We start from the raw sequence: 288,358 nt of genomic DNA, 5'->3' as shown, positions 1-288,358 counted from the left end.
ATCTGAGTGAAATCAGTGGGTCAGTTTAAAAATAGGGAAACATTGCATATGCTTACTAGATAATATTTTACATGAAACTCAGTTTGACAGGATAGGTAGAAATATGGGGTGTTTGATTCCAAGTGTGTGAAGGAAGACCCACAATGGCAGCAAGCATTTGCTTTGGAATCAGGAAACCAGAATTTCAGTTTGGCTCTGCAAATAACTAGATTTGCGACATTACACAGTCACTTTTTCTATTTGAGAAATATTTATTACCTCTAAAATATGCCTATAAGATCTCTAATGTCCAACTGTAAAATGAAAGACGTGTGAATATCATGTGCAAATTCATGAAGGTAATAAAGTGTGTGTTTAGGGAAGAGCTGCACCATCTAGTTTGACTAGGTTTTATTATGTAGAAGGTAGACATAAATGGAATGACATAGCCTTTGAAGTTCTTCAGTGTAAAACTTAGGAGTTTTCATGTAACTAAGGAGGTATGATCTTAAAAATCCAGGATAATTTATATACAAGAAAAATTCACCAATTTTTAAGAATACAATTTCATTAATCATGACAAATATGTTTATAAATCTTAAAATGTATCTCTTATGCTGATAGTTAATCCCCTGCACCAATTCCAGGTTTCTGGCCTTCTTTTTGTTACTATAATTTTGCCTTTTCCAGAATTCTAAATAAATTGAATCATGCATTATATGGACTTTTGTCACTGACCTTTTTCACTTCCCATAATGCATTCTAGATTTATCCAGGTTGCTATGCATCCATGGTTCGTTCTTTTTTATTACTGAGTAATAGTGGCTATATGGCAATCTTACAATTTGATTCCCTTCACCAGCTGATAGGCATTTGGGTGGCTTGCAGTTTTGGACTACTATGAATAAAACTGTGTGAGAATCCAAATATAAGTCTTTTGTGAATGATTTATTTTGGGAAAACACCTAGGAGTGAGGTGGCTGTGTTACATGAAAAATGCATGGTTAAATGTTGAAGCAACTGCCAAAGTGTTTTCCAAAGTTGATGTGCTATTTTCATTCCCAAAAGTAAAGTGTAAAAATTCCAGCTGTTTCAATTCCTTGCCAATATTTGACATCTTCAGAATTCTTAATGTGTGTAGTAGTATCTCAATGTGATCTTAATTTGCATTTCTCTAAGGACTAATCATGTTAGCACATTTTATGTGTTATTTGCCATATCCTCATTTTTTAAAAGTTTTATCCACGTATTAATCAACTTTTAGTTGAGTAAATTTTGAATACTAATGAGTTTTTGATGTTTGCTGTATAGCCTAGATACAAATCCTTATCAAATACGTGTTTGCCAGATATTTGTTCTACTACTCTTCCATACATTTTGCTTTTTCATTTTCTTAATAGTTTATTTTAAAGAGTAAATTTTAAAATTTTGATGAAGGTTGATTTACCACTTTTCGTTTTGTGGTTTGTATTCTCCGCATCCTTTTGAAGAAATCTCGGTATAACCCAAGTTCATCAAAACAGTCTCCCATGTTTTATCTAGAAGTTTCATAGTTTTGGCTCATAAGTGTAGAACTGTGTGTTTTTTTTGTAGAAAAGCAATTGATTACTTATGAGTGGAAGTATTTCTGAACTCTCTATTCTGTCTATCCTTATACCAATACTGTACTATCTTGATAATTGTAACTTCATAGTAAATTTTGCTATCAGATAATATAAATTCTCCACCTTTTATGCATCTAACAAAGGTCTAATACCCAGAATCTATAGGGAACTTAAACATCTGCAATCAAAAAACAAACCGCCCCATTAAAAGTGGATAAAATTAAACAAAAGAGCTTCTGCACAGCAAAAGAAACTATCATCAGAGTGAACAGGCAACCCACAGAATGGGAGAAAATTTTTGCAATCTATTCATCTGACAAAGGGCTAATATCCAGAATCTACAAGGAACTTAAACATTTTACAAGAAAAAAAAAACGTCAAAAAGTGGGCAAAGGATATGAACACACACTTCTCAAAAGAAGACATTTATGTGGACAGTAAGCGTGATAAAAAGCTCATCATCACTGGTCATTAGAGAAATGCAAATCAAAACCACAATGAGATACAATCTCATGATAGAATGATAATCATTAAAAAGTCTGGAAACAACAAATGCTAGAGAGGATGTGGAGAAATAGAGACACTTTGACACTGTTGGTGGGAGTGTAAATTAGTTCAACTATTGTGGAAGACAGTGTGGCAATTCGTCAAGGATCTAGAACCAGAATACCATTTGACCCAGCAATCCCACTACTGGGCATATACCCAAAAGATTATAAATCATTCTACTATAAAGACACATGCACACATATGCTTATTGCAGCACTATTCACAATCGCAAAGACTTGGAACCAACCCAAATGCCCATCAATGATAGACTGGATAAAGAAAATGTGGCACATATACACCATGGAGTACTACGCGGCCATTAAAAGGGATGAGTTCATATCCTTTGCAGGGACATGGATGAAGCTGGAAATCATCATTCTCAGCAAACTAACACAGGAACAGCAAACCAAACACTGCATATTCTCACTCATAAGTGGGAGTTGAACAATGAGAACACATGGACACAGGGAGAAAAACATCACACACTGGGGCCTGTTGGGGCGTGGTGGGCTAGGGGAAGGATAGCATTAGGAGAAATACCTAATGTATATGAGGGGTTGATGGGTGCAGCAAACCACCATGGCACGTTTATACCTATGCAAGAAACCTGCACGTTCTGCTCATATATCCCAGAACTTAAAGTATAATTTAAAAAGTGGGTAAAATACATGAACAGACACTTCTCAAAAGAAGACATACAAGCACCCAACAAACGTATAAAAAATGTTCATTGTCACTAACCACCAGAGAAATATAACTCAAAACCACAGTGAGATACCATCTCATACAAGTTAGAATAGCTATTATTGAAAAGTCAAAAACCAACTAATGCTGGCAAGGCTGCAGAGAAAAGGGAATGCTTAAACACTGTTGGTAGGAATGTAAGTTAGGTCAGCCACTGTGAAAAGCAGTTTGGAGATTTCTCAACGAACTTGAAATAGAGCTACAATTCAACCCAGCGATATAATTACTGGGTATATAATGGGTACAGATCTAAAAGGAATATAGATCATTATACCAAAAAGACACATTTATTCCCACATTCGTCACTGTGCTATTCACAATGGCAAAAACATGGAATCCACCTAGATGCCCATCAGTGGTGGATTGGATAAAGAAAATGTGGTATATACACACACTGTGAAATACTATGCAACAATAAAAATAGCAAGCCATCATGTCTTTCGCAGTCACGTGGATGGAGCTGGAGGCCATAAGGCCATAATCCTAAGCAAGTTCACGTAGGAACAGAAAACCAAATGCCACATGTCCTCACATACAAGTGAGAGCTAAACATTGAGCACACATAGGTGTAAACATGAGAACAATAGACACAGTGAACTACTAGAAGTGGGAGAGAGGGAGCCCGGCATGAGTTGAAAGACTACCTATTGGCTACTATGCTCACCATCTGGGTCCAATATACTCATGTAACACTCCTATACATGTACCCTCTGTTTCTAAAATAAAGCTAAAATATTTTTAAAAATAGACTTTATTTTTAGAGCTCTTTCAGCTATACAGAAAATTGAGCAGATAGTACAGAGAGCTTCCAGATTTCTTCTCTCTCTGCCACTGACAGTTTCCCCTATTTTTAACATCTTACATTAGTGTGCTACATTTGTTGTAATTGACAAGCAGATATTGATACTTTTTAACTGAAGCCCATAGTTTATTTATTTATTTATTTATTATACTTTAAGTTCTAGGGTACATATGCACGAAGACGTGAAGGTTTGTTAAATATGTATACACATGTCATTTTGGTTTGCAGTGCCCATTAACTCGTCATTTACATTAGGTATTTCTCCTAATATTATCCCTCCCCATCCCCCCACCATATGAAAGGCCCTGGTGTGTGATGTTCCCCACCCTGTGTCCAAGTGTTCTCATTGTTCAATTCCCACCTATGAGTGAGAACATACAGTGTTGGGTTTTTTGTCCTTGTGATAGTTTGCTGAGAATGATGGTTTCCAGCTTCATCCATGTCCCTGCAAAGGACATGAACTCATCATTTTTTACAGCTGCATAGTATTCCATGGTGTATATGTGCCACATTTTCTTAATCCAGTCTATCATTGATGGACATTTGGGTTGGTTCCAAGTCTTTGCTACTGTGAATAGTGCCACAATAAACATATGTGTGCATGTGTCTTTATAGCAGCATGATTTATAATCCTTTGGGTATATACCCAGTAATGGGATGCCTGGGTCAAATGGTTTTTCGAGTTCTAGATCCCTGAGGAATTGCCACACTGTCTTCCACAGTGCTTGAACTAGTTAACACTCCACCAACAGTGTAAAAGCATTCCTATTTCTCCACATCCTCTCCAGCACCTGTTGTTTCCTGACTTTTTAATGATCGCCATTATAACTGATGTGAGATGGTATCACATTGTGGTTTTGATTAGCATTTCTCTGATGGCCAGTGATGATGAGCATTTTTTCATGTGTCTGTTGGCTGCATAAATGTCTTCTTTTGAAAAGTGTCTGCTCATATCCTTTGCCCACTTTGTGATGGGGTTGTTTGATTTTTTCTTGTAAATTTGTTTATGTTCTTTGTAGATTCTGGATATTAGCCCTTTGTCAGATGGGTAGATTGCAAACATTTTATCCCATTCTGTAGGTTGCCTGTTCACTCTGATGGTAGTTTCTTTTGCTGTGCAGAAGCTCTTTAGTTTAATTAGATCCCATTTGTCTATTTTGGCTTTTGTTGCCATTACTTTTGGTGTTTTAGACATGAAGTCCTTGCCCCTGCCTATGTCCTGAATGGTATTGCCTAGGTTTTCTTCTAGGGATTTTATGGTTTTAAGTCTAATATTTAAGTCTTTAATCCATCTTGAATTAATTTTTGTATAAGGTGTGAAGAAGGGATCCAATTTCAGCTTCTACATCTGGTTAGCCAGTTTTCCCAGCACCATTTATTAAATAGGGAATCCTTTCCCCATTTCTTGTTTTTGGCAGGTTTTTCAAAGATCAGATGGTTGTACATTTGTGGTGCCATTTCTGAGGGCTCTGTTCTGTTCCATTGGTCTATATCTCTGTTTTGGTATCAGTACCATGCTGTTTTGGTTACTGTAGCCTTGTAGTATAGTTTGAAGTCAGGTAATGTGATGTCTCCAGCTTTGTTCTTTTTCCTTAGGATTGTCTTGGCAATGCAGGCTCTTTTTTGGTTCCATGAGAACTTTAAAACAGTTTTTCCAATTCTGTGAAGAAAGTCATTGGTAGCTTGATGGGGATGGCATTGAATCTACAAATTACCTTGGGCAGTATGGCCATTTTCAAGATATTGATCCTTCCTATCCATGAGCACGGAATGTTCTTCCAGTTGTTTGTGTCCTCTTTTATTTTGTTGAGCAGTGATTTGTAGTTCTCCTTGAAGAGGTCCTTCACATCCCTTGTAAGTTGGATTCCTAGGTATTTTATTCTCTTTGAAGCAATTGTGAATGGGAGTCCACTCATGATTTGGCTGTTTGTCTGTTATTGGTGTATAGGAATGCTTGTGATTTTTGCACATTGATTTTGTATCTTGAGACTTTGCTGAAGTTGCTTATCAGCTTAAGGAGATTTTGGGCTGAGACGATGGGGTTTTCTAAATATACAATCATGTCATCTGCAAACAGGGACAATTTGACTTCCTCCTTTCCTAATTCAATATCCTTTATTTCTTTCTCTTGCCTGATTGCCCTGACCAGAACTTCCAACACTATGTTGAATAGGAGTGGTGAGAGAGGACATCCCTGTCTTGTGCCAGTTTTCAAAGGGAATGCTTCCAGTTTTTGCCCATTCAGTGTGATATTGGCTATTGGTTTGTCATAAATAGTTCTTATTATTTTGAGATACATTCCATCAATACCCAGTTTATCGAGAGTTTTTACCGCGAAGCGCTGTTGAATTTTGTCGAAGTTCTTTTCTGCATCTATTGAGATAATCATGTGGTTTTTGTCTTTGGTTCTGTTTATGTGATGGATTACATTTATTGATTTGCATATGTTGAACCAGCCTTGCATCCCAGGGATGAAACCCACTTGATCACAGTGGATAAGCTTTTTGATGTGCTGATGGATTGATTTGCCTGTATTTTATTGAGGATTTTCACATTGATGTTCATCAGGGATATTGGTCTAAAATTCTTTCTTTGTTGTGTCTCTGCCATGTTTTGGTGTCAGGATGATGCTGGACTCATAAAATGAGTTAGGGAGGATTCCTTCTTTTTCTATTAATTGGAATAGTTTCAGAAAGAATGGTACTAACTCCTTTTTGTACCTCTGGGAGAATTCAGCTGTGAATCCATCTGATCTTGAACATTTTTTGGTTTGTAGACTATTAATTATTGCCTCAATTTCAGAGTCTGTTATTGGTCTATTCAGGGATTCAACTTCTTCCTGGTTTAGACTTGGGAGGGTGTATGCGTCCAGGAATTTATCCATTTCTTCTAGATTTTGTAGTTTATTTGCATAGTGGTGTTTATAGTATTCTCTGATGGTAGTTTCTATTTCTGTGGGATCAATGGTGATATCCCCTTTATAATTTTTTATTGTGTCTATTTGACTCTTCTCTATTTTCTTCTTTATTAGTCTTGCTCGTGGTCTATCAATTTTGCTGATCTTTCAAAAAACGAGCTCCTGGATTCATTGATTTTTTGAAGGGTTTTTTGTGTCTCTATCTCCTTCAGTTCTGCTCTGATCTTAGTTATTTCTTGCCTTCTGCTAGCTTTTGAATGTGCTTGCTCTTGCTTCTCTAGTTCTTTTAATTGTGATGTTAGGCTGTCGATTTTAGATCTTTCCTACTTTCTCTTGTGGGCATTTAGTGCTACAAATTTCTCTCTACACACTGCTTTAAATGTGTCCCAGAGATTCTGGTACATTGTGTCTTTGTTCTCATTGGTTTCAAAGAACATCTTTATTTCTGCCTTCATTTTGTTATTCACCCAGTAGTCATTCAAGAGCGGGTTGTTCAGTTTCCATGTGGTTTTACAGTTATGAGTGAATTTCTTAATTCTGAGTTCTAATTTTATTGCATTGTGGTCTGAGAGACAGTTTGTTGTGATATCTATTCTTTTACATTTGCTGAAGAGTGCTTTACTTCGAACTATGTGGTCAATTTTGGAATAAGTGCGATGTAGTGCTGAGAAGAATGTACATTCTGTTGATTTGGGGTGGAGAGTTCTGTAGATGTCTATTAGGTCTGCTTCATGCAAAGCTGAGTTGAAGTCCTGGATATCCTTGTTAACCTTTTTTCTCGTTGATCTTTCTAATGTTGACAGTGGGGTGTTGAAGTCTCCCATTATTATTGTGTGGGAGTCTAAGTCTCTTTGTATGTCTCTAAGGACTTGCTTTATGAATCTGGGTGCTCCTGTATTGGGTGCATATATATTTAGGATAGTTAGCTCTTCTTGTTTTGTTGATCCCTTTACCATTGTGTAATGGCCTTCTTTGTCTCTTTTAATCTTTGTTGGTTTAAAGTCTGTTTTGTCAGAGACTAGGATTGCAAGCCCTGCTTTTTTTTTTGCTTTCCATTTGCTTGGTACATGTTTCTCCATCCCTTTATCTTCAGCCCATGTGTTTCTCTGCACATGAGATGGGTCTCCTGAACACAGCACACTGATGTGTCATGACTCTTTATCCAATTTGCCAGTCTGTGTCTTTTAATTGGGGCATTTAGCCCATTTACATTTAAGATTAATATTGTTATGTGTGAATTTGATCCTGTCATTTTGGTGTTAGCTGGTTATTTTGCCTGTTAGCTGATGCAGTTTCTTCCTAGCATTGATGGTCTTTACAATTTGGCATGTTTTTGCATTGGCTGGTACCCGTTGTTCCTTTCCATGTTTAGCACTTCCTTCAGGAGCTCTTGTAAGGCAGGCCTGGTGGTGACAAAATCTCTCAGCATTTGCTTGTCTATATAGTATTTTATTTCTCCTTCATTTATGAAGCTTAGTTTGGCTGGATATGAAATTCTGGGTTGAAAATTCTTTTCTTTAAGAATGTTGAATATTGGCCCCCACTCTCTTCTGGCTTATAGAGTTTCTGCCGAGAGATCAGCTGTTAGTCTGATGGGCTTCCCTTTGTGGGTTACCCGACCTTTCTCTCTGACTGCCCTTAACATTTTTTTCCTTCATTTCAACCTTGGTGAATCTGACAATTATGTGTCTTGGGGTTGCTCTTCTTGAGGAGTATCTTTGTGGTGTTTTCTGTATTTCCTGAATTTGATTGCTGGCCTGCCTTGTTAGGTTGGGGAAGTTCTCCTGGATAATATCCGGAAGAGTGTTTTGCAGCTTGGTTCCATTCTCCCTGTCACTTTCAGTACACCAATCAAATGTAGATTTGATCCTTTCACATAGTCCCATATTTCTTGAAGGCTCTGTTCGTTTCTTTTTAGTCTTTTTTTCTCTAAACTTCTCTTCTCATTTCATTTCATACATTTGATCTTCAATCACTGATACCCTTTCTTCCACTTGATCGAATCGGCTACTGAAGCTTGTGCATGTGTCATGTAGTTCTTGTGCCATGGTTTTCAGCTCCATGAGGTCTTTTAAGCTCTTCTCTACACTGTTTATTCTAGTTAAGTATTCTTTAATCTTTTTTCAAGGTTTTTAGTTTCCTTGGGATGGGTTTGAACATCCTCCTTTAGCGCGGAGAAGTGTGTTATTACCAACCTTCTGAAGCCTACTTCTGTGAACTCGTCAAAGTTGTTTTCCATCCAGCTTTGTTCCATTGCTGGCGAGGAGCTGCGATCCTTTGAAGGAGAAGAGGCGCTCTGGTTTTTAGAATTTTCAGCTTTTCTGCTCTGGTTTCTCCCCATCTTTGTGGTTTTATCTACCTTTGGTCTTTGATGATGGTGACCTACAGATGGGGTTTGGGTTTTGGTGTGGATCTCCTTTTGGTTGGTGTTGAAGCTATTCCTTTCTGTTTGTTAGTTTTTCTTCTAACAGTCAGGACCCTCAGCTGCAGTTCTGTTGGAGTTTGCTGGAGGTCCACTCCAGACCCTATTTGCCTTGGTATCACCAGCGGAGGCTGCAGAACAGCAAATATTGCAGAACAGCAAATATTGCTGAACAGCAAATATTGCTGAACAGCAAATATTGCTGCCTGATTCTTCCTCTGGAAGCTTCGTCTCAGAGGGGTGCCCAGCCGTATCAGGTGTCATTCTGCCCCTACTGGGAGGTGTCTCCCAGTTAGGCTACATGGGGGTCAGGGACCCACTTGAGTGGGCAGTCTGTCCATTCTCAGAGCTCAAACACAGTGCTGGGAGAACCACTGCTCTCTTCAGAGCTGTCAGACAGGGATGTTTAAGTCTGCAGAAGTTTCTGCTGCCTTTTGTTCAGCTATGCCCTGCCCCTAGAGGTGGAGTCTACAGAGGCAGGCAAGCCTCATTGTGCTGCGGTGGGCTCCACCCAATTCAAACTTCCCAGCCACTTTGTTTACCTACTCAAGCCTCAGCAATGGCGGACGCCCCTCCCTCAGCTGGGCTGCTGCCTTGCAGTTTGATCTCAGACTGCTGCACTAGCAGTAAGCAAGTCTCTGTGGGCATGGAACCTGCTGAGCCAGGTGTGGGATATAACTTCCTGGTGTGCTGTTTATTAAGAACGTTGGAAAAGCATAGTATTTGGGTGGCAGTCTCCCGACTTTCCTAGTACAGTCTGTCATGGCTTCCCTTGGCTAGGAAAGGGAAATCCCCCGAACCCTTGCACTTCCTGAGTGAGGCAATGCCCAGTCCTGCTTCGGCTCGCCCTCCGTGGGCTGCACCCATTGTCCAACCAGTCCCAGTGAGATGAACCAGGTACCTCAGTTGGAAATGCAGAAATCACCCATCTTCTTCATTGATCACGCTGGGAGCTGCAGACTAGACCTGTTCCTATTTGGCCATCTTGGAACAGACCTCCAAGCCCATAGTTTACATTAGGGTTCACTCTACTGTTCTGAGTTTTAACAAATATGTAAAGCCAAGTATTCACCATTATAGGATCAGACAGAATAGTTTTACTACCTTAAAAATCCTCTGGGCCCCACCTCTTTATTCATTTCTTCCTTTTCAAACCCCTGGCAATTACTGCTATATTTATTTATTTATTTATTTATTTATTTATTTTTAGCTGTCTTTATAGTTTTGCTTATTCCAGTATGTCATACTGTTGAAATCATAATGTATACATTATTTTTAGTCTTTCTTATTTTATTAAGCAATATGCATTTAAAATTTCTCCATGTGTTTCTGTGCATTGATAGCTCATTTATTTTTATCACTGAATAATATTCCTTTGTATGGATGAACCACAATTCACTTATTCTCCTGTCAAAGCACATCTTGGTGGCTTGGTGGGAGAGTATGAATAAAGCTACTATAATCATTTGCATGCAGGTTTGTATGTGGACATGAGTTTTCAACTCATTTGGATAAATACCTAAGAGTGCAATTGCTGGATCACATGGTAAGAGTACGTTTAGTTTTTTAAGCAACTGCTTTACAAAGTGGTGTGCCATTTTCTATGCCCATCAGCAAGGAATGGAAGTTTCTGTTGCTCCACATTCTTGCAAGCATTCCGTCTTGTCAGTATTTAAATTTTAGCCATTCTAGTAGGTGTATAGTGACATCTCATTCTTCTTGTAATTTGCCGTTCTATAATGACATATAATGTTGAGCGTATTTTCATGTACTTATTGGATATTTGTACATCTTCACTTGTGAGATGTTTGTTCAGACTTTTTATGGATTTTGTGGCTTTGAAAAAAAACAAAAGAAAATGGACAGGAAGAAGCAGAGAAAGAAGAGAGAATAACCACAATTATGAGTTATCACAGAATCTGCCTTTCATTCCAAAGGACACAGACCTACTGTTTATCTAAAAAAAATCCTCCAAAAACATAGAGTAAGTTCATGAATAAACTGAAACTAAAAAGGGCGGAAAAAAAACAGTAAAAAGATCAGCTCTTGTAATGAAATATACTATCTCCTTTTTTATTACATCTTCTCTCGGTACACATGCTCTGTTATTCTCTTTCACCCTTTCAGTGGGCTGCTTCTGTTCACTCGTATTTTCTGATTTCTCATAATCTGGTTTGCCAGTTGACTATCAAGGCTGCCTCAAATGTCTTCATTATGGTTTTTCAGTTTCAACCTCTACTAACTAGTTCAGTCTGTTTATGTTCTTGGTTTAAGAGGCTATAACTCAAATGAATATCCCTCACTTAACTTTTTTTTATAGCAAATTATATGTCGTAAGTCACTTGTCAGCTAGTTTATTGGCTACTGTTTGGAGAAATATCTATCTTAGAGCTAATCAGGAGTACCTGAGGGGTTAACATCAAAGGATATAAAACACAGATGCTTACTCAACAGAGCCCTTGGGGTTGGCACTTAAAATGGACTCTAAGGTGAAAGCAGATAGACACTATATAACATGCCTATAACCAAAGTCACTGGGAAAGATAATTTTAAAATTGAAGAGGTGACAACCACCTTAAAATGTAGATAGTGCAAACAGAATGAGGAATAAAAAAAGTCTTTAGACTTGACCCTTAAGAAAGCAGCATGAATTTGTGATGATTCACCATAGAAAGGAAAATTTGCGGAATAATGAAGATTGGAAAGAAATATACAAAGTGGTTAAGTCATCGTTAGAAAGAAGTGAAAACTTTTTTTTTTTTTTTTTTGAGACAATCACTCTGACTGCGAGGCTGGAGTGCAGTGGTGCAATCTCAGCTCACTGCAACCTCCACCTCCCAGGTTTAAGCAATTTTCTTGCCTCAGCCTCCCGAATAGCTGGGACTACAGGGACTACAGGCATGTGCCACCACTCCTGGCAAATTTTGTATTTTTAGTAGAGACAGGGTTTCAGTATGCTGGCCAGGCTGGTCTCAAACTATTGACTTCAAATGATACACCCACCTCTGCCTTCCAAAGTGCTGGGATTATAGGATGGAGCCATCATGCCCGGCCATGAGTTAGAACATTTTTGATTGAGAAGCAGCATAGCCAAAATCCAGAGAAAGGGATTAGAAATACTGAATACATGGAGAAGATAAAAGGAATTGTAGAAGGGAAAATAAATTCAAATATTGCAATTGGTTAGTTAATATTAATAAGGCTTTAGTAAAGAGTTAGCATATTAGAATATGTCTTCTAAGAAATATACTCTATTTAAAAATGTAAGAAAGTGAGCTAAAATGACCAAGTATGTTAAACCTTAATAAAATGTTACTTTCTTATATAGGCATTTACTTTCACATCACTGCCCTCATATCTCATGATTCTAATTGAGTATTTAGAAGACAAATGCCATTTACAATTAGTCCAGCCTGTTGTTACTTGTTATTACTTAGCTTTTGTAAGAAACACCATAAATTACAAAATTATAGTCTCATTTGGAGCTGTCAAACCTCTTGTCATGGAAGCAATTTAAAATCCTAGTATTTGATGACATCATTACATCAATCCCTCTGTTTTTTGGAGGAACACAATTTAACCTGCTGAGAAAGAAGGCTCTAAACAGTATTGTGAGATTTTCTTCTTTTCTCATCTTTGAAACTATCAGATAACATTATGTGATCCACACAATCTGGAATCACAATATTTTATATTTTGTTTCCTTAAAATCATCAAACCTTCTCAATTTATCCTTAATCTGCTTTGTCAAAATAGAAAAGAGCTATGTTGACAATAATTTAGTGGACTTTGTTCTCCTATTCTTGTCCAAAAGCACTGAAAAATGACTGAATTTTTGAAAATACACAACTTTCAAGATGAAGACAAAAATTGTGTATTTTTAGGTTTTTTTTTTTAAGTTTTCCCATTTATTCCTAAAATGAATGATCAAACACCCCAGTGACTTAAATTGTCTTCCCCTTTTCAACCTGTCTTTCAGATCCAATATGGAGCAAGTTCTAAGTCTGCAGCACATGGCCAGAGACATGAAAGTCACAGAAGAACTGAGGATTAGAGATAAGTAACTGAATGATGTCCTTTAAGGTTACATATTGACTTGACAAGTTGGGTAAATAGGCTAGAAACTTGATTATGCTCATGCTGCACAGATACTGACAGAGCATAATGATCAACTTGTTTGTAAGTACAAAAAGAGTTTATAAGTATTGGGAGCAAGAATGAGTTGCTAGGAAGCCATAGCATTCTAAAACAGACCCCATGTGATAGTCCTGCTAACAAGAACCGACTCCAGTGTTTTTCTCATTGTGGAAGTGTTGTGGTCCTTTCTGTTTCACTGTTGAGGAATGCATTCATTTTCTATTTCCTTTCTACCAAATTTAAAATGTAAGATAGCTGCATTATGTTGTAGAAGTACCAGAGAATTGGGCCCTTGCTTATTGTTCTACAGATAAGCATAAATTTACTGGTTTAGGGGAAAAAATAGAATGAAGAAGAGGATCTCTATTTTCATAGGAACTTTTAGCCTCATGTTCTCAAGAGACACAGAAGGCAGAGATTACAAGGAATGTGTTTTCAGAAGACAAGTCATAATTTTCTCTCTCCATACTTTGGAGAGTCAGGGAAGACTCCCTAAAGAGGGATTTGAGTCAACACTATAAACCATCTAGTCTTTAACATTTTTCTTAACTGCCCCATTTAGCTATTAGGTGACTCTAAGGATCACATTCATTTCACTCCTCCCCTATGGAAGAGAAACATTGCTGTACGTGAACTGTGCCCAAGTGCATGTGTATCTTAATACTAGAAAATAGGATACAAGATCAAAAGCTTGGATTTTTGTCTGGTGAGTCCTCCTAAGATTTTAAACCCTTGGGAGGCCAAGGCAGGTGGATCACCTGAGGTCTGGAGTTCGAGACCAACCTGACCAACATGGAGAAACCCCATCTCTACTAAAAATACAAAAAAAAAAAAAAATTAGCCGGGCACGGTGGCACATGCCTGTAATCCCAGCTACTTGGGAGGCTGAGGTAGGAGAATCACTTGAACCCCAGAGGCGGAGGTTGCAGTGAGCAGAGATCGCACCATTGCACTCCAGCCTGGGCAACAAGAGCGAGACTCTGTCACAAAAAAAAAAAAAAAAAAAAAGAATTTATACCCTTGGGATTGGGCATAATTTTAGATTACTTCTTCACAGGAATTTCTACTCTGTTTTTGTGAATATGGTAGGGAACTGGGTGGGAACCGGTCCTTAGAAGGCATAGGGAATGAAGAAGAAGTCAGGGGTGCTTTTATCCTTGGAAGACCCTTTCCATCCAGTTTAGAATTGGCTGACATTTGGTGAGATCTAGAAAGTCTAGAAGAACAAAGTTAAATAAGCCTTTCCGCCCTTGTAGTGTAAGGTTTTGTTGCTTTGAAGGACGGAAAGAAGGAGTCTATTAGTTCCACATGGGCCAGCTCAGTTCAGCCAGAGTGGTTGTGTGGAAGGGCGCCCTGTATAGCATGTGGGAGCAGAAGCCTTACAGCAATATGGAACGTGATTTGCATAGAACATCTCCTCCGCATATATTATCACACAATCTGGCACTCAGTGAGATAAATAGAAAAGGATTCATGTATCCTGGATGGTGTCAAATATCACCTAATATGAAATAAACTCATTTAAGCAGTTTTGTTACTAACCATCATTTCAACCTGCTTAGTTGTTTGATGCTGTGGTTAAAGCAATTGGGAAAAAAAAAAAAAAAAAAAAAAACAGAACAAAAAAAACAAAACAAAACAAAAAAAACAACCTAGGGAAGAGAAGCGAGGTTCCGGCCTTTATCATCAGCTCCAGTCTAAGTGACAGGAGAAAATAGAGAGCCTGGTTTTCTATAATCTGACACAGAACCCACTGCACTCCCATTCCCCACCATGCTACATGTCAGGGCAGTTTACTACAAATCTGCCACTTATAACAAGATCACTTCCACTTTCACAACTTTTACTTTATTGTTCTTCTCACCAGGAAGGACTCCAATTTTCTTGTTGTCTAGAAAATTTCTACTTATTCTTCAAGGCCTGGCCCAAGTACCACCTCTTCAATCAAGTATTTTCTGTCCTTTCCCCCAACAGCTTGTGAACACTTAATGCTTTCTGAGGATTTTTTAACTTTTTAAATGGTGGTATCTTGTTTCAATTTAATTTCAGGCTCATCAAAGACCATAAATACATCTAACCATTTCTTGTATACATTAGAGCACACATTATCGGTGAATTGCTTGACTTAAACTGAAATAGATGGTGTAATATCAACACACCCAACAGTGACTGTACACAGTGCTCTTGTCTGGAGATGGGATATTTTTTCATTTGTCAGTCCTAGTAAAATATTTAATAAATATTATCCATTTTGCTCTTTGCTATATATATTTGGTATTTATTTGACATAAATGGGTTTCCTTTCACCTATCTGTGCCCTTTGGCAGTGTCCCCCGCCACACACTGACTCCAGACTGGCCTGACAACTTTCTTTGGTTAGTAAGAGTTGTAATGTGCTGCATGTTGGTCTTTATCTGTCTCTTGCTGCTCTTTGGAACCTGGGGACTAACATGTGCAGAATCAAAGACAAGCCTCCTGAAAGGTGAGAGACCACGTGGAGCATAGATAAGCCAACCCAGCTAAGCTTAACCATTCTGCCAACTGACAAGGGAGGAAGGCCATCATAGACCATTCATGCTAGCTCAGCTGATTCATTCCAAGGGTTACCCCAGCCTACGTGCAGGCTTGTTTTAAGCCACCAATTCGTGCATAATTTCTAAGTTAGCAAAAGCACACTGATTTCTCAAATCACAGCATGCAGAATGAGAATCAATTCTTTTGAATTATCTCTGCCCGGAAGTTTTGTGGCTGCCTAGAGGTCTTTATGGCAACAATGATAAATGACTATATTAGTCAAAGGTGGAAGAGTTAGTGGTACGCTCAGGCTCTGAGTCGAAAGGCATAGGGAAAAAGTCTTCTCCTGTGAAATATGTCTTCCAGCCTAAAATTCTTCCATACAAATAACTTGGAAGATGGACAGTATTGCATATTTAGTCCCACAAAAGATTCTGGTAAGTTTATTTAGTCGAGCATCTAATTATTGAGATAATGGGATATGGGAGAGTTTTTTTTAGTTTCTGTAAGATTTGGATAATATTGAGATTATCTATTCATTGATTAGAAAGTAGGAGCTTCTCTAAACTACTCTGAATCTTTTATTTACTGATGCTGACAGATTGATTTTTCATAACTGAGTCAAAACTTTAATAGGAAATTTTTTACTTTAAATTTTCAAATTCATAATATTTTCTCTATGTGTTTAAAGAAATTTATATATTAGCTGGTTTTTAAATACCAGTATTATTTATTTCTGCATATTATATTCATTGTTTAGTTTTACTAGAAGTCCATCTATTTCAATAGCTTTTTATAAAAAACACTTATTTTACATTGTTGACTCTATTTATTTATTTATTTAGACAGGGACTTGCTCTGTCTCCCAGCCTGGAGTGCTAGTCTTGAACTCCTGGGCTCAAGTGATCCTCCAACCTCAGGCTCTCAAAGTGTTTGAATTACAGGCATGAGCCACCATGCCTGGCCAAATTGTTGACATTTCTTCTTCTTCATTTTTTTTTTTGCATTTTTATGATGCTTTATTTATTATTTTGTTTTAATTTCTTCTATCATTCTTTTTTATAAAAACAATAAATAAATATATGTATAATTTGAAGTCACAGAATTATAGGCTTTTGATCTGGGAAAGTTTAAATCCACAGAAACAAGCACAGAGATCGGCCCCACATAAGGGCTCAATAAATATTTTTTGAGTTGAATTAAATATTATTGTTTTCCATTCTACATTGTTCATCAATTAATGATCCTGTATTATGCTTCAGATGTAGCAGCACTGTCCAATATAGAATATTTAACTCATTAAATTTCGGTATTCCTTTTTTTCTCAAATATAAATCTTCACAAGTTTCGATGTGCTGCATTTACATGACAGTCATTTTCAAATATTTTTTAGTTTCCATTAAAATTTTCTAGTTTCCATTAAAACCTTCCCCCACAAAGTACTCAAGCTCTTCTACAGTGAAAGCATAAGTCTATAAGCAGTGACTTTTTCTATCAAAAATATTTATTCATTGTGTCTTATGAAATAATGACACAACTGATTTTTGGCATAGGTTCTAAGTTAGCAAAAGTTAACTGATTTCTGAAAACACAGCATGCGGAGGGAAAGATAAATCTTTCAAATTACCCCTGCCCAGCAGTATTGTAGTTGTTCAGCAGTTTTTAGGACCACAATGACAGAAGATTGTTTTAGAAGATCCCAATTTTGGCAATATGATTTCATAAAGTTGGCGGTAAGAATTTGGCATGACACTGTTTATATTCCAGGGCTTATGTGGTTTTTATTTAGAATGAAATTGAGTTCTAAGTGAAGGTTGGAATTGGAAGACTGCTTTCCTCAGTATATTCAAAAACTGTTTTTGCTTTCTTGTTTTTTTTTTAATTTTAAATATTTATGGAGTCTATACTGTGAGTCAGGGATAGGAATAAATATTTTAAATATGAAATCTAATATCATTCTGTATTTTAACATACCTCATCTTCATTTAAATTATGTAGAAACTAGGGTTTAGAAATGTTAAATTACCTTGACCAAAATCACCCAAGCAATAAGAAATTGAATCAGGGGTTAAAATCCAAGCTAACTTACTCCATAGTAGCCTCTAGTCATAACCTTCTCACAAATGAGTTGCATACAAACTGGTTAATGTTCATATGAAATTATTTAACTTTCAGGTTTTTGAATCAAATTAAGGACTAAGGTCAATTTTTGTCCTAGAAGTATTAATTCACACATTTATCTATTGGCCCATGATTAGGAAAATATGTGTGTAAAAATGAAGAAAAATAATTAAAAAAAATCAAACAGGGTAATGAAAAAAAACAACTGGAAGAAATCAGGAAATAATTCTGCTCGGACTCTGCCATCAAAAGTGTGAGTGATGAGTAAACGTGGATAAGTTGTTTGAGCTCGAGAGTCTCCTTTTTGCAGTGAGAGATGAGAATATGGTTTCTCAGGTTCTTTACAATCTTGATAATCTTTTAGAATCTCAGTTTAGCATCATCCTAGAGAGGTGACTGTAATAGTCTAAGGACAAACACATCCCTCCAAGCACTTTTTGAACCACAGCTACTAATTAGTCATTCTTTTTGATGTAGATATAGAGTTTGTCCTGGAAAGTCATCATAAAAATGTATAATTTGAAGTTGGAATTATAGGCTTTTGATCTGGAAAGGTTTGCATCCACAGGATCAAGCACAGAGATCAGTCCCAAATAAGGGTTCAATAAATATTTTCAGAATTGAATTAAATATTATTGTTTTCCATTCTACAATGTCCATCAATTAATGATCATGCATTATGCTTCAGGGGTAGCAGCCCCATCTCATCATCTGAGTTGTTAATCCTTCAAGGCATGAGTCATTTCTTCTAGTCCTTTTCTTATCAACTAACAAGATGAGGGCAAGGAAAGCATTCTCATTGTTTAATTTAATCCAATGGGTAAAACACCCTTCCTTTTTGGATTTGTTGAAAGCAACTCCATTTAGGTAAAATGACACCTGTCAAGTTCCTTGATGGTTTCACATTTCCTGATACAATTACAGAAAGGCACACAATGCTGGTCCTAAGTACTTCAGTGGCATGAACAGTATAGCTATAATTAGTGACTTTTGCCTGGTGTTAACAAATGCTAGAGGGCATCTCAATCTCTGTAGATGAGTTCTCCAGGATTTAATTTGCTCTCTCCTTCATTCTTTGTAGAACTGTGTTATTCCTAATATACCTGGTGCTTGCTTCAGGCAGGGGTCAAAACATGCAGCTGTCAATTATTTAATATTCATGACATTTTAAACAAATGAACTGTGCAAGAAGCCTGTAGTATTAAAGGATATTGAAGCCAGTTCATTTATGGAATAGATAGCTTAAATTTTTTAAAATAATAGTATGAAGAACTCAGAGACCCAAGAAATTTTGTTCTTAAATCTAAAAATCTGTCTTCTCTATTTGCTTGTAATTATCGAGAGAGAATGAAGCAAGTATTATCTGGGTTTTGGTTTCTATTCTCTGTTATCTCAGTATATCAATTTTGCACATCACTGCAGGTTTCAACTTTTCATCTTTAAAATGGATAATTGAAAGAGCTGATTTCTAAGACTCCTCTAGTTTTAAAAGTCTAGGCTTTGATGGTGATTATGGAAATTTTTATCAAATACAGACTCACTTTTCTTTAAAATAGATTTCTGGGAGAAATTCTAATTTTTGCTTTATTATATGTGTGTACTATAGCGAGAAGGATATTACATAACTTTTAAAATTCTATAATTTCTGTTCCTTGAAAAGTTTGAAAACAATTTTCTTGGCTATGCCAGTGACATGTGATACATAAAAACGTTTTGGAATGAATCCCTGGAAATAAGTTATGCAACTCAGAAAGTTACTGTAGTTTTTTCCAACCATCAGGTTACATTTCGGTGCCCTAAAACAGAAATTTACTGAGTATCCTGGTTAATATGGCTTCCTGAAATGACTTTTATGTCTCTGGAGAAGCTGGCTCCTTAAAATATACTACAGTCAATTTTTAAGTTAATTCTGAAGATTGGGCTAATGGCTTAGCTAATGGTCATTGCTCATTTAAGCTAAAGTCAGCATCCCTTAGAGACTAGACCTGTGATTTCACTTTTACTTATCTTAGCAATTATCCTGTTGACATCCTGATGGACAGGCAATGTACATGGTATAAAGTTATATGGATATGATAGTGAGCTTCCTTTTAAGTCTATCTGTTGCATTATGACAATTTTTAAGTAATAACAATGACATATATGTAGATATACCACAGGACTACACTTTGCGTAGAGTATGGCAAGTCACCAACTCTTATGAATAACATTTATTTAATTTCATATGGAAAGTAATAAATATTTTAACAGCTTTACTGAGGTAAAATGGACATATAATAAACTTCATATGTACAATTTAACAATTTTGGCAGATGTATGCACCTGTGAAACTATTACCACAATTCAGATCCTGAACTTATTGTTAGCTCCCAAAGTTTCCTTATGCCCTTTTTGAATCACTTCCTCTTGTACCTCCCAATCTCTTTCCCTAGCCAATACTGAGATGTTGTATGTCACCACAGTTTGTACTTTCTATTATTTTATATAAACTAAATTGTATAGTATGTACTTGTTTGTGAATTTTTTTCACTCAGCATAATTATTTTGAGATTCACTGGTGTTATTGTGTGTAGCAACAGTTCACTTCTTTTCGCTGTTGAGTAGTATTTTATTGTATGAATATACTACAATTTGTTTATCCATTTCTCTGTTCATGAATATTTGTGTTATTTCCAGTTTTTGGCTATTACAAATAGAGCTCCTATGAACATTTGCATATAAGTCTTTGCACATTATACACACACACAAACACAAACACACATATATGTATTTTCTTTTCTCTTGGTTGGTTAAATAACTGTAAATGCTCAAGTGAATTATCAGTTCTAATAATTTTTTTGTAGATTCTGTCAGGTTTTCTATATAGAAAATATCATCATCGTGGCCAGGTGTGGTGGCTCATAACTAATCCCAGCACTTTGGGAGTCTGAGGAGGGTGGATTGCTTGAGGCCAGGAGTTTGAGACCAGCCTGGCCAACATGACGAAACCTAGTATCTACTAAAAATATAAAAAATAGCCAGGCTTGGTGGCAGGTGCCTGTAATCCCAGCTACTCGGATGGCTGAGTCAGGAAAATCGCTTGAACCCCAGAGGCAGACATTGCAGTGAGTCGATATCATACCACTACACTCCAGCCAGGGAGAAAGAGCAAGCCCCTATCCCAAAACAAAACAAAAAAGAAAAAGAAAGAAAGAAAGAAAGAAAAAGAAAAGAAAATATCATCATCTGAGAATAAAGATTATTTTACTTCTTCATTCATAATCTGAAAGTATTTCTTTTCTTTTATTGCCTGATTGCACTGGCTGGACATCTAGTACAATGTTGAATAGAACTAGTAAGAGCAGACATCCTTATCTTGTTTCTGATCCTGGGAAAAGTCATTTAGAATTTCACCATTAAGTATTATGTTATCTAGCTGTAAGTTGTCATAGATGTCCTTTATCAGGTAAGGTTTCTTTGTGTTACTAATTTGCTGAGAATTTTTATCAGGAATGAATGTCAAACTTTGTTAAATGCTTTTGCTGCATTGATTGAGATGATCATGAGTTTTTCTTTTACAGCTTGCTATATTTGCTACCTTGATTAATTTCCAAATGTTAAACTGATCTTTCATTTTTGACATAAATCCTACTTGGTCATGATGTATTATCCTTTTAATATATTGCTGCTTTATTTAGCAATAATATATTTCTTAGAAATATTCAATAATTATATACTTTGGATGTAGTCATAAGCATTTATTAAGAGCATGGGCTTAAGTGGATTTGGTCAGAACACCAGCCTTGGTTAAGTTACTTGAGCTTTCTTTCTATCTTTTATCTTTCAGTTTGCTTAACTGTCAAATGTCAACAAGAACAACAGCTTAGCTATTTCATAGGGAGTTTCTGGTACAAAATAAAGTAATGCATTTGGGATTGTAGTATAATACCTGGTACATAGCACATGCTAGACACGGTTAAATAGCATTAATATATTTTCAGTGGCTGTAGTAAGTCCAGACCATTAATGTGCAGCAAGTCATCAGTGGTGGGAAAATATGAGGGGAAAGGGTTTTGAAATAATTATGAGAGTGAGTTATTGAGACAGTTGGAGGAATTTCTAAAAGCCAGTAAGAGACAATGAGAGGTTGCATTAAAGATAGACATGCTGGTTTGAAGTTGGTAAAAGGGAAAGGTTCTAGACATTCTACAGGTGAAAAGTTGAGTGTCTTAGAGTATATCTGTCTAGGTACATATAAAGGGACTTTTATAGAAAAGCTATCAAAGGGCCAGCTAGATACTTAGAGGAAGTTAATAATACCAAGGTCAGGATTCCAATTCCAAAACCTCCATCTAGTCTTTTAGGATGCAGTTTTTAACAATCCCTAACTCTTAAAGAGCTTCAAATAATTTTATTCCCTGGACTCTTTTGAAGTGGAAGGAACTCTTTCTAACTCATTCTACAAGACCAGCATAACTCTGATACCAAAACCAGACAGACAAAAAAAAAGAAAGAAAGAAAAAAAGGAAAACTACAGGCCAGTATATCTAACATAAACACAAAAATACTTAACAAAATATTAGCAACTGAATCCAAAAATGCATTAAAAAAGATAATATACCATTATCACATGAGATTTATTCCAGGAATGCAAGGATGTTTCCACATATGAAATCAATAAATGTGATATATTACATCAACAGAATTAATGACAAAAACTATATGATCATCTGAATAGATGCAGAAAAAGCATTAGATAAAAGTCAGCATCCCTTCATGATAAAAACTCTCAATAAATTGGGTATAGAAGGAATGTACCTCAACACAGTAAAGGTCATATATGACAAACCCACAGCAAACATAATACTAAATGGAGAAAAGCTGAGATCTTTTCCTTTAAGAACTGGAACATGACAAAGATGTCCACTCTCACAACTCTTATTCAACATAGTCTTGGAAGCCCTAGCCAGGGCAGTTCGGCAAGAGGAAGAAATAAAAGGTATCCAGACTGGAAAGGAGGAAGTCAAATTGTGCCTGTTTGCAAATAACATGATCTTGTATATAGAAAAACTTAAAGAGTCAACCAAAAACGCTTAGAACTGATAAATTTAGTAAACGCAGGATACAAAATCAACATAAAAAATCAGTAGCATTTCTATACACAAGAAACAAACTAGCTGAAAAAGCTACCAAGAAGGCAATCCCATTTATATTACCTATAATAATAAAAAAAATCCTAGGAATAAATTTAACCAAGGAGATGGAACACCTCTACAAGCAAAACTACAAAACACTGGTGAATAAACTAAAGACAATATAAACAAAAGACATTCCATGCTCATGAATCAGAAGAACTGATATTGTGAAAATGACAATACTATCCAAAGCAATCTACATAGCCAATGCAATACTTATCAAAATACCAATGACATTCTTCACTGAAATAGAAAATTGTGTGTGTGTGTGTTGGAGTCCTGTTCTGTCACCCAGGCTGGAGTGCAGTGGCATGATCTCGGCTCATTGCAACCTCTGCCTTCCGGGTTCAAGCGATTCTCCTGCCTCAGACTTCCGAGTAGCGGGGACTACAGGAGCCTGCTACCACACCAGCTAATTTTTTGTCTCCATTTTTAGTAGAGACAAGGTTTCACTGTGTTAGCCAGGATGGTCTCAAACTCCTCATTTCGCCCGCCTCAGCCTACCAAAGTGCTGGGATTACAGGCGTGAGCCACCGTGCCCCGCCTAAATTGTTAAAATTTGTGTGAAAGCACAAAAGACCCCAAATAGCTGGAGCAATCCTGAGCAAAAAGGACAGAGCTGCATGCATTAAACTACCAGACTTCAAAATATACTACATAGCTATAGCAAGCAAAAAAAAAAAAAAAAAAAAAAACCACCACCAAAAAAACATGGAATGGAACTAGCATAAAAACAGACACATAGACTAATAGAACAAAGTAGAGAAACCAGCCAACTAATTTTTGACAAAGGCTTCAAGAACATACGTTGGGGAAAGGATAGTCTCTTCAATAAATGGTGCTGAGAAAACTGAATATCCAAATGCAGAAGAATGAAACTAAACCCCCCAACTGTCATCCTATACACAAATCAACTCAAAGTGAATCAAAAACCTAAATGTAAGGCCCAAAATGATAAAACTACTAAAAGAAAACATAGGGGAAACACTTCAGGGCATTAGTGTGCAAAAAGATTTTATGAATAAGAACTCAAAACAGGCAACAAAAGCAAAAATAAACAAATGAGATTATACCAAACTAAAAAGCTTCTGTACAGCAAAGGAAACAACAACAGAGTGAAAAGACAACCTCAGAACGGGTTAAAACCGCTTTTTGTGAAATACTGTTTTATATACAGGCCTCTCTGAGGGGATTGGGGTAAGGGATTGTGCCCATTGATCATAGGTAAAGAATCTGTAAAAATAAGAAATTAGAGACTGATATTGAATAAATTAGAAAAAATAAGAAAACATTTTATTTCTTAAATATCTTATCCAGTGAAATTTATACATATTCCTGCAGTTCTTTATTTGAATGCCACCTTTCAGTAAGGTCTTGTCTGGCTACTTTCTCTAAAACTGCAATATTTGGCTGGGCATGGTGGCTCACACCTGTAATCCTAACAATTTGGCAGGGGAATCACTTGACCCCAGGAGTTCAAGACCAGCCTGGGTAACATGGTGAGACCCCGTCTCTACAAAAAAATACAAAAATTAGCTGGGTGTGGTGGTGCACGACTGTAGTTCCAGCTACTTGGAGGCTGAGGTGGGAGAATTACCTAGGCCTGGGAGGTAGTCGAGGCCGCAGTGAGCCACGATTATGCCATTGCACTCCAGCCTGGGTGATAGAGTGAGATCCTGTCTCAAAAAAAACAAACAACAATAACAAACCTGGCAATACTCTCTAACCTGCCAATAGTGCCTGAACCACTTCTCTAATTTAGTTTTCTCCTTAACATTTGCTATTATCTAAACCCAGGCTCAGCAACTAGCCCATAGGTCAAATTAGGACCACCTCTGGCTTTTATATAATCCAAAAACTAAAAAAAATTTTTTAATATTTTAAATGATTTTAAGTCAAAAGCACAATATTTTATAACACAAGAAAGTTTTATTAAATTTAAATCCTAATGACCATAAAGCAAGTTTTTTGGAACAGAACTCATTTTGTGTATATGGCTGCTTTCTTACTCAAGGGCAAAATTGGGTAGTTGTACTATCTGGTCCTTTACAGTAAAAAGTTTACTGATGCCTGTTTTAACATCGTATTTTAATTTCATTTTTACATATGATATTTTATATATTGTATTTTTATTGTCTAATTCCCCTCACTACTTATAAACTATTTGATGATAGGACTCTATGTCTTTGTTTTGTTCTTTAGTAATTCCTAGTGTCCAGTAACAATATATGGCACATTGTAAGGCTTACTAAGCATTTGCTGGTTAAATGAATATTTGCCACATTAATAACATACTATGCAGAACAGTTGAATGAAACAAGAATTATCAGGAAGAGAAGAGGTTGATCAGTGTGTGAGTTTTTGAGAATGCCTTAATAAAAGAATCGTGGTGGATGAGTATGCCAACCCACAGGGGTGCCAAAAATCTCCAGGAAAATAAGAGCAAGCTCCGGTTGCCAAGGTGGCAATTAGCATGGTTCGTTCCGGGAATAATGAGGAAGAAACCTAGAGAAATAGTTAAACTTTTAAGGTGGGGAAGAAAGATAAATACAATTGAAAAACATATAAATGAGGCCAAGTTATGTGTAACCTAAAATGCCAGGATGGAACTTTGGTTTGAGACCAACTTTTGAATGTCCTCACTCAAATCTGTTTGTTTACAAACCTTGGAAAGAAATGGAGGCTGAAAAGGTTACAACTCAACCGAGAAGATGTCAGTTTGCCCTGTAGTTACTTGTGATTTGAGCAATTCCAAACAAAAGCAGCAAATCGAAATATCCCATCCCCTTTATTTTCCACCCTTCACTTTAAGAATACCAATTACAAGTGATTGAAAGAAAACATTTTCATGGTATTTCCCCAGACCTGATTGTATTACAAGTCTGGAGACAATCTCCAGGGCTCCAGCCGGGACACATTTAGAGGATATCGAGTTTGGATTTTATCCCTTGTTTTTGCCATTATGTGGAGGTTACTTTGACGTTTATTATACTGCTGAATTGATACAAATTATAGTCAGATAAAGACAATCAACATTTTTTACTACTTCTTCAAATTGTGACTTGTCCTCAGCAGGAGTCAATGGTAATTTTTAGTACTTTAGAAATTTAGCTCAACTCCCAGGACACTGAAGGGTATGTTTCATATTTTTAGCCTATTTAAACATTTTATATTTAATTTAATATGCACTTACTGGTACACATTGTTACCATATCAAAAAAAAATTTAATAAAAGACAGACATTAAGTGTATGAATTAGCAAATTCAAATTCACAAAAATATTTAAAAATGTGGTAATTTTCTGGTTGATGATAAAATAGAATTATGTGATTATTAAATGGAGCTTGATAATACACTTCACATTAAATACCAGCACATATTTTTATAATGCTAAATCATGCATTTTCAACAGGAGTGACACCATCTTCTGGGGGGTGAAATTTATACATGGGGAGTGAACCAATTTTTAGATATTACAATGGTTTATGGTCCTCCAAAGTGCTCATAGTTTAAACACAAACATACAACATATCTCTAGTATAAAAATTTCATAGGGGAAGGTTCTTTTAAGAAAAAAAGTATTAAAAATCTCCTTGGCATTGAGGATCTTTAAAAAGTTTGAAAAACCATGATTTTAAAGAAATAGGTGCTTGTCTTCATTTTGCCAGTCTTCTCAATATCTTGATAATGCAAACAACTTATAAATTACTTTAAAATATTCTCAAGGTGTCTGTGGGGTGTGTGTGTGTGTGTGTGTGTGTGTGAATGTGTGCTTACATGTTCTACCCACTAAGGTATAGACTTCTCAAAGATAGGGTCTGAGCCGCCTATGGTTTTTGACCTTGTGAAATTATAATTGATATATACCTTAGAATATCTAGGCAGTCTGACTGATGAATCATTAGGTTTAAGTGCTTTTCTATCCCTTATTCTTTTACACTGTCTACCACTTTAAATAGATTTGCTAATAATCTGTAAACCAGAAGAGTTTTTAATTAGAAAATTATCCCAGCACAAATTCTAATGTCAAGTAAGGAATTTGTTTTGTATGTCTATATTTTACTTGCTGAGTTTTATTAGATATGTCTCAATAAATGTGACTTCTAATTGCCTGAACTGACATTTGATTTTAACACAATTGATTCAAGTGTTAGATAAACCTCACCTCTGTGAAGAAATAGCTTAATAAATGTTAACAGCATTTATCAGTACCTTTTTTGTACTGATGACATTTATGGCTTCAGTTGGACCCTTTCAATTTTGAATGGCATTGTAAGGTGGTATAATGTAGCCAGACCTGGGTTTCAAACCCTGCATTAGTCATGACTACATTTCTGAACTGGAGGAAGTTATTTAAACATTTTTAAGCCTCTATTTTATCTTATTTAAAATTAATATTATAATATAAGCCTCACAGGCTTGTTGTGAGAATTAAATGACATAACAGACACAAAACTGTTAGTATACATACTAACACATATTAAAAGCAAAATAAATAATAATGATGATAGTGGTAGAAAGACAGAAGTAGTAGCATAGTACTGATAATCACAGTAGTAGTTTGATTTGCGATCATGTAATTTACACATCCAAGTTCCTATGTAAAGTTATTATTTCAGAAACACAACCCAGTGATAGTAAAGAAGATGATGCCCGAACCCAGGAGGCGGAAGTCGCTGTGAATGGAGATTGCGCCACTGCACTCCAGCCTGGGCGACAGACTGAGACTCCATCTCAAAGACAAAAGTTGAGACTCTATAACATATTTAACTTGAGATGTGATTAGTGGCTTTTGGAAAATTAGTATTTGTGGGGAGCAAATGAAGCCAGTATGAGGCAGTTCAACTAGGTAAAATAGGGAGAAATTCAACTGAAAGAGGCCAAATAGGAGTAAATTACAGATTTCATACATGAGATACAAAAGAGAAAAGGTGAAAGTTGAAAAAGATGTCATTTTAAGGGGGTATTCCTAATTCAAATTTCAAAAGTGAAAGTTTCCAGTCGGGATGGGAACCAATTATGGCTGTGCTCATGGTTTATAGCTGAACATCATCTAATCTTTGGTAGTTGAGAAATATTTATATCAGTTCACCAGATGAATCATCAACATGTCTCTTAACTTGAAAGAGAAACATGCAGTAGATGGCGTGAGAAAAAAAAATAATTGGGCCAGTTGTTGAAATCCTCAAGAAAAATAGTGCAGTCAGTTGTGGTGGCTAATGCCTGTAATCCCAGCACTTTGGGAGGCCAACGTGGAAGGATGGCTTGAGTCCAGGATTTCAAGACCAGCATGGGCAACGTAGCAAGACTTTGTCTCTATTAAAAATGAAAAAAAAAAAATATTAGCCATCCAAGGTGGCATGCACCTGTAATCCTACTTACCTGAGAGGCTGAAGTGGGAAGATCACTTGAGCCTGTAAGTTCGAGGATGCAGTGAGCTATTACTGTGCCACTGCACTCCAGCCTGGGCAATACAGCAAAAGACCCTGTCTCAAAAAGTAAATAAGTAAATGGAAAGAAAGTACAAGTGTGTAATGAGGACAAAAGTATTCTGGTGACAATGGTGATGAGGGATTTGAGAGTGTATAATAAGATTTTATTAAGCTGAATTAAGATTTGTGAAGAGTGTATATAGTGCATGACATATACCAACTGCTGAATAAGAATATATTAAATATAAACATAGTACAATGTGTAAATAACATGATCTCCAAATTTATTTATAGAGGTAACCTGTACTCCTAATGGTGCAGGCACACAATACACATTCATTGAAAGTACAATCACGGCAATTAAGTTGGAAATAAAACACCAATGATTGTTCATTATGTGTGTATTGTAGAATTAAACAGGAACCAATTCCCTGAAACTGCCCAGCCGATCTAAAAGAAGTTGGCAACTCAAATCTCTTCCATTCAACCAGACTGGGAAGTTAATATGTTGTGTGACCTTTCAGTTTACTTTTAATGCATATAATAAAAAGTTATAGTCAAACTATTACATGTCCTAAGAAAAAAGGAAATTAATTATGAACATCTCATTGAATATAGGGAATCTTGAATGTCTACAGCTTCCTTTAAAGTTTCATTGACATAATTCCCCCACTGCTGATTGTACACTTCTATAGAACTCATCTAAATGTGCTCAGTCAATGAATCCCTAGAGAGTTTCTGCATCATTAACTGTTTACATGGTGACCTCAATAGAATGGTTTTAGCCTGATGAGATGTATATCTCACAGGTTGCCTCAGGCAGTAGTTGTAATAGTCCATATGACTCTGCGATATATTGAAATATGAAAAATATCACATTAGCTTTCTTAATCTCATCTCATTAAGCACTGAAATTCCCCTTGTGTTAACCTCCAAATAGCCTCCATAATGCTGTATCTTAAGCCATATCCCTGAAGTCCTCAGTTTCCATTGATTTGGAGTGAAAGATATTTATATATATGTAAATAAACAGTGCTTCATATATATATGTAAATAAACAGTGCTTCATATATGTATATATAGAATGCAGCATATATATGCAGCACTATTTATTTATTTAGCACTATTTATTTATATATATATGCAGCACTATTTATTTCCTCCTATATTCCAAAGCTCTATAATCTTAAATTTGAAAGCAGGTGCTTTTAAGTGTTGAACTCATTTTTTAATGATCCTATTATTTGGTTTCCAAATTATAATGTCAAGGAAACTAATATATTCAAATGTCACTGAGCATCTTTCTAGAAAGAATGATTTCTTAATCAGCTAAATGTTAGAAAAAGAAAGAAATGTATTACAACACAATATTTGTCTGGTAGTAGAGTCTCTATTATAATAATGATTGGATAGGTGGAATCATTCAGCAGATGAATCACAGAAAGATAGAATAATGCTGTTTGAGTTTTGCATAACACAATGCCTTCCAAACTTATCTTTTGATATACTGTAATAAACCTGATGCATGTAGAACAACATAAATTTTAAAAAGAAGTGTAAACATAAGAGAAGGCACTATAGCTGGGTTCTGGTCCCAAAATAGCTGGTAAACTCTGCTATATTGTGCAAACGACTTTATAATTTGTGGCCTCAGTTTTACATTTCTAAAATTAGGGAAATGAGTGACATAGTCTCAAAAAATTTAAGTCAAAATTCTGTCATTCTATGATATATTCGATACCATTCCTGTCTATAAAATTATTGAACTAGTATATCATAAACTGTTAGGTGTGATTAACTAAAAAATTATATGATTTTAGTGCTTTTCCCTATTTATTTATTCACTACCATTGTTTTCCAACACAGGCTTAAAATGTTTGCTTCAATTATTTTTGATAATTATCTTCTCACTAATTGCGCATTTGCTAATCTTTCTTTCCCAGTCATATTCTATTCAATAATTAGACTCATGTTTCTAAGACATAAGTATTCAAAATCAGCCAATAATCAGTAACGTTTAGAGAATAAAATCATTTCTGTCTAAATATACCTCATAGTGTATTTTATGTTATATTCCATTCGCACCTTTGTTACACCCTTTATTGGCTCTTTATGCCCATATCAATTTCTCTCCTATCCACAGTCCTCCAAAACCTAAGCTTAAATATGCTTCTTAGTTGTTGTTCACTTATAGAAAATCCCTCAAAAGCAGGCTTATCATTCCTTGTATTACCTTCAGTTCTTAGCACAATAATGAACATACAGCTGGTGTGTAGTAGATAATCACTGCTGAAATAGATAATAGATAGCATTTTTAAAATACTTTACCATCCTTCCTCATTGCACTAGGGACTGGGTTTTGAAACTTCTAAGAATGAGATGGATTTTGGTTATTCCATCTTTATCTTCTCATCTGAGTCTCTTCACATCAAAGAATGAATTTTCAAAGGATTTTAGTATTTTTCAATTTAGAGTTAACTTCAGCTGAAAAGTTGGATGGAAATATTTCTGTGATGTGATGAAAAGGTGAGAGGAAGTCAGAATATTTGATTTTACTAGTCTTAGTCTCCTCACCAGTCTAAAGGATATACACATGTCATCTACACTAACCTCACTGGCTTTTCAAGGGACCCAGATGAGGAGCTGGACTTGAAAGCACTCAAATATTGCAGAATGTTGTGAGATAAGATGATTTTGTGTTTTACTAGCAGGAGTATTATGGGTAGTAGCAACAGTAGTAGTAATTTTAGTAGTGATTGCAGTATCATTATTTAGGATTCTTTTGATCCATAGGGGTAGGAAGCATTCTCAGGACCACCACATCCAATACCTAATTTGTATTTGTATATCTTGTATGTGTGTGCATGCATGTGTTTGTGTTTACACATATATACAGCATGTATGTGTATATCTGTATATGTATATTTGTATTTGAAATCAAAGGTACATATATATTCTCCTTTCCAAGCTATTACAACAGTTCCTTATAACTCAATTCCCTAGATTATATATACATACATATATATATACACACACATATATTATATATAATATACACATATATTTTATATATATATTTTTCACAACATACAAGTTAAGTGCTCAAGGCTGGAAAGAAGCATGAGTTGTCTTGATGTCTTCAGCTGTATCATAGCCCACTCAGGATGCTATACCAAAATATCACAGACAATGTAACTCATAAACAAGAGAAATTTATTCTCACAGTCCTTCAGGCTGGGAAATTCTAAACCATGAGTGGACAGATCAGGTGTCTAGTGAGGACCCATTCCTTATAGATGGTGCTTTCTGGCTACATATTCATATGTGGAAGAGGAAAGGGAAGGGTCCCTCTGGGGTCTCTTTTATAAGGGCACTAATCCCATTCATGAGGGCTCTGCCTTCATAACTTCTCAAAAAACCCACTTTTCCTAACACCACCACTTCAGAGGTTAGGATTTCAACATTAACTTGGAGGCATACAAACATTCAGACCATAACAGGTTGCAAGGAACTGGACATATTCAAAAAGACTCAAGTACAAAGTTGCTTAATTAAAGATTTCAGGAGGTAATCCTGTGAACAATCAAGTATCACGAGGCATATAGAAATTGAAAGTAGGAACAACACGTATTTCCTTAGTCTCTCATTGAAGTGTATTTTGCATTTCTGGTCATTTTCTCATGTACTTCCTCATAGTCCCTGGGCTTTCTGGGACTTGCTCATGCATTTTGTTTGCCCTGGAGCTTAGTCACACACAAACTTAACGTGACTTTTTATTTTTAGAGCTTACCATTAGTTGATTGATTGATTCTTAAGGTTTCAAAACCCCAATTTCCTTGGAAAGGAAACATAATAGACCCTTTGAAAATTGGGGTTCACTAATGGTTTCATAAGTTATGGGCTGTAGATAGTAGTCAGTTGGGAGAGGGGGCAGAAATGTATTGCACACAGAGTTAGCCCTTTATGGAGAGTAGTTTCTTCCACAACAGACTATTGGTGATGAATCAAAGCTTTAGATGTCTTTTCCATAATAAAAATTAATTGTTTTTGATATCATTCAAATGAAACTAACAATTATGTGTCTTTGTTAAAAATAACTCCATATTTACTGATACTTGTAAAGTATCTGCAATCAATCTATAGGAAATCTATCCATTTTGGGGGATATCAGACAATGAATCTCTTACTCAGTGTAAACGTCCAGATACTTTCTCATCTCCTCCTGCTAGTGATCAAGAAAGTTTTTTGCTCTGACCTCCAAGGTACTGCTTAACAAAGTAAGTTTTGTCCATATCTTAAACTAACTTATGCAAGAATAGACCATATGTTCATGTTTTTAATTCTTTCTTTTATATGAAACAAGACTGGATAGAATGGGATGAAAGAAATTGTAAATTGTTGGGGGACAATTAAACGGCATTCAAGTTCCTTATGTGGTAATTTTCTGTGGTAATTTACTGTGGTAGTTTTCTTGCCTTTTATCATATTGAATTTATATTTTTAAAGGCAGATAAATTTCCTCTTACTCATTTGCCTTTTATTTTTCCCTGAACAGGGTCAATACTTAAACATTTTGTTATCTTGAATATTTTGAGACTGTAATAAACTCATGGACCCCCTTCCCAGAGAAATCTTTTAAAATTAAAAATTTCTATCCCACTTTATGTGACTCATTGAATTTCCATAGAACCCCTAGAGGTTCGGAGTTCATTTACCGAATGTACAAACATAATGGAAATGATTACAGAAATGTTGCCCAATCATGGTTTAGAAAACACGCTTATATAGGACATTATAATTATTGATGTATCCTTCTTCCTGAGTTTTCCAAGTTCACCAATAAATGAGTGGAAAAAAATCTCCAAAAATATTTTACATGCCCTAGATTTTCATTATGCAAGTGGACTATCCAAGATAATCAGAAATCTAACAGATGGCAGAGAAGCTCAGTGGTGTTGAATTTTTTTAAGTGTAGAAAACTCTTTTTTCGAATGAACTCCTACAAGGAAACCCAATATGTAAAACAGATGAAAAGTTTAGTTGGTTGGTTGAAGTGCAATTTGGTGAGGCCATGTATGAGTACAACTGATAAATCCTTTTCTCACCTGTCTATTCCATCTGCTAATAGAGCTCTTTAGATCACTCGGGGGTCTGAAACACATAAATGAGCCGAGGATATAGTGAAGAAAGAGAAAGGGTATTTTAGATAGAATCAATGGCACTCACAAAGGTAACAAAGAAAAAGATGGTAGTTAAATATTGCCTTAAAATTATATTGGAGGTAAATAGAGAATTGATAACAGACTTTTAAAATAAGAGCCTGTGGCTGGGCATGGTGGATCACGCCTCTAATCCCAGCACTTTGGGAGGCTGAGGCAGACGGATGACGAGGTCAAGAGATCGAGACCATCCTGGCCAACATGGTGAAACCCTGTCTCTACTAAAAAGTACAAAAATTAACTGGGCGCAGAGGTGCTTGCCTGTAGTCCCAGCTACTCGGGAGCCTGAGGCAGGAGAATTGCTTGAAACTGGGAGGCGGATGGAGGTTGCAGTGAGCCGAGATTGTGCCACCGCACTACGGCCTGGCAACTGAGCAAGACTCCGTCTAAAAATAAAAAATAAAAAAAGCAGCCTCCTTCTTCAGGGACTTGTATTCTAAAGGAAATAATTTAAATATTATTTTGCAAGAATGAATAATGAGTAATTTGATTAGGCTTACATTTTAGAAATATCATCCTGGAAACTGTATAGAAGATAAGTTAAGGGAAGAGATTGGAGACAAAAATATGGAAGATAATTTAAGTAATTCAGAAGAGACATTATTAGAGCCGGAATTAAGAAAATTGAGAGTGAAGACGGTAACAGGTTCCAAAAATATTATGAAAGTAGAAGTGACACATCTTGAACCATTTGTATATGGTGATCATGATTTCCACGAAGTTGTCCATGTGTGGCACTAAAAATAAAGGAATAACTACGCAATAGAAGGGCTAGATAATTGCAAGTTCACCTTTCCCTATCTTGTAATTCCTTCATGTGCATAAAATATCACTTTCCAGTTATATAATGATTTCTCCTGTTACATTATATGTTTTATGAAGAATTCTGTAAGTGAAAGTGGAAATAGTTTATTCAAATTGGATTAACTATCAGAAGCAAATGTATTGGTAAGTTGAGAAGAATGGCTATACCATAGCTAGGTTCTAAGAAAGAACATATTATGTATGTTTAACAATGTCTACCATGTCTGTGGAAGAGAGAAATACCTTTTTATATCTTCTACATGGTTGTTATCTACATATCTACATATCTCTATATATCACCTTGCCTGCATAGATTTGTTAGAAAGAATATTTATTTTTCAATAGCAAGGCCAAGAAAGATTTCCAAATTTGGTGAATTAAAATAAGCTTGTGTATGCCTTCATTAATTCCTTTATTTATTTATTTATTCATTTAGATAAGATTTCGAGTGAGAATATAAATGTATTTCTCTCAAGGTACAAGATGGAAAGTAATGGCAAAACTGCAATTACTTCTGCACCAACCTGGTAATAAAGAAAAAGAAACAGTCTTTGTCCTTAAGATGCTTAAGGCTGAGAAGTAGACACTAGTGTAAGCATAACATGACATAATTAGACCATAATATGCGGATGTGCATACTTGTGGTAACAAATGTTACTAAGGGCAGTCAGTATCACTATAGTAGATATCAGATTAATACCATATAAGCATCTGGATCTTGTTTAGATCAGGTGTTGGCAAATGGTGAAATTTGGGTGAGCGAAAATAGTGGCAGATTATGGCAGGCTATGGCTAGGTTATTAATCTGTCTCTCTAGTTCCTCTGCACCAATGATCTCTCCTTCTCTACCAATTCTCTATGCCCCTGGGACTCAGGGTTTGTGTATTGCTTCTGACCACCCATGGCGTCCTGTCCCTGCTTTCAGGTAGGGCTCTCATCTCTGGGTCTTGCCCTTACTCCTCATCCTTTGGTATATCTTATTGAGAGGTGCACGTCTGAATTTCTAGGGTTTTATGAAGCAATTTTCCTTCTTCATTAAGGGGTAAACTTGTAATCATCAAAGGCAAGGTAAAGTTATGCTAGTGAAAATAAAACACCTCACTCTCCACCAGAAATTCCAGCTGTTTTAGAGAGGACCATTTGAGGATACCTGGGGGAATGCAGATACAACAAATAGTTTGGTCTAAATCTCATAACCCTGCTGGAATATATCTAGGTTCTAGTTAAAGATGTCTAGAAGAAAGTGCAATGCTTTGCAGCAAACATATACAGCAACAGGGCACTGAAAAACCCCACCTCTGAGGAAGATCTCTAGGCACAGGTTCTCTTAGGGTGTCTGGACAACATTACATAGACAGTGTATTGAGTGCACACATGCATGAAAATGAGTTACCTTCAGGAAACAATGAGAAACTTACTCAACGGCCAATGTAAAACCAGTATCCTTAGAGAAGAGGTTGTCAACAATTCTCTAGAATTTATTGTGACACTGATCATCTTTGGATACGTCTGGCTTACTCTTTGGATATCTCTGTTCTAGGAAACTGTTCATCTAAGTCTGAGTTGGGTTGGAAGCAACAGCAAAAAGAAACAATAGCAAGCACAGTTTATTTCTATTGTCCCATAGGCTAATCAAATAGACACACAATAAATATGTACTGACCCAAGCAATAAATAAATAAATAAATATATTTAATTCATAAAGGTTCAATGCATTTTCATTAATGCTGAGCTTTTTTTTAAAGAAATAAAGTCTCTGTTGCCTAGGCTGGAGTGCAATGGTGGAATCATGGTGCACTGCAGCCATGATCTCTTGGACTCAAGTGATCCTCTTGCTTCAGCCTCCTGAGTAGCTGGGACCACAGGTGTGCACCACTACATCAGGCTAATTTTTATTTTATTTTATTTTTGTAAAGACGGGGTTTCACTATGTTGCTCAGGCCGGTATTGAACTCCTGGCTTCAAGCAATGCTCCAGTCTTGCCCTCCCCAAATCCTAAGATTACAGGCATGAGCCATCGTGCCTGGCCCCCTGCTATTGCTTTTTAATAAAAGATAGGTTACTTTCATATTCTATCTTTCTACTGCTCCATTTATCACTTTCTTTCTTAAGTGGACATATGGCCTCCTGCAAAGGATATGTGCTATAAGCTGATGCTGCTTTCTCTTCTGTGTGTAATATCAAATATATACATTATAGAATGTTCTGTCCTTTGATTCATTGCTTAATAGTAGATACTAATAAAGTATCATCATCATCAATGTCATCATCATCATCAGGAAATATAGCATATACTTTGAGCCAATATTAGTGTGCATGTCATTAACTGCCAACATTCTGTTAGTATCTTAATTGGGAATCACTTAATTAAACTAACAAGGTCAATGGCAATTCTTTTTTCTTAAGCTTGAGAGCACATTCACAACCATGACATTTTTTTTTCTCCTTCAGATTAAATGACTCTCTTTTTAAACATTCGTTAACTTCAACCCTAACACTTTTTCCCCAAACTGGCCTGCAGTGTAGATTGGACACACACACACACACACACACACACACACACACACACACACACGGAGAGAAGGTTGCTTGGGAAAGGGCTCCTCCTTTCTGACTTTCGGCGTACTGCTAGAGAGTTGAGCAGGTTCAATGATAAATCATGCAGTGTTTTGGTTTATTCTTCATTGCAATTTCCCAAAAACGTTTTTGACAACCATTTAATTTGCAGTGGAATATTCATGTACCAACCCCACATTTCAAGCAATTTATTCTTGAAAATGAGGTAGGAACAATAGACACAATAGTATGATTTCAATAAATAACAAAAATTTACAGCAATTGTTGTCATATTAGGATATAGCTTACTATCTTCAGAAACAGATAAGATTTTAAGAGGAAAAATGCCTTTCAAAATGACAAGCAAGATATAAAATTAAGACAAACAGCTCAGGAGAGTGAGTACCCAGCTGTGTATAGTATTATTTGTGAGCTTGTTTCATTTGCTTTTCTGAAGGATTCCATTCCTTCCTGACTCTGGGATAGAGTATCCTTTTTTAAAGTCTGATACATAAGAAAAATAGTACTCTACCCAATAATTTTGTCTGCTCTTTCTATTCACAAAGCATTAGAATTAGGTTTAGTTTCCCTAAGAAAATTGGGAAAGAGTAAAAGTTTGCCTTTTAGACTTAATAGTAAAGCTTCTCATTTCGCAGTTTTTGTTGCTGTAAGAAGAATCCACTCTGTCCTTTATAAACACTAATGGGATTGAGGGCAAACTGGATATTTATTTTTCAGTGACATGTTCCTTGGCAGAGGCTATAGGTTCTGATTGCTACAATCAGACTTTCCAACAATTCACTCATCCTATTGTATTTAAATATTATTTTAAGCCAAAGGCACTGCATTGCTACAACTACAGTGGGAATAAATCCACCAACAGATACCTCCTAAGCATTTACCATGTGTTAGACACTATGTTAGGCATGAAGAAGGTTTCAAACAACTGTAAAGCATCAATGAGACTTCAATAGACTCACAACTACATCAAGGGATAAATAATGGTGATTTAAAATATGAACAAAATGTTACTTCAGAACAAGACAATGCTCCAAGAAATGTCTCATTTTAGATGAATAAAACAGGATTACAAAGTGAGTACTTTATGCACTAAGTGGTCCAGAAACAAATGTCTCATCTCAGATGAATAAAGTAAGATTACAAAGTGAGAGTTACCCACAAACTGGTCCAGAAGCTGGAGGACAGAAAAAAATGTTCTTAGAAAAGAAAAAAAAATTGGTGCTTGCTTTAGTAGCACATATACTAAAATTGTAAAGAAAAGAAGGAATTTGGGTTGGACCTACATATTATAAAAAGAGGTAGGTTTTGAAATAGAGAAGAGAAGGGGGTGTGAACTTTCACAAAGTGAAAATGATTATATGTGTATGGTCTGAATCTTCCTCTACCCCAAAATTTATATGTTGAATTCTGACCCCCAAATCGATGGTATTGAGAGACAGGATCTTGTGGGAGGCAATTAGGTCATAAGGGTGGAGCCCTAATGAATGATATTACTGCCCTTTTAAGAAACCCCAGAGAGATTCCTTATTCAGTCCACCGTGGGAGGACACAGAGAGAAAAGAAGGCCATCCGTATACCAGGAAGCATGCCCTCACTAGATACGAATCTCCTGGCACCTTGATCTTGGACTTCCCAGTCTCCAGTACTGTGAGAAATAAATCTCTGCTGTTTAAAAACCATCCAGTCTATGGTGTTTTTCTTTTAGCAGCCCGAATGGACTAAGACAATAGGGATGTTAAAAATTTTAAAGTCCTTCTGGAAGACACTTAACATAGCATTTTGTAGGATAGAATTGTTTGTACTAACACTGATGAAAATTAAGTAGAGTAAGCATAAAAGTCCAGAGTTAAGGAATTTAAAGGCAGACTGTTTTTCTGTATTCTATTTTATATAGTTTGAAATTTATATGTTTTGTATTGCCCCTCTTGCAGGGATGACATGTAATTTTAAATTTAATTTTAAAGGGACTAAAATGTATTCATATATTTATTTATTTATATATTCTTGAATTTACTTTTCAAATTTAAGCAGTGTTTTGATTATAGAGAATCTAGCACTGAAAAGAACAGAAGAAAAAAGCATGGACTCACAGAATGAATATTCTGGTTGTAGTTAACACATAATCAATAAAATATATACATAAAACACTTTACATTTTAGATATAGCTAAGTATATAAAAATAAAGTCAAAAGAAAAAATATGAAGTGTTTGGGATGGTGCATTGAAGTGTTTGAGGGTTCAGCAAATGCCTCTCTGAGAAGGTGACTTCTGAGTAAAGACCAACAGGAGTGAGAATCTTCCATGTGGATATTTGGGGGCAGGAAGAACATGGCAATCAGGGGAAGGAGTATGTACAAGGCCCAAGAGAAGGAACAGTCCAGAGGGATTGGAACAGCACAAGCAAAAACAAGAGTGGTGAAGATGAAGTCAGAGAGAATAAGGATCAGCTCGTGGAGGAGATTGCAGCCCTCCCGAGGACATTGGCTTTTACTCAGAACTGTGAAACTACTAAAGGACCATGAGTGGAAGTTTGATGTGATCTGACTTATAATACATTATGCAGTGGATGTTAATATTACTATTGAATATATTTACAGATAAATGAGGTTTCAAAATTGCTACTGTTGACTTAGAAAGTTAAAAGTACAGAAGTTGAAAAAAGTATTCAACTATGTGTGTATTTGTGTTAGTCCATTCTTGCATTGCTATAGTGAAACACCTGAGACTGGGAATTTTACAAAGAAAAGAGGTTTAATTGGCTCATAGTTCTGTAAGCTTTTCAAGGAGGCACAATGCTAACATCTACTTCCCTTCTAGGGAGACCTCAGGAGCTTGCAATCATAGCAAAAGATGAAGGGGGAGAAGGCATATCACATGGCTAGAACACGAGCAAGAAAAAGAGAGAGTGGGGTAGGGAGGAGCTATACACTTTTAAATGATGAGATCTTGCAAGAACTCATTATTATAAAGACAGCACCGAGCCATGAGGAATCCGCCTCCATGATCCAAACACCTCCCACCAGGCCCTACCTCCATCATCGGGGATTACAATTCAAAACAAGATTTTGTTGGGGACAAATATCCAAACTATATCATTCCACCCTGGCCCCTCCTGAAGCTCATGTCCTTCGCACATTACAAAATATAATCATGCCTTTCCAAGAGTCCCTCGAAGTCTTAACTCATTTCTGCATTAACTCAAAAATCCAGTCTCATCTGAGACATGGCAAATCCCTTCCATTGATGAGTCTGCAAAATTAAAAACCAGCTATTTAGTTCCAAGATGCAATGGAGGTATAGGAATTGGGTAAACATTGTCATTCCAAAAAGAAGAAACTGGCCAAAGGAAAGGTGCTACAGGGCCCATGCAAATTTGAAACGTAGCAGGGAGGTAATTAAATCTTAAAGCTCCAAAATCATTTTCTTTGATTCCATGTCCCACATCCAGGGCACACTGGTACAAGTGGTGGTCTTCCAAGACTTTGGGCAGCTCTGCCTCTGTGGCTTTGCAGAGTGCAGCTTCTATGGCTACTCTCACAGGTTGTTGAGTGATTCCTTTACCACAGTTTCACTGGGCTGTGCACTGGTGGGACTCCATGTGGGGAATCTAAACCCACATTTCACCTTGGCACTGATCTAGTGTATGTCCTCTGTGAGGGCTCTGACCCGGCAGCAGGCTTTTGCTTAGACACCTAGGCTTTCTCATACATCCTATGAAATCTAGGTAGAGAATTCCAAGCCTCTTTCACTCTTGTATTCTGTGTACTCACAGGCTTAACACCATGTGGATATCACTAAGGCTTACAGCTTACACCCTAGGAAGCTGCAGTCTGAGCTATATCAGGGTTCCTTTGAGCCAAGGCTGGAGCCAGAGTGGACAGGAATCAAGGAGCAGTGTCCTGAAGCTGTGCAGAGCAGTGGAGGCGGAGGCCCTGTACCTGGCCCACAAAACCATTCTTCCCTCCTAGGCCTCTGGGCCTGTGATGGAAGGGGTTGCCTGGGAGATCTCTGAGATGCCTTCAAGGCCTTTTTCCCAACGTCTTGGCTGTCAGCACTTGGCGCCCTTTCAGTTAGGCAAATTTTTCTAGCGAATCTCCTTGAACTCCTCCCTGCAAAAAGCTTTTTCTTTCTCTGGCATATGGCCAGACTGCAAATTTTCCAAACTTTTAGGCTCTGCTTCCTTTTTAAACACAAGTTCCAACGTTAGGTCCTTTATTTCCTCCTGCATCTGAATTAGGCTGTTAGAAGCAGCCTCGTCACATCTTGAATGCTTTGCTGCTTAGAAATTTATTCTAATAGATACCCTAAATCATCATTTTGAAGTTCAAACTTCCACAGATTTCTAGGACATAAACAGAATGCAGCCAAGTTTTTTGCTAAGGCATAACATGTGTAACCTCTGCTCCATTTCCCAATAAGTTCCACATTTCCATCTGAAACCTCCTTGGCCTGGAATTCCTTGTCCACATCACTATCAGCATTTTGCTTACAACCATTTAATCGGTCTCTAATGAGTTCCAAATTTTCCCTCATCTTCCTGTCTTCTTCTTAGTCCTTCAAACTTTTCTAACCTCTCTGCCGGTTATCCAGTTCCAAAGTTGCTTCCACATTTTCAGGCATCTTTATATCAATACCCCACTCCTTGGTACTGATTTGCTGAGTTAGGCAGTTCTTGCATTGCTATAAAGAAATACTTGAGACTGAGTAATTTGTAAGAAAAGAGTTTTAATTGGTTCATAATTCTACAGGCTGTACAGGTAACATAGTGCCAACATCTGTTTCTGGGGAGGCCTCAAGAAGCGTTTAATCAGGGCAGGTAAAGCGAGAGCGGGCATTTCACATGGCAGGAGTAGAAGCAAGAGAGAGAGAGAGAGAATGTGGGGTAAAGTGCCACACACTTTTAAATGACCAGATCTCATATGAAGTCAGAGCGAGAGTCCACTTATCACCAAGGGGATGGCCCAAGCCATTCATGAGGGATCCGCCCCCATGATCCAAATACCTCCCAACAGGACTCACCTCCAACACTGGGGATCACATTTCAACATGAGATTTGAGCAGACACAAATATCCAAACTGTATTAATACTTCTAAAAGACTAACAACCAAAACATATTAATATCACCTAAAGTTAAGTTTTGAAATTCCTATGTAACAACTGTTTTTAAATTAAATTGGTACAATTTGTTGAAAGAGTGTAAAATCTTCAGATCTATAGGAGTTATGTTAATAAAATAATATATCTTTATGAAAGTACTTTCTGTTCTTTAGTAACTTAGTTTGGTTCAGCATTTCTATGTGAATTAGTGAACAAGCTTAAGATTGCAAGTGAGCTGATACGGATTTTAAAGCCAGATGAACAACTAACTAGCACTACCGTTGCAGGTAAACAGTTAATTTATACAGACCTCAGCCAACAATTCCTACCCTGCCCATCTTATGTTATTCCTACTTTGGATCCTTTAAAATGTAAGCAGGGAACTCCCTCAAGTGCAGTTCCTCCAGTACTGAGCCAGATCACTCTATACTCCTTTTCCTATTTTCTGTTTTTCACTCTAATCTCCCGTGATTATTTAACTGCGGCTATGTTTCATAGTCACCTCCAGTGCCCATACTTTACTTCCTTTGTAAAGTGCATACTTTACTTGTGTAAAGTATTATTTTAGCTCCCCATCTCCATCTCCCACCTTTCTCCCTGGAGTCCATTCAATATTCTTCCTCCCATGATTCAGGAGTTCTCTTTGGTGTACTCCCACTTGGCTTGCCTGTCAAAACAGGGATGGATCTGTATAATTTTGTACACGGCTAATATTCTATACTAAGAAATCCACACCTATGGTGACTTTGCCAAATACACTGTATTAATTTTTGCTTCTTCAGGCCCTCAACTAGTAATGTTAGTCTTGACTAACATGATGGATTCATAATAGATGACCTTTGGTAGTCACTGAAAATCTACCTAAGTTCCTTGCTGGACATTCAGTAGGCACTATGAAACCTGTTCTGGGTATTTTGTCTTTGACTTGGACATTTGGAAACAGAGCAACACAATTATAATCCTCACCATCAGTATAATCACCGACATCACCATAATTATTATAGTTAATAAATACTGAATACTTGCTGTGTATTAGGGTTAGAGCCAAGAATAGTATATGGGTCATCTCATTTAATCTTCACAACTATCCTAAGAAGCAATTATTAGTATTAACTCTATTATTTTAGATGATGGAACTGAGGTAAAGAAAGGATAGTTTATTTACTAAAAGTGAATTAATTGTAACTAATGAAGCTGGGATTTGAATCCATAACATCTGACTCTGAATATATTCCTTGAAGATGTCTCCAGCTATTTATTTTTGTCAATATAGTGAAATTAGGGTTAAGATTTTTCTACAATAACAAAACTATAAAGATTTTATTTAACTAGTATAAAAATGAATAAAAGTGGTAATATTTTTGAAATATTTGAGAATATGAGAAAAGGTGAATGACAACTTATGTATATATAAATGTACATTACACATATACCAAATTATGGTGCTATTAAAGCAAATCCATACAATGTGCTTCAGTACTTTTTAAAGCTTGCATTAAAAATGGTGGGCAGTGTTATTGATTTGTGTCCTTGTAGATTTTGAAACAAATCATGCTGTATAACACAGGCCACGTAGTATTTACAGATGAGCGAAGGCACTGACCAACTGTCCAAATACACAGAAAGCAGAGGAAATGATGTGAGTTTATTCGGAGATGCCTATCATCAAGCTCACATTTCAGGCCATCATAAAGCTGCAGAATACATTACAAACAGATTTGTTATAATTTAATAGTGTTTTTTCCCTCTTGGAACAAGAGAACATAAATGTGAGCAATAACATTTTAGGATATGTAATACTTCAGTATGTGCTTTCTTTGGCATTTTGATGAATAAAAGAAAAGATGAGAACAAAATTTTTCATCCAGGCAAATGGATCTGGATTATTAAAATATAAAAGCTGATCATACAACCCCATTAAACACAGTAAAGGGAAGATATAATAGCAGGAATACTAATGCTAGGAAAAGTCCTCACAGGACACTGAAAAGAGGGCTAAGCACAATCAGGAGGCTCAATGGTTCTTTCACTGACTGGCTGTAATTCACATAATTTCCCTGGATTTCAGTTTCTTCATTTGTAAAATGACTAATTTAGACTGAAATAATCTCTAGGATCCTTTCTAGTCCTAGCATTCTGTTATTTAGATTTGAATTATAACAGAGAGAGTTCACTTGGGTGCCAAAATTTACCAATGAAAACAACTTTAAATAATATGTATTACATTGTTTCTTGGGGACTGTAGGATTATTTTCATTTACAAAAGAGTTTGTGGTGGTAGAGTGAAAGAAAAATTCCCTTTGGAGTCATAGACTCAGGTTTTTATCCCAATACTTTCACACACAAGCTATGAATAGGCTACGTAAATCTGTTACATGTGAGGCTCAATATATTATTAGATGGTTGAAGTAACCTGGCCTATTTTACACAGATGAGATAAGCATTAAATAAAGCCATCTGAAAGGACTTTACAGCTTATGAAATGACATGACTATAAAAGACACTCACAGGCCTTTACAGGGACTCTCAGACCTTTAACACAAAAATTCTGTGAGGGCAGGGATGATATCTATCGAGTTCATCATTTGATTCTCAGCATATAGCAGTGTCTGGCTCAGAATAAGTGCTCAGTAACTATATTTATGATTGAATAAACAAACAGGTAGTTGACTTACTTTTGCATCACAGGGCCTTCCTATAATGTTTCAAATTGCTTTTATCAGGTTGCATATCCATGGCATTCAGTGCTAATCTTGATCATGTATTATAGATGGATCCCGATCTTTGACATCCTAGTAAATAAAAACAGGAATCTTTAGGAATCCTTTCATGGCACATCTTCTCTTAAGTCAGTTAATATAAAATATATTCACAGATTTAGTGGATAAAGTGTAGGCTTTGTGTCTCACGGTTCTGGTTAAATTCTTACATCTTAACCTCTCTTAAATACTCAGAGACAGAAATTTCCTTGCATGATTATTAGGGAGTTAAGTTAGATTGGTTTATAAATTAGCTAATACAGTGCCTAGTTCATAATAGGCATTAAATAAACATGCATTCCATTTTCCTCCATGCTATAATTTCCCATATTCAATGAGGAAGAGACTGAGTTAAACAGATGAGAAAATAAAAAGTTTCATTGCTATATTTAAAGAATAAATCTCTCCTTTATAGGTAGGTTATAAGAAATTGTAATATGTTAACTAAAATAAAAATTTGGGTATGCAGAGTGGAAGAAAAGTAATATATACATATCATCTAGAATATATGCTCTAAGAGGTTGTATCAACTTGATTTTGAGATGTAGTTGTATGCAAAGGTAGATGAGATGTGTTTTTATTTCGTGTTTTTCCTGGCTTTATTGGACTTTAGATTGATTTAAACATTAGAATAGAGTGATTTTTTTTTGATATGGATAAAAAGACAGGAATCCAAAATACCTACTTTATGCTGTCCAGAATCTCTTCCAGTGGGACAGCAAACTTTTTCTGTAAAGTGACAGTAAATATTTTCAGCTTTGCAGGACATATTCTTATCTCTGTTTCAACTACCAAACCTTGTGGTTGTAGAATGAACACAGCCATAGACAAAATGTAAAATAATGGTCATGGCTGTGTTCCAATTAACCTTAATAACATTCTTATTGTTGCCATATTTGGCCCAGGGTCCATAGTTTGCCGCTCTTAATTAGTTCAATTGGATACAAGGATTTTCCATAATTAATAATGAATGTCCTGTTACATGCCTAACCCTATACCATATACCTTATTTGATGGAACTGAATAGAATATACATGGCATATCAGTCATGTAGCTCCATCAATAGAATTATGAGCAAGTGACTCAAATTTCCGAGGATGTACTATTGCCCTTTTCTAGAAATTCCTGTTTTGTTTCTCCATGTCTCCTCTTTCATCCAGTTAGATTCACCATACCATCCTCTATTTTATTAATTCATTTAATTAATATTTAGTAAGTCTTTTTCCCAGACTACTCATTTTAAACAAATTTTCAATGACTGGCAAAAATATCCCAATTCTTGTTTAGAGATAAATTTTAAAAAATTAAGGTGAACGTATTAATCCATATAGTGAAAAAACAGGTACCAATGAACAGCTGAAATAGATTGTTATGGTAGAAGGATTGTTTTCTTAAATTCACTTCCACAGGGAGAAGATTTTTTTGATCAAAGGTTGGTACCAGGCTTAAAATTTCGTTACTTAGAGTACATTAAATTTAATAACTCAAACTTCATTTTTTTATAGTAGAATTATGGCAGTAACATGCACATACATATATTCTCATATGTATATTTGTAAGTTAATTTCTATAAAACTAACAGTTTGTGTTGTTTTCAATCATTCACATTCCAATGTAAATTAAATTTTCTCTTGCCTTCTCAACTGGGAGTAAACTAGAGTATAGAGTTCTCATAGATATACAACAGTGGTTCTTAAACTGTAACCAGCATCATGAAACATCACCTAGAAACTTATTAGGTCTATTGAATCAGAAACTCTGTAGTAGGGCAATCTAGAAATCTGAGTTTTATAAAGTCTCGCAGGTGATTCTAATGTTAAAGTTTGAGAACCACTCTCCAAGAGGCTAATTAGGCAGGCTCCTTTTCTTTTCTCAACTCACTGTCTTTAGTAAACCAACTCCAAAAATCTTGTGACTAGGCCATTGTTTTCCATCCACTGACCCTTCTACTAAGTGAAAGTTAATATATGTGAAACACATAGAAGAATGCCTGGACTATGTTTATCCAACTCTGTTATAATTTTTATCCTATTTTTCTCTTGTTCTTACATACCTCCTTATCTAGCTTTAACTCCAAGGTCAATCTTTACAAACATTATTTTGCTACTTGTTCAACTCTCTTGGCACTTTCTTACTTCATTATACTAGCTTGACAAAGCTTTGAATACAATTCTCCAAGTGCTCTGAATAGATATCTGCATAGCTAAATGGGAGAAGAGACAGCCAGGTGACTGGTCTCACTCAAAATTCATGATCACTAAACTCAAATGGGACATAATCTGAGCGCAATAATCAAACTGTTATTTCTGAATCCCCCTGTCTCCCATTCCTCTGGCTAGATACTTCATAAAAGTTCATCTTCCAAATTTCTAACATCTCTTCCACTATTGCCAATCAAATCTGATAACTGTATTTCACTGAGATAATTCAAGCAATCAGAGAAATTTCCAGAAAATCCTACCTCATCTACTTATCCCATCTACTGCAGTATTCAGTATGCTCTATTAGCATTATGGATGGACTATCCATGATCTCACCTAGGGCCACCTCTTTGTTGGTGTTAGATCTCATCCCTTCTGACCTACTAAAGACATTGCTTCAATAATTCTCCCATCTCCAACCTCTCCAGAAACAGTAAATTTTCCCTCTTTAGTGAATCATTCTCATCACTATACAAACAAGCCATTGTTTTTCCCATCTTAAAAAAAAACTGTATTCGTCTCACCTTCCCTCTTTATTTCTTTTTGTCTTTCTTTCTCTTTACCTCAAACTTCTTAAAAGAGTGTGTATACCTCAAAGTTCTTAAAAGAGTTGTGTATAATGGTTCTCTTTCATGTAACTTGGATCCACTCTGATGAGACTTCCCCCCAGCTCCTAATACCCTACAAAAACTATGCTTAACATTACCAATTACATGTATGTTGCTAGATCCAATAGTAATTTTTTGGTCATTTTCTTTTTCTTTTCTTTTTTTTTTTTTTTTTTTTTTTGAGATGGAGTGTCGCTCTGTTGCCCAGGCTGGAGTGCAATGGAGCGATCTCGGCTCACTGAAACCTCCACCTCCCAGGTTCAAGCGATTCTCCTACCTCAGCCTTCCAAATAGCTGGGATTATAGGCACGTGCCACCACGCCAGGCTAATTTTTTGTATTTTTAGTAGAGACGGGGTTTCACCACGTTGGTCAGGCTGGTCTCCAACTCCTGACCTCAAGATCCACCTGCCTTGCCCTCCCAAAGCGCTGGGATTACAGGCGTGAGCCACAGCACCTGGCCAGTCATTTTCATACTTTGTTCTCCCTAAAAAACTTATTCCACTTGACTCAAAGGACCCTCTATGGGCCTAGTTTCCCTGTTACTTCCTGGCTTCTTTCTCTTTATCTCTTAAAGTTTCTTTTCATTTTCCTGAACTCTAAATTTCAGAGTGGCCTAAGACTCTGTTTTTGTACTTATATTTATACTCACTATTGATATTATCAAGTAGATGACTCCCTTAGACTCCCGAGTCAAATATCCAAATGCTTACTGGCATCTTCACTTGGATGACTAAAAGGCACCCTAAAATTAATATATTCAGGAGCTTTCACAAGCAATAGGAACTAGATTTATTCACTCAATGATAAAATTAACAAACAGTACAAAAATATATATAAGCAGTGATTTTTAAATATTGAACCTTCTGTAGTACAGGACAGAGATTTCTGAGAAAAGTGAACCAATGAGGTGAGTCTTATGTTGCTCCAACTTACTGTATAGGGGTCGTTCCAGGATTAAGCACATACAGGAGGTATCTAAGAGGAATCTAAGTTTCCCTGTGTTGAGGAGACAGAAATCCAGAAGGGTTAAGGTAAACTGAGTTCACAGTGCAGAGTGCCAGACAGAAGACAGCCACACATAGAGGGATTCTAGAGATTTGAAGAGGGTCTCCTCAAGTTTCCAACTGAGTATTGATCAGTGTATTTGTGTATGCAAACTACTTTAGGCCCAAGAGTGTGGGAAGCACCCAAAAGGAGCAAAAAGAACAATCTTTGGCATTTTCATAAGACCAGTAATGGTTTGTGTTTTCACAAGACAGAGTAGAAAAACTTCATAATTCATCAAATATTGGATAGAGTACTCAGAATAGTGTGGACTTAATAGTGGAACAAAATGAGTCCTGAAGAAACATTGTCCTGAATCAGCCTCACAAAGCACAAAAGGAAGCATTATGAAGATCAAAACATTTCTAAATAACATAATTGCACCTTAGATCAATGCTCAAGAATATTTATAGTAATGTCAAAAAATCCAGAACACAAAAAAATGAAAGTCACAATGCACGACATCCATTCATAAATCATCAGCATGAAGAAAGATGAAAAATCAATCAATGGAAATAAGTTTATAAATAATTTAGATAATAGAATTAGTAGACAAGCGTTTAAAAATAGTTATCATAAGCTGCATTCCACATGTTTAAGAAAGAAAAGATTAAGCATATTAAAAAAGTGGAGAGAAGAAATAAAGATACAAATTGATTTCTAAAGAGGAAAACTACTTGTCTAAGTTAAAAAAACACAACGAATTAGAGTTTGAAGAAAAAATCAAACTTGAAGGCATAGCAATAGAAACTGCAAAACAACAATAAAACCTCGAGTGACAACCAAGGAAACCCCAAAGTATTAGTGAGCAGTAATATAGCATCAAGCAGCCTAATATATGTATAAATGAAGTTTCCAAAGAAGGCTGTAAAAATAAAAGAAAAAAATTAGGAAATAAGGCAATAGTTTTAAAATTTAATAAGTAGTCTAAACCTACAAAGTCCAGAAGCTCAACAAAACCAGAGCACAAAAAAGTGGAAAAAATCTATACCAAGGCACATCCTAATCAAATTGCTTAAAACAATGATAAAGAAAAATACCTTAAAAGTAGTCAGAGAGGGGAAAAACACATATTCAGAGAGGAACAGATAATGACAGCAGACTTCCCATTGGAAATAATAGAAGTGAAAAATCAAGAAAGTAGGATAGATAATTTACTAGGGGAAAAGTTATCTAATTTTCAGTGAATATTAAGATTCCTGCTGGGCACGGTGGCTCATGCCTGTAATCCCAGCACTTTGGGAGGCCAAGGCGAGTGGATCACAAGGTCAGGAGTTCAAGGCCAGCCTGGCCAACATAGTGAAACCCTGTCTCTACTAAAAAATACAAAAATTAGCTGGGCGTGATGGCACATGCCTGTAATCCCAGCTACTTGGGAGGCTGAGGCTGGAGAATCGCTTGAACCCGGGAGGCAGAGGTTGCAGTGAGCCAAGATTGCACCACTGCACTCCAGCCTGGGTGACAGAACAAGACTCTATCTCAAAAAAAAAAAAAAAAAAAAAAAGAAAGATTCCTTTACTCCTTTACAAAACCCTCTTTAGTCGACCTTCTACAGACAGGACTTAAGTACTAATATTCGTTTATAATTCATCAAGCTTAGTACATCTCTGTCCACTGTAGCATATACATTTCTAATATTCTTTTTTCTTTCATGGATATTTTCATCAGGTCTGTGCACCTGATGTTTTCTATAACAAAGCATCCCTTTCAGATTTTGGGTCCTAAAACCTGAATTTGAGGGTACTATCTGCCCCTTAATAGTTCTGTGATTTTTTAGGAAGCTATTTATCTTTCAGCTTTAGTTTCTTCACTTACAAAAATGGGATAATATATTACAAAGTTTCTTCTAATGATTAAATAAGATCACACATTTTAGAGTACCTAGCATATGATAAGTAGCTAACAAATATCAGTTATGTATTAGATCATAATTACAGAAAGCTCTAATGTGGGAGGGCCCTCACCAGGCCATCAAAGAAAAGGAAATTGTGTAAATACAAGTGCAAAATGGATGGGCAAAACACAACCCTCTCTGTGGTGTCAGTGCTGAACATACTTATTCTATCTTTAATAGTTCCACGTTGTTTTATTTTATTTGTATTTATTTATTTTATTTATTTATTTATTTGTATTTTTTGAGACAGAGTCTAACTCTGTCACCCAGGCTGGGGTGCAGTGGTACGATCTTGGCTCACTGCAACCTCTGCCTTCTGGGTTCAAGTGATTGTCCTGCCTCAGCATCCCAAGTACATGGGATTACAGGTGTGTGCCACCACGCCTGGCTGATTTTTGTATTTTTAGTAGAGATGGGGTTTCACCATGTTGGCTAGGCTGGTCTTGAGCTCCTTACCTCAAGTGATCCGCCCACCTCAAGCTCACAAAGTGCTGGGATTACAGGCATGAGCCACTGCGCCCAGTTCCATGTTGTTTTAATAACTTTGTGTTCTTTGAAAAATGGGGAAATAAATACTCTTTTTAAATATATGTCTCTTCTACAGAGAAAGAGTTAAGAGAAGCCAGCATCTGTTGAAATTCCTGGTCTGCTATGATGAAGGGCTCATAAGGCATAGGAAGACCATTTGGCAACTATGGCTAATGGTGTCATAGCCACAGGACCACAACCTCAAAGAAAAGAAAGTCTACCTTTTGGGGGTAGTTGAAAGGAGGATTTAGCACTTAAACACTTCTACAGGCCAATATTTTATGGGAATCAGTGCTCCTTTCCTGCTGATATCTTTTGTGTGCATTCTTGCCCTAACCTTAAATAAAATATTCTTAAAACTAAACAACCTCAAATACACAACCTTGTGTTCAGTAACTTTTGAATGAAAATTGAACAAAGGCCAATTAAGAGCTTTGTTTTTACCTATGCAGATAACACCTCAATTAGTTGCATTTGTGACATGAATTTCCTTGGATAATTAGTCTCATGGACTTTTGCCAGAAGGCTTATTTCCTTTTCCCTCTGCACTTTCTGGCAGTGGCTGAGATATTAGATGAGCATTCTTACAACCAATTATATTAAGAAGTTTAATTAGTAGGAAATAAAATATTACACTGATATTAATCATTTAGTGGTTAGACTGCATCTAGACAATGACAACTACTTGATCTATGTAACCCTTTGAACAAACCGGCAATTGTGGCCCCTTTGTTCCATTGCTAGTTTGTCAAAATAATCTCCATTGAGTGGCTTTGCTTCTTTGTTCAGTCTTGCTAAATTTCTAGTGATTCTTTTGCATTTGTTGGCTTCTGTGTCCTAAAAAGGCACATGAGTCTTCATAGTCACTAAGATACAAAATTAATTTATTTTTTAATGCTCTCATTAACATACACTAGACATCAATATCTGGTAGCCACTTAGAAATCTTCTTGTAGCAACTTCAACTGAGCACCATATTTTCTCTTTACTGTAAGTGGCTCAGATCTTGGTTCCTCCAATCTATAGACCTTGTAGTCCTTACTCCTTTCTAAACTACACCTCAACTGAATTAAACAAGGCTGAAATACTGTCTGATGTTTCCTATAGGATTTCTTTCACTGGCTGATGTAATCAAATTTCTCTTTGCCTATCCCTCGGCCTTTGATAGTCTTGTGTTTTGCTTTGTCCTTTCAGCCTCCTATCAGACTTTTTTTTTTCTTTTTTCTTTTCTTGAACGTACTCATAGATTCCTTCTCAGAAAGCACTTAGTGTTTTTAATTTATATTTTAGGTTTTCAGTTGTCCATTGAGTAATCAATGATTGGAATTACTATTAATATCTTTTAGGTCTTTATACAATATAAATATTTTAAATGTTAGAATCCTATTATTTATATGATATGTGCGATCCTCTCGTCTACTCAAATCTGGAAAGAATCTAGAAGTTTGCCATTATGTTGGCAAGACACACTTTTGTAGCTCAAATTTTAGTGTGTGTGTATACACACACACTTTGTGTCATTGTAAAACAACTTAATTTCTTCCTTCAGGTGATAATTTTTATTAGTAAAGGGTAAGTTTCATGATAATTTTCTCATCAAGCTGAGAAGCAATCCACTTCAATTTATTTGAAATTCTTACTTTTATATCAAAATTAAGCAGATTGACCAGTATATACTTGTCTTTATCAATTAAAAATTATTATTAAAATAGAGAAGAGTGAAACATGATTTTCTCTACTAAGATTGATTTTCACATTATTACATATATGTGCTCTAATGTTAACCAAATTCATAATAATAAAAAAAATTAAGAAGCTAATGGAATGTGAGTTGATCAGTCAATTATATTGGAAAAAAGATGACAAAAATTTATTTGACTGAGTAAAGGTAGTATTTTGAGCCTAAGCCTATAAAATTGAATAACAGAAAGGACATAGGAGAAGGAGTAAAAAAATATTGTGTTTTATCTTTCTCTGCATTCATCATACATTTGGTTTGGTTAAGTTTACTCACCTTACTCAGTCTTCTTAATTATTCATTTGGAAAGATAAACTGAGAAATATCTGTGGGTATTTTGTTCTAAGGAGGAAATTCAAGAGTGCATTCAATGTGCATTAAAAGTTAGATCAAATCGGTCACAAAAACTCAGAAAACATATTAAGACACCATTTTCCATAGAACATGAAGTAAATATCTAAAATGATGAATGTTATATTAAGTCCTTGAGACAATCTCATAAGTAGTTGTAGTATGCTGAGATGTATTTTATGGCCCACCTATTCCAAAACACTCCACCTACTGGGTCCTCAGAGGGGAAACAACCTAGAAAAATCTAAGTTGAATCACAGAAGCACAGCAGGCAGCCTCTAGAAGCTGAAAAAGGCAAGAAAACAGATTCTCCCCTAGAACCTCCAGAAGGGAACACAGCCCTGCTAACAGCTTGATTTTAGCCCAGTGGGACTGTGTCAGCCCAGTAGGACTAGTTCTACTTCTAACTTGTATAACTGTGAGATAATCAATGTATTATTTTAAGCCACTGAGTTTTTGGTAAGTTTTTATGGCAGCCACAGAAAATTAATACAGATAGTTACAAAATAATATTAATATTAATTAACAGTTTTCTATTAGAGAATGTAAACATACTTTTTTATACATGATTGGCCATTTATATTTCTTCTTATGTACATTTCTTGTTCATAATTACAATCCTTCTTGTTTCTCCAAGATTCCTTTTTTTTTTTTTGAGATGGAGTCTCACTCTCTGTCACCCAGGCTGGAGTGCAGTGGCGCAATCTCGGCTTACTGCAACCTCCACCTCCCTGGTTCAAGCAATTCTCCTGCCTCAGCCTCCCAAGTAGCTGGGACTACAGGCGCCCACCACCATGCCTGGCTAATTTTTTTATTTTTTGTATTTTTAGTAGAGATAGGGTTTCACTATGTTAGCCAGGCTGGTCTCGAACTTCTGACCTTGTGATCCACCTGCCTCCACCTCCCAAAGTGCTGGGATTACAGGCATGAGCCACTGCACCTGGCCGATTTCTTTGTCTTATCCCCAGTAGTCTTTTGCATGATTTTGGAGAAATTATATTTTCTTATGTCTTATATCTCTGTATAGCTAACGCAGTCTGCCGTCTGATTTTCAGGAATTCCTTAAAATGTGTGATTTTCTGATGGTACTCTTTTTTCTTCCCTTGCTACTCTTTCGTTATGTAAAATGTGTTTATTTTGCCATTTGATGGGAATTTAGATGGCAGGTGAAATAGAAATATCAGCTTAGCCTGCCTTCTTGACCCAACTAGTATCACTTAATTTTTACGACAAATCTGTGATAAAGCTTGTAGAATTCCCATTATACAGATGAGAAAACTGAGACTCAGAAAATTTAAATAACTTGTGCAAACAGACACATACCAACGGGGAATCTGGGTGTGAAATCAGAAGTGTTGACCTCAAAGTCATTTTTTTTACTTTCACTTCAATGTAATGTAATGTCTTAAGAAATTGATGTATGATCTAGGTACTCTTGCTTTGATGTATTTATACTTGTTGGCAGAGGTGGGACTTTCTGAAGCTCTTTTCTGTCTAGTTTATTCTAACAATGTCTAAATAAATAAGAGTAACATTTATTGGAAATACTATTAACACGCAAGAAATCACGGGTTCAAGTGACAAGCATGCATTTTGGAGTATAGCAGATTCCTATTTAGATTGTGGTTTTCAGTTCCAGTTATTAGCTATGTAGCCTTGGACATGTGATAATTATTTTCAACTTTCTTATATTTTACCATCTTCATTTGCAAAATACATACAGTAACATGTATTTCAAGGGCTTATGTAAGGATTGAGAGGCATATTTAAGAGCCTAGAAGAAGGTGGAGCATATGATAAACACTGACCAAAGGTTAGCTGTTTTCTCATCCCACATATTATTTAATTTTAAGAACAACCCAGAAGTTGTGTACTATCATTATATTATAGGCGAGAACGTTTTGGCTTAGAGAGGTGAAGCATGACTTGCACTAAGTCATGTATCTAATAAATGGTGTAGCCAAATTTAGCATGAAAGTCTGTGGGACACTACACTTTTTGTTTTCTCCAGGGATGTTTCTAATTCACATTCTGAACTTGGTACCACATGAACACTTCCTTTGATCTAAGCAGTCCCTTCCGTTGGAATCCCCTGAGTTTACTTCTTCTCTTTGGTGTTTCAAGCCACTGGATTTAATTAAAGAGAACTGAGTTTCTGTTTGTTGGAAAACCTTCAGGAAAGGAACCTATTTTTAATGATTTGGAAAATGAAGAATTAAACAAATCTGAGCCTGTAGCTGCAATTATTAGCAAATAGTTTGGGTGATAGGACTATGGATGGAGAGAAATAAACGTTCCACAGCAGAGCAAAATCATTGCAAAGGGAAAAGACTCTTCTTCCATTCATGTAAATAAAAAGGCCTAGAATTAATAGGAAGTTGCCCAGATGCCTATATTTACCTCAAAAATATATAAGTCAGCCTGGATTTGGCTTTCTGCAACGAAAAATTGTACAGTTTGCAAAAGTTTTGTTTGTGTTTTTTTGTTTTGTTGTTATTGTGAAAATCAGTTTTTTTTTTTTTTTTTTTTTTTTTTTTTGAGACGGAGTCTCGCCTTGTCGCCCAGGCCGGACTGCGGACTGCAGTGGCGCAATCTCGGCTCACTGCAAGCTCCGCTTCCCGGGTTCACGCCATTCTCCTGCCTCAGCCTCCCGAGTAGCTGGGACTACAGGCGCCCGCCACCGCGCCCGGCTAATTTTTTTTTGTATTTTTAGTAGAGACGGGGTTTCACCTCCACCTCAAAACATGCTAATAGACATATTGCCAGTTATGTTGTTGTAGTAATACATAGGGCCCTAGATTTTATTCAGCTTTTACCCCCAAAGAATAATGAAAATTGCTGAAAGAGGAAAGACTAATTCCCAAAATGAAAGAAGGGAGTTTAACAAGTTGGTTCTTTTTTTTTTTTTCTTTTGAGACGGAGTTTCGCTCTTGTCACCCAGGCTGGAGTGCAATGGCGAGATCTTGGCTCACTGCAACCTCCACCTCCTGGGTTCAAGCTATTCTCCTGCCTCAGCCTCCCAAGTAGCTGGGATTACAGGCACCTGCTACCACGCCCGGCTAATTTTTGTATTTTTAGTGGAGACGGGGGTGTCGCCATGTTGGCCAGGCTGGTCTTGAACTCCTGACCTCAGGTGATCCGTCTGCCTCGGCCTCCCAAAGAACAAGTTGTTTCTTAAGGATAGTCACGTGCCATCATGTGCCACTTCAAAATTTCCCTAAGAGTATTAATATTGTTATTTAATCCTCACCAAAATTTTTAGGTAAGTACGTCAGGTTTCACATGCCCATGTAATAGACAAGATTTCTAGGGCACAGAGACGTTGTACCCTTTGTAGTGTTTCAGTAGTGATTTGGTATCAGTTTGGAGTATAACACAAGTGTTAAAGCAATGAGTCTAATTCTGATTTGAATATATTTGAAATAGCTTAACAAAAGTGATTGCTTTTCACTGTGGCCATTCTATTAAAACGATGAATCCCGATTACTAAAAAGAACCTCTTAGAAAGGTGATAGGTGATGCATCCCAGACCCTGAGTTTGTGTGGTAATTCACCCAAATGTTTACCATAATAAAAGTCGGGTTTCTTTTTATACATTTTCATATATAATATGTGACCTAAGAAATCATTCAGCTTCAATGAATATATATATATATATTCAAGTAAATTTGTAAAGCGTATCATGGATATAATGCAGTTACGGTCAAAATTTTTCTTTGAGGAAATCTACATCTTTGAAGTCCTTCAGGATGGATGATATAGAAATATCACTGTAAATGTTCATCAGATCTAAAGTGGACCAATTAGTGACCGAGCACATCTTGGTCATGGGACTTAGGGGAATCACAGATGCAACATTAATTATAACTGTAATGGGACAGATCAACTGCTGCTGACGCTGCTTTTGCAGATACCAGCTTCACATGTACTAATGCGGTTTGACAGAGAAAGCCAGCAAGCATAATTCTAGCAAACACACAATTTAAATATATAGCATAAACCTGTAGATATGGAGGGAAACCTACAAATTAACCCCTGCAAACACTTCCGTTTACATAGGTGGCAACAGAGGCACAGACAGCAGAAGTAACTTACCCTAAATCACTTTGTCAGTGAGGGATAGATTTGAAATTCAAGTTTGTCTTCTGGTGCCAGCTACCTTGGCCTACTTAACATTTTAATTGTTATTTTGTGTATGAAAATAAACACGTGTAATTTTCAAACAACTTCAGATTCAACCATTAATTTAGAGATGCTTTCTTCTATATGTCTATTAACATTACAAACTTTTTTTTTTTTAACTTTTAAGTTCAAGGGTACATGTGCAGGTTTGTTTATATAGGTAAACTTGTGTCGTGAGTTTTCTTTGTACAGATTATTGCATCACCTGAGTACACTCGTTTGATGATCAAAAGAACAAGTAAATAAAAACATGTGCCCAATATAGACAACTTAGCCACTAATCCCCTTCATGGCTTTGCACAGACAAATATTGAAAATTTCAAGCCCCATTTTCTCAAATAGAAAATATTAAGGTTGAATTACCTTCTTAAAGTATATGAACATAAGTACAAAATGCAAATTCGTAACAAATAAGTACATCGAAGATGGTACGGAGTAAGACAAAGTCTCCTCTAAGTACCAAAGGCAGAAAATGCTTTGTTTTGATATCTTCTGCCTGAAAGAAACTTTTTTTCTCCCCTTTGTTAACTGTAGTTGATTTTCCTCTGCAGATTTGAAACATCTATGACATCCATCAACATCATTATATATACTAGAAAAATGCTAAATCTTTATTCTGTCTATTTTGGCATATAAAGATTCTGATTTAAAGTAAGCAAGATAAATAAGACATAGAGTATCAAAAAGTCTGATCTGCACATTCAAATTATCTGGCTAACCTGTGTATGCCACTGCACGCACACACACACACACACACACACACACACACACACACACACAATACCACTTACACATGGACTTATCACAGAGAAAGCACCACTTTCAACAGTATTATTCCCCATCTAGTTAGAATGCAGTTATTTGTTCAAAGTCACAAAACTTAGCTGGCAGCCCTACAAAACAAGATTTATTGAAATTCCCACCCAAATCTTGCTATGAATTCACCAATTAATATGATGAAACAATAATCATTAGAATGGAAAAACAGTACAAATATGAAGAAAAACATAAGTGATAATTTGGTACCAAATAATTTTGAAGAAATCCTTGTTTATAACAAATTAACCAAAAACTTATTTCAGAAATGTTTTTAAATAGTTTTTATGATTTATTTACTTTTGAAAAGTATGAAGCTTGTTCCTGGAAACTCTGGTTAAAAAACACTAGGGCAGAGTTTAAAGTTAACAGCATGGACCATAGAACATTAGTTACCCAATAAAACCTTAATATTATTTCCTTCTGAAGAGAACTGCTTCTTCATTAACTTTTGAAATAAACAACACACTCAAAAGATTACTCATTCTTTTGTTGACTTCAGCCCAGTGTTCTTACATGTTCACACTAAAAAGTTCCATGAGGTTTATTTCAAGCAACAGGGGGCTGAGAAAGCTGATTTCACTTATAGTTTGAGGTTTCTTCTCCTGTCTTTAAATATTTATACTTCCAATAAACAAACACAGATGTTTAAAAAGAAAAAAAACTAACTAAAAACCTTGCCCTGTGAAAACAGGCATATGGCAGAGGTTTTTCAGTATGGTTTGATTTGGAATATACTAGAAATGATGCAATTATTTAATGGCTTTGCATAACTAACACAAAAATTCTTTGGCTTATGTAGACAATAAAGTTTTTACAAGTCATCTAAACTTTTTACAAATAGATAAGTGATTACATTTAGATAGATGTGGCAGAGCTGTCTGTAAGACCGAAAATATCTGGCACGATTCGAGTACATTAATCAAATACAGACGACTGGATAAGCATCATGAATAGATATTCTGTCTCTAGCTACAACATCAGTTAATATATCAGCAGGGAAGAACAATTAGGAAAGTCATCAGTTATATTCATATTTATACTTTATTATTGAAAGCTATTTGTTTCTGTAGCTAAAATATTATTTATTGATTATAGGCCATAGAAAGTTATTTATAATGAAACTATGCTTGATTATTCGAAGTACTGATTTTCACAAATGAAAGTTAAAACCACTAAAACAGTGATGTTGTGATAACCTGTGACCAAGGCATCAGCCATACTTGAAAATTTAACATTTAGCACAGGAGTTGAACCATAAACAAAAGGAAAATAAGTAAGTCCATGCCCTGTTCTCATCTTACACAGGGATTAGCCTGGATTTTGTCTTGGCTAGATTTGGGAATATTTTGACATAAATAAAGATGTATTTACTCACTTTGATAAGCTGTTTCCCTAGCAATAAATTAAAATAACCACATCACAATTTTCTTGATATCAAGTCAATAATGAATGTAAAGTATACATAATAGGCATACAATAGTTTGTTTGTTTATTTGTTTCTCATTTTACACTATTTCTGCTCTTTCCTGGTGTTGTGACATCATAGAGAGACACTACTGTCTCTCTTAACCTCCCTATTGAAAAGGCATTGTCCTGGGCTAGGGAAACCACAGTATGGCACAGTAAAACATTCAATAAAATTGAAGTATCCCCAGTTTTTATCTTCTGGCATACCATTTCAGAGAATCTTGAGGGAAAAACAATGACAGTGATATTGCTTGAATATTGTAGATGATTAGTCAGAATGAAATAATTGAATAATCAAAAAGGTCTGGATTCAAATTTTAGCTCTGTTACTTTCTAGGTGCATGACTCTAGATGAATTACTTAATCCCTCTGAGTTTTAGTTCTTCATCTATAAACTGTGAAAAATTACTCATCAGAGTTATTGGAGGAGTTAGAAACAATATATATGTAGTATATTCCATTTATTAGGTGCCACATGAAATAGAGAACCCGGATTTATGTTCCCCTGAAGAGGATTTCTGTTGTGTTGTGACTTCTGCACTGGGGTTTAAGGAGATAGCAACTCTTCAGCTTTGAGAGTTTCCCTCCTATTAATGCCTCACAAGGACGCGAAAAAAAGAAGATGAGAACAGATTTCTCTCTCTTTCAAACTGACTTTTATCTGCTTTTGCTTTTCTTTCATGTCCTGTTGAAAAGACTGTGATTTGAGAGAAACTACAACATTTTCATTGAAATTAGAGATAGAAAGGAATAAAATAATCATATGGTTTGGCTCTGTGTTCCCACCCAAATCTCACGTTGAATTGTGATCTTGAGTGTTGAAGGTGGAGCCTGGAGCAAAGTGATTGAATCATGGGGGTGGTTTCTAATGATTTGGCACCATCCCCCTAGTGCTGTCTTGTGATAGAGTTCTCACAAGATCTGGTAGTTTGAAAGTGTGTAGCTCTTCTGCCTTTGTGTGCTTTCTCTCTCTCCTGCTTCCAAGTCAAGATGTGCTGGCTTCTCCTTTGCCCTTCTGTCATTATTGTAAGTTTCATGAGGCCTCGGAGCCACGCTTCCTGTATAGCCTGCAGAACTGTGAGTCGATTAAAGCTCTTTTCTTCATAAATTACCCAGTCTCAAGTAGTTCGTTATAGCAGTGTGGAACGAATTTAATACAAAGAAAAAATAAGTGGATGAAATGAAAGCAAATTAAAATTAAAATAATTCCTATTAAAAGGTTCAGAGGGCCCACGATGGTGCATGCCTGTAATCCCAGCACTTTGGGAGGCCGAGGTGGGTGGATCATTTGAGGTCAGGAATTCAAGACCAGCCTGGCCAACATGGTGAAACCCCATCTTTACTAAAAATACAAAATTAGCCAGGCACGGTGGCTTGCGCCTGTAATCCCAGTTACGGGGGAGGCTGAGGCAGGAGAATCACTTGAAACTGGGAGGGGAGGTTGCAGTGAGTCAAGACTGTGTCACTGCACTCCCACCTGGGTGACAGAGCCAGGCTCTGTCTCAAAAAAAAAAAAAAGTTTCAGAGGCTGTGAACTTTGGTAGAACTCATGATACATGACGGAAAATGCCTGAAAGAATGAATGTGGATATTTTGAACTTCATTCTGGTATTTACAAGACAGATATTTTCAATACATGAATTGATTTTAATATGAAAAATAGAAGAGAAAAATCATCTTTTAATGGAAGAAATTTAAACAAAAACATTAATGGCACATTGGTTATATAATCATAAGTGGTAGTTATTTATTTCAATCATTCATTCATTTACTCAATCAAAACATATTTATTATGTACTGAGTGTAGGCTGGAGGATAATGAAGGAAAAAAGTAAACTCACTACTGGAACACCAACCTGCCTGCTACTATTTACTTTTCAGCAGTAAGAGCAGATTGGCTGCTTTGTGCATTACCAGGTTTCCTAGCTACATTCAGTGGGATAAACAGGGTATCTGTGCTTACTCTATCTTAACCAGAACTGAAACTAGACTCTCTTTTAAATTCAGTGAAGTTTTTGCCTCCTACACTCCTCTGAAAATGCTCCCATGAGGTCATCAGGATTCTCCATGGTTCTAAATCCAGTGTTTAATCTTTGTCTTCAACTTTGTTAAAATTTAAGCCTTTAATCAAATTTCACCTTCTCAGGGAGGTTAATTCTAACTACTTTATTTAATGCTATAAACTTCTCTTATACACCTCAGCTTTTCTGTGCCTTGCTTTACATTTTTTTCATAGCACTTTCATCTTCTCATATTTTAGACAATTCAGTAGTTTATTTTATTCATTTCTTGACTGTACTAAAATGTAATAACCATGATGTCAATGGTCTTTTATTCCACATGCCTAAGATAGTGGTAAGCCTAGAAGCCTTCAGCCAATATTTGTGGAATAAATGAATGTGCTTTAAGAATTTTTTAATTTTTTTCTTTGAAAATTTATTTTTTTTAATTTTCTATATGTTTTGTAGAAAAGTGTTAATGTAACAGACTGCTAGGTTTAGAAAGCTCTTTTTTTCCAGATTGGCCCTTGACTGGAATCCAGGAAACTGGATTTCAGAAAGGCCCCCACCATACCCAGAAATGATGAGTAGCATTTATTACATGCTTTTACAACTTATTGGTTGGGGAATTAAGTACATCCTGTATGATTCCACTGGGAGAGTCTCTTGCAAGCCTGCATCTGGTTTCATCCGGACTTTGTGTACTTTCCCTTGCTGATTTTGTTGTGTATCCTTTCACTCTAATAAGTCATAACCATGAGGAAGACTGTATTCAGAGTCCCGTGAGTTATCCTAGCGAATCATTAAAACTGGGAATTGTTTTGGGGAACACTGATGCACACCCCACACATAAATGTATATATATACACACAGACACACACACAGACATATCTATCTATCTATCTATCTATCTATCTATCTATCTATCTATCTATCTATCCAATTGGCACATATATGTGGCATAAATTTGTCAGATAAAAATATAATTGATAATTGCCTTCTTGCCTTATTTCCATTATTTCTATGTTTTCTTTTTATTTTATCTTCTATTGCTTATATTGGAAAATTTCCTCAACTGGGCAGACATAGTTGATTATTAATTGATATTTAAAAGTAATGCCTCTAACATAGATTGGCAGTTTTGTTTGTATTGATGGGAGTCTTTGCTTAAGAGTGACCAGTAAGTAAGCCAACAATTATATTGGAGATTCCTGAATATAAAACTTCAGATATCTTTTTTTTTCCTGGAAATATTTAACATGAGAATATTTCTCATGTTTATTTCCCATAAGACAAAGTCTTCCTACTGCTTTCCTCCATGTTTGGAGTGGTAATAGTAGTCATGGTGTATACTACCTTACCGACATTTTTTAGCTCTATGCCTCAGTTCAGACCTTTACTTGCTCTAAGGCCCCAGTCTGCTGTGTTTTTGAGGGCACATTGGCTGCCTTACCATTGACATCCTGCTCTGTTGGCACACAAGGCCTAAGGATCTCTCAGCCCTGCTTCATCAATTATCACCTACCCCATCTGCTTTTAATTTTCAAAAATTATGTTGAAATCTCTTATCATTGTGGCTACTTTTCTGCTTCTTCTGTTTTCTTTAATACTGTGGATTTATTCATTTTTATTAGTTTTACTATTGTGTTAATAAGGTCTTGAAACAGACAGACGATGGAAACCTCTGTTAAAGCCCAATTATAAACATCTTATTAACTATTTTACAAAATGATCTGTAGACAAAATCCCTGAGCAGGATGTTAGGCTGTCTACATGGTATGATTTCAGCAGTCACAAGATGTCTCTTCCCCCACAATCTCTGGTTTACCTGCTTCTTCACACATGAAATCCTTGTTCCATTAAATAAACGCTTTAATTCCACCAGTAGAGACAACAGTGAACAGGTAAATGTCTATGAAATGTTGGCATAATTCAGACTCATATTTAAAACGTAGACTTTAGATTTTTTACTGAGAGCAAAGTTTGAAAAGGAAAAAGTAAACCATAGTGTTAAGACTCTATACCTAAAAGTAGGAATTTGAGCAGCAAAATAAACATTGAAGCAATGTACACAAGATGGGATACTCAGTTATTAAAACCAATTCACTTCTGATAAGGTTATATAAAACACAATGTGAGCTGGACTGGGAAACAGACTTATAAACATACCCTTAGCATCACCAAAGTGTTCAGTGGTTTTCTGCTATGCCTGAAAGGGATTACACTAGTGGTATTAATTCCTCTTCACCTCTGCAATCTTATAATGCTTTAAAAATGTTTGTCCTGCAACTACAATTATGTTTGCTGATTTAAATTTAGCATTATTATTGATCTTTAAATATTACTATTTTTAAAATATTTGAACATATATCATTTTCTTGGATTTCCTTTTGTTGTTCCACAGTTAATGTTTCTCAAGTTTAAAGAATTTGTTTAAGAAAATCTTTATTTTGTCTTCATTTTCAGTAATTTACTACCCCTCATTGATACAAAACCCCTTCAGCTTGCAGATTTTTCTGCTCCATATTGCTATGAACAGCACTGCCATTAGGCCTTGACAAGAAAAGACCTATCCCAGGATTCAAGTTTTAGGAGCCCATACATGGGGAATGCCTTCCTTAAATTTTTGAAGTCCCACTTTGATGGCCAGGAGTGGCCTGAGCTGACAGTGTTATAGGAACAGGGCCAGTAAGCCTAGATTCAGACTTTTTGAGATCTCATTCTTGGGTTCCACTAGATGTCCCTATCAGAAACTTATCCCTATCAGAAACTTATATCCATAGAGTCATCCCAGGACCTGTGGCCGGGTCTCAGTTCTAAGAGGAAAGTCTGGAACCTCCCAGATGGCCAGTGCAGTATTTTCTTTAAAAGATCATGTGATATCCATCCACCAAAATGGTGTAAAGAAGATGATTTTGTGTCACTCATATATGTTATGCAATAAAACCTCTCCATAATAAGAAAATTTCAAGGTTCTGAGCTATCGTGATCCACTCTTCATGTAGTATGGACCCATGTATCAGCTTTCATTAATCTGTGATAGCACATCTAGTCTACAGCCCTCGAAGGCAGCAATTTTTGTGGCAGATATTATTTACACTGTGTGTCCCCTACTTCTGACATATAGGTGATCATTCCACTCTTCTGCTAATGTCATGTTCTGGTTCAGGGAGTCCTCCAGGGATGGCCATACCTTTCTCTCCAAGAGCTTTGGCGAACTCTACTCCAATCTGAACAGGTATTTTGATTCTTGCACTTTGTTGTCCCTAATTGATGTACTAATGTACTCTCCCAGATGTTATAAATGGAATAGACATTACTTACACAAATGTAACTGCTTTCATTCTGACCATGGACTTCTCATCTTTCCTCCCTGCTAGAAGCAAGGTGTGGAAGACAGGGGTGCATCATTTATATTTTTCTGCATACCCTGGATAAAACTTGCATTTGAAGTCATTATCGACAAAGAACAGTCACAATATTTGAGACAGTCATTAGAAACCAGTGCTCATGGGTGGCTCAGTGGATGGTGCAGTATCATGAGCCATGAGGCAACCAGCATTAAATAAATGGTACCAGAGAAATGCAGAGGCAAAAACATCCAGAGTTATGGCATTGTGATTAATAACAGCATTGCTGCCCTGCCTCTTATTGCAGTGAGATATGAAATTAGCTAGGAACAGTGCATTTGACAATAAATTACAGATAGAGATGGTCCCTGGACACTGTGAAGAGTCGTTGTTTACTGGTCAATAATGAATAATGTCAGCTTTCTTTTTTATTATTATAAATAATAATCAATAAATCACTATACCTTACATGGGCCCATGAATTTTATAAGTCCCTTTTAAATCAAATTATGTATATACATAGGAATCCCATACACACACCAAAATATTTGCCCAGAGCCCCACATACCCTAGGAGTAGCTCAGGCTATGAAAGCTAGTTCATATATTTTATCAAATGGTTTGAATTGGAAGAATCTATTGAACAATGATATTAGGATTTCAGTTTTCACTATTATATTTGACATAGTATATTTATCAATTAATAATTAAAGAGATCAGTTAAAAGAAAGATTTTAAAAGACATTGATATATAATTATTATTTTTCTAATTTATATGACCTTAGAATTTATTTCACAATTATGTGTTAATATGAAGTTTAGATAATTTTTGAAATCTCTAAAATCCAGGTAAATAAAACTTGATTAGTGTCTTGTCTATAATATCATAGATTCAGTTTGAATACAGCTAGTTTAATTATTGCCTTTACAATTTAAAAGGCAAATTATATTTATTATAGAACCTAAAATATCAACATTTTATACATTGGTACTACGTAGTTTCCTGTAATATTTTCGGAGTACTACATGTGTTATCACAAAAGCCAAGTTCTGGGGACCTCCAATATTCAAATTGAGATGAATTTTGTAAAATAGAGTATTAGGCAATAAAATTTTAAAAAGTGTTTTCTATTTTTCTGTTGAATAGAAAAATCGAGTTGCAGAAACAAACTTGCAGTTTGAAACAACTTATACATAGTTTAAAATTATTTACAACAGTAGAATATATATATATGATGAATCAAAGAAAATTTGTAAAATAATAAATGCCACCTTAACAATGGAGGATGTGGTGGGAAAAAGAAAAATGAATGAGGTTGAGAATAACCCTTCAGAAGTCTTCAATCATATTTTACTTTTTTATTGACAAGTATACCAGTATTTCTTTAATTATTCATTAAATCTTTGTCTATTACTAAAAAACATTGTAATAAGTTTTTTAAAAAATCTAAATACCTACTCTCTTTCCAAAAATACAAAATATATGCATAATAACTATTATATATAATAGCTATTATATAAATATACATATAGTAAGTATTATATATAATAGTTACACATTTGTATAATAGTTCTGTATGTATAACTATTATATATAATAGTTATTAAACAGAAGTTATATATAAAGTTATTATATAGCTATATATGTTATGTAAGTTATATATGTATAACTATTATATATGATATATACATAAAACTTTATATAGATATATAATATATAGAGATATATAGAGATATAATACATAGAGATTTAATATAGAGAGATATAATAGATATATAATATATCTATATAAAGTTAGTTATTATATATCTATATTATATATCTATATAAAATCAGTTATTATAATAAATACTAATAACTATAGTTTGCCAGGCAACTATAGTTTGCAAGTCAACATGGCCTTAACTATTCTAATTTTACAGTTGTTCTTTACATAAACCACAGCATGTTGGTCAGTGTATTAGTCTGTTTTGCGTTACTATAAAGGAATACCTGAGACTCGGTAATTGATAAAGAAAAGAGGTTTAGTTGGCTCAGAGTTCTGCAGGCTGTAGAGAAAGCATGGCAGTGGCATTTGCTCAGCTTCTAACGATACCTCAGGGAGCTTTTATTCCTGGTGAAAGGCAAAGGGGGAGCAGGCATGTCACATGGAGAGAGAAGTAGCAAGAGCAGAGAGAGGTGCCTGCCACACGAAGTCAGGAGATCGAGACCATCCTGGCTAATACGGTGAAACCCCGTCTCTACTAAAAATACAAAAAATTAGCCAGGAATGGTGGCAGGCGCCTGTAATCCCAGCTACTCGGGAGGCTGAGGCAGTTTGCTCTTTTCACTAGGATAGGATGTATCTCTCATTTTACACACCAGAAAACAGAACAAGAGAATTTATCTCTTGCCTCATATTCAAGCACTATATCTACTTAAGTACTGGTTCCTCATTCCCACTTCATTCTAAGGTATAACTATAGGGAAGTATGTGACATATGCTTATGTGAGTTATCTTTTTTTCTCTCTCTCTCTGTTTCTTTCATACTGATACATGGAAAGACAAACATCTCAGTCTTAAAGCTTTTGACCTGAATGTGATTGAGTTGTCTTATGATAATGTGACTTTGGGTAGCATAGTGTTGAGGGAGAGGATGTCTTGAGGAACCAGACAGGAAAAGGCAGAGATGCAGAAATGATGACAAGGGAAATATTACTAACATTTACAACCCTTAGAGACTGCTTATTTAATATTTGGACTTTTCTCATTCATAACTTTTAATCTCATTTATTCAACCCACTATTTGACTTACTTCTCCACACTCTAACTAGAATGAAAACATAATGTTAAATATTTTCTAATAAACTGCTATTTTGGAAATAGTGGAATAAGAAAGTTCAACCAGTTGTTTTCATGATCTACAGGACAGAATTAAATCACTTGCTTTTACGTCAGTGTCTGTGTATTTGGGGGAAACATTTATAAAACATGAATAAATATTCACTTGAAATTCTATAATTATGACAAATCCATTCCATTCAGGCCTATCCAACTGAGCTTTGCTCATGGAGATATCGTTACTGTAACAATGTTCTCCTGAGTGAAACAAAAGGAATTTAGCAAAACCAATAAGCAATCATGTTTTTTTACTTAAAACGTCAGCATACAGGCTGGCACCTTGGCTCACTCCTATAATGCTAAAACTTTGGGAGGTTGAGGTGGGTAGATCACTTGAGCTCAGAAGTTCAAGACCAGTCTGGGCAATATGGCAAAACTCCTTCTTGACAAAAAGTACAAAAATCAGTCGGGTGTGGTGGCATGTGCCTGTAGTCCCAACTACTTGGGAGGCTGAAGTGAGAGGATTGCTTGAGCCCAGGAGGTGGAGGTTGCCGTGGACCATAATTGTGCCACAACACTTCAGCCTGGATGACAGAGTGAGACCCTGTAGTTAAGTGGAATTACAAAAATCACTAAATATAGAGATTCTTCCTCAAATAAACTTATTTTCTTCCCTTACCCTTATGCATATCCACTAGTGAACCTTAAAAATCATAAAAACATTATGTTCAAAATAGTTATTAATTATTCTATGCTGTAAAGCTAAAAATGGCATAGGATTCATGAGGATCAGAAGGATAAAAGTACTCCTAAAGTGAACATAAAACAGTGAAATGTTCTTTTCATTTAACTGAGAGAAATAAAGAAACAGAGCTAAAAGGGAAGAAATTAAGATGAGATTTGAAAATAATTTCCATATTTCTATTTTGTTTCTGATAGCTTTGTTGTAGTCATTCAGGCCAAGGATGTTGTTTATGCTTAAACATTTCTCTTGCCACACTGATTTTTTTCACGAATATCAGCAAAAATATGTCATTAGAAATACACACATATACATGCATATGTGTATTTCTATTAAACATCAGCTTTTTCAGATGCATTGCTCCTACTTAGCCGAATTTCCCACCATTTATTTGAGGCACAGGGGAGCTGAAGACAAGATGAATTTTAAGGTTATATATCTGGAGTAAAATAGTCTCTACCTATTTAATGGTATGAATTCAGAATTAACAGCAAAGGAACTCAAAGGAATATACCTAAAACTGGTCACGTTAAAGAGCCAGAATTCTCACATTGACTACATCAATAGGTCGTTAAGAATCTAAGACCTTATAGAATGTTGGCATAAGGTGAACAAATTAATCTGTGATTTCCCAGTATTGATTTAGCTTGAATTCATTTGTGAGATTGTTTTAACAGAAAACAAGCCTTGTGGTTCAGAGTCTAAGACACATCAGTTTGGGATGGGAAGAAGTCTAAATCAAGAGACAGCATGCATTCTGCCTTGAATGGTGAAAATAAAATTAGGCATTTAGCTAAGAATCAATTGTATTTATACAACAACATAAAATAAAAACCACTTACTTTAACTGACTTGTGCAGATAGCTTCAAAAGTCAGATGCGACTTCATAGAACATGTATCCAACACTTCAACCTTCCCTTCATGTAAGAATCTTTTCTATCTGACTGAAAATCATTTGGCCTCTCCTGAAACAATTTTAGTGATGGATGGATCATTACTTCAAAAAGAAGCTGCATACGTGGGGATGCCTGGCACTAGAAAGAGCTTCTCCTTGCCATTCTCAGTTCTAGCTTTGGGGTAGTCCAGAGTAAATTTAAGCCCATGTTTACCTGATAGCCCTAGACACATATGAGATGCTTTTCAAATTCTTCCCTAAGTTAATCAACTAGAATTTCCTCAATTATTCTATATAAATTAGAATTTGTAAGGCAGTTTTAGTGTTTGTTTTATTTTGATAAAATGAACAAAATGATAAAAGCTATCACAGCCTCAGCTCAAGACATGAGCAGGCTTCCATAACAATGTACATAATTGCCGCTTTGAAACCATTTCAGACAGAATGCAAACAAAAATCTAACCAGGTTTTGAAGAAGAGTTAACCACGTTGGAGACATAAGGTAGGAATCAGAAAATAGAATTACTATAGGCATGAATCTAGGAAGGCCTCTAAAAAAAACCTAATAATATTAAGATCCTGCATTGGTAGTCCTACTGGTTAAATGTCTATTTTTCTATCAGAATATTCAGGTGGTCTAATGACTAAAGCAAGATGGAAATTAACATTGCACAATAATGTACACTGTAACTGCTAAGACTTGTGTCTTTTATTTTTGTAGGCAGGATGAGGGCATCTCTGTCAGAGTTCCATTTTTTGTGTGTTTTTTTTTTTTTTTTTTTTTTGACGGAGTTTCGCTCTTGTCGCCCAGGCTGGAGTGCAGTGGTGTGATCTCGGCTCACTGCGACATCCGGCCTCCCAGTTCAAGTGACTCTCCTGCCTCAGCCTCCTGAGTAGCTGGGATTACAGGTACCCACCACCACACGTGGCTAATTTTTGTATTTTTAGTAGAGATGGGGTTTTGCCATGTTGGCAAGGCTGGTCTCGAACTCCTGACTTTAGGTGATATGCCCACCTTGGCCTCCCAAAGTGCTGGGATTGCAGGTGTGAGCCACTGCGCCTGGCCCAGAGTTCCATTTTGTTAAGTGGCAACCTGAAAGTATTTTTTGTATGGCAATTCAAATATATACAAAGAGTGTGAGTAAGCAAAGAGATGATTTGTGTGTGTCCATTTTTACATATTGTTTTTGGCAGCAAATCTAAACTTCTAATTCTCCTCTGTGATACTAAGGCTGAAACTGGGCAAATGACATCACCAAGATTCTTTGCTACCTGGATCTATGTTAAATACTGCCAAGGGGAGTAACTACAGTGAAATAAAAAGGCAGAAAACAGAAAAAAAGTCTTCTTGTTTATTTTAAATGAACTTATTAAGGTATAATTAACATACAACAAACTGCACATATTTAAAATATGCAATTGGCTAAGTTTGGCCTGTGTATACATCCAAGAAAATGTAACCATGATCAAGATACTGAATATATCTATCACCTCCAGAAGTTTCCTGCTTTTCCTTGTAATCCCTTTCTCTCACTCCTCCCACCCTGTCTCCAGACAACCACTAATGAGCATTCAGTCCCTGTAACTTAGTTTGCATTTTTGAGAATTTTATATAAATGTAATCATATAGTTTGGATTATTCTATGTTTGGTTTTTTTACTCATCCTGACTTTTTGTGAATCACTCATGTTGTTGCGGGTATCGGTAGTTCATTGCATTCTATTGCTCAGTAATATTCCATTGTACAGGCCTACCAAAATTTATCCGTTCACATATTAATAGAAATTTTTGCATTTTTTGGTTATTGCAAATAAGGCAACAATGAACATCCCTATGCAAGTTTTATTATGGACATATGCATTCTCTTCTCTTGGATAAATACCTAGGAGTTGGATGTCCAGTTAATATAGCAGTTGTATGTTTAAATTTATCAATCTTCTAAGGTGTTTTTTTCCGAAGTGGCTGTACAATTTCACATTCCTCCTATCCATGTAGGAGAATTCCAGTTTTTCCAAATTCTGTCAAAATTTGATATGGTCAGTCTTTTTAATTTTAGTAATTGTGATCAATGTGTAGTGGTATTTTATTGTGGATTTAACTATGTTTTCCTAATGACTAATGATGTTGAATATCTTTTTATATGCTTATTTGTCTCCCATATATTTTTGGTGAAGTGACTGTTCAACTAACCATTTTGTCCATTTTTTATTTGAATATTTGATTTTTTTTGAGACGGAGTTTCACCCTATCACCCAGGCTGGAGTGCAGTGGTGCAATCTTGGCTCACTGCAACCTCTCCCTCCTGGGTTCAAATTATTCTCCTGCCTCAGCCTCCTGAGTAGCTGGGATTACAGGCTCATGCCACCACACCTGGCTAACTTTTTGTATTTTGGTAGAGATGGGTTTCGCCACGTTGGCTAAGCTGGTCTCAAACTCCCGACCTCAAATGATCCGCCCGCCTAGGCCTCACAAATTGCTGGGATTACAGACATTAGCCACTACCCCTGGCCAGCCACGGCACCTGGCCTATTTTTGAGTTTTGAGAATTCTTTATATAATCTGAATGCAAACCCATTATCAAATCAATGTTTTGCAAGTTCTTTCTCCTAGTTTGCAGCTTACCTTTTAATGCTCTTAACACTGTCCTAACAGATTGTTTCTTAATTTTGATGAAGACTAATTTATCAATTTATTTCTTCTATGTATTCTGCTTTTAGTGTTGTATCTGAAAAGTCTTTGCTTATGCCAATACCATAGATTATCTCCTATGTTTTCTTCTAGAAATGTTGTAGTTTTAGATTTAAAATTTTCTTCTATGATACATCTTGAGTTAATTTATGTATATAGCATGAGGTATGGATCAAAATACACTCAAAAAATATTTTTGCTTTTGAATATTCATTTGGTATTATACCATTTGCTGGGAAGACTATCCTTTCTCCATTGAACTTGCCTTTGTCAAATATCTGCTGCCTATATATGCATGTGTCTATTTCTGGACTTTCTGATCTGTTCCATTGGCTTATTCTTCTGTCTTAATGTTTAGTATCATTTTATATTGATTATTGTTTCTTTATTATGGATCTTGAAATCTGGTAATATCCCTCCCTCACTTTGTTCTTCTTTAACTTTGTTTTGGCTATTCTTACTGCTTTGCATTTCTATATGAACTCCAGAATAAGTTTGTCAAATTCCACAAAATGTTAGCTGGAATTTTGAGGAATTGCATTGTTTCCTTATATCAACTTGTAAACAATTTGCTTCTTACAATATTGAAAATGTTTACCTGGTAAGAGGTATGTCTCTCCATTGAGTTGTGTTCATCTCAGTAATATTTTACAGCTTACAGTGTGCTGGTCTTGTACATTTCTGTCAGGTTAATGAATATAGTTCTTTTTTTATGGTACATATATTTTTCAAAATTTTAATTTGCAATTGTTTGTTGCTAATAAACAGGATTACAATTATTTTTATATTAATCTGTAATCCTACAGTCTTGCTAAAAACACTTAATACTTCTTGTAGCTTTGTATATAGGAAATCATGTCTGTATCAATAAAGACAGTTTCACTTCTTCCTTTACAATTAGGACAGCTTTAATTTCTTTGTTTTGCTTTATTGCTTAGCTAGAATGTCCAGTACATATTCCAGAACCTCTGATTCTAAGGGAAAGACATTTAGTTTTTAATTATTAAATATCACATTGAGTAAAAGTTTCTGTAATTGTTCATTTATCAGGTGAAGAAAGTTTCTTTTTTTTTCTTAGTTTGCTGAGAGTTTTTATAATAAAGACAATGCTTCCTGTTGGAGTATAGCACAGTCATACTTACCATCCATTTTAAAGAATTATGATTCTCTAAACTTAATAATCATTTTTGGTAATTTAACTCATTTTGTGTTCTGGTATCTTCTAGTCCTATTTGTGTCACGTGTGAAAATTAAATCTTTGTGAATTGGCTGAAAATTGCCGTTACTCTGTAATTAGTGCTATAAGTAATAAACTGTCTTTCATCTCTGACCTAGGAGTTTTGTGTCTTCTAAAAATATCCTTGAAAATATGGCAGACTCTTTCAAGCTAAGTAAAATATTGAAAGCTACAGAGCTCTTGAGAGTACTAAGTTCCGTTTTCTTTAGGTCTAAGAGTGAGATTTCAAAAAAAGAAACAGTTTTATAGTGAAGATGCCTAAAGGGAACACATAGTTCATCATGACTATGAAGCCCAAGAGCATGAAGTTAGAAGTTGTCTCTCAAGGGTTCTGGCTAAGCCCATAAGTCCAATACATAGAAAGCTCTGAGAGTCCTAATTTAAAAAGTAATTATCATGAAATACAGTAAACTGAATAATTTCATTTAGTTTATCAAACACCAGGTGCTAAATTCCTTGAAAGCATTAACTAATTTAATTATTATAATAACTCCATCCCTTTGTTATGTGTCAGCATTTTCACAGCATTTCACTCAAATCAGCTTACAATGTTTCACTGGAATTTTAAGGTCTGCTTGGTAGCAGTGCAATGAGAGGAAACAGATAATCTGTTTTTGCTTGCTTGTTTGCTTTTTTTGTTTTAAATCTGGCACTCTCAACTTCAACATGGCTTCCAGGAAATGATAATCATGTTTTATCAGTAATTAGTATTCTAAAGAAAGGTACTCACCCTCTTCTGTACACATTCCACATGCCAAGTGGTATGTTACTCAAACATCACAGCTGCACAAACATATGTGGGTTATGTACACAATGTATCACTCCCATGCCCACACACACATGCACACACTCTCTCTCTCACACACACACAGACACACACACATGCACCCAGATTTTTTGGCAGTTGCTTTTGTTGTATTTCTACATAACAGGCTTATGGCTTCCAAGAGTGATAAGATAAGAGAATTATGCTGAATAGGCACCATTTTCTACTCATTACAATACTAAGTTATAGGAATAAACTATTGAGACTACTGATTTGACAGAGTAATGTACTTGCTCAAATACAAATCAATGACAACACAGCTAAAAATGCTATTGTCTCACTAGAGTATCAATGGTAGAGCAAGCATGTATTCCAATGTTCTGAACTATTGAGATGCTTAAGATTATATGAACAGCTGAAACACATAAATTTCCGGAAGCTTGTTTCTAATCAGTACTTTAGCTAATTGTGCCTATCCTGACACTTCTCTTCTCCACCTTTTGTAAAATTGTCCACAATGAAGGTCTTAACATGCCGAAGAGTGACAAAATATCAATCATTATTCTTGGAAGTAAACACATCAGCACAAGTTTCCTCTCTACTTTTTTTTTTTTACTCAATAAGCACCATATTTGATATGGAAGGATCGTATAAGGATCCTAAGTCACAAAGTCAGATAGACTTTGAAAGGCAAATAATACCATCTTCTGAGTCTCATATTTTATTCTACTTTTTACTTTGTACATTTCTTGTAAAAACACAATACAACAAAATATATAAAATGCCCACAAAATTCCTGGAATTTGTCCGGGCACAGTGGCTCATGCCTGTAATCCCAGCACTTTGGGAGGCTGAGGTGGGCAGATCACCTGAGTTCAGGAGTTTGAGACCAGCCTGGCCAACATGGTGAAACCCCGTCTCTACTAAAAATACAAAAATTAGCCAAGCGTGATGGCAAGTACCTGTAATCCCAGCTACTCTGGAGGCTGAGGCAGGAGAATCACTTGAACCCAGGAGGCGGAGGTTGCAGTGAGCCGAGATCGAGTCATTGCACTCCAGCCTAGGCAACAAGAAAGACTTTGTCTCAAAAAGAAAAAAAAAATGCTGGAATTTAATGACTAGTAAGTCTTTTTTTTTTTTTTTTTTTTTTTTAAATTTTTTTTTTTATTATACTCTAAGTTTTAGGGTACATGTGCACATTGTGCAGGTTAGTTACATATGTATACATGTGCCATGCTGGTGCGCTGCACCCACTAACGTGTCATCTAGCATTAGGTATATCTCCCAATGCTATCCCTCCCCCCTCCCCCGACCCCACCACAGTCCCCAGAGTGTGATATTCCCCTTCCTGTGTCCATGTGATCTCATTGTTCAATTCCCACCTATGAGTGAGAATATGCGGTGTTTGGTTTTTTGTTCTTGCGATAGTTTACTGAGAATGATGGTTTCCAATTTCATCCATGTCCCTACAAAGGACATGAACTCATCATTTTTTATGGCTGCATAGTATTCCATGGTGTATATGTGCCACATTTTCTTAAAACCACTATGAGATATCATCTCACACCAGTTAGAATGGCAATCATTAAAAAGTCAGGAAACAACAGGTGCTGGAGAGGATGTGGAGAAATAGGAACACTTTTACACTGTTGGTGGGACTGTAAACTAGTTCAACCATTGTGGAAGTCAGTGTGGCGATTCCTCAGGGATCTAGAACTAGTAAGTCTTTCTTATACTCCCCCTTTTTCCAGTAGCTCCCATGGCTTACATATGGCAGCAACCATAAGAAATTTAAAAACAAAAACAAAAAAACCCTTAGTAATAAATTTTTAAAAAGACATTAACAACCTTCCAATTTGTTGATCAATGAATGATAGAATCTCCAAATATTACTGTGAAAAATATTTCTACTAAAGGAGATCAGGAAATGCCACCACAAAATATGCAGCTTGGGCATGCTGACTAATGGAAACTGAGGGCACTTGGGGAACAGCAAACGCAGGAAGGGACTTTCTCTGAACTTCCTTAATCTGCCTAAAGACAGATTGCCCAGAACGAGCACAATTGTCACGAAACCCCTCCGCAGGAACCTCATCAACTCAGATGGTTAGGAAAGGTTAACTCAAGAGGAGAAGAAACTGGAGGTGACGTCATGCCTAGACAGAATTTGTCACAGGCTGTCACCTCTTCTTTTGAGGGCTCATTCATCTTTCTCAAAAATCATTTATTCTCATCTAAATTGCCTACCTCTCCCTTCCACTCTCCCTAATGAAGAGGGCATGTAAGCTTCTAGATCTCATTGAGTTTCATATACTCACTTTTCTTTCATGTGAGGCTGCTGTGTATGTAATAAATGGGTATACCTTTTTTTCCTATTAATCTGTCTACTGTTAGTTTATTTCATAGACTCCATTATCAAACTCTCAGAGAGTAGAAAGATTTTCCCTCCCCTATAATCCTATGATCTTTCATATTTAAAGATTATGCTCTCTCATCTTAATTCTGGATTATGTGGCTGAAGGTATACATACTATAACCTTTTTCTGATTAACATAATCCCAGTTTTCTTAAAGAGGAAACAGATACCCGTAAGAAACAAGTTTCAGCCACCTTGCAGCAATGCGTGACTAAGTTATACAGTAATGATTAGCAAGATGAGACCAAAAGTGCAATGAGAACTTCTGGTTACTTTTTTTGTTTTCTTGATTCAGGCAACTTTTTTTCTCTCTTGTTCTTTCTCTTCCTGAGAATTCAAATATGACATCTTGTATACAATGTCAATCGTGGATAGTAATGATATTGTGATGTTAAGGGAAATGGTTACATTCCTGATATTATATTTTACATCTTCAGTTCTAAACTTCTATTATGTCATTTGCTTTATCTCATTCTTTTCAAAGATCATATAACATGTTTTAAGTTACAGGTTTTTGAAAGTTTAGTGATCATGAGTTCCAAGCTTGTCATTTTTTAGCTAGAAAGCGTAAAAATGTTGAAAAAATTGAATGTTGCCAACTCTGTAGGGGTAGAAGTTGTATAGACTATAATTGACAGGCAAATAATTCTTTTACTCAATAATGCATATTAATTTTGTCCAGTAAAGATGTAATTGATTTTCATCCTAAAGAAAAGATTATCTCAAATAACATATTTTATTTCCCCATAGGATGTTAATTAGTTTGTTTCTACTAGCAAATTTATTTTGGCATTACTGCTTATCTAGATATGTGTACAGTTTTCAAATTCACCTTTTACTGATTACCTTATTCAATTAATGAGTTAAATGAAATTGATATCTGATTATATATTTACATGAGTAATGTTTTTAACTTTTTGACAAGTTATACTTCAGTGTTGCCACTAATTCAATTTATAAGTGAAGCAAATACGATTCTGCATGGTAAAATAGTGGCTGAATTTGATTAGCTGACTACAAGCAAATCTCAGACCAGAGTCCAATTTTTCCTTTTTATTCTGCCTACTAATGCTTAATTCGTGATATAGCCTAAAACTTCAGCTTATATTTTTGACTTTTACTTCTCTACAATTCTGTTTTTACTTCTGATTACCTACTCCCATCAACATACACGTGCACTCACACAATCCAAATAAGAGAGACCTGAAAGTATTATGAAATCCAAGAAACATTGCCAAAACAGTCTATTTCATTGAATTTCTTCATTATTTTTATTTTCAACAGTCATAAGATGAGGAACTACAAGACAAACAGGGACAGCCACACGTTAGTGAATAGAAACATGCAAACAACATTTTAGTTTGTTTCTAGTCACTAAATTGCTACAGCCTTCAGTAAACAATGGTTATTTAAGTATGAAGGGATGTTAAGGGTTATTTATTTTTTAATTGTATTTAATTGTGTTGCTTGTGTGTACAGGATTACCATATTTGCAACCTTCCGGCCATTATTTTTTCTTTTTCTTTTCATTATGCCAGTTTAGGCATAATGTTTTCCTTCTGGACTGAAAGATGTTTCCACTTAAAACAATGGTGGACATGTCAAAGAACCACAGAATTTTTCTTTTTTTTTTTCAAAAAATAGCATGTTTGCTTTTTAAATAAAATTTAAGAGAGAAAAGGATATGTAGTTTAAGAACAGCACATGAATGAAAAGATGTGTCTAATTAGACTACTGTTTCTCTGTCAGAGACTGAGAGCTTTGCAGAAAAGTAAACAACGCTTTTTACTCCCTGGGTAGAAATATTCCATCAGGTTTATTTTCCTCTTTGAATAGCATAGAAAGGAGAGAAGAAGGAGAGAGAGAACTCTAGTTTTGGTAGGGATTTCAAAATGATTCTCTGCATAATATTTCTTTCTGAAAGAACAGCATATGCATAAAATAGCTCATTAGCTCTGCTCAACACTGACTCAAAGCTAGCTCTGATATCTCTTAGTGTTCTTTATGTCAACAACCCTTAGCTACTGAAGACCTTAGTTCAAACCAGTGTTTCCAAAACTGTGCTGTGGGAAAGCTTCACTGGGTGTTAGCAGTTACTGGGTGAGAAGGGGGAGGGGAGCAGGTGGGTAGTTTACAATTAAATATGCTTGTGAAACTCTAGGCTAATTGAAGTTAAATAGGTTTCTTTCTTAACAGGATGTTTAAGAGATTTTGTTATGCTAATTTAGCATTTTACAATTTATATTTATTATTTATTTTAAGTTAGCTTTTTGAGATTGTGTGATGGAAGACTGGTGGGCACCTCTTAGCATCTTGCTGTCTGGAAAGGGCAGCTCTAGAGAAAAGATAATCCTTAACACTAAACTGAAAGCTCTGTGATGAAAATACCATATCTCCCTTGTTCATCACCGCATTCCCTTTGGCAAGCACTGGACACATTCAATAGGTATTTTCTGACTACAATGCTATCTCTTTTTTAACCAACCATATTAACCATGTGTCTTCTACTTTAAACAGTCATTTAATCCACTCTTTGTCTATAAATGAAGTTTAGAGGATCAAAGTGAATCACAGAGATAAAGTATTTTTGATCACTGTAAACACTATTTACATATAGCATCACGGGATGCTGCAACTGGTAGTGTTCTTGAAGATTATATGGTTGAAATTATTTATGCAATAGTCAAAATTGAAGCTACTTGAACAAGGTCACACAGCCTATTATTGTTAAGCTACATACAATTAGAATCTAGGTCTCATAATTTCTAGCTCAATGCCCTTGATACTATGATTATTATTCCTATTTAATATGGGTTTTAGAATATTTATTAAGTAATAAATCTAGTGGTAGGGTTAAATCATATTTACTATTAGTATAGTCGAGGCTAAGTTGGAGAAAATAACTTAGTAATTGTCAGATACAATAGCGTGTCTATACTAAAACTGTACATGGTAATAAAAACTAACAGACAAATAAAAATATAAAAGAAAAACCCCTAAAAGACTGTCTGATCATGGATCATTTTATGGTTTCAGACTCACAGTTAGTCTCAAACATTTTTATGAAGAATTACGTAAAAGAGTAGATTAACTTAACTGCCAAAGAGATGAAGATTTGGACTGACAGTGTTTATGATGTCCGTAGCTTTCTCTCTCATTCTCTTTCCATTAACATAATTGGCTTTGACTGGGCAAATCATGTTGTTTTCATTGTAATGTCATTGGAATTTATGATTCCATAAGGCACATGAATAGATTTTTTATTTCATTTGCTTTGCATTTCATTTTAATGCTACCTAAGAAAATAACCTACACAACTATGCATGCTACCTTTTATTAACTTTACCATGTTTCCATTTTTATATTTTCAATCACTATCAAATTTTGTTTTAGCTGTATTATAAAATTAATTCTGCTTTCACAATTACATCATTTACCTTTAGACTCTTTTCTTGTGAATTCTCTATCTGTAACATTATGTTAAATGGAAGCATATACTCAGTAAAACAAAACTATAACAGTAATCTAATTATTATAATACAACATTTGTGATAGAATTTCATTTCCAAACAAGAATCTTGCTTTAGATTTTATCAGAGTTATTATTTTAATAATCTTTAAGAAGCAGGCAGAGATATAAAACCCTAATGTAAATATATTTTTGGGGGCTTAAGAAATTAGTTGTATCAGCCTTTTATTATATGTAAATGCACAGTTTCTATTCATAAGACTAAACACAAACACAATCAGGATAATGCTATTTTCATACACTTTATGGCAAATGAAGGCTCAGTGATGGGACTGGCAAGTATTGAGGAATTAATGTGACCCTGGGAATTTTATGTTTCACAAAGATAAACAATTTCCTTTTTGTATTTTTCTCTTAGATTTGGAAGTAAATTATTTTCTCTCTACATTCTGCTATCTATTCACAAGCTTACATTTGTCCGTTTGTATTTGGCACTAGCTTATATTTGAAACTGGGTTTTTTTTTTTAGTTTTAGTTATAAATTAATGTGTTTCACAAGATCCTTAGGGTTTCAATCTCTCTTTTACACACAGTGGAAGATCCAGGGAGCGTAGGAGAAACTATCAAAGATTATATGGTTGAAATTATTGAGTATAGTTTCAATTATTGAGTATAGTCTCAATTATTATTGAGAATTGAGTATAGTGAACATTGGACATTCTCTCTCAAATGCCACACTAGAAATTTCAGTCAAACCTAAATCTTAATGGAGTAGAGAGTTGGTTGTAAGCAGTGACGAAGAAAGATTTTGTATGTATTTCAAATTGTTATGCACCTGTCATTCTTTTAGCTATTAACATCCAATTTCCATCAGGTATGGGTCTCAAAGATTTCATAAATTAAACCTGTTGAGGCAGTTATATGATATGGCTTGTCAAGAATCAGGGGAAAATATTATACATTTTATATTAATCAAGTCATCTGTTACTCAGCACACATTCAATAAGAATCCACCATGGCTGCAGCAACTCTATTAGGCAAGAAAAACAGAGAAGAATCAAAGGGTAGAGTTCCTCCTCTTACAGACTAAGAAAATAAAGCTTAAAACAATCTTGTATAAAATAACTTAAAATGAACAATATCGTGTAGGATGTATTTCAGACTAAAGAGGTTCATTAGATAATGCACATCTCTGAGTTGTCTAGCCTGCTGTGTTTAAACATTATCAGCTCAACTAAAAAAATAAAGTCAACTTTCTTTTACTATATAACCATGATGAGTTTTTTTCCCTTTGGGGATCTTCTCTCCCCAAATAAAACAATAACATTTAAAAATAATATTTAAAATAATTTTTATTCAAAAAATGTTTACTGAGTGCTTACCAAATGTTTTGAACTCTGGAGGGCAATGATTACAGAAGAAACAAAACCATGAAACAACAACAACAAAATAAACCAACAGACAAAAATACCAGTTTTCACAGATCTTACACTCTAGTAGGAGACAAAAGAGGATAATGTTGGTTAAATATATACCATGTCAAATAGTGATGCTAATAATAAGAGGAGCAATTGAGAAAAATCAAGAAGTCCAGATGACAGGTTGGTCTATGGGTTTGCAATTTCAGATGGGGGTGATCTTGGAGCAAAGGGCTTGCGGAAGTGAGAGAGAGAGAGCCGGGAAGATATGACAGGGAAAAATAAGTACAAACACCCTGGTGGAGAAGTGCATCTGAAGTGTTTGAAGAACAGCTGAAAGAGTGTTATAAGGTTTGTTGAGCAAGATGGGAAGAAGCAGAAGAAGAAAGGAGCAGTAGGCAGAGTCACCTTGGATGCTGCAAGGACTGGTTTTTATTCTGCATGGGTTAGAGAGCCATATGGGTTTTCTTCAGAACAGGGACATGATTTGATTCGAGTTTCAAAGAATAATGTTTTCTACTCTGGTGATAATAGATAAGAAGGAAGTAGGAGATTTGGTAGCAGGCTATTCCAATAGTCCAGGTAAAATCTGATTTTTAACTTGACAGGAAATTTTAATAGGATAGCCGATTGTAGACTGATAGAAGTGGAATAAGGGATAAGTAGTAAAATTTTAAATATATCATTATGACAAAAATAACAATTTGCTGACAAATTAGATACAGGGTGGAAGCAAATTGGGAGTTTAGAGCAAATACTGGAGAAATAGCTGGATGAGCTTCCAGTGCAAAAGATCAGTTTTATTTTTTAAATAATGGAATAGATGCATTGCAGAGAAAATGATGATAGATAATGAAGAAAAAGGAGTAAACAATGGAAGCAATAAATTAGGAGAAAAGAGATGGGGTTTAGTGGATAAGTGAAGAGATTAGCCTTGGGAGCAAACGGGGGCTTATCCCTAGTAGCAGTTGGGAAGACAGAGTATCTGGGTGCAGGTGTGGAGAGAAAATAAGCCTCAGCATGTTAGCAAGTCCTACAAATTCATGCTAGTAGTCATATTCCTTTCTGCCATTGATCTATATTTGTACAATTTGTATTCCTGAACTCTACTCATGTGTCACATTCCTTTCTTTTGCTGCTTAATCTTAAACAATTTTTATTAGGTAAAGCAAGAGGAAAAAGTAGAGAGAACGAGGGAAAAGAGAATGAAGAGAGAGCAAAAAAAAGAGAGCAAGAAATGAAAAACGCACAAAAGAAGAAACCAGAGAGAGAAAGTAAAAAGAAAAAGTAAAGATTTAATAATCCAGTCTCTGCATTTTAGGATCCGAGATGAGAACAAACCAATATTTGATTAGAAATAATAAATTTATGAGGCCAGTATCATCCTGATACCAAAGCCTGGCCAGAGACACAACAAAAAAGAGAATTTTAGACCAATATCCCTGATGAACATTGATGCAAAAATCCTCAAAAAATACTGGCAAACCGAATCCAGCAGCACATCAAAAAGCTTATCCACCATGATCAAGTGGGCTTCATCCCTGGGATGCAAAGCTGGTTCAACAGACACAAATCAATAAACGTAATCCAGCATATAAACAGAACCAAAGACAAAAACCATATGATTATCTCAATAGATGCAGGAAGGGCCTTTGACAAAATTCAACAACGCTTCATGCTAAAAACTCTCAACAAATTAGGTATTGGTGGGACGTATTTCAAAATAATAAGAGCTATCTATGACAAACCCACAGCCAATATCATACTGAATGGGCAAAAACTGGAAGCATTCCCTTTGAAAACTGGCATAAGACAGGGATACCCTCCCTCACCACTCCTATTCAACATAGTGTTGGAAGTTCTGGCCAGGGCAATCAGGCAGGAGAAGGAAATAAAGGGTATTCAATTAGGAAAAGAGGAAGTCAAATTGTCCCTGTTTGCAGATGACATGATTGTATATCTAGAAAACCCCATCGTCTCAGCCCAAAATCTCCTCAAGCTGACAGGCAACTTCAGTAAAGTCTCAGGATACAAAATCAATGTGCAAAAATCACAAGCATTCTTAAACACCAATAATAGACAAACGGAGAGCCAAATCATGAGTGAACTTCCATTCACAATTGCTTCAAAGAGAATAAAATACCTAGGAATCCAACTTACAAGGGATGTGAAGGACCTCTTCAAGGAGAAATTCTAACCACTGCTCAATGAAATAAAAGAGGATACCTGAAGAACATTCCATGCTCATGGGTAGGAAGAATCAATATTGTGACAATGGCCATACTGCCCAAGGTAATTTATAGATTCAATGCCATCCCCATCAAGCTACCAATGACTTTCTTCACAGAATTGGAAAAAACTATTTTAAAGTTCATATGGAACCAAAAAAGAGCCCGCATTGCAAAGTCAGTCCTAAGCTGAAAGAACAAAGCTGGAGTCATCATGCTACCTGACTTCAAACTATACTACGAGGCTACAGTAACCAAAACAGCATGGTACTGGTACCAAAACAGAGATATAGACCAATGGAACAGAACAGAGCCCTCAGAAATAATGCTGCATATCTACAACTATCTGATCTTTGACAAACCTGACAAAAACAAGAAATGGGGAAACGATTCCCTATTTAATAAATGATGCTGGGAAAACTGGCTAGCCATATGTAGAAAGGTGAAACTGGATCCCTTCCTTACACCTTATACAAAAATTAATTCAGGATGGATTAAAGACTTAAATGTTAGACCTAAAACCATAAAAACCCTAGAAGAAAACCTAGGCAATACCATTCAGGACATAGGCATGGGCAAGGACTTCATGTCTAAAACACCAAAAGCAATGGCAACAAAAGCCAAAATTGACAAATGGGATCTAATTAAACTAAAGAGCTTCCGCACAGCAAAACAAACTACCATCAGAGTGAACAGGAAACCTACAGAATGGGAGAAAATTTTTGCAATCTACTCATCTGACAAAGGGCTGATATTCAGAATCCACAATGAACTCAAACAAATTTACAAGAAAAAAACAACCCCATCTAAAAGTGGGTGAAGGATACGAACAGACACTTCTCAAAAGACATTTATGTAGGCAAAAGACACATGAAAAAATGCTCATCATCACTGGCCATCAGAGAAATGCAAATCAAAACGACAATAAGGTATCATCTCACACCAGTTAGAATGGCAATCATTAAAAAGTTAGGAAACAACAGGTGCTGGAGAGGATGTGGAGAAATAGGAACACTTTCACACTGTTGGTGGGACTGTAAACTAGTTCAACCATTGTGGAAGTCAGTGTGGCGATTCCTCAGGGATCTAGAACTAGAAATACCATTTGACCCAGCCATCCCATTACTGGGTATACACCCAAAGGATTATAAATCATGCTGCTATAAAGACACATGCACACGTATGTTTATTGTGGCACTATTCACAATAGCAAAGACTTGGAACCAAGCCAAATGTCCAACAATGATAGACTGGATTAAGAAAATGTGGCACATATACACCATGGAATACTATGAAGCCATAAAAAAGGATGAGTTCATGTCCTTTGTAGGGACATGGATGAAGCTGGAAACCATCATTCTTAGCAAACTCTCACAAGGACAAAAAACCAAACACTGCATGTTCTCACTCATAGGTGGGAATTGAACAATGAGAACACATGGACACAGGAAGGGGAACATCACACACAAGGGCCTGTTGTGGGGTTGGGGTAGGGGGGAGGGATAGCATTAGGAGATATACCCCAATGTTAAATGACGAGATAATGGGTGCAGCAAACCAACATGGCACATGTATACATATGTAACTAACCTGCACATTGTGCACATGTACCCTAAAACTTAAAGTATATATATATATATATATAAAGAAATAATAAATTAAAAGCATGGTAGTGATAGAAATGATTACTTATTTATTTTTCTATCTAGCTAACAGTGAGTTTGCATAGCGGTCACTCAAAAATATTTGCATAACTAATTAAGTGCTCAAAGTGACAGAGAATTTTTAAGAGAGGAGGATTTAATTTATATTTATGTATTTAAAGTTTAACCTGGAAATGAAGGGACCTAGAGCTGTGTAAAAGGCCTAATTCCTAAAGAAGTCTGAATTACAGAGAGCATAAACTTTTGTTTTAAACAGAAGCTGAATTTATAACAAAGGAATTAATACTGCACTTTATATATTTTTTCCCGGATATCTAATTTTCTCTAAAGAATGTTACCATCTAAAATGCACATAATACATGGTTTTAAAATTTACATGTGGGGATATTGATTTACAAGACATGATATCTTTTATGTGTATACAACTCAATTGAGCAGTTTTAGTTGTATTAAAGGGAAATAATTGAGATAAGGAAAATGTTTCTCTCTTCAGTATTGAAGAGCATTTAAAATATGTTTGCTTTATGAAAGCTGAATTGATAATACTTATACACATTATATTTTATTATGTATACCTGAGTATAAATCAAGAAACTCTAAATATATGATTAGTTTGGATAGATGCATATCTCCATCCTATTTGTGTTGTTTGTTATCTTGAGAAAGTAAATTGTGATTTATTAGGTAGATACCTAATAATCTAATATATTGTACTCAGTGTAGAAGGAAACAGAGAATAGACAAGAGAATCCAAAAGAACACAAAGTGGTCAAAGACCATGTAAAGCACCGTCCAGAGAAAGGTGCCCTACATCCCAGACCCAGAGACTATTATCTCCGTGGCCAGAGAAGACTTGTCTTAGAATACTCAAAATGCTCTGATTCCATGTCCTCCAAAAAATCTTCCAATTAAAATTCAGCATATTGTGTTGCATACTTACATAGTGAGAAGAAAGTGATGCCCCATCTCAGCGTTCAGTTTACATCACAGATTTAGTCTCATAGAAATTGGAAATTTACTTCCTAATTTCTGTATCATCTTTGGTGAGCTTAGAAAATGATCATCCACCCTTGGGAGTGGGGTCTACTCTTGACGCATACACAAAATCAAATATCTGAGGATGAAATGTTCAACAAGTAGTTTGTACTATGGTCGTCTCCTCTTATTCACGGTTTTGCTTTCTGTGGTTTCAGTTGCATATAGTTAACCACAGTCAGAAAATATCCAATGGAAATTTTCAGAAATAAACAACTTATAAATTTTTGATTGCATGTTGTCTGAGTAGTGTGATAAAATCTCATGCTGTACACCTCCACCCCGAGCAAGACAAGGATCATCCCTTTGACCAGCACATCCATGCTGTATACACTACCACTCTTAGTTACTCAGTAGCCATCTCAGTTATCAGATCAACTGTCGCAATATCACAGTGCCTGCATTCAGGGTCAATAGGAACCTAATGTTACGTCACAATACCTAGTTCATTCACATCACTTCATCTCATTATGTAGGGATTTTATCATCCCACATCATCCCAAAGAGATGAGTGGGTACAGTACAATAATATATTTTGAGAGAGAGTAAGAGAGACCACATTTACAAAACTCCTATTATAGTATATTGTTATAATTGTTTTGTTTTATTATTTGTTTTTGTTGTTAATCTTACTGTATCTAATATATAAGTTAAACTTTATCATAGGTACGTATGTATAAAAGCAGACATTATGCGTATAGGGTTAACTACTATCCATGGTTTTGACATCCACCCAGGTCGTGAAACATATCCCCCAAACATAAGGGGATGCCTACTGTATTACAGTTTTGGTCATGGTTACTGTGAAAGACCAGAATGTCCTATTCCAAAATATGCTTCGTAAGCATAAGGATTATTTTGAGCTGATTGAGAAACACCAGCCACAGGAGAAGCTCTAAAAACAGAGTAGAATGTACCTTTTTTTATAAGGGAAATTTATGTTTATAAAGGAATAATCTCCATTTGTAAGGTTCTCTCTCTCTCTCTCTCTTTCTCTCTCTTTCAGGAAAATAAGGATATTCTAAATCACTACAAACTACTATGAATAGAGAAGGCATCAATTTAAATCTGTATAATAAATCTTATTCTTGTTTACTCCACTTTCTCTGGATATCTCTCTAGAACCAACCTGCCTAATCTATCTTTGTTTCACCAAATGATGACATTTAAGCTTATTCAAAGCCACCTTTTCTCATTTTTCTGTAGATATTCCCACGTATACATGAGGTATACATGTTATTAAATGTCTGTTTGTTTTTCTTTTGTTAATTTCTTTTGTTACAGGGGTCTGTCCCAACTAAGAACTATGAAGCTTAGAGAGAAAATTGTGTTTCCTTTTCCTTATGAAAATACGATAATTATATATATACTTTATGATGACAGAAAGCTAGCTTCACAAGAAAGTATAATACAATTTCAGAATGGTGTAAAATGAAACAATCTTCCCTACTTCTTAGTTCAGCAGGGTCTAGACAGCTAAAGAACTTCTTTATTCATCCTAAGGTACATGTCAATAAACTATGTAAGTTTAATTGCTGACCCTGGTTATGGGTATAAAATTAAATAATTCAGAATCAAAGCTATTGGAACTTTAAATTATTCTGAGCCTTAAGAGGAATGTGGCTATGCTGTCTGAGTTATGTTGCATGCAGATGCAACTTCTGTCATTTTTTTCTCCCTATAAATAATTAGGAAGACCAAATGGGGCCAGAGATAAGACCCTGTCAGACCACTTCTCCTCCTCACAGAGTAACAATATCTTCCTTGGAATGTAACATTCAGTAACCAATCAAATCATTATAACCTATACACTGGGCTCGTACAGAAAAATGTTGTAATCCTGCTACAATTTCTCTTTCTCTGCCTGTATAAAAGAAACCTTAACTTTCGAACACTGACCCCATACATTTGGAGTTGCTGTTTTCCAAGTGATCATCCTCAATCTTTGTGCGCAAATAAACTCCATACTTAATCATATTTTCTGAGTCTCATTATTTAAAATTGATGAGTCACTTGGCAAACTATCAAAAAAAAATTTAAATTACTCAATACTCACTTAATTTTAAAGTGAACGAGAGGAGATGAAGATCCACAACTACAATATGAGGAATTGTACAAGAGAAGTAAGTTTCCATGGGCAGAATTTTCTGTGAGCAGAATTTAGCACTCTTAAAATATTTTCCCATAGGATGTAAACATTTACATTTACATTTTTCCCTGGGCTTTAGTTTTTAATATTTTAAGAACAGGAGAATGAAGAGGAATTATTTGATATTCCCTCATCCCTACCCCAATGCAAGTGGTCAGAAAATAAAAGGCAAACAATATCTATTAAGGCTAATGTTACATTATATGGTGTGCTCGGTAATTTTGGCGATAGGATAACACTGTAGCCGCACAATGGCCCTGTGAATTACGTGTTCTTTCTCCCATTTGGTAGAAGATGCAATTGAGACACAGAAGGAGAAATGCTTTGTCAAGCAGCTTGTAAAATACAGGCCATAAGTTAGAACTCAGAATGAATAACTACCAAGTTGATTCTCTTCCACCCTCTTCTTTCAATAGATATAGTAAGAGTAGAACATTTCAAATGGGTAAGGGTGGGGAGATTTTCAAAATCTTCATTCTACTCAAAGATTTTTTTTCTTCATATACTCTCAGTATTTGTATTCTAGTTTATATCGTGAAATTTAAATTACACATGAATAGAGATGGAATATAGTAAAAACATTTCAGTTAGAAATGTATTTATTAAACACTTGCTACATGCAAATTATTTTCTTAAAGTTCCTCCTGGGACAACCAAAAAAGAAGAAATAAGGGAAAATATATTGACTCCCTCATCTCTACTTGACTACAGGGAGCTGTGTTTTTATAGTGCTTTCACAGTTTTATTAATCATAGTGTGCTTTTGATAGCTCTAATCTTGTGTCAACATGAGCCAGGGAGATTGAACAACTGTTACATTATTTATAATGGCTGATTACCAGACAGAGCCACTGAGGCCGGAAATCTTAACATTTTTTTTTTCCACTTGTTTAAATACCAATTTTGCTCTGTGTTTATTGATTGCCTTAATTCTTTACATAGTTGATGTAGTTGAAGCTGAAGGATGCACCACAATGTCAAAATTCATAGAGAATTATTGGTCCTTAGCACTGAAATTTTCATACAAGCCTATGTAGTCAGAGGGAATCCCAATAGAAGAAGGTAAAGGTGATGCTGTTCTCAACCAAATTAAAACTTCAATGCTTCTCTGAAGTAGGAAAAAGGCCTTCTAGAGTATGTAATCTTTTAAAACTTTTTGAACATCAAAGAGGTCTCAGAAAATGTCTTGATGGGTCAAGTAGACAAAAGTCAGAAAAAATATGCTCTATTTCCTTGACATATACTCTGTTTTCCATGGAAAAGAAAGGAGCACCGTCTTTAATTTGAACATTGTCTGTATCCTTCACCAGCAGACGATATTTCAAAAGTTCCAAACAAGCTTAACAAGCTTTAGAAAATTGACTAAAGGGAGAAAAGGATATATATTAAACATGAAAGAAAGGTCCCATGGTCAGAGTGTTTAAAGTATTCTATTTTTTCCATAGCAACCTAAGATTCATAAGTGCAAAATATTGTCTCTTTCTAAGATGAATTGTCTCTTTCTAAGAGAAGATGAATAGATTAATAGATGAATCTGAGCATTATATTTTACTTTCATGCTAAGAACAAAATTAATCATTCACATTAATGACAAATATGATAGTTCTCAAACATTTCAATCTGTGTCAAATTATAACGTAGACTTTCTTTTACAAAAAGAGTAAATCAAATATTTTCACATGAATGTTCATAGCAGAACTGATTAGAATATAACCAAAAAATTTGAAACAACCAAAATGTTCATAAATGGGTACATGAACAAACAATATGGGATATCCGTTGAGTATTCCTTATTCAAAATGCTTGGGAGAAGAAGTATTTTCAACTTCAGATTTTTTTTTTTGAAATTTGGAATATTTGCACGTACATAATGAGATATCTTGGGGATGAGACTCAAGTTTAAACATGAAATTTTTTTGTTTCCTATATGTCTTTTACACATACCCTGAAGAAAGTTTTGTACATTTTTGAGGTGGGAGGCAGGACTCAACTCCAGTGGAGATTTCAACTACAGACAAGATTAAAGACTAGTTAAAACAGGGTAGCTCCAAAGCACCTCTCCATAAGGCATGCCCACCAATGCCATGTGAGTTTACTATTGTCATGGCAACACCCAAATATTACCACCCCTTTCCAGGACAACGATGCAAAAATACCACCGCTTAAAAATAAAATTCTAAATAAACTGCCCCTTAGTTTGCATATAATTAAAATTAAATATAAAATATGACTACGAACTATCTCTAAGCTGCTACTGTGGACACACTGCCTATGGGTTAGCCCTGCTCTGCAAGGAACAGTATCTCTGCTGCTGCTATTCACTGTCATTTTAATAAAAATCACACCACCGGCTTTTCCATGAACTCTTTCCTGGGTGAAGTCAAAAACCCTCCTGGGCTAAGCCCAAATTTGGGGACTTGCCTGCCTTACATATTTTTTAATAATTCTTTGCATTGAAGAGAATTTGTGTGCATTGCACCATTAGAAAGCAGACCCCCATGAGGACAATCTGTAGTTGTTTGGCATCACTATCATTTCTGACTCATTTATTTGCTCCCAATAAGCAATGATTATCTTTTACTCATTCACCCATAAGTAGCTAATAGTAAAAAAAGGTCAAACCATTAATACTGTGAAAAATTAATGTGTTCAGGATAACCAAGCAGCAAAGTAGTACCAGTAGAACACCTGTATCAGCTATTAAACAATAGCAACAACCAACAAGGGCAGACTTTCAGTCTCCACCTATAATGCATTTTGATTAAACGTTTCCTCTATACTATATTTGATTTAGGTGAGAAGATATATCAGAAGAAGCTGGGGGCCCAGGAAGTGGGTCTTCTAGGGATACGGAGACATTCCGCTGGACGACATTTTAAAATGTTTCTTCCAGAGTCATCTGCCTTGTTAACAATCATTTTTGTCTTAGAAGCCTGTCTTTGATTTTATAAACTGACATAATTCCTTTTTCTGTTATGAATGCATGCTTATCTAGTCCTTCAATAAGCCTGTCACACATTTTCACCATGTCTTCTATAGGCACTTTGTCTGTAACGTTAACAATGTCATCTTCATTGTCCTGTCAGCACTCAAAGAGTTTCAGATTTTGGAGCATTTTGGATTTTGAATTTCTGGATAAGGAGTGTTCAGCCTGTATAGCCTTAAAATAGAATATTATTCATCAATGAAAAGGAAGGGAGTGCTGATATGTGCTACAATGTGGATGAGCCTCAGAAACATTATGCTAATTGAAAGAAGCCAGACACAAAAGACCATGTATTGTATAAGTTCATTTATATAATGTATCCAGAATAAGTAAATTCATAGAGACAGAAAGCAGATTAATGGTTGCCAGCAACTAAGGGGAGAGAAGAATGAGGACTAACTGATCAATGGGTAAGACATTTCCTTCAGGGAGATGAAAAGGTTTTGAAACCGGATAGTGGTGATGGTTGCACAATGTTGTGACTATCCTATACACCATTAAATTGTACATTTTGAAATGGTTAATTTTGTGTTATATAGATTTCAATTCAATTTTTTAAATGAATAATATATAACCTTTTAAAAGACATGTTCAGCCAGAGACATACACTCCTGTTGACTCATTTTATTATAATTTTACTTAATTAGCTACAAGCATAAAACTTTTTATGCATATAACTTCTATGCAACTATAAAACCAAAATAAATTTACAAATAAAGTACTAAGAAGCTCTAAAAAAACTAATAGAATACAAATTAGCCACATAATTTAATGTGACAGATAATCTTGTGCTGCAACTAGATTGTTTCTCCCAATGTGAACGGGGTATTTAATATGATGGCACAGGTTCTATTGTATGGAGCATTTTGCTACCACTGCACACACTGAGATGACTCAATGTTCCAACTCTTTGTTGTTTTCTTTTAAAGCATTGGGGAAGCTTCATTTGTAGAGTATAGCATACTATCAAATGGTCTATCATATAGGCATATTTGCAAAAACCAGAGACTTGGACACTGAAATCTTATGGCAACATTCAATTATGAATAAGGTGACCGTATACCTGATCTTCCAAATAGTGGAAATATGAAAATAAAAAAGAATGCTTCCAAAAATTACTCTGGAACAGCAAGTAAAAACCAGTACAGTTTATCTTTGAACAATATGGGGGTTAGGTGCACCAACCTCCATGCAGTGGAAATATCTGCATATAAATTTTAACTCTCTCAAAACTTAACTGCTAATATCCTACTGTTTAACAGAAGCCTTACCCATAACATAAACATTTAACATCTATTTCATGTTATATGTATTTATTGTATTCTTACAATAAATTAAGCTAAAAAAAGAAAATGTTATAAGAAAAGCTTAAGGAAGAGAAATATATTTACTATTTATTAAATGGAAGTGGATCATCATACAGGTCTTCATCCTTATTGTCTTCACATTGAGAAGGCTAAGGAAGAGGAGGAAGGGGAGGGGTTGCTTTGCTGTCTCTGGGTTGGCAAAGGCAAAATATCTGCATATAAGTGTACATGTAAGTGTACCTCTGAAGTTCAAACTATGCTGTTCAAAGGTCAAGTGTACTATTCCTGGCCACTCAGGATATACCATCTTCCCATTTGTAAAGCAGTTGTTCCAAACCCCGAAATTTGACTTTGCTTGCATGATATTTATTGTTAATAAAATTTCTTAAGTTTAATATTTTTAAAACTTAAATCTTATTTATTGCTTTCTGCTTCCTGGTTGAAGGAATTCATTTTCATTCACTATTAGCACTTTCTATACCTCCCTATTTCTAAATTGGGTAAGGGTTGAGGTCTTTTTAAAGCATAGAACTATTTGTATTTAAAGAGGGCCAACTCATCTTGATTTTATATAACTGCTATCACTCATAGTCAGTCTAGGTGAGCCTTTGAAGTCCTGTGTATCTGCTTCTTTTATGCCATTGCCATCCGTGCTGCACTTGGGCGCAGGAACACTCAGATGGAGTCCTGGCATCTTCAGGACTGCCTCCCTCATGCTCTATTCTGCCATTCCCCTTAGACATCTCCTACATTGAAGTGATACTGTTTCCACTAGTTACAGAACCACAAAGTCACATCCTATTTTGAATCTTGGAAAACTTTCCTCACTCATCCATAATCCCAAGACAAGGGGGAAGCCTCTGGAAAGAGAATTCAGAATGTATTCTTAACTTTTTTTTTTTTTTTTTACGATTTTTATCCTTGAAAAATGAGGAATAAGTATAAAGACATACACTACAATACCATAAAATGAGGTAATTCAATGCAATATTTTAGTAATTATAAAACATGGTGTATGTGCTACAAAGGTCTCTAAGGACTCTCTAGAGAAATGAATAACTAGAAGACTAGTGAAGAGCCAAACTTCAGATTACCTTAAAAAATAAAAACAAAACACTCATCAAATTCAGCAGGCTCTTGCTTGTGTTCCTGCCACAAGCCTTTGCAGAGTACAAACACAATCTGAGAAAGACTGCAGACAGGACAGAAGAGGAAAACTATTGGCAAGACTAAGTAAGAGTGGCCTGAAATCACAGCCAGAAACATGAAGTCCACCATCTATGTGAAATGTCACCACAATGTCCTGGTAGACCAGAGTATACTACCCGGGAGGGAGATAAACGTATTCAGGTGATCAGAGAATACCGTCTGGGAATGGCCACCCTTCAGCAGCAATTTCAAAAAACTTCAGGAAAACAAGTATCAGACCGTAACATTGTATCTAGCCAAACTGCATTTAACTCTCAAGACTATAGAAAAATAGCTTTCAAACATGCAAGAGCTCAGATGATTTTGTGTCCTTGGTTCATTCTCAAGCAACTACTAGAGCAACAGTTAGTAAACTATGTCGGTATGGTTTTGTAATCAAAGTTTTATTGAAACACACTTCTACTGAGTTTATGTATTGCCTATGGCTGCTTTTGCTTCACCATAGCTACAACATATGACTTGCAAAGCCTAGAATATTTACTATCTGTCTCTTTGTAGAAAAAAAAAAAAAAAAAACCTGCTTCTGGACTAGAGGAAGCACTTCATTCAACCAAAAGGTAGTCAGGGAAAATTTAGAAAAATGGTTAACAGTGAATATGCATAAAACTGTAGATGAAAGTCTAAAACAATAGTGGGAATAAGGGTGGAAAAATATGTTCTATATTATGTGTTATAGAAAAGGAAAGACAAAAGGTAGAAAAGAGAAAATAAGAATAAACTTACTGATTGGTGTAAAGTCCTTGGTAAAACTTAAAGACACCAAGAACAGCTGATACTGGACAATAAAAGCTTAAGTAAGGAAATAGTGGACTAAGGAAATTTAAAATAATAAAAATATAATTTAAATATAACAGAAAACGTGACTGCAAGAACAAAACTACAGACCTTCCAAAATATAAACACATTTTTTAAAAAGAGGAAAGAAGACACATGACATAAATAGAGCAAATTTCATATAATACAAATTGAAATTGCAACATAAAATATTATGTAGTTGAGACTAAACATATCAGTCATATTATAATCATAAATGGACTTTGCTTAACTATACACACATAATTATACAATATATACAAGGGGCACACCCAAACTAAATGATATAGAATGATTAAAACTAAAGGGAATAAGAAAGGTATAAGAAGATGGAAATAATAAGATATGAAGAGTGGGGATCCTCTTACATCATAAGAAAATTCTAACCAAAAAGCATTAAATATGACAAAGAAAGACTTAAGTCAAATTATGTTCTTTTGCACTTAACATAATAGTATAGCTAGAGTTCCTAATCAATAATAAAAATAGCTCAAATGATAAAATAATTCAGCAGATTAGTAGAACATAAAATTTAACATGCAGAAATTAACAGCTGTCATATAATCAAAAACCACTTAGGGGATATAATCATAGAGAAAACATCATTAAATGACAAAAACAGGATAAAATTCTTCCAAATAAACTTAAGAAAAAATGTACAACACATACGTAATACGAACCATAACACATTTTCGAAAGTATGCTTGAATTAATGGAAAGACAGCTCTTGCTCCTAAACAGAATAACGCAACATTATATATGTTCAGTTATCCCTGAAATAACTTACGAATGCAATGCAACTTTAATAAAAATACCAATAATCTTTCTTATGGAGTCATAGAATTTGGTACTCAAGTTTATATGGAAGCATACCAGAATATCCAGACAAATGACGGAAAAAAAATGCAATGGGTCATAGCCATTCCAGAAATTAAAACAGACTGTAAAGTTTCTATAACTAAAGCTGTGATACCAGGACTGACTGATAAACATACCAGTGAAATATAATAGAAATATAATGAGAACTTTATGATGAAGAGGGAATTTCAAATAACTGGAATAAAGAGAATTTTGTGTTCTTGTTTTTAAATAAATGGTGATAAAATAACTGCTTAAACATTTGAAAAAAAAGATAGAGTTAGGTCCCTGTTCTTCACACCAAACATAAGAATGGATTCCAATGGATCAGGGATGTAACTGTAAAGCATACATTTCAAACAATGGATTTCAGCATTGATATAATTGGAAAATAATGGAAATAGTCTAAATGCCAGGATAGAGATAAGTTGTTGAAAAACAGTGGAATGTCTGCCCAGTAAAGTACCATTGTGCAAAAACCAGAATGAAGACTATATCTGTGAACCATATCATGTGATTTCCAGGACACATGGTTAAATGGACAAAAAACAAAGTGCAAAAATATATCTATAAAATGTTACCTTTTGGAAAAGAAAAATGGGAAAATAAGAAAAAACACTTATGTTATCTCCCATCCTACAGGAAAAAAAGGAAAAGAAGAAGGAGAAATAAAAAAGAAATAAGATTGGATTGTTATGTGGGGGCAAAAAGTATGGGGTAACAAGGCTGGAGCAATGGGAACAAGGAGAAGGGGTGAGAAGAGGAGTGATATTTCTTTGAGTTTAATTTCAACTTTTAGAATGACATCATATTTCATATTCTCAATTAGAAAAAGAAATCAACAAGGATGGGGCAAAAGGGAATACAAACAAAATCAAATAAATTTAACCGTGCTGAGAAGGAAACAAAATAAAAACAAAAGAATCTAACTCAAAGAAGAGAAAAAAGCTTATTCAAAAAATTCTTGAATAAATTAGTTGGATTATAAACATAGTCCAAAGACAAAAACAAATAACAAATATTGAACTCTAGTTAGTAGTTTTGCTGTCATAGTGGTATCTGTTGGCAATGTTAAAACTGCTTAATCTGTATTCAATGATTGAGCAAATAAGTAAATTTACTGTGGATAACAGGCTCCAGTGGGAAAGTGAGTCCTCTTTGAGGTCATAAGTCTGGGTTCCTAATCCAATAAGAATGGTGGCCATAGAGGAAGAGAGAAAAATCTTTCTTTCTCTTTTCCTGCCATAGGCTGCCATTTCAAGCCAGGGAGAGAACACTCAGCAGAAACCAAAGTAGCCAGCACCTTGATCTTGGACTTCTCAGCCTCCAGAACTGTGAAAAGCAAATTTCAGTTGTTTAAGCCACCAGTCCATGGTATTTTGTTATGGCATCCCAAGCCAACTAATGTGGAAGTTAAAATACGGAAAGGGGAAGACTAGAATGAGCACTATGGTCCTGAGTTATAATTCAGATATTAGTATAAATTCATAGCTTTAATATATAAGTAGATAAGATTAGAAATAGATATGTATGTGTGTGGCTTGTGTATATGTAAACAATACATATGTTCTGTCAATACATACTAGCTCTGCCTGCTGAAACAGACAAGAAACAATGGGATACCAATAACATCTGATAGCCAGATCTTGATTTCTAAATACCATTATCCACTAAAAGGAGCCAGAACTCCTTTTAAAAATGGCTGATTTCAGAGCTGGAGTAGGAGAAATACTTAAAATATCTTGCAGTCTCAGGAAAAAAAGAAATACTAAAAGTAAACAAATATTTTTAAAAGATGGGGCATGTCAGAGGGACTCTGGAGCCCCCTTGGAGCTTGGTGGGACTTCCACTTGTGAAATATGAGGTAATGCAACCATCAAAATTAATAGTAATATTAAAATAAATATAACCCAAAGAATAAAATAAGAATTCATGAGCCTATGCTGATATAAATAAGTGAATAAAAAAATTAATGGGGAAAAAGGTAAAATTCTTTCCTACAACACAATAATCAAACAATTCATGTAAAAGAAATAATTGAGTTAGAACATTACCATTTGGCAGCCTCCACAGTAAGAAATCGTTTCTGGTAAGGGACTCCAAATTAACTGCTTGTCCAAAAAGAGAAAAATAGTTACTTTTCAGTAAAGAAACCAGGCAGACACCACCTTAACCGAGAAATCAAAATTAACATCACTAGTAATGAAGCAAATAGATTTCTTGTGTCTTTTTGATTTGATAAACTGAGAAGGGCATAACATTACTGCTATGAGATTCCTGCCAAATATTATAAGTTGAACTCATCATGAGAAAACATCGAACAAGCCCAAATTCAGGGAAACTCTGGAAGAAGAAATACAAAATCATACTCTTCAAAGATGCCAAGGTCAAGAAAGACAAAGGAAGTCTAAAGAGCTGCTCCAAATTAAAGGATATTTAGTCATGACAATTAAATGTAATATGTGTTTCTGGAATGGGTTCTGGACCAGAAATATTTTTATTAGTTTAGTTGCCATGTAAAAGACATTAATGGGACAATTGACAAAAACGTACATAAATTTTATAGATTAGGTCATACTTTATCAATGTTAATTTTTTGATTTTCATAATTTTGCCATGGTTAGCTATAGATTATAATTGCTTTTTGAAAATGTACACAGAATGGATTAGGGATAAAAAAATTATATACAATATCTTCTAAAATTATTTAGGAAAAAAACTAACATCTCTCTCTTTTCTCTCTCTTTCTCCTGCCTCTCAGCCTATTATCTATTTATGTGTATGTATAGAGAGAGAGAGAGAGAGAGAGAGAAAAGAAATAATAAAGCAAGAGAGGGCATGGAAAATTTTAACATTAAGAGAATCTGAGTAAATATTATGTGGGAAATCCTTATACTGTTTTTGTAACTTTTGTAAATTTGAACTTATTTCAAAATCTTTGAAACATTTATTTTATTTAAAATAAGGAAAAAAATGTTTCAATATAGTATTGGGCACCTAGAAATTCTGTATGCCATGCCTTTATGTATATGAACTGTAGGGAATTAAGAGACACAGTAGTTGTAATTGTCAATATCCAGTGAAATGTAAGTTAATTGAGATGGGCTTATTATACCCTATGTATCACAAATGACAGATATTATGAATTTATTAAATATGTGTATGCAGTATTTATTATTATCCTCCCACCCCTGACTACCAAAGCCTGACTACCTTTATGATTTTCTTATTTCAAGACTACTACAATCTATTTAAACTGCAAAAATAAGTAGAAATTATGTCAAAGTAGATGCTGCAGAATGGGTTCCCAAGACACAGATTCAGAGACATATTTGCACATATGGAGTTTATATTAGGGAGTGCCACCAAAATCAACACCTATGGGGAAAGAAGTAAGCTAGATTGGGCAGAGGAAACAGATGAATTGTAAGTCACAATAAAGGAGCAGTTGGGATAATGTTCTTAAGCTGAGGTAGCCACTCGGAGTTGTCATGAAGAGAGAAAAGGAGGCTAAATTTTATACCCATGTCAACTAGTCATTGGATGTAGGCTTCCCCCCATGACCTTGGATGAGCTTGTTCTCCTCAACCAGGGCTGTCCTGGAGAAAGACAAGGCCTTGAGAACTCTCAGCTGTCACTAATCCCAGCAGCTGGGGAAATGAGCCCTGAAGCCTTGTGGGTTGGGATTTGGGCTGTGTACATGCATTTATCACATCATTAGCGCTCAAAATATAACACCTGTGACCCTCCCACAACAAGGTGAGGGATAAATGATATATCTCACATGCCTAACATGGCCTGAAAGAGTCAATTAAATATGTGTCTTTTGAATTAATGTGGAAACAGGAATTTGAACTGCCGGTGGGAAGAGCATATTCAAATACTAATTGGCGAGGGGCTGGGAGAGGGGGGACACAGCTGATTGTAGGAAAAGGAAAATATTGAGGAATAGTTGGAGATAAGACATAGGAGAGTTGGTGCCACACTTCGTTTGCCCTTGGGAGCCAAATAACAATAATGCTATAAATGTTAGAAATACTGTCTTATTTCTCAAGTGAAAGTATGGTAGAAGGGCAAGGATATTTGAGGATATTTATTTATAAAAGGAAGCATATGTGGAATGATTGTGGCCTGAAGGACCAGTTAGCAAGGCTGTTAGAAGTAATCTTAACAAAAATTGAGTAAGTACTTGTGCTGGAGACACCAACAGGAGGGTGCAAAGAAAGCAGCGGTGTTGTGATTGGGTATGTGCTGACTACTGAATATCAAAGAGAAATGTACATCAGAGACCACCCAGCCTTCACAGTATGTAGCCTGGAGAATACTGTAGTTGATGGGAAGTAGAAGCAAGAAAATTTAGGTTTGAGGAAGTTCTTTTTTAGATATACTAAGACTGAGGTAAGACAGGATCCATTTGTTAGAACCTCAGGTATGTCAGCACTAAATGAGAAGCCCCAAAGGGGTCTCATCCTGGGATTTGTCACTTCCATCATCAACCTATATGTCCCCCTTCAAGGCTATTCCTACTTTAATTAGATCCCTGCATCTAAGGAAAAAGTGGTCTCTTTTTGCTTCTGTGCCAACATCTGTAGCTGCAACAAAGATCAATTACAATGCCCTTAACAGGACTTCAGTTCCAAGTTTTTACTGAGTCAGGCCGCATGCCTGGCTGATCAAACTGCAACCCTCACAGACTGGATGGCTGCACTTCACTGAAGGGCAAAGTGATTAATGGATGACCTTTACTTTGCCAAGCTTTGACGGACCAGACAAGAAAAAGAACCACTTATGTATTAAATAAATGATAAAGATATCATTTTTTTTCCAGGCATTAGATCCCTAAATAGAAATGCATTAAGCTTGACTGGGATTTCCAAATTATTCTCCTCAGGGGCTGGGAGATTCTAGGAAATAGATATCAGGGTGCCTGGAAAGAGACATTCCAGGGACACATCAGCTGAATGGGTTGAATTTCTGTTCTTAATCAGCATGATTAGTCAGCACACAAAGTTAATAAAGTCAAGGTCAGAGGTTGGATCTTTCTCTGGATCCGTTAATTATTCTCCTTCCCTGAAAGTGGACTCAGAAGCCAAATGACTCACACATTGGGGAGTCTTACAGTAAGAGAGTGTTTGGAGCTTCGGCAGAGCATATCTGTGTCACTATAAAAACAAGAAGATGACACATCTTGTTAATGTGGTCAGAAGTGCTACGATGGTGTATAAGTGTGTGTGATGTGTAAAACATATGGTTTCTAAAAGATTCTATGAATAACTCTATTTTGTCCTGTACATCTGGCAATTACTAAGCATCATCTGTGTACCTACAACATGCAAAGCTTTTTATATACATGCTCTGTGTTAGGTGAATGACCATTTATCTCTGTTACTGGGAATACAGCCTCACCTGCAGTATACACTCAATAGATATTTTCTGAATGTATAACACACAAATTTGGACCATTGCCACTATCTATGTTATAGGTGGGTCAACCAAGCCATGAAGACAATGTGTGTTTTGCCCAGTCACACAGCCGGAAAGCACCAGAACCAAGATTCAGCGAAGATTTTCTGAATCCAAAGTCAGCACATTGCCCAATTGTCTAGTGAAACCAAAATATAATGTAGGAAAAATAATATAATGTGAAAATTCATAATCAGTCCAAGAGGATTTTGAACTTGTAGAAAAGAGATGACAAGAAGTTTTACCTGATTCATAAATGGAAATGAGCTTGAGAAGGAAGAGACTCAGCTGAATACATGAGAGAGAATAATACAATTTCAGAGTTCATAAGAAAAAGAAAAAAGATAATTGCCAATAAAGAATAAAAATATGTAAATTTGCTGATAATAAAGTCATGCAAACTAAAGTAGTGATGAGATTGCTTGCTTCTTAAAATGATTTAACCAATATTCAAGAGAGCTTATTATGTGCCAGCTGTAGAAAAATAAGACATTTATAATTTTTAATTTGGGAGATTATATTGGTAATATTTTATCATTGGGGTGTAAAATGTCAATCACTGTCTAGCCTTGAACTTGTGGACTCAAGCAGTTCTCTCACCTAGGCCTCCCAAAATGTTGGGATTACAGGCGTGGGCCACCATGCTCATCCTTAACATTTTCTAGGAAACAATTTGGTGACATATTTCAGTAGCCATTTAAGTTGTTTATACTCTTATCAAGGAGTCATCCTTACCTTCTTCATAGGACGCTATTCCTAATAAAAAGATCAAAAACTAGAAAAATATTTATACACTAGGATGTTTGTAACAACGTTATTATGACAAAACATAAATATAACCTAGGGTATAGGACAGTTAATTAGCAAATCAAAATATAATTATGTTATTGAGTATAATAAAGCTATTAAAATGCTATTTTGATGCCCATATGTAACTACAAGACAGAATATGCTGATGATATAGTGATACAGAAAAAATCAGTATCCAATGTCTTTGATTTCATAAATTGCACAGTTACATAATTCTGCTATATGCATATATACATTTCATATGCATATAGCATAATTAATTTATTCACACTGCCATATGAAAACACAGGTGGTTTTTTTTCTATTACTTTTTTCTCTGAAAAAGATTTAATTAAAAATTTTAACTGACACATAAAAATTCTACATATTTATGGGTACAATGTGATGTTTCAATATATGCATGTAATGATCAAATCAGTATAATTAGCATATCCATCACCTCAACATTTACCTTTTTTTAGTGAAAACACTCAAAATCCTTTCTTCTAGCTGTTTTGAAACATTTAATACATTATTGTTAACTATAATCACCCTACTGTGCAATAAGGACATCAGCACCTATTCCTCCTAAATAATTATAACTTTGAACCCGTTAATCAGCCTCTTTCCATTCCCTCCTTACTTAATGTTTTTTTTTTTTATTATTATACTTTAAGTTCTAGGGTACATGTGCACAATGTGCAGGTTTGTAACATATGTATACATCTGCCATGTTGGTGTGCTGTACCCATTAACTCGTCATTTACATTAGGTATATCTCCTAATGCTATCCCTCCCCACTCCCCCCACCCCACGACAGGCCCTGGTGTGTGATGTTCCCCATCCTGTGTCCAAGTGTTCTCATTGTTTAATTCCCACCTATGAGTGAGAACACGTGGTGTTTGGTTTTCTGTCCTTGTGATAGTTTGCTCAGAATGACGGTTTCCAGCTTCATTCATGTCCCTACAAAAGACATGAACCCATCATTTTTGTGGCTGCATAGTATTCCATGGTGTATATGTGCCACGTTTTCTTAATCCAGTCTATCATTGATGGACATTTGGGTTGGTTCCAAGTCTTTGCTATTGTGAATAGTGCCACAATAAACATACGTGTGCATGTGTCTTTACAGCAGCATGATTTATAATCCTTTGGGTATATACCCAGTAATGGGATGGCTGGGTCAAATGGTATTTCTAGTTCTAGATCCTTGAGGAATTGCTGCACTGTCTTCCACAATGGTTGAACTAGTTTACAGTCCCACCAACAGTGTAAAAGTGTTCCTGCTTCTCCACATCCTGTCCAATACCTGTTGTTTCCTGACTTTTTAATGATCGCCATTCTAATTGGTGTGAGATGGTATCTCATTGTGGTTTTGATTTGCATTTCTCTGATGGCCAGTGATGATGGGCATTTGTTCATGTGTCTGTTGGCTGCATAAATGTCTTCTTTTGAGAAGTGTCTGTTCATATCCTTCGCCCACTTTTTGATGGGGTTGTTTGATTTTTTTTTCCTGTAAATTTGTTTAAGTTCTTTGTAGATTCTGCATATTAGCCCTGTATCTTACCTAAGGCCTATTACTGCACTGGAAATTAATAAAGATAAATTACTTCAAACTTGGAGGAAGTCAGTATCTCAGTTGTCTGTTGGACATGAAAGCTCTTTCACTCCCATATGTGCTCTTATCCAAGATAGTTCTGGGTAAATAAGGAGAAGTAGGAGGATGAGAGGTTTCATGTCTTTGTAGACATGACCTTCTGACCTTCACTGGTCCGTCCTGTGGAATAACTGGTCTCCTAGAAGGAACCCCATGAGGTCCAACTGCTGTTTTTTGCTTTTCAGGGGAACCTGCTGGTCATGTCATTAATGCCTGTGGTCCCAGCCATTGCTTCAGTTATAAGTTCACCAGCCATGGCAATCACCTTGTTCTTACTTTGGATGGATGCTCATCTATCCCCCTCTCTCTCCAGCTCCTCTATACCTTTTCAAAAGAACGGATCAAACTTCTCGATTCCATAAATATTGTATAAGGCAAAGTCAAAGATGATGGGATCTGATTCAGCTTCATTACCTAAATGCCCACTGCCACCACTTCATATTCCATGCTATGTTAGATGTGCTTTGAGACAAAAATCTTTGCTCTTGTTTAGCTTTCCCATGTAACTCATGATAAGTGTGCTACTTACGCTAATATTCTGTGGTTCCTTCATACCTCTTTAGATGTTTCAAATCCCTCTTTTCCCAATACCTTATTGTTGGCCCTGAGGCAGGGGTGGAGAATGACTAGAATGTTTGTTTTTGGCTTTCTAGTTCTATCTCCTTCTCCCTTCTTCTCATAGACAGTAGACCCAGAAGAGATGATCTGACCGTGACTCCAATTCATATCCTGAGTTCTCCTGGAATATATGGGAAGCATTTGATCTACTTTACCAGGACTAGATCACAAAAAATTAGTACCCAGAGAAATTTGAAAAATCTCTTTCTTTCCTATGAACTATACTTTCTAGAATCCATGGCAAGTCCAAACCAAATGTCAGGTTTTTAAGACAATTTGTTTATGAACCCCAGAAACCAGCATTGAAACTGCTAATTACTTTTTTCATAGCAGACTCAAACTTGTTTTTCCCTAGTACAGTAAAACTCATGGTTCAGCTTTGGAGGTGGATGGCTAAAAGGAAGCGTGAATTAAAGACAAAAATCCCATGATTTTAATACGTTAAAAAATTCAAAACTGTTTCATTATAAACATAGGCATACAAAATAACTAAAAGACATATAAAAATGTTAAGGATGGTTAATTTTGCCGATTAAGATAATAAGCAATTTTTATTTTCATCTTTACAGCTCTGAAGTTTTCAAATAATCTAAAACAAGTATGTGTAATTTTTATAATGATAAAAATAATGCTAAAAGAATCTTTATTGATGCAATCTCTTCTTTAAAATTCCCTTCTCCCTGGGGAAAAAAAGCAGAAAACAAAATCATATTTTACGACGTTTTGGCTACAATATCTAAACTTTTTAGAGCTCTGGGGAAAGAACCCACTGTTTTCCTGAAAAGCAGTCTTTGCATCTATATATTTTTTACTTTTTCATTTGATTGTCAAAGTAAACATTTTTCAAGTAGACACGTCTGACTCAGTGGAGTTCTTCATTACTTTATGTTGGGTCTTGCATTGCACAACATCTGGTTATGCTTTGTTTTGCCAGTAATATTTCATCCAAGACATTTTGTTCCCATTAATTATCATACATAAGAAGACATCTTTGTTTTATTTTTATGGTTCCAATTCTCACATAAGGCAGGCGATGGGGTTTTTGTGGGGTGGGAAATGGAGAGTGAAGAGAGACATATCCCAGTGCAATGGTATGTGAACAGCCACGAGGATGCTGCATCCCTGCAAGCAGATGTTGGGGATAAAACACAGGTCAAATTATGGAACCATTGTGTATGACCCAGTGTTGTTCTGTGCATATTTTATTGATGGGGGACTCTAGCAAGTGGAAGTTGAACTTCTGTGTTTGAAAAAATCATTCAATCTCTGCTTCATTTGATCATTCCATAATAATGTATGAAATATGCATAAGTCACATGCCAAGTGTGATGTAGAATATAGTGACAAAAAAAGACAAACGAAAGACACAGATAAGCAACAAAACAATGCCTGCTCTCAGAGATGTTACAATGAACTGAGAAAGACAAAAGTGTAAGCAACTAACTATACTAAAGAGTAGAAACAAAAAGAGCCCAAGCTTTAAATAATGTTTAATGAAATGATAAATTTTTCTGAGGAACTTGAAAGGCAGCTCAAAAGTGTGAATTGGAGCTTGTTCTTAAAGAATGAAAAGTAGAGAAGAAAGGGGGAAGAAACACAGAAAAAGAATAAGCAGAGAAATTGGGTAGGGTATTCAAAGCTGAACAACTAATGGTTCAAGGGTATCACTATCATTAACACATGCTTTAGTCACCAGGAACTGCTAATTTTACTTCTCAAATCTCTCAATTACATCTGCTTCTCCATTTTTATTTCCATTGCCATCATTGCTTGTCACTGAATTTATTGTAATAACTTCTTCATAAGAATTTATTGTTAGATGGATTTATTGTCTGTTGCTATATTTCAGGCACAGAATTAAGCACCTTTTGCACAGCCTCACTTAATTCTGAGGTATGGTGTATTCTATTATTAGCCCCATTTGATAGAAAAGGATTCTGAGGCTTGAAGACGTTGGTGGAAGAAACAGAACTTGCCTCCAACTAGCATGACTTCTAAGAATGTGTTGTCAAGGGCGTAAGTGACTCACTCACCTTGCTCTACAGCAGGGGGTCCCTTTGTTCCATCCCCAGGCCAAATCCTGCTGCTGCCTGTTATTGTAAATAAAATTTGTTTTAACACATTTACATCCTTATGTTGACATATTGTTTATGGGTGCTTTTGTGTTACAATGACAGAATTGGTGCAGAGTTGAGTGGTTGCAGCAGAAACCATCTGGCCCCCAAAGCTGAAAATTATTTACTATCTGGCCCTTGACAGAAAGAGTTTGTACCCCCGTGAAGCACCCTGATATTTTGTAGTTTTGAAATTATCTAGTATATCTTCTTGTTATTGCAAACAATTGTTCCATTTAAAAGAAAATACTGGTTAAATATTATTAGATGCCAGGTACTGTTCTAGGTGCTAGGACAAAAGCAGAACAAAACAGGTATAGCTGCTTCTTTGTGGAGCTCATATCTTAAAATGCTGAGGAGAAAGAGGAGAAAGAATGAGAAAGATAAGCAAACATGTAAATGCATAGGATACTATTAAATATTAGCAAAAATGCTGTGAAGGGAATGAGTTCAACTGATGGGATGGAATGAGGCTGGTGTGTGTGGGTGATACTTTTCACTTTTATGAATGGTTTGGCTAATCAGGTGTTTCATGAATGGGAACCTGAGACATATGAAGGATCAACTGTGTGTAGATTGAGATTAGAATGTTTCTTGTAGAACTGAAAGTGCAAAAGCTTTGTGTAGAAATAAGCTTGGAATGTTCAAGGAACTTGAAGAAAGCAAGTGAAGTTTACAAGGCAAGAATCGAAGTTAAAAAAAGGGGGCTGGAGACAGAGAAGACTGAACTTTGTTAACCGTCAAGTTGAGATAATATTAAATATTTTAGTGCATTTGGAAAATGTTTGAGAACATTAGTAGAGAAATGGTGTGGTCTGATTTACATATGAGGAGATATAATTATAAAGTAAAGCCAACGGATTTGTTGTTAGACAGTAGAAATATACACCCACACTGTGACCAGCATTGTGCTGTTTACCAATACATGATTCTCTGCTCCTTTTAGGCAAATGAGACATTGTATGTCCTCACCACCTTTCAATTAGACTCAGCCATTTGACTTGCTTTAGGTAAAAAATATAAGAGACTAAATCTGAGTCAAAGTAATTACTGGCACTTTTACAGAATTGCAGTTGAGCAACTCTCCAGCACACTTCTCCCTGCCACCAACAATGGAAGCACATGTCTGTAAGTGGGTGGCATGAGCTCTAACCAGACATTCAAACTGAGCCAACATGTATAGAACAGCTGCCCTGGAGAGTCAGCTAGACCTGCATCGAACTTTGTCAAAAGGGAGAAAAAGCTTTATTTTTATTTTTAATTGATGGTAAACAAACCAAAATATTGGGGTTTCTTGTTCCTGAAACATATATTAGCCTCTCCTGACTAATATGAATGCCTACTATCATTGGTTTTTCTCCACTTGAATTTCAATATCCAACTTAAATCCCACTTGTTATGGAACATCTTCAACAAGCATTTATTGAGTACCTAGCATGTGCCAAGTACTGCATCAGCTGTTATATGACTACAGGAATAAACACTTCATCTCCCCCGCAACCTGGCAGAAACTCAAAAACTAAAAAAGAAAAGCATGCATTATTAATCATAATATAATGTGGTAGGTGTTGTATAAGAAGGAAAAACAGGCCGAGCGTGGTGGCTCACACCTGTAATCCTAGCACTTCGGGAGGCCGAGGCAGGCGGATCACGAGGTCAGGAGTTTGAGACCAGCCTGGCTAACACGGAGAAAAAATAAAAATTAGCTGAGTGTGGTGGCACACGCCTGTAGTCCTAGGTTTTCAGGAAGCTGAGGCAGAAAAATCTCTTGAACCCGGGAGGCGAAGGTTGTGGTGAGCCGAGATAGCACCATTGCACTCCAGCCTGGGCGACAGAGAGTAGAGAGAATCCTTTAAAAAACAAACAAACAAACAAACAAACAAAAAAGGAAAAACAGCATATCATGGCCCATAGAAGAACAATCCAAAAAGAGCTGAGAGCGTGACATTTAAGCAGGACCTTCCTGTCCACACATAGCCCTATTTACATTGCTGCATTTCACATTCCCAATAATCCTGAAAGATACGTAAAGCAAGTATCATTACTCTCATTTTATAGATAAAAACAATGAAGCTTGAAGATTATAAAGAGCTTATCTGTGATGAACTAGTCATAGTTATAAAAAATCAAGCCTTGTCTTTGATTCAAAATTTAGTCTATATTTTGCTTAAAACAACAACAGAGAATAAAGTGACCCTAGATTCCCTAAGTTAACAATAAAAGGCAAGAAACTTTGAAAGCAGAATTCAGTTTTGCAAAACTTTCCATTTAGTAACCTCATTGATTTGGATTGAATCGCTTTGGAATCTCTGACATTTTAATAAAAAGTTTACTTTGGTTAAAATTGTTTTATTAAAAAATAAGACTAATTAGTTGGATAAAGAAGCTCACAGGGGGCATGTTTAAAATAATCATGAGCGCAATCTGTTTTCAAATACTACACAATAATTAGGAAAAATCTATTTACATATGAATGATCAATGATCTCACCATGACCATAGCAACTTAGAGATGAAACAGATTCTTAGATATTATTTAACTTAATTATCTTGCCTGAAAAATTGAGGCAACTGATACTGAAGTTAAAAAAGAAAATATATTAGACAATTCATTGTGAGCCTAGCTATAGCTTCTGTAGGAACAAAAGCAACATTCTTTGCAACCCAATCATAGTCAGTACTAGTGTCTACGTGGGTATTATTGGCTTGGCATCTTCAGACTGGAGATGACTTAGAAACCAGGTAGAGCCATAGGATCAAGACCAGGACATGCAGTTAGGAAAGATACAACCTAGGACACAGATGACTCTAGCCAGCTACATAGTCATCTTCAAGTGAATCCAAAAGAAGAAATTGGAGGCCACAGCAAGTAGTGAGGACACAGATGATAAGCTTGTACAGGTGATAAGAAATCAATAGGTCAATATTCAGATACCAGGCAGCATGAGCAGGAGAAACAAGACCTACATTTCTACTGGTGGTCAGAGTGAACCAGTTTGTGAGGCTTGTTTTGCTTGTCTCCATGAGGTCTTCTATTTACGTAACCTGTCAATGTTCTCCATTTTTGAGCCCTTATAGTATTATATACCTCTCATTAGCCATTTAACACATATACTTTTAAAAATTATTTTACTGAATGTTTTATGCATATATGAATTACTTACAAATTAATTGTTCATTATAGTGTCTTAGAAGAAAATATATTTCACTTAGCTTTTTGAGTAGTTTGTACTCATTGTTATTTGTTTATTGATTCCTTTATATTCAATTTCTTTATTGCTTCTTACCGTTCTCATAATGGATCAGGATGTCTCAGGTAATATTTTGCTGAAGCCACTTCATCACAGCACCTTCTGGATTGAAGCCCTAGTATCCAGGGGGAACAGGTGGGTAATCAGTGATCTTTTCTAGCCTAAGGCTCCAGCTCAAGAGGTTGCTGTTTTCCCCTTTCCCTGTGTGAGCTGTACTCATGTGTAACTTTTGACATCTGGAGGCAAAGACAGAATATTTTCTGGGAAAAAATTCAGACTTCATCAGATTCTATTTTTGTCCTCAGATCAGCAGCTTCTGTGTTTAATTAAGAAGAAAATAAGAGTCATTGCAAATATAAGACAGAGCTGACATATCCTGGTATTATATTAAGAAACATTCATGGAAACTTGCTCAAACATGACAAAACTGCTCCCAGAATGTGAAATAAAACAAGCTCATTCTTCATTTAGAGATATTAATTATTAATTGGTAATACATTAAAGACAAACACACTCCAGTGAAATCTCCGTATTCCAAAATTTTAAAATCAGAGTACAGATCACAAAGTCTTTCTCACATGCACTTCACATGCCTTCAATGCACGCTTATAATTATGCTTTGCACACCTTTTCATTAGAATACAGACATCTAAAAAATCTAGATAGAAGACGTAGATAGTAGTTTACATCACCCTACTTAACTAGGTGTGTGACTTCCGATGTGTTGCTTTACGTCTCTCAGCCTCAACATTTTATTCCAAGAAAAAAGATATTGGGCAAGATGAGCCCTAAAACTCTGCAAGCTGTAATGTTCCACAGTGTAGATGTCAGAGTAACACCTTGAAATAGGAATTTTCTCCCTTTTCCTCCATGAAATATATGATTATATACAACAAGCACCCTGTTCTGGTAGTCTTATTCCTCTCCTTCCCACCATCCAAGCTCAACCTCTTTCTGAAAAGTTACTGACTTGATACATGAAAGAAATAAGCAAAGCCATTTATCCTGAAAATATCCAGCTGGTGTGAGATTTTGGTCTACAGTACATACTAATTAAATAGAGAAGCATTTGAGATTTTATATAAAAAAAAACCTTAATTTACTAATTAAATGACAAGTACTCTTCTCAAATTGTCCCTTTGGCTTACTGTGCATTTCAAGAATTAATTAACAATGCAATCAGGCTACAGTTGTGAAATGCCAATATGGATGTGATTTGAACATGCAGCTTCTGTTTTCCATGCTGACTTCCTGTTGTTGTTGTTGTTGTGTTTCAATGCAAGCTGCACCCTAATGAAGACATTGGGTCTTTCAATTTGTCTGTGTAAAATTAAAATGAGTTTGTGGCATCTTGCAAGCTCTGCACACAACTCAATGACACATTTAACGGTGCATTGCCTAGCCCCTGACATAGGCATGTGTCTTGATTAGATTTCTCTAATCGTTTACTAGAAATGAGGAACATAAAGTCAGTTTGGGTTTGATGATGTCCATATGTTGAACACTTTTGAACTCGGTGATAATAATGCCTCTTGGGTGTGGAATCAGCGCAACCGATAGACTGAGTTCAAAGTAGGTTAATGCCCTGAGGTAATGAGGAAAGGAAAAACAGTAACGTGCTTTCTCTTTTTTTCTGCCTTGAAATTTGAGGTGGCCAAAAGAGCTGTGTTAAAAAGTAGAATATGAATGTTGTTATACTTGGATTTGGTAACTTGGTTTTTCTTCATTCTTCCACATGCTGTCCTGCTGTCACCTCACCACTCACCCTGCCTGAAAAAAACACATAACAGTTTGCACATACCACAGCCCTGGCCTCAGCTGTGACTGGAAGAGAGTGAAGTGCTGCCAGTGGGCCCCGCAGAGGACAGGGAGGTGGGAGGAGTTAGCAGTGAGAAGAGGAAGGCTGATGGCAAGGTGGTCCTATTGGGTATACTCTTGTCCTGCAAGGAAGTTCAAGTACCAAAAAGTGAATCTCTAAGTTCTGGAAGAGCCTTGGGCAAGAGTTAAGGTCTCTCTCTCTCTTTTATCAAAATTTGCTTTGAGAGTCATTTTGAAAGTAGCCATATTTTCCTCACTATAATTCTTAGCCTGTGAGTTACTTTTCCACATTTTTGTACTTTGAGCTGTCTATTTAATATATGGCACATGGCTTTTTCCCTCCTTAAAAAGGAATCTTAGACTTCAGGTCAGTTGGTCATGGTTACCCCTTCAGAGAAGGAGTAGAAAACATTCCTCCTGGAATCTCATCAATTATTTTCCATGGGGCCATTGGAGAAAGTTGAACACTGGGGTGATGTAGTACTTTCAACATAAGTGTTTTTTATTTCATTGCAAAAACCAGGCTTTAATCACACAGTGATATGCATCATTCCTTCCAGACATCAGGCATCTAGTTTCCGTGATAGCTCTAGACACCATTACCTTGACAGCAATACCTTGAATTTCTGGTCATTGAAAGAAATAGATAATCAGTGAACTAACTGTCTTTCCAAAAACAATAGTGATTAACCTTCCATAACTTCATGAACAGGAGTGAACTAAATAGTGAAGTCCACAGAATGTTAAATTTTACTATCTTATTTCTACTTTTCCTAGTGTTTTTCAAAATAACACCTTATTTATCTTGCTTGTTTTGGTGATTTTTCTGAATAATTTCATTTTATCTTGGTACTTGGAAAACAAATCTGTGAGGAAGGCATAGCATATATTTCGGTAACTGTCCCCCATTATCATGTCCTGTTTTGCATTTATTTATTCATCCATCTTTCAAAAACATTTATTATAAACAGGATAATAACAACCATAATAGGTACAATTTCTGAGTAGCTAAATTGTTGCACTGTATTTGAAATTAGAAACACAAAGATGAATGATTCACAGTTTCTGTCCTTAAGAAATTTGAAGTCTAATGGAAAAGACACCTGCATAAACAATAGTACTAAAATGTGTTTAATAAAAGAGAAATAACTGAGAAATATGGGAACACAGAGCAGAGGCATTTAACCCAGCCCCAGGATCTGGCAAGTTTTTCTGGAGTTTGGGGACTCCATTTAGTAACTTCCGCAGTGCCAAATTCAAGGTTTTAATATTTGAGATGACACAGTGATTAAAAGCTGACCTTGTTCTCATGGACCATGCAGATGATTTACAGAAATATACTAGTAATCAAGCAATTAAACCCCAGTTCTAAGGTGGCATACATGTAGCCCATTATAGAATACATCAAACCCAACTTTAAAGTGGAAGATCAAGGATGCCTACCAAAGAAGGCACCAAACTCAGGCCTGAAGAATCAGTAGGGCTCTAGGTTGAGTTGGAAGAGTGAACAGAATAACAGAAGGGAAGTTCATTGCAGTCTCAGTAAGCAAGTGCCATGAAAGAATATGGCATTTTCAGGGAACTGCAAAGTCCTATTAGAATTCTTCACAGCTGAAATCTGAAATGTAAGGCAATCCATAGGCTGAACTGGTAAACTGCTATAGCAGTTGGGCAGACTACAAAATAATTTGTACATTAGTTCAAGATGCTTAGACTGTATCCTGAGGATAAAGACAGCTATAGAAAGGTTTTTAAGAGACGTGTACCACAATCATTATGTTTTAGATTACTCTCACCTATTGTGGCAAAACTTGAGCTAGAATCTAGGCCCCAGGTTTTCCCCAAGATTATGCTTTGAACTCACTATCCCAACTTTCTTTGTCAGTGGTGCGCTCTTCGTGCCACCTTCACAGAAGGGCTTCTTTGGGGAAAATGTACGATTATGAAGGTTTTTCTCTCCAGCTTTGATTATTATTTTTCTTGTACATCTAAAACAGAATATCTCACTCCATTTTAGAACTTGTGTTCAGATAATTCCTCTGTGACAGTTATCAGATGTTTAGTGAGTAAATAACCTTTAAGAACATTATTAGAGAGTTGCAAAAACCCTCTGAAGATATGGGTTGGGGTGACATAATTTTCACATTCCCAAATAGCTGAACCAATTATATGCTGTGAGAGATTGCTCTAGAAAGAATAAAACAATGATGCCCTGTATTAACCATGTTTCTAGCTTCTGTAAACTTGGTGTTTCAGCATCTTCCCTGCCTGCATATGCCAGAAACACTTTGTTCTGGACAACCTGATAATCTGCCTGAGTCACCTCACCTTGGCCTTTGGCCTTCCTCATCATCCCCCCCTCTTCAGGTGGAGTCCGCCTTCTGAGACTGCACTTTTCAAACACAAACCAACCAGTTCCGAGTTACTCTTCCGACCAATCAGACTCTCACAAACCAGGCCACTATACATCTACCCTAGTCACCCTAGGTCTAGGTACAGGAAAACTAGGGATATTCCGTACACATCTGAGATGCTGACGTTACTCAAACCAGCTATTTCTAAAACAGCTTCCCCCATTACTTTCCATGGAAAACACAATAAAGGCTCTTGCCCACAACTCCCCACTCTCCCTCTGCCTCATGACTGCTCTTGCTCATTCCCTGGTCCCCCAAGGCATGATGTATATTCTCCCTCTCTTGAGATCTATAACTATAATAAACTATCTTTTCAGCAGCAGTCATCTCCTGATCTATTGGCCTAACCACACCTAAATAATAACGAAACTAATTAAAACATGCCCTCACCATGAAACTTAAATGTGTTCAGAGCTTAGTTTGTCAGAATGCTTTAACATATGGAATCTCCTTTGATCATGTTGCTAATCCTCTGAGTGAAGTGGTTCAGCTATGACACCTCCCTATTTGCAGAGGAAGAAAGGAACAAAACCATTAATTTGTCCAGAGTCATGTGGCTATTAGATGGTAGAGCCAGAAATGGAAAGCAGATGTCCTGATCTCATACAAGGCTCTGGGTATTGTGCCCCGCCTGACTGTCTCCTGAGGAGACACAGCAAACAGAGATTTTTGTACTATCGGCCCTTGAAAATGGGAGCAAATTGGAGTGTGGGGCCATCTGAAATAGTGGTATGTCTAATTAATCAAAATATGAACTAAATGTAATAAATCAAATTAATTGGATAACAAATGTTTCCAAGTAAATGTATTTTTCAGGAATTTATTAGTGAATAGAATGATTCATGGGTTATTAATATCATCGAGACATATAATTTCTTGACTTTAAAAATCCTTAAAAATGCTTGTTCTCTGAAATAAATTCTGTCAGTGTGATGCTATTAGTTTGATTTATTTTGTTAGTAAAACCTTTATTGTTATATAATACAAAGCTGTACAAATAGTAAAAGTGAATTCATCACACTGTAAATTAATGAGAAGAGTTGGATTGTATACTAGACATAATCAAATCCATTTTTTCTTATTTTTACATAAAAAGAGGGCCTTATTTTTCTGAAATTCTATTTGCCAATAAGTGATGGATTCAAAACAAGCTATGGCGGTTTGAATCATTGTTCATAAGCCATCATGCCCTCTCTGTGTTACAATTATACTTTTCTATTCTCTAGCATGAGACTCTCTGATAGCATCCACTGGAGTGGGCAAAGCATAGTATCCTGCTCCATTGATGTTGAGGTTGAATATATGACCTTCACTGACCAATGTAATGTGGGAAGAAGAGTCAGTCTGTTCATTCTGTACTGAAATCTCCATATGCATCATGTATTTCTGTGCACCCTCTTGTACTCCTGTTACTCAATAAGAAAATACACCAGGACTAGCAACTGGCTCGAGTAGGATGGTGAGAAGCCTGAGATGGTAATATGTGGCTGCAGCCTCAGCTACTTGAGGGGCTGAGGGGGAGGAGGTCACTTGAGCCCACAAGTTCAAGGCGGTAGTGAGCTATGATAGTGCCACTGTAGCTAGCTACAATCGTGCCACAGCACTTTAGCCTGGGTAAAAGAGCAAGATCCCATTACAAAAATAAACAAATAAATAAAAAGACAGATGAATGAATGAAAGAAAGAGAAAGAAAGAGAAAGACAGAAGGAAGGAAGGAAGGAAGGAAGGAATGAAGGAAGGAAGGAAGGAAGGAAGGAAGGAAGGAAAGAAAGAAAGAAAGAAAGAAAGAAAGAAAGAAAGAAAGAAAGAAAGAAAGAAAAGAGAAAGAAAAAGAGAAAGAAAAAGAGAGAAAGAAAGAAAAGAAAAGAACAGAAAAGAGAAGAGAAGAAAAGAAAAGAAAAGAAAAGAAAAGAAAAGAAAAGAAAAGAAAAGAAAAGAAAACCAGAAAAAGTCCTGTGGAAAAGATCTCAACCCAGCCTCCAGTCTGGAGTTAAGCCTAGTGGAGCTCCAGTCAAGCGCCAAATTGCCAACCTAAGAATTAGGCAACACAAACAAAAAACATGCTGAATTTTGGAGTACTTTCTTGCAAAGCATTATTGTAACAGTAGTTGACTGGTACACTAAGCCATCTATTTTCCGTCTTCCATTCCATGGATCTTATGATTGCAAATATGTTCATCTTTATGAATTTGGTTTAGCTCTGTGTAATGTTTTCTAAAAAGGCATGAAATCCCTCACAAAATGTAATCTCATTTACTTTATTTTAGGGATTTTGATATACTATCCAGGCAAATAAAACCTGCCAAGCACAAAGTGTACTGGGAATAACCAAGAATCCTATGTTGAACTAAAAATATTTTTCTTTCTGTATCTTTTTAGGCAAGCGCAGCCTGTGTATATGCTGAGTAGCTCACTTCTCTACTCTGAGTTACTTGAGAACTAAGCCAGGGACCACATCTCCTCCAAATTATTCTTAAAGTAGCTTATATGGTTTTAAAATCTTATTTCAGTAACCTAATTATAATCCCTACTTTTAGTACCCTTGAAGAGTCAGTCCCCTTAGAAAAAATATTGCTTCTTAAAACATCCCAGATAAACGTATGAAATGTTTGAATATGTACATATAGAAAGATTTGTAAAGCACCTCATGTACCTAATTAGCAAACAGATTTGTGCAATCTAAGAAGTGATTCCACATCGATGATCTCAGGTTAATTCATCAGGACAGATAGCATTGCACCATTTCAAGGGGAGAAAACTGAGGCCAGTAGAAATTGTTTAGGCCATACAGCTAGGAAATGGACTGCTCCAAATCTCACGCTGGAGCCACCTGCAAGAGGTGGGAGCTAGGAAGGAGGAATTGCCCTGACAGAACAAGGGCCAGAAAGGAGATACAGCAACTCTCTGACAGGCCACCAGCAACCAAAATGAGGGACAAAACACCTTTGCTTTTCCCCTCTTCCTGTTCTATAGTTTCCTAGCAGTGCTTCCCGGGGGCAAAGCTAAATAAGCGGCAAGAGAGTCTAAGAAACATAATTTTCAAGGGCCTGTGCTCTGCTACACAGAGCAAAGTAGAACAGAAAAAAGTCAGGAATCCAAGAGCTGAGATTGTGTAGGCAAACAGCCAACACAGACCCCTCCTAGACTGCAAACATTTCAGAGAAGCAAGTTTTGAAGGTATTTCTTAACTGAGAGCAATGCCTGGTTTTCATGGGAGTCAGGTTAGCCTGACACAGTGGAAGGAGTAACTGTTGGAGGTGGGGGCCGGGGTGAAGAAGATACTCTGAAAGATGATATCTAGCCTGTCTGAAAGCAAACTTTGCAACCATTGGTATTTGCTGTTGTTGCTGTCTAGCAAGCTCTGTATTTATGTTCTGTACGATTGATTCAAGTTTGTTTATCTTTTGACAATCCTAATAATCTCTCCCCACCCCGTACCCCCTTTCAGAAAGCATGTGAATAAATGTGTGTGTGTTTGTGTGTGTATGTATGTGTATACATACAAACGCATCAAAATCAGTATCTCACGCAGTCATGGCAGGGGGCTTGGCTCAAATTTCTTCCCCGCTGTATCTGATCAATGAAGGAGACACCAGGGCCAGGCGTTGGTCCTGCATGCCTGGCAGCTTCTCCAGAGTTGGAATCTGATGTACAAAGAACACACTAGCCAGGGGCATAGGAAGGGAATGGAAAAGTACTCCTGAAAATGTGTCTAATTTCTTTCAGATGTCTCCCATCAGCTGGTGGTTGGCATGCTTTCCTGTTTTCCATTTAGTACCTTTTACAGTCATATCTTCAAATATGAGATGAGTGAGAACAGAGTTTTTAAAATGAATGTCATACATCCATATTCATATCTACCCATAGAGAATACAAAAACTTATAAACACACTTATAAAGTGCAACCATATATAAAATATATACACATATATGCTTTAAAGAAAAAATTGATTGCTTTTTACTTAATTAACTTTGATTTTTCTGTCTCATCTATTGGTGCCTACAGAAGAAAACAATAATAAATCATTTATAAAAATGGCCCCATCCTTTCTACTGGGAAATACAGTCAGGCAGACTTTCTCATAAATTGTTTAGAATAATGCAAATCTCCAGTGATTTTTCTCTGATATGTACGTTTCAAAGGAGAATATATCAACCCCAAGCTTTGAAAGATGATTTACTGGGCGGTAGGGGATGAAATTTGCCAGGGGAGGAAGAAGACGTGTTGAGAAAATCTGTGCATTTTAACAAATAAGGATATAAATTACTTCCCCATCCCCATATCCTTGCTAAAGAACTCAGACTCTGTCCCTTTCGGGAAAACAAAACAAAGCACTCAACCAGTAGCTAGAAACCACAAACAAAAATTGTGATGCCTGTAACTAAGTAAATAGCTAGGTAAATAGATAAATGATTAAATAAAATAAGTCCTGTTCTTTCTCCCTGGGCTTTCCAGAAGTTTTTCTCTTGCAGGGGACTTAGGTTGTATTAACACTGGATCTCCCAAGCCAGGCATTGTGAAATACACCCTTGCTCATCAGCTGAAAAAGAAACAGCTTTTCAGCGTTGGATTTTGTGAAGTACCATCTCTTGGACAAGATTTACCCTGAACTCATTATTTAAACATGAGTTGTTTTTTGTTTTTTTTCCTACTAAGCAAATCAATTCTTCCAATTAAAAATTCAAGGGGAATGCTTAACTTACCTAAGAGAAATAACTATCCTGAAGGCCATAAAATATGCCTTTTAAAATAATACAAATGACATGTCAGTTCATTGCCATTTATTTAAATTCAGGGCCTAAATATCTCCTCTGTACCTTAATTTTACTATCACACCAGATAGTTTGCAAATCTTTTCATCATTACAGTAAAGTTGTTTCTTAGGCATTTCTGTTAGGAGTGAAGTTCTGTCCATTATATACTATCACTCACATTTTTTAAAATTTATGAAAACATTACATGCCATTAAATCTTCTACAAGCTCATGTTGAAAGCTAAATATTCTGTAACATTAATATATCTCATTTTATTTAGCCAATAACCTAAGGTTGAAAATTTAAATTATTTTCATTTTTGTCTTCATTACAAACACTGCTGTGATGATGTTAGCACCCTAGCAGGAAAATCTCAAAGTATTGTCATGATTCATTCCTTTAGAAACATTCATAAAAATACAATTACTGGGTCAAAGAGTATGCACATAAACCTCTCTATACACATTTCCTGCCAACACCTTGAAAAGTTCACCAGTATTTATACCCATTAATGGCAGAAAAGCGCTCACTTATTTACTGTGTATCTGCCAACTGTGAACATTGTTACTTATAATTTTAATCTTATTTTAACATGCATTTTGATTGCTAATGAAATGATTTTCATTTATTTAATCATCATCTCTATGTACTGATTTGAGAATTCTTATTCTTGTTCTTCAATAGTCATGACAAAATGTATTAATTTATATTTGCATCAGGTTCTATGCTGAGAATCTGGAATGTAGAGGTGAACAAAACAAACAAGAACCATGTCTACAAGAAGCTTACAATTTAGTGAGGACAGAAGATGTGAACATGTCATCTCATGGGTGTGAAAGGATTTGAAATGCTCTAATGCTTCAAGAGATTTATTCTGATCTAGAGAGACTGGAAAGGCCCCATTAATGAAGAGTGGTCAATTTCTTTTTTTGTCTCTTTGTTACTTTTGATTTTTAAATGTTGTTTATTTAAAAATCATTACTTCCCCACGGACTTATGTAGAAAATATTCCTAATTTGCTGTTATGTGTCTTTTAATTTTGTTATGAATTTTTCTCTTGTCAAATTTAGCAATTAACTATCATATAGTTCTTCTGTAGGTCATACTTAGAAATCTCTACCAAAATTTTCTCCAATCATGTTTGTGTTTTGTTATATTTTAGTTTTTACATCAAATGTATTTTATAATATGGATTGAGATAATATAATGTTTTCTAGGTTTTTTTGATTTGGCTTTAAAGATATTTTTTAACTTTAAATGATAACAATTGACCCAATATTTACCAATATTTATTTTTTAATGATCCATCTTTTTTTTTTTTTTTTGGAGTGCAGTGGCGTGATCTCGGCTCACTGCAAGCTCCGCCTCCCAGGTTCACACCATTCTCCTGCCTCAGCCTCCTGAGTAGCTGGGACTACAGGCACCCGCCACCACGCCCGGCTAATTTTTTGTATTTTTAGTAGAGATGGGGTTTCACCATGTTAGCCAGGATGGTCTCGATCTCCTGACCTCGTGATCCACCTGCCTCAGCCTCCCAAAGTGCTGGGATTACAGGCATGAGCTACTGTGCCCGGCCGATCCATCATTTTTTTTTTTTTTTTTTTTTTTTTTTTTTTTTTTTTTGAGGCGGAGTCTCGCTCTGTCGCCCAGGCTGGAGTGCAGTGGCGGGATCTCGGCTCACTGCAAGCTCCGCCTCCCGGGTTCACGCCATTCTCCTGCCTCAGCCTCCCAAGTAGCTGGGACTACAGGCGCCCGCCACTATGCCCGGCTAATTTTTTGTATTTTTAGTAGAGACGGGGTTTCACCGTTTTAGCCGGGATGGTCTCGATCTCCTGACCTCGTGATCCGCCCGCCTCGGCCTCCCAAAGTGCTGGGATTACAGGCGTGAGCCACCGCGCCCGGCCGATCCATCATTTTTTAATTTAATTAGCTAATGTAAGTTTATAATATACAAAATTATTACTATGCTTTCTAAACTAAAAATTTTTTTAATTTATATGTGCCAGACCAATTAGTTTTAGTAATTATAGTTTTATATATTCTTCTGATCTTTTATAAGACCGTCATCAATACAATTGTGTTTCAATAACCGCTTGCATATTATCAATGTAGGTATTCTTTTTTTTGTTTGTTTTTGTTTTTTTTTTATGCTAACTTTTCTTTTTTTGTTGTTTTTGTTTTTGCTTTTTTTAATGCTAACTTTTATTTTATTTTATTTTATTATTATTATACTTTAAGTTTTAGGGTACATGTGCATAATGTGCAGGTTAGTTACATATGTATACATGTGCCATGCTGGTGTGCTGCACCTATTAACTCGTCATTTAGCATTAGGTATATCTCCTAATGTTATCCCTCCCCCCTCCCCCCACCCCACAACAGTCCCCAGAGCGTGATGTTCCCCTTCCTGTGTCCATGTGTTCTCATTGTTCAATTCCCACCTATGAATGAGAATATGCGGTGTTTGGTTTTTTGTTCTTGCGATAGTTTACTGAGAATGATGATTTCCAATTTCATCCATGTTCCTACAAAGGACGAGAACTCATCATTTTTTATGGCTGCATAGTACACCATGGTGTATATGTGCCACATTTTCTTAATCCAGTCTATCATTGTTGGACATTTGGCTTGGTTCCAAGTCTTTGCTATTGTGAATAGTGCCGCAATAAACATACGTGTGCATGTGTCTTTATAGCAGCATGATTTATAGTCCTTTGGGTATATACCCAGTAATGGGATGGCTGGGTCAAATGGTATTTCTAGTTCTAGATCCCTAAGGAATCGCCACACTGACTTCCACAATGGTTGAACTAGTTTACAGTCCCACCAACAGTGTAAAAGTGTTCCTATTTCTCCACATCCTTTCCAGCACCTGTTGTTTCCTGACTTTTTAATGATTGCCATTCTAACTGGTGTGAGATGGTATCTCATTGTGGTTTTGATTTGCATTTCTCTGATGGCCAGTGATGGTGAGCACTTTTTCATGTGTCTTTTTCCTGCATAAATGTCTTCTTTTGAGAAGTGTCTGTTCATGTCCTTCACCTACTTTTTGATGGGGTTGTTTGTTTTTTTCTTGTAAATTTGTTTGAGTTCATTGTAGATTCTGGATATTAGCCCTTTGTCAGATGAGTAGGTTGCGAAAATTTTCTCCCATTTTGTAGGTTGCCTGTTCACTCTGATGGTAGTTTGTTTTGCTGTGCAGAAGCTCTTTAGTTTAATTAGATCCCATTTGTCAATTTTGGCTTTTGTTGCCATTGCTTTTGGTGTTTTAGACATGAAGTCCTTGCCCATGCCTATGTCCTGAATGGTAATGCCTAGGTTTTCTTCTAGGGTTTTTATGGTGTTAGGTCTAATGTTTAAGTCTTTAATCCATCTTGAATTAATTTTTGTATAAGGTGTAAGGAAGGGATCCAGTTTCAGCTTTCTACATATGGCTAGCCAGTTTTCCCAGCACCATTTATTAAATAGGGAATCGTTTCCCCATTGCTTGTTTTTCTCAGGTTTGTCAAAGATCAGATAGTTGTAGATATGCAGCGTTATTTCTGAGGGCTCTGTTCTGTTCCATTGATGTATGTGTCTGTTTTGGTACCAGTACCATGCTGTTTTGGTTACTGTAGCCTTGTAGTATAGTTTGAAGTCAGGTAGCGTGATGCCTCCAGCTTTGTTCTGTTGGCTTAGGATTGACTTGGCGGTGCGGGCCCTTTTTTGGTTCCATATGAACTTTAAAGTAGTTTTTTCCAATTCTGTGAAGAAAGTTATTGGTAGCTTGATGGGGATGGCATTGAATCTATAAATTACCTTGGGCAGTATGACCATTTTCATGATATTGATTCTTCCTACCCATGAGCATGCAATGTTCTTCCATTTCTTTGTATCCTCTTTTATTTCATTGAGCAGTGGTTTGTAGTTCTCCTTGAAGAGGTCCTTCACATCCCTTGTAAGTTGGATTCCTAGGTATTTTATTCTCTTTGAAGCAATTGTGAATGGGAGTTCATTCATGATTTGGCTCTCTGTTTCTCTGTTATTGGTGTATAAGAATGCTTGTGATTTTTGTACGTTGATTTTGTATCCTGAGACTTTGCTGAATTGCCTTGATATTCTATATCAATTGAGGGAGAACTGACATATTCCCAATATGTGTCACCACAGACTATATCTATTCTGATGGGCTACCTTTAGGCAGCTCAGGGTTAATTATTATAATTTTACCTCTTTTTCTTATCATACCATTTCCACTTCTTGTGTATATTATCTAGAATTGAAGAGCTAAAATAAAATTATTCAATTTTGACATAGTATGCATTGGATTTCTAGAATTAACTTTGGCATGTTTACTTTAAAGTACAATTCATTATCAACTCTGCATTTGATTTATAATAATTCTCCATTCATGAGTTCTCTATGTTTTCTCATTTCACAGGGTGCTAAAGTATGTCTTCCCATAATTATTTTCAGTAGAGTGCATGTATATTATATATTTGGTAATATTCAAGGCTTAAGAACATCTTGTTTCTTCTCAGATACGAACAATGTGACTGAGTATGGAATGTTTTGGATAGAATACTTTATCTTCAAAATCTGTGGACATATATTGCTTAATCTTTGGTATTTAGTGGTGCAAGAAAAAATCTGAAGTCAGCCTTCATTAACTGTTGTTGTTATTAGTATCATTTGCTTTAACTAGCTCATTTTTGGCTTCATATGATTTTATTTTCATTTTAAAATTAAATTAAGCTTGCCCCTTGATATTTCTCTCTTTTTAAAATATTTCTTGGTTTTGGAATACTACAAAAACAAACAAAAATTTTTAAAAAATATATTTCTTGGTGGATGGTAAAATTACCATACACAGGCTGGACACAAGGATGTCTTCTACCTAAACAAGCTCGCTTATGCAATTCTTTAAACACTATTTCAACTCTGTGTAATTCTTTAAACACTATTTCAACTCTGTGTAAGCATGTATCTCATTTCTTCTCCAATCATGTTCATGGTTATCATTTAACTGAACTATAAGTTCTTCATTATCTTTCTGTTCTTCATTACTTCTTAATTTTGCAGAAAAGATTTTATTTCCATGCAATTTTTTGTAATCTCAGATTTTTCCTTCTTTGTGATTGTTTTCTCTGCCTTCTTGAATCTTTATATAAACCATAGCCATTTTCTAAAATTTTTTCTGCTTCCTTTAGGAAATCAGAGTGACCATTTTTCCAAATCATTACAGGAGTACCTGTATGGATTGTACTACCTTTTTGTAGACGTTTTTATTTTTCTCTATTTTTTTGAGAGGTGTGATTACCTGTTCTAACACAGCCCTGCCACCATGCCAGCCAACTTTTTGGTGCACTCATATGTTCTGAGGGTTCATTCTACAGAAGTCACTCTATTCTTGCTGTAACCACAGGATCCAGACAGAAGCTGTCTGCTCAATGGATTGGATTCCTGAAAAATATGCATTCCAGCCCTAGCTTCTTAGCCAATGCAAACATCAGCTCTTGGCAGAAGAGGCCTTGCTTTGTTGAGTTGGTTTTCTCTCTGTCATCTGCATGATAGCTATTCCCTCTGGGAAAAGGTTCTGCCGCAAAGGTAGGACTTTAAAATGGTGCAAACAGATTGTTTCACTATCTGGTTTGCTGCCAGCTGACCAGAATAACCCTAGTATCTGCTTTCTACTTTTCAAATTAGGAGTGTCAGTGAAGTTTTGACATGGTTTCTCTAATTACTTCCTAAGTAAACAGCTCTTTAATAAGGAGAAATGTGAAGCCCTTTGGCAGTTTTTCAAGCAGAAATTCCTTAATAGTTTTTGTATATGAATGACATCACCTTCCAGGGCTGTTGCAGGTTTTCTCCTCATATTTCAGGTCCCCTCAATGGAAATTATAGGAATAATGACTTAGTTGCCTTTTTAAATGTTGCCAGAATAAACAGAAGTCTGCAATCTACTGAGAGTTAGAGAACTACATTTCTTAAGAGAAAACAAACATCAAACTTTTCAATAATTCCAACTGGATGTTGCTCTGAAATACTCTGAATTTATGAGGGTTGACAATAAGGCCTCATTATTCTTAGCAATGCCTGGACAGTAATCACTTCATAGATGAAATAATAATGTCCTCCATCAGCCCATATTTATTAAATAGCTACGATGTGCCTTACTCATGCCAAGCTGTGAGTGGAAACCAAATATGTATAATGCAAAGCTGTATTCCTTGCCTGCAATTCATTAATTATCTAGTTACAAGAATACAGTATGTTTAATGAACTAGCTGATAAATGAGAGTATATTAACAGATTGTTACAATTATTTAGTTCCATACAATGTCTAAGTTAGAGTGTGAATGAACATAGTGAATGGTAACATTGTCGGCAAAGGTGGGACTTAAGCTGTACCTTACAGGACTAATGATATATAGATAGGTTAGAATGAAAGGAAAATTCCACGTGGTGAAAAGTAAATTATAATAATAATTATTATAACAACAGTCACCAGAATCTACTACCTCTCACGCACTTTACTGGCATCTTCTCAACTGTCTTAGATGCTAACACAATAGCCCCAACTCATAGGGGAAAAAGCTGAGGCTTTAGTGAATGATACAGCCTGGATTTGAACACAGACTGGCTAGATTCCAAAGCCTATGAATTTAATTGCTAAATCTTACTCCACAGGACCAAAGAGTCATTGTTAAGAGAGAATATAGAATATGTGGGGATCAGCAATCCTTCAGGATGAAAATGATGAGTACTCATGGGAGGATCTGTCAGAATGCTGTTATATCAATAGCATTTGGACTTAAGAAGATCTGAATGTCATTCAGATCCACGGGATGCAGTCTGAGTGGGTAGTTTACCAAGTATTTCCTATTACTAATAGAACATTATGCTTTATATTCTACCTTTCAGAAGGTTTCCCCATTGCTTTTCTTATATGGGGCAAGCACAGGGAAGATCTAAAAAGCATAAAGAAGCTGACCTCGATGTTGTGTTCTTCTATAGTGTTATCATGGTGAAAAGGTGAATTGAGTGCCCCTGGGGGCACAACATGGCCTGGATTTGGGCAACTGGAAATATTGAGGAGCTGTGATTGAGAAAATTTTCCACACATTTAAGTTGAACTTTCTTGACATTTAGTGTCTTTACAAGCAGACCAAAGGGAATTAGGAAGGATTTATTTTTGTGGCTCTTACTCCCAGTGGTTTAGAATTAGCTTAACATTTTATAATGCTGCATGGAGGGACTGAGCCACGTTTTAAATTCCACCTATTCTACCTGAGTGAATAGAGTTTTTCATGCATCATTTCTGATTGCCTTGAGAAATAACACAAATCAACATTAGTTCATATGGATCTGATGACTCTTGCATAATTGTTCTGTACATTCCCTCTCCCATTCCTTGATTTAATCAGACTGGTTTAGTTTTTTTTCTACTGATTTATGCATTGTCTTATTTTTTTAGAGACAGGGTCTTGCTCTTTTGCCCAGGCTGGAGTGCAGTGGTGCAATCATGGCTTATTATTTCAGTCTCAGCCTCTTGGGCTCAAGCTACTCTCCTGCCTCAGTCTTCTGAGCAGCCAGGATTAAAGGCACATGCCACCACATCCAGCTATTTAAAAAAAAAAAATTGTAGAGATGAGGTCTCACTATGTTGCCCAGGCTGATATCAAACTCCTGGCCTCAAGCACTCAAGCAATCAAATCACTGAGATAACAGGCATCATCCACTGCATCTAGTCTCCCTGATTTATGTTTCTATGTGTTTACAACCCCCCAAACCATGACCACAATCTCACTGTGTCCACTCCTGTGCATATATTGTGGAAAGATAAACCTCCCTGATTTTGACATATTTTTGTCATACTGCTAAAATCATGTCTCATACATAAAGAAATAAAATCTAGTGGAAATTGCTAAAAATTTTTAGTAATTCATATTTACCAAAATATAACTAGTGTTATCTGTTTTCTCTAGTCCATTTCTTAGATATTCCCATGTTAAACATCCTAAGTTTAGTATTTATTCAACTTATCTGCATAGAATACTAGGTTAAGTTACCCAGATGGTAACCCAAGGCAACTTTTATTTGGCACCAACACTAAGACTGGTAAGATTCTTATTTCCTTCAAGTGTCTTCAAGACTTAGTCTGGTTTTTACATCTTAGTTCAATCCCTCTGTCTCTGAGTTTTTTACTACTTCTTTTTTATGGTCAGCAATATATTTGTCAGTCCTGCTCTGTTCCTTTAATTAATAAATGAAAAGGCCCATTTCTTCCTCCCCATTGGTTTCTTTCTATGCTGCACTGACCTGCAGTTACTCCTCCTGCTAAGGTCTCTCTGTCACTGACTCCTAAAAACTGTCTTCCCTGCTCTTATTTCCACATGGCTTGACTTTTATCTGCAGCATAGTCCAGCTATGAAGATTGACTGGTGAAAAGCTGGCTTCAAAAACCACTGCTTAGTCATGTTGAAGACCATGTAGCTTGGAGAGCAGGTGGCATCTTTCTGGCACCCTGCTCAAATTCTATTATTCCTTTCTGGTATGCAAGGTTAGGTGACCTCTTTCCATGTGAAAACTTAGTTCTTATTGAATCACTAAGACAATGTATATTTCCAGTCTCAGGTTGATCTTAACTTTCAGCTGTCATCAAAACAGAGGTTTCAGCCTTACTCTGGACCTAAGGCTGATCATTCTCCAGAAGATGCAGCATATTGCCTCATAAGAAGGCATTTCTTCTGGAGACTTATTTTGTGACCTGATTTTATTAAAAAAAAAAACACACAATGTTTTCAAATCCTAAGAGTACAGATGAAGAATAGAAAAATAGTGTAAATTTGAAATAACAAGTAACACTCTCAGCTGAGGGCAAGAACAAGAGGGTGGCTCTCCTCTTAAGCCTTCTTAAATTTGACCAATGTCACTTTTATCAAATAACCTTTCCTAATCCCCCTGTTGAATTACTTTCATTTTTTCCCCTAACTGTATAACACTTGCTTTTATCATTCTTATAGTATTTGTCATGTATTTTTTTAATATCGTCTTCACCGGTGTCCCAGTGTTTTCTCCTAGAGTAAAACCTTCTTGAGGGCATAGCTGCATCTTACAATCTTTCATTCTCTCAAGCTATCAGTGCCTCCTATCTCTAGGCTAAAACTTATGGCCAAATACTTTTAAAAACATTCTCAGAAAGGCCCTTAGTTTTTGTTTCATTTGGGTCAAGTCAGAGGATCTTCTAACATACCCAGAGGAAACCACTTACCCATTCTGAGAGACCACTTTTTAAAAATTAATTTGTTCCAGTATCATGTGGTCTTCCAGAAATGCTATACAAAATGTTGACTTATTCCTAACTCATAATTTTTCCTTTCCAAGCAGTTCCAGTTCTTTCTATTTTCTTTCAAATATCTCTATCAATAACCCTCTCAATTTTAGTCACTTAAGCTTCAATTTCTCAGGAAACAGGAGCTGTTAGGAGTATGGCTTTCACATCTCCTGCATTATCTCCAATCTATACTTCTATTCATTTTTTCCTATCTGAATCAAGGAAGTTTCTCTACCTTTGTAAAAAATTATCAGAGCATCTCTCTACCTGTGCCTTTGGTTCTATTTCTTTAAATCTTTTTGGGGCATTCTCTACAAAATACCTCATCTTTCATTAATTTCTCCTTCTCCATAGATGTTATTTATTTTGTCTGACAATGTGTTTAAGACATCAACAGTAATTAAACTACGCCTCCACTCTACTTCCCACTTAAGCTACAGTTTATTTCCTTTCAGTAACGAACAGTGTATCATAATTTTCACTCCATCCTCTTATACCTTCAAGTCTACATACATCAAATTTTTACCCCCATAGTCCAACTGAAACTACTATAACAAAAGGTCACCAAAGGCCTGCCACCAGTCAAATCTCACGATTTTATTTCTAGGCCCCATCTTTCTGGACCTGTGAGAATTTTGATTGAGAGTTCGACTCTTTTGTCCTTATACATTTTGTAACTTTTTTCCCATGAGGTTTTATGAAATAACTCACCCATTGGCTTTTTCTACCTCTAATTACTTTCTCTCTTTTACTCCTTTACTGGTTATTGCATTAGTGTTAGTGTTTTCTAGGGTCCTATCATAGCCATCTTCAATGACATTAATAGTAACTGAGATCTTTGAGTTCTTCTCTATGTCAGTGCCTGTTCTACGGTTTTTGAAAGAATTATATCACAGGAAGTCAGCACAGTAAACTAGTAGAAGTAAGTAGTTCTCTCGTGCTTGTTTATAAAAATAAAATCTAAAATTTAGGAAGGTAGGTAACTTGACCACAGAGCTAATAAGTAGCAGAGCTGGTGTTAGTGTCTAAGCATGCCAATTCTTCAGACTGGGCAAAAGCTTTTCGTGGAAAATTTTATCTACGTTAATGATGCTAAGTATTATCTTTATATTTCTGGTTCTAAGATCTGTATCTCCAAACTTGATTTTGCCTATACCCCCAGATCTGTGTTTCTACATGCCTTGTAGATCTTGAGTCCCATCAGAATTTCTGAACTCATCTTTGGCCATACAAAGGTCTGGTCAAATCGTGTTGGTAACGTGATGTTCATGACTCCCTACCTTGTTCCTGCTTTGCTATAGAATGCCCTAATCTGTATATGTGGTCCACAAGGTAAACTAAATGATTCTTCATTTTTAAAGGTCTGTCTAACTCAAATATGTTTTCTTGCTTCCCCTGAGTTTCACATGCAAAATTAATTTCTCTGACATCTGCATGGCATAACAAATTTAATGAATATAGCTCCATTATAATATTTAACACATACCATTGCAGTTGTTTTGCTTGCCACAAAAATATCTTTTTCAATAAATATATGGTAAAGCATATTACTTTGTGATTGCCTTTTTACACAGGGTAGAAATCAATATACTTTGCACATAGTTATGACCTCAGTAGTCACTTCTTGAGTGAGAAAAGTGAATGATTACCTCTCAAATTACATTTTAAAAATAACAATTCTAGAATTTCCATATGATCATTTTGTATCTCTGGCTGGTGTCAATAGCTAATCTAGGCCCCTAGGACATACTGCTATGATGTCTGAACTCTGCCCCACATTATTTCTGCCATGTCAGATGTTATCTGATGAAGGTAACAAACATTATCTAAATGATAATGTATACATTGAACAAGTGCATGATGTAAATAAATTATTGTCAATATTCTTTCTTAAAATGCTTCTCTTTCATTTCTGCGTATCCAATTTCTACCTAGCTTTCACAAACGTCAGTTCAAAGGTCATCTTTTCCAGTAATCTTACCAATAACATCCAGTTGAAAAAAATAATTATTGTAGCTCTGGGTTTATCTCTCTCATGATGTCTCCCTTTACTTTTTGCATCTATGATCTACTGGTCTGTAAGATGCTTGAGGATAAGTTTCTCTTTCTTACTCTTTGTTAATATGCTTGTGCCTTGCACAGTTTTTCTCACAGTAGGCACACAATAAAAATAATCCACATATGGGTGATCATAATTTTCTTTTTAAATAATCTCAGGAAAATAACTGACATCCTAAGGCTCATTAAGTCAATCCAAGAAACATTAATTAACTGTTAACACTATGTTCAAAGAGTAATGTAGAAGAAAAACACAGATTGTGCCTCTTGTAGCTTTTATAAAGTAGTTGGAGAGACAGAGTTTTATAAATGAAACTAGAGAGCCGTATATAATCAAATGAATGATTTTTTCCAATTACATCATCACCATTTATATGATGGAAGAAGATATTTTTCTCGAGTTCTTAATTGTGTCCAATGACTCTGAACTTTAACAGCTGGAAATGAACAGTTTGGTTGACAATAGTCAGTGGAAACTCTTGTCTGGGAATGAGTTCAAAGCACTGTGATTACCAAGAGTGGGATTGTGAAAATCAAGTACAGCCCATGGGGAAAAAGCTCTCATCATGAAGACTATCTAGACAGGGAATGGAGATGAATCAATGCAATTGGAGATTCAAGCTGTGAAACTGGAAGCTATTTGGGTGAGGTTTGATGCTGAGGTCACTATTGAATTTAATGGCTTTGTATTGCTAACAGCAACCACCAGGCAAGAGTTAGGAACAATTTGTCCCACTCTAGGAAGAGTGCCAATCTAAAGTGCGAATGTGTCCAGAATCCATCCCCTAACCTCCTCCCTGACTCCAATAATATTTAGCTCTTGACCCTGGCAGTTTTCTTAAGTGAGCTTTGTTTTAACCAAAAATTCAGAAAGTATTTTTTGACCTTTGAAATATTGGCTAGATAATTTACGTATTTATTTTGAAAACAAAATGTGTGAGTATGCAACTATTTGTTTAAAATGGCAACTGGCCACTGATGTAGCCTTATACAGTTTTATTTAAAATATCTGTGAAAATATAGAAAGGTTAGAAACTCATAAATGAGTAAAAGTATTCCCTAAAGACTGAAAATTTATTTCCAAAATCTGGAAAGTATTAACTTGTATGAGGAGCCTGATGGATGTGGATTATTGTAAACAAATAATGCTTCTCCTTGTGAGAAGAATGTAACCCCTTCCATGAGGGAGAAGGTTGCACTCTGGTTTATACCTGGCTCCTGGGCTATCCCCTGGCTTAGAGGCACAGTCTATGTAGAGGAGAAAACAGAATGAGTACCCTTTCCCCTGCTTCTATATAGCTGCTGCTTTTAAACGTTACCTAAAACTTCACTTGTACCAAATTAAAATATCTTTAGTGTTTAGTTATCTTAGTGCCTCAAGAGCCTAGGTGATTTAAGAAAATCTCTATGTATGTGTTACAAAAATGTGCTTCCTTTTCCAGACACTTTATTTTCATGTTTTGGAAACCTATTACAATAACATTATTAGGGCAGGGCATATTACTGTTATATACCAAAAAAAATCTTAATAATAAAAAATGCTATGATGTCTACATTGTAAGAATAGTCCCTAGATGTGTGCAAAACACACTCTGCCTAACTATTCTTGACAGCTATATCTGACATTTCCAACACAAACCTCTTAAGTAGTTGTAATTCATTAAAACACAAAAATAGCCAAGGATATCTTAATGTGTGAGTTGCTAGCAAGATTACTATGCTCTATCATTGAAGTCATTTGCGATTATCTTCCCCACTCCTTTTTCCTCTGATTTGAGTTGCTATGACATTACTAGTGACATCCTAGCATATTGCATTTTTTAAACACTATATTTATGGGTTAAAAACTTGAATATTAACAATTTCATGGTTTTTAATCTAATAAAATTGTAATGTGTTTTTAAGTAGATGGTTATTTAAAATATTTTTACATAAATTTTGTTTTATTTAAATTCTTTCAGATCATTGAATGGATGGTGCATTTAAAACTGTGTGTGGGTGAACAGAGAGCTTTCAGGGAAGATGGAGTGGATGTACTTTTCCCTATTTCTCACTAAGTACAACTAAATATCTTAGTTGCATTTGGACGTTATATATAAGAAGACTAAAAGGTAGAGAAGAAAAAAACACCAGCTAGGGACCTCAGGACCTAATGATCAATATGGTAGTGAATTCCTGCCGTTTATTTATTATTCTTTTTTGGCTTCATATATCTCAAAATAGGAGCTGAGCAAGGCAGCAGCTCAGAAACACCAAGAAATGTAGACCAAAACCAAACCAAAACAAAAAGCCTTGACAAGAGCCTGCACACTCAGCCCAAAGACCAGAAAAAGTGCAGACAAAATGTTATTACATCGATGCAGAAGTAATTCCGGTTTTTGCCAGTAAAAGTAATAGCAGAAACCTCAATAACTTTTGTACCAACCTCGTAGACAATAATCACTCTATTTGAGTCAAGTATCATAGAAAATTCTGGCCCCTGCTCATGTACTCCAACAAAAGCCTAGTAAGAAACCTAGAATTCCACGCTCTCCAGGCTGTAAGGAGGTAGGTTAACCTCCCACTGTACTGGAATAGTCTCAGAAAGGGCCAGTAGGGAAGCAGAGAGGCAGAATTTCCATCCCTATAAGGTGGTGATGCACCCCCACCCCGCCCCACCACTGTACCCATCTACTACCTGGAAATCACACAGAGAGAAAAAAAACAAGATACCACTGCTCCTCCAAGCCAGAGAGACATCAGTGGAGGCTGAGTTGGGACTCCTACCCATCAGCAACTAGGAGGTCCTGCCTCCTTACCTTCTCCTGGCAGTACTGACACAATATTTCCAGTCCTTTTGTCACACTTGAGACAAATAGTGAAAAGCAGAAAGTTTCACCAAAAAATAGAAGATATGAAGAAAAGCAAAATAGTAATTTTAGAACTTAAAAATATAATAACTAAAACAGAATACTTGATATGTAAACTCCATAGTAGAATAGCTATGACAGAGAAAAGAATCAATGAGTTTGAAGACAAAGCAATAGAAAATACTCAATCTGAACAAGAGAGAGTAAATAGACTCAGAAAAAAATAAAAGGAACAGAAATTTGCTTATATGACTCAAAATATCAACCACTCATGTTATCAGAGTCTCAGGAGAGAGGAAAAAGAGCAGGACTACAGAAACTACTTAAGGAAATAACAATAGAAAGGTTGTTAAATTTGGCAAAATATTCAAGATTCAAGAGGCTGAGTGACTTCAAACAAGATAAACTCAAAGAAACCCATGACAAGACACATCATAGACAAACTTTAAACTAAAGTCAAAGGAAAATCTGGAAAGCAGATAGAGAAAAATGACACCTTACTTATAGGAGAAAAACAATTTAAATGATAGTAGATTTTTCATCAGAAGCTACAGAGCCTGGGAAGAAGTGGCACAACATTTTTCAATGCTAAAATGAAAAAAAAATGCAAATGCTGAACTCCAAATCCAGTGAAAGTATTCTTTTTGAATAAAGCAGAAATCAGGACATTTTTAGTGAAAGAAAAGATAATTTGTCATCAGCCAACCTATCATAAAATAAATGGCTTGAGAAATACCTCTAAATAAAAAGGAAATGATAAAAGAAGGAATCTTGAATCATCAGGAGGAAAGAAAGAAGAATAACAGAATTAGTAAAAAAATATGGGTAAATATTTAATACAATACATGATCCTTATCATCTCAGCTCCTATTATTGCTACAGGTAGACAGGACCACCTGGCAGTGCTCTGTTTGTGGACCAGTGTCTTAGAAGGCTTGAGGCTTTGATGTTGACACTACTGTGGCAAGATGAGACCAAATGAGGGTGTTCTATGAAATGGGAGCAGGGAAGGCCAGGAACTCTGTTGCTGCCATTGCTATCAGTGCTATGACTGTCAGTAGAACAAACCACCCACCAGGCTGGGGGTGGAGCAGGGGCCAATATAGCTGGGGCCCTGCTGTTGTCAATGGATCAAAATGCCCCAGGGCCATCAGAAAACTCTCCATTAGTTTTCTCCACATAATTGTATTTAATAATAGTAATAAATTATTAATATTGCCTACAATGAATAGTAATGATATCATAATTTATTTTATACTTTAAATGAATACAATATCCTGTCATTATAATGGAGCATTATCGTCTCTGCAGCAATATTACTTCACCATAGACTTCATTACTGATCATGATAATAATGATTCTTTGTCACCAGCTATTTGTCACATTACATGTAGAATAAAGCCTGAGGATTATTTTATCCTCCATCAAAAAAAAAAGTGACAACAGGGGCATATAGAAACAACTTTTAAAAAGTTGATCAATATGTATCATTTTATACATCATATGACATTATACTACAATGACTTTGCTCATGAATGACAATAAGATTTATCATATATCCTTTATAGCTATGTTCTCTGCCCAATGTCATTTCGTACTTTATTCAGTCATGGTATATTATTAATCACTAACTGTAGCTTCAAAGGGTAGCAAAAGTAAGGTATTATCTTAGCCTCATGAAATCACAATAAGGAAAACTGAATAACAGAGCCAGTGACAAGTCCTAGGCTATTTGGTAGATTACGTTTTTCTTTAGATAAGGAGATATTTTCTAAGTTAAGGAGAACTCAAAAGAACAATATAAAAATTCCAACTAACATAACATTCTTCTTTGTTATTTCATTCTTTTAAATTACATGGGTAATAAATGTAGACAGTAGATTAAGTTACTTATGATGCCAACATCCAGGAAAAAACATTATTTAAAGTTTTACATGTAGCTTTCAAGAAGTTCTTCTTTTCATTTATAGCAGACCAGAAAGAGAGATGCAAAACTTGACTATTAGATAATGGCATGAATAACTAGTTTTAGATTGCCTTCTTCTTTAACTATACATTATTTAAAAGTGAATTATACCTGCTAGGTGATGCAGGTATAAAACAAGATCCCAGACTTCAAGAAGCTTTAAAGTGATTTTGAGGAACAAGAACAACAAGAATGCAAGAATATAAGCAACCTTCCTGATAGGAAGGATTTTGTTCTTCATTCACAGTTATATGAATGTAACACACATTGAGAATGGCCCCTAGTGGAAACTCAACAAACATGGTGTAAAAGATGAATGAATGAAAGTGTTTTAGATGTAGTAAAACACACACAACTAAAAAGGATAAAGTGGCTTAAGTTTACTTGGAGGTGGTCAGAGAAGTTTCACTGATAAGGTGCTTAAATTGAACAATTGAAAGATGTGTGGATTCAGAGAAAAGAAGGGAAAGCCAGAGTTCTCCAGAAAGGCAACACAGGAGAAAAAGCATAAGATCTGTTCAGAGTATCCTTGCAGACATTTGAATTGGAGTGTGATGTGCAAATCCTATAGGACAATATTAGCTTGAGCTCAACTGACTACGAGGTCCTTTAAAGCTTGAAAAGAAGAGTGTTTTATATTTTAGGAATTTGAAAGTCAGCTTATATTTATGATCAGCTTGCTGCTCGCATGAAGAAACTGTTTCTTTTTTTTTATTATTATACTTTAAGTTTTAGGGTACTTGTGCACATTGTGCAGGTTAGTTACATATGTATACATGTGCCATGCTGGCGCGCTGCACCCACTAACTCGTCATCTAGCATTAGTAGAATCAGAATAAATTTGAGGAAGGAAAAGTTGAAAATAGAGTGATGAGCAATGGGAATAGTCTGGGCATGACATGGAAGTGACAAGTGCAAGGGGTGGCAGTGATAGAGGGAATACATGGATGTAAATGAGCAGAATCACACTAGAATGGGCACTGCACAAAGAGTGAGAGAAGTGCTGTATACTCCTGGGCCTGAGGAAGCAGGTATATTTGGCCATCCTTGCATGTTATAAAGTAATACCTAGACTGGGTAGTAGGTTATAAGAAAAGATGTTTAGAAGTTGTATAGGAAGCATAGTGCTGGCATTTGCTTCTGAAGAGGCCTCAGGAAGCTTTAACTCATGGCAGAAGGTGAAGCAGAAGCAGGCACTTCACATGGCCAAAAGAAAAAGCAAGTGAGAGAGGAGGGAGCTGCCACACTTTAAAACAACCAGTTCTTCTGAGAACTCACTCACTGTCATGAGGACAGCACCAAGAAGTGAGGGATCCGCCCCATGACACAAACACCTCCCACCAAGTCCCACCTCCAACACTGCGGATTACATATCAACATGAGATTTGGAGGGGACATCCAAATCTGATGTTCCCATATCAGCAGGAAATGAATTACGGAGAGGGCTGAACTAACATATATTGAGTAAAGTGCTAGAGGCAGGAGGAACATGGGAGTAAGAGCAAGAACATGTTAGACCTGGCTCCACTCTGTACTGACTGTGCAATGTTGATGAGTTAGTTTAACTTTTTTGATCATCAGTGCCTTCATATTTATAATTAGATCATGAAAACTACCCCATAAATTTGTACAAGGAGTAAATGAACTAAAGCTTAGCACATAGTAATCACTTCCTAAAAGCTGGAAATTTTGATCAACACTTTACCTATGGTATCTCATCACATCTGTTTGGTTCCTTTAAAAATTTTATTATGTAATATTTGATACATGGCAAATTATATGTGCTCCATATGTTTTACGAAGTAGGATAATAAACCAAGCACTTGTGAACTGATCATCTAACTTCAAAACTAAAACAGATCTTCTGTCCCTGAAGTCCCCTGTGAGCTCCTACACAGAGGTAGCCATTATGTTGACTTAAAACTATTGAGCTTTAATTTGCATGCAACAAAATACAGCCATCTTAAGTGTGTAGTTCCACGAGTTTTGACGAATACATATACCACGACAATACCAAGTATGACAAGTGTGTAACCACAACCCTAACAAATACATAAATTAACTCTATTACCCTAAGAAGATTCCTCATGCTCATTTACAGTCATCCCAGTTACCCCAATTTATCCCAGGCAACCACTGATTTGACCTATTTCCAAACATTCATTTCACCCAGTTTAGAACTTCATGCAAATGTAATAATTTTTGTGCCTCTTCTTTGCCTCAACCCAATGTTTAAGTTCATCCATTATTATGTTTGACAACAGTTTCTCTACTTTTATTGCTGAGGAGACTGTGCCATGTAGAATATGCCACAACAGATGACACTTGGGTTGCTTCTACTTAGGGCTACTATGAGTAAAACTGCTATAAACACTTATGTATAAGATGGTGGGTTTGTTTCATTTCAGGCTAATACTTAGGAGTCAACGTTCTGGATATACAATAGATACTTAACTTTGTAAGAATCTAACACGTTTCCAAAATTGTTTTTTTATTATTTTTCTGTGTTTGGTTTTTTTAATTGGCTTTGTTTTCATATATTTCACTCCCACCTGACATATATGAGAATAACTCTATATACTTGCTAACATTGGGTATTTTTAATTTTATACACCCTTATTGATATAAAATAGGTATCTTATTGTGTTTTTAATTTTCATTTACCCATGACCAATCATGTTAAGCATCTTTTCATGTGCTTATTGGACAGAAGTACACCTTCTTTTCTGAAGTATCTGTTAACAAAGTCCTGTGTTCATTTATTTTTAAAAGGATCTTTGTTTTCTTATAATTGAGTTGTAAGAGTTATTTATAAATTATGAATGCCAGTCCTTTGTCAGATATATGCATCACAAATATTTTCTCCTGGACTGTGACTTGCTTTTTCATTTTCTTAAAAGTGTCTTTTTATGAGCAAAGCATTTTAATTTTGATGAAGTACAATTTATTGTTTTTCCTTTATGGTTTATTCTTTCTGTGGCCTAAGAAATCTTTGCTTACCTCAAAATTGTCCTGATTTTCTTTGTGTTTTCTCTTAGAAGTGTAATTGTTTAATCAAACATCTAGTGAGATAGGCATTATTATCTCCATTTCAGAATCACAGAAAAAGACATTTTAAGGCAAAGGTGATAAAAGTGCACATTAAAGCCAGACAGGCTATCTGAATTTCTAATGCATTACAGTTAGGGTAAAAACAGTGGCAACAAAATAGGACTTAGAATTAAAATTCCTGAAATCTAACTCCGAAGCTCCTGTATCTGAGTTGAGTGACCTTGTGTAAGTAACTTTACTCTCTAGGGTCTCATTTTCTCACTTGTTAAATGAGGGGTTAGAATGGAAAGCCTCCATGTGCTGCAGCTCTAATTTTACAAGTAAGCAAAGCCCAGTCTCTCTTAATGTGGGCTCCTGTTGGCCAGTCACAGCTGCCCCTGGAAGCTTCTCATGTATATTGTGAGTGATGTGTAAACCCCTTCGGCCCTTGCAAACAGAGGGATGCAGACTTTGTTGTGTCATTTCACCCTGGTGTGTTGGCCAAATTCCAATTACTTAATTACCTTCTGCAACCCCCACAATCTCCCCTAGGGTTTTAGTTGGGATGGAGTGCTTGGGGTTCTCACACCCTAACTGCCTGCCTTCCTCAGCCTTTGGGATCTATTGATGTGTGTCGTGAAACAACTGCCAGGCCAGCCAGGGAGATGGCCCTTGTGTGGGGCCCCAGCACAAGGATTCCAGGAGGATGCTTTAATGGGAGTGGCTTGGAAATCAAAGACTTCTTATCAATGAAAATGACTCTGGTCACTCCCTCCAAGCACTAGAAGAAACCCAGGGTCTAGGCAACACCAATAACAATGATGTAGGAGAGAACACAACTTGGAAGGAAAATTACCTTTTTTTTTAATTTTAAGGGAAATGAAAAAAATATGGTTCATGCAAAAAACAAATGCAAGCCTGTGTTTATTTCCACTGGACTACTGCAACAGAGGTAACCTTGCTAATTAGATTTTTTGTGTGTGATTTTGTTATTAGATCTTTGTTAATGAGCTTGCACCATTACATCTTGTCTGCAATCTCCCTAGGCTGCTCTGGAGGTTTGCAAATGAGAAAGCAGAGAGAGGTGTCTTCATAAAACATACTTACGCTTTATGCATACAACCAGATTTGCCTTTTCATCGAAAATTCAAACACCCTGAAATCTCCATGAGGCAGATAGGCTGAACATCTTTGACTTACAGAAGAAACTGATGCTCCAAATGGTTAAATAACAACATGGTTAAATATGGAAAAGATTAGATAGCAAATAAACTGTTGCTTGTGACCTAATCTTGCCTTAGGCTACTGCTACGCAAATAGTGGTTCACCAATCTCTTCTTTCTTTTAATTTTATGACAGTGACAGAGTCTTGCTCTGTCTTACAGTGCAGTGGTGTGATCATGGATCACTGCAGTGTTGGTCTCTAAGGTTAAACAATTCTCCCACCTCAGCTCTCAACTAGCTGGGACTACAGGCAGGATCAACCGCACCCAGATAATTTATTTACTTACTTACTTATTTATTTTTTGTAGAGACCTATTTTAACCATGTTGCCCAGGTTGGTCTGGAAGTCCTGGGGCTCAAACCTGCTTGATCTCTTATTTCTTTTCTTTTTTTTTTGAAACAGAGTCTCACTCTGTCTCCAGGCTAGAGTGCAGTGGTGCGATCTGGGCTCACTGCAACCTCTTCCTCCCTGGTTCAAGTGATTCTCCTGCCTCAGCCTCTTGAGTAGCTGGGACTACAGGTGTGCACCACCATGCCCAGCTAATTTGTGTATTTTTAGTAGAGATGGGGTTTCACCATGTTGGCCAGGATGGTCTCAATCTCTTGACTTCTTGATCCGCCTGCCTTAGCCTCTTTGGGATTACAGGCGTGAGCCACTGCACCTGGCCCATCTCTTATTTCTAATCACTTTCCATCCCAGTGTTTTTGTTTCTTTGATCTTTTAATTGTTCCCATCTCTTTCTGCCTTATGAATTATCTTGTAAAATCACTGTCCAGAAAACCATGATGTGTGGATGAAGTTTAGTTCTATAGCCCAAGCATTCACTACCTTGCCTTCATTCTTCTTACCTGAAGCATGGGAGGCTAAGCTCCTCTGAGCTAATCTACTATTGCATCAGTCTACAGATTATTATCCTAAATGTGCCTGTGTTGCACATTTGTAAATTTATAAGTGAGTGTGGTTCATCTTTGTACACTGAAATCATATGAATTTACTTAAGAATGAAATTGCTAGTACTACAATTTCTTCACTGACAAAATAATAAAACAACAGGGGTGTTTTGGATTGAACAAAGTATATTGGTTTATATTAGTTCTTCTTGCCATTGCTACATCCAGCAAAAGTTTCTAATTATGAATTGCTCTTAAAATCAAGATCAACATCACACTTTATTATCTCCAGAAAATCCCCTTTCACCTTTCATAGGCTGTCTTTGTTTATCTTGTCATCTGTTACATCTATTATATCTGCTTATAATTTGCCTTTTCCTTTAACTAACGTTTTTAAAGTTCCATGATGCCATAAAGCAGAGGCTGCCACTAACATACCATGCCAATAGCTTAAATGCTCGTAAAGCTATTACCTCTTTGCAGTGAAATCCATCTGGTCTACCTATGACCCATATATAAGCAGTCTGAAAAAAAAAAAAGGAATAGAGCAATTGATGGTCTCAATCCAACTATTACACTAACTAAATTACCCTGGGCTACTCCTATAATTTTTCTGGCTTATTTTCTAAAATATAAATCTCTGTCTCATCTAATTCAAGAAAATATTATGAAAAATAGATGCATCCATTAATTGATTCACTCAAAGATATTTTCTGAACTCCTACCACTCACACAACCAAACAAGAAAACACTATTGTTGGAGTTTTGACGAGTAAGATATGATTCCTGCTCTCAAATATCTTGTGCTCTATAGAAGATAAAATGTAGACATAAATGTGTAAAGAACGAAAGTAGTGGAGCAAAATCTATTTCAAGGAAGGATGGGATCTCCATGGAAGACAATGGGGAAAGTTGTCATTTGAACTAGGACTAGAACCACAATGAGGTGGACTGTATCACACCTATTACACATAAGGATGACTGTGTCAAAACACTGTTTTGAGAAAACTGCTCTGAAAATGATGTGTTGAAGGGAAAGAAAAGGGGACCAAATACAATATTTCTGAAAGGGTTTTGTATAGCTAAATGTGTAATGTAAACAAAACATATAACCATCATTATAAAAAACTCAGTCAAAAGACAAGCACTCTCTTTGGAAATGGACAGGGAATCAGAAAACTGAGGTCAACGTCATGAACAACTCTTGTCACCTCTTTTCAGTCTTATTGAGTGTAAATAGGGTTTGCGGCTCTTTCTCTCCTTCCTTCTCAAGACTATTTGGGAAATCGAATTGCTTTGAAAATTACAGTGGGTGGTGAACAACAAAAGATAAGTATGATGATATAAGTATTTAGAGTATGGGAAAAGAATCTTTACAGGAGTTGTTTTGACCACCTCACAGGACTATGATTTGTCAGAAAATGGTCTAGAAAAACTATGAAAATGGCATTATTTATATACACTTGGTAATCTCCTTTTCTCTCCTGATAATCTTAATTTTTTCAGTACTCTCTTCTACGCACACATACACACACACACACACGCACACAAGCATTCTTATTTAATCCATTTTCTACCATTCAGTAAAGTCTTTCCTACAAAAGAAAGCTTAAAATGTAAACCATTAGAAAAGCATGAATGGGACGTAATGCAAAACCTAATAAGAAACTGCCCTTGAGGACACTTTCATTGCAATATTAAAAATCCCCAAAGGGAAATACATTGATACTTAATGTTATTCTTTATTTTTCTTCAAACATCATGAAGCTGGTGGTAAAAAGCTGAGGATGAAGAGCCCTAAGCAAGACTTGTAATATTCCTCTCTAGCCCTGACTTAGCGCAGAGGCCTTCATTCACCATCCTCCATGGACCATGGCTCAAGATAATAAACACAGGCACGTAAAGGCAGCTTGGATTTTCCTGGTAAAAATAAAACTATTACATAAGTTTCTTAGGGCTACAGTAACAAATTACAAAAAAAAAAATTGATGACTTAAGAAAAACATTTATTCTCTCAAGTTTCTCGAGTCCAGAGGTCCAAAATGAAGGCATCATCAGGATCACTCTCTTTCTGATGACCCTGGGGGAACATCCTTCCTTGCCTCTTCTGGTATCTGATGGCTCCAGATGTTTGCTGGGGCTGCTATCACAAAGGACCATAGAATAGGTAGCTATAAAAACAGAAATGTATTTTCTCACAGTCTTGGGGCTAGAAGTGCATTGGCAGGGTTGGTTTTATTCTGAGGCCTCCCTCTTTGGCTTGTAGATGGCTGTTTTCTCCCTCTCCTTATAGGGTCTTACCACTGGATTTGTCTGTGTCCTAATTTCCTTTTCTTATTAATACAAGGATACCAATCCTTTTAGATTAGGACTCATCTTAATAACTTCAGTTAACTTCATTTATCCATTTCAAAGCCCAAACTTCAAGACCAGTTCTATTGTGAGACACTAGGGATTAGAAATTTCATGTATGAATTTGTGGGGGTCACAATTCAGCCTATAACAACTATAATCTGTTTCCATCTTCATATGGCCTTACCCTCTGTATGTCTCCTCCTCTTCTGTGTCAAACCTTCCTTTGCCTTTGTTTTATAAGACTAGTTTTTATTGGATTTGGGCTAATCTGGATAATACAGGATTATCTCCTCATCTCAAAATCCTTATTTATATCTGCAAAGGTTCATTTTCCAAATAACACCACATTTACAGCTTCTGAGGAATAGGGTGTGGACATGGCTTTTTAGAAACTATCATTAAAACCACTAAACTTATTTCACTAAGATATTGGTTACCCTAAGTCTTTCATTACATATTTTGTTCTTTTCAGTTGTACAAACCATCATATTTAAGTTTAAAGGGAGAGAATATTTCCTGGAAGAAGAGGAAGATGCCAGTATGCCACTAAATGAAGACAGTTATAGAATAAGAATAATCAGAAGTATTTTGGCTCGTCTGACATTTTTAATATTGTCTTTTACACCAAAGATTCAGAAAGCATGAAGACTTTTGGGTTTTGGCTAAGATTGAACAAGTCTTTCTGTATCTGTATTAAGAAAAAAAATAGCAGGAAAAAAATGCTGTTTCTAGGTAGTGAGCTTTATAACTATGACAGAAATACCATTCCTTTAGTTTTAATTCATTATGGAAAAACATATGTAAATGCTTAATATATATGTAGGTAATCTAAAATTCATAGATATTCTCTTGTTTAAACTACATATGCATTCAAGGTGAAAGGTCAGACTATAATAATCTATTTCATATATTATTTAACAAATATTTGTTGGGCAAATAACAGTTAGTGGCTATTAGAAAATCAATACTAGCTAGCTATTCTATGGGTTTTTATTGTGTTTAAAAGCAAAACCTTGTTTTGCATGAAAACTCACATAATCATGTATTCGTTCTTATAGGATAGGCACGAACAGATTTTCTAGGTTATAAACTGTGAGATTTAGGAAGCAGTGAAATATTAGGAAGCAGTTCAAAGTGGCCAGAGAAAAGGATTCTTGAGAGAGTATAATGAAAGAGAAAAGGTAGGGATATTTTAGAGTGGTCCTGGCACACTGTGCTTAAAAATTTGCATTGCATATGTTAGGCAGAAAGATAGCATTGGGAATGTTGCCCATTGATAAATATTATTGGGTATTCACAAAATGAAATATTGTAAAGCTGTGAAAAAATGATTTAGATAATAATATAGCAAATTTCCAAGACCTGGTTAGTTTTACACAGAAGAAACTATCGTAGTGAACAGGAAACGTACAGAATGGGAGAAAATTTTTGCAGTCTATCCATCTGAGAAAGATCTAATATCCAGAATCTACAAGGAACTTAAACAAATTTATGAGAAAAAAACAAACAGACCCATCAAAAAGTGGGTGAAGGATATGAACAGACATTTCTCAAAAGAAGACATTTATGCAGCAAACAAACATGGAAAAAAGCTCATCATTACTGGTCATTACATAAATGCAAATCAAAACCACAGTGAGATACAATCTCACGCCAGTTAGAATAGCAACCATTAAAAAGTCTGGAAAGAACAGATGCTGGAGAGGATGTGGAGCAATAGGAATGTTTTTACACTGTTGGTGGGAGTATAAATTAATTCAACCATTGTGGAAGACAGTGTGACGATTCCTCAAGGATCTAGAGCCAGAAATACCATTTGAGCCAGCAATCCCATTACTGGGTATATACCCAAAGGATTATAAATCAATCTACCATAAAGACATATGCACACATATGTTTATTGCAGCACAATTTACAATAGCAAAAACTTGGAACCAACCCAAATGCCCATAAATGATAGACTGGATAAATAAAATGTGGCACATATGCACCATGGAATACTATGCAGCCATAAAAGAGAATGAGTTCATGTCCTTTGCAGGGATATGGATGAAGCTGGAAACCATCATCCTCAGTGAACTAACACAGGAACAGAAAACCAAACACTGCATGTTCTCGCTCATAAGTGTGAGTTGAACAGTGAGAACACATGGACGCAGGGAGGGGAACATCACACATCAGGGCCTGTAGGGGGGTGGGGGAAGGGAAGGGAGAGTATTAGTACAAGTACCTAATGCATGCGGGGCTTAAAACCTAGATGATGGGTTGATAGGTGCAGCAAACTATCATGGCACATGTATACCTATATAACAAACCTGCACGTTCAGCACATGTAGCCCAGACCTTAAAGTCAAATTTTAAAAAAAGAAAATAAAAAGACCGATAATGTATACAATTATGGTTACATTCCTGCAAAAATATTGGAAATACCTACTCACACAAATAGTCACATGTGTATGCACACTTGTGTATGGAAAAAAAATTCTGAAAACATATGTATGAAATTTTGACCCTAATGCCAATGAGAAAGCTGACTAATAATGTAGACTTTAAAACCTTACTATTATTCTATACCCTTTTCTATTTTCAGTTAGATTTATTTTGGAATATGTTAATAACTATATGCTAAAATTAAAGAGAAGAATTTCAGGTTTAATGATGAGAATAAGTTGGAGAGGAACAGAAAAAAAGAACTCATTAGAAATCTTTTGAAATAATCCAGCATACGATTTGCAAAGGTCCAAATTAAGAAACAAGGATAAGCATAGGGAAAAGTGAAAGGATTAAAAAATATTTGAGGGTCACATTTTAGTATTTGATAACTGAATGGATGTGGGGAGTGGAGAAAGTGGTAAAGGAACTTTCAAGAAAAAGCTCGAGTTTCTACTTTGAGTGTGGTAATTTACAGGGCAATTGATAGATTTTTTTTTAAGGGCATAGAACAAGTGAATTTGGTGAATAGATGAGGAGACAATTTCGAATGTCTCTGGTTGGAGATACTTGTATCTAGAGGTAGAACTTTCTAAGTAATAGGTGAAAAGCATAATAGAAAATTGAAGCAAGACTGTTTGACCATTAAGTTCAGTGTTTTTCAGAAGTTGTTATATGTAGAAATGAGATAAAATAGTACTCTATCAAAGCTGCTTCCCCAACCTTCAACTTATTGGCAGTAATTGTTGGTCCATTTTACTCCCTGTCATTTTCCTTTTTCTCTCTTTTATTATTGGGATACAACATAAAGAATTTTACTATTTGAATAATCCATGGTGTTTAAGTTGGTAAAACGCTAGTCTTATCTTCTTGTTTATAAATATGAGAAAAATGAAGCAGAATGTTGCCTTTCACTCACCTACCAAGGAAAGATCTGAATGAGGTTTAACTGACTTCTAAGGTAGTGGTGGTTCTACAATCACATAATTGTGGAGGCAATTTTTACTTTGATTTCAGGTAAGTGAACTAGTAAAATCTGCTTAATGAAGAGAAGTCCAATCCATAAAAAAAAGTCAGAAACTGTGAATTACCTGATTTAACAAAGTAAATAAACTCCTTAAGATGGTTCAATGATCAGAGGATGGCTCATCCCTCTACAATTCCCAAAATTGATGAGTGTTGTTGGTTTTTGAGAGAATGCAGTTTATAGCTTTGGTCTCAGTTTATGCGTCTGATTTGCTTAGGTGGTTTTGGTTAGGGATGAGTAATCTCCGGCACTTATCATGTTCGGAATAAGTAGCTTTAAGCACTTTTTTAAAAACAAAATTTCAATTAGGTAAAACTCAAAACACTTCCTTTGGTCAGGCATTTTCTCTTAATTATGAAACCCATGTGAATGTTAATGGAAACTTAATCCATGTGTTTCTCATTCACTTGCATCCGATTCATCAAGTGCTGTTTTGTAACAGCCTTTGACATTAAAGAAGTATTCTGGGGCCTTTCTCTTAGAAACAGGAAGTGCTGTTCTGCCAAAAAGTAAATGAACTCTAACCTCCAAAGATTCAAATTCCATTTGAAATGCGGAGACTAAAGAAGAAGCACAGGATTTAACTTGAAAAAACATGTCTCCCAACCCTTTATTTGTTCAATTTTGGTTGTGGAAAATTACACTGTGAACACTTAACTGGGTTTGTTTTCTCTCCCCTGTTCCCGGAGAGCTGACTGTCAAGTCTATGGAGGGAGAGCTTTTGTTTTGAGTAAAGCTGATGTTTCTGAGCCCACAAACGTTTCAGAGGTTGTTAGGGAAATCCTCTTCACCATCAGGAGAGGCTGCATATCTGGAAAAGAGAAAGCATGCTTTCTGATTGAACCCTATTTTATTGCAACCATCAGAGGTTTTCTTCTCTCTTCTCTGGGTTGGGCAATCAGCTACATCAGAGAGGTAAATATGAGCAAAATGAGTGTAATTTGCTGTCATTCTCTGGGGATGGAATTTGGGCATGTTTTGTCTAATTTTATGTATTTATTTTTCATTTTCCAAAGTGATTACAATGTGCAGCCAAGTTTAAGAATTAGTCTCCGGTTCTCTTGGTACTCAGTGTAAAATCTCCATCCCCACCCCAAAAGTACTGAATCTGAATCTTCAGTTTCAAAAAGATCCCCAAATTTATGTCTAAAGTAATGTTTGAGAAGCAAGTTTTAAAAGTACAAATGCCTGAGTCCCACCAGTAGAGATTCTGATTTAACTGACTCTGATTACTAAGATTTTAAAAAAGGTTTTAAGAATGACTGCTCTAAATTACTTTGTAGAACCTCAGGTTCACTGAGTTTAGGAAATTAGCTGTCAGAATTTGATTATAACCTATCTATGACCCAGCAGTGTATAAAATGAGGGCCAATCATTTCATCACTGTCCATTTCTAGGTTAAGTGGATCATCACCAGGGTTAAGTTGATGAAAGTATTCCCAAACTATCACCTCCAAAAAAACTCATGTTACTGGAAAACCTGGCATTAGCATTTCATCGTTTGTCTTTCTACACTTTCTCTTCCCAAATGCAAAATTTATTTAAAGATAAATATCCTAATCACTGTGATATAAGTAAGAATGCTTGATCACTGTCTTCTGATTCACTGGAGAGGTTATTCTGAACTTGTGGCTTATGGTGCTGGGTAAAATAGTATTTGAGTAAATCTCCGGTTTAGAGAGGAGGGGAGAATGGCAGCCACTCACAGTCAGTGAAAGGGATCTAAAATGTCAGAAGAATAAAGCTCTTTGGTAACTTTTGTTTGAGGGATTAGCTGGCTAGAGCTTCAAAGGCTTGGGAGCATTTGCAGTTGTAAGGGATGCCAGAAGTGGGAAGTAGGGAAAAGAGGGATGACATGAGAATATCTGGGTTTTAAGATTAAGAAAATAAAAATAAATGAGAAACCTGGCAGGATGTTGTGATGGAGTCTGGACCACGGGAGGAGTTTCATTAAATTAATAAATAAAAGGGGTAGTAATGTTCCAAAGTAATACTGGGAAGAAACAGAAGGAGAAGAGGATGGTGAAAAATCAACAGCAAAACAATCAACTTGAAAAAGCTTGAACAGATGACCAAAATAATAATAATAATAATAATAAAAGTAAAATCAATGTTGGCTCAAAAACATAAGTATGTTTATAGAAAATATTTAAGGAAAAACAAATAACTGTTGTTTTTCTCTGTGACCCTCCACTTCTATTCAATCACCATGTTCCATTGAATTTACTCCCTAAATACTTTCAAATTCTCCCATTGGAATATTCCATCTCCCCTGATACTATCTAGGTTTTCCCTTGCAGGCTGGTTTCATTACTTATGATCTACATAGCAGCAAAAATGGTATGTTTGAAGTTCACAATCATTTAAAAGCCATTAATAAGAGAAAGTCTGAGTTCAAGCCCTAAAGACTTGAGTGCTATTTCTCCTGATTTGTGTGCACTAACACAGACTTCTGTGTTTGTGCTTCAACTGGGATGGCTGCCTGTCCATTTCTTATATCATTTTACTTTCTACCATGAAATAGAGGTTACTTGGAAGTCCTCTTCCATGCCATACATCTTGTTGACTACTGTATTTCACTTTCACCTCTTCTAAGGCTCAATAATATTGTACACTGTTTATGAACTCAGGCTTTAGAGTCAATCTGCAGGAACTTAATGACATGCTTTAATACCCACAGGCTCTGAATTGGGCAAATTGAACTATCTAAGCCTTAGTTTCCTCATGTCAAAATTAATAGGCACAGGTATCAGCACCAAATATATTGGCTTCTGTTATTTGTTGATTGGGTCATTGTGAAGATTAACTGAAATGAATTATTAACAGGTCAATAGGCCGGGCATGGTGGATCACGCCTATAATCCCAGCATTTTGGGAGGCCGATGTGGGCGGATCACGAGGTCAAGAGATCGAGACCATCCTGGCCAACATGGTGAAACCCTGTCTCTACTAAAAATAGAAAAATTAACTGGGCATGGTGGAGCATGCCTGTAGTCCCAGCTACTCGGGAGGCTGAGGCAGGAGAACCGCTTGAACCAGGGAGGCTGAGGTTGCAGTGATCTGAGATCACACCACTGCACTCCAGCCTGGTGACAGAGAGAGACTTCATCTCAAAACAAAAACAAAAACAAAAAACAACAAAAAACACACAACAAAAAAAAACAGCAGGTCAATAGTATAGTGTCTAGGATATAATGAGCCCCTAACAAATGTTTGCTATATATGCTATTGGCAACAATCACTGCTTTGAGAAAATTTTGGTAGACTCCCCAGATTTGGTCAGCTTTATTTGTTATTTATTCCTGTGGTACTGTGCTTATATGCTTTATGTCTGCCAAAACAAATCTAAATAAGTAATATCTCATGTGATTAATTATTTACTGGTTGTCTCTATTGGTAACATATAAGCTACAAGAGGACAGAAACCTTGTCTATCCTGGTACTTACCTTGGTTCTTTCACAATATTTTACACATAGCATAGACTCATCGGTAAATGAATGACCACTTCCTGTCACCATGTGAAGTGTTTTTCCAAATTTTCTTTTGATTTTCAGTAAAATCTTATTAATGATTTTACTGAAATGAGTATTAATATTGACAAAGAAACTGACAACTTGAAAAAGTAAATGATTTTTCAAAATAGATAATCAGGAATATAAACCGAGGATTTATGATTTTATATCAACTAAAGTTTGAATATACTAATCAATACATTTATTGAAACCAAAAATGCTAAATTAAAAGTAAAGCAATTTGAAATAAGGCCAATCCTGATTTTCTGATGTTTAATTATTGTCATATATTTCTGACTTATTCATTCCAAAATACTTATTGGACACCATTTTATATTAGAAGAGTTATGCTAGCTAGATATTAGTATTCGAGTAATGAAAAGGATTGAGGCAGTTTCTCTGTTCATGGACCTTATAATCTAATGGAGGAGACAGAAAAAAAATAAGTAGGTAAATAAATTGTACAGGTGCTGTTTCATGCATACTGGACTCAATAATTAAGACTAGTCCATACACAATGTATAACTAGGAAAACTGCACAAAATGTAAGAAAGAAAATGATTGAGAGTATCATCAAGTTAATATGTCAGCAAACTATTAACATGTGAGATTTCAGGGTAAGAAAGATAACCAGGAAAATAAATCTAATATTTATGGACACTATTCCTTTAGGTGAAAGAGGAAAGCTAAGAAACTAAGAGGCTAGGATGTGCTTTCAATAGTATAAATGGCCTAGATGTGCAGGTGTCTCAGTCCAGGTCTCTCCAAAATGAGATGACAATGGTGAACCTGTAGGTTTTAAGTCTGATTCTGATTTATTTTATCATAGGAGTAAGAGTGCACTAGAATTAGACAAAACTTCATGGGAATTTTAGTTCAATGTTGAATAATCTCACTCTCTGAAATTAGGATTGAAGTGATCCAGGAATGCTACTATACCCAAGTACCTGGAAGAAGCAAAGAAATACACTATCTTGAGTAAGAGTACAGCATTCTAGGCCTCAAATTATATCTTAAAACAATTTTTCAAACGAAATGTCAAGTACACTATCCAAAATAAACCACGACCACTAAAAGACAAAAAACATGGTAGTTGGGGGAGAGATGCTTACAAAAGAAATAACAAAAAGTAGGAAAAAAAAAGGACTTTAAATATTGAAGTTATCAGATTCATACTTTAAAATAATTATGCATGATATGTGCAGGTAAATAAGAGACAAAAGTGAAAATACTGGCAGGAAACTGGACATTCCATAAAGTCTATTGAAAATTTTAAAAATAAAAAATGTAAAAACAATAATTTAGAACTTAGTGGCTGAGTTTATATCTGAGTTTATAGCTAAAACTTGAATTAATAAACTGAAAGAGAAGACCAAAGAAAATATACATTGTGAAGACTATGAGAAAGAAATAGATTAAATATACAGAAGATAGAAAAAGGGACATAATGAGTAGTGTAAGATGGTCTGATATAAATGTCAATAAATTAATAAATAGCATCAATAAATATTAATAAATGAATTGATACCTTTGTAAATATCAATAAATGAGTAAAGAGCAAGCATATATTAATACAAAATTCAAGTACTATAATTGCAAAACTTGACCTAACTGGTATTTAACCAACAACGTCAAAATGCACAATTGTCAAAAATACATAGAAAGATTTGAAATAATTTAACCTTACATTGTGCCATACATTAGTCTCAGCAAATGTCAAAGCACTAAAATAATACTGAGTGGGTACTCTAACCACAATGCAATTCAGCTGGCAATAAGTAACAAAAATTAATCAGAATATACTGTTTAAAAAATAAAAAGTGAGCTTCAAAAATAAATCATTGATCAAAAAATAGGAGGAAAAATAATTTTTCAGTTAATTATATTAAAACGTATTAATAAAACAAATTCATATTTAGAGAAAAATGTGTAGAATTAAGCAATGTATTTTTTAAAAGAACAGCTGAACATAAAGAAATTAGAAATAGAACAAAAAAAATCCTAATAAAGTGTGAAGAAGGAAATGAAAATAATGGTAAAGATTAATAAAATAAAATACATACATACTAGGTAAATTATCTTCAAAGTTTAAAACTGGAAGGACACTTTAAACTCATACCCTCATACAAGAATAATCATGACCAAAAAAATTAAAGTTAGAAATAATAAAGTGGTCCTCAGCATAAATTTTATAAACAGTTAATAGATGATATGATGATAATATGGAAAACCTTACGCAAAATAATTTGAAATATTGAGGATTAAATTTGAAATAATTAAATGTATAGAAAAATATAAATTTCAAATCTAATCCCAAAAGGAATAGAAAATCAAAGTAGTTCTATAGGTACCACTGGTGAATTCTATTAAACATTTAGGAAAGAAACAATGCTAATATGCCACAAATTCTTTCAGAAAATTTTAAAAAAGAAACAATTTCAAACTACTTTATGAGGTATCCTTTAAATATAAACATGATAAGCATAGCAGCAAATAGAAAAAATTTAGCCAATATAGAAAAGATTAATAAAAATCTACAGAAAAATAAGTGTGTGTGTTTGTGTGTATAAGGTAGCATGACTAATTCAAAATTAGTCTGTATATTTGACTATTTCAAAATATTAATCAATGTAATTGACTGTATTAATATAAAAATTGATGACAATCATATGATCATCTTAAAGTGTCTTTTTTATTTTTAGTTTTTTAAATTAGTAGCTCTCATTTTAATTATTATTAGGCGCTTCAATTTTTACATGTTGATCATCTCAAACATACTATTTTCTTTTTTTTTAACCTTTTTTGTTTGTGAGACAGTCTCCCTCTGTCACCCAGGCTGGAGTGCAGTGGTGCGACCTCAGCTCACTGCAACCTTCGCTTTCCCAGCTCAAGCAATTCTCCTGCCTCAGCCTCCCGTTTAGCTGAGAATACAGGCACCTGCCATCACACCACACCTGGCTAATTTTTGTATTTTTAGTAGAGACAGGGTTTCACCATGTTGGTCAGGCTGGTCTCAAACTCCAGACCCCAAGTGATCCACCCACCTCAGCCTCCTGAAGTGCTGGAATTACAGGTGTGAGCCACTGCGCCCAGCCTAACCTTTTTATGTACTTAAAGTTCTAGGGTACATGTGCACAACGTGCAGATTTGATACATAGGTATACGTGTGCCATGTTGGTTTGCTGCACCCATCAACTCATCATTTACATTAGGTATTTCTCCTAATGCTATCCCTCCCCCAGCTCCCCACTCCACGACAGGCCCTGGTGTGTGATGTTCCCCTTCCTGTGTCCAAGTGATCTTATTGTTCAATTCCCACCCATAAGTGAGAACATGCGGTGTTTGGTTTTCTGTCCTTGTGTTAGTTTGCTGAGAATGATGGTTCACAGCTTCATCCATGTCCCTGCAAAGGACACGAACTCATCCTTTCTTATGGCTGCATAGTATTCCATGGTGTATATGTGCCACATTTTCTTAATCCAGCCTATCATTGGTGGACATTTGGGTTGGTTCCAAGTCTTTGCTATTGTGAATAGTGCTGCAATAAACATATGTGTGCATGTGTCTTTACAGTAGCATGATTTATAATCCTTTGGGTATACACCCAGTAATGGGATTGCTGGTTCAAATGGTAATTCTAGTTCTAGATCCTTGAGGAATCATCACACTGTCTTCCACAATGGTTGAACCAACTTGCACTTCCACCAACAGTGTAAAAGCATTCCTATTTCTGCACATCCTCTCCAGCATCTGTTGTTTCCTGACTTTTTAATGATTGCCATTCTAACTGGTGTGAGATGGTATCTCATTGTGGTTTTGATTTGCCTTTCTCTGATGAGCAGTGATGATGAGCATTTTTTCATGTGTCTGTTGGCTGCATAGATGCCTTCTTTTGAGAAGTGTCTGTTCATATCTTTTGCTTACTTTTTGATGGGGTTGTTTTTTTCTTGTAAATTTGTTTGAGTTCTTTGTAGATTCCAGATATGAGCCCTTTTGTCAGATGGGTAGGTTGATAAAATTTTCTCCCATTCTGTAGGTTGCCTGTTCACTCTGATGGTAGTTTCTTTTGCCGTGCAGAAGCTCTTTAGTTTAATTAGAACCCATTTGTCTATTTTGGCTTTTGTTGCCATTGTTTTAGGTGTTTAGTCATGAAGTCCTTGCCCATGCCTATGTCCTGAATGGTATTGCCCAGGTTTTCTTCCAGGGTTTTTATGGTTTTAGGTCTAATATATAAGTCTTTAATCCATCTTGAATTAATTTTTGTATAAGGTGTAAGGAAGGGATCCAGGTTGAGCTTTCTACATATGGCTAGCCAGTTTTCCCAACACCATTTATCAAATAGGGAATCCTTTCCCCATTTCTTGTTTTTGTCAGATTTGTCAAAGATCAGATGGTTCTAGATGTGTGGAGTTATTTGTGAGGCCTCTGTTCTGTTCCATTGGTCTATATATCTGTTTTGGTAACAGTACCATGCTGTGTTGGTTGCTGTAGCCTTGTAGTATAGTTTGAAGTCAGGTAGTGTGATGCCACCAGCTTTGTTCTTTTTGCTTAGAATTATCTTGGCAATGCGGTCTCTTTTTTGGGTTCCATATGAACTTTAATGTAGTTCTTTTCCAATTCTGTGAAGAAAGTCATTGGTAGCTTGATGGGGATGGCATTGAATCTATAAGTTACTTTGGGCAGTATGGCCATTTTCATGATATTGATTCTTCCTATCCATGAGCATGGAATAGTCTTACATTTGTTTGTGTCCTCTTTTATTTCGTTGACCAGTGGTTTGTAGTTCTCCTTGGAGAGGTTCTTCACATCCCTTGTAAGTTGGATTCCTAGGTATTTTATTCTCTTTGAAGCAATTGTGAATGGAAGTTCACTCATGATTTAGCTCTGTTTGTCTGTTAATGGTGTATAGGAATGCTTGTGATTTTTCACATTGATTTTGTATCCTGAGATTTTGCTGTAGTTTCTTATCAGCTTAAGCAGATTTTGGGCTGAGACGATGAGGCTTTCTAAATATACAATCATGTCATCTGCAAACAGGGACAATTTGACTTCCTCATTTCCTAATTGAATACCCTTTATTTCTTCTCTTGCCTGATTGCCCTGGCCAGAACTTCCAACACTATGTTGAATAGGAGCAGTGAGAGAGGGCATCCTTGTCTTGTGCTGGTTTTCAAAGGGAATGCTTCCAGTTTTTGCTCATTTAGTATGATATTGGCTGTGGGTTTGTCATAAATAGCTCTTATTATTTTGAGATATGTTCCATCAATACCTAGTTTATTGAGAGTTTTTAGCATGAAGGCTGTTGAATTTTGTCAAAGGCCTTTTCTGCATCTATTGAGATAATCATGTGGTTTTTGTTGTTGGTTCTGTTTATGAAATGGATTACGTTTATTGATTTGCATATGTTGAACCAACCTTGCATCCCAGGGATGAAGCCGATGTGATTATGGTGCATAAGCTTTTTGATGTGCTGCTGGATTCAGTTTGCCAGTATTTTATTGAGATTTTTGCATCAATGTTCATCAGGGATATTGGTCTAAAATTCTTTTTTTGGTTGTGTATCTGCCAGGCTTTGGTATCAGGATGATGTTGGCCTCATAAAATGAGTTAGGGAGGATTCCCTCTTTTTCTATTGATTGGAATAGGTTCAAAAGGAATGGTACCAGCTCCTCTTTGTACCTCTGGTAGAATTAGGCTGTGAATCCTTCTGGTCTTGCATTTTTTTTTTGGTTGGTAGGCTATTAATTATTGCCTCAATTTCAGAGCCTGTTATTAGTCTATTCAGAAATTCAATTTCTTCCTGGTTTAGTCTTGGGAGAGTGTATGTGTCCAGGAATTTATCCATTTCTTCTAGATTTTCTAGTTTATTTGAGTAGAGGTGTTTATAGTATTCTCTGATGGTAGTTTGTATTTCTGTGGGATCAGTGGTGATATCCCCTTTTTTGTTTTTTATTGCATCTATTTGATTCTTCTCTCTTCTCTTCTTTATTGGTCTTGCTAGCGGTCTATCAATCTTGTTGATCTTTTCAAAAACCAGATCCTGGATTCATTGATTTTTTGAAGGGTTTTTTGTGTCTCTATCTCCTTTAGTTCTGCTCTGATCTTAGTTATTTCTTGCCTTCTGCTAGCTTTTGAAATTGTTTGCTCTTGCTTCTCTAGTTCTTTTAATAGTGATGTTAGCCTGTCGATTTTAGATCTTTCCTTCTTTCTCTAGTGGGCATTTAGTGCTATAAATTTCCCTCTACACACTGCTTTAAATGTGTCCCAGAGATTCTGGTACATTGTGTCTTTGCTCTCATTGGTTTCAAAGAACATCTTTCTTTCTGCCTTCATTTCATTATTTACCCAGTAGTCATTCAGGAACAGTTGTTGAGTTTCCACGTAGTTGTGCAGTTTTGAGTGAGTTTCTTAATCCTGAATTCTAATTTGATTGCACTGTGGTCTGAGAGACAGTTTGTTGTGATTTCTATTCTTCTACATTTGCTGAGGAGTGCTTTACTTCCAACTATGTGGTCAATTTTGGAATAAGTGTGACGTGGTGCTGAGAAGAATGTATATTCTGTTGATTTGGGATGAAGAGTTCTGTAGATGTCTATTAGATCTGCTTGTTGCAGAGCTGAGTTCAGGTCCTGGCTATCCTTGTTAACCTTCTGTCTCATTGATCTGTCTAATATTGACAGTGGGGTGTTGAAGTCTCCCATTATTATTGTGTGGGAGTCTAAGTCTCTTTGTAGGACCTAAGAACTTGCTTTATAAATCTGGGTGCTGCTTTATTTGGTGCATATATATTTAGGATAGTTAGTTCTTCTTGTTGAATTGATCCCTTTACCATTATGCAATCGCCTTTTTTGTCTCTTTTGATCTTTGTTTGTTTAAAGTCTGTTTTATCAGAGACTAGGATTGCAACCCCTGCTTTTTTTTTTTTTTGATTTCCATTTGCTTTGCAGATCTTCCTCCATCCCTTTATTTTGAACCTATGTGCGTCTTTGCACGTGAGATGGGTGTCCTGAATACAGCACACTGATGGGTCCTGACTCTTTATCCAATTTGCCACTCTGTGTCCTTTAATTGGGGCACTTAGCCCATTTACATTTTAGGTTAATATTGTTATGTCTGAATTTGATCCTACCATTATTATTTTTTCTATTTTGCCCGTTAATTGATGCAGTTTCTTCATAGCATCGATGGTCTTTACAATTTGGCATGTTTTTGCAGTGACTGGTACTGGTTGTTTCTTTCCATGTTTAGTGCTTCCTTGAGGAGCTCTTGTAAGGCAGGTCTGGTGGTGACAAAATCTCTCATCAATTGCTTGTCTGTAAAGGATTTTATTTCTCCTTCACTTATGAAGCTTAGTTTCTTCATAAATTCAGGTTTGAAAATTCTTTTATTTAAGAATGTTGAATATTGGCCCCCACCCTCTTCTGGCTTGTAGAGTTTCTGCTGAGAGATCTGCTGTTAGTCTAATGGGAATCCCTTTGTGGGTAACTCGATCTTTCTCTCTGGCTGCCGTTAACACTTTTTCCTTCATTTCAACCTTGGTGAATCTGATAATTATGTGTCTTGGGGTTGCTCTTCTCGAGGGGTATCTTTGTGGTGTTCTCTGTATTTCCTGAATTTGAATGTTTGCCTGCCTTGCTAGGTTGGGGAAGTTCTCCTGGATAATATCCTGAAGAGTGTTTTCTAACTTGGTTCCATTCTCCCCATCACTTTCAGGTACACCAATCAAACATAGATTTGGTCTTTTCATGTATTCCCATATTTCTTGGAGGCTTTGTTCATTTCTTTTTACTCTTTTTTTCTCTAAACTTCTCATGTCGCTGTATTTCATTAATTTGATCTCCAATCACGGATATCCTTTCTTCCACTTGATTGAATCGGCTACTGAAACTTGTGTATGCATCACGAAGTTCTCGTGCCATGGTTTTCAGCTCCATCAGGTCATTTAAGGTCTTCTCTACACTGTTTATTCTAGTTAGCCATTCGTCTAATCTTTTTTCAAGGTTTTTAGCTTCCTTGCCATGGGTTCAAACATCCTCCTTTAGCTCGCAGAAGTTTGTTATTACTGACTTTCTGAAGCCTACTTCTGTCAACTTGTCAAATTCATTCTCCATCCAGCTTTGTTCCGTTGCTGGCGAGGAGCTGTGATCCTTTGGAGGAGAAGAAGCACTCTGATTTTTAGAATTTTCAGCTTTTCTGCTCTTGTTTCTCCCATCTTTGTGGTTTTATCTACCTTTGGTCTTTGATATTGGTGACCTACAGATGGGGTTTTGGTGTAGATGACCTTTTTGTTGATGTGGATGCCATCCCTTTCTGTTAGTTTTCCTTCTAACAGTCAAGTACCTCAGCTGCAGGTCTGTTGGAGTTTGCTGAAGTTCCACTCCAGACCCTGTTTGCCTGGGTATCACCAGCAGAGGCTGCATAACAGCAAATATTGCTGCCTAATCCTTCCTCTGGAAGTTCATTCCAGTGGGGCAGCCACCTATATGAAGTGTCTGTCAGCCCCTACTGGGAGGTGTCTCCCAGTTAGGCTACAAGGGTGTCAGGGACCCACTTAAGGAGGCAGTCTGTCCGTTCTCAGCACTCAAACGCCATGCTGGGAGAATGACTGCTCTCTTCAGAGCTGTCAGACAGGGATGTTTAAGTCTGCAGAAGTTGTTTGCTGCCTTTTGTTCAGCTATGTCCTGCCCACAGAGGTGGAGTCTAGAGGGAGTAGGCCTTGTTGAGTTGTGGTGGGCTCTGCCCAGTTCAGTTCCTGACTGCTTTGTTTACCTACTCAAGCCTCAGCAATGGTGGACACCCCTCCCCAAGCCAGGATGCCACCCTGTAGCCTTGCAGATCAATCTCAGTCTGCTGTGCTAGCAGTGAGCAAGGCTCCATGGGCGTGGGACCTGCTGAACCAGGTACAAGAGAGAATCACCTTGCCTGCCAGTTGCTAAGACCTTGGGAAAAGCACAGTATTTTGGCAGGATTGTCCCATTTTTCCAAGTACTCTGTCACAACTTCTCTTGGCTAGGAAAGGGAATCCCCTGACCCCTTGTGCTTCCTGGGTGAGGCGACGCCCCACCCCGCTTCAGCTCACCCTCTGTGGGCTGCACCCACTGTCCAATCAGTCCCAGTGAGATGAACAAAGTACCTCAGTTGGAAAGTCAGAAATCACCCATCTCCTGCATCAATCACACTGAGAGCTGCAGACTGGAGCTATTCCTATTCAGCCATCTTGGAACACCCCTAAAGTATTTTTTAAATAATTTCATCTCACAGTAATGATTAAAAAAATGCGCTAGCATCCTAAATTCAGAAGAACACTACATTAATCTGATAAAATATAAGTAGAAAAATCATTTACAACAACCATCATGTGTAATAATAAAATGTTGAATGACAAGAATTCCCAGTACAAATGCTTTCACTCACTATTGTTCTGGAAATCTTAGTTAAAAAAAAAAAAACAAAACAAAACAATAAATAACTTTTTCAGGATGAAAAAACCTAAATAAAAGCCAAAGAGTTTGAGACATGCCTGGGCAACATAGGGATACCTCATTTCAACAAAAAGAAAAAAAAAGTAAGTCAGGCGTAGCAATGCACACCAAAGTCCTAGCTACTTGAGGTGCTAAGCTGGGAGGATTGCTTGAGTCCAAAAGATCGAGGCTGCAGTGAGCCAAGATCATGCCACAGCACTCCAGCCTGGACGACATGGTGAGACTTTTTCTCAAAAAAAAAGTCATTATTTGTAGAAGATATAATCCACAAGAAAATTCACCAGAATCTACAGATAAGTTATCAGAACTGACACATTAGTATAGCAAGATTTGTAGTTACAAAGTCAATATTTTTTTAAAAAAATTGTATTTTTATATTCAAGCAATGAAAAATAAGAAAGCATGATCTTCAAAATGCCATTTATAATCAGAAAAAAATCAAATGCTTAGAAATAAATTTAACAGAATATATACAAGACTTCTAAACAGAAAACTATAAAAATATTATTGCCACAAACAAAAACTTTAATAAATAGGAGACAATCATAGTAAAAGGATGAAAAATGTGAATTATCTCTGAACCAATCTATGAATTTGATTCAATATCAATCAATATTGTGAAAGTTTGCTTTTTCTTCTGGGGGTTGTGTGTGTGTGTGTGTGTGTGTATCTTATAACTTAATGAACTGATTCTAAAATGTATGTGATAATGGAAAGAGCCAAGAAGAGTTGAAAAAGCCTTTAAAAAGGAAAAACTGAGTGAATGCATTTTATATTAGATATCAATACTTTTAAATCTACAGAAATTAGATCATCATACAGTTAAGCTAAGAATAACAAAAGGCCAAATAAATGGAGTCTAGAAACAGGACAATGATAATATGGACCTATGATGACAGTCGTGACACTGCAGCGAAGTATAAAATGAACAGTCTTTTAATGAATATGATTGGACAGTCAACTATTCCTATGAAAAAATAATAAAATTGACCCCTACTCATACATTCACAAATATCAAATACCGATTTATTGTCAATCTAAAGTGAAAAAGAAAAATAATGAAATTTCTTGAAGATAATATGGGAGAATACAGGGCACTAAAATAATCACAGAGGAAAAACTCATAAAATTAACTTTATCAGAATAAAGAATATTTATACATATATTCATCAGAGAAGATTTAATGACGGACAAGAGAAGCCACAAAAAGGGAAAAATATTAATAATGCTTTTAACCTACAATTCTGAAGGAATTTTCCAAGGGCAGCAGCTACTCCTAGCTGAAAAGTAACCTTAGTATATTTTAAGAATGTTAGTGACCTGAGCCATATGAAAGGGAACATGATATATAACAGGACTCTAGCTTAGATAAATGAATGGTAAAGGCCTACATTAGTATTTCTAAGGGCACGAACTAGAGATTTCCAGATAAAAGTAATATACAATGATGTCAGTGGGTGCAGACCTGAAACTGGAAGTGGTGGGAGATGTTGAGACAGTTAAAGTATTTCTGCCCCCAGAGGCTGATAATTAGAGAAGCCCCTAAATGCCCATTGCAGCAAGAACTTATGTAACAGGTGGTCAATCCCCAGAGCTTGTTTAGGGCAAGGAGTAAAGAAATAGAGTCTCACATACCAAAAAATATTTCTACAGGACGATTTTTCTAGATAGACTGTACCAGGACTCAACTCATCAGGAGTCGAATATGAACCAGGAGTCTGAATACCTCACTATTTAGGTCACTTGTCATCACAGAATCAGAAAACTGCAATTTGCTTTGATGTTTTCCTTTTATTATTTATTTTTCCATAGCATCTTAGCAAGTTTTATTTTAAATGCTTTTGCTTAAAAACAAAAAGAAAAAGAAAAATAATTTTTTATCAAATTTGGCTGATGATTAATGCGGGAATTTTGGGGAGAAGAAGAAAACAAATCCGCCTACATTTTTTCAGAAAAGCTACAGTAGGTACAGCACCCCGGAGACACAGTGAAGTCACGCCAGCTGGAGAAATGGGAAAGTAACAGAACCAAGGCTGTAAGTGGGATGAGTTCCCCACATCAAAGGAAGTCCTGGGAATAACTAAGATGGCTGTCTCTCTCTCTCTCTCTCTCTCTCTCTCTATATATATATATATGATTAGGAATCAGAATGTTAAAATTTTCCCAAGTGCTCCTTATGTCAGACCCAGAATTACTTTCAATCTCTTTCATGACTGTCATGTTTACCTGTTCATGGCATGTTCTACGCCTTGTCTGGAGAAGTGTTCTGGGAAGCTGGGAAGTATGGCTATTGTGTATCTAAAAGGCATATTCAAGGCTTAATCTTTGGTAAACAAGAGTGTTCAGATAAGACTGCAGCTGGGAAGAGGCACCACTGGAAGATAGGTGAGGTAAGAGGTTCTCAAGGCAACTCTAAAAACCATCTTTTGTCCAGTTAGGTCCCTGGCCTTTATGTTTTATATAGGTTATTGGCCTATGTATTTTTACAATATGATCATTAGGGTTGGGGAATAAGGTTGACCAAGATTTCCCAGACATTTGAGTATAGATGAGTCATAGCAGCTTGCAGAGGGTCTCTGAAGATACCCTAGATATTTTGGAGTATAAACAATTACTTTGTTAGCAACAGTGGATTATATTAAGCTGAAAGGATGATTTAGCCACAAAATTGAACTATGTGAAAAAAATTAAGGGATCTATTCAATTTACAATTGCATCAAACATAAATAAACCAATAAGCTACTGGGAGTAAACGTGACCAAGGAAGTGAAAGAGCCTTATACCAGAAACAATAAACACTGAGGAAATAAATTAAAGATTACACAAATATTAATAAATGGAAAGACATCTTGTTTTCATGGATTGAATTAATATTTAAATGTCCATACTACCCAAAGGGATCCAGAGATTCAGTGCAATCCTTATTAAAATTCTAATGTCATTTTTCATAGATATAGGGAAAAAATTCTAAAATTTTGCTTGCTTGGGCACCACATCTACTGAAATTGGAACAACATAGAAAAGATTAGCATGGCTCCTGTGCAAGGATGATATGCAAATTCATAAAGCATTGCACACTTTTTTTATAGTAATACTATTCACAATAGCAAAGACATAAAATCTACCCAGGTTTCCATCAACAGTGGATTGGATTTTTAAAAATGTGGTAAATATACACCATGGAATTCTATGCAGCTATAAAAAAGAACACAATCATATCCTTTGCAGGAACATGAATACAGCTGCAGGCCATTATCTTAAGTGAATTAACACAGAAACAGCAAACCAAAAACTGCATGTTTTTACTATAAATGGGAGCTAGACATTGGGTACACACAGACACAAAGATGGGAGCAATAAACACTAAGGATTCTAACAGTGGAGAGGGAGAGAAGGGGGAAAGATAGGAAAACCACCTATCAGATACTATGTTCACTGCTTGGATGTTAGGATCATTAGAAGCCCAAACCTCAGCATCAGGCAATATATCCATGGAAGAATCCTGCACATGTACCCTTTGAATGTAGAGTAAAATAAAAATTTTAATCCTAAAATTTGCACGGAACCACAAAAGACCCCAAATAGCCAATGAAATCTTGCCCAAAATGTGCATAGGTGGAGGCCTGTTCACCTAAACCTACTCATCTCAATGAAGAGCACAGGAAATTATGTCCATTTAATTTCACTTTCCTCTGTAAGCCCATTCTTGATCTCTGGGTTTTTGTTTTAATATTTGTATTTTAAATCAGAAATTGATTTTTCCACAGACATTTCTGATTTCTTTTTCTTAATCATTAATGAGGCAGTTTTACCCTACTGAGGTAAGTAAACCTACTAATAGAGTTATGCCATGGAGCTAAGATCTGTGAAGAAGTTCCAGCTGTTTATTTTTTCATCTCCCAGACAACTCCAGGAATGGGCATCCAATGCCTTTTGAGTTATACTTTCCATGTCTACATTGAAAATGGAACTAGAATTTGGGGGAAAAAAAAAGGCCTCCGTGTTTGAGCTGGCGGCCGGCGGCTGTGTAATTATCATTGCTCTTCTTTATTAACTGCTCGCCTTCGCCTTATGTGGTGCTTTGTTGATAGATGTAACCTCAATCTTGTTGCTATGGTGACAGTAACAGTCACTGAGAAGACTTTGTTTATGGTAAACAAATCCAGGCATATGCTTGAAGCCTGGTGGAACAGTTTTCCAGCTTCCCTTACACTGCTGTCCCTGAATGAAATCAAATAGCTCCAACTGAAAAACCCACAGCCTGGATTTGAAATATAAAAAATAGGAAACAGTCCTGAGATTACTGTTTCTTATGTGCGTGGGAATGGCCCCGTATATAGGTCTATGTTCACGAGTCAAGGCTCCCTGTTGAAGGGGACTCTCTGTGCAACACACGCAGAGGAATTGACCTGGGAGTGAGAGAAAACCTCCCATCCTGAGGGCTGTTGGCATCAATAGTGAAGCTGGGATGGTACATTAACATAATGACAAAAAATGCTTCTCTCTGCCCCTTACCAAATCCTCTCTGCTAGGCATGCTGAATTCTTATATATTGGAGAAAAAATTCCTTCCAGAACACTCTCATAAACATTGAAGTAAGACACATTCAGCCCCATTTCTTAGATGTTTTTATTATATGAACGTGAACCACCATTTGAAGGAGAACAGTTGTCATGTAGATAGATGGAATTGAGGGTCAGATTTACTTCTCCATGGTGAATGTATTTGTGGTTGGCCTGGCTTTAGTGGCCCAACACATTCCCTGGCTCTCTTTCCCTATCTCTCTCACCTACCTCCTCAAATGTTTTCTCTCCAAACTGACAACTGCTGTCTAAAATTAAAACACCAAATCTTTTCCCCTCACTCTTCTGCATTATAAGGCTTTGATGGCTCACTTAAGAATGAAAACTTAAAAATTTCAAAGAATGAAAATTTGAAAAGCATTATAATGAAATTGAAATGGTGTGTACAAACCATCAGCTATTTATGGCCAACAGTGTGCACAAATTAGAGACCATTTCTTGGTACCAAAACATGCAGGAAGAAAGTGGACTGCCTAGCTGCAACGGGATATCTTTCAGTAGAGAACAGAGGGCCAACAGCCTGAAATTCCAAGAACCATTTTTTTGGATTTCATAACAGCTCTTGAGAACTAGTAGAATCTTGCTTGTTCATTCTTTTCACCACCAACCAAAGGGCTTTACTTACCTTAGCTCTCAGGTCTCAGGGTCCCCAGGTGTGTGGCTCTACAGAACAGTTGAGCCTTAACACAGCGATTTTTAATCCCTCAGACAGAATTAAACTTCCTGCTAAATATTTTCTTGTTTTCACCTTTTACTTGGGTATTTGTCTCATAAGCCCACACTGAGAATACAATGTTGCAGGGTTTTATGTAGCTCATTAATTCGTGTTCTCCAGTGAGGGGGTCTGGGGATGCTAGGGTGAAGAGTTTAGGCCAACACTAAAGTGATTTATCTGCTAAGTACATGAATTAACATTTCATTGGTTGGAGGCAGGTATTTATTCTGATTTACCTTCGTAAAGTGGAAAAAACAAAAAGTATCTTCTTGATAAAGAACCTGGAAATTAATTAAACAGTAATAATAATAATAATAATAGTTAATAAAACAAAGTATAGTTTTTCAATTTAAAACAGAATTTTTTCTTTCATAAGGTCAAAGAAAGATGCCTTAACTGGGATTCCCAGCATGCTGCCCACTCTCTCAAATTTGGTTTGTACCCACTGATCTCCTACTTCCGTTTCTGGAAACTTCATCTATCATTTACCATCCTGCCTGTCAATCCCTAGGGTCCTCCTTTTCTTTTGTAATTGTTCAAACATCATTCATTCATACACACATGCAAACACACAAACACACTCCAGCTTTTCTCTGATTTCTTTTCTAACTCCTTAGGGAGGTTCGTCTTCTTTTTGCTAGCATATCATTCAGCAGCTCATTATTATGACCCTGCATTATGAATTAGTTTGCGAATTACATCATGTTGGTCAGTGGCTAGTAAGCCTCTTGGCAACTGCCCTCTCATTTTCTTCTTTACAATTCCCAGTTAAAATATAGGTACTGTTGGTCACACATCGGCTGGAGAAACTGGGATGTACAGACATCACACAGATCCAGGAGTCACAATTTGAATTCATGTCAGTCTCACCACAGAGGTCATGTTCTTAATCATGACACCGAAAGATGTTTTAGCAAGAACACTTTGTTCTTGAGCAAAACTTTGGGCCGTGGAACTTGTTTCCCTGCTTTTCCTGATTAAGCCAGTCTGAGAATTTTAGAAGGAAACTTCAAAGATTCATTTACCTTTTCCCTTTAGAGGCTGAAACCAAAAGTTGGCCATAAACATCAGTCCCTGAACCGTCCCTTTTTATCCCCACCATATGCCTCTAGATCTGCTTAGGGAATTTCAGTTATGCCCTCCCCCAGTTAAATACACCTCCAAATGTGTCTTCCCATCCTAAGAGCATTATAATCCTATTTATTTAAAAAAAATAATTTAAGGGTGGTGCTTGATCCTCATTTGAGCTGTAAGCACTTGGCTGTTACTTTTTGTCCTATCCTGAGAAACACCATGTAATGGTGGGGCAGGAGGAAAGAATTCAGGACTAGCATGCCACCACTATTCCATTATTAAATTGAACAATATTTCACTTTCAGCCTCTTCTATAAAGACTTGCTATGGCAGATTATAAGCTCTTTCTCACTTTATAGTTCTACAGATTTTTACATTTTAAGAAAGAAGCTCCGGCGCGGTGGCTCACGCCTGTAATCCCAGCACTTTGGGAGGCCGAGGTGGACAGATCACAAGGTCAGGAGTTCGAGACCAGCCTGGCCAATATGGGGAAACCCTGTCTCTACTAAAAATAAAAAAAAAAAATTAGCCGGGCGTGATGGTGGGCACCTGTAGTCCCAGCTACTTGGGAGGCTGAGGCAGGAGAATCACTTGAACCTGGGAGGCGGAGGTTGCAGTGAGCTGAGATCATGCCCCTGCAGTCCAGCCTGGGTGACAGAATGAGGATCTGTCTCAAAAAAAAAGAAGCATGAGAGGATTGAGGGATGAAGAGATGGAGCACGGGGGATTTTCAGGCACTGAAACTCTTTTGTATGACAATATATGGGTTGATACCTGGCATTATACATCTCTCAAAGCCCAAAGAACTATATAACACAAGACAGACTCCAGTGTAAACTACAAGCTTTAATTTATATAATTTCTTAATGTTTGCTCATCAAGTATGCAATAATAATGCAAGATATTAATTACAGAAAAAAATATGATGGGAGGTGTTGGGGCATGTGGACTTGTACTTTCTGCTCAATTTTTCTGTAAAAGTAAAACTGCTCTGAAAAATATAGTCTATTAATTAGTGTTAAAAGAGATAAGAAAAAATATATATGTCCAAATACTGGCAAAGAGAAATGAAAACTGAAGAGTGTCAGTGATGAAAAGTAAGGAAATTGGACTCTTCCAAGTCCTTAGTGATACTTCTACCTATTTCTGAAAATGTTTGAATTGTTATGTCCATCCATATACACAAGCCATATGGGCTATGAAGTGGATTGTATTCAAAGAGTCTTGTGAAGGTAAAAGAAAGTCGGACATCCCTCCTCCTCTCCCCAAAAAAACCAATTTGCCTATGCTTCGGTTTCTATAAAATGCACAGATGTGCTAGCATTTAGCTGCCTCCCTGGGGTGCACTAAAACTGTTGCTCTGAAGTGTTTCAAGACTAGAGCATCCCAGGGCCTGGCGCTGTGGTGGGACTCAAGGGAAGAGATAAAACACAAATTGAAAAGCAGTATTACTTGGGAAATTGTAGTTTAACACATGTGACAGCAGTCTCTCCCTGTCTACTAAGATTTCTTCCTTATTGCTTTCAGACAAAGTCTTCGTGATATCAGGGTCATATTATTCTCTTCCTTTTTCTACACCTTGATTCACTCTTCCATCTTCGGGTAAGAGGAAGAAAATTAGGTGAAGATCATATGTGTAGTTTTCGACAGAAATTTTGCGTGCACTTTAACTGTCAGCTCCAGCACTAGTGTTGTCTCCACTTTCCCACGTATAAAGCCTAGACATCCTTCAGAGCTGGGCTCAAATCCCCTTCCTAAACCTGCATTCTATTAGTGATCTTTACTCCTTCTTTCAGCTCCTCACTCAGCACTTCATCCCTGCAGTTTAGAACTTGACTACATGCTGCTGAATTATAAATTGTACATTCAATTTATAACTTGCCTAACTTGAAAGAAATCTACATGTACATATATATCTACCACTGTATCTATATGTCTATCTAATCTTAAAGATACAACTTTTTCCTTTTACATCTGTTGAATTTCCACTGCTAACCATCCTCAACTCCTGCCACTGTGTGTTCATTGAAGACAGCAATATTTGGAGGTTTTTAAAGAAAATATAAACCTATATGTCTTTCAGTCCTACCTATTTTTCTTCTTAATCAGGCCCTGAAACTTAAAATTTTCACTGTTACCCTCCCTAGGCCTAGTGGGTTGACTTTGACATTCTATTTGATATTTATGGGAGGAAATTTCTTTCAGTCATCGATTAAGACAGACGTTATTGTTTCATGCCGAGATTTTAGTAGAGCTAGGCATCCTGTTTAAATGAGGAACTTGAGTAGAGTTCTTCTTTAAGTAATGAAGAAGAACAGATAGCAAAGCTGTGGGACATAGGCTCAGTAATATCAGATCAGTTTGGAGAATCACCTACATTGTTAGCCCCTGAGAGAGAGCATGGCCCAGGGAAAGAAAAAAGTACCGGAGGTACAACTACCTGCCCCAACACATCAAAGCCTGTGGTAAGTTTCTTAACCTCCCTGAAACTGAACATCTGCAAAAGGACTTTGTTTCTGTATAACATGAACTTGTGAAGGCCATATAAGATAATACCCAAGAAAGAGGTTGCAAGCTGTAATATAAAGATATAGATTTGTTAGTGATAAACCAGAGGGGAACATGACAATATTTTCTGCCTTGGGAAGGTTAGAAGAGGGGCAGGGTGGGGAAGGTGAATTCTAGAAAAATAAGAGGTCACCAGTTACAAAGTTTCCCTACTTTAGTCCTTTAGGATTACCCTGTTTGAAGCCAAAGAATTTAAAATGGCTCAAACTAACGTTTGCGATTGTTCAGTTCAGTTCAGTTTCTTTGTTTCCTAGATAATGAACTTTTGTCACAGAGTAAATGCAAGCCCATGTCTCACTGCATGAAGAGTAACACACTCATCTGGGTGACTCTTGGCATATAAAGCCACCACCTGCAGAACTTGGACAAGTTGTTTGATGTCTCTGAGAATCTAGCTGAAGCATGTAAAATTCTTCAAATTATTAGACCTGACTTTGGGTAACTTTTTTTCTTTATTGATTTCCTTGGCCATAGTTTTTATTCTCATCATGGGAATCTTGCAGGCTATCTGGAAAAGACCTGTCAATGTACTTCTTTTCTCCCCAGTATTGATTCAATTTCTTTGCCTAATCTGAGCACTATATAACAGCAACAACATGTGTAGGTCACATGTATTTATGCTGAACTTTGCATTTATAAAGTTTTTGTTTTCTTTAAAAATGTTTGCATTTTTAAAGTTTTTGCACTACAGTGGCATTTTCTGCAAAGGAGAAGGAGAAATTTTCTCTTCTGAGGAAGATCTTTATTTGTTTTTGTTTTGAGATGGAGTCTCATCCTGTTGCCCAGGTTGGAGTGCAGTGGTGTGATCTCAGCTCACTGCAATCTCCTCTTCCCAGGTTCAAGTGATTCTCCTGCCTCAACCTCCCGAGTAGCTAGGACTATAGGCGTGTGCCACCACATCCAGCTAATTTTTTATTTTTAGTAGAGACAGGGTTTCACCATGTTGAGCATCCTGGTCTCAAATGAGGAAGACTTTTCTATTAACTCTTCTCAATCACTTTTATTTTCAAGGACTTATTCTCTCTTGTGAAATTCTGTAACAAACGACAGACTACTCAACCAAAGGCTTTTTTTTTTTTGTCACAAAACAGATCATTAGTCAATTACCTAGCATTTATTGAGGGCTTACCATGTGTTAGATAAAAGTTGTAAGAGGAGGCATAAGACCCTGCCCTATTCAGGGAGGCAAGCTGTATACTGCACAGAAACAAAAGGAAACTATGATGTCGGGCATACGAAACTCCAGCAATGACACAGGAAGTCCAGCAGACAGGTAATTGCACTGAATTTGGGAGCCCAGGGGAAGATGTGTGAAGCTGATTACATTAAGAATGTTCTGAGGAATATCAAGGTTTAAATCAGCAGAGCGGAGAACAGGAGAGTATTACAGGTGTGAAACCTGAAGGTCCAGAGGACACAGTAAGGCACAACAGATAACAAGGTCAGTGAGAAGACTGCCCCAGCTGGAATAGAGAATTGGTCTAGGGTGACGAACAAAGATGAGGCAGAAAAGCATTTTAGGATTAACTATGGAGCTCCTCTCCTGCCAACATGAAAAGCCAGGACTTGTGTTGTGAGCACTGAATGTGTGAACAGAGGTTGGAGTTTCAGAGTTTGAGCACGGAGCTAGAGATATCTGAATTTGACTCTTGGCATATAAAGCTACCACCTGCAGGACTTGGGCAAGTTGCTTGATTTCTTCAAGCCTTCACTTCTTCCAATATAAAATTGAATTAGTAAAATCTTATAGGTCTCTTATGAAAAGAGACTAGGTCTTTTAATGGAGTAGGTGCTAAAAATATATTTTGCTATTCTTTTTTGGTATTAGTTATGGTTTTTGTTTGTTTTTGGATAGCAATTGTGTTGATATGTAATTGTTTTTCTTCTGAGCTTCTTAGTAATTATCCAGGTCAGAATATGCCTTAGAATAATACATATTTTTGAACCTAGTCTTATCATCTTACTAGTTTTTGGAGCCTACAAATTTTCCCTGATTATGGGATCATGGGCTTTGAATTACAATTTATCTCTAGTCAGTGATTTTTAACATTTTGGGAGTTATAACCTTTTGGAATGGTTTGACATTGAGGAATTTTTAACAATTAAAAAAACATAAAACTTTACAATGAAAAATAGAAACATACAAATAATTTTATTTTTATACTTAAGGAGTATAGCTGACTCAATGGGTAGACGTAATTGGCAACTTTAAAAGAGTTTTCTCCTTCAACAAAAATATTCCCCTCATTGACCTCCTATGGTGCCTGAAATTCTACCATATGCTCTCCTCCTTAAGGAGCCATGGACCCAGCAGGAGAATATTGATACAATGATGGTTTTTACAGCATTATATTCCCTGGAAGGGGCAACACATTAACCAGTGAACACACCAAAAGGATGTCTATCATTTCATCTCTTATTGATCACACAGTCTATTACTCTTCTCTAATAGTATGGAGATCCTTCAAAAGTAGCCAATGACAAAATAGGAATAATAGCAAATACTTATAGTACTTGCTGCATGCCAGGTATGTACAATTCTCACAGCAGTTTTTTGAGGTAGGTGCTATCACTGCCCTCATTTTACAGTTGAGGAAACTGAAGTAGAGTGAGCTGCCTAACCTTCATATATTAAGTTACAGGTCTTGGATTTAAACTCAGGACCTCTGCCTCCAAGTCTGGTCCTTAACCATTATACAAACTGTCTTGTCCTTTGAAATGGTTACCTACTTCATTCTCCAAGACTAATGATGGTAACTTTTTGGGAGACATTAAGGAAATATAAGTAGATCTGATGTATCTATAGTGAATATCTTTCGTTGTATACATGTGTGTCCCCTCCGGGGATAGGAGTTGCCTGGGAAGGGCAGCTACACCTCTGAAAGGCTATGTAAGGCCAGCAAAGCCACAACCTAGATCAAGAGAAATAAAATAACCTGGCTTCTTATGCCTGGCCTTGTTCCAGGCATTAAAACTGAATGACTAAGGGCATTTTCTTGACATTTTCACACTATAAAACTAAGTTCTTTATAGCCATCCATAGCCAAAATATTAGCCAGTAATGAAAATTATGTGTTCATGTTGTACCACATATCCTGGGAACCTAATTTTATCAGCAGACACCTGCACAGAGATGCCAATACAGAAAATGAAAGTTAAACATCTCACATTACCCATAATTACCCAGCAGAGAAACTGATCCTGAAAAAGTGGAGCACAAAATAGGAGAGTTTTGATAGGGGAAAAGGCTGAAAAATGAGAATTAAGGGAACATGAGAGCCCAGAATATTTAAGGAGCAGAGCATATAATCAGAAAGAGCTCTAAAAGACAAGTAGAGAGGCTGTAAAATATGGAGGACTTGGCTAGTTCTTGGCATATGTTATCTAAAAGTTTAGCAACCCAAAGATTATATGCCAATAATTGTGGAAGAATACATTTTCAAAACGTGAGCAAAGCAATGTTTCCTGTTTCACACTCTTTTATAGTGTGATGTTGCTGCTCCTCCATCAAGTCTATTTCTTTACCCCTTTGAATCTGGGTGATCCAGGGCCAGTGACTATGTTGTCCAATATAATATGGCAGAAGTGACACTGTGAATCTAATGCCAACACTGAGAGCCCAACATTCATGTAGTAGCCATGTATAGGTGTTCCTGTAGATAGCCTCAGATCCCAGCTGATAGCGAGCATCAACTCCTAGCCCTGTTAGAGAGCTATCTTGGATATCTAGACCACTCCATCCTTCTGATGATACCAGCTCCAGCTATTGTCTGACTGCAACCACATGAGAGGCTTTCAGCAAGAACTGTCTAGGTAAGCTCAGTCAGCCCTCAGAACCATGAGGTTATTATTGGTTGGTGCAAAATTCATTGCAGTTTCAACTGCACCGTTAAAAGTAATGGCAGAAACAACAATTACTTTTGCACCAACCATATAATAAATTGTTATTTTAAGCTATTAACTTTTGGGGTGGCTTGGTACACAGAAATAGTTAACCAGAATCCTAATGCAATGAAAGAAGATAAAGCTTAATGCCATCTAAACGGTTCCCAACAGCTAAAAACTAAGCAGAAGAAATGTTAGGATATTAATACACCAGGATATAGCATTTATGAAGACACACTAGACATGCTTTCCCCTTGATGAGACCTTGAGTCTTCACTCTAGCAAGGACAATCATGTCTAATTCTTTAGAACAATAAAGGCTTACCTGCTTCATGAGATCTTTGGTTTTGTTCTTTTGAATCAATACACTACAGAATCAGGCTGGAGATCTTCAAAGCCTAACTGCAGCTTCTATGAGCTCTTCCTTCTCTAATTCCACCTGACTAGTCATGAAGTCCTATAAGGAGATACAGAATAACAGGCAGAGCATTTAAAAAATTTTTTTATTTCCGTAGGTTTTTGGGGAACAGGTGGTATTTGGTTACATGGGTAGGTTCTTTAATGATGATCTGTGAGATTTTGGTGCACCCATCATCTGAGCAGTATACACTGAACTCAATTTGTAGTCTTTTGCCTCTCACCCCCATCCCACCCTTTCCCCTTAGTGCCCAAAGTCCATTATATCATTCTTATGCCTTTGCATCTTCAACACTTAGCTCCCACTTTTGAGTAAGAACATACGGTGTTTGGTTTCCCATTCCTTAGATACTTCACTTAGAATAATAGTCTCCAGTTCCATCCAGGTTGCTGTGAATGCCATTAATTTGTTCCTTTTCATGGTTGAGTAGTATTCCATTGTATGTGCGTGTATATATATATATATATATATATATATATATATATATATATGTAACTGTATATATTATATATACATCTCATTGTGTGTGTGTATATATATATATACACACACACACATACACACACATCTAGTTGTCCATATATATAACGGGATATATATATATATATCTGGTTGTCCATATATATATATATATATATATATATATATATAGACACACACGATGGAATACTACCTATATACACACACCAAAATTTCTTTATCCACTCGTTGACGGATGGGCACTTGGGCTGGTTCTATATTTTTACAATTGCAAATTGCGCTGCTGTAAACATGCGTGCGCAATTATCTTTTTTGTATAATGACTTCTTTTCCTCTGGGTAGATACCCATTAGTTAGATTGCTGGATCAAATGGTAGTTCTACTTTTAATTTTTTAAGGAATCTCCACAGTGTTTTCCACAATGGTTGTACTAGTTTACATTCCCACCAGCAGTGTATAAGTGTTCCTTTTTCATTGCATCCACACCAACATCTATTATTTTTGATTTTTTGAATATGCATTGTTGCAGGACTAAGGTGGTATTGCATTGTGGTTTTCATTTGCATTTCCCTGATCATTAGTGATGTTGAGCATTTTTTCATATGTTTGTTGGCCATTAGTGTATCTTTTTTGAGAGTTGTCTATTCATGTCCTTAGCCTGCTTTTTTATGGCATTGTTTTTATGTTGCTAATTTGTTTGAGTTTTTTTGTAGATTCTGGATATTAGTCCTTTGTCAGATGTACAGATTTTGAAGGTTTTCTCCCACTCTGTGGGTTGTCTGTTTACTCTGCTGACTGTTCCTTTTGCTGTCCAGAAGCTCTTCAGTTTAATTAAGTCCCACATATTTACCTTTGTTTTTGTTGTATTTGCTTTTGGAGAGAACCTAGAAATAAATCCAAATACTTACAGCCAACTAATCTTCAACAAAGCAAACACGAACATAATGTAGGGAACAGACACCCTTTTCAACAAATGGTGCTGGGATAATTGGCAAGCCACAGTGTAGCAGAATGAAACTGGATCCTTATCTCTCACCTTATACAAAAATCAACTCAAGATGGATCAAGGACTCAAATCTAAGACCTGAAATTGTAAAAATTCTAGAAGATAACAGGCAGAACATTTGAAACTAAACAAAGGGGCTGAGAATTCCACTTCCATCTTTCATTCTTCAACTACTGGTGATCATTTTTTATGAAGACAATAAAAAATTAATACAGTATTGACCAAAAGGAGATCCACTGAGCCAGGGAATGATCTAGTGAGCTACTCTATTTTTATCTTCATCTCCTAAATTTCTGTCAAATATTCTTCAGGTGTGCCATAAAAAATCAAATTAGGAACATGTGAAATATAGCAGGCAGTTGCTATTATACTTGGGTCTGTGGTTATTAGCCGTGAAGTTGTTCTTCTTCTATTTCCTTCCCATCCTCCTTTTGTTTTGATGTGGCTACTTGCAGATTGTTATCTGTTTTCTCATCTCCCAGATGCCTTCTAAACATGTCTGATAATTTCCCTTGTTTAGTTCAATTTATATGTATTTGATCTTTTTCTTCTTTGATTAAAAGTCAGCAGCAATTCAGTTAGTAGCACAAACATTAGCAGTACCAGTAAGCTGAGGTCAAAAGCACATGTGTTTCATTTTTCAGCTTCCTAAACTCCCATTCCTATACATTATTTTGGAGAAGATTATACTGTAATTCTAATGCTACCTTTCTTGTTAAAATAAAGGCAAAAATATGTCCCATGAGGAGCAATAATGAATCTTTCTGGAACTCATCTATTAATGGAATTCAAAGCATTCCTGGACACCAGATCCCAAGGTGGCAAAATAAATCATATCATTTAGATATGTAAGGGCCTTTAGAAATGCTCTACTTGTGTATATGCTGTTTGGAAAGTCTACTGTGGAGTGGTCTAGAGGATTAGAATTCCTGAATAGAGCTTTATTTAGGCATGATGATTCAAAGTGCAGATGGGCAGTGACGATCAAAGATCTAGAGGGAGGGCTCTGGTGATAGACCAAGCCTGGAATAAAGACAGTTCAGGAGGGCAGGCAGGTTCCAGCTGAACCCTTTAACAGCAGCAGAATTGATAGCCCCCTGCTGTCTCATTGCTGTGGTGAAGATATGGACCTATGCTCATGTCCTCACAAAAAAGGTTGTCCTTTTTTTAAAAAGCTGATTCAAAAAAAAAAAAAAAAAACCTACTTTTTTTTTCCACACCCAACATCATTCAGGGTCTGTGTCCAACAAGAAGAGCATCTGCTCCATGCAGCTGAGAGGGCACATGGGGTGTTTCTATCTTGGCATAATTTGCCAGATCTGAGTTCCTAATGTCTTCATGGGACCTGATTTTTTTTTTTTTTATAAATAAGCTGCTTCAAAAACAAAAATAGAACCCACAAAACAGAAGATAAATTTATAAAATCAATCCAGGTCAGTAGCTCCAATACTAAATCTAGACATTAGATTGCCTGACTGCCAATGAACTGTTTTTCCCACTGCACATTTTAATTTTTGTTTGGTATGTGCCCATGTGCACATGTGTGGGTACGTGTGTTACTGTGCATATGTGTGTGTGTTACTGTGCATATGTATGTCTGGGCCATTATGATGTTTTTCTTTCACTTATACATTTACTTTTTATTTTTATTCATATGTTCAAGAAAAGTTTGTAGAGTACTATGTTCCATGCACTATTTTACACTCTGGGATATCAAATTGAATGACATAAATCTCATCTGTCCTTACAACCTGATCAGAGAGGCAAATAAATACAAACAATGGAGGGTAAGGGCTGTAAGAGAAGCATGGGTCATATGCTACTGGAGCACTTGGTGGGCGGGTGCCTTATCTTTCTGGAAAACTCAGGAAGTCTTCTCAGAGGAGTTGCTATTGAAAAAACAATTGCAGGCTCCATGCAAGCTAGAACTCTGGTTCTGTCGCTTGCTATGAGAACTTGAAGAAGCCTCTGACCTCTCGATGCTTCACTTTCCTCATCTGGCAATACTGTCTGGTAATAATAATGGTATCTTCCTCAAAAGATTGTACAACAGATTAATGAAGACTGCTCAGGTCAAGTGTTTAGAAAAGTACATGACTCCATACATGCTAGTTATTTTTATGGCTAATGTTAAGGGTTTGATTGGAAAAGAGACAGGGAATGAAAATATAAGTTAGGCAGAAAAAGAGCATAAACTTTGTAGACCATGATATGAAGTTTCAATGTTATTTTTATCCAAAAGTATGCCATGAAGAAGATCTTAAGCAGGATACTGGCCTGATTAAACATCCATCTATAATAAGATTCCTTGATGGTTATATGTACATAGGAAGAACAATTATGAGAGTCCTGCAGTAATGCAAATGAGATGAGTACTTGAACTAGAGACAGGGGAAGTGAAGGAGGAGTGTGAATAGAGAATATTATAAAGACATAACTTAGAGTATTTGGAGATAATAGATTGCGTAACAAATAGCATAAGACAATGGTATATTTTGCTTGCATAACTAGGTAGACAGCGAGGATATTCACTGACATAAGAAATTCAGGAAAACAGCAAGTTGAAAACAATATAGTAAGTTGGTTTTTAGATACGATGACATTGAGGCACTTACGGGCTCTCATAGCAGGTAGCTCTAAACAGATCTCAAGAGTCGAATTCTTATTCAACATGCACTTGGAAATAATAGAAATAGCAATCCTGAATTTAAGTATACTTAATCCATAAAATGTTTGAAATAATAAAATCAAAATTTACTGGTGATTACTATAGGCCAAGACATTTACTGATATATTTGTATGAATAATCCCACAAGTTACACAAAACAACCCCTGAGACAGGTACTATATGGTTCCCATTCCACATATTAGGGAAATGTTTTTAAAAGCTTAAGTAATTGCCCAAAGTCACTGTCTTAGTCCATTTTCTGTTGCTTATAACCAAATACCTGAAACTGGGTAAATTGTAAAGATAATAACTTTATTTCTTACAACTATGAAGGCTAAGAAGCCCAAGGTTGAGGAGTTGCATCTGGTGAGAGCCTTCTTGCTGATGGGGACTCTGAAGAGTCCTGAGGTGGTGCAGGGCATCACATGGCAAGAGAGCTGAGTGTGCTAACATGCTGTCCTCAGGTCATTTTTTCTCTTCTTATAAAGCTACCAATTTCCGTCCCGTGATAACTCACTAATCCATTTACCCATTAGTCTTTAGAAAAAGCCCTCATGACTCAATCACCTCTTAAAGGCCCCACCTTTTAATACTGCCACATAGGATTAAGCTTCAACATGAATTTTGGTGGGGACATTCAAACTATAGAAGTCACATAGATAATGAGTAGAAAATGGAAATGCATCAATTACTATTAGGTTCCTGTGAGGGACAGATCATTCAACATACTAGTAAATTAAATAAAGGTAATTTATTTCCTTTTTGTTTCAAATAAGTCTAGAGGGACCCAAGTTCACTCTAATTTCTTTTTCTGAAATATTTAGCATGTGGTTTTCTTCTCAGAATCCATAATGTCTGTATTTCAACTATCAGAAAAGATGAAAAAAGGAACTAGAGTATGCCTAGTATTAAAGTATACTTAAAATATACTTTATTTTAAGTATATTTCCTAGTATTTGAACACCATGATTCTGTTGACATCCCATTGTCAATACTTAGTTATAGGACAGGCCTAGCTGCAAGGGAGGCTGGGAAATGCAGTACTTTTCCCTTGGGAAGCTAGTATCCAGTTAAAAATTGGGGGTTCTATTACTAAGTAGGTAGTGGAAAATACATCCTGGGGACTGACAGTTTCTACTAGAGGGATTCACTAGAAAAGAAAAAAAAGTAAAGTTTAAAAAATCTTTAAAGACATCAGTTAAATTCCTGGAGTACCACAGCCTTGAATGAAGCACCTGGAGAAAATGAGTCCAAGGAGCACAATAGTTAGAATAGGTCAGAGACATTCATCATTACCATCATAAGAATGCTTCAATTGGGTAGATATCTAGGCCAAACAGTAGACAAAGTACTTCAAAAAATAATACTCCTGGTAGAAACTGGTGCACATAATATGGACAACTCTGTTGGAAAGAAGCATAAAAAAATCGGGAGAGAAGTTTTAACCAGGTAAACATAAAGAATCAATTCGGTGATACTCACACTTTAAGGATAGAGTAATAACAAGCCAAGGTAATGAAAGATGATTACTTCCTTACCAAATGTTTGTTCAAATTACAAAGGGTTCACCTCATGTTTTCTGTAAATAGTGAACTTCCCTGATGCACCTAAACTAGAATTCAGTTTAAAGACATTAAATTTACAGGCAATTCCAGAAACACCTTATGAGGAAAGTTAGATGTACTTGAGGTTCCTAAACCTTAGGCATAGAAAGAAATGGAATTACTGCACAGAAAATCATTGCACATAAATATTTAGATTTGAGAAGGTGGAATGAGTGTTTACTTTCGAAGGGAGTTCTTTTGGGGAGACAGGTTTTTTGTTGTTGTTTGTCTGTTTGAGACAGAGTCTGACTGTTGCCCAGGCTGGAGTACAGTGGTGGGATCTTGGCTCACTGCAACCTCTGCCTCTTGGGTTCAAGCAATTCTCGTGCCTCAGCCTCCCAAGTAGCTGGGACTACAGGTGCGCACCACCATACCTGGCTAATTTTTTGTATTTTTAGTAGAGACAGGGATTCACTATTTTGGCTAGGATAGTCTTGAACTCCTAACCTCAGGTGGTCTGCCCACCTTGGCCTCCCAAAGTGCTGGGATTACAGGCGTGAGCCACTGCTCCCAGCCTGGGTAGACAGGTTTTTGTTGTTGTTGTTGTTGTTGATTTGTTTTGTTTTGTTTTGTTTTGTTTTTTGTGAGATGGAGTCTCTCTCTGTCGTCCAGGCTGGAGTGCAGTGGTCTGATCTCAGCTCACTGCAAACTCTGCCTCCCAGGTTCACGCCATTCTCCTGCCTCAGCCTCCCGAGTAGCTGGGACTACAGGTGCCTGCCACCATGCCCGGCTAATTTTTGGTATTTTTAGTAGAGACGGGGTTTCACCGTGTTAGCCAAGTTGGTCTTGATCTCCTGATCTCATGATCTGCCTGCCTCGCCTCCCAAAGTTTGGGGATTACAGGTGTGAGCCACCACGCCGGGCCAAGACAGGTTTTTATATAAGACACTAAATAGCATATGTCAAGGGCTCCTAAACATAATCTCCAGATAAAAATCTCCTGAATGTTTTTATTAGTCAGGGTTCTGCAGAGAAACAGAACCAACACGATATATAAATTTATAGTTTATATAGACATCTATATATAAATATATAGGTATAGGCATGGAGATATAAATATGTAGATATAGATGTAGATATATAGATACATGTAGTAAAATATTTTTATAAGGTATTGCCACATGTGATAATGGAGGCTGAAAAATCCCAAGATCTTTCATCTACAAACTGGATACCCAGGAAAGTCAATGGTGTAGTTCAAAGGCCTGAGAACTAGAGGACCAATGGTGTAGGTTTCATTCTGTGTTCAAAGGCCTGAGAACCAGGAGCACTGAGGGCAAAAATTTGACATCCCATTTGGCATAGTGAGTCAGAATTAATAAACTCTCCTCTTTATTTTTGCTTTATTTAGGCCCTCAATAGATTGTATAATGCCCACTCACATTGGGAAGGTTTATCTACTTTACTCATCCCACCAATTCCATTGCTAATCTTTTCCAGAAACATCTACATGAATATACCTAAAAGTGATGTTTAATCAGCTCTCTGGGCATCATGACCCAGTCAAGTTCACACACAAAATTAACCATTATAATGCTCTTGTTCTATGCTGAGGCTATTTCTCATGAGTCTTTATATAATACTGAAAAATAGTTTGGGAATTATGTCAATGACTTATAAATAACTTCATAGACCTGAGATATATTAGAAAAAAAATAGAAAACCATACCATCCATATGCATATTTACAAACTATTCACCCAGAAATGTTTAAAGGTACAATCTGAAGGCCAACCACAGGCTTTGAGTCCTTGGGATGCATACCCCTGCCCTTGCCTTTATAAGTCAAACATGGTGCAGCATCTCCCCATTGCATTCTGCCCCAAAGGTGAGTTAGTCTCTTTCTAGATCTGGTTCTGTGATTAAAATGTTTGCTGATTCTAGGCACATTCTAGGCAAAGAAGGTTCTTTTACCACCTTCTCTCCCAAACCCCATCCTTCGTGTCTGCCTTTTTTAGCTTAGTGAAGCCTGAAATTTCACCCTTAGAAAATTATTGCTTTAGCTTAAATTCAATAACACATTTTCACCTCTGTTATATAAATGTTTCTAGTAGGAGAAAACAGAAATGTTGCCCCTTATTTATATTTCAAGCCCCAAAGAAAGAACTCACACAACTGAGGTTTGTGAATAAAGCATATAAAAATGCAAATTTTTGGTACATTTCTACTTCCCTGTTTCCATACTGTACTTGATACTTAGAAAATAAACCCCAACTTGTTTAAGAACCTCCTCAAAAGAGCTTCCTCTGGGAAATTTTTAGCAGGGAAATGAAATATTTTTTCTAAATAGCCTTTTCCATTTTTTCATCTGAGGTAATAATGGAAGTTAAATCTTTGGCTTCAAACTATCCTCACTATTTCTGGATAGGGCTGGTGCTTTTCTGCCCTCTTATCTTTACTAATGCTATTTTCTACATGAATAGCCCTCAATGCTTTTTTTCTGTCTTTCATGATTCAAATATACTTTTAGTGAAGTAAACCATACAAAATGTCATATGTATACATCTCCAAACATTTTTACTAAATAAGCACACTTTTGCAACCACCTTCTGGATCAATAAACAGATCATTAAAGTACCCTAGAAACCTCTCTGGTGCCCTTGTAGAACACTTCTCTTCTGTGTCTGGGTAATGCAAATTAAACTGACAAAAGACATTAACAGAATTTCTTTTTAAGTTTATTTACATGTGTAATTTGCATACACATGAGGAAACTGAGTGATGAGTGCTGTGGTCTGAATGTTGGTGTTCCCCAAAAATTTATGTGTTGGATCTTAATACCCAAAATGATAGCATTAATAGTTGGGGCTTTTTGAGAAGTGATTAAGTCATTAGAACTCCGCCCTCATGAGTAGGATTAGTGCCCTTAAAAAAGAGGTTGAAGGGAGCTTCCTTGCCTCTTCTGTAATGAGAAGACACACAAACGGTGCCATCTGTAAGAAATAGACCCTCACCAGACACCGAATCTGCTGGCTCCTTGATCTTAAATTTCACAGCCTCCAGAACTGTAAGCAATAAATGCATTTTTATTGTTTATAAATCTAGGGTATTTTGTTATTGCAGCTTGAATATATTAACACAAGGAGTAACTCATAAGATAATTAGACTTTGGAGCTTAAATATCTTAACATAGGGTAATAAATTATTAAAAAGTGGCGAAACAAAGAAAAAAGTGGTTTGGCTTCTAGGGATGATAAATTGTAGGAAAGTGACTTGGGGATGCATGGAAAATATGGTTTATTTAGTACAATTTTTATGCCAATTAGTTGTTCTCTTTTTTATACAGGAGAAGGAAACACCTCTATGAATGTAAAAAGGGAAATTTATGCCCTGATTTTAGGCAGAAAAGAAGAGGTCAGAGTGTTCTTCCTGTGTTTGCTGTTTTTCAATTACCTTAAGCTGAAAATAAGTTTTCTGCTAACTTGGCATATTCTGATCCCATTTCCCACTTTCCACTTACTAGAACCAACCCAGCTGCCTCCCACTAATGGGCAATCATTAGCTTGACATCTATCACCATTGTTTTTTTTTAAACTCCCTTTGAAATATATATTAAATGAAAAAATAAAATATATATGCTTTTGTGCTTGCAATATTCTCCGAATGTTGCATTATATTGTCTGTGATGTTCATCCAGGTTAATAGTTGTAGATTATATATTTTCATGACTTTATAGTGGTTTATTTTATAAAAATGCCACAACCTGTTTATCAAATCTACACTTAATAAATATTAGATGGTTTCCAGTTTGGGAATAACAGAAATGGTGCTACTGTAATCAAAACAGGTCCATTGCCCAGTGTACATGGTGAGTTAATACACCGAGACACTGGGTTGCAACAGAGAAAGAGGTTTACCTTTAGGACTGCTGAACAAAGAAACAGAAGGACACCTCAAATCCATCTCTCTGAGGAGTTTGGGGCTAAAGTTTTTAAGGATATTGGAGTGGACTGAAGTGTGGAGATCCTTGATTAATTAAAGAATGCAGGGTGAAGTCATGGGACAAGGAAATTTTCTCATGCTTATTCAATTCCTTGGTGGGGATCTTTAAACTAGTTGGCATTAGCATTTCCACTGAAATGCAGAATGTGCTTAAGCAATTCTTAAATGAAAATCTTATAATCCTAATTTCATTGTCTAAAAGGACAATGGGGATGCAAATGGTCAGTATCTAGTGTTGTATGGTTTTCAGTTACAAGGAAATGGGTCAAAGTGCAACCTTGATTAATGCTTAATTAAAACTATTTATGTCCAGAACTCTTGCGAACCCAGTGAGGATAGCCTCACTGCTATGAATATTATTAAACGCTATTTGGTAAATATGCATGTATTTTTGTTGGATATATAACCAGGAGAGAACTTGTTGAGTAATATGTATGTGTATAATATAATATGTTCTAGCAGATATGACCACACAGGTGCAATAAATAAGAGTTCTGAATGTTCCATTCACCCATAAACATTTGATTTTTTTTATTTTATCCATTCTAGTGTGTAGTGTTACTGCAATATATTATTAATTTGCCATTTTTAATGACCAAAGATGATGAATGTTTTTTCATAGTTTTGTTGACTATTTGGAAAACCATTTTTTGTAAAGTTTTACTCTTTGCTCATTTTACTGTTCACCTGTTGGCATTTTGGTTACAGTTTGGAGAGTTCTTTGTATATTATGATTCTTTTATGGGTATGTGTATTACAAATATCTTTTCTCACTTTGTGGTTTGAATTTCTAAATCTTAACAACGTATATTGATTTAATGAAGGGTTTAAAGTAGTCCGACTTATCATCTTTCTTATGATTAGTGTGTTTTCTTTCCAGTTTATAAAATATTTGCATATAGCCTGAAGGCCATATTTTTTCTCTTTGTTTATTGCTCTTTAGAAGTTTCCACTTTTTAAAAAAAAATGGCGGCTTTACTGAAATATAATTCACATACCATAAAATCTACCCATTTAATAGTTTGAGGTACAGTTAATTTTTTTTTTTTTTACTTACAGTTAAAGGTACAACTTGCTAGTTTTTAGTGTATTTACAGATAGAAAAAATCATTATCACAGTCAATTTTAGAACATTTTCATCATCTCCAAAAGAAACCCCATAGCCTTTAGCTATCATTCTCCTAACTCTCTGCACCTCCAAGCCCTAAGTAACCACTAAGTTACTGTCTGCTTCTATACGTTTGCATATTCGAGACATTTATTACAAATGGGCCTATATAACATGTAATTCCTTGTTTCTCTCACTCAACATAATATTGTCAAAATTCATCTATGTTTTATAGCATGTAACAAGATTTCATTTCTTTATATGGATGAATAATATTCAATATTATAAATACACTTGGCCATTTAAAAAAGATAGATTTGAACTGCACAGGTCTATTTATGCATGAATTTTCTTCTGCCTCTGCCACTCTTGATATAACAAGACCAACCCTTCCTCTTCTTTCTTGTCTTTAGGTTACTCAATGTGAAGATGACAACAAGGGTGAAGACTTTAATGATGATCCACTTCCACTTAAAAAATAATAAATATATTTTCTCCTCCTTATGATTTTTAACATTTTATTTTCTCTAATTTGCTGTAAGAATATAGTGTATAATACATATAACATGAAAAAATATGTTAATCAACTGTTTATGTTATCAGTAAGGTTGGCAGTACACTACTAGAAGTTAGGATTTTGGGGAGTCAAAATTTACATGTGAATTTTTGACTGCCTGGGGGGGTCAGACCCTATAATCCCCAAGTTCAAGAATCAACTGTGTACCTCCTTTTCTCCATCCATTCATCATCTGATGGACATGTAGAAGTTTTGCTTTTTTATCTTACCTTTTATTATATATTTATATTTACCATCTCTCTAAAATTGACTTATGTGTGCTTATGAATTTAAGATTCATTTTTCCTTTATGAATATTAAATTGACACAGACTTATTTAAAAAGCCATCTTTTTCCCACTGTATTAGAGTGTTTATAAATTATGCATTAGGTCTCATATATACGTGAGTTTCTGACCTTTCTATTTTGTTTTAGTTGCATATCTGATTAACCTTGTAACAAGTCCAGAAAATTTTAATTAGAATAGGGTGATAATTATAATCTAAGTTATCCAAATATTTTAGCTTTTGTTTCTTCTTAAGAATGCCTAGATTGTACTTGGCCCTTGCATTTCCATAAACTTATTTTTATTGAGCTTGTCAATTTCTTTTGAAAAATGACTGAGATTTTTATTGGATTTACAATGGATATATAGGTCACTTCATGGAGAAATATCTTTACATTGAATCTTCTATTCCATGATGTTTACAATGTACATTCCACTCCATTTATTTAGACCATCTTAATATTTTCAATAATTTGTAGTTTCCTTTGAAGAAATATTGTACATTTTTGAGAGATATTCAATATTTCAACGTTTTCTTGAAGATAGTGTAAATGGCTTGTTTTTTCTGTTTCTATATCTTTTTACTTGGGGTACATCTGAATTTGCCGGGAATTGTGACTACTCATTTTTAGATTTTCACTCCTAGTATAACTGAATGTCTAATCTCCATTGTATTAGTCCATTTTCATACTGCTATAAAGAAATACTTGAGACTGGGTAATTTATAAAGAAAAAGAGGTTTGGCCGGGTGCAGTGGCTCATACCTGTAATCCCAGCACTTTGGGAGGCCGAGGTAGGTGGATCACCTGAGGTTAGGTGTTCAAGACCAGCCTGGCCAATATGGCAAAACCCTGTCTCCACTAAAAATACAAAAACTAGCTGGGTGTGGTTGTGCATCCCTGTAGTCTCAGCTACTTGGGAGGCTGAGGCAGGAGAAATGCTTGAACCTGGGAGATGGAGGTGGCAGTGAGCCAAGATCATACCACTGCACTCCAGCCTGGGTGACAGAGCGATACCCTGTCCACCAAAAAAGTAAAAAAAAAAAAAAAAAAGGTTGGGCACGGTGGCTCACACCTGTAATCCCAACATTTTGGGTAGCCGAGGTGGGCAGATCACCTGAGGTCGGCAATTCGAGACCAGCCTGACCAAGGTGGAGAAACCCCATCTCCACTAAAAATACAAAATTAGCCGGGTGTGGTGGTGCATGCCTGTAATCCCAGCTGCTCGGGAGGCTGAAGCAGGAGACTTGCTTGAACCTGGGAGGCAGAGGCTGCAGTGAGCCAACATCATGCCATTGCACTCCAGCCTGGGCAACAAGAGTGAAACTCTGTCTCAAAAACAAAAAAAAAAAAAAGAAAGAAAGAAAGAAAGAAAAGAAAAAAGAAAGGAAGGTTTAATGGCCTCACAGTTCTACATGGCTGGGAAGCCTCACAATCATGGCAGAGGTGAAGGATGAGCAAAGGCATGTCTTACATGGTGGCAGGTGAGAGAGCGTGTGCAGGGGAATGGCTCTTTATAAAAACATAAGATCTTGTGAGCTTTATTCAGTATCATGAGAACAGCACAAGAAAAACCCACCCTCATGATTCAATTACCTTCCACCAAATCCCTCCCAGGACATGTGAGGATTATGGGAGCTACAATTCAAGATGCGATTTGGGTGGGGACACAGCCATACCATATCATCCATGAAACCTTAAATTCTTCTGTAAGCCAATATCTTCCATCTCTCTATAAATTCCCCCCCAATTAATTTGTCACCTTCAAATTTTTTACTACCTTTGGCATATCCTTCATTTCCAAGTATTATTTAGTAGTGTATCTAATAAAGTACAGTTTTCTTTAGTATCTTATTCATCATATAGTCCATGTAGCACAATTTCCTACCTAGAAAGCTTCAATAGAGCTTTGTTAATTGTCTAGAGAAGATAAATGAGAAGCTGAAAATAAAGAGATAGACTTGGCAATCGATGAAACTGGTACAATAATTTGTGTGTGTGTACTTCCTTCTCCTCTCTCCATTCTTCACTCTCTCACCCTGCCTGCCAGATAAACAATACTCATGAAAAGTCACTCTTCTCACCTGAACCCTTTAGCAAGGCCCCTTGTTCCATTTAGGGACTGATGTCTTGTAACAAACATCACTGTCTGCTGAGGGGAAGGATTTCTCCAAACTCTGATGGAGAACTGGTTGGGCAGACCACATTCACTTTGTGAGAAAGTTATGTATGATGTGGAGGCTCAGTTTCTTCATCTGGAAAATGTAAAGCAGTTATAAAATGTACTGAATTGACTTAAGTTCCTTCATGTTACTCATAAAAATGCATGGTAAATATTTTTAACCTAAGGTACTAAATGCTTATATTATCATTACTAAATTAGTATTAGATGCTTGCTTGCACCAGAATAGTACACCACAGAGATATTAAGCATAAAATAACATTTCATAGGCAACCTCTTATTCTGCCTTTGCATATCACCTTTCTTACACATGAGTGGGTTTAAACTCTAACATTTTTCCACTTTCGCAAAAAGATTGTATGCATCATAATAATAATTGAGGATCTTCTAAAAAGCACATATTTCTGCTTACCAGGGTTTGCTTATATGCTTTCTACTTAAACTGTGGAGACGTTACCAGGTTAAGAAAATAAAAATACAAGATGCCCAGTCAAATTTGAATTTTATATTGCATCATATCAAATTTACGTATATCAAACAATTTTGTTCATGCAATATTTGGGACATTGCTAAAAATGTATTGTTTATGTCATATTCAAATATAACTGCACATTCTGCATTTTATTGTCAATCTTAACTGATCTTTTGAAAAATCTATTTGGAGAATTCCCTGGCTTTCTTCAAGATCATCTCTAGGGAGGGATTTCAGGTGAGTTAACAGAAATCTTAGAAGCAATTACCGGAGGTATATATAATTTTCCCCTTTCCTTATCCCACAAGTGGGCAACCAACCTGCATCTGAACTCAGGTATTTCACCTGTCCTCTGGTTACTGTGACGTCTTCCTTCCTAAGCTCAGCCTGTCATTCAACTAGGGCACTTGCTCCTAAGGCTTCTCTTACTTAATGACTTGCTTTCACATTTATTCTTTCTTCTACATTGCTAATTTGTCCTTCTCTACTGGATTACTTTCATTATTTAAAAAATCCTCTTGATCTTATATCTTCCTTAATTGATACCTCAGTTATAAAAAATCTATCAAAGTACTGGGTACAATAGCAGTCTCCCCTCATTCACTTTCCATTCTCTCCTCTGATGACTCCAGATAGTATTATATTTTCCATTACAGTTGATCTCCTTTGCCAGATGGTAAAAAGGTGAGCTTTGTCAGTGGAAGGTGCTGAGGGACAGTACAGAACGTAAAGGGCTCTTCCTTGATTCCCTGTGTTTTGTTCCTATAGACCCTACTAAATAAAGACAGCTACAGGCAACCTTTATGTTACTTTTCTAAAAAAGTGTACTTTCTGAAGTGACGTAATTTACAAAACTCAGAGAAGAAAACAGAATAAGAAAGAAAAACAAACTACCACAACACCATAATTCAGAGATAATTTTTATTGACATTTGGGTAAATAAATACCCTTACAAAAAATTTCAAGCATAAATAATATATGGTATTAAAGATATAAATTTTAATGCTAAGTAACTTTTTTTAACTTACTGTCTCATAAAATAATGTCATTAATAAATACGACTTATAATATCATCTTCCTGTCTGCTTAATCTCTCAATATTTGAATTGCATAAATTATTTAAATAATTATTTTAAATGTATTTCTTAAATGACTAAACTCCTTATCTAGATTTTGATTTTAAGAAAATATAAAGAACAATTTTAAAAATATGCACACATATATAGGTAGAAATCCCTTGTTGTCCATGGGGAAATGATTTCAAGGCCCATGCAGATACCAAAATCCATGGATGCTCAAATATCTCATATAAAGTGGCATCAGGAGAAGAGATGGAGTGAGATGGCCAAATAAAAGGCTGCAGTAATTGTCCGCCCAACAGGGACACCAAATTTAACAACTATCTACACAAAAAAGCATCATCATAAGAACTAAAAATCGGGTGAGCACTCATAGTACCTGGTTTTAACTTTATATCACTGAATAAGGCACTGAAGACAGTCAAAAACACAGTCTTGAATTACCAATGCCACTTCTCCTCCATTGCCCAGTAGTAGGCTATATGGTGCAGAGAGAGAATCTGGGTACTTGGGAGAGGGACAGCACAGTGATTGAAAGACATTGCATTGAACTCAGTGCTGCCCTGGCACAGCAGAAAGCAAAACCTGGTTGAACTCAGCTGATGCCCGCCCACAGAGGGAGCATTTAGACCAGACCTAGCCAGAGAGGAATCACCCATCATAGTAGTCAGAGCTTGAGTTCCAGCAAGCCTCGCCACTGCGGGCCAAAGGGCTCTGGGGTCATAAATAAACTTAAAAGGCTGTCTAGGCCACAAGAACTGCAACTATTAGCAAGTACTAGTGCTGAGCTGGGCTCAGAGCCAGTGAATTTGACACCAGCTACGGTTGCTAAAGGAGCACTTATGCCACCCCTCCCCCAACCCTAGTTTGCACAGTTCGAGGCTCAAAAAGAGATCCCTTCCATCCACTTGAGGAGAGGAGAGGAAAGAGTAAGGAGAACTTTGTCTTGCAGTTTGGATACCAGTTCAAAAAGAGTAGGATAGGGCGCTGTTAGAGTTGTGAGTCCCACGTTCTAGATCCTAGCTCTCGGAAAACATTTCTAGATACAAGTTGCTTCAGAAGGGAACCCACTACCTTGAAGGGAAGGACACAGTCCTGGAAGGATCCACTACCTGCTGACTAAAGAGCCTTTGGTCCCTGAATAATCACTAGTGATACTCAGGTACTCCATAAGCCTTGGGTGAGACTCTGAAATGTGCTGGTTTCAGGTGAGTCCCAGAACATCACAAGTGTGGTGGCTACAGTGAGAGACTCCATCTGCTTGAGAAAAGCAGAGGGAAAAAAGGGGGACTTTGTCTTGTACCTTAAGTACCAGTTCATCTACAATGGGGTACAGCACCAAATGGGTTCATGGGGTACACAATTTTAGGCTTTGAATCTTGGACAGTATTTCCATTTTTGCCCTGGGTCAGAAAAGATCCAACTGCCATGAATGATGAGTCTCAGGCTTGGCAGCATTCACCACAAGCTGACCGAAGAACATTTGGGCTTTAAATAAAAATCAATGGTAGCCCAGCAGTTCTCCCCATGTGTCTGTTGTGGTGGTGGCCATGGGGTGAGGCTCCTCTGCCTGTGGAAAAGGAAGGAAAGAGTAAAAAGTACTGTGTCTCATGGTGTGAGTGCAATTCAGCCACAGTAGAATCAAAAATCAAGTATATTTCTGAAGTTTTTGACTCCCAGAATGTGAAGACCAAATAAATACTTAACTCTCTGATGCCCAGACGCCAACAAACACTCATGAGCATCAGTACCATCTAGGAAAATAGGATCTCATCAAACAAACTAAATAAAGCTTCAAGGACCAATCCTGGAGAAACAGAGATATGTGACCTTTCAGACAGAGAATTTAAAATAGCTGTTTTGAGGAAACTCAAAGAAATTCAAGATAACAAAGAGAAGCAATTCAAAATAATATCAGATAAATTTAACAAAGACATGGAAATAATTTTAAAAAATCAAGCAGAAATTCTGGAGTTGAAAAATGCAATTGACGTACTGAATAATGCACCAAAGACTCTTAATTGCAGAATTAATTAAGCAGAAGAAGGAATGAATGAGCTTGAAGGCAGCCTATTTGAAAATACAGAGTCAGAAGAGACTAAAGTAAAAAGAATAAAAAACAGTGAGATGTGTTTACATTATAGAAAATAGCCTTAAAAGGGCAAATCTAAGAGTTATTGGCCTTAAAGGGGAGATGGAGAAAGTGATAGAAGTAGTAAACTAATTCGAAGATGTGATAACCAAGAACTCTCCAAATCTAGAGAAAGATATCAATACCCATATAGAAGAAACTTATAGAACACCAAGCAAATTTAACCCAAAGAAAACTACCTCAAGGCATATAATAATCAAACTTTCAAAGGTCAAGGATAAAGACAGGATTCTAAAAACACAAGGGAAAAGAAAAGGAAGTAAAGAATGATATACAATGGAGCTCCAATATGTCTGATAGCAGACTTTTCAATAGAAACTTTACAGGACAGGAGAGAGTGGCATGTCATGTTTAAAGTACAGAAGGAAAAACAAACAAACACAAACAAAAAAGCCTTTTACCCTAGAATATCATATCCGGTGGAAATGTCTTTCAAACATGAACGAGAAATAAAGACCTTACCAAACAAACAAAAGCAGAGGGATTTTATCAACATCAGACCTGTCCTAAAAAAATAATGCTAAAGAGAGACTATATAATCAGAAAAAAAGGATGTTAAAGAGTGATAAGAAATCATCTGAAGGTACAAAACTCACTGGCAATAGTAAGTACACAGAAAAGCACAGAATATTATAATGCTGTAATGGTTGTGTACTCAAGTACAAAAACTAAAAGATGAACCAATCAAAAAGAATAACTACAACAGCTTTTCAAGACATAAACAGTAAAATAAGCTATAAATGGAAGCAACACAAAGTTAAAAAGCAGGGTGACAAAATTAAAGTGTAGAGTTTTTACTAATTTTCTTTTTGCTTGTTAGTTTATTTATGCAAGCAGTGCTAAGTTGTTATAGCTTAAAATAGTGGGTTATAAGATAATATTTGCAGCTTCATAGTAACCTCAAATCAAAAAACATACAACAGATACACCAAAAAAATAAAAAGCAAGAAATCAAATCACACCATCAGAAAATCATCTTCACTAAAAGGAAGACAGGAAGAAAGGAAAGAAGAAAGAGAAGACTACAAAACAACCAGAAAACAAATAACAATGGCAAGAGTAAATCCTTAAGTATGAATAATAATATTGAATGCAAATAAACTGAATTCTTCCAGAAAATTACAGAATGGCTGAAAAAATTTAAAAAAAAGACACAATGATCTGTTGCCTACAATAAATACACTTCACTTACAAAGATACATATAGACTAAAAATAAGAGGATAAAAATAGATCTTTCATGCCAATGGAAACCAAAAAAAAAAAAAAGCAAGAGTGGCTATCAGATAAAACTATAAAGAAGAAACAAAGAAGGTCATTATACAATGATAAAGGAGTCAATTCTGCAAGAGTATATAGAAATTGTAAACATATTTGCTCCCAACACTGGAGTACCCAGATATATAAAACAATATTATCAGAGACAGAGAGAGATACCTCAATAGAATAATAGCTGGAGACTTCAACACCCCACTTTGAGCATTAGACAGATCTTTCTGACAGGAAATCAACAAAGAAATGTTGAACATAATCTGCACTATAGAGCAAATGAACCTAAGAGATATTTACAGAACATTTCACCCAACAGCTGCAGAATATAGATGCTTTTCCCCAGCACATAGATCATTCTCAAAGATAAGCTGTGTTAGGTCACAAAACAAGTCTCTTGTATGTTGTGTGTACAACATACACAAAATTGAAATAATATCAAGCAACTTTTCTGACCACAGTGGAATAAAACTACAAATAAATAAGAGGAATTTTGCAAACTATACAAATCATGGAAATTAATTGCTTCTGAATGACTGGTTGGTCAATGAAGAAATTAAGAAGGAAATTTAAAATTTTCTTGAAACAAGTGATAATGGAAACCCAACATTCCAAAACCTAGGGGATACAGCAAAAGCAGTAATAAGAGGGAAATTTATAGCTATAAATATCTACATCAAAAAAAGAAAGAAAAAACTTCAAATAAAAAACTTAATGATGCATCTTTAAATAACTAGAAAAGTAAGAGTAAACCAAGCCTAAAATTACTAAAAGAAAATAAGTAACAAAGATCAAAACAGAATTACATGAAATTAAAAAGAATAAAATAATACAAAAAATTAACAAAACAAAAACTTGTTTTTTTTTTGAAAAGCTAAACAACATTGACAAACCTTTAGCCAGACTAAGGAAAAAAAAGAGACCAAAATAAATAAAATTAGAGACGAAAAAGGAGACATTACAACTGATACTGCATGAATTCAAAGGATCATTAGTGGCTGCTGTGAGCAACCATATGCAAATAAATTGAAAAATCTAGAAGCAAAGACAGTAAATTCCATTTCATTTAATCAAGAGAACTTCAGCAGAAGTGTAGTATAGCATCTTTGATAACTCAATAAGCCCCAAATCAATTTTCTTCTCTGTGTAATCAGAAAAGTTTTATTTATTCCAGAAAATTGACATTGTTAGGTGTGATCTGCCTCAACTTTTCAGTAACTACCAGTAATAAATCTGCAAACAACTCTCTCCCTCTCTCCACACACACACACACACACACACACACAAACACACACAGATCATTTCCTCCAGTATCAGAAATTTAGGTGCAGCTTCTCTTATTCATGGCCAACACTTCACCTTTGCTCTTAAATCAGACTCTTACATATTTTCTGATACTTTACTCCATCAGTAATTCCCATTCCCATTTAGTTGGTGCTTTTTACAGTTTAGACTGCTCCACTCCTGAAAATTAATTTCCAGTTCTAGAGTCCTGCTAGTCACCTTCCCATCTCTTCTTTCTTCTTTTCTTTGCAGCTGTACTTCCTGAAAGATTAACTAACCTTTCCTATTTCTTTCTTTCTTTTTTTTTTTTTTTTTTTTTGAGCTGGAGCCTCGGTCTGTCACCAGGCTGGAGTGCAGTGGCGCGATCTCGGCTCACTGCAACCTCCAACTGCCTAGTTCAAGTGATTCTCCTGCCTCAGCCTCCCAAGTAGCTGGGATTGCAGATACGTACCACCATGCCCAGCTAATTTTTGTATTTTTTCAGTAGTGACGCAGTTTCACCATGTAGGTCAGGATGGTTTCGATCTCCTGACCTTGTGATCTCCTGCCTCGGCCTCCCAAAATGCTGAGATTACAGGCGAGAGTCACCGTGCCCAGCCAACATTTCTTATTTGTAATTCCTCAACTACTATTCTCTTCTTACCTCCTTAGCTTTAGAATCTGATTTCATTCTCTACTGCTCTAGAGAAACTATTCTCACTAAAGTTGCCAATATCTTCCTAAATGCCCAAGTAGGCAATTTCTTATTTACTCGGAACTGTGGTGCATGTGACATTATTGGCTACTTATTCCTCAAGTTTCTCTCTTCTCTTAAATTATAAAACTCCTCCTTTTCCTCACACGTCTTATTTTAACTCAGAGTTTGATATTGTATCCTCTAGGAAATCTTCTTCCATTAAGCCATGTCTTCTACCCTGTGCTTTTCTCAATAAGCTCTCTTTAGAAAAATATTACTACTTTTGTATTTTTTAGTGAATATATTACTGATAGATAGCAAACATCCACAAACATAACAGTACATAACTGTACGACTTGATAGACTTTCAGAGTGAGCACACTCATTTAATCACCACTCAGGTGATGGATTGTAACATGACCACAAACCGGAAGTCTTTATCATGCACCTGTTCAGGCAATACCCAGTCCTAACTCGAAAAACCACTACTATGCAAATAGAAATACACTATCCCGTAACAGTACAGAGTAGTTTTGCCTTTATATAGACTGGCTCATTCAGTAGGTAGTCTTTTGTGTCTGGCTCTTTTGCAGTGTTAGATTTTTGAGACTCTTCTATGCTTATGTGTGTAATAGTTTTTGCTAATTCTAACACAAATGATTCTTCCATTCTACTGCTGATAAATGTTGATGATTTAGTTTTGGGCTACCATGAATTATGTTGCTTTGACCATTCTTATGCATATATTTCATTACCCGTAGGTACACCTATCTGCTAGATGTATCTCTATCAGTAAAATTTCTGGATGATAGGAAATGCAGATGTTTAGCTTAAGTAGACATGGCAAAGAGTACTTCAAGCTGGTTAAATGAATTTACACTCCCAACAGCAGTGAGAGTTCCAGTTGATCCACATCCTTGGAGCATTTGATATGATCTCCATTTTTTATTTTAGTCATTTTGGTAGATATGAAGTGCTATGTCATTGAGGTTTTAAGTTGCATTACTCATGATATCGAACATTTTGCATATGTTTATTAGTCTTTGGATAATGAAGCATAAGTTTAACGCTTTTGTTTACTTTTCAATTGAATTGTCTGTTTTTTAACAATTTTTAAGTCATTTTTATGTTCTGGTTGTCAATTATGCATGTGTGTATACATTGTGTATATATAGTTATATATAATTTTTATAAATATAAAAATACATATTTATATTTTCTATTATATTTACTTATATATAATTTATTTATATGTAATAGCAAATATAAATATGTATTTTTATATTTGAAAATATTTATATAAATATATCTACATAATTATAATATATAATATATAGCAAATACACAAATACAGCAAATGTTTTATCCCATTATGTGGCATACACTTTCATTTTCATTCCTTTAGTGATGTATTTTGATAAATAAAAGCTTTAAATGAGAATGTTGCTCAATTTATCAGTGTTTTCTTTAAGGCGCATGTATATTGTGTACTGTTTTGTCAGTGTTAATCAGTGTTGTCTTCTTTGCCTCATTCTGATTCTCAAGTTAAACGTTTCCAAAAAATTTACCACTACGTATTATTTGCATAGGTTTTTATAAATACTATTTATTGCATTAAGAGTCCCCTGTATTCCTACTTTGCTAAGAGTGTTTGATTATAAATGGGTGTTGAATATTTTTCTAATGCTTTCTATGCATCTATTAATATGATTGTATTTTTTCTCTTAATTTTTCTGATAATATATGAACTGTATTGATTTTACAATGTGAACTAAACCTTTTAATAAACTTGAGTGTCAATACTTTGCGCTTTTCATGTATTTCTGTGTCTTATTTGAGGTACATACTTAGATACTTGATTTCGAAGTTTTCTTCTTTTCAAATATATGCATTGCAGGCTTTACATTTCCCTTCATGCAGTTTTATTTGTATATCATCAGGATTTCATCAAGAGACAAAACCCCCATTGCAATTTGCACATAATTTTACTAAAGAACTATTACTTATAGCAAAGAATTACCTACCAAGATATAAAGAGAGTTCTAAAGAATAAATAGCAGATAAAGGGAGCAACTACTATGTCTGGGGCTAAGGTAGGGCTCTCGAGAAAGAAGAAAATCTGGAAGAGCAGTCTCCCTCCTCTACAGCTGTGATCCAGACTTCATCAGAGAGGGCGTAGCCATGGCCCATTGAATAGGAAGTGTTAGATTTGTGGAACTGACTGGGGAGCTGCCTTCTGAGATGCTGGGGAAGCTGCTCATACAAGGTATATGCTAACACACCCTGCACAGGGATGTGTCTGGAAATAACTTGCTAGGAAGCCTGAGGAAGCTGTTGACAAAGAGGTACCAATCACACTGTGACACTCACTGGAAATGAGCACCACTGGTATCCTGTGCAGAGGTAACTTCCACCTATCTCAGGAACAGAAACAGTCTAGAACCAGAAACAGGTCTCGATTTCTGCAGTGTATCTCCAGATCCTCCTACTAAATAAGCTTGATCCAGTGCCAGTTGACAAAAGAGAAATGCTATGAGGTCCAGAGAACCAAGGATGGCAGACCTGGAGCTGAAAGGCAATAAATTAGTTACTATCATAAGCGGCATCCTATAAATATTTATATGCCAGGTTTTATTTAAAAAATTTGCTTTCCAATTTGTATTATGACTTTGTCTTTGACTAATGAATTTTTAGAAATATAATGATTAATTTACAAACACTGGAGGAACTAGTAGTTATTTACATTTTCCTTATCGGCTTAATTTCATTGCTGTGAAGGAATATGTTTCGAATGATTTTAATTTTTTTAATGTGGAGACTTGTATTTTAGCCATACATATTATCAAATTGACAGCTGTTCCATGTAGATTTAAAAATAAGGTCTAGCCTGTTATTGTTTATTACAATCTTATTTATTAATGTTTCCAAATATATCAAAAATATCAACATATTTTTAAATTGGTCTATTTCTCATTTATTATTTTGCCAATACATCTAAAAAATTTTTGTACTTTCTATGGAAACAATCACATTCTCTGCAAAGAATAATAGTTGCATTTCTTTCTTTCCCATCCTCCTGCCTCTGTATTTTTTTTTCTTGTTTTAATTCACAGGATAGTACCTTTAATATAATATGAAGGTAACCTTTCTAGAGTTTCATTATTTACAGTAATCTTTACTCTAAAATTACATGAATAGTCTTCACCATATTATGGAAGACACCTTCTCCTACTAACTTACTAAGAGCTTTTCCTATAAGTGAGTATTAAAGTTGTTCAAGACTATATCAATTGAGATAATCATATAATTTTTCTCTGTTTTTCTGTTAATATGATTAATTTTACATATAAATATCTAATATTAAGCAATCTTCACGTCTTGGTTACATCTGACTTTGTCATGTATTACCTTTTTATACAATCTAGATTCAGTTTGTGAGAGCTACGTTTAGGATGCTTTTTTCTTCATCATGAATGAAATTAATTTTTTATTTAAGTTCTTATAATGTATTTTTCTGGTTTGATATCAGGGTTTTGATGACTTCTAGAATGTGTTGGGAAGTATTTATTCTTTTTTGCTTACTGTAAGAGTTTGTATAAAATTGGAATGATAGATCTCTTAAAAGTTCAATGACACTTTCCGGTAACCAATGCTTCAATCTCTTTAATAGCTACAAGTTTACACAAGTCTTTTTATTTCTTCTTGACTCATTCTAGGTAAACAGGTTTATGACAGAAATTTATTTGACTTAAGTTTTCAAAGTTGTTAGCATAGAGATGTTAATTTTATTATTACTTTTTAAATATCTCCTTGATCTGCAGCATGTTCCTCCTTTCAGTTATGCTGTGATTTAGCTGTGACTTTCTTCTTTCCTTAATCACCCTAAGAAATTAATTTTATCAAAGAAGCATATTTTGGCATTCTAGATCTTCTCCATTACATCTTTCTTTTGTTTTTTAAATGTCACTAATTTTTGCTTTTTTTTTTTTGAGACGGGGTCTTGCTCTGTTGCCTAGGCTGGAGCACAGTGGCGCAATCTCGGCTCACTGCAGCCTCCTTCTTGTGGGTTCAAGCAGTTCTCCTGCCTCAGCCTCCTGAGTAGCTGGGATTACAGGTGCTCGCCACCACTCCCAGCTAATTTTTGTACTTTTAGTAGAGATGGGGTTTCACCACGTTGACCAGGCTGGTCTCAAACTCCTGACATCAGGTGATCCATCTGCCTTGGCCTCCCAAAGTGCTGGGATTGCAGGCATGAGGCACGACACCCGGCCTTTTGCTCTTATTTTCTTATTATTTTTCTTCTACTTGTTTTTAAATATTTTTCCCTTTTTTAACTTCTGTTTTGATATAGAGCATTTACATTATCTTTTATTTCTAGGAATAATTTAAATTTTATTATAGTTTTTCTTTAACCCATAAGCTATTTAGCAGTATAAGCTGAAAATATTTTACCCAAAAATGCTTGGAACAAGAAGTGTTTCAGATTTCAGACTTTTTTGGAATGGAGGATATGTGTGTTTGTGTGTGTGTGTGTGTGTGTGTGTGCGTGCGCATGTGTGTCTATATATATATTTAGAGAGAGAGACAGAGAGAGAGAGAAATTGTGGGGATGAGACCCAAATCTATATATCAAATTCATTTATGTTTCATATATACCTTATACACATAGCCTGAAGGTAATTTTATGTAATATTTAAATAATTTTCTGCATGAAACAAAGTTTGAGTACACTGAACCATCAGGAAGCAAAGGTGTCACTATCTCGGCTACCCATGTGAACAATCTGTGGTTGTTTTTGTCACCACCATTTCTGACTCTGCATTTATATGCTGCTGGTAAGCAATTATATTCTTACACTTATTCACATATAAGTAATTAACAGTACAAAATATGGCATATCATTAATACAGTGAAAAAACAAAGTCTTCAGGGTAACTAAACAACACAGTAACATCACAAGAGTACCTGTGCAGGGTGAGCAAGCCTTATCCAAAAATCTGAAATTCAAATTGTCAACTGTGGAGTTTTCTACTTGTGATCATGTTGGTGGCCAAAAAGTTTCAGGTTTTGGAGCACTTTGAATTTCATATTTCCTGATTAGAGATGCTTAATCTGTATATATTTTAATTTAGAAACATGGTAATTTTGAACTTATCTTTTAATTATTAACTTCTAACTTAGTTGCACTGTGATTGATACATCATTGTCTATAAGATCTTGTTTTTAGAAATATATTGAGCATTTATTTAATATAATTTTTGTAAAAATTTAATGTGTGTTAAAAATATGTATCCTCTAATGTCAGAAGAAAATTTGTATACATGTTTTTAGGAAAGGTCTGTTCATTTTGTTTTTTCATTCTTCTATATTTTCAGGCGTTCTCTCTTCTTTACTCTTCAATTCACCTGAAACCTCCCACTAATATTGGATTTTCCTTCTTTAGTGATAACATTTTTGCTTCATATATTATAAGACTATTTTGTTAGGAGTACATGTATTTAAATGTTTATATCTTGTATGTTCTCACTTATAAGTGGGAGCTAAGCTATGAGAATGCAAAAGCATAAGAATGATAATAGATTTTGGGAACTTAGAGGGTAAGGGTTCAACAGGGATGAGAGATAAAAGACTACATATTGGGAATAGTGTATGCTGCTCGGGTGATGGACACACAAAATCTCAGAAATCACCACTAAAGAACTTATCCATGTAACCTAAAAACCACTGGACCCCCAAAATTATTGAAATAAAAATAAATGTTTATATATTTTAGTTGAAAATATTATTAGGTAATTATCCTCATTGTCCAATATTAACATAATATTTTGTGTGCTGACATATGTATACCAGTTTTATTTTGGATAGTATTTGCTTGATGTTGCTTTTAAAACAAATCCTTTTACCTTTAGTCTTTCAGTATTTTAAACAGAAAGTACCTAGAATTTTTGTAATCTAATCAATCATTTTTTTGTCTTTTAATGGGTAATGTTAGTCCATTTATACTTATTGTGATTTTTAATTTATGGGACCATTTTCTACCATTGCTATTTATTTCGGTTAGTTGAATTTGTTTTATGTTCCCCTATAGTCTGTCCTTATAATTTAAAGTTTAACACTTGTATCTTAGACTACTCTAACAGAAACTTTGGGATACTCAAATCCCTTGATGTTCCCCAAATTCCACTCCCTGTTCTTATCTAGACTTTGATAATTCAGGTCAATGTGAGCATAGTTTTCTACTTCTTCTTTTGCCTTGGCTGTGTTTCAACAACCACAAAGTTTAGAAAGTATTTGACTGCCTTCACTTTGTATATATATATATATAATATATAATATAAACATACACACACACATATATATACTTACACACACATAAAGTGTTAAAATAAGGGAAGACTTAACCAGAAAAATTGCAGATAATGCTATAATATAGATTTTTAAGAATCATCTAGAACATATGAGCATAAAAAGTGTCCAGTGAGCAAAATATAAGAAGAGCTGAGGTAGATACAGTAAAGTTATGTTCAATTAACACCCACTCATACAACTTTAAAGACTAATTAACACCAATCTGGTTAAAAAGAAACATAACTATCAGCTGCCAAAGCTCAGAGGCTGATGCCTGAGAGAGTGGAAAATTGTGAGTTAAGAGAGGCAGTGAAGATGACGAGTAAAAATAACTAGACGAACTAAGAGCCACTTGAGGGTTTTTATTGTTCAAACTGATAAGTTAAAAATAGGGTAGTGAGAATTTTGTCCTTTGTACTCTTATCAGCATCTAAGTAGAAACCAAAGAGTGTTAAAAATTATAAATATTATCTGGACTGGACTTTTATGGAAGAAAGGAAACCCAAAAAAGCTTAAGGACAGTGCTTGTGTGTCCTACCTGGTATATTTTGCTAGTAAAATAACTACCACTGTTAGAAAAATACACAAATGTTTACACCAAGTAGCACCTGTGGAAACTAGTTTTGCTAATTTTTCTTTCTCAAATTAGTTTGACTGTTATAACTCTACAAGTCTACTTATTATTACATAAATAAACTCCACTTACTATTTATAAATAGGTTCCATTTACTATTTAGTACTCAGTCACTGGCAGAAATATAAATAGCTCTGAAGACCTTCTGGCATAAGAAATATGACAATGAAGAGTGATAACAACGTGGGGGCCATTGTAGTAGCAGTATTGTAACTGGCTGCAGAACCAAACTAGAAAATGGCCAACATGGTGTGATTCACCAAAGTCTTCTGAAATAATATATCCATTCATTCACTAAGTATTTTTTAAATATATATTATGTGCAAGGCAAGGTGAGGCATGAATGCCACAGTAGCTGAGACTGACCTCATTCTTAAACTATAAAATACTATCTGGCATTTATCTCAAGAAAAGAGGTCATACTAAGTTATTATAAGTATTTTACTTACTATCAGTATGCCAAACAGAAAGTATCTGGAATTTTGTAATCTAAGCCAACATTCTTTTCTTTTAATGGGTAAGTTTAGTCCATTTATACTTATTAGAATTTTTAATTTATCTGAACCTTTTCTACCATTATTTTTATCTGTTAGTTGTACTTTTTTATGTTCCTTTATAATATATTCTTACTTTTTAAAGTTTGATACTTATATCTTGCACTAATCTCAAGGAAACTATAAGTCATTTATATCTTTTCATAAAATAAGCCTATTAGATCAGTGCCTCTCAAACATTAATGTGTATACAAATTATCTGGGAATCTTTCTAAAACCCATACTTTGATTCAGTAAGTCTGGGGATGGGAGCTAAGATTCTGCATTTCTTAAGTAGTTTGTTTTCTATATGTTTCAACATATCTATATGTACCCTGATGAAACCCAAGAAATGTGGAAAATTAAGCACCATATATAAGGAAATTCCTCAGGAGAGTACTCCTGGATGGGGGCTGTCAGGGGTCAGTCTGCGGGATCCTAAAATCCTGAAGAACAGTTTTTTGTCTCTTTTTAAAGACAGCTAAAAACAAACAGGGCTGAAAAATCTGGGTATACGTTTTGTCTAATTTTAATTTTTTTCTGGAACGAGCCTGAATTGTACCATATTTAGATCTGGGGAAATGGGACTTATGTCCTGGGAGCTATAGTTTAAAAGACTCAGATCTGGCCCTTCTGTGGCTGTGACTCTTCCCGTGGTGTAAGATAACTTTAGGGCAAAGAAGATGTGCTTTCTGAAGCCCAAAACTCTCTCTTCTGTATCACATGCATTCTTCTCTTTCCAAATGTCCTGCATCCACCTCTAGGAACTATATGGGCTTCACTCTCAGAATGTTCTTCCCGGAACAAACCATGCCACCCATGTGAAACAGCCAGGAGTAGATTGTCTAGAAGCTGGAGGGATTAACAATGGGGGGGAAGGTGCTTGGTATATCCACACAGCTGAAACACCTTGCACTGTAGGACAAAATGGGAATTAGTGGGAAAGGAAAACATTGTGAGTGGGCTACGGTCTTCCACTTGCACTTTTGCCCCGGGCCTTGCAAATGTTAGAGCCAGGCCTGGATCTGTGTGGAAATTTTCAATGTTTTTGATTGCTTTGATTTTGTTTGGTATATGTGGGACTGCTGTTGAAACAGATAAAACCTTGAATTGCTTCCATGTTTAGTTTCTGGAAGCAGTCTTTGTCCCAAAAGATCTCCATATTTATGTCTGAAACAACTTATTATAAATTAATTTCTGTATGTTTATGTATGATTTTGAGAAAGACCTATGGTAGAAAGAATCAGAGGGCTCTGAACATGAAGGCAGAAACCATGAAGATTTTTGGAACATATGGAGAATAAAAGCAAATGACTTGTCTTATTTTCTTTGAATTGTATAAGACAAGCACAGAGTGGCACACAGTTTATGGCCAATAAACATTGCTCATCTTTTGATAATGAATGGATGAGAAAGAAACTCCTAAAACAAAATTTCTTGGTTTTCCTCACCATTCTACCTTCCACACCCACCATCAGAATAAAAGCTTAGCTTTCACAGCACCAGCTGATGGTGAAGTCCCTATGTTAGTATTCGGTCAGACTATTCTGACTGGAAAAGTAACAGTAAGACCCCTTAGTTTGGTAGGTATAGTGAGAGAACCTCTCAAGGACTTTGGAGTTAGGCTGGGACTCAGAATGAGATTAGGGATTCTAGCCCTGGCTCTGCCACAAATTAGGTCTAAGATCTTGGTAAATCATTAGATTTCACATTCCTTAGTTAGAAAATCAGAACTATAATAATTCATCAGTGTACTTAGATAAAATAAATAGAAAACAATGTCTTGAAACAATTCAGTGCTATAAACTGCTAGATAGTAATTTAGTTATATTTAGTGCACAAGTAAAGTCTTCTGCTTCTCCGTGTCTACAGTTGAATAGGATATTTCAGATAAAAGTATATCCTGGAATGATATTGTCATGTGGAACATCACAGATATAAATAAGAACTATAAATTTTCTTTAATTTTGTCTGATTTGATGTATTTAAAATAGGACCATACAAACTTTGCAGGCAGTTTTATGACTTGTGGATCCATTTTTTTAATAGACACTAGGCTCTGAAATCAAGCTAGATGTAAGTGAAATTAAGTCAAACCAGCCCTAGGAATACTGCTGAAGAATTCCAGAGAATTTTATCCCAAAATATGGCACCCTGGTATGCTAATTATTTTAAATTACAGGCTCTTGAAAGTCAGCAGATTTTGGAAAAGGCTCTTCTCTGCTATTCCCTTATCTACCTTAAGACTGGACCCACCAAAGAGAACAAAATTACCTTCCCTCTCCTTCCTGATATTTCATTATCTATCATGGAAAAGAAGACTAAAGAATGAAACCACATCTGGATGAAGTTTTTCACAAGATAATGTCTGCCTCTTGGGATCATTTAAATTCCATAACCATATAATTTTGATCTCCAAGTTCATTCATTCTCCCTCATAATCATCTACCACCCCCTCAAAAGGATTGTCTAAATTTTCCATCTCCTCCACCATGAATAAGGGTATATATGCATCTGTAGTCCATTGAGTTAATAGGTAATCTTGTAATTCCCCCATGCTGTGCAGATTAAATAAATCTGTATGCCTCTTCTCTAATTAATTTGTCTATTGTCAGTTCATTTTCAGGGACTCTTCAGAGGGCAGAGGGAATCTTTCCCTTGGCCCATACACTGCCATTATAAGGGGACACTTTTTTTGTAGATATAGATTCATACATTTTATGATGTGTTTCTGCGTTTGGTGGATATGTTGAATTTCTACGCATTCGGCCAGATCATGACTGTGATGTTTAAAGAATACTGCTCAAAATATCAGGACACTGACATTAAAATTCTGACCTTCGCTTTTACTAGTTTCTCAATCTTTGTTTAAGCAAATTAATTATTTATTTATATTTTCATTTCCCATCAACAAGGCAAAGTAATTAGTTCCTTATATTTTCATTTACCCATCAACAATTATAATAAAGACAGCTATTTTTTTTTTTCTACAAAGCTATTGCAAGAAAAAGAGAGAGAGACAGAGACTAGTAAATATGCTTTGGAACATACAAGTTCTTACCCAGATGTTAGCCATCAGTGTTACTATTTTTTAAATTCTAGGCTCAGGAGTAGTTATCCTTTTGCTCCATATGCTTTCATCTGGTTTCCTGTGAGAACAGTGGACTACAAGAACCAGATGATTAGCTGACGATTGAGAGCATCTCCAGAAGAAATCAAAGATGGCTGGTGTAAAGGGGCCAATCCCATTATTGCTACATGACTATAGTTCCTAAAAAGACTGAGAGTTATATGTATCAAGTTAATTTGATACATACAACTTCTTTGGGAAGTCAGCATGTTACTTTGTCTTGCATGGACTTCTTTGTAGTCTTTTTTGTACCTCAGAAACAGTGCCTAGCTGAGACTATGGTTTGTCTAATAATAGCAGCCAAATTTAAAGACTTTATACATCCGAGTGAAACACTGAATCAATTTGATAAGCGACAATTTCTTCTGAAACTAACAAATGCCAAAACTATGAATAGGTACAAGTTTTAAACTAGAAAGTGTGCCATTGATTCTGCTTCTCTGATGCAGAATATACTACATATATTTAATTATCTAAATTCCTGAACAGCATTTGGGATAGAAATTTAGAAGCTTGTGTGATATAGTTCCAGCAATTATATCCAGAAATAAATATCCGGGTGAGTTAAATTAATGTCTTTGTGCATGTACACATGCATACACAGACACAGACACACAGATTTACACATGGCTATGTCTATAGACAGCAAGCTCACATTTATTTATACTTAAATATTTGAATATACCTTATACAATTTTATCTTTCTATCATCAAATTATATTTTTCTCCTTGCAAACCCTGGTATCCTAAAAGATTTGTATTTCTACAATGACATATTTACAAAGATGGAAAGATAATCCAAAGTAATCCGTAATCTCTCATTCCTTGCCCTCCTTCTGCCAGTTTAGCTAAGGAACATAAACAAGAACAGTGACCCAAGAGCCAAAGGGAGATTCTGCCATCACCATCATTTCTTTGTATCCTGCATGCTAACTGTGTTCTTTCTGTGGTTTGATAATTTGGGATCTCAGATTTAGGGATGAAAATTATTACAACTGCATTAAGGCTTGGCTCCCACTTTTCACTGTCTTTTTACTTTCATGGTCATTTAAAAGACATGCCTAGAGTTTGATAAAGCATTGACGACTCTCAATAAGAATAATGTGCACAAATGGATCCAGGCTTCCCAATAAATCTGAATCCAGGCTGAGCGGTTGTCTGAGCATTTCCCCCAGATTTGCTGCAGAATACTGCCATCAAGTGTGGAGTTACAATGGCAGTTTCTAGAGGTAGTTTCAGTGTAGATATGGTAGTGCATGGGTTTTCCAGAGCTCTGATACTTAGATATGATTTCTTTTTCAATTTTTTGACAAGTTCTCAGTAGACACCAAATGCCTTTTAAAATGTTTCAGAGAATCTTGCCTTGATACAGCCCTTTTAACCTTTATAGCAAAGGAGAAATATGTCACATGAAGAACAGGAAAGACCTGTAGACTATGACTCTGCTGTTTATTCAGGCTTTGAAGCAGGGAATGAACAGACATGGATGGCCACCTACTGCCTTTTATGAGTGCCCCAAATTATTCTGCTCAATTTTGTATTATGAGGAAACCTCTACTTAGCTTCTCAACTAAACATGGATTAATTAAAAAATAAATGCACAATCAAACAAAAACTTTCTTTGTTATTTTTAAGCAAGTAATTTGTGTATATAAATGAACCCAAATTATTTACCAAAATGTCCTGAGTAGATTGCCTGGCACAGAGTAAACACTTAAAATCTATATATTGAATGAATGTAAAATTAGGTAATAAAACTCAGTGTGTCATTCAAAATGCATCAAAGTATTCCTCCAGCACAGCACCTTTCCAACCATACATTTTGTACTCCCCTGACCAAATAAAGTTTCTACTCCAACTAATATTGAAAAATCAACAAAAAATTATGTTTTCTTATATCACTGACTTTTTAAAATGTCATTTCTTTTATATACTATATTCTACAGCCCTAACTTTACCAGTAAATATCCTTGGAAATATGCCTCAGAATTCTTTTTTTTTTTTTTTTTTTTTGAGACGGAGTCTCGCTCTGTCGCCCAGGCTGGAGTGCAGTGGCGCGATCTCGGCTCACTACAAGCTCCGCCTCCCGGGTTCACGCCATTCTCCTGCCTCAGCCTCCCGCGTAGCTGGGACTACAGGCGCCCGCCACCACGCCCAGCTAATTTTTTTGTGTTTTTTAGTAGAGACGGGGTTTCACTGTGTTAGCCAGGATGGTCTCGATCTCCTGACCTCGTGATCCGCCCGCCTCGGCCTCCCAAAGTGCTGGGATTACAGGCGTGAGCCACCGCGCCCGGCCTATGCCTCAGAATTCTAATCACTTTTTTATGTCTAATTCAATTGTGTTGGTACTGAGTCTGAATTAATCCTCCTCATCTCTGATCACCTTTAGCACTGAGTCTCAATCTCACATCTGAAATAATTTCTCATCTTTATAAATATCAATGAATATACTTCTAAAGTTAATAAGCTATTTGAGACAGGGTTTGTATTTCTTATTTGAATTGGTCAAGTCCAATTGGCTATCCTGGAGAAGTGATGGCAGTCTGTAACCCTAGTGTGATGGTTAATATTGAGTGTCAACTTGATTGGATTGAAGAATGCAAAATATTGTTCCTGGGTGTGTCTGTGAGGGTGCTGCCAAAGGAGATTTCCATCTGAGTCAGTGGACTGGGAGGGGCAGGTTCACCCTCAGTCTGTGTGGGCACTGTCTAATCAGCTGCCAGTGCAGCTAGAATAAAGCAGGCAGAAGAAGTTGGAAAGAGCAGACTTGCTGAGTCTTCTGGCCTTCATCTTTCTCCTGTGCAGGATGCTTCCTGCCCTCAAACTTCAGACTCCAAGTTCTCCAGCTTTTGGTTTCTTGGACTTACACCAGTGATTTGCCAGGGACTCTCGGGCCTACTACCACAGACTGAAGGCTGCACTGTTGGCTTCCCTACTTTTGAAGTTTGGGGGCTGGCTTCCTAGTTCCTCAGCTTGTGGATGACCTACTGTGGGACTTCACCTCGTGATAGGTGAGTCAATTCTCCTAATAAACTTAAGTCAACTCTCCCTGTCATTTATACTTATATCCTATTAGTTCTATCCCTTTTGAGAACCCTAATACACCTAGACATGTACAGCCCCATCCAATTCACCCAGTGTACTCCACCTCTCTTTCAATGGCACAAAACTTTCAAATTCCACCAATTTTTAGCAAGATATCTTAGACTCCTAGAAGTCTGTGGTGATATGACAAAAGGGAGGTGACTGAAATCTGCACAAGATCTTCTTTTGAACCAAGACCAAGCACCCTCACTTTTATGTTATAGTCATTAATCCATTCAATCTTATAGAAATGTCACTTTTATAAAGTCTTCTATATGTCTGTAAGCAGGGCATACATAAACAAGTCGTTTGCCCTACAAAGCGCTTAGTTAAATGACATAGACATTTTAATTTTGTTAAGAAGAAAACTCACGGGAAATAAGTCAGTGGAAAATGAGAGCAACTAGGGTATATGTCACGTGATATAAAATATTTTAAAATAAAAATATAGACTTTGAGCTCAGAGAAGGCACTTGCCATGAGGCAAATTAGAACATTAGTTAATATACCATGTGTCTAGTATTATCTAATGATGGCACATGTTCAAAAAGTTGGAAGTTTGCAAAATTCAATTAAATTTCAGTCTGGCATTGTAAGCACTTTATATAAAAGGAACAAAAAGTCTTATCCCTATTTCCAACAGACAATAGTATTACATATATTCAGATGATAGCATAGAGCCATAATGACAGGCCCTATGCTCAGTATTTCACATACACTACAGTCCAGTAATAAATATTTATGTGATTTAATGTCTTTGTGTGCACACACATGCATATAAAGACACAGGCACACAGATTTACACATGGTTGTGTCTATAGACAGCAAGCTCACATTTTTTTATACTTAAATATTTACTTATACCTTAGACAATTTTATCTTTCTATCACCAAATTATTTTGATAGGTAGGTAAAATTATTCACATACTATAAAGGAGGTCAAATAGTTTTAGCTACTTAACACATTAAATGTTAGAATAGCCATGATTCGAACTTAGGCCTATGTGATTCTACTCCGTAAACTTTAAAGATTTTATATAATAATATAAAGAATCACTAAAGTCATTCAGTATAAGTTGAGTTGTTTGGTTTGCTGTTAGGGTGATAATTATTAAATAGTTTCTATTGATTTGGGCACAGAATTTGCTAATCATGGTTTCTTCTTTTCTTCCATTGGTGTGAAATGCATATACATGTAATACTCTAAATCGAAATCTTGAACGCCCTTTGAAATACAGCTCAAATATTTGTTTTTAGAAATTACCTGTACTAATTCATCTCATACCATTTTGACTATTCTGATACTTCATATTTTATCAGTGCTTAGATTATCTATTTATATTTACATTTTTACATTTATTGTAAAATGTTTCGTAGTTGGTTCATGAATATCAGTCTAACTTGGTTGCAAGTTCCTCGAGTAAAGGAATCAAGTCTCATTGAAATTTCCATCCACTATTCATTCCTACCTAGAACCCAATATACTAGCTCATAGCATTGCTGTTGGAGAGTTTCCTGTGTTGATTAATATTTAAGTCCAAAAGACTGAGAATGTTTTATGAGTGAAAGAACAGATCACAAAGCTATGAATTCTAAGCCATATTCAGCCTGATGAACCACATTTAGGTAAATAGTTGAATGTTTTGGGTTATAAAAAGGGGTTTGTCATGTAAGGATTATAATATTTAAAAATGTGTTCCTATGTGCTATTGATTTGGTAGATAAGAAAAGGTCAAAAACTGACATAGTAACTAAGGAATGAATTTAGATCCCAACATCATTGAGACAACGTGGCAAGCAGTGTCTTTCAATAGGAAGACAGTATATCTAGGAGGTAAGGGATGTGGGTTGTATTTTCTATTCTTAGATTTACAAAGTGAAATGTAAAGCATACCTCTTAATCTCCTGACCATAGTTTTCTCACCTGTAAAATAAAGATATAATGTTATATATGTCCATAAAATCTCATGGGTGGTGAAGAATAAATGGGATATAAGATAAATGGTATTGTAAGTTTTGTACTAACAAAAAGGATTAATCACTGTAAAAGCACACTTTGTTGGATAGCAAGAATAACTGGCTTTTGTTCTCTTTCTGGAGTATGCATGCTACCTTGTCACTCAGCAGCTGGTCTAGGTTGTGGCACAGCTATTTTAAAGGAATCTCAGTCTGTAGCACTGCCAGTGTACTATCCACTGATTAAGACGCTCTTGAGCTCTGTGGGCTAAGAATTGCTCTTCTATTGTATCCTATCAGTTGTCTAGCATGCATCTAGTAAAAAATGTTTGCAGCAAAGATCTTCATAGATAGGCTGAGTGGAAAAGGCTTGGAAAATAACAAAGTTAATTACTTTGAGGATGGCTTAGAAATGTCATTTTGCCCATTTGCCCAATATAAGAGATGCTATGACTCATTTTTTATGTATATGTATATACATATATATGTGTGTGTATGTGTGTGTATATGTATATGGTGTGTGTGTTTAATTCGGACAATCTTCTATAAGGTGCTAATAGTATTGGGTCTACAGTGGGATTGATCTCTAGAATTAACATCTGCATCTATTCTGCAGAATCAATATGATTTTGAGGATCAAATTTAGAGGTTTATACTAACTGCTGCTTTGAACTAACCTTAGGTCTATTTTGACTAGGAACCAGAGAGTCACTTCCAGCAGTGAAGGAGAAAACTTTCAAATAGCCCCTCTGCATCTCCTACCTGATGGTTAATGCTGGCTGAGGATTTCAGTGACAATTCCTAATTAAGCAGCTATAACTGCAAGTGGACAACACTTGTAAATTCAGCTCTTCTTTTCCTCAAGCCTTACTTTCCTGGATGCACAAAAGACCAACAAAACACTGGGATCAAGGAGAGACGCAGCTTTTGTATAAATGAAAACCAAATATAGCAATATATCAGAGGTCACAATCATGACTGACACAAGTTAGTGAACTACCAATATCCAGTGAGACTGGAATGCTCTCCAGTGGCATCCATGAGACCCTAGTCTGTATGGGTAGAGGCTGCTCACTTCCCCTTCTGCAGTCTCATGGATTGGAATCCTTCCCCGCCCTGTGGCCCCACCACCCTCTGCCTCTGTGCCTAATCTTGTTTTTCACTTCTTCAAACTGCTGGCCAGAATTCTTTTTCAACCTGGATAGATCATCCTATAACCACAACTCTGTGGTTCAACATGGATAATACCTGCTGCTAAGTCTTGCATTTAAGGTTAGTTAATTTGGGTACTGACGCCAACATTGCAAGTAAGTGTAGCTATTCCTCATTTTCGTGATCTCAGACCAATTGCGTAAGTTACTCACATTGTTTATATATTTTTTTATTTTTTTCCGAGACAAGGTCTTGCTCTGTTGCCCAGGATGGAGTGCAATGACACGCTCGCAACTCACTGCAACTTCCACCTACTAGGTTGAAGCGATCCTCCCATCTCAGCCTCCCAAGTAGCTGGGAATACAAGTGCAAGCAGCTAATTTTTTTGTATTTTTTGTTAAGATGGGGTTTCGCCATGTTGTCCAGGCTGGTCTCAAACTCCTGAGCTCAAGCAATTCACCAGCGTCAGCCTCCCAAAGTGTTAGGACTACAGGTGTGAGCCACTGCACCCGGAGAGTAACTCTAACCTTAAATCATTTTTTCAACTTACCCCCACTTCCCAGACAACTCCCTCTTTTGGTGCCAGTATCTTTCGGTATGAAGTATACATAGGAAATAATGTAAACTTCATTATCTTTGCTGGGTGATTTTATACTTGTTTGCTCACAGCCAGGCTCTGCTCTGAGACCTTCTCTGACTTCCCGGCTCTTAATGATTATTTCCCTTCTCTGAACTCCTTTACCATCCATCTATACCATTCACTTGAGACATAACAAATATTCCATTTGTGATTATTAAGTGCTTGCAGAAGTCCATGACCTCGGTGTTATAGGCTTCTAAAGTGCAAGTACTATACTTCATAATTCTTTCTGTACCACATTATGCTCTGCAATACCTTGCTCAATTTATGTGTAGCAAATATGTTGATGTTGAACATTGTATTTTTCTCTTAAGAACTTAATTCTGCCTCTCCTTTTAAATGTTTTATCGTAGTTGTTATATTTCTTGTCTGTTGCTTCATTTCTTTTCCATTCTTCCCTTCAAACCAACGTGGTTTGGATTGAATAATCTTTTTCTTTCTTTCTTTTTTTTTTTTTTTTTTTTTTGAGACAGATTCTTGCTCTGTCACCCAGGCTGGAGTGCAGTGGTGCAATCTCAGCTCACTGCAACCTCCGACTCCTGGGTTCAAGCAATTCTCCTGCCTCAGCCTCCTGAGTAGCTGGGACTACAGGCACACGCCACCACGCCCAGCTAATTTTTGTATTTTTAGTAGAGACAGGGTTTCACCATATTGGCCAGGATGGTCTCAATCTCTTGACCTTGTGATCTGCCAGCCTCGGCCTCCCAAAGTGCTGAGATTACAGGCATGAGCCTCCACACCCAGCCCGGACTGAATAATTTTAATGAAAACCCAAATTACTAACAAAGTTGAGAATGGAAATGATTAGAATCTAGTTTGGGTCAGATATTTTGGTCATTTGATTACCCAAATCAGATTCACTACATGGCTAATTTCACCATCTTGATAACATCAGTCTTCGAACTGCAGTGCTGACTTTCACAGCACTAAATAAACATAATCACAACTGCTGGATTTGGGAACTGATGTGAGCTCAGCCTCTTTTCTCACTTAAGACATGTCTCTACAAACAAAACCAAGTAAGCAATTTGAAACAATCCTTTAATTATGTATGGTAGCCTGGGGGTGATGGGGGATACGCAAAATAATTTTAACTTCCTTTATCTTTTGTAAGTATCGTCAAAAATATTCCAGGTAAAACCCAATTTTTATTGCTGTGATCTATATCAGACACATGGAGAAACTGAAGCCCAAAGAAGATAAGGGAGTTTGCTAAAGGTATACAAATAGTGATTCAAATAGTTAAGACTAGAATTCTTGCCAACATGATTCCAATTGCACCAGGTCACCTCTTACACCTCAATTATCAGGCCACAGAAATGAAGATCTTTCTATGTTATTATGGTAGGATTCCTCTCTTTCAAACTCCATTGATGATTTAGTCCTTGCTTCAATCTGTCTGTGGAAGGGGGGACAAAAAAAAGTTTGGGCTAGTTTCCTCTCTTCCAAAATGATTTCCTAAAATTTTGACATCTGCCAAAAGTTTGGACTCAGAAGAGACCTTTGAAATCTCTAAACCTTAATTTCAAATATTTTTTGGAGACATAGCTGTGACATGATTCCTCAGGAGTCCTAGCCACCTGCCAAGTTCGAAGGGTTTTTGTTCAGCTGTTTTTAACTTACTGCCCAAAGAGTTCTTAATTTTAATAAGATGGAGAATTGTTTTTTTTTCCATTGGCCTATAACTCCAAAACAATTAAATGGGTGGACTACATGAAAAAAAAGAAAGAAAGAAAAGGCAAAAGCAAAATACAGCATGATTATTGTTTGAGTAATTTGATAAATAAATTATGTATTTGGAAAAGTGACATAAATGTTGGACAAAACACAGAGACCACTGTCTCTCAATCAACCCTAAATGATTTACTGAGTGTCAACAAAATATCTGGTCAGTATTTGGTGCTATTTAGGAAACAACGTGGGAAAATATTGCCCATGCCTTAAGAGGACACTCAACTCAGCCTGCTAATTAGTATAATTATATATTTGAGTAAGATATTTTAAATCAAAAAAGTAAAACATCCAACAGCTGTAACATTTTTAAAAACATTGTCTCATATATAGCCATTGCCTATGTATGCTAGAAGGTAGGAGCCAATAAAATATTCACTAATGCAATTTCTTGTTGTTTACTAAGTGGCCTTAAAAACTAGAACCAGTAGTTGTGAACTTGCATAACCCTTATGGCTGTTGAGAAAGACACAAGTTAATAAATCATTTTCCTCTTTTCTGTAAGTTTATTTTTCAATTTTCTAACAGAATAGCCAATTTCAGTCTTGCCAATTAGAAAGACATAATTGTAAAGACAGCAAAATTATATTATATCAGCCCGTAGCTATGATCTCAGTTGAAAGCATAAGGCTGTATAGGTACCAAAGTTTGTTAAAACACCCAGAGAGAAGACGATGCTTGAGTAAATGTCTTGCTTTCTTGAACCCTCAATCAACACATTTAAGCCATTTGGTATATGGAGAACTGCCATAGTGCCAGACAATTGAATAATTCTGCTGGATTCTGTTGGAACACTGTCTTGTCTTCAAGAGAAGACTGAAGATTTCTGAAGTCATGAATCACCTTTATTGCTTGTCCTCTCGAAAATTATACATTCTTCCCCTCTGACTTAACCAAATAGAATGTTGTCACGTGACTTTTTTCCTACATTTCACAAATAAATGTTGCAAATCACAGACAGTTCTCTAGAAAGTGAAAGACATGTATTTTGCAATAATACAGTGATTTTTGTCTCTATTATTCAGGATGATTGATGTAAATGTAATCAGTCTGTCTCTTAGATATTGGTAAAATAAAGTGATGGTTGTTGGCTCTGCAATGAGAGACCATCTGTACTGGGATGCCTTGAGGAATTGAAAGGTTGGCATTTTCACAGCATGAGATAAAAGATCATAATTATTCAGTTAGTTTATAAAGGATATGACTAAACCAGAAAACTCAGGTCTAATATTTTCTTCAAATAATGAATTATATAAATTGGTTTCTAGAATTAGAAAAGATCAACTTTAAAAATATTGAAGTGCTGTATCCATGAGGTTTCAGTGTTTTCATCTCTTTGTATACTTACATTGCCTAGATTCACTTCTCACTTCATGGTCTCCCACCTAATTTCTACACTATGCTTTTAGATCTGGGTTAAAACCTACTTCCTCCAGTGCAACCTGAGCTAGGACCAAGACAGCCTATAATCCTATTACCTTCTCATCCCCTTACTCATCAAAGAAACATGTGATAGACATATATTTTTTGCCAAGGAATATGCTAGATAATGAGAACCCAAACTTAAAGTAAAACATGCCCATGTTTTCCAGAAAGGCACAAAAATAATATCCAATAAATGAATAAATAATAAACCCATGTCAAAATGGTTGTAAAATAAACATTTTGTTAATCCCTGAATTCCTCCATGAGTTCACACATTGAAGACTTTTACCATTACCCCTTTCCTCTTACAGCCATACCAGAAGAGGAAGTGTTTTCCTCCTGTTTATTCTTTACTTCCTGAAAGTCACGGGAAGTCATTAATAATATAGGAGCCTACCATGCTGTATAATTCTTGATCAGAGTCAATCAAGGTGTCATTTAACACAGCCTGTGCTTGACTTCTGCATATGTGTACTCTTTCAATTTCTCTCTTTCTCTCTCCTTCCTTTTCTTTTCCTTCCTGTTATTGGAAGCATGATTCCATCCCTGTCTGTTTTAGAGTTGAGTTTTAAATGAACATTCTTCCAGTAGAAGGTTAAAATGTATAGAACATTTTTACTACATTCCTTTTTCTACAGAGAGAAATACTATCCAGTAACAACATTTTACTTCCAAAGAAGCTGTAGCAGTTTAGTGCATAGTTTAGTAGCAAGTAGTTTAGAAAGCTATCTTTTTCAGATATAAAATTAATCCCAAGTCTCTCAGTAGTTTTAAGTGAATTTGAGAAGACAGATGAAGCAAGCATCACTTAGCAGATATGAAAGAGAAAAGGGGAATTAAAAATCAAAAGTTAGATTTTGAATAGGTAGAAAGAAAATAAATTCTGGACAAGAATAATAAAAGTTATAAATTCAGGAGATAGTAAATTGTATTCTCTTTTTTTTTTTTTTTAATCAATGTTGACCAGGTTGGCGCCGAACATGTAGCCTTCCCTCCCCGAGTGCCAGGGCAACTGGCCTGAGCCACGGCGGCTCCCAGTAAATTGTATTCTTTATTAAATAGCTACACTGCTTTGGGGTAATGGTTTTTGTCATTATTATTTCATAATCATCATTAATACACATCTACATTAATGTAAATTGAAGAGTAGGCAAATTATCTTTATTAGGTTACTTTTTGGTCTCTCTTACTAAATTTATTTTTAACAGGGTTGTATACCTGCCATTTTTCTGTCTTCCTGTGACCCTTCTTCATCTGGAATAGAGAAAATCAGGTAATTGAAATACCAAACTTTCAGCTTACTGTCTTCTCCTTACTCTGAAGTCTGAAAAGCCACCCTAAAATAATGATGTATTTGTTTGCTCACCTGAACAAACGATTCTCTTCCTTTTCCACTCACTCAAATTTTAGTCTTAGTCTTCCATTTTCTGTGGACCCTTTTAAATGTAGTTTGAAACATATCTCTTTTAAAATTATGGAATTCAGTTTTATGAGAAACTTTTTTCAATAGCTCCTTTTTCTCTTTTCTTGATTCTGTGAACATTCTTAATATGCTCAAAGCCAGAATCTGAGGGGCACCAGTTACTATCCTAACATTTAGAAATATCAGGGTGAGGTTTCCCTGGAAACCACATGCACATAAAAACCATGCAGAGAAGACCTAGTTTCATCTCTGGTTACATTTTCTATTGAAGAGAGAAATCACCCTGGCCTGTGTGTTTTCTCTGGAGGTGAGATTCAGGGCAAAAAGCTATGGTGGTGATTTTATCATGTTTTGACCTCTATCAGACCAATAAAGTAGTTATAGTTATTGGAAAAAAAATAAAACTAAGCCATATATAAGCCTGTAAATGAATTTAAAGCCCAGTCTTGGCTTTTCTCTTTCCTTATGTGGTGGAAATGACAATTGACAGCATGGCAAGATGTCCTGGGTATCCTACCTGTCTCTGGTGAAGGAGGAGAAAATGGTGATTCCTACAGGGGTGAAGAAAAGATCAATTATCTGCAGCACACACCAGGGTGGTCAGATTGGAAGAAGGTGCCCACCAAGTGTCTTTTACTGCTGAGAGAATGAACAAAAGCACACTTTATATTATACTGATTTTCCATGAAGGTACTATAATCAGAAGATAATAATGTGTTTTTATTAACTCATATCATAAATATAAGCGTTTTGCCCTATAACTTCTTAGAATTGCTATGCAGTGATGATAAGTCTTTAGACAGGTTCATATTGTCCTGTCATCTGAATTTCTCATCACAGAGTCTATGATCCTATATAATACATTATGCAGATGTTTCATACACTATATTAGTTAGCATGTGCTTTCATTTAAAAGTGGGGCCAATGTTTCCCTTTCCTGCATAAAACATTTGGGCCTAACTCAAATGGATATTTTCTAAGCCAACCTGGTGACATGGTAATGCATGAAATTGTGAAGAGTAAAGTACATAGTAATTTATGAAAAGCTTAGAATTTATATTCCCTTTCCTGGAGTACAACAATAACCCTAAAAAGAAACAAGAAAACTCATCTTTTCCTCTAGCAAATTGCAAGTTCTTGGCAAGAGGAATATGCACATTAAAGAAACACAGGGATAAAGGTCATCTCCAGTCTGAAATTACTTAATAGTCCTGTTTTCCCAAAACAAACAAGAACTCACCCTGCAGAAGGGCTATGGGAAAGAAGAAAAAACAATTATCCCCATCTTCTATAGACTTATCTACAGAGCAGATGCCAGGTTCCGTCTCAAGCTCTTTCTTCTGCTGGTCCAAACCTAGCCATTTGTTAGCAATTTGAAAAGAAGATTGTAAAGCCAAATGACAGACAGACACTGTTCGTACTCTGTATTTAGAATGGCCCATTGTTAGTACTATCCCATTATAAGAAATAAGTTGTCTTTGTGTCCACTTGAATTAACTAGTTTAACCTCATTACCTACTTACTTGTTTTTAGACCTTTTGTTCAATCACTTCCTAAGCTATTTACTTGTAACACTGAATAAAAATAAGACTACACCAATCGTGCATGCAAACTTTTTAAAATATATGAGGTTAAACATTGGAAGCTAGGAAAACCCTTTTCTATGATTTTAAAAATGGAAAGTGTGGGTACTAGGATGTTAAATAATTTGTCCTGGAGGCCCATAATCACCAAGTGATCTGAGTCAAAATAGATGTCCTAATCTGTTATCTGGTTATCTTGAAAACAATTTGTAAATAATGAGTACATTTAAACTCGAGATCTTAAATGCCTTTATGTAACGTTAAGTTACAATTTGTTAGGCAATACACCTACCTATTAGTCTTTATTGAAAGAGTGGATGTTTAATTCCCATTAATTCATACTTCTATAACAAGTCAGCCAATGTTTAGAGGAATTTCAGTGGAGAAGAAATAGCTTTATGAGGTGGTGGCTGAGAAAGTCAACATTGACTTTTCACTTGTTTCCTTCCTAAGTGACATTTTGGCAGGAGTAATGAATGAGAAAATTCCCTGTTATATTTAAAAGTTGACATTTTTAGGGCAATTTGAGTTTTCTATATATTATGCATGTTTATTTCTTATAATGTCTTACAATTTTAATAGAAGAAGTTAAAAAGTATGATAGGCTACAAGTATATTACTGAATTACCACCACCCGTAGAAGAGACTATATAGACCACTTCAAGATCCTGGTCTAAACCATTGGGCTTAGCCTTTTTTCTCTGTCCTTGCTTCTGTCTTCCCTTCTAGAAGAGTTTCCACTACGATTTGAATATATGGCATATGTTTAGCAATCTCTCTGTCTGTATTGGTCTGGTTTAATCCCTAGATGCTTCCTTTGGAAGCATAACTACATGCAGCACACAGGCCAACACCACATCACCCTTGAACTCACCCCAAAACTCATCCAGAATCTCAGCTTATGTATAGCACCTCAAGCCTATGATGTTACAAAAGGGTCTTTCTGAGATAGATTAGGAAAAGGAATGAAGTGAGACTGGCATGAAAAAATACCTGAAACATGGCATTCATATTAAAAAAAATGACTAACCAAATTGACTTAAAAACTCAGTTTGAGGCCATTGGAAAGACATCAGAAATACCAAGAGGAAAGAATTATTTAATTTTTTAGTTTTAGTACAGTTTTATTATATGTCTACCTATGTGGGAGATAAATATGTATAAAATATGGATATCTAGAAGCTATTGAATGAAAAATAAATTTCTGAAAGAATTGATTCAATTATGTACTTTATTTGAATACTGTTATATAAGAGGTCATAGATTCATAAGAAGGGACTAAAAAGCTAAAGTTATAATTGGAAACCAAAGGAATTTGTAGAGATTTTCTGTAAAATTCCACTTATAACTAAATTCTTTCCAGTTCTCACTATATTGGGAGGTGGAATAATCACTGAAACCTGAGAGCTTAATTCTAGGCTCTGTTCAATTTTAACTTGTGCAGAAAACTTGGAAAAGTTAATTTGCTCTCTGGGCCTCATATCGTCATCATTTGGGTGAGAATACTGGACTAAATGGTGTGAAAGTTTCCTTTTAGATCTAAGTTAGAGAAGTCTTTTCTTCTCAGCATCAAATCTACTTAAATGCGTCAAGGGAGTCAGATCAAAGTAGAATCCTCCTTTAGCTATTTTATTGACATTTTGGGTGTGGCTCCCTGTTTCTCTTGGGTAACAGGTAGCCCCACTCAGAAATGCTACATATTCGTAAAAGACCTTGCATTTTTATTATTATTATAGTTTACAAGAGTGTGGACTATTCTTATTTTGTAAGAATTCCAAGGCCAGCTGCATCTTATTTGGGTCACTACACTGGACTCCACACATAGACATAGATAGCCTTAAAAATGAGTTTTGTAAAAATACTTACTGGTTCATGCCAGAGAAAGAGGCTGATTCCCAAGATATCTTAGTCAGGAGTTACCCTGACTCTAAGAGCAGAACAATCTGATGAGCGTGATCAAGGCATGAGTCTTGTAGCTCTTTACTCCAAGCTCAGGTGGATAAGACATCTTTTGAAAAACCACCTAGGCCAGGTCAGAAGAAACTTTCCCAGGACACACAGGGCCATTAATTTGCTGAGTGAGATGTGTCTCTAACCGTGCCCTCCTAATGTAGGAAATGAAGAGGTTTTATTAGAGCAATGGTTACTGAGGCCCATTGTCTAAGTTAGATTAACCTAGGCTCTCTGTATAGTCCTGTAAGTTTTCAGGCTTCAGAAAAATGTTTCCTCTGACTGCTTTAATTAAGAATAGACAGAAAAGACAAGGATCTAAGCGGAAAAGCAGTTTTGAGGCTCATGTAGGAGACAGGAAAGGACAGTAGTAGTGGAGATATTAAAGTGAGATCAGATCCCAGCAATATTTTAAATGCAGTGACAATGATATTCTTTCATGGTTTGAATGAAGAGAATTAAAGATAGGGCAAAGGAAAGGTGACTTCAAGTGTTGGGCCTAAAAACCTGAAGGACAGAGCTGTAATTAACTTAGGGAGAAGACTGTGGGAAAATAGATTCCATTTTTAGATAATTCATATAACATATTATACCATAAAAGATGGTATTATTTAATAATGATATCATTTATATAATTTGTTGATTTAACTATGCTTATATTTGTGTGTGTATATATATATGAGAAAGGTTTTGAAAACTCAAATTTGAACACTTTAAGTTTCAGATAACTGGCATGTTCATGAATCCGCTAGTGTGTTTTTCTCCGCATATATAATATTATGTATACATCTGTAATCATACTCTACATGTCACTGAAAGGAGGTAGCCAGCTTGCTTTAGGCAGACAGTAAGGGAAGGGTCCCTGTAGAACCTCCGATAAGGGAACCTGCATAGGGGGCTTGCCTAAACATGCCCGCAGGGGACAAAGGGCCTTCAAGAACACTGGGAGAATGGGGTGGAGCCACCAGGAATTTGCGCTCTATACAAACAGGGAACCCAGCCTTAACAGCTTTTATGTAAAAGCCCTTGTATTCAACTGTGAAGGGGGCAACTGACAACCTGCTTTCAAGAAACTTTTTTCTGCTGAGAGCTTTTCCTTTTCACGTAATGAGTTCTACTCCACTGACTCTTCAATGTCTGCATGCCTATTTCTTTGGTGGTGAGAAAAGAACCTGAACCTAACTGAGCTAGGGAACAAAAAATCCTGCATCATTGTTTTATAACATTCTTCTTTCTTTGGACCCAGGTGAGTAAGGAAGATCTTTGAGAAACTCTACATGCTGCTGCTTCTTATAATATGCTTCTTCTCCAGCAGGTCTCAAAGCGATAGGACACTTGGCCTCTGATAAATAATGCGAATTTATATCTTAATGTAATTCACCTGAAGGATGGGTACTTTTTATTTTCTGAAGTTGGCAAGAAAATGTGGTATATTGTGATAAATTAAGCCCCTCAGGCCAAGGTGATGTATGGTAAGCTTTGTTGGAAAGATAGGCAAGTCTCTGAGGGTGTTACAGTGACAGTGTATGGAAAGCACATGGATAGATTTTTGCCCAATGTTGAGATTCTCCAGTACTTCACTAAGCCCAGAATCACAAAAACGATTTGGTCCCATGGCACCTTTCCGTTTAAACACAAAATGTGCCTTATATTAACCCTTGAGCAATTGACCACAGGATTCTGAGGGAGATTGCTCTACACCCATGAATAAATTTGGATATGAATGTTTTCATTCCAGCTCAGATAACTCATTATTGAATTCCTTAGAGAGAACTTTGCTCCCTACATAAAAAACAAACAAACAAAACCCAAAACAAACATGAATTTCCTTTGGAGACAACGTAGGACAATTCTCTATGGAAGAACTAATATCAGTATGGCTTACAAGGTTACTTGCTTATCCTTTAGGAAAAATAGGCCTCTTATTCCTGTACCTCCCTCTACTCTTTTCCACATTATGGTGCTTAAATGCTCTTGGCTTTCTCCTGCCCACTTAAGGCCTGCCTGCAATTACAAGAGAAACCATTCATACTGGAAATGGTTGCTCTTTGCTGCTCAGAATTAATACTGCCAGGTCTCTTTTTTTTTTAATCTCCCTCTGAACAAAGATGACGAAGAGAGGGGTTACTGATTTGTCCCATTCATGCAACATATGGTTTAACAATCATTTATGGGTTATATTTCTACCTTCAGATCCCAAGCACAGTGCTTCTGTTTTAACAGGTGCAAATAATTTTAATAAGTTATGTGGCCTATGGGAAAAAGGAAGAAAATGAAAGGATACCAGGGAAAAAAAGTAGTTGCAAAATGGGGCAAATTAGCAAAAACAAAAAATGAAAAGTAATCAAGGAAAAAATTGCTAATTGTCCAAGTTTGCTGCTGGCTGACTGAATGCAGTATATTCAGGGAGTACACTTCAGACCCAGAAAAGTCCCTGTGATGACAGGAGGAGTGAAGGGTGTTCTAAACATCAGCCTGATACAAACCAGCTTCTTCTTTCTGTTCCAAGTTTCCAGCTCTTGGCCCACAAGCAAAGTGACATTTGGCCCAGAATCCCCACAGCTGTCAGTTCTAACAGGGGCCAGAGTAATTTTGTCCACTGGTGTGGAATGTTCCGTGAAGTGACCAACAGTACACATTCCAGGCTCTAGGTGACAACAAGCCTTACATTAGGTATTCTGGGAAACAGAAAATTTACCTGCAAATTGGGAGCAGCTTTTAGACAATAGTCATTGTTTGGAGGAATTTATATAAGCAGCAGCTATACGTGAACACAGAGACTGGAAGCTTGTCCAGAACAAGTAACAGAATTGTATCAGATTGTCCTGGAGAAAATTACCCACCTTTGCTGATAAACCCATATCAGTGATTTCAACAGTATTTCTTTATACACATAGCATGTTCTAATAAATATTTAATGCATCTATCAATGAAGAGTCCTTAGTTCATTTTATTAAGTCATGCTCCTTGGTGCCTGCAAGTAGGATGGTAAGATTGGTCTTCTATGTGCCTGAAATAAAGTGATTGTTCTTGGTAAATGATTAGTGTGATATGAGCTACTCTTTTATAATCAAATCATCTCATTATATTTTCCTTTTGAAACTTGAGTTCTTATTGAAGTATAATTCACTGACATATGTCAGATTACCTAGAAAATTTAAGACTAAGATTTGTGTGTAGTTGACTGTCTTCATTTGTTTCTGCTTCCATAATGAAATACCTGAGACTGGGTAATTTACAAAGAACAGAAATTTGTTTCTCACAGTTCTGGAGAATGAGCAGTTCAATATCACGGCATTGGTAAGGTCACTCTCTGGTGAGGGCTTGGTCTCTGCTTCCAAGATGGCATCGTGTTGCTGCATCCATCCTCCAGAAAAAAAAGAATGCTGTGCCGTCACATGGGACCTAGCTAGTTCCCTCCAGCCCTTCTATAAGGTTGTTAAAGCCATTCATGAAGGTGGAAACCTCTCTTAATCACCACCCAAAGGCTTCATCTCTTAATACTATCACATTTGGGATTATGTGTCAAAATCTGAATTTGGGAGGAACACATACAATCAAACGATAGCAGTGACTTTTGGGATTGTGTTAGAGAAAAAGGGCTGCTCATCAGAAGAAGGTGAATTGTGATGAAGTCACATCAGCAGCATTAGTCAATCCCATAAGAATAGCACTGCAGAGACAGCCTGAACTGAGATGAGAGTCTAGGCCTACGTACCAAGTATTAACCAATGGTAGGGTAAAGCCTGTCTTAAAGGAGAATATGCAATCTTAGGAGAAGCAATTCCATTTGGATGAGGGCAATTTCCAGAAAGGGATGCTCCATGTGCCTTTAGAAGCCACCTCTCTCAGTAGCTAAGAAATGAGCATGTCAGTCCTGAGAGCATATCTGGTCAGCCCAGGGAGGCTTACCACAGTCATTGACTACAGTCTACTCCTTACACTCTAATTCCTTACTTGATCATTTAAATTTATTTCTTTTGGAAACAGCTGCTCTAGGATTCCTGTTGATTTTGTTTCTGGGAGGGCTAGTAGGGAACCATATAGTCCCTGTCACTACAAATGGTCATGAGCTTCTAATAAATACTCTTGATCTCCCACCCTACTACCCATTCTAGATTCCCCTAATCTTGTCTAACATCTCTTCTAGTCTAGATAGCTTAGCTTGGTAGGGTGCTCCGAACCCTCATTACAGGCAAACCTCAGAGATATTATGTGTTTGATTCTAGACTAATGCAATAAAGTAAACATCACAATGAAGTGAGTCTCACAAAGTTTTTGATTTCCAAGTGCATATAAAAGTTGTTTACATTATACTATAGTCCATTAAGTGTGCAATAGCACTATGTCTTAAAAAAATCTACCTACTTTAATGAAAAAATACTTTATTGCTAAAAAATGCTACAGAACATCTGGTGGCAGAGTTTTGCCTCCATTTTGAGGGATGCTGATTGATTAGGGTGGTGTTTGCTGGAGGTGACTGGCAATTTCTTAACATAAGACAATGAAGTTTGTCACATTTATTAACTCTTCCTTTCACAAAAAATTTCTCTGTAGCATGCAATGCTCTTTGATAGCATTTGACCCACAAAAAAACTTCTTTCAAAATTGGAGTCAATTTTCTCAAGCTCTGCTACTGCTTTATTGACTAAGTTTACGTAATATTCTAAACCCTTTGTTTGTCATTTCAACAATGTCCATAGCATCTTCACCAGGTAGATTTCATTTCAAGAAACCACTTTCTTTGCTCATTCTTAAGAAGCAACTCTTCATCTATTCAAGTTAAATCATGAGGTTGCAGCAATTTAATAACATCTTCAGGCTTCCCTCCTAATTCTCTTCCTATTTTTCCACATCTGCAGCTACTTCTTCCACTAACATGTTTCTTGTTTTTTCTAACATTGGAAGTTTTGAGTTTTGACTAAGTTTCTTTTAGCACGCCTCTATATTAAAAATTTTCTAATGCTTTTTATCATTATTAAACTGGGGTTATAGTTGGGAAACGAAGATCACAGAGTAAAGTGCCATTTTTATCACATATCAAGGGTACAAACAATATCACTTATGACTATTGATATTGACCATGGTCCTGACTGAAGTAATTTTTGTCAGATGTCTCCACTGTAAAATTATGCTGCCCCCCACACACTTTTCATACTGCAGTCATTGGCAGGAAGTCACTATGTTAGCTCACACTTAAGGAGTGGGATGTTATGCTCCCCCTTTCTTAGGGTGAAACATCTACATAATTTATTTGGAATTCAACATGAGAGATTTATCTCTTCTCCCCCATTTATTAATTTGTTAATTCATTTGTTAATATGAAATCATAAAGATTTATTTTATACTTTAGGTTAAAATCCAACACTACTTTATTTTGATACTCAAACTGTTCCGTCTTTGGACATCAAAAGCTTTTAGTTGACTCCTGTGTCACTTTGATGTACCCTTATTATTGTGGATTATTGTTACTATTGTATTGCTTCCTTATTTTATGGTACTACAAGATTCCCTAGGTTCATCTTAAGTATTTCCTCTTCCAGTCCCCAAATCAGATGTTTCTTTAGGAAACTCTATTTTCTTTAACTGGAGATGAGATAGAAACCAAGATCTAGGTATTAGGTGTGCTCATTGCTATTGGGGTGACATTTTTTAGTTGCTGCCATCTAATAGTAAAAAGCAATACTAACCCACATATATATTAGGGACGCATATTAAGTTAAACATGGTTTCTTACTGATGTCTCCCATTCTAATCTGATACCACATAGATCATGTTAGTCATTTTCTTTGTTGTTTATTTACAAATTTCTACTCAAACATTAAGAATATAGTTCCCATCATATGCCATCCATTTACTTAATTGTTCAGTTATAGTATACATGTATTGTAGCACATTTTTTGACCTTTATCCTCATGAGAAACAATTTTGCCAACTATTGCTTATTGTGGCATTCATTTTGCCTTTAATGTTGCAGATTCCATTTATCTCCAAAATCACTTAGACTGGTACCTCTTCTCATATCCCTTTCAGTGAGATTGTTTTATACGTTGGTGTACATTGGTCAGCTTATCTTGTCACAAACGGCATTCTTTCCCAGGGTCCTTGACCTTCTAAGTTTTTTCTTTTTAATTTGTAAATATTAAGATTAACTATTTTCCTAGGGATGAAGCCAACTTGATCATAGTGGATAAGCTTTTTCACGTGCTTCTGGATTCAGTTTGCCAGTATTTTATTGAGGATTTTTACATCAATGTTCATCAAGGATGTTGGCCTGAAGTTTTCTTTCTTTGTAATATCTCTGCCAGGTTTTGCTATCAGGATGATGCTGGCTTAATAGAATGAGTTAGAGAGGAGTCCTTCTTTTTCAATTTTTTGGAATAGTTTCAGTAGAAATGGTACCAGCTCTTCTTTCTACCTCTGGTAGAATTCAGCTGTTAATTGTCTGATCCTGGGCTTTTTTTGGTTGTTAGGCTATTTATTACTACCTTAATATCAGAACTCATTATTGGTCTATGCAAGAATTCAATTTCTCACTGGTTCAGTCTTGGGAGGGTGTATATGTTCAGGAATTTATCCATTTTTTCTACATTTTCTAGTTTATGTGCATAGAGGTGTTTATACTATTCTCTCATGGTTGTTTGTATTTCTGTGGGATCAGTGGTGATATCCCCCTTATCATTTCTGATTGTGTTTATTTGATTCTCTCTTTTCTCTGTTAGTCTAACTAGCATTCTATCTATTTTACTAATTTTTTCAAAAAAAAAAAATCCAGCTCCTGGATTTGTTGATATTTTGAAGGGTTTTGTGTGTCTCTATCTCTGTCAGTTCATCTCTGATTTTGGTTATTTCTTCTCTTCTGCTAGGTTTGGGCTTTGTTTTCTCTTGTTTCTCTAGTTCTTTTAGATCATGTTAGATTGTTAGGTTGTTAACTTGAGATATTTCTAGTTTTTTGATGTAAACATTTAGTGCAATAAATTTCCCTCTTACACAGCTTTAGTTGCATCTCAGAGATTCTGGTACATTATCTCCTTGTTCTCATTAGTTTCAAATAATTTATTGATTTCTGCCTTAATTTCATTATTTACCCAAGAGTCATTCAGGAGGAGGTTGTTTAATTTCCACATAGTCATGTGGTTTTGAGTGAATTTCTTAATCTTTAGTTCTAATTTGATTATGCTGTGGTCTGAGATACTGTTTGTCATGATTTCACTTCTTTTGGATTCACTGAGGGGTATTTTATTTCCAATTATCTGATCGATTTTAGAGTAAGTGCCAGGATGCAAAGGTGGTTCAACATAAAAATGTGATTCATCACATAAACATAACTAAAGTCAAAAAAACACATGATTATATCAATAGATGCAGAAAAGGCCTTCAATATAATTCAACATTTCTTCATGTTAAAAACTCTCAATAAACTAGGTATTGAAGGAACTTACCTCAAAATAATATGAGCCATCTATGACAAACCCACAGCCAATACCATACTAAATAGACAAAAGCTTGGAAACATTCTCCGTGAAAACCAGCACAAGGAAAGGATGCCCTTTCTCATTACTCCTATTTAACAGAGTATTGGAAGATCTTGCCAGGGCAATTAGGAAAGAGAAAGAAATAAGGGGTATTCAAATGGGCAGAGAGGAAGTCAAATTATTTTTGTTTGCAGGTGACATGGTCCTATATCAAGAAAATCCCATTGTCTCAGCTTCAGTTTCTTAATCTGATAAGCAACTGCAGCAAAGTCTCAGGATACAAAATGAATGTGCAAAAATTGCTAGCATTCCTAAATACAAACAACAGGCAAGCTGAGAGCCAAACCATGAATGAACTCCCATTCACAATTGCTACAAGGAGAACAAAATACCTAGGAATACAGGTAACAAGGGATATGAAGGAACACTTAAAGGAGAACTACCAACCACTGCTCAAGGAAATCAGAGAGAACACAAACAAATGGAAAAACATTCTACGCTCATAGACAGAAAAAATTAATATCGTGAAAGTGGCCATACTGCCCGAAGTAATTTATATGTTCAATGCTATTCCCATTAAACTAACATTGACATCCTTCACAGAATCAGAAAAAAAAACTATTTTAAAATTTATATGAAACCAAAGAATGCTCATATAGCCAAGACAATACTAAGCAAAATGAACAAGCCGGAGACATCACGCAACCCAACTTCAAACTATACTACAAGCCTACAGTAACAAAAACAGCATGGTACCATTACAAGAACAGACATATAGACTAATGGAACACAATCAAGAACTCAGAAATAAGACTGCACATCTACAACCATCACATCTTTAACAAACCCGACAAAAACAAGCAATGGAAAAAGGATTCCCTATTTAACAAATGATGCTAGAACTGGCTATCCATATGCAGAAAATTAAAATTGGACCCCTTCCTTCTACCATATACAAAAATTAGCTCAATATGGATTAAACACTTCAATGTGAAACCCAAAACTATAAAAACCCTAGAAGAAAATCTACGCAATACCATTTAGGACATAGGCACAAGGGAAAATTTCAAAATGAAAATGCCAAAAGCAATTGCAACAAAAGCAAAAAATGACCAATGAGATCTAACTAAACTAAAGAGCTTCTACACAGCCAAAGAAACTATCATCAGAGTCAACAGACAACCTATAGAATGGGAGAAAATTTTTGAAATCTACCCATCTGATAAGGGAACTTAAACAAAATCTACAAGGAATTTAAACAAAAATAAGAAAGAAACAAATGATCCCATTAAAAAGTGGGCAGAGAACATGAACAGTCACTTCTCAAAAGAAAAGATATATGTGGCCAACAGACATAGGAAGAAAAGCTCAACATCACTGATTATTAGAAAAATGCAAATTAAAACCACAATGAGATACCATCTCAGTCCAGTTATAATGGCTATTATTAAAAAGTAGGCCAGGTGTGGTGGCTAATGCTGTAATCCCAGCGCTATGGGAGGTTGAGGCAAGTGGATCATGAGGTCAGGAGCTCGAGACCATCCTGGCTAATATGGTGAAACCCTGTCTCTACTAAAAATAAAAAAATTAGCTGGGCATGGTGGTGCGTGCCTGAAGTCCCACCTACTCAGGAGGCTGAGGCAGGAGAATCGCTTGAACCCAGGAGGTGGAGGTTGCAGTGAGCCGGGATAGTGCCACTGCACTCCAGTCTGGGGAGAGAGCAAGACTTCATCAAAAAAAAAAAAAAAAAAAAAGTCAAAAAAACACAGATGCTGGTGAGGTTGCAGTGAAAAACGAAGGCTTTTACATTGTTGGTGGGAGTGTAAATTAGTTCAACTATTGTGGAAGACAGTGTGACAATTCATCAAAGACCTAGAGGCAGAAATACCATTTGTCCCAGAAATCTCATTCCTGGGTATATACCCAGAAGAATATAAATCATTGTATTATAAAGACACATGCATATGTATGTTCATTGCAGCACTATTCATAATAGCAAAGACATGGAATCAATCTAAATGTCCATCAGCAATAAAGTGCATAAAGAAAATGCGGTATATATCTACCATGAAATACTATGCAGCCACAAAAAGGAATAAGATCATGTCGTTTGCAGAGACAATGGATGGAGTCCATGTGGAAGTCATTATTCTCAGCAAACAAATGCAGGAACAGACAACCTAACACCACATATTCTCACTTGTAAGTGGGAGATGAATGATGAGAACACATGGACATAAGCAGGGAATAACACACACTGGGGCCTGTCAGAGGGGTGGGGGTGGGTGAGGAAGAACATCAAGAATAATAGCTAACGTATGCTGGGCTTATTACATAGATTATGCGATGATCTGTGCAGAAAACCACCGTGGAACATGTTTACATATGTAACAAACCTGCATATCCTACACATGTACCCCTGAGCTTAAGATAGAAGTTGAAGAAAAAAAAAAGATTAACTGTGTTGTGCAGTACTATAGGTTTTGACAAATACAAAATATTATGTATCCATGATTACAATATCACACAGAATAGATTCACTGCTCTAAAATTTCCCTGTGATTCTATATCTGTAGCTTCTTCTCCTCCTGAACCCCCGACACATATAAATCTTTATAGTACAAATTTATCTTTATCTATTTTTTCTTTTTTTTTTTTTTTGCTAGATAACAGTTCATTGTATGAATGTAACGTAATTTGTTTACTAATCATCTATTAAGTGACATCTTGGATGTTTTCAGTTTTATTCAATTATGAATAAAGCTGCCATAACCATTCATGTATAAGTTTTTTTTTTGTGGACATACTTTTCAACTAAACTGAATAAATATCTAAGAGCACAACAACTGAATCACATGGTAAAATTATATTTAGATTTATAAGAAATTGCCAAATATTTTTCCAAAGTGGCTGCATCATTTTTCATTTTCACCAGCAGTGAAAAGAATGAGAATTGCTCTTGGTCAGCAACTTTGCCAGGATTTGGTATTGTTTTTTTGGAATTTTACCCATTCTGATAGTTGTGTAGTTGCATCTTGTTTTTCTATTACTTGAAATTCCTTAAGGACATATAATGGTGAATATTTTTATATGCTTATTTCTCATCAGTATATCTTCGTTTATTGTCACTAACTTTGGACAGAGAATGTCCATATATTTTATATGGTGAGGTATCTGTTCAAATCTTTTGCCCATTTAGAAAATTGCATTATTTTCTTAAGGCTGAGTTTTAGAATTTTTAAAATATTTTAGATACAAGCACTTCATCAGATATATGTTTTGCAAATATTTCCTCCCAAATGGTTCATTGCTGTTATATGGGAAAGCAATTCTCTTGTATATTAATCTAATCTTGTGAACTTTGTTAAAAATCACTTATTCGTTCTAGGAGATTTTTATTAATTCAATGAAATTTTACTGCATAGATAATCATGCCTCATGGAAACAAATATATTTATTCTTTTTAACATATATACTTTTAACTAACTTTTCTTGTCTTATTGCACTAGCTAGGACTTCCAGTACAATGTTGAATAGAAGCAGTAAAAGTAAACATTCTTACCTAACTCATAAACTTAAGGTATATGTAGTTTTTGCCATCAAATATAATGCTAGCAGTAGATTTTTTGCAGATATTCTTTACCAAGTTGAGAAAGTTTCTTCTAATCCTAGTTTGCCAAGAGTTTTTATTATGAATGATGCTGAATTTGGTCAAATTATTTTTCTGCATCAATTGAAATGCTCATATAATTTTTCTTTTATAGCATTCTGATTTATTAAATTAAGTGCCTTTAAAATGTTGAACTAGTCTTGCTTGGAGCAAATTTTACTTGGTCATTGTGTATAATTCTTTTTGTACATTGTTGGTATAATTTGTTAATATTGTGTTGATAATTTATTCATCTCTGTTCAGGAGAAATATTGCTTTGTAGATTTTCTTTCTTGAAAGGTATTTATTGGGTTTTGATATCAAGTTTTCGTAAGGGTGACCTCATGGAATGAGTTAAAACATGTTTTATCTGCTTTTATTCTCTGCAATAGAAGAGAATATAGATAATTGATATCACTTCCCTAAAATATTTGTTAGATTTCACCAGTGAAACAATATGAGCTTGATGTCTCGTTTGGAAGGCTATTAATTATGATTTTTTAAATTAATATATACTTACTCAATTAAATTAATATATACTTATTCAGTTTTTTAAGTTTTGGTAGTTTATGTCTTTCAAGTAATTGGTCCATTTCATCTAGGTTATCACATTTGTAGGTGTAAGGCTCAGCTGTTCTCAGTATTCTTTAATTATACTTTTAATGCCTGTGAGATCAATAGCCATGACACCACTTTCATTTATCAATTTCGTTGATCTTTTATTTTATTGATATTATGATCATTTTTCAAAATAAAAAGCTTTTGTTTCATTATTTTCTCTATGGATATCTTGTTCTATTTTCATTGATTTCTTTTCTATTTTTTATTATTGCTGATTTTCTGCTTCCTTTAGGATTAAATTACTTCTATTTCTATAGTTTCCTAGGGCAGAAACAGATTATTGATTTTACAGCTTTCTTCTATTCTAATTCTATGCCATAAATTTCTCTCTAAGCACTGCTTTTACACCATTCCACAAATTGATAAGCTGTACTTTCATTTTTGTTTACTTCAAAATACATTTAAATTAATTTCGAGCCATTTTATTTTTGTGTTATTTGGAAATATGTTGTTTAATCCCTAAATATTTTGAACTTTCCACCTTTCTTTATGTTATTGATTTCTAGTTCAATTCCATTGCAGTCTGAGAACACAGCTTGTGTAACTTATATTCCTTTAAATGTGTTTAGGTGTAAGGATTTCCTCCCCCAGAATATAGTCTATACTGATGAATCTTACATGTGAGCTTCAGAAAAATGTGTATTTTGCTGTTGTTGGATAAAGTAGTCTGCAAATTTCAGTTAGATCCAATTAATTAATGGTGGTATATCATTACTGATTATTTGCCTGCTATGTCTATCAGTAACTTAACAAAGAGGTGCAGGAAGTTTTGTGGTTTTTGTTTTATTTGTTTGTTTGTTTTTTGGACACAGGTCTGTAGGCAGTAATTCAAGACTACTAGGTAGAATTTCTGGAATTGTAATGCCAGGATATATGTATTTTTCCTTCTTCTTTTTTTTTTTTTTTTTTTTTTTTTTGGAAACGGAGTCTTGCTCTGTAGCCCAGGCTGGAATGCAGTGGTGCGATCGCGGCTCACAACAGCCTCCACCTCCCAGGTTCTGGTTCAAGCAATTCTCCTCCCTCAGCCTCCCGAGTAGCTGGGATTACAAGCCTGTGCCACCATGCCCAGCTAATTTTTGTATTTTTAGTAGAGATGGGGTTTCACCATATTGGCCAGGCTGGTCTCAAACTCCTGATCTCGTGATCCACTCACCTTGGCCTCCCAAAATGCTGAGATTACAGGTGTGAGCCACCGCACCCGGCCAGGATATGTGTATTTTTAAAGCACCATGAGTGGTTTTCTTGTGGATAGTGCAGTTAGAGTAGTCAAGGACTACCTCCATGAGAATTAATTTGATACATTTTCTCCCAAAAGTGAAAATGAATTTAGTTTTATAAGTGGTGAAATTTTTATATCAGACCTGTCAAACACCAAAATTTCAACAAATTTAGTTTAAGATTAATTGACTTTTATTAGTGATTCATGAACTGGGCAGCACCACATCTATGAAATAGAACAGGTACTCTCATGAGCTGAGCAGAAGAGCTGAGTCCTATAGACAGAAAAGGCTGAGCAAAGCAGAAACAACGAACAAAAACCGAATTGGTATTTCAAACTTTCTTTCCTTTTAAAGTTACAACAGAGGGAACTTCCTTATCATGCCAGCTTGAGTACACTGGGCTTCTTTCTATCGGCTTCTGTAAATTTTCTGTTTCTTAGAAAATTAGTCCATCTTAAAGTTCAGTTTAATTACATGACACCTAGCACAAGTGACACCATTCTGACTTGGTCTGGTCTGTTGGGATTAAGTGCATAAAGTCAGTCCAAAACAAAGGCTTCCAGTAAGTTTTATTTAACAGAGCATAAGGCATTCTTTGGAAGGCTTCCTTTTAGAAAGTACAGTGCTTTGGGACCATGGGCTGCTGAAGAACACATTTAGATAGATATGTTTATTACCAGACCTAAACATTCCATGTGTTACCTTGACAGCTTTGGGTTTCATGGAGCTATAGACATCTAGTCATGAGTTTCCCTGCTCTTGCCAGATCATTCCCAAACATTGGGAAAAGTTATCCACTCAACTATCAGGTGGACTAGCTGCCCCATTCCTCTGGTTACTACAAAGCCTGCCTACCATAGCCCCTGCTGGTTCACTGTATTTCTAAATAAATAACCCTGCCAATGTGACCCTGTATGGAGTGTAGTGTTCCCCTCCCCAAGTCTGTGAGGATCTGTGACTAATAAACGGCTGCAAATCTTATCTGTCCAGTTTTGGGTGTCACATATTTAGCTATCTCACACTATTTAGGGTGAGATATCCCTCTTTTCCCAGTGGGTAAGTAGGAGGTAATCAGAATAATATGGAGTATCTAAAAGGAAGGGGAATGAAGCAGGAACAAGAAAGGAGAATATTAAAGAAGAACTATAGAGAAACTGCATAAAAACAAAAAAGTATCTAGTCCTTTAGGCAATAATAGAATTAATTTGAAAACTAAATTAAAAAACTGGCACAACTGAGGAAAAAATACTATTTTCTATAAATTGCATGCTTTTATTATAAAATTTGAATATAAATAACATTTTTATAACAATTTTAATACATCAATAAGCATTTTCTTAAATGAAATATTTTAAGAAAGATAGAGATGTCAATTTTTATAGGAACATCATAGACTTTCTAAAGATGTTGTAACTTCAATATTCACCCTTATCTTTAGAAATATGGAATCAGAACTGTGAGCAGTTTTTCCTGCTTGTTCTGTTGAATTTCCCTTAAACCAACAATCACCAAAGGTATGCCAGTGTGAATAGAAGTACTTCTCTAAAATGAAACCAATAGGGGGCTTGTTCCAAGAAATGCTTTACTAGGTAAGCAGGCTAAATGTGCTGAGCAGCAGTTTGGAGGCACTCTGCTATGTTTCCTTTTTATTTATTTTTATTTGTTTTTGTTTTCAGAAAACACAGTCTCTGAAGTCCAGGCTAGTGATAATTATTCAGATCCTCTCAAAAGCACAGTTGCTTTACCCAAAGGCACTGCCTTTGCAGAATTGAAGTCTTTGCACTGAAGTACTCTTGGTATAAATTCCTTCTTTAGATTAAAAAATAAAAAGGCAAATATTAAATTTATTATGACTTCTGTTTGATAAAAAATGAAGAACTTTATACCAGTTAAAAGATTCCATAGTCTATTATTTTTTATAATGCTCACCCTCATTTTAATGTAAGATGTCAGCTTATACCTTCTTTGAATAAGAGAAGGAAGAAAGTGAGAAACGTAAGCAATAATGAAACTCTTCTAAGGAAATGAGAGTATGATGAGGCTTATACTAGATGTCATAATTTTTTGATACCTTTCCTAAAACTCTCTTTTATTCATTCCCATTCCTCTGAAGCAACCTATTATTTTGTTCTCCTATAATGTTTTATTTAAAGCTCCTCTAAAAACATGTATTAGATTGAAACACAGTGAATTATCCATGTGGTGTTTTTTTCTGATTTTATACTTACCCATCTTTATATCTCTAGCATGGTGGCAGGTTTTAAGTAGATATTCAAAAATATTTATTGAATTTTATTGACTGTGCTGTTTGCATTGTTAATTACTGCCAGTGGTGTTCAGGGTCTTTTGTCTCTTTCTTGTTTTCCACTAAACACAAGTGGCAGTCATTAGCATCTTCAACTACAGCCCCACTCAAAGATCACAGGACCAACAAGAGCAACACTACAGGAAAAAAAAAACTATTTGGCTCAAGAGGAAGTCATCTCTAATCTAAAAGGGAAAGAAGAAAAGACCCTTGTCATTTAAATGATCATGATGTTAACTGGTTCAGAGCCTCAGTTCCCTCTTGGGTTTAGAACATGTTCTCAACTTGGCCCTTGACTTTCATCTGACTTTTAGAATGCCTGAACACAAACTGACCTTATTACCCATCCTTTTTTTTTTGTGCCACACTCACCCTGCAAGTCCAATTAGGTATGTTTCACTTTGCCAAGCCACTCTCTGGGCTGAGAATGAAGATTCCAAAACAATAAAATAAGAGATGTGTTGTTGGATTGAGCCTTCTTTGTCAAAACCAGCAGCCATATCACTTCCCAGCAGTCTTGCTTTTCAACTCTTTTCCTCCTGTTTCATTTAACTATGTCAGTACTCAGTAATGTCTTACTGAGTCCTATTACCACTTTGCTTAATTCCCCAATTTTCTCTTCCCTAATTGTGCCTAGACATGCTTTGCATTCAGTCACTCTTTAGTTCATGGGACCCTATTTTCAGCAAAGAAAAGTCTTTAAATCTGGGAAGAGGCCTTGAGGGGCTGTGGTCATTGAATTCACTTAGCCCAGTCAAATCTAAAATGAATCTCTTAGAAACAGAAATGGGAGCAGAGCAAGCATGACATGGAGGAAAAGAGGACATGGAGATGTTAGTGAAATTTCATATATAGGTGCCATAGACAAGTTCTACCTAATGGTTTCCATCTGAATCCCTCCATTAAAGTTTTACTCCTCAGCCTTACAAAGCTTTTCCACCTAGTAAAATACTGTTTACACAAATTTTGATCAGCTACATCTCAATGTGAATGTCTTTAGCACAGTATTTCCCCAAAGCACATTTTAATAGTGGAGAGGGACTATTTCTCACAGGTAGCTGCATACCTGAGGTATCTGGGGAGGATTCCCCAGAGATGAGATAAGTAGAGCAGAAAGGAATAGCAGGGAACTCTGGAAAATAAAACTTAAGGTTTTCAGGAAGAATTGCCTTGCATTTTCATGTTGCTTAATCTCCCTATCTTGGACCTGTATGGAAACAATAGCAATGTCTACGATCAAAAAGGTTAATTTACTCTAAGTAAATTATTTATAATAATGGAAAAGGTTTTTGGAAATTACCATGCAATTCTTAAGAATGCTAGAGTTTCCTACTGATTATCCTACCTGAGGAAGCATACTCTAGGCAGTTGGTATTTTAAGCAGCCAGTGCTTTCCAAAAGACACAAAATGTCATTGTCTTAGTTCTGTGTTGCTCTCCACAAATAACTAACTTAGACCTGGTACTCTTATCCTCCACTTAATCATTCTTTGTAGATTGGCTGCCCTTCACTGAGGTCTTTCTTGTTCAATCTATCAAAGGTTTTTTTAATATGTATATATATTTGTGTGTGTGTGTGTGTGTTTTACCTTAGAGTTCAGCACTTTTTTGATTTACTAAACCTTCACAGGAATTTTTAACTCAAATTTATTAACCCTAGAAGTAAGCATTTATTTTTTTTCTTCATCTAATAAAAAACTCCCCTAAATCAATATCTAAATGACTCATACATTCTTTTACCATGATCGGTCACTAAGGTTTTTTGTGTTCCCCCTTCTACGATTTAACTGATTCTTATTCTTTGACATTTTCGAAGCAAGAACAGCCTTTTTGAATTCATTAGCAGGGTCCTTAGCTGGATTCTTGCCCCCTGTGAATTCAGGCCCTTCACAGTTCAACTTTCTCCAGCATGTAATTGCAAGTTCTACATCGCGCCCCTCTGATTATTACTTTTAAAAATTGCCTCTGTTGATTACCTGCCTTCTTTCAGTGAGGCCCTGTGAGAGTCCTCTAATTTTTGAAGCTTTGCTGGATTCCAGTTCACCATCAGGATAGAAGGAAATGAGAACATTTTTGTTCCTTGCTATAAGGAAGTAGCTTAAAGCAATCTCTCTCCAAATGTCCTTCTGCCTCTCATTTCCCACCTGCACCCCAACACACAGGCACCAGGAAATCTCAGCAGGACAGCCAAGTGCTTCATGCAGAAGCAATTAGACAAGGTTATAAGATTCTCTTCACCTTCTCCTCCATGTTCCCCGCAGCTTATGCAGCCTTCGGGGTAAGCAGGAAGCAGTAGAGAATCCACCAAGCTCACAGAACCTCTCCCAGCAAGCAAATCATTTCAATGTATCACATTTAAAGTAATTCACCAGTTAGAATTCAGGCCTGCCAACATACCGAATCTTTCTCCCTATGTTGTTCAATACATAACACTTAATAGACACTTTACCTATAAACTCCTACTTTGGGAGGGGGTGTGTTTTAGGCTCCAAATGACTGGGAGTTAATTCTTCATCGAAAAATTAATGGAATTGCAGTGAGACAACCTTATTTTTGCAAAAAAAAAAAAACCTTGTAATATTAATATTATATTGAGTCAATCTTATTTACTTATAAACTAAGTTTGAGCACCAGTTTGCAATTTGTCCAGCAGGGTGGTCTATTTAGTACTGACAAATGGCTACAAACAATAACTAAGAAATTTAGAATGTGATGCCATAATTTCTCCTGGGACATCCACATCAGCAGTCTTTAAACTGCAAGAAAGTTAAGAAAATTAAAAAAAAAAGAGGAAGAAGAAGAAGAAGAGAAAGTCTGGCAGTTAGCAGCTAGAAGCTGAGAGCCAAAGAAGCCAGGCTGGGCTGTTAGCAACTGAACATGAACCAAAAACACAAAACGAAACTTTCACAGACAAACCCACTGTGTGACCTTGGAGGAACATAACAGTGACCCAGAGACTCTATGATGAAACTAGCTGGAAAAGACACCATGGACCCACAAAAATATGTATCTCCTCTTCCAGCCAACATGAATGATCACTATTTGTTCACCAGTAACAGCTCTAATTTCACATTAATCCTCTCACCTCTAGCTAAAAGTTACAAAGATACCCTATCACAACATTACCCCTGCTTCCTGACAGCCTGCAATTCCGAAATGGCCACTGCTTTCTGTACAACCTCCTTAGAATCATCTTGTACATATTCGAGTTCCATAATAACCTATTCATAACTCTCTTTTACCAAGATGCTGTTTGTTTCCTCTTATGTATATTCTTCTTTGCTGCTGGAAGCTAAATAAACCCAACTTTGTTTGAGTGCAGGCCTGCATCTAGAGGTCATTGGCAGATGTGTTTAAAAATGTTAACACTTGTTATAAACTGAATACTTTTGTACTTCCAATAATTCATATGCTGAAACTATACCCTCTACTGTAACAGTGTTAGAAGGTGGGGTCTTTGGGAGGTAATAAGGATTAGATGAGGTCATGAGAATTGAGCCCTCATGAATGGAATTTTTGTCCTTACAGCAATCCCAGGAGAGCTTGCTTTCTCTCTCTGCCATTTGAGGACACCAGTAGGAGACAAGCATCTAAGAACCAGGAGAGTATTAGGCCATTCTTGCATTGCTATAAAGAAATACCTGAGACTGTGTAATTTATTTTTTAAAGAAGAGGTTTAATTGGCTCATGTTTTTTCAGGCTATGCAGCAAGCATGGCACTGGCATCTGCCCAGCTCCTGGGGACCCTTAAGGAACTTTGACTCATGTCAGAAGGTGAAGTGGGAACAGGCACTTCACATGCCAAAAGCAGGAGCAAAGAGGGGCTGTGGAAGGTGCCATATACTTTTAAATTGACAGATCTCATGTAGACTCAGAGGGAGAGCTCACTTATCACCAAGGGTATGGCCCAAGCCATTCACGAGAAATCCACTCCCATGATCTCTACACCTCCCACCAGGCCACACTTCCGACATTGGGGATTACATTTCAACATGAGATTTGGGTGGGGACAAATATACAAACTATATCAATGCCAGACGTTAAATCTACTTGCCCCCTGATCTTGGACTCCTCAGCCTCCAGAACTGACTGTGAGGAATATATTGGATTGTTTATAAGCCATCCAGTTTATGATATTTTGTTATAGCAGCCTAAGTGGAATAAGACAGCACTTTTTACAGATGATTAACTATAAGGACTTTATCTATATATTCTAAAAATATTTTTAAATTGAATTCATTAATTTTTTCCAAATTAGTACAGTTTGACCACTGTAGGAAATTTGGAAAACACATAATTACATTTTTAAAAAACATCTTTTTTAGCCATGCCATTATCCACACTGGTACTACTTTTACAGATATTAATGCTACCACCATCATTTATTGATACTTATAGAGTATCAGTGACATAAATAAACAAGTTATATGCAATAATGTAGTAAGATAGAGTTTTTAATCCTTATTTCACAGATTAGGAATCTGCAACTGAGAAAGTTCACAAACCTAGTAAGTGGCAGAGCTAGTATTTAATCCCCTCTGTATTTTAAGAACAATTTTTTACATGAGTTCACTTTGTCTTATCTACTTTCTTAAAGTTTCTAACTCCAAATACAGTCATATTTTAAAATACTAGGGGTTAGGAGTTTAACATGTGAATTTAGAGGGACACAATTCAGCTCATAATATTAATACATGGTCTCATTTTCTTCCTTTCTTTTAAAATATATGAAAACTTTGGATTATGTTGCATATATTGTAGAGTTCTTTTTATATACAATTATCATGAGTATTTATAACTTTAAATATTTTATAAATATAATTTTTAATGCCATTAAATTATTTCTTAATGTAGACACCTATATATGTTATCTCATAGTCTCTTGGGATAATAAATTGCTAAAGTATTCTATCTATTTAGAGAATAGTCTTGCTTTTTATTTAAAATTTTATTAAAGAGTGAACCTCACAGGGGTGCTGGCTCCAAGGGACTCCTTTATAACATCATAGAACTTACTAAAAAATATCTCACATATAGTTAACAATATTGGTCTTGATTCAAAATATATTTAAATTTACTCTATCAAAACCTTTCAATATTTGATAAACACACATAAGAGATTAAAAAGCTTGTTATATCTAAGTCAGCCTAAGGAATTACTAGTTTACAAACCTCGTGCTACAAAAAGAAAATTGAAACACTGTTAAGAGAAATTACTTGCTAAGTTCTGTTGTAGGTAGACTCAACATTTAAACCAGGCTTCTGTACTTCACATAACCATTTCTCAGAGCTTTTGATTTTTAGTGGAAATACTGGAAGGGTTTTTTAAATTGAGTATCATTGAAATTCACTGACATACTCTTTTTTTTTTTTTTTTGGAAATGTTGTAAGTAGGGTCATCATATAATGTAGAGTCTAAACCAGGACTCTCTCTCTTTTCCTTTTTTTAATGTGCTTTTTGACAGCCACAACCAGATATAGGTGTAAATCAGAATGGAATCAGGCAAATCAGGACTTATTTTCAACATACTCATAAGCAAAAATGTCAATAGTGCTCAAGGGACTATGAGGTCAAATCATAAGCATGGAGTCCAAATATGCGATTGCTAACCACCAATATTTTTATCTTATCTTTTCCAAAAGGTAGGCAAAAATGTTCAAATACTATACTAATGGGCGAAAGGGTACATGATCAAAATAGGTTTAAATAATGAGTGAAGCACAGTACAATTTATCATGAAATATAAAGTGCAGTTTTTAAAAAATCCACACACACATATAATTATGTATGTATACATACATATAGGTACAATTTATTTATACAAATAAAATATAGAAATAATAATTTACTTTTTTTGTAATTTAGCAAAAACAAAAAAAAAATGAAGCAATGTCAACCAAAAAAGTAAAGTAAAGAACTTCAAATTCTTCCCTTCCATTAAAAAAATATTAAAAAGCAGATAAAAACTGTTGGAATCAATTTTCTTTGTTGTTGTTGAAATTCTAGGTATTACCCAAAGGCTTGTGAAAGCTTTGTTGGGAACTCTTATTCAAGAAAAACTAGGGACCATTTATTGAAGGAAAAAAATAGCTGATTCTTGGTAATAATAGCAAACTCTGTGGCATTTTAAATTGCCCCTAGCCATTGTTTACTCCCAAGCTTGGTACCCATGAAAATAACAGGCTGAGGATGGGCATGGTAGCTTATGCCTGTACTTCCAGCACTTTGCAAGGCTGAGGTGGGAGGATTGCTTGAACCAAGGAGTTTGAGACCAGCCAAGGCAACAGAGAGAGACCTTGTCTCTTCCAAAAATTAGAAAATTGGCTGGGTGTGGTGACACACACTTGTAGCTTTGGCTATGTGGGAGGCTAAAGTGGGAGGATTGCTTGAGCCTGGGAGATAGAGGCTACTGTGAGCCATGATCAAACCACCACACTCCCACCTGGGCAACAGAGTGAGAGCCTGGAGGAGGAGCAGAAGGAGGAGGAGGAGAAAACAGGCTATATTCCAGTACCAAAATGTATAAAAGAGGAATTACTTGTAAAAAACTGTAATTAGTTATTTGATTTGACCTGTTCCCAGTTGCTTGCTGAAAGAACAGTTTAAAAGGCTTGTGCTTATTTGAACAAACTTTAAGCTAGTTTAGTACTAAAGCTGCTTCCCTGGTGGTATGGCGAAAATATTTATAAACTAATATCTTAGGTTGCCACTGCCTGAGGTACTAGATAGCAATTGGAACAGATAAAAAGCTAACCAAAAAGCTTGAGAAGAAAGGCTCAGGAACGAAATGTTGTTAAGGGTTTTGAAAAACCCCAAGATATTCCTGGAATCTAAAATCCCACCTACATGTTCAGGGCTGTATGTGTGTTCAGGAAAGATATAAGAAGACTTTACTAAGATCTCATCTCCTGCTGACCCTGAAGCTTAATGAAAGCAGGAAGTGAAGGCTAAGGCAAAGTTGTTAACTGCCTTGATAAATGTGGAAAATGTGCCCCAAATAGACACAGAATCCCTCAGCAGAGACTAGGAGATTTTTTGGTTCTAGTCACTTAAAGAAAAAATGACCATTAGCTGATCATGAAGAAAACATAACAGAAACTGCAGGAGACATTTATAAGAAATAATACAGACTTTATGGACTAAGTTCACGATAGTACCAAAGAAGCCAACAATAAGTATAATAGAATGAACAACAAATCTTGACAAATCCCTGGGAAGGAGATAGAATCTGATTTCTAAAGTTGGTGCATTGTAATAGTCAAGTGTCCAGTTTACAGAAACAAAAAGTATGGCAATAGGCAGAAAACAAAATACATGATATGAACTATGCCTGAGAAAGCTCAGGTTTACTAAGAATTTCTAGGATTGCCATTCAAGATCTACAATTTTAATAACTTTATTGCATGATTCTAGGTTTAGATCACATTGGTACCTAACTATATTAGCAGTTTTTTTTTTCAAATTTAATTTTAGGTTTGAGGGTTCTTGTGCAGGTTTGTTATACAGGTAAATTCCATGTCCTGGGGGTTTGGTGCACAGATTATATCACCACTCAGGTAGTAAGCATAGTACACATTTGCTGGTGTTCATTGACATAAAGTATTTCTAAATGATCAAATTATAGAATTCCATAATTTTAAATGGCCTCAGTGGCCGTAAAGTTAAACTTATCTTGACTGAATGTTTATAGTAATAAGAAAAAGGGCTCATTACTCACACCAGTTACAATGGGAATCTCATAAGATTTTGTATTTCTAAAGATTGAAGAATTTCACATATATACTCATTTTTTGAGGAATGTAAAATTAATATAACTATGTTCATTCTCCAGTTACAGAAAGTTATTTTCATAAAGGTTAAACATAGAGTCACTTGTCTAGTTAGCGACATTACTAAGATTAAAAGAAAAATATACCATTTTGTTTCATTTATAAACATACAACACACATACACATGTACATCTATACAAATCATGTGCATAGAAAAGATATTCACCAAGGTCATCTTGGTGAATAAAACATTATTTTGGAGCAGTTTATTTTTGTGTGATTTTAATTTATTTAAAACCACCAAGAAATTCCAATATGTCCTTTATCCATTTTCACTAATTGTCTATATTTTGCTCCATTTGCCTTACTTTCTCTTTCTTCTTCATATATATTAAATATGTGCATATATGTGTATGTCTCTCTCAGCTTAAACAATTTCCTTTAGCATTTATTATAATGCAATTCTATGAGCAATTAATTACCTCAGTTTTTGTTTACTGAAAATATTTTTACTTGACACTCATTTTTGAAGGACATTTTTGCTGGTTATAGTATTCTGGGTTGACGGAATTTATGTCTCTTTCTTCATGTAATCTCATTTTTTCTTGATTTTCAGAGTTAGTTATAAATAGTAAGTTATACATATTGCTGTTTCAATAAGGTATTTTTTTAATTCGGAATTTTTTTTAAGACATCTTTAGCTTTTGTCAGTTTAATTATGTGCCTAAGCATGGTTCTTTTTTTGCATTTATCCTGCTTGAGGTTTACTGAGCCACTTGGAACTGTACATATTGTTTATTTTCAACATTTTGGAAAATTTGAACTCATATATTGCCAAATATGTTTTTCAGCTCTATTAAGTTTCTCCTCTCTCTGCAACTCCAGTTACTATTGTCCTATGGTTTACAAGTCTCTATATAATTTAAACAGTTTTCTCTATTTTTTCCTTCAGAATAGATAATTCCTATTGACTTGATTTTCTTGTGCAGTATCTAATAAAATGTTAAGTCAATTGAGTAAAGTTTTTATTTCAGATCTGGTCATTTTCAGCTCTACAATTTCATTTCAGTTCTTTTTATATAGTCTGTCTTTATCTTCTACTATTTCCTGTCTGTGCAGTCATAATCCATACTTCAAATTCTTAAACATATTTACAATAACTACTTTTAAGTCCTTACTTAATACAAATATCTGGGTCATTTCACTTTTTTTCCTTGACTGATTTCTCCTGAGACTATGAGTCACATTTTCTGCTTCTTTGTGTATTTTAAAAATTTCTGATGGCATGTTTGACATTGATGATGATTCATGAGATTATGTCACCATTTTTTTAAAAATGGTTTTGAGTTTTGTTCAATTGTAAGCTAAATTATTGGAAAATTATCTTGTCCCTGTTAGGTATACTTTTATTCCTTATTAAAACAGGCCCATTTTAGTCTAGAACCTTGTCCTAAATCATGCCTTTGACTTTAAGTCAGGGTTAAGCAAATTATGACCCATAGCCCAAATCTGGCCTGTTGCTTGTTTTCATGAAAAGATATTATTGGAACACAGTCATGCTTATTCATTTATGTCTAGTCTATGGCCGCTTTCACATTATGATGGTAGATTTGAGCAGTTGTGACAGAAATTGTATGTCTCACAAAGCTTAAAATATTTACTATTTAGCCTTCTACAGTAAAAGTTTTCTTTTGTGTGTGTGTATTTTTTATTTTTTATTTATTTATTTGTTTATTTTTTAATCTGTCAGAATTCTTTTTTTTAATTTTATTATTATTATAAGTTTTAGGGTACATGTGCACAACGTGCAGGTTTGTTACATATGTATACATGTGTCATGTTAGTGTGCTGCACCCATTAACTTGTCATTTAGCATTAGGTATATCTCATAATGCTATCCTTTCCCCCTCCCCCACCCCACGATCACTGGCCATCAGAGAAATGCAAATCAAAACCACAGTGAGATACCATCTCACACCAGTTAGAATGGCGATCATTAAAAAGTCAGGAAACAACAGGTGCTGGAGAGGATGTGGAGAAATGGGAACACTTTTACACTGTTGGTGGGACTGTAAACTAGTTCAACCATTGTGGAAGTCAGTGTGGCGATTCCTCAGGGATCTAGAACTAGAAATACATTTGATCCAGCCATCCCCTTACTGGGTATATACCCAAAGGATTATAAATCATGCTGCTATAAAGACACATGCACATGTATGTTTATTGCAGCACTATTCACAATAGCAAAGACTTGGAACCAACCCAAATGTCCAACAACAATAGACTGGATTAAGAAAATGTGGCACATATACACCATGGAATACCATGCAGCCATAAAAAATGATGAGTTCATGTCCTTTGTAGGGACATGGATGAAACTGGAAACCATCATTCTCAGCAAACTATCGCAAGGACAAAAAACCAAACACCACATGTTCTCACTCATAGGTGGGAATTGAACAATGAGAACACATGGACAAGGAAAGTAAAAGTTTTCTAACCTTTATTCTGGAGCATGGTCCTTACTCTTCACTCACAGCCTTTAATGTGCTACTTATAAATGCCTGGGATGCTCAATAAGGTCTTTCTATTATGGCAGGGTCAGCATTTCAATATTTTAAGGATCACTTTTTAAAACTCTTGTGTGTGAATGTGAGGGAATGTAAAGAGTCTTTTCATGGCCTTTGCCCATTTTTCTATCTAATTCTTGGTCCTTTTATCTTAACTTTGTAGATTTTAAAAAATATGTTAGGGTTACTACCTTTTTATTTTTTATATATCTTGCAAAAATTTTCTCACAGTTTTTTTGACTTTGAATATTGTTGACAAGCAAAAGATGCATTTTAATGTAGTAAAATGTATTTACCATTTCCCTTGTTTTAAGAGTTCTCAGCTGCAGCATGATGGCTAGTTTGAACAATGAAATGTTTTGTTCTGGGAATTGACCTGTGCAATGTAGGATGTACAGTCTCATTCTTGACCTCTACCTACATGATACCAGTAACACACACCTCATTTTCTTTTCAGTTGCAACCAAACTATCCACAGACGTTTCTAGATGTTACCTGTACAACAAAATCATATCTAATTGAGAACTACTATTTTATTGCATTTGAGTTTTAAATTATAAATATAAAAGCTTTTTCTACACCAATGCTGAAGTGGAATTTCTTCTAATATTCCTATGGTTTTATTCATTCATTCATTTTTACATTTAGATATTGAAGTCATTTGGAGCTTTTTATTGTGTATGTTATAGAGTATGGATATATTTTCTTGTTCTATATAGTTACATGGTTGTTCCATCATTACTTATTAAAAAGTGCATATTTGCCCTAAAGATTTGAGATAGATGTAATGCGCTAATTTTCATATATATTAGAATTTATTTCTGGACCTTCTAGTCTACTCTTAACTCTTTCTGGCTATTTAAATTATGTAAAGACTGTATGGTATATTTAATACCTGATAGGGCTAATATACCATTGTAGCTTTTTTATGTTTTTCTACATATTTGTTTATAATTATTTTATGTCAAATTTACTATTAATTTGTCTAGCTTCATAAAAATATTATTTGTATTCCTTTTGAGAAGTTTTAAACTTTAAAAAGCAACTGACCTGCTTATGATGTCTATGAATCATTTATCCAAGTAAAAAGAAATATATTTCCATTTAACTATATCTGTTTTTGTATCTTTCAGGGTGTTTACAATTTTTTCTTATATAGCTTTCCCAATTATTTAAGTTCATTTTATGCATTTTTGTCTTCATGGTTGTTACTATACATTAGTTTGTAACAACCATTATTTTTTCAAACTGGCTATTTGTGCATACAAAGTCTACTAATTCTGGGGAGTAATTGTATATCCTGATGCCTTACTGATTTATCTTATTGTGTGAGACAGTTTTATGTATTGATTTCATGATTTTGCAAGTACACTATTTTATCATCAGCTAATAAAGCTAATTTCACTTTGTTGTTTCAATTATTATTTTTCTAACACATTTTCCATGACTTCTCACATTGATTGATGTCACTAGTTTAATTTCATGTAGTAGTGGAAATAGTGAGCATCTGTAATGGTTTCCTGAACTGGAAAACCTAGAGTAAGTATTTTCCTAATAGATGTAATGCTTCTTTTAGGATTAAGTTATATTCAAGCAAAGACATACACACACACATTCACCTATGCACAAATACAAAAACACACATATACAATTTTGAGAAGATATTTATACATTCTATATATATATATTTTTTTTTCTGAGATGGAGTCTTGCTCAGTCACCCAGGCTGGAGTGCAGTGGCTTGATCTCAGCTCACTGCAAGCCTCGCCTCCCTCGGTTCATGCCATTCTCCTGCCTCAGCCTCCCGAGTAGCTGGGACTACAGGCAACCTTCTTGACTATTTATATCAGAAATGTATATTGGATTTTGGAAAAAAGCTTTTTCAGCATTGAGATAATCATAAAAGTTTTCTGTTTATATCTATTACTAGGGTTCATTATTTTAATGGAGTTTTAAACATTGATTTGGTATTAGTATTATAAAATAAATCCCACTTATTTATTGTTGGCAATTTTAAAAGTGGTATTAAATTCTGTTTACTGATATTTTATTTAGTATTTTTGCATTGATATCCATAATTGATATGATATTACAGTGGTTTTATTTACTTATTTAGTACTGTATCAGGTTTAGTAAATAATATTATCCTTGTCCCATAAAATAATTAAATAATTTATATATTTTCCTTTAATTTTTATGATCTGTAAATAATGTATGCATTTTCAGGATTATCTGGCCTTTGTAAGTTAAACATCTGAGCCTAGAACTTTTGCTAGAATTGTTTCTTGAAAACTTTCTATATTTTTATCTAATTTATTCTCTTTAAGCTTTCTCTATTTAATTGGGTCAATTTTTACAAATCCAAGCCCCCTAGGACTTTTTCCAGTTCTTCAAAAATTTCAAATTCATTTTTATAGAGGCTTGCAAAATATTATCTTCAATTGTTATATTCCTTCTATTTCAATGGTTATTTTTTCTTTGTGAGTTCCTATGTTTTATCTTTATGACTACCCTTTAATTTTTTGTTTACTTTTATTAAAGGTCTGGACGTACATGTGAAAGTTTGTTACATAGGTAAACATGTGTCATGAGGATTTGTTGCATATATTATATCATCACCCAGGCATTAAGCCCAGTACTATTAGTTATCATTTCTTCTCCTTTTCCTCCTCCCACCTTCCCCTGTCAAGTAGACTTTGGTGTCTGAAGTTTTCTTATTTATTTTCATAAGTTATTATTATTTAGCTCCCACTTATAAGTAAAAACCTGCTGTATTTGGGTTTCTGTTTCCGAGTTAGTTTGCTAAAGATAATAGCCTCCAGCTCCATCCATGTTCCTGCAAAAGGCATGATCTTATTCTTTTTTATGCTGCATAGTGTTCCATGGGGTATATATACCATATTTTCTTTAATCTGTCATTGTTGGGCATTTAGGTTGATTCTATGTCTTTGCTATTGTCAGTAGTGCTGCAATGAATATTCGTGTACATGTGTCTTTATAGTAGAGTGATTTATATACCTCTGGGTATATACCCAGTAATGGGATTGCTGGGCCGAATTGTGGTTCTGCTTTTGGCTCTTTGAGGAATCACCATATGGCTTTCCACAATCATTGAACTAATTTGCACTCCCACTAAGTGTATGTCTTCCATTATTTTCACAGCCTCATGAACATGTGTTATTTTTTGACTTTTTAATGATAGCCATTCTGACCGGTGAGGTGATATCTCATTGTGGTTTTGATTTGCATTTCTCTAATGATCAGTAATACTGAGCTTTTTTTCATGTGCTTGTTGGCCACATGTATGTCTTCTTTTGAGAAGTGTCTGTTGATGTCCTTTGCCCACTTTTAAATGGTGTTGTTTTTCTCTTGTAAATTTGTTTAAGTTTCTTATAGATGTTGGATATTAGACTTTTGTTAGATGAATTGTTTGCAAATACTTTCTCCCATTCTGTAGGTTCTCTGCCTACTCTGTTGATAGTTTCTTTTGCCGTGCAGAAGTTCTTTAATTAGATCCCTTTTGTCAATTTTTGCTTTCGTTGAAGTTGCTTCTGGGGTCTTTGTCATGAAATCTTTGCCAGTTCCTATGTCTAGTATAATATTGCCTAGACTGTTTTCCAGGGTTTTTATAGTTTTGGGTTTTACCTTTGTCTTTAATCTATCTTGAGTTGATTTTTGTATATGGTATAAGAAAGCAGTCCAGCTTTAATCTTCTGCATATAACTAGCCAGTTATCAGATGGTCATAAATCAGATGGTTATAGATATGTGACCTTATTTCTGAGCTCTCTATTCTGTTCCATTGGTCAATGTGCGTTTTTCTTTTTTTTCTTTTTTTTTCCCCAATACCTTGCTGTTTTGGTTACCGTAGCCTTGTGGTATAGTTTGAAGTCACGTAACGTGATGCCTCCAGCTTTGTTCTTTTTGCTTAGGATTGCCTTGGCTAGTCAGGCTCTTTTTTGAGTTCTGTATGCATTTTTAATTCCCCAACAAAATACTTGCAAACTGAATCCAGCAGCACATCAAAAAGCTAATCCACAATGACCAAGTTGGCTTCATCTCCAGGATGCAAGATTGGTTCAACATACACAAATAAATAAATGTGATTCATTACGTAAACAGAACTAAAGACAAATACCACAAAATTATTTCAATAGATTTTTATTTTGTTTTAGGGTTCTCCAGAGAAACAGACCAGTAATATATAGTAGATAGATAGATAGATAGATAGATAGATAGATAGATAGATAGATTAGATAGATATAGGGAGTTGGCTCATGTGATTATGGAGGCTGAGAAATCTCAAGATCCACTCTTGGCAGGCTAGATACCCAAAAGAACCATGCGTGTATTTCTTGACTTCACCTGAAGGCAGACAAAGATGGATGTCCCAGCTTAAAGGCAGAGTGAAATCTCTCTTACTCAGACTTCTTTTCTGGTCAGTCTTTTAACAAATTGGATGTGTCATCCACAGAAATGTGCTTTACTCAATCTACTGACTGAAATATTAATCTCATTCAGAAACACTCTCACAGACTTATTATGGATAATGTTTAACTAAATAGCTAGACATGCTGCAGCCCAGTCAAGTCAACATGTAAAACTAATCATCTCACCTTTGATCACTGTTGTTTTTTTAATTGTGGTAAAATATACATAACAACATTTACCCTTTTAAGCATTCTTGAGTATACAGTTCTGTGATATTTATTACATTCACACTGAATTACAGCCATCACCACTGAAAACCAAAAATGAAATTCTAAGTCCTCTGACTAACTGAATGGGCCCCTCTTCTCATCCAGGGCACTCTAAAGCAAACCTGAAACACTCTTCAGGCCATGATGGGAATGGGTGGTCAGACATGAACATGCCTTATTTTACCCTCCTCCCTTTGGAATTCGGAGAATGCTGACCAGTATTATCATTAAAACAGAGATTAAGACAGATAACAGACATTTTGTAACAATAAAACACCAAATTCTACCTTGACTTTAATATAGCATCAGATGACAGATAGCAGGCCCTGAAAGAAACAGAAGTATTTTACCCCAAAATATATTTCTTTGACATATTTTGAAATAGCCCTGTAAAGCTGTCTCTTATGGGGAAAATCTACATTCTATAGAGAATCTCCATACCTTTCCAGGTCTTTTCCCTGATCCAGGAGAGAATTAACTGAGTCTAGAGCTTTCTTTGTTGTTTTGTTTTTGTTTTTGTTGTTTTGAGATGGAGTCTTGCTCTGTTGCCCAGACTGGAGTGCAGTGGCGCAATCTGGGCTCACTGCAACCTCCAACTCCTGGGTTCACGCCATTCTCCTCCCTCAGCCTCCTGAGTAGCTGGGATTATAGGTGCCTGCTACCACGCCCAGCTAACTTTTTTGTATTTTTAGTAGAGATGGGGTTTCACCATATTAGCCAGGGTGGTCTTGATCTCCTGACCTTGTAATCTGCCTGCCTCAGCCTCCCAAAGTGCTGGGATTACAGGCATGAGCCACCGCGCCCAGCCGAGTCTAGAACATTTTTAAATCTGGTAAGAGCTCTGAAGCCTGGAGACTTCATATGCATGATAAAACCTTGGTCTCCACAACCCCTTATCTTAACCCAGGCATTCTTTTCTATTGATTCCAGCTCTTTAGAGGATAACTTTTTAAACCAATCACAAATCACAAAGTCTTTGAATCTGCCTATGACCAGGAAGCCCCCACTTCAAGTTGTGCCACCTTCCCGGACCAAACTAATGTACATCTTACATGTATTAATTGATGTCTTATGTCTCCCTAAAATGTATAAAACCAAGCTATAGCCTGTCTACCATGGGCACATGTTCTCAGGATTTTCGGGAACTGTGTCACAGGCCATGGTCATTCACTCATTTTTTTTAAAATCTCTTCCCTGTCCCACAAAAATAATGTCTTTATTAGATGTCATTTTGACTCTCAGGAACATTTATGTTCCCTCCCTGTCAATGTTCTGATTTATTAGGATTCCTTGTTAATGTGTCTTCACATAGGTTGGACTTTTTCTTTCATTTATTTTTTAATTAATTAATCAATTAATTATTTTGAGGCAAGGCCTCACTTACATCACCCAGGCTGGAGTGCAATGGAGTGATCACAGATCACTGCAGCCTTGACCTCCAGGGCTAAGGTGGTTCTCCCACCTCAGTCTCCTGAGTAGATGTGACTATAAGTACACGCCATTATGCCTGGCTAATTTTTGTACTGTTTTAGAGATGGGGTCTCACTATGTTGCCCAGGCTGGTCTTGAACTCCTGGTCCCAAGCAGTCCACCTACCTCATCTTCCCAAACTGTTGGGATTACAGGCATCAGCCACAGCATCTGACCTTTTATTTATTAATTTATTTTTTCTTTCAATTTGTGTTTTAGGTTTGGGGATACATATGCATGTTTGTTACATGGGTAAATTGTGTGTTGCTGGGGTTTGGTGTAAAAATGATTTTGTCACCCAGGTAATGAGCTACTACTCAATATGTAGTCTTTCCATCTTCATCCTCCTCCCATGACTCACCCTCAAGTAAATCCCAGTGTTGATTATTTCCCTCTTTTTGTCCACATTAGCTCTATGTTTAGCTCTCAATTATAAGTGAGAACATGTGGTATTTGATTTTCTGTTCCTGTCTAAATTCATTTATGATATTAGCCTCCAGCTCTATCCACATTGCTGCAAAAAAACATAATTTCATTCTTTTTTATGACTGCATAGTATGCCATGGTGTATATGTACCATATTTTCTTTATCCATGGGCAACATTTTAAGTGGATGTTTTTAAACTCTTTTACGTTGTTACTTTCCACCTATTCTCTTTTCTGCAAAGTTATCCACCCACTTACTCCCTGCCCCAGTAGCACACCAATAAAGCCTATGCCAAAAGTCTAGTAGATAACCTTGCTAAAATTGTTTGGGTGTTCTTTGCTTTCTAGTTAAGCTGAAGATGTGGAATTTATATTGTAGGTTATTTCCTTCTTGATTTGTGTAATTTATAGAAAATATAAATTTTCTATAAATTTGGGAAAATATCGTGCAAATATTTGGATTTAAATAGCCACCACACCAACTTTCCAGATGTTTAACCAAAACAAAACTTTTAAAAAAGGTTAAGTTTAAAATAAAAACTGGGTCTTGATCTCAAGTCCAGTTTGCTTTCTATTATAGCAATTAGAGTAGCATAATTTATCTTTCTGCTCCAATTGTTAGTCTACCTTATATATCCTTTGATGATGTAATTTTCAGAAAACCTACAAAATTTAGGAAGGTATGAAAAGTATGGAAGATTTAGATAAGTGCTTTTCAAACTCATTGCATCAAGGTGATAGATTATTTTCCCAATATTAGTGGAATAATACTTTTGTGAAAAAAAAAAGATTGTAAATCATTAGAAAAGTAAATGAAAAAGAGCTACGTGAAATACGAACCATATTTAGAACTTTATATTTTATAGTCACAAAATCACTGTATCAAATTGTTATATTTTCTACATACTTATCCTTAATTTCTGTACTTATTATTTACTTAATTCCTGTACATCACAGGCCAGTAAAAATTACTTTATATATAGTTCTATGGATTACACTTTGAGGTAGAATTGCCTTAAGGTAATTTCAGTGAGATTTGAGTTTTTATTTCAGAGAGAGAGATAAATTCAAGAGAATCAAAGCACTCGTTGCGATGATTTCTGCTATCAACTTGAATGTCAGTGACCACTGGTTGCATTGTGGGATTCTAAAGGTTGCATTTTTTTTTAATTTTCCATAGCTTTCAATTACATCTGTTTTTCTATAGGTACTGAGCATTTTTTAAAATGTTGGTAGAAAATGCACTAATTAAAAATATTCTTCTGCATCAAAGGTAAACCAGGAAAGCCATATGTCAAAATAAAAAAATTTTGATTGAGAGTGAAAATGAGATTAGCAACCCTGGAAAACACAGTGACAATATCTAATAAGCACCTGTATATTGCTCACGGATATTTGAACAATTATCTCTAAAAAATTCCAGATGCTTAAAAAACCCAAGAGATTTTATGTGCCTTGCATACCAGCAGACAGAAGATTTCATATTTTTCATGTTTCATATTTATTGAACCAATTATTTACATATCAAAGACCCATTATGTAAGCTTAACAGCTAACCTGCTGTGTTCTATTGGCCATGTATAAGAATTGTTCTTTACTCTGTTGGTTGCCTATCCAAGATCCTTTTTTTTATTCTGTCCTCGTTCCCACAAGACTTTATTATGGTTAGTTATTTTTCCCCTTCTTCAAGTGGCTTACATACCCAAGTGAAAGCTGAGTTTAGAGAAAGAATATTTCCTTTATTTCTGTCAAGATTTGGTTTAGGAATGTTATTATGACTCAAAACTCACTAGTAACATTTAAGAAGTTGTTTCTTGGGAATTTCTGGTAAGATTCTTCCTGTTCTTATAAAAAGTCACATGGAGCTACAAATTGTCTCTCCTGATAGATTTTAAGAATACATATATGAACTGCTACTGGAGATCATCTTACAAATGTGAGAACAAGCCTTGGAATGAAACCAACTCTGGAGGGACATATTTGCTGAGATAAAAGTGAAAATAAATAAACATGCATTTTTATTGTATAATTGGAATATTGAATTACCTAACACTGAAGACTGCCTACCTATAGGTTTCCTGCTTTTGAGCAAAATAAGTAAATCATTGCTTAAACAATTTTGAGTTGGATATTTTCTACATTCAAAACTAAGAGAAGTCTACCAGATAGAGTGGCATACATCTGAAAGCATATCCTGCTGCATTAACCTATTATTCCTCATTTGTCACTTTTTTTGATTAATCAGGAGATTAAAGTACAAAGAAGAGCAACAGAATATTAAGAAATGGTGTCATAGGGCTGGAAACTTTATAGTCTGAAGAAGGAGGAATGGCACATAAGACCTAGATTCTTCTGCTTTGGCATGTTTTCATGTTAGATAGAAATGCTCAAGATAATACCTGCACAGGGTGATGCAGTAATGACAATTGGGAAAAACAGAGACAGCCATTAGAAATCAATCCACAAAACTCTAACTATTTAACAGAGATCAATGACAATTATGTTTATAGGATGAAGGTGTTCACTATTAATAATCAAAACCTTTATTTATTTATTTATTTAGAGACAGAGCCTCACTCTGTCCCCCAGGCTGGAGTGCAGTGGTGCAATCTCAACTCACCGCAACCTCTGCCTCCTGGGTTCAAGCAATTCTCCTGCATCAGTCTCCCAAGTAGCTGGGATTACAGGTGTGAGCGACCAAACCTGGCTAATTTTTGTATTTTTAGTAGAGATGCGGTTTTACCAGGTTGGCCTGTCTGGTCTCAAACTCCTGACCTCAGCCTTCTTATTAATTTTAATAACCAATAATTTGCCTGTGGTTCTTTTGAATATTCTGTGTGAACATCATGTCATTTGATAAGAAAGGCAGTTTTTTTTAATGTTCTTATAACTTTTATCTATTTTCTTGTCATATTACATTGGCTAAAATACTGCTTATTGAATATAATCAATAAAGATGCTTGTAAGCATCCTTGAGTTTTTCTGATTTTGAAGAAAATGTTTTAAATATTCCAGAGTTAGAAATAAAATTAGCTATTGTATCTTGATAGATAATCTTTACAATTTAAGTTTGTTATTTTATATTTCTAATTACAGGTGTTTTTCACATGAAATCCATACAAAGAAGTTTAGTAGCAAAAAAGTATTCTTTGATAGTGTATTTAAACACACACACACACACACACACTTAACAATAATATAAAGTAAATCAACACATTGCATATGTAAAGTCTTGCAGCTATACATTCTCGTGAGTGTTGATAATATGAAAATATAAATGATTGTATGATGTTTTAGCTGCTTATGAAGTATTAGGCATTGTGATAACTTTGGACTCATTGTCATACAAATTTCATAACAACATTATGAGATGGCTAAAAAAAGACTATTTTACTGATGGAACCTGGAACAAAGAATGGCTTATTTGTTTTTCCAAGTTTCTAAGAATCCTCTCAGTAGAGCAGAAATTTATATTCAGACTGAATAACAGCAGTGTTAATCTGCTTAGCCATTATGCAATTGCATTATAAAATTATGGAATATAAGTCTTTGGACTGCAGAGCTTACTTATATTTCAGGTACTATCTTAGTAATAGTTTATAGAAGTAAAGAAATGCCTCATTCTGAGAGACTGTAACCTTTTTCTATCAAATGCCTTCATCTTAAATATACAAAAAACAAACAAGATTCTGTTATTTCTCTCAATCTCACAAACAATCATAAAAACAACATTTTTGACTCTATACTAACTGTCTTATTACTTTATTCTTTGTTATTCTTGACTGCAAATCTTCTTGGAAAAGTTTATCGCACTTTCTCCAAATTATTTTTTCCAATTGTCTCTTAATTTTCTTCTAATCAATCTCTCATCTGTACCTCAGCAATAAAATTGTTCTTTTCATAGTTGTAAGTTATGACCATATCGCTAAATTCCGGGTCAGTTCTCAGCCCTCATTGAACTCATAAAGTGACCACTGATTTCTCTTTTTGTCACCTCAGATTTTTTCCTTTTCACTTTCTTCACTTGGATTTTATAACTCCATAGTAACTTAGTGCTTTTCTTACCTCTCCAGTCACTTTATTCTTTCCTCCTTTTTTATTGATCTTTTTAAGTAAAATCAGTTCTTGGTGCTTTCCTTCTCTATCTTCAAACACTATGCTTGGTCTCATAAAGACTCAGAGCTTTAAATACTATATAATATGCTCTTAATTCCAAAATGTATCCATAGTCCAGTCTGCCCCTACATATCATACCCATATATTCAATGCCATGCCAAGAGTGAAGGAAAAGTCGTGTCGGGTGGTGTCATAATTTGCAGAGAATATATTAAGTCTGATTAAAAGTGGGTCTGCTTTTTATGATCACCATGGCAATTCTAGCATAGGCCATTGTTAAACATGTCTCCAGATCTGAGATCCAAAGAGTAGTTTGCACATTTGATGGATGCTCCCATCACCCAGCAATTGATGTGCTATGGTTTATAGCCAGCTACCTACCAGACCTCTCCATATGCATATTTACTGAAAATTAATCACAACATGCCTAAAACTTGTTTCCCTTAAATTTGCTCTGTTTTTAAACTTTTTCATTTCCACTGAAAGGCAGCCAACTGAGGTAAAAAAACTGCAGTCATCTGGGGCACTTCTGTTTTTCCCACAACCCTCATTGAATTGAGTAGGAAATTCTGTTATTCCTCTACTGAAGGAATATGCCTTATCTGAATGGCAGAGATCTTTGCGTGTTTGTTTTATTTTGTTTATTTTTTTCCTTCTGATATATCTTAAGCTCAGTAAAATTTTTAAACAAATCAATAAAATATCTATGAAAAGATTTTGATCATTTTTTTAAAAAAACTTTCACTCCTTAGCAATTATTCTATCACATTTTGAGCAATCTGTGCTATTTGTATTTTTGACAGTTTTATGTAGTTACTATCTTGTTCTTTGAAAAATCACTTGCCAAAACTACCTATTTTTACAACATGTTTCGCCAAGTTAAGGATTCCAAATATTGGCTTGTTTCCTCCACTGCTATACCTAACATCCCTTTAACAGTATCTCACGTGGGAAAATAATATAAATTTTCATAAGCTAATCAATTAAATATTGTATATTTGCTGGATAAGACAGATATATAAAAATTTCCAAAACAGAGCATCAGGAGATAAATGAGGTAGTTTTAAGAATGGAGACATATTAATGGTGTCACTCATGAAAAACTTAACAGAGGAGATAGCACATGATCTGGGTCTTGGAAGTATTTTAACCAGTTGACAATAGGCCATTAAAGTTGTGGTAATGGCAAAAGTTCCTCATGAGGGTGGCAATTAGTTGGCACATTGCAGAGTAGCAAGTGATATAGTTTTGCTGGTAACAAGAAGAAGCACGGAAGAGAATGGGAGAAAATATTTTACAGAAAATATTTTACATGTTATAATTAGTAACTCAGAATCACTCAGAGATGTGTGTGTATGTATAAATATGTATGAATATATATGTATATATATGTGTGTATGTGTGTATACATATATAGATCCATGGGTTAAAAGGAAGCATTTCAAAATTATTTTAGGATGAGATTGAGAAACTAGAGGGTTGTGATGAAGACACCAAGTAAAGAGCACTGTGCCAATGAAAGTGAAACGGACTGATAATAATTTTGGAACTACACATTTGTATGCTATTGATAGTGTGCACAATCCAAATCCAGATCACTGATTCAGACATTTCTCATTAACTAAGACTGTTACTTTTGGCTGGGTGCAATGGTGTGCACCTGTAGTCCCATCTACTCAGGAGGCTGAGGCAAGAGTATTTCTTGAGCCCAGAAGTTCAAGGCTATAGTGTAACATAATCACTATTGTGAATAGCCAATGTCCAGCCTGGATAATATAGTGAGACCCTGTCTCTTTTTAAGAAAATGATTATTTTTAATTATGCATTGTGCTACCATACAGCCACTTCCATTTTCATAAATCCAGAACCAGACATTATTTTTTATTCAAGTCTATTTTTAGCTGTATTCCTAAGTCTTGTGAATAACTATTCAATTAGTTGAAACAGAAATCTAGAACTCTGCAGATTATTTCTTCTCTCTCTCACTTAGCATATAATGAATCAATCAAAAACACTTACAGCTTTGATCTCGTGTCTTAATATGTTTCTTTATCTTCATCTTCCTGTAACTGTCCATTCTCAATCTTCACTTTAATTGAGCAAGGAGGTACAATTGCTTCCTCTTTTACCTGTCCTCAAACCATATTTCAACGTGCTGTCAAAGCTTTATTATTAAAAAAATTATGCTTTGTCTTCCCTGCTTAAATTCTTATGCTGGTTTCCTACTGCTTCTAGGTAGAATGTCAATCTCCTTTACGTGATATTCCAGCTCATCCATGGAAATAATAATAAATCTAGCACTGATAGTAGTAATGATACTGATAGTAGTTACAATGAGCACTAAGTAGAATGCTTATTATGTGTCAGGCATTGTTTTATGCATTTTAAATGGTGTAGTTCCTTTTACTCCTCACGTAATTCTAAAAAGTGGGTGATAATGTTATCACCTGATTTTATAGACAAGGAGAGTGAGGAACAGAGCACCAAAGTAGCATATCCAAAATTACAAGGCAAGAAAGTAGCAGAGCTGAAATACACATGCATGTTGTAGATTACATATTAATTATTTCCTGGATGCTTTACCTCAGTTCACATTGCCCAACCACAATCAAACTTTGTTTCAACTATACAGGAATACTAAGAGTTCCTAAAGCATTGTGTTATGTGGTGTAATAGTCAGATTGCTATTTTTTAGCAGACTGTGAGCCCCCTGAGGGCAGAGGCTGTTTTACACTTCCTTCTCTCATCCAACCTCAGCAGAGCACTTTACATATTATGGATGTTTGATTGAATTATGTTCATGTAGAGTCAGTTCTGCTGTAACTGACAATTTAAGTATCACATAAATTTCACGCTTGTGTATGGGCAATTTTGTCCTTGAGAAACACTAGGTGAACATAGAAAACCATATTTAAAAGAAGCAAGTGATATTGGAATATGCAAAATGCATACATCTCACACTCCCACCAGCTATCTTAATTCTCTGTGTGGATTACAAGCCAGCCCCTACCAAATTTGGTGTCATAACTTTCCCTTTCATATAAATCTTGTTTCAGATAAATCTTTTACCACTTCACAATAATTCCCAAGCTGCAGCCTTTCCAATACCCATTTCCACAAATGCTTTCAGGTCTTTCTCAAAATAAATTGTCATATTTATTGTAGTATTTACATATTTTCAAACATATATAATGTGTAGAACTGTTTTGCCATTTTTGCTAGGTTCCTATCTCTTTTTATATGTGTTACTGATAAAGTATTTGAGTGTTGTGTCTCAACCCTACTTTCCTCATAAGCCCTGTAGCTTTTATTGTGCCAAGTTTTCAGAGAATAGTGAGGCTTCAGAATACACATTTCTCATTATAGCAGAACCAACTGTACTTGAATGAATTAAAGAAAGGCTGAAACTCACCCAATTATCATCTGCGGCTGAATAGCATTCTCTCAAAATTCCTATGTTGAAGCCCTCACCCCTAGTACCTCAGCATGTGACTGCATTGGGAGAGAGAGGATTTAAAGAGGTGATTAAGTGAAAATTACGTCATTAGCATGGACCCTAATTCAATATGGCTAATGTCCTTATAAGGAGAGGAAATTTGAACACACAGAGACACCACATATACACAAGCACAGAAGATAGGCCATATAAGAACATGTAAGAAGGCAGCAGTCTACAAGCCAAACAGAGTGACATCAGGAGAAACTAAACCTGCTGACATCTTGATCTTGGAGTTCTTAGCTTCCAGAAGGGTGAAAGTATAAATTACTAATATTTAAGCCACCCAGTCTGCGGTACTTTATTATGGCAGTACTAGAAGGTAGTTACATCAACTATTTTCTATGCAGCTTTCAAGACTGAGCTAAGGGATATAGCTATTACTTACTTGAAACATAACCCTCATCCTGAATGGGCATTTTTATCCCCAGCCTATCCATGGCTTCATCCCAGTATATTTTTTATTTTAATTTTTTATCAAACGATGTTATAATAATTTATACTTTCTGTATCTGATATAGGCAATACCTTCCATAGACCAATCTATCTGTTTTTTAACCCTATGCCAACAACTTCAAACATGGCATGTGTAACATTGCAGACTCTGAATATATCACTGTTAAATATATTGTGGCATAAAATAAAAAGAATTTTTCGATGAATTTAATGAAGAAAACCAAGAAGTAATGCATTTTATGTGAATACAATGTGGGGATGGCACATATCTACAGCTGTCCATGGTTCAGATGATCAATTCTGTTTCATTTGTGGGTACATTATTCCTCTTCTGTCCATGTTCCCCTGCACCATATTAATGAAAAAATCACCCAAGACTTCTAGCGTGGGTGGCATTGAAAGACTTTATAAAACAATCTGAAGGTGACTCTATTGCTTTGCCAAACACTATGAATGCTGTAATGAAGGAAAATAAGTGTTCAGTGCCTAATAATTGAAAGGTAAACAATAACTGCAGTAACATAACTATAGTATTTATATACATGTAGGAAGGGTAACTTTAATATTAATGATAATATTTAACTTTTTTCTTTTTTTGAGACAGAGTTTCTTGTTGCCCAGGTTAGAGTACAATGGCGCAATCTCAGCTCACTGCAACGTCCACCTCTCCGGTTCAAGTGATTCTCCTGCCTCAGCCTCCCGAGTAGCTGGGATTACAAGCGCGCACCATCACGCCTGGCTAATTTTTGCATTTTTAGTAGAGATGAGGCATGTTCGCCAGGCTGGTCTCGAACACCTGATCTCAGGTGATCCACCCACCTCGACCTCCAAAAGTGCTGGGATTACAGGCTAGAGCCAACGCACCCGGCCCAATATTTAACATTTCTTTACAGCTTACTTTGTGTAAATCCTTCTATTTCTTAAAACTAAAATATTTAATTGTATTTAAAAGAGATGAGCCCTAGGAGGTGGAGATCATCATCATTCTACTTTATGAACAAGAAAACTGTAACTCATTACAGTTAATTAACTTGTCCTAGGTAAAATAACTCATTGGTGGACAATTGGGATGCAAAATCTGTTTCTGTTTGTACTTGTTTTCTATTAGGCTCACTGCTGGTATTAGAAAGTTCTCAAGGCTACCTTATCCTTCTTGGTTCCTCTCTCGTCTCCTTCTCCCCAGCTCAACCAGGTAAGTAAAAGCATCAGTACCACATAACACCTCTGATATTGTATTTCTCCTCCATTTGTTTTAACTAAGAAAACTGGCATTTATTTAATGGCCCTAATATAGTTTGGAACTATCTTTCCTATCTATGTTTTTTTAAATTTAATTTAAGTTCTGGGATACATGTACAGGACATGCAAGTTTGTTACATAGGCAAACACATGCCATGGTGGTTTGAATCTCTCACTTTTCTTTGAGGTCGATATGAATTTAAATTTTTTTGTATGTATTCATTATACTTGGATGTATTCAGGCAGAATATTTTCATGTTACCTGCCTTTCAGTGTTGCTAAGTCATAACGTATATTTTATTAAAAAGCATATCTAATCTTATATATCCATAAAGCAAAATTGTTGAAATTATTTTCTTCTCAATAATTATCCCAGTTGTGGTGTATAATAGCGGCTCAATATATAAACACAGATTGAATGAATATAGGACACCTAGACTTATTAATGTTAGGAAGAATTGTGAGGGTGTACTTCTTCCTAGCTGTTTATATAGCCCTCTTTTTCAGTGGTACTATAATACTATAATACTGACTCCTATGACAACCTCAGAAAGGGAGGTGAATTAGATTCAGGGAGCCTCATGGAATACAATAAAGGTCAATGAACATCAGCAATTTTATCAGCTGAGCATCAGCCAATCAGCAAAAGTGACCAATAAGCCAAACTTCAAAACATAACGAAGCCCCACCCCAGAAAAAAAGCCCGTGGCATATCTCTATTGATTTTCGGACAGAATACATCCTTTCAGAAAAGATACATATTTCCTGCTGCATTTCCTGCCAATGTTTTGCTTCATGCCTAAGGTAGTCTAGTTATCCTTGTTTTTGATTATGCAGTTCACACATATGCAATAACTTATCTTTCCTTGTGCCTTTATATTCATTGATTTGTAAATGTTATTCAGCCTTTTCCCTTACTCTTTTAGCTAGAAGAACAAACGTTTTAAATTATTGAAAGTCTTTGAAGTATTTCTGTTGACTGTTTTCATTTACTCTCCATGTTTCTCAATAAATACCACTGGGACTTGTAGATTCTTCTTACAACTAAAATCTTAACCATGACTAAATATGTTTGGGATAGAAACTAAAAATTACTTTCATAGAATATGATAGCTTCTAATTGCTCTAATATGTTCTATATTATTGTATGAATATATTTGGGAATCAATTCAGTTTGGACATAAAAATAGTTTTAAAATTTATTTACTATATAGAAGCCTGAAAACATAGTACACAGAAACATAATATCAAATGATTCTTAATCTTATGAAAAACTACTCAATCTGGCTCAAAATAACATAAATGCTGACTAAACTACACTGTAGTACTATTTCTCATATATTGAATTAATAAAAAATACAAAAATTAACTGCAGTCTCTATTGGTAAATCTGTAAAATAAATAGGCATTCTGACATCATAGCTAGTGGAAATACAAAATGATACAACTTCTGTGAAAGGGAATTTGGAAAAAAAATCTCTATCCTAAATATATGATAAGAATTTACTGTTAGTCTCAGAAATATAAATTCTAGGGTTCTATTCCTAAGATTCTGTGGCAAAACCACAAAATATTAAAGTGACATATGCACAAGATTATTTTTATTGTGGCATATTAGTAATAATGAGAAACTAGAAATAGGCCTTTTGTCCACTCTAGGACACTAGTTGAATAAAATATGGTAGATCTATCTGATAACAAAAATAAAGAAGATTAAGTATCTCTTGGATACACGGTAAGGTTTTTTAAAAACTAAGCCAAAGGAGAATATTGTCAAGCTAAAAAAAAAAAGTAGATATAGAAACATCTTTATAATAAATTACTTTTTCTAGAAAAGGGATGTTGGCAATATAAGCATTATATACACTCATGCTTATATTTTCAAGATGAAACTATTAAAGAATAAAGCCAGACTGAACCAAACATAATTACCTTATATGAGGAAAGAGGGAACTGGGAGAGAATATAGAAACAGAGGTGAGACTTCTAACAATACATTTACTTGTATAGTTTTGATTTTGAAACCAAGAATATTCAGTTAAAAAGACACAAGCCATATAAATAGAAAGCGAACTAAAATTGATACGCTAAACCCTATATCAAGGAAGTACTATAACCTCCAATAGAAGTTAACTGGGTCCTGTGACTTTAAACATTATATTTTGACTGAGTATCCTTGACAGAAATTATTTTAATGACAGAAAAAAAATCTTAAACTTTGAACAATGTAGCAGAAGTGTATATGAACTAAAAGGGGTAGAGGAACAAGATAACCAACAACAGTCAGAAAAGTTTAGGTGAAATCAAATCTGTGTTCCATCATCTACAGGATAAATGATGTGGCTTTTCGGACTCATCCAATGATATCAGGGCAAAAAAGAATTGTTATTAAATAAAAGACACAAGAGATGTTCAAATCCTGATCTGAATAAACCAATTCTAAAAATGTATATCATTAAGGTCTGTTGAGAAAACTTTAGTACAGACAGGCTATTCTACATAGTTAAAAAGTTTCTGTTTGACAGTGATATTAACTTGGTGGTTATTTTTAAAAATACTCTTATAGAATATGCTTAATAATAAAGATACATAACCTATCTACAGAAAAATGAGATGATGATATCTGCAATTAGCTTTAATATGCTCCAGAATTATTTTAAAAGAAACATTTAGGGCAGATATAATAAGATTAGCAAAATGTTATTCATTGTTGAAGGTGGGTGATAGATATATAGGGGTCCGTTATATTAGGTTGGTGCAAAAACATTAAAGTAACGGCAAAAACCGTAATTGTTTATGCACCAATCTAATAATATCCCCTATAAGTTAGAATCTGCAAATAAAATAACAAACTGTATCTTTAAATGTCTCCTTGAGTGTTTTTGATATCTATCCAGGATTAGAAAATGTTGTTACCTAGCAAACAAAAAATATGGTTATGGAATCTTTATGTATCTAAGTCAAGTGCCCAAAATTCAATTGTTTGGCTAATAGATTCTACTATTCTTTATTCTTGTCCTTTAGTTTGGTTGTAGGAGGGCCATATCTTTATTCTTCTCCTTTGCTTCTCACTTCTACTCTTCTTTTCGTTTCAATAATGCAGGATAATTTAAAGAAATTTAAAGTTGTTATTGAGCAAAAAGTGCTAGCTGCCCGATGCGCTAGAATCCAATACTATGGCGCTGGAATTTTTAAGAAAAGCTTTATATTGAAATTTTACTTTCAAGGAGAGAGAAACCAAACTCAAATCTGTCTCCCTGTGCTGCCTTCAACCCTTAGAAAAGGTTTAAGGGGTGGATACTGGAATTAGCAAGTGATTGGTCAATAAATGTGACTATTTAGATAAAATAGATTCCATGAAAGATGCAAACTAAAGAAGCTTATTTAAAAAAAACCTAATAACCTGAATGGTCCTAAAATCTACTTCTGAAATTGAATTCATAATTTTTAAAACCCTCCCACAAAGAAACTTCAGGCTGAGATGAATCATATGAAACATTAAGAAAGAAAAACATTTTCAAACATACATTTGAAGGGGTGAAAATATATTCTGATATATTCCGATTTACCTGGAGGCCAGCATTAACCTGATACCAAAACTGCACAAAGACATTACAATTTAAAAAACAACAACAGAACAATATTCCTTATCAACTTCAATGCAAAAATGCTAAGCACAAGTGTCTGAAAATGCCAATACATCATGGATAAGTAGGATATATGTTAGAAGTGCAAGGTTATTGTTTAACATTTGAAAATCAATAAATGTTATTCTTCATTAAAAATAAAACTTTTAAAGAAGTAATTTCTCATTAGATGCAGAAAAGGCATTTTATAAAATTTAATACTTATTTCTAATAAAAACTAGCACGCTAGGAATAAAAACAAACTTTCTCAATCTGATAAAGGGCATGTATCAAAAATTAAAGCTAACATTGTAGTTAATGATAAAGGACTACATGCTTTTTCTCTGAGATCAGTACAAAGTCCAGGATGCCTGCTCTCCTCCTTTTTTTACTCAGCATTTTACTGGAGGTTCAAGCCAAGGCAATAAGGCAAGCAATGAATATAGAAGTCATCTAAATTGAAAAAGAAGTAGTAAAAAGAACTTATAGCCATTTAATTTCTTAATTATATATGCTTTTCTCTTTCTCTCTGTTCACCCTACCATATGGTTTTATTCTAAGTTATGTATACATATACCTTTACTATATATTTGTATATATTGCTCATTGTAAAATAATGAAAATTAAACCATGGAATTGTCTAGAAATACACTAGTATAGTAGGTTGGTTAAACTGTACAATTAACTCAATTATCCTATGCTGTAAATTGAATATGATTTACTGCATAATTTAAGAAAAATATTAATAGTGAAGAAAATATTAATCAAATATAAAACAGGTTTAAATTTTATTTTTGAGGAAAAGCATTGAGTTTAATCAGCAAAATTCATGAAGGTTAATCCAAAAATTCATTGGAATCTATTTAGGAATAAATTACTTCACTTGAAATGTATCACTAAAAATATTTTTTGATCTAATGGAGTGATAATTGAATACTTTTCTAATCTGAGGCAGGGGAGGTAGTAGCACCACAATGTAATTACTTGTCTAGTTAAATACAGTCCTTTTTTGTGGAAATTATTTGCTTTCAGATTCATGCTGAGAAGTGACCAGCTTCTCTTTGTCGTAATACAATTTAACAAAATGTAGCATTCCTTCTAGATCAAATTAAGGCAATTTGGAAAATTAAAGTCTTTGGGTCTTAGCTCTTCAATCATCCTCCATTGTTCCTATCAACTGAGAAAAAATAACTGTGAAAAAAAATCTTGAAGGACTTAATTTCCTTCTATGTTACTAAGCTGAGAGAAGTGATGCCCCTAAAAATGGTAATGACTCAGAGGCTAATGCCAGCAGTGTCCTTCTTTACGCACCTTTTCTGGGCCAAGTCAACTTCTTCCAGGCTCTCACAGGATAATTTACAGGTATATTTGCATGATCACAGAAATAACAAGTCTAGGATGAATAGCACTAAAATGTCTAAGATATATATAATATTGACCAAGATTTCTCTCTTTTTTTCCTCTCTCTCACCTCTCGTGTTCTTCTCCTCCCACCACATACTCATCAACACAACCATCAATCAATGACACTAACAGAATCACTTCTTTATCAGAACTTAAACCACAAAAGAGGTATCCTGTAATTCCATAATCTGTTCTGCTCATTAAATCCTGGGTTTTAAGTGAGTAAATAAATTATTTGATGAGAAGTATTTCGACCTGAAGTAATACTATTTAAGAAGTATTTAAAAAAAGATTTGCACGCTCTGAAATGGCAGTTACAAAGGCATTTGGAAAGGCAGCTATAAAGATACTAAAGGAAGGATATTGGTTATAAAACTAATTCAAAAATATGCTTTCTGAAGTATTTTTGGGACTATCATCTTTTAATGATTATGAAAGGATGCAATAGCATGTTATTTATATTAACTTAAAAATGAAAAAAATCACAAAAAATCTGGAAGCATGAAAAAAAATTACCCTTTTTCTTACTTGAGTGACACCATCAATGTGAGAAGTCTGGTCGTCTGTCTCTGTTTTGAGTGTATATATGCATGTGTGTTCCATAGCTGTAAAAAAATTTGTACAATATGTCATATGCAATTTTCACTTATAGTATGGATAATTAGTTTTAGAAATCTATAAATAATTGATCAAGTATGAATTTACTTGTCCAGGTGTGGTGGCTCATGCACTTTGGGAGGCCAAGGCGGGCAGATCACTGGAGGTCACGTTTGAGACCAGCCTGGCCAACATGGTGAAACCCCATCTCTACCAAAAATACAAAAATTAGCCAGGCGTGGTGGCCCGTGCCTGTAATCCCAGCTACTTGGGAGGCTGAGGCATGAGAATCACTTGAACATGGGAGGTGGAGGTTGCAGTGAGCGGAGATCTGCCACTGCGCTCCAGCCTGGGCAACAGAGCGAGATTCCAACTCAAAAAAAAAAAAAAAAGAAGAAGAAGAAGAAGACTGTGAATTAACTCATAATTCCAGTGCTCTGAATCTTTGCAGAATAAAAATACTTTTATTTTAAATTTTGTGTACATTTGATATGTTCTGTACAAATCATTGTTCACTTTTCTAGGGTTTTATTATGGAAAATTTCAAACATATATAAAGGTTAAGAAAATAGACCCCCAGGTAGCTAAATCCAGATGTAGAACTCATCCCTTTCTTTCATCTTGACACCTATTCACCTCCCATCTCCAAATGGATTATCTTGAAGCAAATTTCCAACATCATATCATCTCTAAATATTTTAGTATGATTTCTAAAAGATGACTTTTAAACATAACCACAGTACCTGCAATATTTTACTCAGCTTTTAAATGTATATTTATATTAATACATAATAATACATGATATTTTAACTGTTTTAAAGCACTCCAAGAAATCAGCACACAATAACTTATTTACTAATACTAAATCTCCTAATAATATTTTTTTCCCAATCCTTATGCCATAGAAACAAGGCTGCAGTGAAGGGTAGAACTTCTCATGTTACTAAATGTTGCCAAATTCCTTCTCCAGACAGCTTCCCAACCTATATTCCTACACATAGTAAAAGAAAGCATTTATCCCTGTGTTTTCTAACACTGATAGTGACAGATATTTTCATTCTTGCCAATGGAAGGGGTCTGAAATGGAATCGCATTATATCTGTTATTTGCATTTCCATTCTTGAGAATGCGTAAGTCACGTTTCCCAATGATAATGGATCATTTGGTTTTCTAATCATTAAATTGCCTATTCCTATATCTGATTTATTTTTTCTATTGTGACATTTAAAAAATTTATAGCCTAGTTGAAAATGCCAAAATAATCCTCCCAGTTTGTGGCTGGCCTCTTCACTATGTTTGTTGTTATTTCCTGAACAATAATAATATCAACAACAACAAAATTAACTTCAAATCTTTCAAACATGTCCCTCTTTTCCTTCAAGGTTGGATTTCTCCATCCTTTCTTGTCTTTTATATATAAAATATTGTTTTATCACAAAGACATAATTATATTATTTAAATATTTTAATTTAAATGTTCCTGCTTTTAAACTTATCAATTATTATTTCCTAGAATTTGCTTTTTTTTCACATATTTTGAAGTAAGGCTCCAATATTTTTCATACATATGGCCAAAAGTCCCAGCACCATTTTTTGTTTAATTCTTTCTTACCTCGTGATTAATAATGCCACATGCCATTTAACATTCTCTTGTGTGTATAGGACTGCTCTGAGTCTCTAGTCTGGCCCATTGGCTTATGTAATGTGTTCCTATTTAAGTAGCACAACAGTTTGTTGCCGAATTCTGTAAAATTTTGAATCTTTTAAAGCAAATCTTTCTATAACTCACTTATTCTTTTGTTTTCAAACTGGCTTTGCTGCTTGGTGCCCACCAAATTTTCATAATAATTTTAGTATTGCTTTTTCAATTATGTAAATTATTGAAAAAATTATTATGTAAAAGTATTTACTTTTTAAACACTATATATATATATTTTTGAGATGGAGTTTCACTCTGTCACCCAGGCTGGTGTGCAGTGGTGCAATCTCAACTCACTGCAACCTCTGCCTCCTAGATTCAAGCAATTCTCCTGCCTCAGCCTCCTGAGCAGCTGGAATTACAGGTGTGTGCCACCATGGACGGCTAATTTTTGTATTTTTAGTAGAGATGGGGTTTCATCATGTTGGCCAGGATGGTCTTGAACTCCTGACCTCAGGTGATCCACCCACCTGGGCCTCCCAAAGTGCTGGGATTACAGGCACGAGCCACAGTGCCTAACTAAAACACTGTATTGTTACTACTCTATCTCAAGTATTGTTCTAGGTCCAAAATATTTTCCAATATTAACTTACAAAATCTTTATAGCAATAATAGTAATATCTCATATCCCCAAGGCCACAGAGATTGTTAACCTGGTACTAGGGAAGCTGAACTATAAATCCAGGCAATGCAGATTCATATCATATTTACAAATTGATTTGTACAGCATTGCCTGCCATCTTCATGATATGGAGAGACATTTGTCCAACAGAGTGCCATGAGGCACATGTGGCTATTGAGAACATTAAGCCACTAGAAATATGGCTTAATATAAAATAAAAATCTGATTTGGATTTCAATATCATTGCTAATTTTTTTTTTTTTTTTTTGGTGACGATGTCTCACTCTGTTGCCCAGGCTGGAGTACAGTGGCGCGATCTCGGCTCACTGCAACCTCCGTCCCCCAGGTTCAAGCGATTCTCCTGCCTCAGCCTCCCAGGTAGCTGGGATTACAGGTGCCTGCCACCATGCCCGCCAATTTTTGTATTTTTGGTAGAGACAGGGTTTCACCATCTTGGCCAGGCTAGTCTTGAACTCCTGACCTCATGATCCACCCGCCTCGGCCTCCCAAAGTGCCGGGATTACAGGCATGAGCCACCGCGCCTGGCCTAAAAATTTTTTTCTAAAATATGTCACTACTATATTTCATGCTGATTATATATTGAAATCATAATATTGTGAACATAATTTTAATGAAATATTAAAATTATCTTCACCTATTATTTTTGGTCTTTAAAAATGGCCATTGAAAATTCAAAATTACACATGAATATCTCCTTACATTTTTAAGAACAATACTGATATAGAGTATTCCATTCATGGATATACTACATTTATTTAAAGATTCCATTACATCCCTTAGTACTGCTTATAATTTCTGTATAAAATTCCTATATAATTATTATAAATTTATTTATAGCTATCATAGTAGTTTTTATTATTGTAATAACAATTATCTTAAAATTAAACTTCTGAATTCATTGTACTGCTTATAATTTCTGTATAAAATTCTTGCAGCTTATTATACATTTATTTATAGGAATCACAGATGGCTTTTGTTATTGTAATAGCATTTTTTTGTTTTTTATTTTCTGGGATACATGTGCAGGATATGCAGCTTTGTTACATAGGTAAACGTGTGCCATGGTGGTTTGCTGCACCTGTCAACCCATCACCTAGGTATTAAGCCCAGTATGCATTAGCTATTTTTCCTGATGCTCTTCATCACGCTGCACTCACTGCTGACAGGCCCCAGTGTAAGTTGTTCCCCTCCTTGTATCTGTGTGTTCTCATCATTCAACTCCCACTTATAAGGAAGAACATGTGGTGTTTGGTTTTCTGTTCCTGCATTAGTTTGCTGAGAATAATGGCTTCCAGCTCCATCCAGATCCCTGCAAATGACGTGATCTTATTCCTTTTTATGGCTGCATAGTATTCCACGGTGGATATGTACCACACTTCCTTTATCCAGTCTATCACTGTTGGGCATGTGGGTTGACTCCATGTCTTCACTTTTGTGAATAGTGCTGCAATGAACATATGGGTGTATATATCTTCATAGTAGAATAATTTATAATCATTTGGGTATATACCTAGTAATGGGATTGTTAGGTCAAATGGTATTTCTGGTTCTAGGCCCTTCAGGAATCACCACACTGTCTTCATAATGGTTGAACTAATATATAGTCCCACCAACAGTGTGAAATCATTCTTATTTCTCCACAGCCTCATCAGCATCTGTTGTTTTTTAACTTTTTAAAAAGCACCATTCTTACAGGTGTGAGATGGTATCTCATTGTGGCTTTAATTTGCATTTCTCTAATGATCAATGATGTTGAGCTCTTTTTCATATGTTTGCTGGCTGCACAAATTGCTTCTTTTGAAAAGTGTCTGTTCATATTTTTTGCCCACTTTTCTTGTAAATTTGTTTAAGTTCCTTGTAGATTCTGGATATTAGACCTTGTCAGATGGGTAGATTGCAAAAATTTCCTCCCATTCTGTAGGTTGCCTGTTCACTCTGATGACAGTTTCTTGTGCTGTGCAGAAGCTCCTTAATTAGGTCTCATTTGTCAATTTTTGCTTTTGTTGCAATTGCTTTCGATGTTTTTGTTATAACATCTTTTCCCATACCTATGTCCTGAATAGTATTGCCTATATTTTCTTCCAGGATTTTTATGGTTTTGAGTTTTACATTTAAGTCTTTAATCCATCTTGAGTTAATTTTTGTAAAAGGTGTAAGGAATGGGTCTAGGTTGAATTTTCTACATATGACTAGCCAGTTTTCCCAGCACCATTTATTAAACAGGGAATCCTTTCCCCATTGCTTGTTTTTGTCAGGTTTGTCAAAGATCAGATGGTTGTAGATGTGTGGTCCTATTTCTGAGATCTCTATACTGTTCCATTAGTCTGTGTCTGTTTTGGTACCAGTATCATGCTGTTTTGGTTACTGTAGCCTGGTAGTGTAGTTTGAAGTCGAGTTGTGTGATGTCTCCAGCTTTGTTCTTTTTGCTTAGGATTATCTTGGCTATGTGAGCTCCTTTTTCATTCCATATGAATTTTAAAGTACTTTTTTTAGTTCTGTGAAGAATGTCAATGGTAGTTTAATGGGAATAGCATCTAATCTATAAATTACTTTGGGCAGTATGGCAATTTTCATGATATTGCTTCTTCCTATTCATTGGCATGAAATGCTTTTCCATTTGTTTATGTTATCTCTGATTTTCTTGAGCAGTGGTTTGTAGTTCTAATTGAAGAGGTCCTTCACATTCCTTGTTAGCTGCATTCCTAGGTATTTAGCTCTCTTTATAGCAATTGTGAATGGAAGTTCATTCATGATTTGGCTCTCCTTGTCTATTTTGGTGTATAGAAATATTTGTGATTTTTGCACATAGATTTTGTATCCTGAGACTTTGCTGAAGTTGCTTATCAGCTTAAGAAGCTTTTGGGCTGAGACAATGGGGTTTTCTGGATATAGGATCATGTCATCTGCAAACAGAGACAACTTGACTTCCACTCTTCCTATTTAAATATCCTTTATTTCCTTCTTTTGCCTGATTTCCCTGGCCAGAAGTTCCAATACTATATTGAATAGGAGTGGTGAGAGAGCACATCCTTGTCTTGTGCTGGTTTTCAAAGGGAATGCTTCCAGCTTTTGCCCATTCAGTATGATATTGGTTGTGAGTTTGTCATATATGGCTCTTATGATTTTGAGATATGTTCCATCGATACCTAGTTTATTGAGAGTTTTTAACATGAAGGGATTCTGAATTTTATTGAGTGCCTTTTCTGCATCTATCGAGATAATCATATGGTTTTTGTCGTTAGTTCTGTTTATGTGATTATGTTTATTGATTTGTGTATGTTGAACCAGCCTTGCATTCCAGGGATCAAGTTGACTTGATTGTGCTGCTTTTAATGTGCTGCTGAATTATGTTTGCCAATATTTTATTGAGGATTTTCACATAGATGTTCATCAGGGATATTGGCCTGAAATTTTTTTTTTTTGTTGTATCTCTGCCAGGTTTTGGTATCAGATTGATGCTGGCCTCATAATGTGAGTTAGAGAAAATCCCTCCCTTTCAATTGTTTGGAATAATTTCAGAAGGAATGGTACCATCTCCTCTTTGTATCTGTGATAGAACTTGGCTGTAAACAAATGTGGTCCTGGGCTTTTTTTGGTTGATATGCTGTTTATTACTGCCTCAATTTCAGAGATTGTTGTTGATCTATTCATGGATTTGACTTCTTCCTGGTTTAGTGTTGGGAGGGTGTATGTGTCCAGGGATTTATCTGTTTCTTCTAGATTTTCTTGTTTATTTGCATAGAGGTTTTTATAGTATTTTCTGATGGTTGTTTGTATTTCTGTTAGGTCAGTTGTGATATCACCTTTATTTTTTTAATTGTACCAATTTGATTCTTCTCTCTTTTCTTCTTTATTGGTCTAGCTACCGGTCTATCTAATTTATTAAATTTTTCAAAAAACAAGCTCCTGGTTTCATTGATTTTTTGAAGGGTTTTTCATGTCTCTATCTCCTTCAGTTCCTATCTGATCTTGGTTATTTCTTGCCTTCTGCTAGCTTTGGGGCTTGTTTGCTCTTGGTTCTCTAGTTCTTTTGGTTGTGATGTTAGGGTGTCTATTTGAGATCTTTCTAGATTTTTGAAGTGGACATTTCATGCTATAAATTTCCCTCTTAACACTGCTTTAGCTGTATCCCAGAGATTCTAGTACCTTGCCTCTTTGTTCTCAATTGTTTCAAATAACTTCTTGATTTCTGCCTTATTTCATTATTTATCCAGGAGTCAATCAGAAACAAGTTGTTCAATTTCCATGTAGTTGTTTGGTTTTGAGTGAGTTTCTTAATCTTGAGTTCTAATTTGATTACGTTGTGGTCTGAGAGACTGTTTGTTATTATTTCAGTTCTTTTGCATTTGCTGGGACTTTTAATTATGTGATCAATTTTAGAGTAAGTGCCATGTGGCACCGAGAGGAATGTATATTCTCTTTTGGGAGGGGGGTTGAGAATTTGGTAGATATCTATTAGGTCCACTTGATCCAGAGCTGAATTCAAGTCCTGATTAACTTTGTCAATTTTCTGTCTCAATGATCTAATATTGAAAATGTGGTATTAAAATCTCCCAACATTATTGTGTGGGAGAGTAGGTCTTTTCATAGGTTTCTAAGAACCTGTTTTAAGAATCTGGGGGCTCCTTTATTGGGTTCATATATATTTAGGGTAGTTAGCTCTTCTTGTTGAACACTTTATCATTATGTAATGCCTTTGTCTTTTTTATCTTGTTGGTTTAAAGCCTGTTTTGTCAGAAACTAAGATTGCAACTCCTGCTTTTTCCTGATTTCCATTTGCTTGGTAGATTTTCCTCCATCCCTTTATTTTGAGCCTATGTGTATCTTTGCACGTGAGATAGGTCTCTTGAATACAGGACATGCATGGGTCTTGTCTCTATCCAGCTTGCCATTCTGTGTCTTTTTATTGGCACATTTAGCCCATTTACTTTTAAGGTTAATATTATTATGTGAATTTGTTCCTGTCATCATGATGCTACCTGATTATTGCACAGACCTCTTGATGTAGTTGCTTCATAGTGTCATTGATCTGTGTACTTCAGTGTGTTTTTGTAGTGGCTGGTAATAGTTTTTCCCTTCCATATTTAGTGCTTCCTTCAGGAGCTCTTGCCAGGCAGTCCTGGTGGTGATGAATTCTCTCATCATTTGCTTGTCTGAAAAGGATTTTATTTCTCCTTTGCTTATGTAGCTTAGTTTGGGCAAATATGAAATTCTGGATTGGAAATTTTTTTGTTTAAGAATGTTGAATATTGGCCCCCAATCTCTTCTGGCTTGTAGAATTTCTGCTGAGAGGTCCACTGTTATTTTAATGGGTTTCTTTGTAGGTGACCTAGCTTTTCTCTCTGACTGCCCTTAACATTTTTTGCTTCATTTCAAACTTGGAGAATCTGAGGATTATGTGTCTTGGGGTTGATCTTCTCATGGAGTGTCTTATTGGGGTTCTCTGGATTTCCTGAATTTGAATGTTGGCTTGGCTTGCTAGGTTGGGGAAGTTCTTCTGGATGATATCCTGAAGTGTGTTTTCCAACTTGGTTCCATTCTCCATAGCTCTTTTAGGTACCCCAATCAGTTGTAGGTTTGGTCTTTTTACGTAACCTCATAGTTCTTGGAGATTTTGTTCATTCCTTTTCATTCTTTTTTCTCTAATATTGTCTGCTTGTGTTATTTCAGCAAGATAGTCTTCAAGCTCTAAAATTCTTTCCTCCACTTGGTCTATTTGGCTATTGATACTTGTGGTTTCATTGTGAAGTTCTCATGTTATTTTTCAGCTCGATCATTATTTTCCTGTCTAAACTGGTTGTTCTGATTAACAGCTTCTGTAATGTTTTTAACATGGTTCTCAGCTTCTTTGCCTTGGGATAGAACATGTTCCTTTAGCTCAGCAAAGTTTGTTATTACACACATTCCGATGCCTACTTCTGTCAGTTAATCCATCTCAACCTCAGCCCAGTTCTGTGCCCTTGCTGGAGAGATGTTGCAATCACTTGGAGGAGATGAGAAGCACTCTGGCTTTTTGAGTTTTCATAATTTCTTCATTGATTCTTTCTCATCTTCCTGAGTTTATCTGTCTTTGATCACTGAGGCTGCTGACCTTTGGATGGGGTTTTTGTGGGGACTTTTTCATTGATGTTGTTGTAGTTGTTGCTTTCTGTTTTTTTGGTTTTGTTTTTACAGTTAAGACCCTCTTCTGTAGGGTTGTTGTGGTTTGCCAGGGGTCCACTCCAGACCCTCTTCTCCTGGGTTTCTCCTGCTCCTGGAGGTATGGGGGCTGCAGAAAATCAAAGATGTCTGCCTCCTCCTTCCTGTGGGAGCTCCATCCCAGAGGGGCACTGACCTGATGCCAGCCAGAATGCTCCCATGTAAGGTGTCTGGCGACTCCTGTTGGGGGAATCTCACCCCATCAGGAGGCATGAGATCAGGGACCCACTTAAGGAAGCACTCTGGCTGCCCATTGGCAGAGTGGGTGTGCTGTGCTGGTGAGAATCTCACTTATCTGGACTGCCTGGATTCCTCAGAGCCAGCAGGGGAAAAGACTAATTCTGTTGACCCATGGAAACCACAGCCACTCCTCACCCCAGGGGCTTTGTCCCAGGGAGATAAGAATTCTGTCCCTAACCTTCTGGGGCGAGTTGCTGAAATTCCCACAGGGAGGCCCTGCCCCATGAGGAGGGATGGGTTCCACTAGGTCTAAAGAGGCAGTGTGGTGACTATCTGCCACACCCACTGTGCTGTGCTATGTGGAATTCTTCCTGAGTCCAAACTGCTCAGTCTCCCCAGTGCTGGAAGGGGAAAATGACAGACTGGAACTGTAGTAATGTATTGAACAGCAGCATTATTCTTAAAATTAAACTTTTGAATTCATTAAACTTTTGAATTCAAACTTTTCAATTCATTCATGGATTTTTAAAGTATCCACCATGAATCCAGCAATTTGGCTAAGCTCTCTAATGAATTCAGTTTGTCTTTAGTTTCTGTTGAATTTCTTATTTAGAAAACTATGCCATCTTCAATTAATAAAAATTGTGCTTATCTGTTTATGCTTGCTTCAATCAATTTCCTAGGACCTGAAGAACAGAATATAGAGTGATTGTAGCAGGCATTCTTATATTTAATTCTGATTTTACAGAAAATCATGTTTCATAATCCAGTATGATGTTTGCTATAGATTTGTGGAAGATAATTTTTTTAAGTGAAGTAAGTTACTCTATAATACTGGTTTGTTAAAATATTTTCTGTATGCTTAATATTATCAACTTTTGTTCATTGATCGAATTTATACTGTTTTGTCTTATTTGTTCATGCTATAACAAATAAATTTCCTATTTTTAAACCTCTGCATTTTATGATAAACATTACATGTTCATGGCTTTAAAAAACATATTGTTAGGCTGACTTGTATGTATATACATAAAAGTTATGCATTTTTGTGTTTTTGCATATATGTTCTCAAGTGATGTTATGGTTTGAGAATCCCCAATGTGGCAGCATTGAAAGCTAGAGCCTTAGGTGATTGTGTCATGAGGGCAGAGACCTCATGAACAGATTAATTTATTTATGGATTAATAGATGAATTGATTAATCAGTTATCATGGAAATGAGACTAACTGCTTCATAAAGAAGAGGAAGAGACCTGAGAAACACACTTGGCCCCCTCGCCATGTGTGACCCTGTGTTGCTTAGAAACTTTGCAAAGAGTCTTCACCAGCAAGAAAGTTTTCAACAAATGTGGACCCTGGAACTTGGACTTCTCAGCCTTCATAACTGTAAGAAATAAATTACTTTTTAAAAGGAATTTAAGATATCTTCAAATAGTCTGTTATAAGCAACAGAAAACAGGCCAATACAAATGAGATTTATCTATATTTTTCTTTTTATTTTGCTATTGTTTTGTTTAGATACTATGATTCTAGCTTAACAGAAATAGGCACCTGTTCCTTCAAGGAGGGTAAAACATGCCTAGAGATTGTAAATAGATTTTTGAATAACAATTCAATTCACTTAAAGTACATGTTTTGTTTTGTTTTTTTAGACAGAGTCTTGCTACCCCAGGCTGGAGTTCAGTGGTACAATCTCAGCTCACTGCAACCTCCGCCTCCTGGGTCCCAGTTCAATCAATTCTCCTGCCTCAGCCTCCCAAGTAGCTGGGAATACAGGCACACACCACCATGCCTAGCTAATTTTTTTTTTTTTTTAGTAGAGACAGGGTTTCACCTTGTTGGCCAGGCTGGTCTTGAACTCCTGACCTCATAATCCACCTAACTTGGCCTCCCAAGGTGCTGGGATTACAGGCGTGAGCCACCGTGCCCTGCCCTTTTTTATCCTTTTAGTAAATTTAGCTAGTTTATAATTTTTCCAAAAAAGTTCGCCATTTCAATATTCAAGTATGTTGACATAAAATCGTACATATTTTTTATGATTTTTTTCAAAAGCATCTTTTTTTGACATTATGCCTTTACCTTCCTTATTTCTAATATTGTTAGTTTGTGCCTTCTCTTTAAAATTTTATCAATTTTGGTAGAACTTAGTTGTTTTGCTAGTCTTTTGCAAGAATAATCTCTAAAGACTTGTTCCTCTTTTTTACGGGTATATATTTTTTCACAAAACTCTAACTTTTATACTTGAAACATCTTTCTTTTTCACTTAAATATATCTAGGAGATATTTAAGTTTTGTTTGTTTTGGACAATATCGTTATTATTCCAATAAAAGATGCATAGTATATTATTTAATTGGTTTACTAGTAGTAGACATTTATATTATTTACCAATTTTGTACATTTAATTCTGTGTTGAATACTTTTTAGCATATCTATTTTGCAAAACTGCATATATTAGTAGAATATGTTCCTAAAAATAGAATTTCAGGAATAAAACCTACATTATTCAAATTTTGTTTTTACCATCAAAATTTATTCATGGACATTGTTCCCATCAACAGATCAAAAATAAGTGTACGTATTTCCTCACCATTTTCCACCATAATGTGTTATCAAACTTTTCATTATTTACTAATTTGATACTTGAACATTGGTATATCAATAAACCCTTAATTAGGATATCTCTCATATGTGAAAGATTGAACACAACTAATACTTAAGAAAACATGCATTTTCCTTTTTGTAAAATCTCTCTTTACATATTTTGCCCACTTTTTATTTGACTGTTGGTGGTTGTCAATGTACATCTCTGAATGTCGTGTACATGAAATAAATTATTCTATTTTCTGAATTATGATGATCAGTTTGATACTGTATTTGAAATTTGTTCATTATATTTAATTTAAAAAAATTTTCATGTACTCAAATTTGTTTAGTATTTCCCATAAGGCTTCTTAGTTATGTGGAATACTTATGAAGACTTTCTTTAACAAGCTTTTTTGATAACATCTATTCTGACATGTATTGTTCCAGTCCATTTTTTTATACTTTTATTCTTCATACTTAAATATGTCGCATTTGTAATTCACTTTGGTGTAGCTATTAAATACAGAATCACATTTTTTCCAAAAGTCTATCCAATTGCCTCCATATCATTTCTGAAAGAATTATTTCACCCAATAGATTATCATGTTCTAGATTCAAAAGATATGTTCCTCTATTTCTAGTCTTTCTAATCTCTTTACTTCCTCATTATGCCAAAATGTAGCCTAGTAATGTTCTGTATTACACATTGTAGTTTTACAATTTGCTTTTACTGTAAGTTGCTTTTTTTCTAAAATTTTCTATTATTATTTGTGTCTTATAGCTCAGGTATATATAAAATAATGGTTTTATTTCTTGGGAAATAGTATTCTTTTTACTCTTCTGTTGTAGAAAAATGACATCTTTGTGATGTTTAGTATTTCTATCCAAGAAGATGGCATACTTTTTCACTTGTTCTATTATTTGTATATGTGTTCGTGTGTCTTAATATAATTTTAAAAACTTTTTATTTAAATCATGCACCTTTCTCATTAAATTTATAACTATATATTTTATTCTTTTTTGTTGCCATGGTAAATTAAGTATTTGATTTTTTCTATTATATTTTCAAACTCATAGTCTGTAATACATCTTTATTCTAATATCTGTAATTTTCAGTCATTTTTCTTATCTAATAGTATTTTTTACCCCTTCCACAAAATGTTTCATAATGCAATATTGGGTATCCTTGAATTGCTTCTTACTTTCATGACCATCTTTCTAGCATTTCTCCATTGAGAAAGATTTTGGCATTTGTAATATGATAAAGCTGTCTACTCATAGCTGCCAAGATTTGTCTGAATAAGAGTAGATAAAAGCAGAAGCAGGTATTTGGAACCTACTGCAAATATCCAATCAAGAGGTAATGGTGACTTAAAGACAGTGATCTTGGCAGTGATGAAAGGTGCTCAGTTTTGTAGGCAGAACCAACAAGACTTCCCAGATGACATTGGTCCAAGCACTGAAAGAATGGAATTACTATTAATTAAGGTGAATCATGGAAAGAGTAGGTGGGAAATGAGACAGAAATACCAATAACTGAGTTTTTGACATTCATTTCAGGAATAACAATATGTATTAGTATTAGGAGAATTATAATCTATCATATTAATAGGTTAAAAGAAAATATTAACTTTGATTTATGTGGGAAACAGCATTTGATAGAACTCAGTATCCTTTTTTCATAAAACTCCTTAGCAAAGAATAAATAGAATAATAATTCTTAATATATTTAAATATAAATTTTACAAACAAATGGCCAGCATCATCCTTATGAGTAAAATATAAAAAGCATTATTATTAAATCTAAAAAACATTGTATGCTCTAACCACTGCCATTAGACAATTAAAAAAAAAGTATGAACATTTGAAAGGAAACCACAATGTGATTTGTAAATAATATAGTGTAAAACTGAAAAGAAAATTGAAAAACAATATTTAAAAATTATTAAAATAATATGAGAGCTTGGGAAAATGATAAATTATAAAATAAACATGCAAAGTACAATATATTTATGATATATTAAAATACAAGTTTCAAGACATATTTTAAAACATCTTTAGTTAAAAGTATGAATAGGAAAGACAAATGTACAGAAATTATATTAATAAAACTATAAAATTATCAAACTCTATTCAAGGAAATAGAAAATATATAAGAAGCATGTAAATATCACTTACTGTTTGCCAGACACTGGTCTAAGTTCTCTACCCTTTAATCATCACCAAAAATCTTTTTAATAGATGTTATTATTAACATTATTTTACATTGGATAAAACTTAGGAAAGGAAGGGCTTAAATCATTTACCTAAAATCAAGCAGGTAGTAAATAGCAGAGCCAAGTGGAAGACTGAACATACAAATGGACAATAACCAGACCATAAATAAAAATAGAACTCTGACCCTCAAACTCCAGCAACCAGCCCAGCTAGCCAACCCATTCATTATTTATAGTAAATTGTTCCCAGAAGCCAGACTACTAATTCTAATAACAATTCTGAGAAGTCAAACTAAACCCCTATAACAATTAGCCCCAAATGACTAGGAATTGATTAATATCTGACAGCTTTCCTAATTTTCACTCCTGTAATGTAAGGCCAATCTGCGAACGCTACACAGGCATCCTTAACCAATAACATAAAGTAGTCTGCTTCTAGTTAGCCTAGTTTCAGCTTCCCCATGCCAACAGCCTACAATGAGGGCATAATGAAGTCTTCAATTCATTGTGAAGCTTTTACACTTTTCTCTTCGCCTTTGAGTCTTTGTCAAATGCAAGTGATGACAGCTGATTGCCTTGCTGTAGCAAGCATTGAATAAATAGCCATTGCTTATTCTCATTTGGGTGGTCTTATTTGTTTTCACACAGAATTCAAATTCAGAATATCTGAATCCAGACTCTGAGAAAAATCTTTCTCCTTGATGAAAAGATCAATTTACTACAATCTATTGCAAAAATTAATTTGGCTAAATTTGGAACTTCATAGAATTATTCTAATTTTACCTTTATATAGACATAAAAGAAGCAGAAAAATATGAAAAAATAATTAAAAGGATACATGCCTTATCAAATATTAAAATGCATTTTAAAGTCATAATAATCTAAATAGTATGGCAATGTTATAGAATAGCCAATTATAGCAATAAAACAGAAAAGAGAGTCCAGAAATTTTACTAGTATATATAAGACATTATGTGGGGAAAAAAAACATAAAATTATTTCAAATAATTGCTAAAATGACATTTTTAAAATTATTTGAATTGCGTAATGTATATACATATCCTCATATGAAAATAAATTGTAGATTTTAACTCAAAAGGTTAATCATTCATATAAAAATAAAGCATATCATTCAAAATAGTAAAACTATGTCTTGAACTTTCATCAGATTTTTACATCAAACCTATAAAGCACTAAATACTTGAAAATAAAGAAAAAATGACAGAAAATACTAATAGCAGTAGCTAAACATATTTTCATCTGATCAAAAAAGATCAAGCATTTAAACAGTAGTAGGAACAAAGAAGAAATAAATAACATAAAGAATTACATATTTATTTAATCAGCAAATAAAAAATATACTCTCTTATCAAATAACTGTGACATACTTTAAAAGACAGACACAAGCACGTAATTTGATCACAAAAATGTAATAAATTCCAAAAATCAGAGGTAGCATAAAGTTCAATCTCTTGATCCAGTGTGTAGACATATTAATTAAGAGCAAACAGAAACAACAATAATAACAATGACAAAAATTTCTGAAACATTTAGGAGTATAATGACATAAGTTTTAAATCAAAAAAATATTTAGGACTGCAATTAAGTGAGGCATTATGTATCATAAAAGATGGGACAAGTTCTAAATGGTACCAGGAAGAAAATTTAGTCTGTTAGGTTCCAGAAAATAATACCTGAAGTGTGATGTTTAGACACATTGAGTATTTGAACTAAAAGAGACTGGAAAATCTCAGAAGCAAGTTCTTTCTGACCTTCTCCTATCTTCCTGTTTCCTATTCCTCTTTCTCCCCTGAAGTGAGTCATAGAAATAAAAATTCCTCTTCCCCAAGACAGGCAATAGAAACTAAAACCCCTCTCCCTCAAAGTAAGCCATAAAACCTACAAGAGTCACTCTCTCCCTTCTTCCTTCTTCCTTGAAGACCTTCTTTCTAGAGGGGTCTAGCCCCATACCCATAAGGAAGGAATGCTACATAGGAAGTCTAAGAAAAATATGAGTAGATAGACCTTGCTGGGTTTCTCCACTTAGTCTATTATCTTTAGATCATACCTGTTTGCCCAATTACATTTGTATGTGGCTATTCATTCTTCATCAAACCTAAGCATAAAAATGGAGTTTTCTCTGGGTCTTTGGGCCTCATTTCTGAAGGTTTTCGTGTTTAATAAAACTAAATAAATTTATTATGTATATTTTGTGTCAACCTGTCTTTTGCTATAAGAGTGTTAGCCATGACCCTCAGGAGGGGTGAGAAAAGGTATCAAAACCTTTCCATCCCTACAAGTCTTAAGCATGAAAATAAATGACTTAAGTATCATACATAATACATTAGAAGAAGAGCACTATGTCACAGTTAAGGAAAGCAGTCCAGGCATGGGGGCTCACACTTGTAATTTCAGCACTTAGGGAGTCTGAGGCAGAAGGATCATTTGAGGCCAAGAGTTTGAGACCACCCTGGGCAACATATAGCAAGACCCCATCTCTATAAAAAAATAATAATAATGAAAAGGAAAGTAAGGTTAAAGGGCTCCTGAAAATGGGCTCCTGCTATCTTTTTTTTAACTCTACTTCTTATTTTATGTTTTACTCTAGACATGCTGATACACAAAAAGAAAATATTCTTTTCCCTCTACTCTTCTAAGTTCGTAGCTGGGGACTCTGTAACAGAAGACAGATTAGACAAGAAAAAACAAATAGAAGTTTATCAACATGCATGAGAGGTCTTCAAAATGTTCATGGAAAATGCATGTTATAAAAAAGCTATGCATGGATTTCAAAATCTTTATGCTAAAATAAAGGTATACTAACTTTTTAAAACATATCTGAACAGCATCTAGTTTGAAACATTAAGAATGATAAGACATTAGTTTGAATAGGGTCTCTATCAGAAGAACATAAATTCTGCTAAAACTAAAGCAAGAACAAACATCAAACTTATGCTGAAGCTTGAGTAGAAGAATGGTGAAATTATTATTGATGCTTAACAAAAGTTTATAGGGAATATGACCCAAATAAATCAGTAGTTTACAAATGGATAACTCCTATTAAGTAGAGATGAGACAATATTAAAGATGAAGCTCGCAGCAGTAGACCATCCACATCAATGTGCAAGGAAAAAATTAATTTTATGGTGCCCTAATTGAAGATGAACAATGATTAATAGCAGAATCAATAGAGAACAGCATAGCCATCTCAACTGGTTCAGCTTACACAATTCTGACTAACAAATTAAAGTTGAGCAAATTTCCACTGAATGAGTGTAAAAACCATTATGCCCAGGTCAAGAGCAGAGGTTTCTTTTTCTTTCTGTTTTTTTTTTTTTTTTTTTTTTTTTTCTGAGACAGAGTGTCCCTCAGTCAATGAGGCTGGAGTGTGGTTGTCCAATCTTGGCTCACTGCAGCCTCTACCTCCCGGGTTCCAGTGATTCTCATGCCTCAGCCTCCTGAGTATGGGATTACAGGCATGTGCCACCATGCCCAGCTAGATTTTTGTATTTTTAGTAGATACAGGCTTTTGCTATGTTGGCCAGGCTGGTCTCAAACTCCTGGTCTCAAGTGATCTGCCTGCTTTGGCCTCCCAAAGTGCTGGGAATACAGGCTGGAGCCATAATGGCCAATCAAGAGCAGATCTTTCAATGGATGCTGAAGGTTTTCTGTTGTTTTTTTTTTTTTTTTTTTTTTTTTAGAATTGTAACAGGGCATGTAACATAGCTTAACTAGTACAATCCTGAAGACAAGCACAATCAAACCAATGGCTACTAAGATGTAAATGTGGTCCAGTCAAAGCAAAACAGAACCAGTTTAGAGCAAAGGTCATGGTAACAATTTTTTGGGATGCTCAAGGCATTTTGCTTGTTGACTTTCTGGAGGGTCAAAGAACCATAACAGGCCAGGTGCAGTGGCTCATGCCTGTAATCCCAGGACTTTGGGAGGCCAAGGCAGGTGGATCACCTGAGGTCAGGAGTTCAAGACCAGCCTGGCCAACATGGTGAAACCCCATCTCTACTAAAAATACAAAAACTAGCCAGGTGTGGTGTCAGGCACCTGTAATCCCAACTACTCAGGGGGCTGAGGCAGGAGAATTGCTTGAATCCAGGAGGTGGATGTTGCAGTGAGCCTAGATTACACCATTACACTCCAGCTTGAGGGACAAGAGTGAGACTTCATCTCAAAAAAAAAAAAAAAAAAAAAAAAAAGAACCATAACATCTGGTTATGGGTGTGGTTTCAGAAACTTAGCAAGCACTTTAGCAGAAAAACGCCCAAGAAATTGTCGCCAGGTAGACCTTTTCCACTGTGACAATGATTTTGCTCATTCCTCTTGTTAAACAAGGGCAATGCTGCAAGAGTTTCAATAGGAAATTAGTAGGCATTCACGTTACACCTAATGTAGCTCCTATTAGGCATTTGCCATTCACCTGATTAGGCTTCTGACTTCTTTTTGTTTTCAAATCTTAAAAAAATATTTTAAGAGCACCTATTTTTCTTAAGTTAATAATATAAAAAGATGACATTGAAATGGTTACATTTCCAGGACCCTCAGTTTTTTAGGGATAGGCTAAATAGCTGGTATCATCCCTTACAAAAGTGTCTTAAACTTAACGAAGCTTAGAGAATGTGAGACACCTTTACATTACAAACGGACATTCCCTTTATAATGTAAATTTGTCTTACAAAAGGGTAACTCTTCATCTGTTTACAGAGGTTTGCCTATGTCTGTGGTTTCTTAAAAATAATCACCCCAATATAATTCCTGTGCCAAAAAGGCATACTTCAGGTGGCATATTCTAGTCTCTTATACGGGCTCCTCTCAATTTTCCAGCAACACTTCGTGGAATTATCCAGAATGTCCACCACTCTATTTCTGAGCATTGTATCATCCTTCAAAGACTCATTAAATCTATCTTCTTTTGTAAGATATTCTTCAACAATAATCAAGCCACAGTAAAAAAAAAAAATAAAAAATAAAAAATAAAAAATAAAAAATTATATCATAGACCAATCTCAGAGTATATTTAAAAATCAATATTTAATTATGTCCACTCAGTGTATGTGTGTCATTCTCTAACCACCAGATTAGTAGCTCCCCATAGCCTTATCTTGATTGTTTCCCACACACAGGTTATAAAGTGACTGATAAAGAGTTTACTTTTGGAAGAGCACTAATACTTTTGTGATATGTCAAGGATAATATGTTACAGTAATTTAAAGATGGGAAATAAGAGATAGAGAAGTGTACTAAAAGTCAGAGATAAGGCAATGATTTCGCCCATAGGCCAGAGATTTTCTGATGATTTTTCCAGATAAGGAGTGGACCTTTGGCCCCATCACTTAAACTGATTCTGTTGTTGCCATTCGGTATTTCTTTGAGCCCTTTTCTCATCACCACAGTCTGTGATCGCTTTCTATCTATTTTGCTACTTTACGATTTACTGTCAAGGATCTTTGGCTCTGGCAAATACAACTCATGCTAAATGATTTTCAGTAATACTTCAAAATGGGAGCTAGCATAGCCACATTTGTGCATTTGTGACTCAAAAATCTCCTTCTCTCTCATCCCTCTTCTTGTCTTTTCCATTTTCCCCCCTCTTCTACTGACTGATAAAATAATCTGATTATATAGCAAAATTGAGAAGTTATTTTCCAATGAAAATTTTGGGAATAACTGCATCCCCATGCCCACTCAAAAGATATAGTAAGCAATAAGAACATGCATTCAGGAAAAATCAGTAGAATAGTTCATGGGACAGATAATTACTACTTGCATTTCATTTAAGTAATGTATTGATACTTATATTTCAATGGAGCCACCTGTCCTGAGCTAATGGGAATTGGCTGTCAGATAATAAACTGGATAGACTGCCTGGTTGTCATATCAAAAGCTTTTTGTTTTATTCTAAAGATAAGAAGCAATGCAGATTTCCCTGTGATGGAGTTAAGCTATTCTGAGAATTTTTAAACTGCAAAATTGTCAAATGAAAAGATGATTGCAAAAGGAAAAAAAAAGATTTTCAATAAAGAGAGAGGGACTATTGCACCAGGAAGACTACTTAGGTCATAAGATCTGCAAGCATCTCAAAGGTAAGGCAGAAAAGAGCTTTTCTTTAGTAGGGAGAAATGAACAAGTCTAGAAAGAACTGAGCACGGAGAAGTGGGGCCAAACCAGAGTTAATTAGGAAAGATTATTCCCTGAAGTTAGACTATGTTCAGCTGTATGCTGGTTGAAGATTAATGTGGGTAAAATTCAGGGGCCTGGGAGAAGAAGAGAAGCTTAAGTATTAGGTTGATGCAAAGGTAATTGAGTTTAATATTGTCAAAAAAATCTGCATTAATAAAGGGATTATCTGATAAGTCTGAGTGACTGAATGAATATATAAATGATGATAATAAATACAGATGACAACAAAACTCTGATCTGCAACATCTAAAGCAACCAGCCAGGAAGCCAAATCACAACCTCTGTAGCAACTGGGCCGTAATGGTGAGAACTTAGTCAACAATATCCAGCTTTCCTGTTTACTTCTGATCTCAATGCAGGATAAGCCAAAGAAAACCAAAAATACTTCCCAAACAACTCACATAGGATTCTCTTCAACTTCCCCATATCAATCATCTCCAATTAGAGCATTTCCGAATCCTTCCCTTGCTTTTAAGTTTGTTCATTCCCTTGCGTGACTGTGAGTCTCCACCAAATGCAAGTGATGGTAGCTGGTACCCATGATATCATAAGCTCTGAATAAATAGTGTTTGTTCTTATTTGGGTGGTCTTCATTTATTTCCACAGTTTTCTAGAGGCTCCATTGAGACACAGTTGCACTGCCTGCCACTGTGGACCCCAGCCTTCTGCCAAGTGAGGTACTCACAATGGCTCCTTGTGCCTTGCTGCTGAGGGCTTCTTGAGTCCATGCTAACGTGGTAAGTCAACATTACATCAGAACTCAACCATCCTTTACGTATCTCTGCTATTTATTCTTAAGTATATTACCTGAGTTTTGTTATAATTCCTCATTGTTTGCCATTCTTGGTGAGATCAGGACATTCATTTTCATTCATTTTTGCTCTCTTTTGTGCTTCTGTTTTGTGTTATGCTATCTAAAATTGTGGTAGTGTTGCTTGTCATAGGAAAGAGAGCCACAGGATAGAACACAAGCATGGACACTGTAAGCTTGTGGTTTAAGGAGGCCTCGCAAACCACTGAGTTTATATAACATATAGGTACAGCCTCAGACGAACTTTGCTGTGGGTCACAGTTAAAATCTTTCTCCCTCTATCTCTTTTGTTTTGTCCTGAGATCTTTGCTTTAATGAATAAAAAGTATTTTCTTTGATCATTTGCTTGCCTGGTGGCATAGATTGTCAGGTCTGCATTTGGAGGCAACAAACTATCAGATTGGGGTGCCCAAGATCTGAAGTGCACATATATCACTTCAACCAGCCATTTCCAGCTCTTATAAGCATTTTAAGGCTAAATATTATCCTCCTTCGTGGAAAAAAAAAAATCCTGCCTCTGTATGTATTCTGAATATAATGTTAACTATTATATTATCTTTCCAAATGTCATAACTTTACCAAGGATCATTTGGACCTTCAGTGGATCCTGTGTGCACATTTGACTCTAAAATGTTGTTCTTTTAAGAGACATAATAGAAACAAACAAACAGAGAACAAGATCACTCAACCTCAATGGAAAGCATTTTTTAGTTGGTATGCAGAAAACCCAGAATGAAATTCTGATTCAAAAATCGCTTCTCTAAATGATTGTTTGGTCAAAGCTAATGAGCAATTTGACAAACTTAAGCACCAGAAAACAGACTTACATTTTAGTTAATGCCCCCATTCCTTGTTTTCAAGTTGCCTTCCTATATTCAATTCTCTCTCTTCCTCAAGTCAGTTGCCCACAAAAATCCATCCCATTCATGAATCAGGTACTCAGGCAACTGTAGAATTTAAACCTCAGATCTGAGTTAAATTAAGAGTCATTATTAAATATTTCCATAATAAAATGTCAACTTAAAATGCTGTATTTCAGAAAAGTAAAAATTTATATTTCCATAAAGTTGGGCAAGGCCAGCAACTATTTATAAAATAATTTATAATTCTTTTAGGTTCATACAACAGAGTTACCTGATGTATTAGTTTTTTTATTGCAGCTGGAACAACTTACCATGGATACAGTGGTTTTAATCAATAAAAATTTATTAACTTAACCTCCTGTAGGTTAGAACCCTAATCAGGCCTAAAACCAAGGTATTGGCAGAGCTGTGTTCTTTTCTGGAGACTGTAAGGAAGAATTCATTTATTTATCTTTTCTAAAATCTAGAGGCCACCTATATTCTTTGACTCATGGCCCCTTTCTCCATCTTCAAAGCCAGCCAAGGTTGGTCCAGTCTTTCTCATGCTGTCATTTCTCTGGTTCTTTTCTTCTATAATGACATCTCTCCCTCTGACCACAGTCCAGAAAAGTTTTCCACTTTTAAGAACTCATGTGATTTGGTGCAGTTAACCTGGATAATCCAGGATAGCCTCCCCATTTCATGATTCTTACCTTAATCACATCTGCAAACCTTGTGCTGTGTAAAGTAACAAAATTACTGGTTCCAGAAATCAGGATCTTCCTATAACTGGTATCTGGGAGGCTCACACGTTTAAGAATGTTGTCTGTGGTACTAGTCTCTATCCTGTATAATGCAGATATGATAAATATTGCAATGACCCATGTGCTACACTCAGACCCACCACTCCACCGCTGATATATTAAGGCCATTTCTCACATCTTTTTAAATAGCCTCATCATGATCTTCAACCAGATTTCATCTATTGGAAGAGACACCAGAGAAAAACTGCTCTTAAACCGTGTTAAAAAGAACCTAATTAGGTACTGCTGACAGCAAATACAACTGTGAAACTCCAGGGGGTTAATTGCTAGGTTCCGATTTCACAACCTGAGAAAGCAATGCAGAATGCAAGAAACCATTAATAGACCTCAAACTATGATGCTCAGATATTTTCTAGAAGTAATCAATCAGAAGTAAACCCTGACCAAGACCTTTGAACAAGCAGATTATCTCAGGTACAGGACAGTTTCTACACCAGTATCTGAGCTGCGTCAAGACCCCTGTCTAATTCCTATTTTGTTTTTCATTTGTTTATTGTAATTCTCATTTTCTATAAATACCTGGTTGTAATCTACAAATAGTATCCCTTTTCCTCATTTCTCTCCTTTTTATAATTGTTAGGTCAGAACATACTCATTCTAGTGCCATTTTTAGATTATTTCAAAATAGAAACCACTGTCCTCAATCTTGCTGATTCCTAGATATGCCATGCGGCTCTGAGTCCT

The 288,358-nt window shown here is 35.7% G+C and overlaps 2 long non-coding RNA genes and 1 pseudogene across 2 annotated transcripts, besides 3 other annotated features; 2 read left to right on the top strand and 1 right to left on the bottom strand.

The window, feature by feature from the left end:
- Positions 1–60,613: 60,613 nt before the first annotated feature.
- Positions 60,614–183,311, top strand: LOC105372088 (uncharacterized). Its single transcript, XR_935415.3, has 3 exons — positions 60,614–60,764; positions 64,815–64,925; positions 183,221–183,311. It is a non-coding gene; the product is annotated as an uncharacterized LOC105372088 (long non-coding RNA).
- Positions 104,798–109,796, bottom strand: LOC105372087 (uncharacterized). The gene is made up of 3 exons (XR_935414.3): positions 109,666–109,796; positions 106,299–106,355; positions 104,798–105,387 (listed from the first exon to the last, which is right to left on the bottom strand). It is a non-coding gene; the product is annotated as an uncharacterized LOC105372087 (long non-coding RNA).
- Positions 106,140–106,434: a silencer, noted in NCBI's record as "tiled region #9153; HepG2 Repressive non-DNase unmatched - State 24:Quies". NCBI's record gives its function as "represses a minimal TATA promoter and a strong SV40 promoter by Sharpr-MPRA in HepG2 cells {active_cell/tissue: HepG2}" and the evidence as "EXISTENCE:reporter gene assay evidence [ECO:0000049][PMID:27701403]".
- Positions 147,110–147,926: an enhancer, noted in NCBI's record as "OCT4-NANOG hESC enhancer chr18:41426037-41426853 (GRCh37/hg19 assembly coordinates)". NCBI's record gives its function as "activates a minimal SCP1, AML or CMV promoter by ChIP-STARR-seq in naive H9 embryonic stem cells {active_cell/tissue: H9 hESC(naive)}" and the evidence as "EXISTENCE:reporter gene assay evidence [ECO:0000049][PMID:30033119]".
- Positions 161,733–161,839, top strand: RNU6-443P (RNA, U6 small nuclear 443, pseudogene; annotated as a pseudogene).
- Positions 233,463–234,048: an enhancer, noted in NCBI's record as "OCT4-NANOG hESC enhancer chr18:41339915-41340500 (GRCh37/hg19 assembly coordinates)". NCBI's record gives its function as "activates a minimal SCP1, AML or CMV promoter by ChIP-STARR-seq in primed H9 embryonic stem cells {active_cell/tissue: H9 hESC(primed)}" and the evidence as "EXISTENCE:reporter gene assay evidence [ECO:0000049][PMID:30033119]".

The sequence above is a fragment of the Homo sapiens genome, chromosome 18 (assembly GCF_000001405.40).
Source record: "Homo sapiens chromosome 18, GRCh38.p14 Primary Assembly".
NCBI classification, from domain to species: domain Eukaryota; kingdom Metazoa; phylum Chordata; class Mammalia; order Primates; family Hominidae; genus Homo; species Homo sapiens.
The sequence above is the reverse complement of the archived record's forward strand: the minus strand, read 5'-3'. Positions and strand labels throughout refer to the sequence as shown.